General features: G+C 36.9%; 4 protein-coding genes across 21 annotated transcripts in view; all 4 read right to left on the reverse strand.

Moving 5' to 3' along the window:
- Nucleotides 1–7,677: 7,677 nt before the first annotated feature.
- mtss1 (MTSS I-BAR domain containing 1) lies at nucleotides 7,678–76,128 on the reverse strand. 5 transcript variants are annotated; one of them, XM_048199063.1, is made up of 16 exons: nucleotides 75,835–76,128; nucleotides 75,385–75,536; nucleotides 58,436–58,497; nucleotides 51,988–52,061; nucleotides 31,123–31,207; nucleotides 30,919–31,010; nucleotides 28,807–28,881; nucleotides 17,731–17,888; nucleotides 17,166–17,273; nucleotides 16,920–17,017; nucleotides 15,899–15,989; nucleotides 12,662–12,772; nucleotides 12,347–12,503; nucleotides 11,956–11,982; nucleotides 10,204–10,475; nucleotides 7,678–9,199 (listed from the first exon to the last, which is right to left on the reverse strand). In XM_048199063.1, exons 2-16 carry the CDS (start codon nucleotides 75,454–75,456, stop codon nucleotides 8,543–8,545), a joined length of 2,139 nt encoding a protein of 712 aa, XP_048055020.1. In that variant the 5' UTR covers nucleotides 75,457–75,536; nucleotides 75,835–76,128; the 3' UTR covers nucleotides 7,678–8,542. The 5 variants fall into 5 exon arrangements, with proteins under 5 accessions (XP_048055020.1, XP_048055019.1, XP_048055018.1 ...); XM_048199062.1 differs by having other exon boundaries at nucleotides 75,385–75,556; XM_048199061.1 differs by having other exon boundaries at nucleotides 75,811–76,128.
- A 3,176-nt stretch (nucleotides 76,129–79,304) lies between these two features.
- Nucleotides 79,305–85,592, reverse strand: osgn1 (oxidative stress induced growth inhibitor 1). Of its 2 annotated transcripts, none has more exons than XM_048199070.1 (6): nucleotides 85,397–85,592; nucleotides 83,956–84,023; nucleotides 82,766–82,902; nucleotides 82,385–82,576; nucleotides 81,860–81,951; nucleotides 79,305–81,502 (listed from the first exon to the last, which is right to left on the reverse strand). In XM_048199070.1, exons 2-6 carry the CDS (start codon nucleotides 84,011–84,013, stop codon nucleotides 80,440–80,442), a joined length of 1,542 nt encoding a protein of 513 aa, XP_048055027.1. In that variant the 5' UTR covers nucleotides 84,014–84,023; nucleotides 85,397–85,592; the 3' UTR covers nucleotides 79,305–80,439. The 2 variants fall into 2 exon arrangements, with proteins under 2 accessions (XP_048055027.1, XP_048055026.1); XM_048199069.1 differs by lacking the exon at nucleotides 85,397–85,592 and adding an exon at nucleotides 84,911–85,329.
- Nucleotides 85,593–92,371: 6,779 nt separating this feature from the next.
- Nucleotides 92,372–104,271, reverse strand: pigu (phosphatidylinositol glycan anchor biosynthesis, class U). Its single transcript, XM_048199071.1, has 12 exons — nucleotides 104,083–104,271; nucleotides 103,170–103,234; nucleotides 103,003–103,062; nucleotides 102,628–102,690; nucleotides 102,360–102,469; nucleotides 102,136–102,236; nucleotides 101,089–101,186; nucleotides 100,230–100,384; nucleotides 99,986–100,129; nucleotides 99,764–99,888; nucleotides 97,801–97,943; nucleotides 92,372–94,630 (listed from the first exon to the last, which is right to left on the reverse strand). Exons 1-12 carry the CDS (start codon nucleotides 104,210–104,212, stop codon nucleotides 94,517–94,519), a joined length of 1,308 nt encoding a protein of 435 aa, XP_048055028.1. The 5' UTR covers nucleotides 104,213–104,271; the 3' UTR covers nucleotides 92,372–94,516.
- A 139,859-nt stretch (nucleotides 104,272–244,130) lies between these two features.
- Nucleotides 244,131–288,358, reverse strand: part of ptprt (protein tyrosine phosphatase receptor type T) — a 321,273-nt gene continuing 277,045 nt past the window's right edge. For 9 of the 13 annotated variants that reach the window (XM_048199081.1, XM_048199080.1, XM_048199078.1 and 6 more), the window contains 14 exons: nucleotides 285,084–285,171; nucleotides 278,399–278,484; nucleotides 276,539–276,575; nucleotides 274,725–274,822; nucleotides 273,829–273,945; nucleotides 270,660–270,814; nucleotides 263,848–263,983; nucleotides 261,527–261,676; nucleotides 258,380–258,553; nucleotides 257,026–257,157; nucleotides 255,763–255,888; nucleotides 251,071–251,234; nucleotides 247,056–247,191; nucleotides 244,131–245,844 (listed from right to left, as the gene is read on the reverse strand). In XM_048199081.1, the coding sequence (XP_048055038.1) occupies nucleotides 245,791–245,844; nucleotides 247,056–247,191; nucleotides 251,071–251,234; nucleotides 255,763–255,888; nucleotides 257,026–257,157; nucleotides 258,380–258,553; nucleotides 261,527–261,676; nucleotides 263,848–263,983; nucleotides 270,660–270,814; nucleotides 273,829–273,945; nucleotides 274,725–274,822; nucleotides 276,539–276,575; nucleotides 278,399–278,484; nucleotides 285,084–285,171 (1,653 nt within the window). In that variant the 3' untranslated portion in view covers nucleotides 244,131–245,790. The remainder of the gene's footprint in view (nucleotides 245,845–247,055; nucleotides 247,192–251,070; nucleotides 251,235–255,762; nucleotides 255,889–257,025; nucleotides 257,158–258,379; nucleotides 258,554–261,526; nucleotides 261,677–263,847; nucleotides 263,984–270,659; nucleotides 270,815–273,828; nucleotides 273,946–274,724; nucleotides 274,823–276,538; nucleotides 276,576–278,398; nucleotides 278,485–285,083; nucleotides 285,172–288,358) is intronic. The other 4 variants (XM_048199084.1, XM_048199083.1, XM_048199085.1 and 1 more) reach the window with 1 other exon arrangement.

The raw sequence follows: 288,358 nt of genomic DNA on the forward strand, positions 1-288,358 counted from the left end.
CAAACAGAGATGGTGACAAAGAGGCAAAACTTACAGACTGCAGCTTTAAATATTTAGTTTTAATTTGTTTTTATTTCAGTTTTAGTAATTGGTAACACTTTATTTTATAGTGTCCTTGTTACACGTTACATACAGTAATAACTATAAATTATGCATGCAATTAACCCTAAACCAAACCCTAATCCTACCCTAACCCTATAGTAAGTATATGTAGTCCATTATTATTACTCAGTACTTAAAGGGTTAGTTCACCCAAAAATGAAAATTATATGATTAATGACTCACCCTCATGTCGTTCCAAACCGGTAAGACCTCCGTTCATCTTCGGAACACAGTTTAGGATATTTTAGATTTAGTCCGAGAGCTTTCTGTCCCTCCATTGAAAATGTATGTACGGCATACTGTCCATGTCCAGAAAGGTAATAAAAACATCATCAAAGTAGTCCATGTGACATCAGTGGGTCAGTTAGAGTTTGTTGAAGCATCGAAAATACATTTTGGTCCAAAAATAACAAAAACTACGACTTTATTCAGCATTGTATTCTCTTCCGGAATCCTTTCCATTGAACTGATTCCATTGAATCCTTTCATCTGTCGGCGTCGGTAATGCACTTTTACGTCGCCGTGGTTGTTTTTGGCGATTAAGACATTCGCGACATGCACACTTATGCATCATTTTAAAAAATATAGCAACACCAAAATACAAACAACGTAGAATAGCTTGAATACAGCGTGCGTCTCCCTCAGACTGTAAACGAAGCTCGGGCGCACCGGATAACACGTCAGCAGCGTCACTGCGGAGTCGTGAACCACACTCCGGAGCAGAAGGGGGCGGTAATGCACCAATACGCTGGATGCCAACCGCCGTAAAACAGGAAAGAAGAAGAAGAAGCGGAGTCGTGAACGCGAATTGACAACAGACCCGGAAGAGAATACAATGCTGAATAAAGTCGTAGTTTTTGTTATTTTTGGACCAAAATGTATTTTCGATGCTTCAAAATGTCGCAGATGTCCTAATCGCCAAAAACAACCATGGCGACGTAAAAGTGCATTACCAACGCCGACAGATGGATTCAATGGAATCAATTTGATGGAAAGGATTCCGGAAGAGAATACAATGCTGAATAAAGTCGTAGTTTTTGTTATTTTTGGACCAAAATGTTTTTTCGATGCTTCAACAAATTCTAACTGACCCTCTGATGTCACATGGACTACTTTGATGATGTTTTATTACCTTTCTGGACATGGACAGTATACTGTACAAACATTTTCAATGGAGGGACAGAAAGCTCTCGGACTAGATCTAAAATATCTTAAACTGTTCCAAAGATGAACAGAGGTCTTACGGGTTTGGAACGACATGAGGTGAGTCATTAATAACATAATTTTAATTTTTGGGTGAACTAACCCTTTAAGTGTATGATTACACTGTAACATGGACACCTTAAAATAAAGTGGAACCTAGTCATTTTATTACTTCAACTTAGACTTGCAAGCAATGACACAGCAAGACATTTTAAGTTTGTTTTGCATCTAATATTTATTTTAATTGCATTTTTTTTAATCCTTGTAGTTTTAGTCAACAATAACTGCACTGCATAAGATAAGATATTATTCTAATTTTTGTGTGTGAACAATGACCGTCTATTCGACACACTAAACTCCTCAGACAATTTTAATTCGTCTTTGACAGCCCTGTAATCTCTATATATTGTATGGAAAAGAGCAGCATGAACATTGGTAAAAACATCTCATTTTGTTTTCCACTGAAGAAAGTAAGTCATATGGGTTTGGAATAAGATGAGGGTGAGTAAATGACAAAAAAGTCATTCTTTGGTGAACAAATCCTTGAATCAGACTATGGAGTCAACGTTAATGAATGCTATTGCTTAGAATTACAAAGGACATCGTAGGTCTGTGTGAATGTGTCATAGGTTGATTCTCTCACGGACAGACCTAAACACACACACAAGACCGACAAGGTCACAGACTCATGGATTTACTTGAGCGTTAGGGAGGGAAATCCCAAGGGAAGTAATGCAGGTGTTTTTGGTTTAGTGTAAAACACACAAAACATACATGATAAGGAAGGGGATAACTGGAGGAAAGTTCAAGTTCAGGGCTGTTTGGAGCGAGTGTGTGTGTGTGTTTTGTGGTTTAGGAAGCTGTTGCTGGTGGATAATTTAACGTTCTGGAAGTGAGTCATAGCACAAGCCACAATAACGGGATGAAATCTCACTGACTCACTCTCCCTTTTAAATGTACACACACACACACACACACACACACACACACACACACACACACTCTCTCTCTAATGTCAGAAGCTATAGCACTCACCTCTTAACTCGCCCCAAATGGAGAAAGAAAACAGGATTACATAAAGGGTCGACAGATTGTGTTAGAACAACATAAACAAACAGATCAAATTGACTGGTTACTTTTATCTTGCCAGGTATGACTCATTTAACCGCGGACATTGACCCTTCCTTTGCAATACAATGCAATGCACCAATAAGATACTGTTATCATGATATTACAATGGCACCAAAACATATTTGGACACTCAAATCACTCTTAAACAATGCCTGAATGTCAAAACTTCAGATAACCTACATAAAAAAATACTTCATAGAAATAATTTATAGTAAATACTATAGTATAGTACTTTAATTAATTTGTTGTGGTAATTCTATAGTTGCTGTGGTAATATAACAACTATAGCAATATAAACAAATTACTTTACCCAATACTGTATTAATTAAGTTTTGTACAAATATAAGATATATTATACTACAAATACACTACGGTTTACTGTATTAAAAACTAAAGTATACCACAGTATTAAATAGTTTATCAGTTTACTATAGTTAATGGATGCTACAGCATACTGTAGTATTAACAAAGTGTTGTGAATACTATAATATATACAGTATACTTTAATCTACTATAGTATGGTTCAAAAACACTATAGTATTTACTATGAATTACAAAAAGTTTCTCTCTCTGTATTTAATGCAATGCCTTTCATATATTTTTAAATCGTGGTTTAAATGTCCAAACACATTTAGAAGCCACTTTAACTATTCAACAATAATATTAAGTAAAAACACTGGCTAGTGTTCATCACTGAGTGATTATCCACACAGGCCTCCTCCTCTTTTTACAGTAAACCACAGTTTCCCTCACATCCCAACAGCTGACCGGAAATTTCGGAAGAAAATAAATAGTTTTCACATGACCACTCACAATGGATTCATGCCTTACATCGCCCTGCGCCACTTTACTTCGTTTCCCCCTGGAGAACAGATTCCCCTCCTTCTATTTTGGGAAAAGCGGCCGATATTCCTGGAAGTGATGATGGATTGAAGAATCCGCCGCGGCGCGCAGCGCCATCGTGTGTTCGCCGCTGGAACTGCTGAAGGTGAGTCAGCATGCTGCAATCACTCAGCAATACAGAGCGGCATTGAGGTCAGATGAAATCACCGATCACCGTGACCGGTAGAGTTACACGGGTTCTGTAAAATGCTTAGTCACCGTGATACTGCACCGTCTTACGTATGAAAGCGAGTCTGCTTGTTTTTGTGAGTGACTGACTGACACAGCATCTGAATCATCCAAAATCATTTACCTCAGATTTACTTCAGGACCAAACTTTACATTGGACATCATCAGATTATTATTATTATTTTTTAAATTGCACTAAATGCTATAAGAGTTATTAATGTCACCATAACATATAGAACTTACATATAAATGCATAAACAATATACGGGACAAAAACTGATTTGATTATTGTAAAATTATGTCATTACATGAAATAAATGTTTGCCCAAAATGCCTTAAGGCTTATTTTCAAGTGAAGGATTTTCCATCAGGTAACAGTCTTTGAAACAGAGATTTAAACAATTAAAATTAAATACTTAGGCCTAGTATTTGTGTACAACAGTCTCCAAAAGTAGACAAAACCGACTGAGATTTGATATAAATAAGTAGGCCTACAAATAACCTACCTTACTAACCCAGGAAATCACAATCATTCCCAGGACTGGAAAACCCTGATACTCCTAAAAGTTGATCGGAAAAACATTTTGCAGGTAAATGCAATTAAAATTTCCAAAAAAAAAAATATATAGCCTATATATATTTTAAAAAATAAGATGCTCTCATCTAGACCTGGTAAAATTCCCTTATGGGATGAAGTTTTACCTTACCTTCTCAAGGTTAAGGTTAAACTTAAAGTTCATTTAATCTAAATTAAAAAAATTAAACTTACACATACTTCTTATTTTTATTTTTTAAGCACAAAAACAAATGTATGGATAAGAACAAATGAACATGGTTTGGTCAGTAAATGAAACCAGGACAGAAGATATTTCCTTTTGAACATTGATAGATTTTAACCTTCAGTAAGTGTGGATGTTTAACACACACATTGGGTTTTCATGTTTTATGGGGACTTGGACATTATTTTTATACTGTACAAACTGTATATTCTATCCTCTAACCTTAAACCTAAACCTACCCATCATAGAGAACTTTTGCAGTTTTACATTTTCAAAAAACTTCACTTAGTATGATTTATAAGCCGTCCACACACTTGACATCAACCACTGCAGCATGTTCAGATTTCAAATCCAGCATTAATTAAGGCCTGTTAATCACATAAGATTGATCTCGACCACACTCTTCTGTGGACTAAAACTGTAGGAGAAATGTGTATCAACTTGAGAGGAACCAAAAATGAAAGCGTAACATGACTGTTTTGTTGGAAAGTAATATTTAAGAAATCATTCTAATCATTTTGGATTTGCTGCTCAAGAAATATGTCTTATTAATGTCTTAACAGTTGTGCTGCTTCATATTTTTGTGGAACTTGTAAACAGTTTTTTCAGGATTCTTTGATGAACAAAATTCAAAAGAACAGCATTTATGAAAACAATGAAATGAGTATTTGTTGAATTAACCTTATAATTTCTCCATTTTCTAGCAACTATATAGCAACACCCTCGTAACCACCCACATTAACATCATTTAAATCACAAAAAAAAGTTGCAGTCCGTAACTTTTGGCGCTCTAGCCAAATCTAGTTAATAAACAGAACTGCATGCGTCTTGAGGAAGAACGTTGTAGCCGGAGCTTCTTCTCTGTGTTTATGTCTATGACGAGTCACGCAGATACCGTGCTACGACCCGAACCAGTCGAAAATACTCCGAATGTAAACACTTATTATAGGTGTACCTATAACCTATGTATGGATTCATGATGTACTCGCTCATTATATAATTTTTGTACATTTTAACACAAAAAAAGTTACAGGCAGCAGCTTTAATTACTACTAATAACTCATCTCAAAACAGATTTCAAAATGTCGGTGGACACAGACTGGAAGTTCACAATAATGAAGATATCTTTAATTTGACATTCATCCTTTTTCTTTTGATGCTTGGTAGTTTCTTTTCACGACATAGACTGCATCAGGTCAAGGAATCCAAAAAGTAAGAATGTTCACAAAAAACAAGTCTAAAACATAAGCACAAAATAATAATTTCTTGGGCAAATTCCTTCCTTTCCACCTTCCGATCTTACAAGTTTAACACTTCCTCTAGGTTGTTTTGAAAAATCCCTGCAACAGGCAACACTCACTGTGCTACAACCACCGCCATATCTCAGCAAGGAAACCTTCTCCTCAACACAAATGAAACACCTCAGACATTACCGCCCTGAGCGGCACTAATAACAATGCATATTAGTGGAAAAACACCTCGGTCGGCTCACCTTTCAGAGTAAAGTGATATTCTTTTACACTCCAGTAGGGCCGTACAGCAGCTGCAAGCTAGTCCTACAGTAAAAGGCCTGAGGAGCATTGTGTCGGGAGTGAACGCCTCTATCCATGTCTAAATCACTGAAGACAATTGAGCATACAGATGGACAGGGGGCGAGAAATCCTAGACGCGGCTCACACAGGTGTGAAGTAACACTAGATTGAGAATAACCTGAAAAGTATACAAAAATAGGGGTCGGTAAAAGAATGCGGTAAGATATGAAGAAACAGAACTTTTGTAGCAGGAGGGAAACTTCAAAGAGCACCTGCCAGCACGTGCGTGACGGATATGATAAATTATAAGACATCAAAGACAGTACAGATGCCTGCGAGATACTGTCAGACCGCAGAAGTGTTTCTGTGTATCAGGTTCACTACACTCAGCATCATACTGAGATGATTATTGTTCCATCGATAGTTTATAATTTAATCTAGAGGTGCAAAAAATGATGCTTGATGCATGGATTTGATATTAAAAATGTTAAAGGTAATGGTGATGCACTTCAAGCTAGAAAGCAAATGTCCAGCATTACTTTCGTTTAAGAAAACAACAGGGTAGCGTAGCAAAGCTACAGTAACCACAAGTGCATCGCAACACAGAATTCTGGGTAATCTACTCTAAGAGGAAACTCTAAAGGAAATGCATTTTTTTTTTTTAAATTTGATAAACATAAATGAGGCAAGCATCTGGGCTATGCTTATAGCTCGCTCTCGAACGACATTCAATATTAGAATAAACCCCCAAAAGAACTCAAAAAACAGAACCACTTCACAATTCTCAACATCCAAACATTTTACACACCTTTGTTGGAGAAAGCTGCCATAATGAGCAGTTAATGATGATTTGGGATTAGAGTGATTCATTAAAGGTCCAGTGTGTAATATTTAGGAGGATCTATTGACAGAAATGCAATATAATATACATAACTATGTTTTCAGTGGTGTATAAAGACCTTGCATAATGAACCGTTATGTTTTTATTACCTTAGAATGAGCCATTTCTATCTACATACACCGCGGGTCCCCTTACATGGAAGTCGCCATTTTGCGCCGCCATGTTTCTACAGTAGCCCTAAACGGACAAACTGCTCTACAGAGTGCGTTCCGTCACTATGTTGTACTGCTTCTTTGCTGGTGTTTTTAGAGGAAGCTTGCATCGTCACTACGTTGAATACGCACAAAGAAGATATAATTTCTTAATTTACATTTGTAAAGAAACCTCACTGCTTGACTCTCTGCTGTCTCATACGGCGACATCTTTGTCCTGTGTCGGCCACCGTAGCTTCTCTATGTGCTTCGAAAGGGAGGGGTGAGCGGTGGACTGAGCCGTTGGTTGCAATTCGCAACCTCACTTCTAGATGCCGCTAAAATTTACACAATGAACATTTAAGAGTAGGGCAGCACGATTTGGCGAAAAATATAATTGCGATTTGTCTGACAAATATTGTGATGATTTAAAATGCAATAAAAAAAAAAAAAAGAGCTCCAGTTTTGCTGTGCTTGTTTGTTGGGTTGCACAATTTGGCCAAGTATTTTGTGATTACATAAAATAATATTTGTACTGTAAAATATAATTATTTCTTATTATGATTATTATTACTACTAAATGATTGCAATAAGAAATCTTACTACTGTAAAATAAAAATATCACTTATTCGACAGTACAAATGTAAAATTACAAGACTAATATTATGGCTAGCTAAGTTCATTTTCAAACATTAAACCATTGTGCTTTTGTATTGGTGGAAAACTGCAGGTCTCTTTTTGTCTTTAAGCATCTCTTTTGTTGACAACAGTCAGTTTTTTGATTCAAAAACAAAAAATGCTTAAAAAAAAAAGTCATGGGCCACAAGTTTGAAGTTTTATGAATAGAGTCTTTATAGCAAATCCTCCAGGAGAGCAAGTTTATACGCATCTACGAGGCTACAGCATCAGAGCTTTGGTAAAGAAACGATTAAAAATGATTCAGAATCAAACAGGTCGAATAAATAACCACAGTGATGCCTTTGTAAGCTCTCACAGTCATAAGCAACACAAATAAGTTCCACTATTCCAGTCCTTCATTCATCCACCCAATCACATCGCTCCTTCCTTCCCTCCCTCCACAACTCTCATTGGCTGCATTCGCATCCAGTCATTGGGCGGATTAAAGGCAGTGGTGCAGTTTTCTGTTACCCTAAACTGTACAAAAATAGATGCCTAGTGCTGCTTTGTCTAATTTCAAAAACAAAGATGAAAACAAAATTAATAATAATACAACAGTCTTTCAATAGTTTCGCTAATATATACAGAAGTTTTGATCTCTAACCAGAAGGCTGAGTGCTTTATCTTTGCGAATACAACAAACAAATAACTTTAATATATCTTAAGCTCTGACGTTCGATCTAGATCTCTAAATACATATATATCTGTATATATATAAGTATACATATACATGTAAAGCACACAGCCTGCAGAACTTACTTTAATTTGAGAGGCAACATTCGCAAGGACACGGCAAAACGTTTGTTCTTTGAGCACAGTGTAATTAAGTCAAACATCTTTTCATGTGGCAAGAGTCGCACCTTAGTCAACGGTTTTGCCCCCACTTAAAAAAAAGAAAAGAAAAAAGAGCAAACTTGCAACAATAAAAGGCACAGAAAAAAGTCGCCAAGCGAAAAGACGGAAAAAGCAACTATAAAAAGCCACAGACAAAATCAAACAATGGAAAAAATAAAATCAGTCGAGATGGTTGGGGGTGATTAAAGGTGCCGAACGATCGTTGGTGAGTGTCCGACGTAATTTGACTCCTCTGCGTATCATACTCAACATGTCACCTCCGCTGCCCGGATCAGGAACGCTGTCGGTATGGTCCACGCCGGGCTGGGCGGAATTGGGCTGCCCACTTTCAACTGGCACGCTGGAATTGTGAGCTGCCGTGTTTTGAACCTGCTGCTGAATCTGATGCTGCTGCTGCTGACACTGACGTTTGTGTTTCTGTTGGATCTCTTGATATTGCGACTCCTGTTGTTGTTTATATTGCTGTTGGTGATTGTACTGTTGTTGATTATATTGCTGTTGATTGTGTTGTTGGTGATATTGGTGTTGCAGCTGTTGTTGTTGATACTGCCTCTGTTGCTGTTGGTGCAACGCATACTGCTGTTGCTTGCTCATTTGATACATTGGCTCAGTACTGCCCACTGGTGGCTGCCCAGGGAACATGGAATAGTATGGAGGCGGCATTGCACTCAGACTCTGAGTAGATGTACAGAGATTATGTCTGGTGTGAGCCAGATCAGAGCCAGGTAACCTGTTACTCTGAATCAGCCCAGGAGGGCACACGGTCTCCTCACTGCCGCTCAGGCCGGCGGTAGAAACGGATGCCTTCATCGGCACCTAAAATCAGAACCAAAAGGTTCAGTACAGGGATGCAAAAACATCTTTAATATTGTAAACAAGCTTAAAAATTGTACAGGATTCCAACTGGAATTTCTATCATAACTTTAGAAAAACACTGAAGGAACTTTAAAAATAAGATCAAATAAGATCCCAATTAATTGGGTTCTTGTTTACTTCTTCCAGTACTACTGGATTAGAACCCTAATTGTATTGCATTAGAAAAATAAAATACTGGATATACACACTACTCCCCAATTTATTTGATCAATAATACAGTAAAACTGTAATACTGTCAAACATTATTACAATTTAAAATAACTGCTTTTTATTTGAATATATTTTATTCTTCAGTGTCACATGATCCTTCAGAAATAATTGTAATATGCTGATTTGCTGCTCAATAAACATTTATTATCATCAGTTATAAACAGTTGTGCTGTTTAATATTTTTGTAAAAACTATTTTTTTTCTGGATTCTTTGATTAATAGAGATTTCAAAATAACAATGTATTTGAAATAGAAATATTTAACCATATAAATGCCTTTTTATACTGTCTTTTGGTAAATTTAATCCATCCTTACTGAATAAAAGTATTTCCTTCAAAACTGTTGTTATAAAAAAAAAGTCGTTATTTTTGTTTTGCACACAAAAAGTATTCTTGTCACTTCATAACATTAAGAATGAACCACTGTAGTCACATTGACTATTTTAATGATGTCTTTGCTACTTTTCTGGACCTTGAATGTGGTAATTACATTGCTTTCTATGGGAGACAAAAAAACCTCTCATCAAAAATATCTTAATTTGTGTTCTGAAGATGAACAAAGGTCTTACAGATGTGGAACGACATGAGTGTGCGAGTAATTAATGGCAGAAATTTCATTTTTGGGTGAACTAAGCCTTTAAGAAAACTTCCAATCCTTTAGGAATTGGTTCCAAATTATGATAGATATTCCAGTAGTTCTCCTGTACATTCTTTAAGTTTCAGTAGATGAATAACCTGCGGTGTGGAGATGGGTATAGGCACTCCTCCACTGATGGTTCCACGGCGGATATTGGGCTTGCTGGAGGGTTTACGGCGGATAGTGGCCGTGTGGGGTCCTATAGGCTCCGGATCCATCAGCAGACTGACGGTAGATGCCGGCCTCTTGCTTTGAAACATTTTGCGGTAATTGAGACTTAAGTCGCTGTTGCGAGGAATTGTAGAAGATTTATCAAATTCAGACTGGCTGTGGGCGTCCTCTCCTCCGTGCAGTGAGATGTAGTCATAGTCTGTAAGAGAGGAGAGGCGCACACTGCGTTAATGTTGAATAATACCACTTCTACATTGTTTAGTGATGAAATTAAATTAAAAAAGTAATTGAAGCTGAAATTACATATGCAGGGAATGACAGTGGAAGAAAACACAAAAGCATGTTTCAAAATTTGAAGTCAGTGTTTAACAATGAAGATGGCCCAGCGGTGTGAGTGTTTAGGACCCGTCACCAGCTCTATCAGGACAGGGCTGTGCTGTCGCCATCTTACCTTTGGTGATCAGTACATGTGTGTTTTTATGCCTTGCAAACTTGTGATGTTTTTAAACACATTTTAAGGGTAACATTATGTAGAAAAAAAAAAAAAAAAAACATACACATGCAACTGTATACATTTTATATTTTATAGAGTGGGCGTATATTTATAGTGCTTAACAAATTTATTAGACCACCACCCAATGTAAGGTTTGAGCCACAGCTGCCCTAAACTAACAGTACTGGTGATTACCAAAATCATTTTTTATGTTTCTGTAATGGTTAACGGTATGTAAGTCACAGTAGTGTTTCTAATGCTAATATAAAATTATTGTTGGGATTTAATGGATTCAAAAATAGATCGCAAAAAGTTTCACCAAAAGCAAGTTTTGGGAAAAACTAGAATCTGTTTGGAACAAAAGAGACTGTGGAAAAGTACAAAAAAATATATATATATATATATATATATATATATATATATATATATATATATATATATATATATATATATATATATATATATATATATATATATATATATATATATGGTTATTTTGTGTGAATAAAGACTATTTAGTTATTTCAGTTTGTTATTTACCTAATAAATGACAATAATTTTTTTTTTGACAGATTCCTAAAGTAACATGCAAAAATGTTTAAAAAAAATTTGTATACTTTTAATTAACTTTTTATACATTTATTTATTTATTTAAAAATGTTTAAAAAAAAACGGAGTATACCTTTTCTTTGTGGAAACCTGAACTAACTGGCACAAAAAAAAAAAGAAAAAAAAAAAAAAAAAAAGAAGAGGAAAAAGAAAATTTATGAATGCATGCATTAAATAAAACAAATAAATAAAACATTAAAAATCTATATTTTTAAACCATATTGTCTTAAATGCACTAAACTGACACCCCTAAAAAATGTCTGCATGAAGACTACAGTACTGGATTACCTCCCAAAAGACAGACACACAAAAGCTCTGTTTTAGGGTGTGTCTTTCAGTTACACTCGAACAACATGAGAAGATGGATAATAGACTTGACAATTGACGAGATGCCGTATGTTATATCTCATGGTTGCACACACTCAAATCGTACATGTACAGATAACACTCTTTCAACAAAGGCACGCCTGCAATATGACATGGATTTCCTAAAATAAAGACATTTAATGTTGTTTATTATTGGTATATGATCACAATGAGAATAATCAAGTCTATGCAATGACATTCAGAAACCTACCATATAGAGGAGGTTCTTTCTTTACGGCTGTAAGAGAACAATAAAGTATATTTAACATATATACAAAGGGCCAAAAACACGCACTTTGGACAGCAATCTAAGCCTGTGATTTGTGCAAGCACATCAGATTTAGTCTAAAATTGGTCTACAATGCCACAAAGGCACATTTAATGCCTACACAAACCACAAATCAGATTACTGTGTTGAGAAACGATGTAAAAGTGTCAAAACATAAAGGGGGAAAATGCCATACAAAAACACAAAGGAGAAAAAGAAATCTAGATTGAGCACTTTTGATAATCTCTCCAGACTGGAAAGGAAATTTACAGAACAGAAAAAAAATAAATGTGAAAAAGCTCATGCCTGTGTGTGTACGTGCACGCGTACTGACCGTGCTGTGAGGGAATGGTGTCCTCCGAGCAGGACGGCGTAGTCGTCTGGGTGCTGTATCCGCTAGAGCAGTGGAGGGAATCTCGGCTGGTCCGAGGAGCTTCTGAATTAAGCCCGCCTCCCAGAGTAAGAGCCAGCTGCTCCCTGGCTGACTGTGGCTACGGACAGGAGCGAGAGCCAATCAGAGTTGGGAAGTGTGGAGTCGACCACAATAATTCCAATAGAATCAAAAGGTGTATAAAATGTACTTTTAGTTTAGAAAAGAAAAACTTGTGCACATTTAGTGCATCATTCCCGCATTAAAATGAGTATGTACCTTGCCCGATGAGGACAGCGTCCTGGCTCTCTCCTCATGCCCACTGTAAGCTTTGTGTAGTGGGGGCATCGAGGTCCCGTTCTCTGTGCCAGGAGAGTTCTGGCCTTGATCCTGAACAAGGATATACTATGTTAGTCCATGTCAACTTAGTACAGGTAAGAAAAACAAAACACTATAACACTGTAGTCAAAACAAGATCAAGATTTAGGGGGTTTTCACACCTGGCTCATTTGGAGCGTTTGTTTCGAAACCTGGTGCATTTTCTCCCTTAGTTCGTTTTTTTTTAGGCATATGTGAACATGGCAATCGTGCTCGGATCCTCACCAAAACAAATCGCCTGAACGAGGTGGTCTCGGCCCGACTGAAAACAAACTCTGGGGTGGTTCGGCTGAGGTGAGAAAGCAACCCGACCCAATGGACCAATGAACCAAGCGGTATCATAATTCATATTGGGAAATGTGTTATATAAAAAGCAGCAGTCTCTGATTCTGTGATTGAGGACATTAGTTATCGCAGTTGAAAATCAAAGAGCTCCTCTTCATTTTGAAGGGTTAGTTCACCCAAAAAATTAAAATTCTGTCATTAATTACTCACCCTCATGTTGTAAGACCCATAAGACTTTCGATCATCTTTGGAACACAAATGAAGATCTTTTTAATTAAATCTGTGAGATTTCTGTCCCTCCATAGACAGCTATGCAACTACCACTTCTGACACTTCTAAAAGTTCATAAAGAGATCTTAAAACTTAAAACTTAAAGCTTTCATCAAAAAGATATTCATTTGTGTTCCGAAGATGAACGCAAGTCTTACAGGTTTGAAACAACATGAGGGTGAGTAATTAATGACAGAATTTTCAGAATTTTAATTAATGACAAAATTTTCAGAATTTTTTGGGTGAACCAACCCTTTAAAATGTTGTGTAATTGCCCTTCTCCGTGCATTGCAAGAATGCTTTTCCGATGTAGCCTTGATTACCACTCTAACTGCATATATATATATATATATATATATATATATATATATATATATATATATATATATATATATATATATATATATATATATATATATATATATATAACTTCAGTTTTATTCACGTTACTTGCATAAACACATTTTCGTACTCTTTGAAATGTTGCCATGTGAAAGTGAACCGAACAAAGAAGAAAATGCAGCATTGTAACAAATGAAGTCCCTGTTTCGGAACAAAGCAAACGATCTACAGGTCTGAAAACACCCTTAAAGTCAACATAAAATGGTGTTCAAAGTGATTTCATTATAAGAATATAAAATGTAGGGTGGAACTCAATTTTAAATTGACTGGATTGTGAAAAGTGGGCATTTCAGGTCTGAATGTGAGTTTGCAGAGGACTGTGGAGGTTTTTTAACCAGGACATGGAGGCTGAAGCTCAAGTCCTCCAAAGCATTGCAACCCAATGCTAATGCATCTTTTCAAATTGCCATTATTTGCTATTACTGCAGAACCCTTTATTCTAGTAATGTTAATCAGCATTAAATCACTTTTTTAAAAATATTTTACATTTATAAAGTCTGCATTACCTACAACAGTAGTATACAATGATTTCTAATTAGCATAAGTGTAACAATACACTCGGCTTGATACGTGATACTGATGTCATTATACTTTAAACAAAGGCAAAAAATTTAAAAAATGTTTTTTTTTTTTTAATGATAACTTCTAAGACATATGATAAACTGTTCAAGTATTGTTCATTAAAATACTAAATTTGGTATTGCATCAGGAATGAGCTTAGTTCTTCTCCCCCATGACAGGTCAATGGTGATACCAACAGAAATAGTCATGATTCTGCTTAGCTAAAAATACAGAATTATGTTAGACATATGTTTGCACTCTGTTCCTGACTACATATATATATATATATATATATATATATATATATATATATATTTTTTTTTTATTTTTTTTTTTATTTTTATTTTTTTAAATATATCAATAATAAAGTAATAAATACAGAAGCTTAAATGTGTGACCTTTTGGGTTTACCACAGTTGATGCTAGATTCTGTCTAAACCTTCATTTTGGATCAACTATACACAATACATATTGTCGATATCCACGATACATATTTCTGTATTGCGATATATTGTGACCTGATACATTCTTACAGCCTTAATCAATAGTTATTAGGTCATTGGTTTAAACGTTAAACGTATATAAATAGTCATTTTTGATACCACGTTGACTTTAATGACAGTTTGGTAAAAGTTCAGATGAGTTTTTAAGCAGCATGCAGGTTTATAGTATACTGGTTAGTGTGTTTGATTTAAGAAATGGGGTCTGATAATCAGAAAATCATTTAAAATCACTTGCATCTCCCAGTGTAAAGTTATCAGATGTGTCCCTCTAAAATGGCCTGCAGAGGGCGCTCTCTACCTTCACACATATACAACCTCCACACATGCACAATGACAAACACATAAGAGGTAAGTGTCCAATAGTACATGCAACAATAATTAATCCATTCACAGTCACACACACAGCACTACACTACACTGAGTCTATGCTCACAGTGCTCCTGTGCCGGAGGTGTGGGCCACGGTGGCCGGTGCGAGGGATTGTGGGAGAATTCCCCTCACTGAGAGAACGAGCGCCTTCCTCCCCTCCGACCAGGAGGAGAGGACTGCGTGAGCGCTGGGAGATGGAGGTGAGGGGCAGAGAGGAGTGGGACAAGAGAAAGATGAGATTAGACGGTGTCAAATCCAAGCCTCCATCAAAATGCTTTTGGGTATTCTATTCAGTGCCTGAATAGAAATCATAAAATATCACTTGTTGATTTATCTTTTAAATTATATAATCACATAATATAGCTACTAATGATCAAATTTAAGCAGAGACGCTTTTCATGAACTGATCAATTTTGAAATTATAGGCTATTTTGGCCATTACTTCCATAATATGTCTTCCTTCAGACTAGTGTGAAGAAAACATCTAAAATAGAATACACATTTTATTTGTTAATATTTTCAGCATCATAACAGTGAAAGTGAGTTGGGATTTTGAGGGGGGTTTGGATTATGCACCACAACGGACTAGAGGCTGTGATGATGCTTACAGCCATATTTGCTTTGGGCTGAATGAGATTGTATGTGTGTTCTGAGTGACAAATTATTTAAACTATTTGGGTTTCAAAGGGTTAATGCATCATAAATGGGCCAGGTAAGTTAGACCAATAGTTTTGTGGTTTGGTGATACCCGTGTTGTGTCTGGGGCTCGCAGGTGAAGGCCATCCACTGCGCTGGAGATGGAGTCCAAAGACGGGACATGACGCACAGAGGTGTAGTTACTGTGAGGGACAGAAAGAAATGAGCAATTATTCTGTGCTCATACTTTTCCAATCAGTTTTAAAGGGGTCATGACATGGATTTTATTATTTTAATATGTTCCTTGAGGTTCAATTTTAATGTTAATGTTATTTTCAACCTTCATTCTGACCCTCTGTCTGACCCTCTGTCATGCCCACTGTTATGACTGGTTAAAGTCATTGCATAGGAAACAGTATCAATGCCCACTCGCTATTGCAGGCGAGTGTTTTGAAAACATTATCCATATAAAACCGTTTTTTACAGACAAAATTAAATCATTTACTTAAGGTTTGTGACGCAGCTGTTGTCAGATCCAATACAGTTGCCTGCTTCATCTTTCAACAAATTTCTTTGCAAACTCTCCATTATACTGTGCATTGTTTACAAAACAAAATGCTCTGAGCAATTAAATAATCTTCTGACATAATCCGGGACACCATTAAAATAAAACCATCCGCTTGTTTCAGATGCTGGGATCCTTCTGAAGTCTGTACAGAGTCGCAAAAGAACTGTTTAAATACATGAAAGTGAACTCTCTTTTACTCTTACGTTTGTCTTGTTGTCAGAAACTGAACGCTCATCTGTATACTGTATCTAGTAGACAGCATCAGTGATTATAATTGGATCTATTTGCTTTTGACACAACACTTACATCCAGTCTAGGCAAATATCATTCGTTAAGCAACTGAATACCAGTGGGCGGGGCCTATTGTGCAATGATGTATAACTACATCAATATCTTGCTCTGGAGACAGTCATATGTATTTGCCGTCACAGATTACGCAATATCAAAATGAGCTGTTTTTGGAGCTTGATTAAAAATGCTTTGTTTGTAAATCCATTTAAGGAGGATGTTTTTTTACGTGATCGCTTTTTGCTACACTTTTTGCTAATACTGACACTGAACTCACCTGCTGATGCTGCTCTTTCGTGATAACGTGTTGCTAGGAGAGCCGGGTGGAGTCTGATATGAGTAGCTGTAGTCCGAGCCTTTCAGATCAAGAATAACCTGCATAAACAAAACAAGACATAGTCAAAGAGAGCATGTACAGCTCTACAGATCAAAAGAGATATGATGTGGTAACATGTTGGCCTGACATGCAGAAGACATTTTCTAAAAAACATTTTAAAAATGTTATTCAGAAGACATGCAGTACCTGTTCACTAGCAGGGGGCAGTGTGTTGGGATCAGCTGTCAGGTTGCCAAGATCTTCTAGAATTGTCTGTAAGTGGGTGACTTCCCCAAGCATGCCTATTTCTTCATCCTGACATTACCAAGAAAAAAAAAAAAAAAAAAAAAAATCAGACAACATGCTTGTGCTTATGCATAATTAAATATGAATATATTCGCAACAGTACACCTGCATGAATCTGTCAAGTTTCATCCCAAAATCAAAAGAAATAAAGATAAATTTATAAAAAAAAAATAAAGCCTGGTTTTGCATTATTAAATTGTTTTCATAATAATTTTCATTTTTCCCTAATTCTCATAATTGTAATGCATTGCTTTACTGTAATACACAGAGAATCATCCCATTTAATTAAAAAAACAGCATCAATTAAAGGCATTAAAATAAATACTATCACAACGTTTAAGTATTTTAGAGTACAAAACAAATGTTGTATGTTAAAATGTCATGAAAATGTATGTCTCAATACAAACAATATAGATTTTAAACCAGGCAAAAATATAAACTTTTATCAGTCTGCTCAGACACTCACCAGGACAGGTTTGAGCATTGTGACAAATGAGCAGAATCTTCCTCTTTCTTCTATAAGAGCTCGACACACAGCTCTCTTCTCCGTCTCCTCTAACACGGCATAGCGCGTATTGACGTCCTGAAGAGCGCTGTCCAGCTGCACCCGCACATCGTCTTTACCTACGCAAACACGACGACATTTCATGAACCACTGATAGGATTATCGTGAACAATACAAACAAGCAGTTTTTAACCAGATTTTGCCAAAGAAAAGACCAAAAAACATTTAATTGAAAGTCTTGGACACAAAACATGATCAATTAATATTAAAGAATGACTCAACCAATGATGTTATTGTTAACCAAATTTAAAACCACAAAAACATTTCATTCAGTGAAATAAAGCTTAAATAAAAACATAAATATGAAAATATAAAAATTAACAAATTTAGTATATTAGTAATTATTATAATAGTACATACAAATAATACTGAAATGCAAAACAAAGGAATAAATTTGCCTGGCAGTTTAGTGTTAAAACTCATCATGTTCAACCACTAGGAGGCAGTACAGTTTCTATAGACACTTAATACACCATGCAAATATTTGCTGCAATGCTAATAGCAGTTCTTGGAGCTTCGCTGTGCAGATTTCATTGGTCATTTGCGGCCAGGCGTGACAACGATCTGGGGTCTCTGGTAATGGTACACAGGTGGACTGTATGGTGTGCATGTGTTTCCTTTAAAGTCTAACTGCTACTGAGACAGTCCCTCACATTCCAGAGTAGCTACTTGATAGTTTTACTACACAGCAGTGGACAACCAATAAGGGGTTTTCAATGACTAATATCAAATCGGTTCTACAAAGCAGGGTAGCCGATGTAATACATACATACATATACAGTATCTCACAAAAGTGAGTACACCCCTCACATTTCAGCAACCATTTTATTAGATGTTCTCAAGAGACAATACTATAGAAATGAAAATTGGATATACTTTAGAGTAGACAATGTGCTGCTTGTATAGCAGTACAGATTTACTGTCCTCTGAAAATAACTCAGCATACAGCCATTATTGTCAAAATAACTGGCAACAAAAGTGAGTACACCCTAAGTGAACATGTCAAAACTTTGTCCAAAGTGTCAATATTTTGTGTGAGCACCACTGTTATTTAGCACTGCCTTAATCCTCCTGGGCATGGAATTCACCAGAGCTGCACAGATTGTTGCTGGGATCCTCTTCCACTTCTCCATAATGGAGCTGCTGGATGTTAGACACATGGCGCTTCTACACCTTCCGCTTGAGGATGCCCAATGTGCTCAATAGGGTTCAGGTCTGGAGACATACTTGGCCAATCACCTTCAGCTTCCTCAGCAAGGCAGTTGTCATCTTGGCGGTGTGTTCAGGGTCATTATCATGTTGGAAAACTGCCGTTCGGCCCAGTTTCTGAAGGGAGGGCATCATGTTCTGCTTCAGAATGTCACAGTACATGTTGGAATCCATGTTTCCCTCAATGAAGCAGAGCTCCCCAGTACCAGCAGCAATCATGCAGCCCCAGACCGTGATGCTACCACCACCATGCTTGACTGCAGGCAAGACACAATTTTGTTGGTACTCCTCACCAGGGCGTCACCATACATGCTGGACACCATCTGATCCAAACAAGTTTATCTTAGTCTCATCAGACCACAGGACATGGTTCCAGTAATTCATGCTCTTGGACAGGTTGTCTTCAGCAAACTGTTTATGAGCTTCAGAAGAGGCTTCCTTCTGGGACGACGGCCATGCAAAACGACTTGTTGCAGTGTGCGGCGTATGGTCTGAGCAATGACAAGCTGACCTTCCGCTTCTGCGACCTCTAAAGCAATGCTGGCAGCACTCATGCATCTGTTTTTTGAAGCCAGCTTCTGCACCTGACGCACAGCACAATGTCTCAACTTCTTTGGCCTGTTCCAAGTGGAACCCGTCTTGGAAAACCTCTCTCTATGACCCTGGTCACTGTGCTGTAACTCAGTTTCATGGTGTTACTGAACTTCTTATAGCCTAGGCCATCTTTGTGGAGAGCAACGATTCTAATTCTCAAATCCTCAGAGAGTTCTTTGTCATGAGGTGCCATGTTGAACATCCAGTGATCAGTATGAGAGAACTGTACCCAAAGCACCAAATTTTAACTGCTCTAATACAAGATCCACACATTTGTATGGTCCTGTCAAGCAGACAAAAACATGAACATGATGAATAGGACATGTGGCTTTGCATGGTTAAACAACATAAACTGTTATCAGTTTTCAGTATACTCACTTTTGTTGCCAGCTATTTTGACAATGTCGTATTTGGCTGTATGTCAAGTTATTTTCAGAGGACAGTAAAGCTATACTTCTATACAAGCAGCACATTGACTACTCTAAAATATATCCAAGTTTCATTTCTATAGTATTGTCCCTTGAGTAGATATACTAAAATGGTTGCTGAAATGTGAGGGGTGTACTCACTTTTGTGAGATACTGTATATTTGTGATATAATCCAGATAAATATAATGATAGAAAATGAGAATAAAAATGACTGGATTCACTCAAACATGCCCTAAAATTCATGACTGCTTCTGTCTCCTGCTGCTTTAACTGTACTGATGAAGTGCAATGGGAGAAATGTGAGGTTAATCACATTTAGAGGTCTGTTTACAGAGTCAGAGAGACCTCATGCCAGCACACACCACGTGAGGAGCTTTAAACACATGACCCAAGCTTTTCCTCTCTTTTTCATCTTTCAGCAGACTGTGTATGTGTGAGTGTGCATGACAGGGATGGGCAATATCTTGATTTTTCAATCCTAATTTTCTTTATTGAAATCTGTGGCTCAATGAAAAAACTTTAACATTCATGGAACCTTTTTTGCACAAAAGGTTTTTTTTTATAGTGGAAAAAGGTTCTTTAGATTTTTAAAATGTTCTTTACACCAAGAAAAACATGGTTCTTTTAAAAACTGCTCACTTAAAGGTTCTTTGGGAAACCAAAAATGATTCTTCTATAGCATCACTGTGAAAACCCTATGTTTATAGACAACTTGCAGCTCCTCAGACTCAAAAATACACACGGCTACATTTTCAGCATTCCACTGACAGGAGAGCATTCTGACAGCTGTGTGCAGGACGCACTAGCAAGGCGTGTACAAGCATACATCTCTGACCTCATCGCCCCTATTGCTAACAATAACCTCAGGTGTCCTTTGTGACACCTGATCTTCTGCACTCCAAGTTGGCATGCAAGACAGATGTAAGGTTATTATCACAGGCTCTACAAGTTTCTTCAGATGTACTTCAGACATGTTTATAATGATGTTCGCTCACATTAGACGAAGACGACAGTGATATGCTGCCATGTTGAGATCACATGACCTGGTGAATACTGCTAACTTTATCTCAGTGATGCCCTATTTGGACACTTTCGGTTGAAGAAAAACTAATATTAATCATTGGTGACAAATACACCTGAGAACAGAACATTTTAACGATTTAAATTTACAATCTCTTGGTTAAAAAGACTAAAATCCTGACAATAAGGTTCATTAACATTTAGAGAACACCACTTGAGTCTAAGTTGCAGTTTTAATTGAATAACAGAAACGCATAAACGAATGTTGCACAAGCAGCAATTCTAAACAACCTCTGCAAATCCGTTCATGTGCTGCGTATGCATTTTTGAGATTTAAGCAATTCTCCTCAGTGTTGTGAAACTCAATTGAGTCCTTTGACCTTCCGAGAAAAGACATGATCCCTGGTCCTTGAGTGCATTGACCTTGTGCTGGACTGTGACTGCATGTGTGTTTAGATGTTCTAAGGCCATTACACCTTCAAACATAGCCTAAAGCGAAGGCTAAAATGAACCCAGGTTTGGTAGGAGAGCTTAAGGCTGGGGCCATCTGAAGTTTAAAGGCCAAAGGTCAGTAGGTCTGTTGATAAATCCCACGGCCTGTCAGCAGGACAAATGGCTTAGGAAACATATAGCTCTATTTGAAATTTGTTACAGTAACCCATTTCCTCTTACAGAACTTAAATGGAACAAGCCAATGGAGAGAAATGCAAAAGTGAGATAAACTAAACTTTGTGAAAAAACTCACTTGGCCAGTAAGCAACCCCTCAAAACACTATAAAGACATAAAGTAGTACCAAGTGGAATGACTCATGCACATTTTAGAAATGTATCACCGCTCTGGTGTTTAGTTTGAGCTAGTTAAACATAAAACAAAACAAACCTCATATAAAAACAGAAAAGGGAGGTGAGGGTAAAATAATCCAGAGCCATTCTGACAAAGGTGTGTGTGCCAGAGAGACATTCCCTCAGGTCTGGAAATCCCGAGCGGTTGGAAGCTATGATGTCATTAGCAGACACCTTCTCTCCATAAACACATGCAGGAGGCAGGTGTGCCGGTTTTCTGGGAGATGTAGGGCAAAGGAACCTTAATGAGGATGATGATGGTTTATCACGGATCCAATGCAGTACTGCCTCCTGAATGAAGACTAAGCACCCACAAGGATTTCACCATGAACCAATAAGAGCACGGCAACGTGTGAATGTAGACCTGTGGCTGATTGCACAAACGGTTTAGACTAGTCTTTAGAGTTGTCAAAAGTACCGACTTCGGTACCACGTCGGTACTGAAATTTTAAAAATGTGACGCTTTGAACTCTGTTGAGCGGATTCGTAAACACCTCTGTTTGACCATTGTGTTGACACGCTCATCGGATATGTCTGTGATTGGCTTCAATGATCAACGCTTCAAAAACGTTGTAAATAGTCATCAATGACGTTCTTCACAGAGCGCTTACACAGATACACACAGGAGTGTTTGAAAGCAGGCGTCTATCGCCGACCAGTCCGCTGATGAACGCCTACTTTCAAACGCTCCAGCTTTCAACTTTCAAAATTTCACTTGTGTGTGCTTTCAAACGATCTCATGAGTTGATCATTGTAGCTAATCACAGACATATCCGATGAGCATGTCAACACAATGGCCAATCAGAGGTGTTTATGAATCACATTTTGGTACTTTTCACAACTACTAGTCTTAACTCCCTCGGGTCGGCAGTCACGCCGGCGTGATCACCGCGGTTTTTTTCTAACTAGTGTGAAAGAGACTCAGAATACTCCGTCAATGTTGCACATACAATTAAGAGCTATACACCATTTTAATCTGTGGAATATCTTCTTTTATTTGTGTACACTCAGAGTAAAAACAAAATGTTGTGCCTTTTGTAAAATAAAGAAAACTAACATGATGCGTGATCTCTCCTCTCCCTCTGAACGAAGTCCAATCTGATAGTTCTCAGAAAATGAACTGTAACTTATGAATATGACAAATAAAATGGAAAAAAAAAAGACACTTATGTCTAAGGAAACGTTGAAATGTCAGGTTTTAAATCGTGCAAGTCAAATCGAAAACAAACATTCTGTGTTTATGTAATCTGTATGAAAAGAGAGCCATGTCAGAAATCCGTGATTCAGCTCATTATCCGCTAATGCGGCCACGCCCACAGAGGGAGCGCTATTCAGAGGCAAATTCAGTCAATACATGCATTCATCGTCTCAATCGTGTATTTATTGTCTTGAAAAGTGTTTTGAATAGCCATAGTTAGCGATCTCTGGCCTCTGTTATTTCAGTTATTTCCTGGATTGCCTATTCTTCTTTAGCATTGGCATTTGTGGACTAAAAGTGCACAGAGCGCCCTCCGGCTGCAAGTATGAATTGTAAACACAGTATCCAGCGTTCACAGTGATAACAAAAAATATTGAATAAATATTACTCCTCTGTATAGAAAATTGACATAAACATGAGAATCCATCAATATTTCTCCAAATGTGCATGCTTTTAAGCTAAAAGCCTATATGAAATGCCATAGAGGTAACATAACTGTTCAGACACTTTGTATCATAGAAATGCATTATATTTTAATAATAGAATACCATTCTTTTAAATTCTAATAATATTTCACAGTATTGCTGTTTTTTCTGTATGTTTGATTTACATTATGATGAGCTGAGACATGATCAACAGGGTTTTTTCACAGCCTACCTGACTGAAAGAGCTCATTATTATGCAGGTCATTAGAGCTCTTTATCTGATTCTTTTGTCTTCTCAGGTGAGAATCATCCATTATTCATGATTATTCACGCCTCCACGCATACTGTGTTTCTTGACCAAAGATGTTTTAGAAAATTTAAATCTCTCTATTGTTTTATATGAAGGAGTAGGAATGATAATTTTTACATAATTTTGAAGCAAAAACTCTAGTCTACAACCTCCAATACCCAGAAGTCTTGTGAACACAGATTTAATATATATTTTTTGGCTTTATTTCAGTGACTTAAGTTTTTTGTTTTTTCAATAACCACGCATAAACGTTATTCCTTCAAAAATACAAACATGTACATACATGTTCCTTACATATTATTGTAGCCTAGTTTGTGCTGCATACAGTGTAATGACACTTTTTCCATTAATATGTTTATGAACAACTGAAAAAAGCACAAATGTCAGGGCATGTCAAAACTTCTCCAGGCCCCAAATCAGCCTCAGACCCGAGGGTTAAAAGTTAGTAATCTAAATTTTTTCTTCAAGACTGGTCCTAACTTCTTAAGGTCAGTTTCGTACATCGATCTAATTTTAACTGGACATTAGTTAACTGCTTGTTAGTAGGGGTTGTAACGCTACATGTATTCGTCCCGAACCATCACGGTACGGGTGTCACGGTTCGGCTCATGCAGTCAGATGACGAATACAGTCAGTCAAGGTGATCCATGCTCCAATCCAGAAGGGGGCGCACGTAGTAATGAAATGCTGTTTGCCAACCACCACAACAGGAAAAAGCTCAGAAGAAGAACAGCGAATAGGCTATGTTTGCGAATGACTTGAGCACTTGAAAACATATCCTCTAGATAGTGCTCACGCATCGAACATGTCTTTCTGTGCTCACGGACAAAGGAGTACACTTTAAAAGGCTTGCACATTTGACTGTGTGCGAAATGGAGTGGAATGTGGAAAATTAAGTATAAGAAGGTTGGGCTTAAGCTTTGAATGTTTAAATATAGTTTAAGTGGAGCAGACTGTAACACACCTAATGCACAAGTTTTATTTTTCATTATTCTCTTTATTTTGTACTCAAGATGCTTCTGGTTGAGACAAAATACCTTTTCTTTTTATCAGCCCTGCAAAAAATATGACCTATGCAAGAGTGCATTCTGTTTACTGCTTAGTGCTTGATATACTATAGGAGGCTATACTGTACCATCTACCTCAGGGGGGAATTAATGCCTTATTCTGCATGACCTTATTCTACATCGCTTAATCCTACCCAACACCTAAAATGAACAACTACCTGGATAACTATTAAAAAAAACAGTAATTAGGAGTTTAATGGGGAAAAAATTGTGAGAATTGGACCCTAAACTAAAGTGTGACCATTTTTCCTATTGTATCGAACTTGTATCGAACCGTGACCCCAACACCGAGGTACGTACAGAACAGTGACTTCTGTGTACCATTACACCCCTACTAGTTAGTCAAACTAGCTCTTAAGACACAGTCTTTACATAGTGGCTAAGTTTATGCAACTGGCCACTGGTATGTATACCATTTAGCATACTAGGTCTAAATAATGATATGTAGTTAATTCAAACACTAGAGAGAGAGCTGAAAATCCAAAGCTCTGGTTCTTCCTTCCATCTCATCCACAGTGGCAACAGCATTGGAATACTAATGTGCATGAGTTTTAATAATTCAGTTCCAATGCTCTTTCTTCACGATCCACACACAGACGCGTCCAAGTCTTCTGAGCGGTCTGCCCCTACAGACCTCTGAGTAACACAAATGTAAGTTATAAAGATGAATGTGCACTCCGAGACGCATCATAGGTCTAGACGCCATATTTATTTTCATTTTCTCACCATCTTTGTGAGTTACAGTACTAAATCAAACAGTGCAGCGATGGGTTTATGGGTGTGCTGTGGTGATATAAAAGCGCTAGCCTCTGAATCACTTATGCTAACACTTCATTCTGCCCCTATCTTATGATTCAGACTGTGTCAAGACAAGGCCATGTTTTCCTCATAATGCTTCAGATGACTAACATTACAGTGAAGGACTCTCTTAGAGGGAGCAGGCATGTGATCAGCTAAAGACAAACAAGAAAACCTGATCACGCACTGCAGAAAGAGCTTATCGCTTCTCTTTGTTGACAACAACAGGTTCATAAACGTCTCATGACGAATGTTGCGTTCTTAAATGCAGAGTGCTGTTACAGTACTCTGAAACTCAGCGTGGCAAACTATATATTTATATAATTACATCACTACCGTTGCGATTTGATGATCGCACTAAGCAATATCATATTCTCACCACCATGCATTGTTGAAATTCATAAAAAAGGTACTGGGCAACTGGTGAGTAACCAATGCCAATGCCATTTTTTACTCGGATTTGGAAAAATTCCAAGTAAAATTAGCTTTAGTGAGTAAATAAAACTAAGTTACAGGTAAGTTGGAAATGATAAATAATGCATGATTGAAAATGCAAATATAAGACCAACACTGATCGATTCAAACTAGAATTAGTAATGAATTTGAACTAAAACAGAATTACTAATGAATTTGAAGAAAATATCTTGCATGAATAACCTCAGAGGGAACATGTCCAGCCTAATTATACAGATCTTGCTTTTCAGTTTTCAAAATCAGTGACTGTGTCCAAAAGACATTGGATCAAAGGTCATATTACTCCTAAATACAAGACAAGACAGATTGTGCAGCCGCAGCACCCTTCCATATGAAAGGGAGTGTATGACCACAGGGTGTTTTCCCAATGTTGGGAAAGATGACATGCCATGGAAGGAAGGATGGGGGATCTCTTTCCTCTGAAAGTTTGTGTGGCCTTGAGCTATGAGCTATTCCAGTGACAATGTTCTGTCAAAAACTGCTCATTTCCTCAAATGTACAGAAACATGAATAAAATCACCTTTTAGCCACCATTTTTTTTTATACAAGATTTACAATTAAGATTAGAAGGGGACATGAATTTTCAAAATGAGATGAAAAAAAAAAAAAAAAAAAAAAAAAAAAAAATCAAAATGAGAACCGATTAAAATCGAGAAATTGATATTTCCAACCCAGCCCTATATTCTAATATGCTGGTTTTGCGTTCAAGAAACATCATCAATATTGAAAACAGTTGTGCCTCTAAATGTTTTTGGTGGAATTCATAATACATTTTTCAGAATTCTTAAATGAATAGAAAGTTCAGAATTTATTTGAAATAGAAATATTTTGTTATCATGTACAATTGTTTACTGTCACTTTTGATCAATTCAATCCATCCTTGCTGAATAAAAGGGGATAATCATAACAAGCTTTCTTGGCACCAGAAAGCTTGAAAACCCCTGATCTAACTCATTTTATGATTTACTGTATGAGCACAGCGAAAACTGATGTTTCAAAAGTAACTTCTTTAAATCACATCCTCTGGAAATGTTGAATAAGCATTTGCGTAAGGGTGGATGCAGAATATAGAGCAGCGGGCGTTTTGACCCCTCAAACAGACCAGAGCAGAAGTGAACAGCGAATGACTATTCAGTCTCTTACTGCTGCCCACACACAGCTGAAGCAGACGACACCCACCATAATGACAGAACACATCTGCATACGCATCTCTCTATCCACCTTTATTCCATGTATTCAATCCATCATGGCTCTTCCACCATCTAGAACTCGTCTTGTGCCACATTCCACCACTCTCAAAATCTGTTAACTATTTAATACACAAAGCTGAATCTCACAAACATGGCCAAACCATGTTTCACACACTAAAATCAAAGAAACCAATTACATTTTGTAAAAAGAAAACAAAACTTTTTTGCATCGCAATACTATTCTCATGCGAATTATGCATATTAATGTTAATGCAGCGTCAGATGAAGAAAGCTTGGTCAATTTTTACTTTCACATTCTGTAGTGAATAATTGACTGGGTGGGGTTTGAGACTTAACTCTTGCACAAAGTTTGCACATTGCTTCTGTGATATCCACTGGCTCACCTCCATGGTTTAAAACTGAAATATTTCCAACATTGTGACATGACATTTTTTCTTTATCACCATCTTTGCTTGCAAAATGATGAACGATTCACATTTTCAAATACAAGTAAAGTAAATAAGTAAAGCCCAACACTGCTAAACAGAAATTAAAAAAATGTAAGGAACAAAAATCAAAAAACACAAATTACTAAAACAAACTTTTGATTTTTAAAATCAAAAATGAATATAAAAAAATCTGAATATTAATAAATGCTATGATAGTTATATTAACAATAATATTAACACAGATCTTTAGATTTTTTTCTTTCAATTTTTGCAATACAATTTTTATTTACATCAGCACAATCTATAAAAAGTACAAAGCAATTACTACCATGATGTATAAATACAACTGAAATTATTATTATTTGCATTACAGTAATCATCATTTGAGTATGAATGTGGTGATTCTGCAAACAAGTTTCATTTTCTTTCTTTTTTTTTTTTTTTGTGCAAAATATAATTTTTTTCCCCTTGTGATTTTGGAGTGAACTATGACCTAGTTTATAGGTATTTATAGGTGATGTGAGATTCTCCCAAAAAACATGTATTATGATTTGTTGGTAAACTATATCCTCATCATTCCGTTACTTTACTTTGTTAACTCTTGGCTAGATTTTGTTTTTTTGTCAAGCTGTTAAAATATAAACTCAGTTTGACCAGGGGCAAGATCGCCAAGGTTGATGCCATGACAACACAGGGCGTGGTATTATGACAACACAGGGTGTGGTGCCAAGAGAAGTCATAGGCATGTCCTATTGTGTTAAGACAAAGAGATCTAAGGCAGTAATTTGAGAAAGTGTGTAAGCATGTGTGTGTGTGTGTGTGTGTGTGTGTGTGTGGTGTGTTTGTGTAACAAGACAACAGGACTTTATATGTTGCAACTCACAGAGCATTATTAAGACATTATTTACCCAAGGTGTTCAGCCTCGGTGACTTTCATTCAATGATTTCCTATCCAAGCAGTCAGATCTTACCTTTTTTAACTTTCTTCTGCAGTTTAATGGTGTCTGAAGATTTCTTCTTGATATCTGCACGTGCCTTCTTATATTCTAAAAAAACAACACAGGCAGGAAAAGAAGAACATTAGACTCTTCAGTGGAAGCAAAAGATAAATGTTAATCAAGGCAGTTGTTCAAATCCCTAATCTTAAATATGAGCAACAATAACTGCCTTCCTTAGCAAGCACTGCTAATAAATTATTCACAATGATGTCAAACGAAACGACCCTTAGCAACCCCAGACAGCCGAGCTGGAGATCGTGTGGGAGTAGCCGCATTTAATGGCAAGTTGCAAAGCAACTGATTGAACGCCTATTTTATATGACATAATGGATTGTTCTTATGAATAAATGATCCATTATGAGCTGTAATATAACTGTATGAGGGACTCCCACAGAGTTAAGAGCCATTTAATAATTAACAGTGCAGCTAATAGCACAGGTTTTCCGACAGTGATGTTGTTAAAGGGGTGATGATGGTATTTTTTACTTATTTTTTTTTGCTAGGGCTGGGTATTGACACAAATTTCACTATTCGATTTCGATTCACAAGCTTGTGATTCGATTTGATTCTGATTCAATTTGATATCAATTCATTTGGATATACAGTATTTGGCAAATTTTCTCAAGGAAAAAATCTCAACTAGTGCTGTGAACTATACAGGGAGTTGGTACTAGGCTACATTACTATAATATTGAAGTTTAATATTAACATTTTTTAAAAGATTTGTATACAAAAAAATGTTTTTTTTTATAATAATAAAAGTTATAATACTAACTTTATAATTATATATTTATGCTTCTACTCCAATTCGTTTTTGAAATTATAAACACTTAAATTGTGGCTGTCATAAAAACTTGACAGATTTTTTTAAACAGTAAAAAAATATAATGAACATGTAATGTGCATATATTTAGCAAAATGCTCCTCTCTAGAGTTCCAATTGACTAATGAGCTTATGGTCACTAAATGGCTTTTCTGAGGTAATTGTAACATTACGTGACATATTGTTTACAAGCTGTTTTACTGACGTCTTTCCACAGTTGAAACACTGAGCGATTACATGAGACATGATATGGATTTCTGTGAGTTGTACTATATCTTTAAACATACCTTCTGATGTTCATTCATGTTTATTTTGTGCTGTAACGCAGCAAAGAGGAGGAGATGACGTGTTCACATGTGCTTCGAGCTAACGCTTCGTTTGATCTGAGGCGGCATCAGCAATCTTTCACGTCACATTAAAGAGCATCAAAACGGTATTTATCGTTTGAATTTCATGATAAAAAAGGCAGAATTTGAAATCTAAGACTTTGTTTCATTTCAAAAGTAACAAAGCACAAAGCTTATTGCGATTTATTGGATGGGAGGCATGCCATGGTTTTGTTCATTCATCAACTAAAAAACAGCATAGACTAAAAGATCATTTTTTTTGGATTTAAGAATTGGTATCGGTTCATAAAAATGAGAATCGATTTATTCTTTTATCGCCCTATTTTTGCCCTGAGGTCCACTTAACCAAAAACAATCATAACCTAGTTTTTAATGGGCATTTTTACTCTTAAAGGGATAGTTCACTCAAAAATGAAAATTCTGTCATGATTCTCTCATACTCATGTCGTTCCAAACCCATGAGACTGGTTAATCTTCTTAAAATTCATATGGATTTATTTTTACGATGCCTATATGAACTTTTTGGATCTTCTTAGATTTTAACCAAAGATTTATGGGTTTGGAAAGACATGACTATGAGTAAATGATGACAGAATTTAAATTTTTGGGTGAACTATCCCTTTAAGACTTTAGCCCTTTGAGTAACATTAATTAAATCATTTGTGTAAGTCGTTAATATGTGAAGTCTGAACATGATGCATGCAACACTGGATATTCTTCTAGGTATTTTATTATTATTCTGCTTGAGTTTACCAACTTTTCGTTTTCAGGTTTAAATTCAACCCTACTTAGCTTGAAACACTTCCATTAAAGGATTAAAACGATACTTTACCTCCTGCCAACTTTTTGCACACAAAGGTAAAATACTAAACCTGTCGAATTCCGATTATATCACACAGGGAATGAGGCCGATACCTTTGGCATGGTCTTTATCCAGCTGACTGGCAACCTTCTTCCACTCTTCAATTTTCAGTTCCAGAGGAGTGATCAAGTTATCCATGAGAGCCCTACACACACACACAGTTGTCCATACAGGTAATGCATTGTATAATACATAATCTTCATTACCAATTTAACTAATCAGCTTATGAAAAACAAAGGAGAAATAAATAGTCGTACGTGGTAAACAGTTTGAGCTTGTTCTCAATGCTTCTGTGTCTCATACACATCCTGGTCAAAGCTGATCCGATCTCTTTCGTCGCTCCTGGAGGGAAAAAAAAGAGAAAGGAAATTAATATCAATGTCCTTAATCTCACAATCTTCCATTCTGAGCTCCATCAGAAGCTGCAAAATGCCAAGAGGAAAAACACGTTGCTTAAGAGTTCTGAAAGAACAGTTTCATCACATTGTTCTCTTCTCTCCTCTCTTCTCTTCTCTTTAATCCTTTCTTCCCCCACTCTTTCTTTAATAAATGGCTGAATGGGCTTCATTTTGTAACGTCTCAGACAGTTTGCAACATAACTCATCTTATCTTTCACAGGAATGTATGGTTCAAACGAAGCAACACAGATCTCTCATTAATGCGGATTAAAGGAATCGTTTGCCCAAAAATGAAACTTCTGTCATCATTCACTCACCCTCATGTTGTTCCAAACCCATATGACTTACTTTTTTCAACCGATTCATTGATAAGATCTGGCTGAAAAGAATGATTTGCTCACAAAGACAGAAGACTTATAGTGAACGAATCATATGGACATATTTCACTTTACTGTAATTGCATGGAAAAAAGAATGGACAACAGTCAAACTTTCTTCAACGGGAGAAGGAAAGTCAGTCCTACTGGTTTGGAATGACATGAAGGTGAGTAAATAATGGCAGAAATATCATTCCATTGAGGTGGGTAATTACATTACTGCACTCAGGATCTGTAAAAGAGTCTCTAAGCACATTTGACCTAGTTTCTTTTAGCACAGGCCTTGTACCTGCATCAGGGCATTCTGACCCAGAAGAGGGGAGGACGGGACACATATAGACATCTTGACCGAGAAGCATTTCCTCTCTAAATACAAAACGCCTCTAATGAGAGCTCAAAAATTCATTTAAAGAATAAAAATACGAGAAATAGAGCTAGGAACTAAGGAAAAATAAACATTCTGTACAGTTAATTGTATAAATTATATATAATACACTACTGTTCAAAAATCAGTAAGATTTTCTTTTAAAAGAAATTAATATTTATTCAGCAAAGATACATTAAATTAATCAAAATGTGAGAGTAAATATATTTATAATGTTACAAAAGACTTTTTTCAAGACTATTTCAAACAAATGATGTTCTTTATATTCATCAAAGGATCCTGAAAAAAATTTATCACCTTTTCCACAAAAATATTATGCAATGTAATAATGTTTCTCTGACCAGCAAATCAGCATATTAGAATGATTTCTGAAGGATCATGCGAAACTGAAGACTGGAGTAATAATGCTGAAAATTCAGCTTTGCCATCACAGGAATAAATTGCATTTTAAAATATATTAAAAATAGAAAACGTAATATTAAAATTTAAAAATATTAAAATGTAATATTTCACAATTGTTACCGTTTTTTATACATGGAAATAAACTACAAAACAACTCATAATGCATGGTTTTATATAAAACTCTTCAGTGCCATAATACTGAGTAATTAGTGCTGCGGCCCCAAAGTTTTAAACAGGTCAATTACTTTGCTTCTGCATAATCACGCTAATGCATCACTGCACCAAACCCTCCAGCATGCAGGGAGAGCACTGCACATTTATCAAGACACCGCTCACACGAACCCCTTTCCACAGACACGGTGCCAGAAAAACCAGCTCTTCCACGGCCCCTCAAGCCTATGCACTCATTATCTTTGGTTAGTAACGACACAGTTTAGCAAGTACAAAACTAGACCGCGCCCATTATGATCAACAAAGGTGTTTACACACTGCAAACTTCATCTAGCTAAAATTCATTTATTTAGCAATACAATGTGCGAAACAATTGTTATGAATTGTATTCATTATAACATAATGATTACTTTGCCTTTCCAATTATTCTTTTTCTAGGTAAGGAAAATATGGAAAAACAATCTCTCACAATCAGTAAAGGCAGCTCATTTTAGGGCCACACACACTGCTGGACTTTGTTTGACTTTTTCCAACCTAAAGTCAGCTAAGGAAGAGAAGAAAAAAAAAGATGCTACATTTCCGGGCTAACACATGTACAGCTGAGAAGCACAGCCAAAAAAAAAAAGCTACATTTAATCACTGATCTGAGAGGAATTCATCTATTCACTTGATAACAGCTGAGGTAAACGTCTGGGAAAGGAATTGACTAGACTGGTATACTATTAGCCTGTATGTATGATAAATTACTCTGTAAATAATTCTGATTACAAAACCTGATAAACTAGCTAGATTATGCATTACATCGCAATGATACATCCATTAACCCACCCATAAAAACACATAAAAAGGTCACATCTGATGAGTCGGAAACTCTAAAATTACATAATTGCTATTAACATACTCGACCCAGTGAGTCACAGTGACTGAAATATTAAAATAAATTAAGTTAGGACTGTGCAAACAGTCTTAATGCTGCCATTAAACCATCTAATCAGATATGCTTTAAACTGGACTGCTGACTGTGTTTGAGCAGGATGTAGTTGATGCAATATGCAAATTGTGCATATAACAAGTTCATGCCGTTCATCTTCCGTTAACACTCACATCTTGTTTTCATTCAATCACTGAGCCCTCTTCAAAATAACCAAACCTTTAATTGAAACAAAAGTGTAAAGGAACACAATTAACTCTGCCTGCATTCACACTGTCCCACTGGCTTTGAAAGTGGACTCGGATTGCTTTTACGGACAAAAGGGTCTCACGCCACTTTTCACTCACAATAATTCAATTCAATATTACAATTTTATTATATAACAGTAATGTATGTCAAGTCAATCCTACTTTAAAGCAAAAGAACTTGAAGACATTTCACTTTCTGTGTGTGTAGCAGCTCCTCATTCCAAATTTGGAGAAATGCTGTCAACTTCTCAATTTTCCCACAAAATTCTGATTTAGTTGTGTTTTTCATTAAGAGTAATAATGAACTCACCATTCAAGCAACTGCCACCCCAAATTGTCACTAATTTGAAAGCGAAAGTAAAATCTGAACGGCCGCACAGGCATTCATAATGGTGCGTGTTCACTTTGTGCGGACCACGTGAGCATGAAGCTCAACTTCCATAGGCAAGAACTGAAAACACTCGCTCTGCACCAGTGGAGACGCACTGTTATGGATGCCCGTGTGGTATGGCCGTGTGCATTTTACTTTGAATTCAAATTGGTGATCTGAAAGCGGGGTGCAAAAAGGGGGAAAAACTCCAACGTCCCCACCCCCAGTGATACCGGTATTACCGGTGTTGTCACACGTCGATTAACCGGTGGGAAAATTTCCTCAACATCACATCCCTAAAGCACGGTAATGTAAATATATATTATATAATATATGTATTACATAACATACAATAACGTGCAAGTAAAGTGAACCTTGCATGCATAATGCAAGTTAAAAGTCCAATGCTCGAGCATTGACAACAGTCAAATTATAACCCTATAACTGAAGTGAATTCTTGATACTGTTCTGTTTTTTCCATTGAAGTTCTTCATAAAACGACATCTCTGTCACTGTACTTCCTGGTAAGCATTTCCCTGATCTATAGCTGGGGGCAGCAAATGTGTGCTCTCTAAAATCTGACTGTTCCTCCAGCAGGAGTTCGACTAGACATGTCATATCATGCACTTCACTGGTCTTTTTGTTGCTGTGAGCGTGATCTTCAGCGCAGCAACTACTGCAACAAACTGGTCTCTGTTGATGTTTTGAAGTCAACTCATTTGACTGGGGAGGTGGGACGTCACACCCCGACGCCTCGGGCTGACGCTCAATGAGTCACATTACTGCCACGACATGTCACACGCAAGATCTCAACACATCTGCTGGGGGGTTGAGTTGAGACGTTAAAAGTTTTCAAATGTCTCTGATGTCAATCAACCGGTGTCGAATAAAAGCAGCTCAAAAAAACAAACTTTGTAAGAATAGTTCTCCAACTCTATAATTACAAGGTGTTTCAGTATAAACCCCTTTTGAAGTCAGGCAAAAATTGTTGCCAATTCAAAAACTGTGTGAAATTTGTTCTTCCCTTTTTTAATTCCTCGTAGGAGTAACAGATCAAGCTGATTGCACAATTCTGTATATTCTTGGGATAAAACTTCACCGGCTTGCCAATTTTCCAGCCACTTTAAAAGCATCTGTTATGCTTGGTGGAAACCACAATAGGGAGCATTCAATTAATTTAACTGCTTGTTACTGTCTAAATCAGATTAATCTATCTTTTGTGGCTATGTATTAAAAACATTACCAAACAATTGCATACCACTTTTTAAAACAGTTGGGATGGAGCTGTGGCTTAGCGGTTAGCACACATGCTCTAACACATGCATTAAGATCTGTAGATTCGAATCTAGCTTCAAATTGTTTCCAAATCCTATATTTTACCCATAATTTGCAGTTCTCGGTCTCCTGTGCCTATAAATAAAGTGAGAAAATAGCGGGGGTTGGGTGGGAATGCTTAAGTTAATGAACTAAAAACCATTTTTTAAAGGTTTCTAAGCGATCCTGGGTGGAGTAACTTCCTGTTGACGTTTGAAGTGTTGTCAAACAAAACAGAGGCTAGCTAGACCCTCCTCCTCCTCCTCCTCCTCCTCCTCCTCCTCCTCCCCCTCCCCTCCGTCTTTCCTGAAACAGTCATGAACGCGCATTTAAAATCATTCTTGTCGGTTATTGGCTGGAGCATGTTTATTATGATTCGTGGTCCAGGCTGCACCAGTTTGTTTTTGTTGCCGTTTTTCTTGTGGCGACTACAGAGGCCGCGTTTTTTACAGTGTGTTCAGGGGACAGGCAGCTATCGGATAGTGAGGAGATGTTTGCTGTATGTGACAAAAAATGTTTTGGCCTAAAAACGCGTGACATAACTTAGAGCACCTTTAATATTAAAAATAAATCTGGGGGCAAAATGATGGAGATAAAAAAGGTAGCAAATTTGGGCTCAGGGAGCCAGTTTGTGATTTCTGTTCCAATTATATAAGCAATGTTATTCAGATATACACAAATTTTAATTTTATAATGAAGCCTGGTTGATATCAAAATCATGCATTATCACACATTAAAAAGAATTAATAAAAAATAAAAAAAGTCTAATACTTACAAATCCATTCAGTAGCTTTACAATGGAATCAGACAGTAACATGAGGGTAATTAGATATCTACCACGGTTTTGAATGACTGATTACCAATTCATATACCATGCTGTATTACCATAGGACAATTTCAAAAGAATACCATTACACTATAATGATATTTATGTGAAACACCTGAAGGGAAAAAAAATAAAAAATCATATTACACATATGTACACACACTATTTGTTTTTTATCTTTATAAAAATATATAAATATTTAATACATAAATATATAAATTATATATAATAATTATTTTAAAAAATAAATTATATATAAAATATGCATTTATTTATAAACCCCAAACAATACCTAGGGAAAAAAAAGTGCAAGAATCAAATACAAATCTAGTTTTTCTGAAACCATATTAAAATATTCAAGCACTTAGATGAGTGTGTCTAATACAAAAAGGTTCTTCACTGTTCTTGCCAATGTGATGTATGATCCCCATTAAACCTCTTAATCACACAAAGATGGTCTTTATCACTGACAGAGAGACTGTACGTTTCCGTCAGCGCACAAATACTTTCCACTCGCTTGTGCCGTTAGAAAAGAGTCCATAACTCAACATAAAGCCAACCCTTTGCACACAACCTCAGAAGAACAACACGCTCAGTTACGCACACCTAGCTGGCGGCCTCATCACCTTAAACGGTCAAAATCATGTTTGCTCAAGAGCAATAAACTTTTCCACGTTTTCCTCAATGGAAAAGCTTTTGCTTAGCCACAATTTAATTCCCCTGCACATAAGCTGGCTGTATGAAGAGAGCTAAAGAGGACAGAAAGAGCATTGGGCCAGCATTCACGGCGTTCCGTTTCAATCTCAGATTCTCTATTGAGTTTTCTGACCGCTGGTCAGTCACAATATATTCATTCAGATTGAGAGAGAGGCCTGAAGAATGAAACCTTAGTTAACAAGCACTCACTGCTGTCTGTGATATGATGCTTAAAAGAGGCCTTTCTGTGGACAAAGACAACCATTCACACAGACACAGCACACCTTGATCACACTCGCACATACAAAATGACGTCACGTGTACACTAAAGATGGCTAAAGTTCTGGTACTTTGATATCAAGTCAGTATAAAAATAATAAAACAAATGTGTTCAGCACATTAGTTTTTCCTGTAGTATAATAATAATAATAAAACAATTAAAAAATGCAATACTCATGGTGTAAGACACTGAATAAAAGTATTAAAGGGGACCTATAATGGGGACCTTTTACAAGATGTAATTTAAGTCTCTGGTGTCCCCAGAATGTGTCTGTGAAGATTCAGCTCAAAATTCCTCACAGATAATTTATTAAAGCTTGTCAAATTTGCCCCTATTTGGGTGTGAGCAAAAACACGCCGTTTGTGTGTGTCCCTTTAAATGCAAATGAGCTGCTGCTCCCAGCCCCCTTTCCAGAAGAGGGTGGAGATTTAACAGCTCACGCTTTGGTTGCTCAACAACAACAAAGCTGGAGAATCTCACGCAGCCAAAATGAGGATTGTCAGTAACGGTGTTCAGCCTTACATTGTTCAAACCGGAGTCAGACACTGATGAAGAGACTCAGGAAGAAGTTACAACTTTTAGAATGAAACTGGACGTTTCTGAATGGTTAATGGATACATTTATGTAGTTGCTGTTGAGTTGATTCAACTCATCCACTAGCATGTGCCATCATGTTAATCTTTTGTGCAAATCCAGCATTGAATTGACCCTCGTTTGTGAAGCAGTCCTGCGTAAAATGATGGCATGGAAACAACACTCTACTACAACAACTCTTCCTCTTCTCTAAAGCAGCCCAACATGGCCTCACCCCCTTTGTTGCATGTTCTCGGGGACAGGGTTTATGTAAATTTTGGGGTTTGTGATGTCACCAACCCAGGAAGAAGCTTGTTGTAGTCCCTACAAGCCGTTTGCTGTAGTCCTTAAAATGAGATTTCTGAAAATATTTCCCTTTCAAACTGAACTTTGAGCATCGTAACTTTGCAGATTTTTTAATGCTCAAACAGCAACATTACACACTAACTAAAGTTAACAGGTGAAATCATAATCAAGGACCCCTTTAACTTCCATTTGTAAAAGTAAAAATAGTCCATTTGATTATCGGTACAGAGACAGAGTAGACCATTATAGAGAATTAAAAATAATGCAAACAATGCAATAATGTGAGTGCTGAACTAAAAATTCCTAATTCATTGCATGCCAGTTTGCAGGTCAGATCAGAGTAAACTATTCAGTGTTGATGTGCTTAAAACATTTATTACACTATAGTTCAACCAAATTCATTTGAAGATCAATAGATTTCAGGGAAAAGTTTTGCAAAGCGTGTTCAGTCCCACAAACTTTCCGCAGCTCAATATCTTGTTAAAACACAACGTTGCATCAGAATATCATCCACCTTAACTACTGGGAGAAGATTCAGTAATAAAACATTATATGTCTCTCCTCAGGGTTCACAGGCTATTTCATTGTACTGACATCAGCCAGCGAACACCAGAGGTCTACACTCCCAGCTGGTCTCCTTGAAAAATTGCTGAACCTTAATGACCCCACATGAGGAAGTGAAATATTAAGAGTGTCTTAATGAAGCAGTTTTTTTATGCAAGCAAATCTGATTAGCATTATTGCGTGAATCCGTTAAGTGCATTTGCTCATACACAATGGTGCACTTTTCTCAGTAGTGTTAAGTCCTGTTTGTATCAAATCTAATGCAAAGAAATGACACCAAAGTATAATGCCTTTTTTGGTACTGAAAATTGCTCATAAAAATATATTATAAAACGATATATATATATATATATATATATATATATATATATATATATATATATATATATATATATATATATATATATATATATATATATATATATATATTAAAGAATTGAATGTTTGGTGTCTTTTTCAGCATCAAAAAAGAAGAAGAAAAAAGAAAGAAAAATCATTAATAAAAAAATGACAACCTGCAAAAAAAGAAGGGATTTCATAGGCATTGCCTTGTTATAAAATCATGTAAGTGCCTTTAGTGACAAAAACGTGACGTGAACAGGCTTTAAAATGTCAGGAAAGGGTAAATATATGCAGGCAAACACTGAAATATTCTCTATAGGGATCAATTAGCTAGTCTAAATCTTATTCTCTCTGGTTCAGAGGGAAGATATCTACATTCAGAACGAGAACTTTATTGTCTTGTTTTGCAACAAAACCCTTCTTATGTATTAGTATGAAGTTCGGGTAGAAATCACATTCATAGAGGCATTCCTCCCTCTTTAACACTTCAAGATTTCAAAAGCACCGAGTTCAGAATCATGATGACAGATGAAGGTGCAATACAAGGAAAAGCTCGTGTCTATATAAGGCATCTTTGTCAATGAAGGCTGACCCTGTAGCAGATCAGCTAGAGGCAACGTCAGCAGAATCGCCAGCCATCCTGCTTGGACTTCAGGGACCAGTGGACTGAAGAGTTGCCAATTCAGCTTCATTCAGGTCATGTGTGCCCTTCAGGGGGATAATGAATTGCAAATCTCTTCAAGGAAGCATGTACAAGCACACAAACCCTCACAGATGCACGCAAAACTCAACGTGCACCGTTATTACCCAAGAAACAGCAGTTGAACTGATCTATAGCACGTAATGTACCATTTTCACCCCCAAAAACTAAAACAAAGCCCTAGTCAAACTATTTTCCTAGTGACATCATACCACATAATTAATTTCACTTAAGTGTCGTGGAACCTTCCGAATGGGACTACTGTTTTCTGTGCTGTGTTCAAATTCAAACCAAAAATAGTTAAAGCCTGAGACAGAGCGGTCATAGGTCATTTCACTGGTGGTGTGTGTGTTTCCAAAGGAAACGGTCAGTGGCTTGCCTTCCCCACCAAGGTCGGGACACTCTCGTAAACCACGTCTGGGGACAAACTTCCTCCCTAAGCTGACTTTAAATGATCTGTCACGGCATACCAAGGCATCCCGAGTCCTTCCTGGCCTTCAGGCGTTGTCTGTATTATCCTTCCTTAATATAAAGCACAAACTCATACATCTAAATGTGCAAAATGCAAAAATGCAATTCATCTAAAATTTCTCAAATTTTTTCCACATGAGCACTAGGGTTGTGAAACGGACTCCTCTTACCTCTGTGTGCTATCATTCAACAAATCTGAAAATAAATAGGGTTGTCATAGGTTGGCAGGAGGGTTTTAAACACAAAACACCATATCAGCTAGCTGAGAGCTGGCAAGTTCTTTCAACTGAGTGAAACACTAAAAAAAAAAAAAAAAAAAAAAAAAAAGAGCCTAGCAAAGGTCATTTTTGTTTTGTGAGCAAGATTATGTTGTAGAAAAGCTGGTACAGTCAAACTCATTGAACTTCATAGGGTGCCTATTTTAGGTACAAACTCCCTAAAATTTGTACCTCCCCCCCACTCCCATTTTTCCTGTTTTACTGTATTTTTGATCAAGTAAATGCAGCCTTGCTGAGAACAAAGAATTTTTCAAAAACAAAAATAATCTTACCAACCTCAAACTGTTGAATGGTAGTGTAAAATTTGTTCTGTTCCTCATACAAAGCTTTATATATAGCTCATAAATCAGTGTGAATTCTATAGAATTAATTTATAGTACTTTTATGGTGCTTGAATGTCCTATTTGGATCTTCAGTCTGTGGTTACTGTATGATGTCATTGTATGCAGCCGTTTTTGGGTGAACTAATCCTTTAAAGCAAAAAAGAAAAACTATTTTTAAAATGTACTTTTAAAAGCTACAATCACTGGGTACAACAATTGCTGTTATTTCAAGCCACACAAGCGTGCATCTTGGCCAAAAGATCTTATATGCAGACTTGTGATTCTTGTTTAAAAAGCATGCATGGAAAGAGGATGTTCTCCACTGGATCACAGGGTTGCGTTTGTACCACTTGGTTCCTTTCTCCATGTGAGTCATGGAGGCCCTACTTTGCCACAAGCCTCAAAACAAGATAAAAGCTCTAGGCAGTTTGTGTTCCAAATGATCACTGGGTCAAGTGAGTTCAAAACATCTGCCACAGAAACGCCCTACGAAGTGGTTGCATTAGACTTTCTCATTGTCTGTTATTTTGACGGACAGTCCTAACCGTCATTTTAATTTTATTGATAACGCATTTAACAGCTTTTGTTTTTGTTAACATTTTCATTTTTAATCATGAACTTATAGAACGAGCATAGGGGCAAGATTATGCATTTAGTTCAGTGGAATTATGCATTTATTTATTAAGAGAACAGATGAACAGAGACTGTACGTCACTTTTCAGGTTCAACACCACGGAGCAGAGGGAAGTTTTTTTTTTTTTTTTTTCCTGCAGTTACAGCAGAGGCCACTAAGGCCGTGTTTCCAACTGATATTAAGATGCATTTTGGTCGATCGGATCACAAGTAGACAAGGGAGACATACCCGTTTACACCTGTTTTTTTCAACACTAAGTAAAGCAGATGTAAATAAAACGTTCTTTAACACAGACGTTGTTGTGAAGCGCTATAGCGTACGGATTGAGGAGCAACATGAACAAGGTATCCCTCGAGAAATTCCTCTGCAAGCAGATGATCTGTGGGCATAGACTGCATAACATCTGGGTTTGGTTTAACACGCGTCTATAAAAACAAGAAATGTACAAAAGTGGTCCATATGACATTTGGACAAACATGACAGCCTAAGATCAACTTGCACTATTCACATGATCCGAGTAGATTCGTTGTTACAAATAAATTTCAAACAAAAACCACTAATTAACATAAGTTTTTAGTTCATGCTTTATTGCATCTAACTTGGTAATGGCATGGTGTTTATCAAAAAAAATGAAAGTCAAAAATCTCACACTTTTTTTGTCCAAACATGACCATACAGTCATCCCATCCTCGTGTCTGTACTCCCTCTTTGCCGCTCTATTAAACGGAGTCCAAAATAAACTCCATTCCTTCATTCTTCAAACACTAGTTTAGCTGGTGCCCACTCATGCCCGGCCCACACAAAAGCATCCAGTGTGTCCGTGTTACACAGTCCGTCACTGTTCACACCTACTCACTTCACCCACTGACTCTCTCCACAGCACAGACTCGACATTCAACGCCTGCTCATGATTCAGACGCCTTCTTTTTTATTTATACATTTATAAAGAGTCACAAAAACGTGCTACAAAAATGCTGTGGAACGGAAATGTCAGGTTTTTTATGTTCCTGATGTGTGACACCCTTTCCATGAGCCCATGATTCAGCGTTCAAGCTTTTTTTCTTATCTGTAAGTTTCCGTCTCCTGCTAGCCTGTGCCTAGTCTCCCGCAGATAGACTTTGACTAGCAGCATAAAGTCTGGTACAACTTGCAGCTTATTCTGGTCAAGAAACCACCTGATGGACATAAAAACAACCACAGTTAATTCTTTTGTTTAAGGGTGCGAAATCTGAAATCGGCCATATAAAACAAATTTCAGATGCTCAAAGATAAATTGTTTACATGCCACAAAGCCAATGAAAATTTGGAATGGCAATTTTAGCCAGATCTTGTCATTTTTTAGTGCAATACATTTAAAACTCATGTCATACTGTAATTCAATGACGCTGAAAATATTATATGAAACTCCAGAGGCAGTTTCACTTTAGATAAAACATTGGGTGTGCCAACTAATTATGCAACATCTACCACTGTGGTAACCAGTCACGAGTTCCTTGAGAGACTAGAGAAGAGACTAAAACTTTTGTTCTTTTAAAATCCATCTGCTTAAAAAAAAACGGCCCCAAGGGAACACATCCACTGCATGGTACCGACCTTATGATTCACAAGGCAAGTTTATGCAGGCCTTTTCAACAGAGAACGTACCGTCACATAAAATGAAATAAATCCAGTAGCAAGAGAATCACTGCTAAAGGTGAAGTCCATTCATGTCAATGTGATTTATCATGGAAAGTGAATCACAGGAAAGAGCAACGTATAAAAGAAAAATAACTTGAAATATTCTCTGTATAATAAGATGATACTTAAAGGGATAGTTTACTCAAAAATGAAAATTCTGTCATTATTTAATGAATGGATCTTTTTAGTTCACAAAACCACTCTGAACGATTCTACACAATTCACTGAATACATTATCCAGTCAGATTGGTTAAAAGCTCACTGTAGTGGAGGATTATCAGTAAATAATGACAAAATTACTAAATTTTCTGTCTTTTATTATGCATTTTTGTTCAAAAGTTTGGAGTCTTACACTCACCAAGGCTGCATTCATTTGATCAAACATACAGTAAAAACAGTAATATTGTGAAATATTATTAAATAATTTTCTCTCTCTCTCTCTCTCTCTCTCTCTCTCTCTCTCTATCTATATATATATATTTATTATTAAATAACTCCCAAAATGCATCTATACTGAACAACCGTTATGTTTCGTACTGAAATCTGCTGCTTTTCGTGCCTTAATTCAAAGACTTTGCTTCAGTCAGCACAGCAGTGCAAGTGCAAAAGACGTGCGTGACGGGCTACACTTCAAACATTGTTTACAAGGTGAAACTGGTAGGACGCATTTAACCAGACTGTCTCATGCTGCTGATGTTTCAGCCAAATTAACTGTAAATACTACATTTGGATTATCATAAGCAAGGTTGGAAATTAATGGGGGCTTGGGGCAAAATGCCTCGATAATTAATTAAAAAAAAAAAAAAAACACTTATGAATGCCCATGCGCATATTACTTTAGATTTTGAAGTAGTATGGTGGGTGGGTTCGTTATTATTCTTATTCTTATGAAAAACACAACAACAAAACAGTACAATGACAAACTCAGACAAACTTGACAAACTTACATTTCGCTTTGCAACCAAATCTTCATCCATCGTCTTGTCATTCAAAGAAGTGAGGGAAGAAATGGGCAAAGTAAGGTGAAATCTGACTCCTGCTGCTGATCTGTGCTGCGACTCTCATTCGGCTCATGGAGAATTGAGCAGATGCGTTCGGTTTTTAACTGTATCTGTTCTCTAACTTAACTAAATAATTTTTATTACTATAAAAAAATAAATAAATCAAAACGATGGTGGGGGGCGGTGCCGCGGTCACGGTGGGTAAGCGATATAACCTGTGTTGTGGCTGAACACTGTTAACACTGTCGATTGCAGCAAGCCTAATATGTAAGTTAAGTACTATCACACGAGTAGACTACCGTTTCTCCAAGTATTGGCATGACTGCAAATGTGACACTTACTGATCTTATTGAAGTCCAATAAACAAGTTGGTAATAAGTGACAACATTTTAGCTACAATACTGTCTGTTTTGGCTCTATTTCGTGAAAATAGTCTGAAACAAAGCCACACCAGAACTGTTGCGCATCTCCAAGCAACGGTGATTCCTGAATGAATCTGCGTTTTGAATGAATGACTCGCACATTAAGATTTACCGCCACCTACTGCCGTTTTTATTTTCCTATTTACATTTATTTTCATATTTACACTTTACATAAACTGTTTCTGCTTAAAATATCTTTTAAAAAGTTACATTTTTACATATTTCTAATTTAAAAAAATATATATATTTAAAAACATTCGTACAACATTATTTACCAATGAGCTGCATTAAGCAGTCTATGTACATGTGTCTAAATAATACCACTTCAGATGGAGCTGAACAAGGTGCGGAAGTCTAATGCAACCTCTGAGATATATATCTATATCTATATCTATATATCTATATATATATATCTATATATCTATATATATATATATATCTATATATATATATATATATATATATATATATATATATATATATATATATATATATATATATATATATATATATATCTATATCTATATCTCTATATCTATATCTATATCTATATATATATATATATAATATAATTTATAGATTTTAATATAATATAAATGTATTCCTGTGATAGTACAGCTGAATTTTCAGCATCATTACTCCAGTCTTCATTGTCACATGATCCTTCAGAAATTGTTCTAATATGCTGATCTTTTGCACTGTAAAAAAGTTGCTGCCTTATATTTTTTAAGTACAATCAACTTGGATGTACTTGGAAGTCATTTCAACTTAAATTACATTAAGCTGACTTAAAATAAGATGAATCTTGTATAACTTATTTTGATGAGTTAAAGCAATGTAAAAACATGTCATAACTTACTAATCATATAATTTTTACAGTTAAGAAACTATTATTATTATCAATGTTGAAAACAGTTGTGCTGTTTAATATATTTTTTATATTCAGGATTATTTGATGAATGGAAAGTTTGATGAATGGAAAAGCATTTATTTGAAATACAAATCATCTGTAATATTATGAACGATTTTACTGTCGCATTTGATAAATTTCATGCTGAATAAAAGTATTAATTTATTATAAAAAAAAAAATTCTTACTGACCCCAGAACTTTTAAACAGTAGTGCACTTTAAAGGTGTTTTTGCCTTTATTTTGAAACTCGACAGCCTTAAGCCTTATTATAAATATCTCCTATTGTGTTCCAGAGAAGAAAGCAAGCAATACAGGTTTGGAATGACATGAAGGCGAGTAAATAATAACAGAATTTTCATTCTTGGGTGAACTATTCCTATAAAGGGTTCAGCAGAAAAAGTTGGGAAGTCCTGCTTTAGACATTGAGGTTTAAGACACTACAAATATATATGTATCTAGTTTATGAAGAGTAAAATAGGTCAGACAGAATTGAGAGGCTGTTAAAATAGTGCTGTATGGCATACATCCATACATAGTCTTTACGTGAAAGGGTCATTGGACTTCACAGCTGTCCACCGCATGCTCAATCACTCTCAGATGGGATTGTGAAGGGGGTAGTGAGGGTCAGCTCTCTCAGTGGGTTAATTCCCCACAAACACATACATGCCGATACAGCCTTCCTGTATCTGGAATGTTTGCAGTGGGGTCTGACGTTTGAGGGTCAGTAGGGGATCCAAACGCGTGCACACATTTTACAGACAACTGGGGCTGGTGTGGCCCCTTTGTGAAAGTGTGGCAGCTGTGAACCAGGCGCAGTCCAAAACAGGTGTGGGACCAAAACGGCACCCCAGCCAGTGACGGTGCAACAGTGCTTTTGACGACTCCTCCAGACTATACCTCCATATATTCATTATACATCTGCTGTTCCCTTTTTTGTCTTAACACAGCTGTCCATGGATCATTACACACGCAGTACCTCATGAAGAGAAGCTACCCAGACAATTGATTTTATCTTCAGTGGGCTGTAAGAACAAGAGCTCAAACTTAATGTTAAGTGAGAGAAGATGAAGAATTTTCCTTAGAAGTGAGCACTAGAATGTCCTGCTTTGATATTTATGGTTTATTCACTAGGGCACAAGCTCATGAGATACACATTTAGGCCAGCAGCTGTCCTCTAAGGAGCTGACTTAAAAGTGCTGTGGAAGAAAAAGGATGGCCGGACATAAAACAAGGGAGCGGGGTAGTTTCTCTCCTCATCTGTTACAACGGAAGGAATGGGGTTGTAAAATGCAGGCGAAATTGTGAATCACGACCTGATCACACCCTTTGAGATGAAGAGAACTGCTGAAGAAGAGCATGCAGGGCAGTTCTGGTCCGTAACCTCCAATAAAACGCAAGAGAGAACAGGAAAAAAAGAAATCTATCAATCAATTCAGTCAGTGAATGAATGAGTGTGGGATAGATGAATGCATGGATGAGAAAGATGGAGGATGGGGTGGTTATCTCATCCTGTCTTTTGGCTACCACATGGACAGATGCTTTGGAGGAAAGAAAGTGGAGACAAGCTTATGTCGGAGATCTGGGCTGGTCTTTATTATTCATTAACATCATTGATCTTAGACATGGATGGATAAGTAAGGGAAAATGTCCAGTCAGCTAGTCATTATTGCAAAATAAAGATCAACAGGGTGACCAGGACATTACACAAATATATTTTGTCCTGAGAATGTTGTAATTGACCGATCAGAATCAAGAAACAGTGAGCCACGTAATAGGCGGAAACAATTAATTACCCAATATTGGATATCCCAAATATAATTTCTTTTTTTAAATAAATCCATACATTTGCCTTCTATACCCACTTAATAAATAAGACATAAATCTCAATTTACAACTGCCAAATCATTATTACTGTCAATATTTAAATAAAATTAATTACATTAACTCTAAATAAATTTTAGATTGCATAAAATGTAATCTTCTGCATATACCCATAATTTATTATAATATATTTATAATGTAATTTAATGTGAAAATACATATCCATCAATTTTCTAGAAAACAACTTAAACGTTTTCAATAGCAATTTTATCAAATGAAAGAAACCCTGCGTAGATGGGTTGGTTGAGCAAAGCTGTCTCAGCTGTGATCAATAAGCCGACTGATCAGGTTTAGGGGATGTGGGTGGTTCAGCAGCTGACATGCTTGTGAACATAATCAATACTGAGACTGAAGTCAAGGGTCTTGGTAGAAATGAGACAACAGAGAGTAAGTGTGAATGCCCTACAATGAAAGAAAAAAAAAAGATTTTGCTGCCTTTTCAAATTAATCAAAAAGAGCTAAAGCAGCATGATAGCAGCATGCTTGTCCCAACTTGATTTCATTGTGTTCAATCCACTTAAATTTTGAAAAAAATTGTTTACTTTATCCATTTGTGTTGGGATTAGATGAGTGAGTTTTGTTGTATTAACTGAAACTGGGCGGTGGATTGTTAGTTCCCAGCATACTTTGCATATGGCTGGATCAGGAGAGTAAATGTCAAAATTAATTGTTATTTTATGTGTTTTTGAGTGAAGGAAAAGCCATGTTAATGATTCATGTTTGTTATATTTGACATTTAAAAGAGTTTCTGTTATGTTGAAGATTTTATGGTTACCATTGTGCTGAAGAGTAGAGCTTATGGTTAGGTTGTGGATGACTGCATGTACAAAGACTATGATGCATGAGGCTACGTCCAATGAGTAATAGCTTTGCTAATGCCAGTGCAGAAACAAGTATCTTTCTACTTGTGCTGTGCGAGCTGCAAACAATTGTTCTTTAAATTGTTCAGCATAACAATGTCAAATACTAATACTTTTCCTTTACCTCAAAATCACAGACTTGAATATACTGGAATCTACACAATATGCCTTAACTAAAAAAACTAAAACAAACATGGTAAAAAAAAGAGAAAATAGACCAATAATATATAAGATAGAAAACACGGCTAAATATTGCAAGTTTAGTTATCTCGACAAATATATTTGGACCATCACCTATTAAATTACTGGTAATAGTTTATTATCAACAACCTTAAATTCTCACAATGCATGAATTCATAGATAAAGAGAAGTGAAAGGAAAGCGACTACACAAAGAACAAGCCTGTCACAACTCAACTATCTGAAGAATGTAAAATGTACAGCAGTCTCTTCAGACTAAAAGAGATGTCAGTCATGTCAATGCCAACTTCCTAATCAAACATAAACTCCAACCCAAACACATGCACTATTCCCAGTGTTTCCCATACATGACCTAGACTGTGGCGGCCCGCCACATTCAAATTTGTCCCGTCAGAGTCTCAAAATTAAATGGAAATTAGGCCTGTCGCGATAATTAAATAACCGTCTGATAATTGCGCTCTTTTATACGGCAAAAGTGGGAGTCGTAGAGCAAAAGAAATAGACTAGCACCAATTAAGTTTTCATGCACTATATTCAAAGTCATCTGAAGCCATTCCATAGCTTCATGTGAGGGACAGAAGAATACGTACATAGTTAAATTTAGTTTATTGCCGTTTCTGAACAATGTCATCATACTGGCTACAGGGTGTCTGTTAGATCGCTCAAGGACTATGAATTGGCGTCACACGCACAATAACTGGAATTTAAAAGTGAGAAGAAACATATGATTAATAAAATGTTAGATGCAGATATACACAGGGATTCTCTTTGTGGAATTCTCTTTTTTTTATTATCATGGTTTTGCATACTGAAAGATTATTAATATCCTATTTTGTTCTGTTGTATCTATCATATCTTGTTGCCCCATTAAAAAGCTGCATAATACATTTATTTTAATCTTACATTATTATAAATACATATAATTCTTTACATTCACATAAATATAATTCTAATATAAATAGTTTTTTAATTTCACAAGGATACAAATAGTAATTTTAAACTTTTTATTAACATATAGATTTTATAAAATTAACTGTGCAAAGTTTTTTTTTTTTTTTAAGAGTTAGGCTAGCATACTTTTTGCTGCTGAATTATATAATCAACTAGTTTATTTATTTATTTATTGGTATGCTTATGATTATATATTTTTATGCATTTGTTGTTTTTCTCTATAATGCATTCTGGATTGTTTAATTATTCCAGAAATAAATGAATTCAACAGAGGTAACCTCTTTTGCTACATATTTTTAATGGTTTAAATGTATACTCTACATGTTTGACCACTTATCATTTAGCCTGCTATATGTTGTGTACGTGACTAATGTGCCCTACCATCACCAATAAATAAATTACTATTAGAGCACAAAATTGTTTACAAGAGAAAAAAATTCTTCATTGATCTAACACGGATTCCTTTATCTTCTGTGAGAATGACAACAAAAAGCACCTAAAATCCTCAACACAGCCATTCCTAGCAACAAAAACTGAATTTCAAGTAACCATTTTCCAGCTAAATCCATCAGAAGGCATGACACAGCAGGTTTGAGTCAAGACAGCTCTCTCGTGATAAGGTGTGGCGGCACCACTGGCAGAAAAATATTTAAACGTTCTTTCACTTCCCTTTTCTGGCGTGTCAAGATCTCTTCTATTTTTTGGGAAAATGAATTCTCTTAGGGTATAAAAAGATTTGCATATGCAATTAAAAACGAAACTCAGAACCTGTTAATTAATTAATACTACAGCTCTGTTCCAAAACCTAGAGAGCTGACATGCTGTCTATACCTCCAGGTTCACGTGAGATCTCTACTGTGGACTTCTGCACAAGTTTCAAAGGTGATGTCAAATGCCGTTTTTATTGTATTTGTCCAAGTAGAAAGTTGAAAAGAGAAAGCTATTTAATGCAGCTCACAACTGATATATAACACAGCTTTGCCATTGGCCGAATCAGCTGTGGACCAGTGCATTCGGAACGAGCATCAGGTTTCCTCTACAAACAAAACAACTCACAAATTATTTACTATGGCTGGCGATTTTCTTTGTAGACTAATTAGAACAAGGAAAATGGAGCATATAAACAACTCTAAGCATACAAGTCTAAAATGAAGTTTCAGCACATAGGGAGATGGTTAATGGGAAGCATAATTCCTACCCAAGGCTACACTGATTAAATTCATTAAGTAAATTGAAATAAACTTAAGACAGATTCAAAATACCACGTGGAGAGCAGTGTCTGTGTTTTTGTTATGCTAATATCATTCAGTGTTCAGCGACACAAGATCAAGGTAAAATTCTTGGACTATCAGCAAGATAAACAGAGTCAGGGCTAAATCACAGCAGCAGTATTAAGAACGAGGAGCGCAAACACACAGCGTAAATACTATAGAAACAAACAGGTCACCGTAACAAGAAGTGGAGCTATGTAACCCAATCCGGACCATTATGAGACAGTAATGCCTTCCTCCAATTGTCTGAGCACAGAACAATACCATGATGACCTTCTTTTGGTTCTGTATGAATAAAGGTTGAACATTTGCTGCCTAGGGTGACAGAATTTTACAACGCTCACTTCAGGACGTTAACGCACTGCCCTAAAGGTGAGACCTCGTAGCATTCAAATAAACAAACTACAAATCTCAAAGAGATAATAAAGAATAAACAAAAAAGATAATCCACTAAAGCATGACAGGATAAACTGCATTACTAGTTCTCAGTTTTGAACGTGAGAACGATAAGAACAAGCTGATCTTCAAAGGGAAAACATCGCTCAAGAATAATAAACAGCATAATCCTTCAAACTGGCAAGTTTGAAAAGATAAAATAGACGTCAAAATTCGAGTCTGGGTTTATGACAAGTGATTGTAGTGTTTCATCATACAAAACTGTAAATAATGTTTTCAAACAGAATTCCCAAATTAACTCCTGCCTGCCATTGGTCACTCAAACAGATAATCCCGGCCCCCCCAAAGCATGTCATTGGTTGAGCCAGCATTGCTATGTTAGGGTTGGCTGGAATGCTCCAACAAACACAGCAATGTTTTGCTATCACCACAGTGTTTACGTTTTTCACGGGAGTCAATCTACGAACGGCTCACTTCTAGCCATCTCTGCACTTTAAACTGGGATAGGAAAAAGTGTTTTAACACTTACAATACTACACAAATATCATCTTTCATATCTTAGCTCAGTCTCAATCCTTTGGACTGGTAAATAGCGTATGACAAACTGCTCAAAACGTGTACTAAACAGTTTAGCAATACGCACTGTCAAATTCCAGAGTGTTGGTGTGGATTTATTTCTCGGTTTAATGCGCATCACCAGGAGTATCATCATTCAGAAAGCTATAAAACACATTGTCTTTTCACTTTAGTGTCATACAGCCGACATCTGCCTTAAAAAAAAAGGAAAAGACATTTGGACGAATCTTGAGGTCTTCTGAGTTAATGCTTCATGTTTCAGACGAATAACCTTTCCAGTCAAGTACGACTTGACTGCTTTCCTCATTACGATCACTGGAGAGACAGCCTGTTTGTGGGGTGAGACGAGAGAGAGAGAGAGACAAAGAAGGTAAAGATCTCATCTTACCTCGTGTTCCAGTTGCAATGTCAGCCACTTTCTGGAAAGCATCTAGGAATGAGCTAGTGACGATGATTGTTGTCCTGAATGACAGAAAAAAAAAAGAATTTGTTTGTAGGAAAGACCCACAAGCAAAGTGGCTTTGACTGGATTCTTGCTAACAGTCGGTAAATCATGACAAATATTTCCACTGACAGATTTTTGGAGCTTGCACCAGGAGAGATGCAGGAGCCAATGTTAACAGCACAGCAGACTGCAATACTCAGGGTGAATGACATTTAAATACCTGTAGATGCTGATAACTACAGTGCAATGTACTACAAAACAATCTACATACTTTTTACATTTTCTTCACTAATTGTGTGGGAAAACTGGAATTTTGCAAAAAGGGTTTAGATAAATATGACAAAAGCTTTAATAAATGGAAGTGAAAGTACAGAAGTCATACTTGTAGCTGAAAGCATTATCAAACTCTCAACAAAACCAAATACAGTTCTAACGCAAATGCAGTCTACACTGGAAATGTTGAAGCTATAGAATTTTATAAATGTTAAATTGATTAAAATCTGATTCTAGACCAGCAATCTGTGCTGACATATTAAACTGTGGCCAGGGGTGGGCAATATGGCAAAAATATCATATCAAGATTTTTTTTTTTTTTTAAGGCAGGATCCACAAAGACTAAAGCCCCGGGTATACTTCACTTTCCGCGACTGGACGCACCACGCACGCAGTCACGTCCGCGCGTCTTTCAAAGTATACTACACCACGGATGCGCGCGGATGACCGTGTTCGTCACATGCGCAGTACAGTTTTTTCTATGCTCTACCAGACATCGGAGAGCAGCACTGAGTCGTGTCATCAATGGGACTTCACTGGACATGATCGGAGAAGAAAAGAAGTGCATCCTTTCCCCCTCCATGAATTTGCCGCCCTAAACACGTCTTTGTACTCTTTCAAACATGAACTGTACAAATGTGGTTACTTTCTAATCTCTTCGCACAAACGCTGCTCAAGTTCGCTGTCCATTGTCGTGTTTTTCTCTTTTTTCCAAGCGTGTTGTTTTTAAACCGGTCTTTTCACACTCTTCTTTGACGGCTGAACACTGTGCTCAATACTGTGCGTATTGCCACCTAGTGGACTCTTCTATACTGCTTGCACATGCGCTGTTGCACGCGGACTGTCCGCGTATTCTCGAAATTTGGCCTGCACGCGGCCAGGGTGTGCGGCCAGCCACGGACGGTGCACGAACGCGAACGGCCGAAGTATACCCGGGGCTTAAGACTATTTAAGACTATTTTGCAAGTCACTAAGCAGCACAGCCAAACTAATTTCCCTTAAATATGCACTGATTCTTATTAAAGCTACTAAAGTTATTTAGTCATAAGCAGGAAGTGATTTTCTCTTTGTCTTTTTAGGCTGCGGTCACTTTAAGAACGAATGCACGGATCTAATACACAGACACGCATCTGATTTTTTCCCAACTCTTTACAGTCACTGAAGACATAACTGACTGTGTTTATGTAAACCTTGTATGTATATGACAGTTTAAGCGCAATAAGATGGAAAAGAGAACTTAGTTCAGTACTCACACGCTGTTCGACAGGCTTTTAGTGTGTGCCCGCTACAGGTGAACGCACTCAGAAAAGTTTATGTCAGAATAGCGTGTGAATGAAAAATTTAACTGGCAAGGCTTTAAAACGCATGCAAATAAAAAACGTTGAACAGTACGCTGGGATGGCGCTGGCAGAACTGCAACTGATAGAAGGTGCACTGTAGCACGATACTACTATCTCTCTTCAAAAGCAGATTGTGGAGACGTTTTAACCATTCACAGTCTAAAATCGTGATATCGCACACCCCTACCTGTGGCCATGAAATAAAGTGCTCGTGTGTAGAATTCTCAATCCTACTTGATTTGACATTAGACAAATTCCCATCTATATGTAAAAGCTTAAATATACTAAATCATTTGATTAGAAAGTGAAAAATATCTATAACCTTCTCACGGGTCAGAATATGGAAAACGGTCCGAGCCACTCAATGGAAAGAGTTCAACGTGTTCATCGAAGGGGACATGGGCACATACTGACAGGGTCAATGGTGCCATTGTAGGGATCCATTCAGAGCCTTCATTCTGAAGAGAGAGATCTCAGCTTATCAGAGAGAGCTCTGTGGTATCAGGTGATACGAACTACAAAGTACAGCCTTTCAGCAATTCCCCCACCTCCCCACAGCGGCCCCCCCAAGTCCTGCAAAAGCTTTTGTGCATGATAGGTAGACTCGCAACAGACATCTCTTTAAAACAGACATCTCTTTTTAATTCTGGTTGTAGGAATAGAGGTTGGTTTTAATGGTAGGGATGCCCTGGAAAAATATGTTACTGGTTACCCTCTGTTTGAAGAGCACTATTAAACTGATAGTTCTGAATCTATATCCTGGTTGGATAACCTATGTTTAAAGCTGTTAAAATAGAGACATGTCACAGCAGTCGGCTGTTGGATGACTAGTAACCTACTCATATTGGTTTCATATATATATTCATTCAATTCACATTTATTTGTATAGCGCTTTTCACAATACATATCGTTTCAAAGCAGCTTTACAGAGAATGCATGTCAACATTACAATTTAAAGAATGCAAATAATGTAATAATTTGGGCAATTAATTTACAATCACTGTTAGCAGTTTAACTGAAGGTAGAAGCAATGAGCTCCTGGAAAAATGAATTACATATTAACAATAATTAGGATATATAGAAACTTGGGAATGCGCAATATATATTTTGATTAAATGACAAATAAAAATGTAATTGGTGTAACTAAACTAACTGAAGTTTACAAAAACCTTTCAAGATTTTATTCATTATACTCTTTTCAATATACATTTCAAATTACTTTTTATAAACATTTGCAATTTTTTTTTTTCAAATTATGAATAATATTGAATTATATACCGATCTTAATTAAATAATAATTAACTTATAAATTAGCCAAACTTTCTTCAAGAATTGCATGCCTTCAAATGAGATTAATAAGTTATCTACAGACAGTACACAACTACAAACCCCCAAGAAATCATCAAAATAAATTAATTAAAAAATTGTGAACCAGTTCAGAATGAATTCCATTTTAAATTAAAAAAATAAGATCACTGACCCACATATCTCAAAAACACGCCAAATTGTCATATAGTGTTTAATGGCACTTTAAAGTTGGCTCAGCACGACTACACCTGAAATACAGCAGTTAGTTTGAATTAAGATTTAAAGTAGCCATTCCCAAACCAGCTAGTCTAGTATCTATATTTGCATGTACTGTGATGTTGTTCAACTTACATACCATGATATACTGCAATGGGTACATATTACCCAACACTCTGTTTACAAAAACACTTACAATGCCCCAAGTCATGAGGAACTTTAAAAAACAGTCCCTGATCAGCTCTTGGCAGTCCAGACGGAGGAGCTGGCAATGGTAATGGTGTGTGTGAGTGGAGCGTGTTTGATGTTTATCTGTAGGAATGGAGTGGACCTTTGGGAGGGTCATTAGCCTGTTTACTCTCCAGGGACAGAACAGAGAGGTCAGGCAGAGGGGACTTGCTGTAAAAATGGAACCAGGGCTAACCTAAAAGATAATTTCCTCCCTTGATAAGTCTTTCAGTATTGTATTGATTAGAGTACCAACTAGGTATGCTCCGGTCAGAATAAATGCCAAATTTAATCTGCCACAAATTAACACAAGGGATAAATGTACAGTCTGTGCAATGGGTTGTACCATTGCGTACCTTGGTGTTGATCAATAGGTCAACAAATCATTGGACAAAGAAATAGATTGTGAAAATTAGACATGACGTAGTCAGAACGAAATCACTATTTGTCCCATTTAGTTGCTTAATTTTAATATAAGTTCATGGTCATAGATGATGTCACCAAGCCCTCTTAAACCTGTTACACACCAAAGAGACATCAGAGAACTAGTGGCGATGAAAGCCTATGGTGGTGTTGGCTCGCGTCGGCTGCATCTGGGCAAAAAAAGTTGCGCTTGAACTAGAGCTGCACGATTAATCGAAAATAAACCACATGCGATTTGGCAAAGGCTGTGATTTTTTTATGCGCAGCTTCTCAGTAAAGCACGGCTCTGTGATCAGTAGTAAATGCTTATCCACCTGAAAGCCAGAGGGCACTCTCATGTAGAAACTCCAAATATGCCCAACAGAAGTACAATATAACGCACATCATTCCAGGAAATCCCTATGGGCTTCATACTATTATCGCTGTAGCTCAATAAACAGAAGATTGAAATGCTTTGATTAAACATGACTAATAAACAAGACTATGACAATATACGGTTTATCCGACTTCTTCAAGCCTTCATGGGTATTTTCATGATAATAAAGTATATTTATACTTCAATGCTAATAAACATAGCCTTTATCACTTTATCACTTATTACGAATTGAATAAATGTCTTTTGTTGCACAAGAAGTTCATAAATGATTCTTATGTCTGGAAAGATGTTTGACTTGTGCTGCGTTTTCAAATGCACATTATAAGTGAGTTTTCAGAGTTTTCAGATGGAGCAGCATTTACTACTGATTACAGAGCCGTGCTTCATGCACAAGCTGCGCATAGAAAAAAAAATAATTACAGCCTTTGCAATTTCATAATCGCACTAAGAAAAATCAGTTTAAGTGCGATTTCATGTTAAATGCGATTTATCATGCAGCCCTAGCTCGAACACACTGCAATAAGTACAGCCGATGGCCAACAAGAAAGTACGTTCATGCGCCTACATGAGAGATAATAACTGTCCACAACAGCAGATGACAGTAGTCTCTATTAGTCATTCAAAAAAGGGAACATGAACTAGGAATGTGAATATACAAACTGTAAACAAAGCAGCACTTGCTTACCATTTTTAAAGGTCCTGTTCTTCGTGATCCCATGTTTCAAACTTTAGTTGGTGTGTAATGTTGTTGTTAGAGTATAAATAAAATCTGTAAAATTTTAAAGCTCAAAGTTCAATGCCAAGCGAGATATTTTATTTAACAGAAGTCGCCTACATCGAACGGCCAGTTTGGACTACATCCCTCTACTTCCTTCTTTAATGACGTCACTAAAACAGTTTTTTGACTAACCTCCGCCCACAGGAATACACAAGAGTTGCATTTGTAGAGTGTGTTTGTCGCCATGTCGTCGAAACGCTGTTATTTTCATCCCGCAGTCCAATCACCGGGTCTGATTCCGGCTCAAATTGATAGGGTAAAATTAAAGACATGTTTACAATAACACTGAGCGCGTGCATCTCCACGTTATGGTAAGAGGCGTGACCTTTCCGGGCAAGGTTCGCTAAGCTGCTGTCGAATCACAACACAGGAACCACTGGCACAATCAGAACTCGTTACGTATTTCTGAAGGAGGGACTTCATAGAACAAGGAAGTCATCAGCCCATTTTTACGACAGTGGAAATAGCAGTATACAGATAAGTAAATTATGTGAAAAATACTGTGTTTTTTTACACGCGAAACATGAACACATGTTATATTGCACACTATAAACACAATCAAAGCTTCAAAAAAACACGAAAAATGGGACCTTTAATATATATCATGACAATCAGTTTGTCTTCACTTATATTAATTGGACTACATACGGCCATGTCGTTATGAAAATATTTGTGTATTGGAATGCTCCGAAAAGATAAAGATGTAGGTAAATTTATAAGCGCCTTCTTTGTGTGCCTTGTCTTCATCATTCGCTTGATTTATCGCTTTCATTGTTCTTCTCGTGCACTAGTTTACAAAGCTGAACAGCCAATCAGAGTGATCTCTTTTCTCGACGGACTAACGCCAATTCAACATGTTCAATTGGCCGGACTAAAGCCGACATGTGGAACACACCACAAAAACTAGCCCGACCGACGCTCATCATCTACTCGCCACTGGCTGATGGCCGAAAATCGGTTTGGTGTGTCCCCGGCCCTTACTTTTTGACTCCTCCCTCCAAACATTTGGCTCCATTCTAGTATGTAACACCTACGTTTCAAGATCCAATCAATTCATGACAGATTAAATTAAGTCCTGTTCTATTTTGCTATAGAAGTAGCAAATTGAATGTCCTACTGACTCTAAGACAGTACAACCCATTGAATTAACTATACATCCTCATTTTAATGCGGCACCTTTCCTAATTATCTGCATTTAAATTTCTCTACTTCTAAATCATCTCTTTATTCCTTTAAATAAACTAAAGTTCCCTTCTTTCTTCATCACTGCCTCTTCATTGCCTTTTTGGATCCTTTAAAATACATTTTTCTCAAATGTTCCTTCTTACACTGGATGACAAATCCTTCCTGAATGATGTAATAATCAAGCACATTTCCTGCTTTCGAAACAAGATTATCATAATTATTCCACATTCAAGGAAGTGTGTAATGCAGGAAGCCTGTTCTTACCTTAACTGAGATTGCAGCTTAGCCCCTTTGGTGACAAAGTCCTCCCAAGCAGGATAACTCGCCTACAGAACAAACAGAGAGTGAATAAGAGAGGTTAGTCAGGGCAAACCAGAGTAAATCATTACACTTCACCCACAGCTCATCTCGTGTCCATAAGCAATATTTATTTTGTTTGTTTAAAAGATGATCTGTTATTACTGACTACCTTCATATAAATATTTATGTTTTTGGATATGGATATCGATATGCCCCAAAGTTTAATATTTAGAGTTATGAGTTTACTGAAATCCCTAAAAAGAAAAATCCTTAAAAAAAAGTGCATGAGGACGAAAACTTTCTGAGATCACATGATAGGAAGCCGTCATTCATGTGCATGGTGTTTACACCAAAAACAGCCTAGGCAACTCAAGTCTTCACAAGGTGACTGGTGGCAACAACAATGATGAATAATACAGCAATTACAACAGGTTGTCACATCAAACAACTTTTCTGACTATCTGGTTGTGCCACAAATGCAACAGAGTTTAATTACTAGATTAATTACATAACTACAAATTTAAAGAGGTGCAGAAAGTATTGTTCAACTGCATGTCATGTAAACCAGGTACAACATTTCCAAACTTTTAATCACGTAATCTGATGTCACTCAACAAGTTGTCATTTCACAGCATCACAGACTACTAGCATAAATCAGAACGTCTTTGTCTTGTTTCCTCAGTACAGTAGTCTCTGTCTCATTAATGATCACAGGTTGTTTCTTTGCCCCGGTGTTTATTAAATCTAATCCAAATCAAGCTAATTCTGTTTGCAACAAGGGGTATCAGTAACAGCTAATCCTGCTTACGAAAAATCTCATAAAATGCTGACTGGTTTATTTTCATAAACAGGATAAATATATTTTATTAAAATAAAATGCACCTATAAATTGCATTGGTGAAACGTTATCTGCCACATGACATTTCAGTTTACTTGAAATTAATCCAATGGTGAAGCAAGACAGGGTTCAAAAATGTGAAAAATCTCCAATACAGCAGATCTTGCGACATATTGACCCACTTTGTTTTTAAGTACAAGATACACTGCTCTGATTAAATATAAATTTCATAACTTGACAGTTACATTTTGTCCCCTTAAATACCTTTAATGCAGCTAGCTTCACTGCAAAAAAAAGTAGCTAACTACTTAAAAATAATTAAAAAAAATTGCTTCTCCAACACTGCTAATAAAAGTATTTTAACGCAGTGACACAAACAGTATTTTTGGGTGGTCTTTGTTCATTAGCCTAAATACATTTCTGAAATAGGAACTACAGTCTGAATTGAATTAAATCTGAATAATTGTGTGCTTTTGTACCCTCTACAGTTGACAAATAATGCAAATCTTCCATCTAATCACTAAAAATACACATACCAGGAAATGCTTTATAAGGAGACCATAAAATATAATCGCTTTGATGTGGTATACAGTCTTCTGTCTTGTGGGAGTCAACAAGATATCTCAGCAATAAAAGCACATGATCAGAATAATGATTGTTCCAGAATTTAACTGAAATGTGAGGTGATGATACAAGACCAAAACTTGGTAGTTACACTGTAGCATATACACTACCATTTTTGAATGATCAAAAGTGAGAAGACAAGACTAATAATTGTGTGGATTACTCATATTTCCTATGTCCTCGTGAAAAATTTCTACCTAATTCACAACATGCGGATTTGTTGAAAGGATTTGTTCTCAAACTTGTTCAAATGTTAATGAATTTGGAGTATTCTACAAACCCGATTCCAAAAAAGTTGGGACACTTTACAAATTGTGTATAAAAACAGAATGCAATGATGTGGAAGTTTCAAATTTCAATATTTTATTCAGAATACAACATAGATGACATATCAAATGTTTAAACTGAGAAAATGTATCATTTTAAGGGAAAAATAAGTTGATTTTAAATTCCATGGCATCAACACATCTCAAAAAAGTTGGGACAAGGCCATTTTTTCCACTGTGTGGCATCCCCTCTTCTTTTTATAACAGTCTGCAAACGTCTGGTGACTGAGGAGACAAGTTGCTCAAGTTTAGGAATAGGAATGTTGTCCCATTCTTGTCTAATACAGACTTCTAGTTGCTCAACTGTCTTAGGTCTTCTTTGTCGCATCTTCCCCTTGTTTTCTATGGGTGAAAGATCTGGACTGCAGGCTGGCCATTTCAGTACCCGGATCCTTCTACACAGCCATGATGTTGTAATTGATGCAGTATGTGGTCTGGCATTGTCATGTTGGAAAATGCAAGGTCTTCTCTGAAAGAGACGACATCTGGATAGGAGCATATGTTGTTCTAGAACTTAGATATACCTTTCAGCATTGATGGTGCCTTTCCAGATGTGTAAGCTGCCCATGCCACATGCACTCATGCAACCCCATACCATCAGAGATGCAGGCTTCTGAACTGAGCGCTGATAACAACTTGGGTTGTCCTTGGCCTCTTTAGTCTAGATGATATGGCGTCCCAGTTTTCCAAAAAGAACTTCAAATTTTGATTTGTCGGACCACAGAACAGTTTTCCACTTTGCCACAGTCCATTTTAAATGAGCCTTGGCCCAGAGAAAACGCCTGCGCTTCTGGATCATGTTTAGATATGGCTTCTTTTTTGACCTATAGAGTTTTAGCCGGCAACGGCGAATGGCACAGTGGATTGTGTTCACTGACAATGTTTTCTGAAAGTATTCCTGAGCCCATGTTGTGATTTCCATTACAGTAGCATTCCTGTATGTGATGCAGTGCCGTCTAAGGGCCCGAAGATTACGGGCATCCAGTATGGTTTTCCGGCCTTGACCCTTACGCAGAGAGTTTTAGATTCTCTGAATCTTTGGATGATATTATGCACTGTAGATGATGATAACTTCAAACTGCAATTTTTCTCTGAGAAACACCTTTCTGATATTGCTCCACTATTTTTCGCCGCAGCATTGGGGGAATTGGTGATCCTCTGCCCATCTTGACTTCTGAGAGACACTGACACTCTGAGAGGCTCTTTTTATACCCAATCATGTTGCCAATTGACCTAATAAGTTGCAAATTGGTCCTCCAGCTGTTCCTTATATGTACATTTAACTTTTCCGGCCTCTTATTGCTACCTGTCCCAACTTTTTTGGAATGTGTAGCTCTCATGACATCCAAAATGAGCCAATATTTGGCATGACATTTCAGAATGTCTCACTTTCAACATCTGATATGTTATCTATATTCTGTTGTGAATAAAATATAGGTTAAAGGTGCTCTAAGCGATCCTGGGTGGAGTAACTTCCTGTTGACGTTCGAAGTGTTGTCAAACAAAACAGAGGCTAGCTAGACCCTCCCTCCTCCTCCTCCTCCTCCTCACCCTCCCCTCCGTGCTTCCTGTAACAGTCATGAACACGCATTTAAAATCATTCTTGTCGGTTATTGGCTGGAGCATGTTTATTATGATTCGTGGTCCAGGCTGCACCAGTTTGTTTTTATTGCCATTTTTGGAGCTTGTGGCGACTACAGAGACCATGTTTTTTTTACAATGTGTTCAGAGGACAGGCAGCTAGCGGATAGCGAGGAGATGTTTGCTGTATGTGACAAAAAATGTTTTGGCCTAAAAACACGTGACATCGCTTAAAGCACCTTTAATGAGATTTGTAAATTATTGCATTCCTTTTTTATTCACAATTTGTACAGTGTCCCACGTTTTTTGGAATCAGGTTTGTAAATGAGCGACAACGTGCAAGACATGCCGATATTCGGTAATGCGATATATCGCGATAATGAATATGCACGATATTGTTATCGTGGACACAACAAAATACCATAAATAATCATTTATTACCAATTATTAAAATTTTTATAATGCATTAAGAATACTTTCCCCATCAACCATATAAAATGCACAACAGCGCTGTATGCTGTATCAAAGGGACACGCGCCCAGATGTAAACAAGCCCAACGTGCATGAGAAGCATATGGCAGAACGAGTGAAGGAGACACACTGAATGAAAGTGCACATTCAATCTCTGACAGAGGGTGCTGATGGAACAGCAGAATGCAGCGGTTACCCCGGAAACCCTGCAAACAAAGCAACTGCACTAGTGAAGTTTTTAAAATGCTTCAAACAGCCATTCATTTTTTTTTGTAATCTCAATATGTTGTTCATCTCAGCACCAAATACTTACTACTTATAGACTTAATAATAGGCTATTTATTTTCAAATTTAAACATTTTTATATTTTAATCTGGACTACAACATGCCCTAATGATTAGAAATGTTCTTATTATTTGTTATTGCTCAGTAAAACTGAGACATAAGGCTTCATTAGTTAACATGTTAATTCATTATTACCAAACTGTCAATGAAAAATACTTATAAAGCATTAATTATTCTTACTTAATGTTAATTTCTTAGTTACTGTTTCATAACATTACTAAAAATCAAAAGAGCTTATTTAATGGACCTGAGATAAGGCTAACGATGATCAATTGTATTTCTTAACTAACATTAAAAAAAATAATACTTTCTGTAACAAATGTAGCTATTGCTCAATCTTAGTTAATGCATTACATAATGAGACCTTACTGTAAAGTGTTGCCTTTTGTTCTTTATAGACTATTTCCAGTGCTTCCCACAGGTTTGAAATATACTTGCGATGGTAGCCGAGTGAAAAATCCTCCTAATACCCACGGCACAAAAATGGTCTACTACATGTGACACACAAATAATGTGTGTTTTTTAACAGTATTTTTATTTATTGAAATTAATTTGAATTACACAGCATACTACTACATTTAATTACATACTAGTATTATGCAATATTATGCACTGTAAATTATGAAAAATTACAGCATTTAAATGTTTCTCCTTTTCCTATGTTCTCCTTGCTGTCATATAGTGTCTATCTCAGTGAATGGGACACAGATTTTACTAGTAAAATTTATATAATGAATAATATGTGTGTCAAATAATGTTCTTAGTCTTTTCTTCCTGTGGGGGAGTCTACAATAATTTATTATGAATTAAATGGAAATCAAATTAAATACAATTTATTGTGTAACCAAAATACAAATAATGCCCAAAAGAAAAAGAAAAAAAACTTAGCGGGAGTAAACGGTTCTGACACACACATAACGGGCAGGTATGAAACGACTAGTTAATCGATCGCAGATGGTTTCATTATCTTGGGCGGATATAAAAGTATAAGATGATAAAAATAATAAAAGCAAAAATGTGTCTCCAAATATACTTGGGTGGCCGTTATTATACCTGGGCGGCCCGCCCAAGTAAAGTCTATGTGTGGGAAGCACTGACTTCTTTTGCACTTTAATCTGTTTGAAAATTTTACTTTATATATATTTTTTGTGTATTGTATTATTGTATTTACACATTCAGAGTTCTTTTTGTTATTACAAAAATAGTTCTTAAACCTGTTATAGCCTACTATGACAACACTTTTTTTTGCAACTTATTTCAATATCATGATAATACCACATACCATGATAAAAGCTTCAGCAATTAATCGCAACATGAAAATTTGATACCGTCACATGCCTACCGCGTGCCCAAAGTTATTAATTTGCATAAAACATGCCCAAACCATATCCATATAAGGGCTTTCCTCAACCCCTTCTCTTTTCGTTGCTCTCAGCAATCATAAAGACATCTAAAGACACGCTCTCACCTGAGAGCACGTGCAGCAAGATCGAGCAATGCCAAGTGTACCAGCCTCAAAGCAAGTTCAAACACAATAGACACCTTTAAAGGATTAGTTCACTTTAAAATGAAAATTACCTCAAGATTTACTCACCCTCAAGCCATCCTAGGTGTATATGACTTACTGCTTTCTGATGAACACAATCAGAGTTATATTAATCAATATTCTGATGCATCCAAGCCTTTTAATGGCAGTAAATGGTGGCAACGAGTTAGCTAATGCTAACACGTAATGCAAACACAGTTTAATGCCCTGCACATTCAAAACATGATCTTGCTCATCACCAGCAAATTACTTTTAGTGCACAGTAAAAGTAAGCAAATTGGGGCACAGCCTTAATTTTATATAGCGGCTCCTTCCGGTGGCCGTAATTACAGAACTTAAGGTTATCACAAAGTATGCATCTCATAGGAAACTATTGACCATTATTTGTACACATGCCTCCAGGGCTTTCCTGAGTCTGTCAGAAACTTAAAAGGACGATCCACCCATGAGAACCCTCCTACCAAATCTGTCCTGTAAACTATTTCCTTTCAAACTCTCAGTTCTTTTCCCCCTCGTCTCTCAGGAGAGGACCTCTCCTGTGAAGCAACCCCCCAGAGTTTTGCTTTCAACCGCATGAAAGAAATATATTATCATTTCCTCTCTTCGATCCTTCTCATCTTTGCCTGTTGCTGTGGTAAAGAGGTGGTGACACAGAGAGCGGAGGACGAGAAGAGGACAGAAAACCTGTCTGTCCACTGTATCAAGTGACAAAACAGACACATGTAGAGGTTGCAATGAGGATCAGCTGCTGAATTTCAATTATAAAAGTGACGTCTCTTGCAGATGGTTTCTTTGATTAATAATAAATGTTTTTAAAAACATCTCCCCCTCTTTAACAAGGACTCAAGGGAGACGTGGCATAGTGCTCATGCTGTAAACCAACAACACCCTAATGATCTACAAAAGGCTATTCCTTACAAAAACATCAGCTATGGCAAAAATAGAAAATAACTATAATGCATCTGCAAAACCTGACTATGCTTTTCAACTATAGGATAGTAACAATAGAGAGCTAAAAGTGGATGAAATATTGTAATTATCATAATATTATAATATTACAATTAAAGGATTAGTTCACTTCAGAACTGAAAAACCCAAATGGTTTAACCACTATACTGAATATCAGAGCACTCCAAACTGCTTAAGTCATAAAGTCTCTCATTAGCACAAGCTTTGCATGTCTGTAATAGGCACCTGTGCGTGCATATGAGGGTGTGTCTGCTTTAGCTGGCAGAAAGGGTGTATCCAGTATGTGTGCACGTGCACTATACGTACGAGTGTCTGGTGAGTCTGGCAGGTTGTGTTTCAGAGGTGATTCACAGGCAGGCCTGTGCACGGTACATGCAATACTTACTCATGACGGGGGGATTGTGGGATGTTGGAGAGGGGGAAGGGGGACGTCCTGAAGCAGGAATGTGCACAGGCAGGCAGCTCCTCAGCTGTAGACTGGCGTCATCCCAAATGGGGAGGACAGAAATCATTAGTTTGTCCAATACATCTTAAGCTGCCTCAAGCAGCCTGGCTGATGTCAACGAAAAGTGTTGAGGCCTTTTAATGATCAGGGTCCAGCAGGACTAAACGCTGGGTGGTTGAGTGGAAGGAATGCAAAATGGCTGCAAAACAGTGGTTGCTATGATGTTCCTGTTACTAAATACGACTTAAAGGCCCATTCACACCAAGAACGATAACTATAACGTAGGGCTGCACAATTACTCGAATTTCTAATCGCGATTACGATTATGGATGCCACGATTTTGTAAACGTTCAAAGGCGCGATTACAAGGAAAAATATCCACTTAGATTACTCTGCATGTTTAAGAGGTGTGTAATGAGCATGTCACGTTGTGAGAGGCGAATCACAACTACTTCAGAGTGTAAAAGGTCTAACCCAGCACAAAAGGAGCTACCAGTGACGTAGGTGTACGCTGATATGTCGAACACACGAAACACCAGGGGGAAAAAAGCGAAACACCAGGACCCGGCATTTTCAAAAAGCCGTGCACACAGCGTAGTGCTGTCGAAAATATCTATATTTCGATATGTATCAATATCAGAAAGGATACCAATACTCCTTTCTGCAGTATCGATACACCGATACCGATACGTGTTCTTGCTCTCCTCTCTGACAGCAAGTTGAGACGCACGCGCCGCCTCCTTTCATTCAATCATCTCATGCTCTCCAGTTTAATAGTGTTGGTGTGACCGGGTCTGAGTTTCGGCGCGGGATTGTGCATAATTATATTAATAACCGCAGATTTCAATTACCGAGAGCTTTCTGTCCCTCCATTGAAAGTGTTTGTACGGTATACTGTCCATGTCCAGAAAGGTAATAAAAACATCATCAAAGTAGTCCATGTGACATCAGTGGGTTAGTTAGAATTTGTTGAAGCATCGAAAATACATTTTGGTCCAAAAATAACAAAAACTACAACTTTATTTAGCATTGTCTTCTCTTCCGGAATCCTTTCCATTGAACTGATTCCATTGAATCCTTTCATCTGTCGGCGTTGGTAATGCACTTTCACGTCGCCGTGGTTGTTTTTGGCGATTAGGACATCTGCGACAATGTAATTTTAGATTTCATTACTTTGTTTCTTTATTCAGTTTCTTAGCTGATCACTACTGTTAGACCTACCTGAAAAAGAAATCAGTCTATTAAATTTCTATCTTTCTTTCTATCTTTCTATTGTATTTATTTGTGCTATTGTTTGTAATTTGTTAATTTTTTTTTATTTTATTACTGTTTACTTGTTTTTTAAAAATTCAATTTACCATTTGAAATCAAGCAGACCAAGTAAAAAAATATTATTGCTTCAAACTAGGGCTGGGCGATATATCGCATGCGATTGTCACGCGCATTTCGTCAGTAAAGCCGGTTCCCTGATTGCCGCTAAATCGCCATCACCTGCTTTCAGATGGAGCGGCATTTAATAGACAGAGCCATAGATCACTGACAAGCCACGCAATATCGCATTCATTATCGAAGGCGATTCATCTGCGATATGAATGCGATATTGCGTGGCTTATCAGTGATCTACGGCTCTGTCTATTAAATGCCGCTCCATTTGAAAGCAGGTGATGGCGATTTATCGGCAATCAGGGAACCGGCTTTACTGACGAAATGCGCGTGACAATCGCATGCGATATATCGCCCAGCCCTACTTCAAACAATGGTATAAATCTATTCAAAACATCATTCAATGTAAATTGTGATAATCGTAATTAATAATCGCAATTACAATTTCAAGGGAATAATCGACAATTATGATTTTTGTCATAATCCTGCAGCCCTACTATAAAGATTAAGATATAGTTTAAATAAAAATCAACAATCTAAATGTAAAAAAGAATAGCAGTCCACACTACAACTATAATGATAACCACACAGAGAAACAATATTGTTGGAATCACTTTCAGAACATTTTTTTCTAGCTGCCTAACAAAAACACCGACATGCAGAATACATCCTGCCTGCCTGCCTGCCTATCGTTATAGTTACCATTACAGTTTTCGTTCTTAGTGTGAACGGCTTCAAATGTAAATCTAAGGGATTTTTTTTACATATTCTATCCATCATGAAAAATGTGTAGCCGCGGTTACGAGTCATCCAAAAATATTTTTAATGATATTCGGGTCGCGGTCGGTCGGGTCGTTTGAAATAAAGATGCCAATTAAACCTTTGTAATTTTCAGTTTTACTTACTAAAGGTTTCAGTTTTACTTTCATGGGTATTTGTGAACATTTATTTATGGATATTGTAGCCTCAGTCTTTGGCTTAGCCTACCTGTTTTTGTTCGTCTAAAATGCGTTAATAAATACTTTATTAACTTATTCTATCACTGCATTTTGTGTTTGTGAGAGCTTCAATGAGAGCTTCAATTGGGCATTCACGTGGCGAAATAGCCTAAGCCTGCTAATACAAGTGGGAAATCCTTATTTACCTTTTGAATGTTGAGCGTTATTAACTTTTGAATAAATGCTGACGCAGGACAAAATGCCCGATTTCCCAAAACGTTGAACTGAGCAATGCCATTGTACCATTTTAATAGGCTACTTTTAAACGCATATAGCTCAGTATGTCAGTTTTATGTACTTTCTGAGAGGGGGCGGGATTTTTGTTGGGAAAGTCGGGGGAGAGACGCACACTTCGATTAGACTGGATAAACACATCCAGCATCTTAATTGTTAAGAAAATGAAACGAAATAAATTAATAAATCAAGCCTTTATTACATAACACTAGGCTATATCATACAGCATTCAGAAAAAGAACAGTTTGCGCTCCTAAGGGCTTTCACACTTTTCCAAGAGTGGGCCTTCTCTCAGTTGACCTGCTGATTAATTCTTCAAGCAGGGTCGAAACATAAACATCGCATTCATCAATAATATGCATCTAGACAGCTGAAATGGAAAATGATGGGCCGCCTCAAGAACTGCCTGCTCTCGCCGCTGCACCTCTGAGGGCACCACATCAGGTCCTGAAACATTTCTCTACTACGCAGGCTGGATTAATGGATATTATTGGCCAGGGAGGCTGATGGGGGGCGTATGGGAGGGGGGCGGCCACACACCCCGCACCCCTAGTTCTTACGTCTATGGCCCAATGACGCTGCAATGAGCATTTACTACTTTTAAAAAATGCGGGTCAGGAAGCGGGTCGGGTACAATTTTTTTTTTTTTTTTTTTGCGGTCCGAGTTGCGGGCGAGTTAGTTGAAAACGTCGGTCGGGTGCGGGTTGTTTATACATTGACCCGCGCATCACTGACACTTATTTAGGCGACTTGCTATTTACATTAATCGAACTATAAGAGATTATGAATGTACACATTTAGTAAAACACACACAATGATCAAATTTTTTCATGCAATATACTGTGAAAAAGAAACCTTATTAGGGCTGTAACGATATGCGATATGAAACCGAAATCGCGATACGCAGGTCCACGAACCTGTATCGCGATGTGAGAAGGCAGAATCGCGACACACCCCTTCCAACTCCCAGAGTTATCCTTCCTGTCCAGATCCAATGCTACCACATTTTTAAATTACTATAAGTATTAGGGGTGTAACGATTTATCGTAGATGGTGTGTCTCAATCAGCTCTCTAGTTCAGTAAGTGTTTCGGGCACACATTGAATCTTGCAAGCAGGTTTAAACGTTTCTCATGTCAGTCTCTTGCATGGTCGCGTGAGAAAAGTCGTGGCTTTCTTTCACCGCAGTGCACAGGAACAGCTGTGCTCACAGAAAAGCAAAAGACGCTTGCGATGCTTTGCTTTAAGAAGTTCTGTGGGGCCGTTCACATATTGCGTCTTTTCCGCGTGCAAGTCAGTTATTATTTTCAAATGTAGCCGCGCGGCAAGCGCGCTCATAATGGGATCAACGCGGTCGCGACGCGCATGCAATTCTCAACTTCTCAGAATGCCGCAAGCGCACCGCAGGTCGTGTGACAAGAATCAACCGATCAGCTATGGCCTTTCCGTAACAAAACATCAAAAGCTCAGCCGAACAGCTGATCATAGCTGTACATGGTGGTTTTTATATCTTATCTCCATCAATATATCTCGTAGTAAAACTAATGCAAGGGCTAGAAATCATTTATCCTTTGCAGAAACATCCTGATCCTCTTGGAGAGCTCAGTTCATGGTTGCATAGCAACGACCGACGCCACGGGAGCGCAAGCGCTTTGGAAAGAAGGAGAAGCGGTGCGGCCGCGCCTTCCACGCGTTTTTAGACGCGATATGTGAACGGCCCCTATTCATAATTCTAAGTTCATGTTAAATTTAACATTTTTTTTCAGTGACAGACAGCCCTATTCAGCTGTTAATTTGAATACAGAAGGTTTTTATTAAAATTTTATATTTATTTATTTTATTGAAATGTGATCTTGTATGTACAACAAGGAAAATTATTGAAATTTGTTCATGTTTTTTTTAATAAATCTTGTTTGAATTTCAGTTTCATTTTGTTCAAAATATCGTGATACGTATCGTATCGTGAACTCCGTATCGAGATACGTATCGTATCGTGACCTGAGCGTATCGTTACACCCCTAAACCTTATATACCTATATATTACTGTATCTGTGCCATACTTAGTAAGCACCAACCCGTTTATGAGAGTTCTCATTTCACATTCAACTAGATGTATAATCTAAAATCATCCGGTTTCTAAATTCATAGTTGTAAGAATATGCAATAAAATACTATTTTGTTGGAGTGATTAGCGGATATGCTCCAAAACAATGTTGCACATGCAAGTGATGCAGATTCAAGTCCTGCTCACATCTTCACTTTCTTCTCTGTGCTTCTAATGCAATAAAAATCTATTTTGTGCAGCACTTTTGACTGTTTTCATGCCAGATGCCTCTTTGCTTGTTCTAATGCACTTCAGCATATAAAGCAAAGCGTTAACGTACTAAATGTAGTGTCTCAGGATCAGGCTACAATCTCTAGACAGTAGAGTAATCTGATCCCTGTTCAGCACCTTAAAATAAACAGTACAAGAGAATGGGAAAACTCTGGGGTTACCATGCTGTCCTCCTGTCAACTTGTGAACCCTACAAAGACACATTTCTTCACCGAGGTCTGTGTATTATGATAGAAAGCAATCTTTCACAGTATTTTTGCAGGTGGAGATGGAATTCTGTTGTGCTATCCTTCTCTCCAAATAAATGGAGGTGTCCAATGATACCTCCAAACACGCCGGTCCAGTAAAGATCACACTGTACAGGGCAAAGGAATCTTTCACTCCATTGCGTTCCATTATTCAAAGGATGGTTCATCCAGAAATTAAAATACTGTCTTCAATTACAGATTTTTGGTCATTAAACATTTCATGCTTAATTATAATGAAAATGGGCTACTTATTAGAAGTTTATGGGGATGACACAGTGGACATATTAAAGCCACGGTTCCTTTAAATGATGAGTTTAGGACAAAAATATATATTACTATGACAATTAATCATCATCAGACAAAATTTCCTAACCATGACAGCCCAAGTCATACAGGTTTGGAAAGGCATGAGGATGTGTAAATGACAGAATTATCATTTTTGACTGAATTATCCCTTTGATTATGTGCAACTGTTGATAGAGCACGCGCTACCTTTTTTGGTAAACAAAGAAAATTTCCTCAGAACACAAACTTGTCCTTTTGTAGGAGAAGAGCTATAGTGCTTGAGAAGCAGAATCGCAGACTTCAAAGAAAAAAAAATTCTAAATGATGTAAAAGGAAAAATAAATTCATGTGCATTTCAGAAAACACTCGCTTCAATCCATAAATGTCAAGCTAAAAAGCAAAATAAATAAATAAATAAATAAAATAAAAAAAATCCATCAAGGTTCAAGATGTTAACCAAGCTTGCATCACTCACTACTAAACTACATATACATTCATAAAACGTTTACGTAGCCAACATTTTTTATTATTTCTCAAATAAACATGTGCTAGAATAGCATCAAATTCTTAGATGAAACAACTTTCACATTGGCAGCTTAACTTTATTTTTGATCAATGACTTTGGCTCTGACTTCAATTTACATTCCACTTTTGGGTTTTGCAGCCTACGGTAAAATTGAGGGCTGTCAATGTAAGTGACATTTTAAATAAGTAAGCAGCAGTTTGTGTGGTACTTTAAATGCATTACAGTTTAACTTTGTAGAAATTTGGTGAAACAAGGTGTAATGTATGAGGTGAGGGAGCATACAGATATTAGATTTATCCAAAGCAATATACTAATGTGAAAACAGACTGGTGCAAAAGTGCGATTCTCCTCTTATATCTGAAATCTGGGAAGAGCTACTTAGTCCAGCCTATTTAAGTAAAAGCGTTTATGCATTCTGTATTGTATTTGTTTGATTGCTTGATTGCAAAGCAAACTAAGGAAATGATATATCCCAATTAGAAATAAAACCTGATCTTTAAGAGTGTGTAAACCCAAAATGAAAATTATGTCATGACATAAACCCACATGAGGGTGAGCAAATGCTGACAGAAAGTTTATTATTTGGTGAACAAGCTCTTTAAATCTAGACAACGTTCATAGAAATGACTTGACTTCTCTGCTCCATGCACTTGGACATCAGTGTACACTAAGGTCGGAGCTATTTACTGAGTACTATCAGGCCAAAATTTAGTCTATTCCCTGCAGCTGTTTTTCTGTGAATCATATCTTTACATGTACGCAAATTCATGCGTGCACACACACACACACACACACACACAATCATGGGGATATCCTGCACACTTCCCCCTTCCTGTGAGTCAAGTGGCCTACTTCCACATTAGCAGCATGCATACAAATGGATAGCCTGACCTTGCCAAAAAAACTGCTGGTCCATTCATTCACTTCTGCAACTGTATACCTCAACTGAGTGCAAATAAAAACATGGAAATGTACTCAAATGTATTTTCTGGACTGATAAGCATCATGGATGCAAACCATTAAATGCCAAACATACAACAAACCATGTTCCAATATAACATGGACCAACATGTATTTGGACACTTATTTGTATGTAATGCCATTGCATTACACATAATAGGCCTATAATTTATGTTATTATCATACATACTTTAAAAGTGCCCTAGAACTTTTTTTTAAAAGATGTAATATAAGTCTAAGGTGTCCCCTGAATGTGTCTGTTAAGTTTCAGCTCAAAATACCCCATAGATTTTTTTAAATTGAATTTTTTTTAACTGCCTATTTTGGGGCATAATTAGAAACGAGCCGATTTCAGGTTGCGGCCCCTTTAAATCGTGTTCTCCGCCCCCTCCCGAGCTCTCGACTCTATCACAGCATAAACAAAGTTTACACAGCTAATATAACCCTCAAAATGGATCTTTACAAAGTGTTCGTCATGCATACTGAATGCATGCGTCGGATTATGTGAGTATTGTATTTATTTGGGTGTTTACATTTGATATTGAATGAGTTTGATAGTGCTCTGTGGCTAACGGCTAACATTACACACTGTTGGAGAGATTTATAAAAAATGAAGTTTTGTTTATGAATTATACTGACTGCAAGTGTTTAAAAATGAAAATAACGACGGCTCTTGTCTCCGTGAATACAGTAAGAAACAATGGTAACTTTAACCACATTTAACAGTACATTAGCAACATGCTAACGAAACATTTAGAAAGACAATTCACAAATATAACTAAAAATATCATGTTATCATGGATTATGTCAGTTATTATTGCTCCATCTGCCATTTTTCACTGTTTTCCTTGATTGCTTACCTAGTCTGATTATTCAGCAGTGCACATCCAGACGTCCTGCCCTTGTGTAATGCCTCAATCATGGGCTGGCATATGCAAATATTGGGGGCGTACATCCCGACTGTTACGTAACAGTCGGTGTTATGTTGAGATTCGCCTGTTTTCCGGAGGTCTTTTAAACAAATGAGATTTATATAAGAAGGAGGAAACAATGGAAACTCACTGTACACTGTAAAAAAGAATTGTTGGTTTAACTTAAAAAAGTAAGTTACCTGGTTTCCTTAAAAAAATTTAGTTCACTGAAATTAAAAATTTGAGTTAATACAATGAAGGCGATTGATTTAATCAACACAAACTCAAAATAGTATGTTATCTGAACCACATTAATTATCTAAGATGATTTGACAAAAGAAAAAATGTTGTGATAACAAATCCTAAAAATATTTTTTTTACAGTGTATGTCTTTTCCATGTACTGAACTCTTGTTATTTAACTATGCCAATATAAATTCAATTTTTAATTCTAGGGCACCTTTAAGTATTATTTATATTATATTTTAATTACCATATTTTTTAATATGGCCAAAGTGTCCAAAAATACTTTTTGAGAGCACCTGTAGGTAAAAAAAAAAAAAAACCCAATGCTTTAACTTGTATTCTGAATGCATAACTGAATGCAAAATTGTCTAGATTTTAATATCATGAATAAAGTCTGAGTCACATTTGAGCCATGTGTTTACAACAGGATGTGACACACGTTAAATACTTCCTGCTCACCTGGGCACACTAACACACCAATGCATTACAACACACTTCCAACTAAGTGATTAGAGTTATGATGATGAACAAGCAGCATTTGTAAACATAAAACATGAAAATGCTCTACAATACAATAAAAGTCACTGTCCAGTCAGTGTTTGACAATGTTGCTCAAAAGTCTTCATACAGATCGCCTAAAATGGCATCATCACATTCAGACAGTCATTGAAGTTACAGCAATTAGAGTCACCAACACTGCTGTTAGAGAACAGAACATAACTTACCACTGCATGTGTGAAGACTGATAACTAGAATTTCTGACAGATGACAAACTGAGATGCCACTTTTTTGACAAACTGATTTTGTCAACTAGGCCAAGTAATAGTACTACATTTAGATATATAACCATGATACTGAATGAATACTACAGTCATATACCAACATATTCAAATCTCATTTAAATACTTAGCCCTTTGGGACATAACCCAGTGTTTCTGAAGTCCCTTGATGTGCCATTTAAACACTTTGGTATATGAATATGATTTTGCCATGGTCCTGCCATCATGACATCACTGCAATAGGATATTATAGTAATATTGTGTTTTTGGAAATGGAGCTGCTATAATACCATGATTTGTGGACATTGTGCCATTGTAGAGATCTTGCAATAACATTGCATCAAAGTACCACAGTACTGAAATTCGTGTATTTACATAGCATTTCAAAGCTAAATATAGCTACATTTTTCTGTAAATTATAGTACTTCTAGGTACTTAGAAAAATACCATGGTGCATATCAAATTAGCAATGTTAATTCCATGGTACTTTTATGTTAGTGTGTCAACAATCCCTTTGAAGTCCCTTTGAACATATCAATCATGAAAGCTGGAATAACCTCATATTTTGACTGCATTATATATAACCTAAATGTATACTAGTCTTTTAAACTAGTAAATGTACTCATATATCCGAGATGATCATAGTACACAAATGTAAATGGTGATTTGAAGAGGACGCACATCACAGGGCGGCTGGATTCACATCTATCAGCAGCCGGCCAACCACAGAACTGTTGCCAACCCTCCAAAACAGCTGGAAAATAACTTATTCTGAGCCTTTCTGCAGACAGACTCCAAACCCACACATGATGTTGGGGTGAAATCAAAGCATCGGGTTTGTTATTTTAATTTGAGAGGGACTCACCTTCATGTCGTTCATGATGATTTGGAAGAGCCCTCCCAAAGCGCTGCACTCCTTCTCCATTCCCGCATCCATTTTACCACCCCAAAAACACACGCGTAGCGTTGACACTTATCCTCCTTATGGAAGCTCGCCTGGAAACCCGCTGTCAGAATCTGAAGGGTGCGGTACGACGCTGTATTTGAAGGTTGTCGTGTGAATAAGGCAAAAGAGGATAAATTAAAGCAAAAATAGTGAGTGTTATTCCGCTGATTGGCTGCCTGGCGCAAGTAAACTAGTCCCGGCCACGCAACTTGCTAAACCTCTGAAAATACATCGCATCGCCACTATAAAAGTGGATAAAAAGCCTAAAATGGGATTTTTTTACAATAAGTCTCCAGGTCAAAAAAGTGCCACGTAAGCACAGGTAAACCCGCAGGAAAAACTGACCGTTGAAAGTCTGCGCCGAAGTACCTGGCTCGGCGTTTTCAAAGCTTGGCTCTGCTGGATCGATAGTCACGTTAGTGTAGATCGCGACAACCGCCGTGTTTTTTATTCCTCATGGTTTCATTCAGTCGATCCAGCCGCTGATATATCCTTAATAGAGATGATTTTAAACTGTTGCAGTTTGAATAAGGCTTTCGGGTGAAATTAATACGGCAAAACCTGACTAAAGTTTCGACTCCTGATAGATTCCACAGAGCGAGTGGTAAACATTATTCACTCCTGGCTCTCTCTCTCTCGCGCTTTCTAACCCGTTTGTGTGGATCGGCTGGCGGACGAACTCAAAAGTGGGCGGAGCATGAGCGCTTCGGAAATCTTCGTGCTTTTCCGACAATGTTACATTTTGTCAACAAAAAATAGCCTATTTTTCTAAATTATTATTATTTTTTTATTATTTTCTTTAAACATTTTCTCCAGTTCTTATGTAAATATAATACATGTTTTTTTTTATTACCTCATAATAATTATTTAGAGACGATATGAAATATTTGTACTTTTACAAAGTTTTTTTTAAAGATGATATTTATTATCTTAATTTAAGATTACAAGTACAAGCAAAAAATGTGATTAAAACTTGCGAATCACCTAAAAATCTACAGTTTTGTGTAGCCTAAGTAAAAATTCATCAGAACTTTTGATCTTGAATAAAAATGTTGAATAAAAATGGACATTATAAGTCAGCTACCTAAACATGTGCTTACTTTGTGCAGTTCTTTTAACCATTTTATTTATCTATTTATTTTTTCATTTAAGGGACCTGATAAAACCTGTTACAAGAAATATAGTGGGTTACTTATGACTGTCCACACTGTTGCTAAACTCTGTCTTCCTAAGCATTTTAAATGTGCTTTCTATAAAGCTAAACCAGAATACACAGAACTACATCCTATTATATTTATCTACTCACAAGTGAGCTGGTTTTCATGGATTCATATCACATCTATGAGTCAGCATCATTGTAATCTTGCCCAGCCCTGTGCTGTTACCTGACATTATGAAATGAGTCCACCTCTCAGCTCAGTGTCTCATAGCAACGCAGACATGATAAATTTAGCATCACGTCCTCTAGTGGCCACCTGTCTGTCTGCCTGAGAGAGGGGAGGTCACCTTGTTCAGCAGTCTGCATGGGCTTCCCACAGCTTTATGTGCCCACTCACAGCACAAACATGTAAACTCATAAAGCTCATGGATTGAGCATTTAAGTGATTTTTAGGGCCCATTTTAAGTGTCGCTATGAAAACAAACAGATCAGTTCACATCTACATAAATTATAATTTTCGGAAAAAAAAATTGCAGTTATCCATTAGTTTTTTTTTTTTTATAGTTTGCTCTCTGGTTACATATTTTAGAGTTAAGCCTAAGTATAACAAACTTATAATCAATTATATTCAGTATCCAAAAGGAGTTTTTAACATGACTCCACTAGTACAACAGATGTTTTTATTTTTATTTTTTTTTATTTTGCATACGAACAATAACATAACAGGCCAACATAATTTAAATTATATACCTTCACAGACTGAGAAATAACAAATTTTAATACATAATGTCACAACAAAACAAAAAAACATAAAATAAAATTAACTACAAAACACTGTAGGGGATTCATTCAGATTGGTAATAAGGTCATACTAGTATAACAGATGTACTTTATATCTGTAGAAGGTGCTTGCTGCCATCTTGTGGTGAAACTTTAGTAATGCAGAAGTGTTTGCATAGCAGACAAGGGCTGTTTATAATTAAATACTAACATACTGCATACAGTATTTGCTGTATACTGCCTGCTATTTTATTTTATTTAATTTTTTTTACATAATTTTAATATAATACAATTTCATATAACATATTGAAAAAGCAGGGAAGCAATATTGCTTAAATAATAATAAAAAATCCATCTATCAGTGTCGTTTAAAGGTGCCCTAGAATTAAAAAATTGAATTTATCTTGGCATAGTTAAATAACAAGAGTTCAGTAGATGGAAATGACATACAGTGAGTCTCAAACACCATTGTTTCCTCCTTCTTATATAAATCTAATTTGTTTAAAAGACCTCAGAAGAACAGGCGAATCTCAACATAACACCAAATGTTACGTAACAGTCGGGATCATTAATATGCACGCCCCCAATATTTGCATATGCCAGCTCATGTTCAAGCATTAGACAAGGGCAGGACGTCTGGATCTGTGCACAGCTGAATCATCAGACTAGGTAAGCAAACAATGGCGAAAAATGGCAGATGGAGCGATAATAACTGACATTATCCATGATATCATGATATTTTTAGTGATATTTGTAAATTGTCTTTCTAAATGTTTCATTAGCATGTTGCTAATATACTGTTAAATGTGGTTAAAGTTACCATCGTTTATTACTGTATTCACGGAGACAAGACTGTCATTATTTTCATTTTTTAAACACTTGCAGTCTGTATAATTCATAAACACAACTTCATTCTTTATAAATCTCTCCAACAGTGTAGCATTAGCCGTTAGCCACGGAGCACCATCAAACTTATTCAGAATCAAATGTAAACATCCAAATAAATACCATACTTATGCGGTTAGACATGCTGCATGACAAACACTTTGTAAAGATCCATTTTGATGGTTATATTAGCTGTGTGAACTTTGTTTATGCTGTTAAAGGCAAGCGCGAGCTCCGTGGGCGGGGAGCGTGAGCATTTAAAGGGGTCGCGGCCTAAATCGGCTCATATTTATTGATGCCCCAAAATAGGCAGTTAAAAAAATTAATAAAAAAAAAATCTATGGGGTATTTTGAGCTGAAACTTCACAGACACATTCAGGGGACACCTTAGACTTATATTACATCTTTTAAAAAGATGTTCTATGGCACCTTTAACACAGTGAATCTCAACCTTTTTTGAGCAATGGACCCTCGTCATATTTGGAACCATCCTCAAGGACCCTAGTATAAAATTGGCTCATTGGTATCATTAATGTCTTTGTGACGACCAAATGCAATCAAGTGTAATTTACTACTACGTTAGTTGACTTGTCCAATATTCAGTCATATCGTCAGTTATATTACACTTATATTATCTTCTTTTATGGGAACATGTCAAAAGTCAAAATATACAAAAATTCATATTCAGATATTTTATAAGGACCCCCTGGCATTATGTCAAGAACCATTAGGGGTCCATGGACCCCTGGTTGAGAAACACTGGCTTAACCAACACAAAGAAACCATTTTGTTTTCATGCGACAAGAAAACCATTAAAGAAATTAAAATATCTCCTATTTTGGATCCATTATGGATAGAATACACATTCTGTTGAGGTCAGAAGGGTTGCAAAAGTTGTAACCATGAGAAAACTTGGCACTTTTTAACGACCTTATTTGTCTTTGACCTACATTCTTAAAACTTTACAGTAATAGTGCAGTAGTATCTGTGTGGATAGACACATGAAAACACAGTATTGCGTTGTCAGACTCCATTTATTTTATTTGAAGTGTTTGACTGCAAGAATCAATGTACATAAAATATACAATTTTTGTTTGTATTTTTTTCCTTTCCAAAGAGTACAAACCATATTTACAAACATGTTTAATCAGAGCTGCCAGGGATCATAACTTATAGGCAAATACAGTACAATTAGTTTTTAAGATAAAACAAATGTTGCAATGTTCAGTGTAGAATCGTTTTCTTAAAATGAACTAGATATGCATTTTATCTAAAAAGTACAGTTAATGTGTCAATCTCATAGGCAAAGTTACATTTGGCCCATATCAGTCATAAATAAGCTTATGTTGGATACATCCTTGATTCAAATAATGTCATGAAGGATCATTATGTCTGATGCAATGTCGCTGGCTTTAGTCGCGGTGTGCAAAGGCCCTCTCGTGGTCAGTTTTGTAAGTGCAGCCTGACCTCACTGAGGTTTGGCTTTTAGTTAGCAACAGCAGCATGAAACAAGAAAATCTTAGAGCCTTAAAACTAGACAGTCAAGTCAGGTTTGCTGGAATAACCAACGGACTCACTACAGGGGTATGCTTTACTTGGGAAGGCAATGTACGGAAGACAAAAATTTAAAATGTTACAAGGATCTTTCTTATTTTTTTAGGTCCACCAAGGTTTCTACATTCATCAATGAAGAAGACAATAAGAGCATCAGTACCAACATTGATACAAGCGCAGCATTTGCTTGGCAAAGAATAGTTTTGCGTTTTCTTTACACGAAGAAAATGTTAGATTTGAAAACACGGTAATTACAAACATTAATTTGGCACAACAGAACAAGATTGCCGTGAGAACAAGAGTAGTGTTTCAAATGAGCAGCCATGCACAAATGAATCCCTGAAGTTAAAGCACCCGGTGTGCGTGGACTCGGATTAATGTTTAGGCCTGGTTAGTTAGCCATTAACTACACAAATCTGTGTCAGTGCATTCGCAGTCTGCATGCAAGCACTTGCAGTGGGATGTGGGAACGGCCTTGAACCGTTCAGCTACTGGTTCCTTCACGTCAATCGGAGCAGAACCACTGAGCATTTCTGAATGATTTTGGAAGTACCAGATAGCTATATAGAAAAATCTCTTTTCAAGTCTATGTCTTTTCATGCTTCCAAGGTGCAGTTGGTCAGCTGAATATTCAATGAGCTGGTTGTGCCATTTTCTGTCGCACTTTGTCGTTTTGTACTTCGTTTACGGGCGATGTCACATGCAATGGCCAAAGCTCCGCCTTTCAGGAACCGCACAAAGTTCTCACCCACCAGTGGACCCATGGCATACATCCCTGGCTCCTTCACGCTCTCATACGTGTACGGATCCACGTCTAACGGGTTCCTACGACAGCTGATTGACTCTTTGGAATCCAACGCCAGTGGGCGACCATGTTCTGGAAGGAATGACAGGTTGGGATGGGCACCAATCAAAATGAGTGCCATTGAGACTTGTAGCACCGTTTGTAGCCCTTCCTCATCCTCTAGCACACACTTGCCATCAGGTCTGAAGGCAACCACACGGTGCTTTGGGTAACTGAGGTAACCAGGGTAACAGGTGTACGAGTTGGTGCTCTCAGCAGGTTGGTTGGACAGATTAACCACTGTCTCACTCAGTTTGTGTTGCTGTTGGCTCATCATTTGGTGCACTTTGTGGTACTCAGGGTAGAGGAGTTTGGGCAGTTGGTTGAAGATGAGTGCCGGATCAGTCACAGATCGCCTAAAGGCGTGATATACGGGTGTGTTCAAGTGGTGAGCCGCGAGAACGGCGTCTGCCGCCGTCAAGCCAGCACCAACCACAAGAACTGGCTCTGAGGCGCCGTCCAAACGGCCTGAGGAAATGGCGGCCTCCAGCTCCCAGAAGCTGTGGCACACGAAAGGAAGGTTTTCGCCTTCCACGCCAAGACGGGCTGGGATGTCATGGGTTCCTGTGGCAAGCACCACATTCTCTGCATACACAGTGAATGGGACTTCGATTACTTCCTTTTCTTCACCACCATTTGCTCTTCTCTGGAGGCCTTGGATCTTCCAAACGGAGCAGTCGGGTTCAAGGGAAACCCGGGAGACTGAGGTTACGGTGGTGCCGCAAGCAAAGCTCCTCTCCAGACCCATTTTAGTCACATAGTGCTGGTAGTAGGACGCAATCTCAGCTGGTGTGGCCCGGTCATTACGTAAATTTCTAGACACACAAAACATAAAATGTTAGTTGATCCGTTTCATCATTTTGGTCATTTCAAACTTTTAGAAATGTTTTATACTCATTATGCCTAATTCATTCACACCTCTTTCAAAAATATTGACTTTGGATGGGCTATATTATTTTGAGTAGCTCAAACAAACGTAGCAAGGTTAAAGGCAACACAAAGCCACAGTATTTACATTTTTAGCCACATTTTACATATTAGCAAAGGAAAAAATATTTTCATACTCATTTCAAATTCATGATAAGAATCTTCCTGGGAATGTTGCATGAAACAATGTTCACATTGTTCTATACACTGATTTCATAAATATGTTTCTCTTTCGTTTTTCATACCGTCGTTTATCTCTCATCCAGTCCTTCAGCTTCAAACCAGGAAGTTCCATCCAGTTAGCCAGGCTGAGAGTCAACATTGAGCCCTCCATCGCCTGCAGGAATCAAGAATAACAAACAACAACTTCATATCTCCATAAGAAGCAGGCAAAGCACAAGAATAACATCTGATCAAACCGGTACAAAACCTCAATAGAAGTTTGCTTTCAGACATGCAAACATTAAATCACATGCTTTTCCCACGGGGCTGTACTTGTGTATTAGGGTGAACCTCATTAAACTTTTCTTGAACATATTCAATTCATATTTCACCCCATTTCTCATTATTGTTATACATTGAACATTTTACTGTTTTTTTTTTTTTTTTTTTCCATTATGCTCAATGGTGATTCTGTTTAGATTCATTGATAATACAGACATTTTAACTATATTACAGTAAAAGAAAATACAGTTTCCTGAAAAAGTGAACAATGTGACCGTTGAGGCCTTAGATCAGAAGCCAGAAGTATTTTAGGAGTGGTTACTTACATGCCAGGCCCCTCCAGGTGGTCCCTTCCCCAGTACAAGATGGGGAGTGGCCCTTTCCGGCTCGTGACGCCATATCAGCGGGGAAGCGCAATCCACCCCAAAGTCGCCATCTGGAAGGAGGAGGGCATCGAAGAGCACAGCCACAGGGTTTGACGAACGGCCCTCTACACCCTCACACAGGTACTCCAGATCCTACATGCACATATTAAGACAAAACTGGTTTTTTTTCTGTATTTGAACACAAATTTGAACTATTATCATTGACAAAAGTCACTAATCCTTGAAACAGCCTATAGAGACGTCTGGTGAAAACTATACAATCAATCACCACTTGTTATGTAAAGAGGTGTGGTAAATGTGTGCAAGGGGATTAAGTGTTACCTGGTCAAGCAAAGGCAGATGAGGGTTCTCTGTCAGTTTGTTATGCAAAATTGGGTTGGGATGGACGCCGTCGGGGGAAAGGTAAGGCGTGTATCCTGACAGCAAATAAGAGAGGCAAATCCCTGATGGGCCATTACCTGTTAGAAACAAAGCCATGTATGTAAATACTGAATGCTCTGCAATATTTTCCAAATAACTTTTCATAGCTCAGATGATTTTTTGGTGTGAAAATCAAATAGTACATTTCTCTGAAGTTGGCCATTAAAGGGATAGTTTACACAAAAATGAAAATTCTGTCATTCTGTCATTTACTCACCCTCAAGTTGTTCCAAACCTGTATTTTTTTTTTCTTCTGCTGAACTTAAAAGAAGATATTTGAAAGAATATGGGTAAAATAAATAAATAAATAAAAATAAAAAAATACTATGGATGTCAATAAGGGCCATCAATTGTTTGGTTACCAACATTCTTAAAAATATCTTTTGTGTTCAGCAGAAGAAAAAAACATTCATACAGCTTTGGAATGACATTTGAGTAAGTAAATGATGACAATTCTCATTTATAGGTGAACTATCCCTTTAAGCTGGTAAAGTTTCGGCCACAGAACAATAGTCTGAGCCTCACTGTTTTTAATCTGATGTGAGTGGGTATGCGAATGGCTGGTATGAAATATTTATGACTGGTCATTTTTTTCCCCCAATTCACCCGTCATCAGCACATCCAGACTTTTTTCGCATTTAAACATAGTAAATGTTTTAAACTGAGAGCACTACCTATTATTGGTAGCTGTAAGAATTATGAAAGTAACCAAAACTGTGAATATACAAAAATCCAAAAAGTGGTGGATGTGCAGAACATTGTAATCAACAGGCGTACCAATTCTGCACAAGTCTTTCTGCAGAGATCGGCATGCACAGATTCCATTTGAGCCTGTCCATTAGTTAATTTTGGACCTTGGCTGGAATACAACATTTCAAATTGCTCACAGAAGTACAGTCTAGATGAAACAAAGATGAAAATGAGAGAGAGAAACAATAGTAAAAGAATGGAGATATTTTGCATGCACTATGCATGTAGAAAGTGCATTAAAATTTGTTTGAGTGGTCATTGAAGAGATGATGTCATGTGTCACATGAACTCACTTAACCGCATAAAGCTTACAACAACAAATATATAATGTTGACTCTTACCAACAATGACAACAGGCAGGATATCCTCAGAAAATGTGTCTTTGTTGTACAGCTCCATAGTGGCTCTCCTGTCACATGCAAAAAGAGAACAAATGGTGAGTTGCAAAAGGTATCAACACAACCATAAAAGATACACAACACCAGACCACTCCATGAGGGTCATGAACAATAATAGCTACTAATACGGTCCCCTTCTATTAGATAACCCTATATAATCTGTATTATAGTAAGGCAGGCTGTAAGCTTCAGCCAATACTTCTTATGAATTAACTGAAGTGTTATTACGCAAGAGAAGTTCAGTGTAACCATGAGTGTGCACAATTTGTTAAAGTGACCGCGCCTCGGTCAAACTCGCTGAGTCATTCAGAATAGTGACCACACGACGTGACATAACTCTTACTTTGCCACTTTATTTTCTAAAATACTCTTTAAATATAAGCTCGTCATTATTTTACTTGAATATATACATGCATAATGCACGTAACTGTAGTTTAGAGACTCTTCCCGTTTTCTTGAATGAAGTCCAGGGGGGCGTGCGTGTCTAACAAAGTACGTGCAAAACGTTTTCTATGTTCTGGACGGTTTATGAGGCTGCTGTTAAAAATCATCTACATGTCCAACCCATAAAAAAAGGTAAAAGCACACAAGTCATTCAAGTTCAACGCTTAGAAAGTGAACGCGCGTAGCTTAAAAGTGTGACAACGCGGTAACCAACGTGTGAAATAGAAAGCTAAAATGATCGAACTGCTCATTGTATGTCACTTTGTAACAGCTATTTCCCCACTTGTCAAACAAAACTTGTTCGCTATTTGCAAGTAGGGCAGTGTGACAGCGAGCCGCGTGCACAGGTCAGTTCGTAAGTCAATTCAAGGAACTAAATTGTACGCTTTCACATGTATCCCAATTTAAATGATCTTATTTATGGGTGAACTACTGCTTTAATCTTCGCTCATACTTGATAATGCATGTTCTAACGGAGGCATTCTGCGCTCCACAGAACTTTCCAGAGAGGACAGCATGCGTTTCCCAGCGACGGCTTAACGTTTCAGTCGCGTTGAGTGCGCGCGAGCCCCTCCGCCCCTTTAACTGGTAGGATGCGTTAATAGCCTGATCAGAAACCCCAGACTGCAGCTCAACTGGATTGCATTTAACGAAGATTACACGAAAGCCGGTAACCGTCTGACGCGTAACCCAGATGCCTGTAATACAGGCGTGCGCGTGCTGTCCGCTATCCAGACATGCCCACGAGACAATTTCCATATCCGACGGACACATTACGACGCAACACCAAATTAAGGAAACAAGAACAAAGATGAGTTATAATGATCTCGGAGGTGATGCAAAATATGATGTAATTCATCAAGATTTGTAATGTAACAGATTTGTAATTGGCGTGATAAAAGTAAGCCATCGCGGTTTGAATGTAAAAAAAAACACTAACCTTTAATGCAAATATCCGAGGTGCGAATAAGGCTTCACTTAAGACAGCAAAGTCTTGGATGTCCAAGCAGAGCGGCTGCAGAGATATTGTAAAAACAAATGTTAGGATACACACGTAGCTTCGGCTGTAAAGCGAGATGCCGCACCGTTACAACCCACGACACTCGACTCGTGAGCTAATGGGTTTTATAATTCCTCTTCGCTGTCCATCCCATACGAACCAATCATCGCAAGACAACGCTTATGATTGGTGCAGTGTGGGGTGACGTAGAGCGTCTTGTGGCTTGTAGTTTTCCACTCGCTGACAATGATCTCATCCCTGATTGGTCTGAATCTTGCTGTCACTCCACATCAGCCAATAGGCAAACGGAGCGGCTTGAACAGTCTCTCCCATACCAAAATGATGACCTTTTTTGGCCCCCTAAACAATTATGTCAGCCTTTCTTTTGTAATAAAAAAGTTAATTATTTATGGAAGATTCTTTATTCACAATATTACATTTCTAGACACTTATTTAGCCTATTACAGAATTGCAAATTGCTTTATAACTGACAGCAATAAGAACTGCTAAAGGTTTGTGAATTTTGTTTGTATATTCTGTAACTGTATTTTTTTTCTTTAAAAAATAAATAAATAAATAAATAAATAAATAAATATATATATATATATATATATATATATATATATATATATATATATATATATATATATATATATATATATATATATATATATACCTGTCTTATTTCCCCCCTTAAACATATCTCCATATTCTAGCTAGATCAACAACAATTGTTAATGGCTAACTAATAGTCCTATGGTTACTTGTTCAGTGAGTGACACTCGTTCAGTTCTGTAACCACTAAGACTGTTCTGACTTGTATGCTATATGACATGAAAACTTGGAAAAATCCCTTGGATTTACATTGATGGAATGTTCAAATAAGCCAAGACTTTTCAAACACCAACTCAAAATTCCAAATTTAAACTCCCAGAAGCCCTTTCTATCTATCTATCTATCTATCTATCTATCTATCTATCTATCTATCTATCTATCTATCTATCTATCTATCTATCTATCTATCTATCTATCTATCTATCTATCTATCTATCTATCTATCTATCTATCTTCTAATACTAGCCTACTAAACACATTTAAAACCTTTAAACTAAAAAAGGATAGTTCACCCAAAAATGAAAATTCTATCATCATTTACTCACCCTCAAGTTGAAAACCTGTTTCATTTTCTTTGTTCTGTTGAACACAAAGGAAGATACTTTAAAGAATGTTAAACTGAACAGTTTTGGGGAACCATTGACTTTTTTTCCTATGGAAGTCAATGGTGCCCCAAAGTGGCCTGGTTACAAACTTTCTTCAAAATATCTATCATTTATGGTGAGTAATGATGACATAATTTTCATTTTTGGGTGAACTAACCCTTTAAAACTACTTCAAATTTCTTCTCTGGTTAAGCCGCGCACACACTTAACAATTGTAAGGCCGATTATGAATGTAAATTGATACTTATGGCTGATCGCGCTCAAACGCGTCCAGTCAGAGCCAGTTGCGTTCAGTCCGCGATTACAGTCGGTGTTCAGATTCCATGTGTGAGTATATAAATTAGGCTTTCTCAAGCTATTCTCAAAACGTTTTAATCTAATTTTAACTTAATGCATGTTCAATTTGCTTGTTGTAAAGTATAGATATAAAACCTTTACAGTTATTTTTTTATTCGATTTAGTACTATTTTCACAAGTAAGCTGTACATTTTCAAAACCATTAAAATCCAAACCGATCACACCTGTAACACATTTCAGATTCTTTCAAACCTTTTCCCTCGAACCTCACCCTTTTCAAAACCTCAAGCTTTCATTCTGGTTTTACACGCTTTCATTCCATAATCACTGTTTCAAAACACAAGAATACTGTGATATGTAATGAGAACATTTGGTTCTCAAAAACAACCTTTTTTCAATTTAGTACTTTTAACAATCAGTTAAGTCAATAGCAAACAATGCAAGATATGCGTTTCAAATCCCCCTTGCTGAAACCGGCTACACACACCGGCTACAGATGCCACATAAGAAAATACACTTACATTACCGAAACTACATAATTGGCATAGGCCTAATGTTTGTAATAGTATCTATCAAAAGGTGTGATGAAGTTATGAAATGGCCATGAGGTTTTGCGCTAGAACAGAGTTTGCTGACAATACAGTAAATGTTCTCACTGTACCATATGACTGAATCTATACTTTATAAGAGTGAGTTACAGTAATATGGCGGTCTCTACCATGGTAATATGTTTACAGTATAATAATAGACAAATGTATTAAACTCAATGAAAAGAGATGCAACTGAAAAGTTTGATAGTAATAGCATTATGAAAGGCTCAGAATGAAACATTTATATAGATGAAACGCTGAAAACAGGATACTTTGTGATTTTGTGTATTGTACTAAGTGAAATGTTTGAAAAAAGTGCACTTTTGATGATCTGTTGTGATATTAGTACTAAAAGTTTTGAAAATTGACCAATTGCTTGTGAAAATTGCACCAAAGCAAATAAAAAAACTAAATCAATATTCCTTTTTTTTGTTAAAACAATAATTGTATGTGACATGCTTACTAGGTCAGGTGTTGCAATTTAACTAAACTTTTGTGTTACTTTCTTTGACCCCCACCCTCCTCAAAAGAGAAAGAAAGTTTCCTTTGTTGGGAACTAATTACTTAAATCCACATTCAAGGTCTTTTCTCATGGGTGTATTTGGGTTCCCATGAACGTTTTTTTTTTTATTTTTTATGAAAGGATACTTTTTAATTCTTAGTTCAAGGGAACAGCGCCTGCTTGGCAGCTTTAATGTCTGACTAATAAGTAGAACAGCGTGTCTAGAAATATGATCATACATTCAAAAAAAGGAACCATGTTGCCTGTGAACTGAAGTCATAAATTCATATTGGTGTTTAGACAAATATAATATATATATATATTACTTTTATCTTGGTATTACATTCATATACCATGACATTTACATAATACTCCACGGTTTTTCAAATACTACTATAGAAGAATTACAATGTTACCATTGCAGTGGTTCTAAAATGGTATATGTAATTAAAAAAAAAAAAAAAATATATATATATATATATATATATATATATAAAAAAAACATTAAAACAAAGAAATGTCATGGAGCCATGTCTAACCATCATTACAACATTAATTGAAGTTTGGCTAAGAGTTTTGAGGTTTGGGAAGACCGTTTTGTTTTTTGATATCTAACAAACTATTTGCTGGCAAGAACATGCTGTCTTTTTAACATTGTGACCCTTCATTAATACCTTTCACGCTGTACCTAACTTTCTTAAATTCTGTCGGCTATAGTCAGCACATGACTCAACAAGTTTCCAGTTAGGCATGATGAGAGGCCCTTTTAAAAAGGCTCGCAAAAGCATTTCCCTTTAGTCTATCCAAGAGTCAATGGCACTCACAAAGAGAACCAAGTCTGTTATCACAATACATCGCTTTATCAGCTTCAACGAAAGAATGGTGACATGAAAATCTGATTCAACGAGTCCCGTGAAGTTGCCATGGTAGCTCAGATGTTATGTAAATGCTTATGCAACATTATCCAGTTGGTCAGTCTGCACAGAAACCACATGAAAGGAAGTGTGGTGTTAAGCAAACTTTAGTTTGTGTGCTGTATATGGTTTGTACTTGTTGACATTTGGTAGCATTATAGATTTCATGAACTAAAAGTAAACAATAACTTTATACAGCTTAGGTAGTGTTAAACATACTCAGTATTTATTTATTAACTTAAAAATGTTTTAAAAAAAATTGTAACTGTTAAAAATGTATGTAGAAATTAACATTAACCAAGATTAATAAATGCTGTAAAAGTATCACTCATTGTAATAGTTCATGTCAGTGTTAACTGTGAACATACATGACCTGATTGTAAAGAATTAACAAACTTTGATTCCAGTGTCAGGAAATGTCAATTACTACAATGTCAAAGAAAACTATAATTTAGATATTAACTTATGATTTATTGTGACTTCAGTTTTATAGCTGAAGATCCATATTCAAAAGTAAATGATCTACAAAATAAACATGTCAAGATAAATATGATGAAAGCTATATAACAACCATTTAGTTAAGTAATAATTAAATTCATTGGAAGAGGTGAAAGGTAACCAAAACAAGGGAGGAGGAAAAGTTATGCGGAGTCATTCTGACTTTCATGTGGCATGACTGACATACTTTTGACTTACAAAAAATGATTGTAATGTAATTTGTTGCAAATGCAAATAATGTGGATTTAAAAAAATGCAATTAATATGTTTCAAAGTAACAAACAAAAACATTAAAATGATAAACTTTGACAATCAGAAGCAGGTGGGGCATTGTTGCTCAATTTTCAGTTTTTTTTTGCACTTAACCTTGTTTCACTGTCATTTGTCAGCTACAAATTTGACATATGGGACAACCCGCTGACAGCATTTAAAGGAATGCTTTTGCAATATATGTACCATCTAGAATGGAAAACTTCAAACTCTATTCATTAAAAGTCTATTCATTAGTTTATTCATCAAGTTATGCTATCAGCAATGCGCTTGAACTCTGACTAACAATACGTCCTGACATTAGAGATTACACTTCTTGTTTCTCGATGAAAACTCATGACAGGCTGAATATAAATTGCACTTTTACCTTAAAGAAAACAGATCATAAGATTACAAAATCTCATAAATCGAGAACCAACATCTAGTCACATTTTCAAAACTCTAATCACATTTAGCAGAACATCCGTCTGTTGTGGCCATTCTGTTAACACATTTAATGTCGTTTTCACACAAAATGCAGTCAATTAACACATTTCTAAAATTCTTACATTTTCTTTTCATATAAGCCTACCCCATACCAAAATCATGGATCTACAACATCAGTACTGGAAAAGAACTGGAAAAATATATAAAACAAATACTGAAAAAATCGATGAGCATTTTTAATTAGCAGATCACTTAAATATTTAGAAATGGCAGATTCCAGTCTCAGTCGGAGGCACAGTCAGGTGTTGAATTTATTTTCATTACATGGACGCACAGACTCATTGAATCGGAATTGTTCAGTGTGTATGAAGAACAACACAGAGGAGCAGAGAGAAAATAATGTCTGGGTATGGGAGAGGAATAGATGAAGGAGGAGAGGAGAAGTTGGATCAGGAAAAAAGAGAAGAAGAGGTATGGGAGATGACTTGTGCATCTCTATGGTTTTCACCCTTACACATGTAGAACCTATGAAAGCTTATTTCTGCCATGAATAGAAAATAAAAAAGGTAATTGTGACTTTTTGGGGCGGTTTCCCGGACAGGGTTTAAATTAAGCCAGGACAGACCTTAATCCAGAATAGTTAATCGTGGTTCAAAAAATGGCTTTCTGAAACACAGATTAAGTACAGATTACTAAAACCTGGACTATGGAGTCCCGATTTAAAATAAACCAGATTAATTTAAAACCAACTGTGCTAATCTGAATTAGCTCGAGAGAGGTTGCCTGTAAAACATGGAATGAACCAAGAAAAGCTTAAAATTGCATGGAACTGAGAAGCAAATCCAAGAAAAAACAATGGCAGCAAAAAAGACTCCATTATAAAAAACTTAACTAAACAAGAGACATTTATTCTAAAGCAAGCAAAATACATCAGCTGTGAAAAAAAAGAAATGCCTCGAAATATGTTTGTAATGAATTATTTTTAAATAGATTAATTCTATATAGCCTATATAATAATCATATGATTATTAATGCTTTTGTTTTGTCCTTTACATAGCAACAAACTAAACATAATTTACACATAAACATATTTACACATGTGATAATCAGTGTTGACAGTCAAGATGACACTGGTTTGATCCAAAGCACTATCATAGCAGTTGCTGTATTATATAAAAAAAGGCAATTCATGTTAGCAGGTCCTCAACCCAAACACAAGCTCAACACTTCACCACAACGGTAATCTCAAAATAAACGAGAACTTTTACATAATAGAACATTAAACAGTAAAAAGTCTCTCCATATTCTCATCTTTCTAAAAAAAAATGCATAAAATAACACTTTTTCAACATTTACTCTCCCACGTCAGCCCGGTGCAAAGCATGATGGGAAGTGAAAGTCTTGTTTGGATTGGGTTACTTGACTGAAACATGTTATTTCAAAATGAAAGCATCAAGTGAGTTCTAGTAACCATTTCAAGTCAAATTAACATGAAGCAATCACATTTGAACCAGAAACAATGGTGTTAAATCAAAATAAATTGTTAAAAAAAAAAAAAAAAAAAAAAAAAATATATATATATATATTTTAAATATAAATGTATATATATTTATATTATAAACCTAATTATAAATTATAAATATATTATACAATATAATATATTAAATATATTTATAAATATATTTTTAATTTATTTTTAAAAAATAAATTATATATATATATATATAATAATTTAATACATGTGTCTTCTTTGAAACACAACGTTAATCTGAAGTTAACCTGCCTCCTGGTAGGTTTAATTTAAACCTCAATTTAGTCCTGGAGTAGCTCTAGCCTTCCTCCCGGAAATCAGCTTATTAAACTCTGGACTATACAAAGTCTAGGACTATTTTAAACCATGACAGAGAAAGCAGATTTCTGTTAATCTGGTTTAAAGGGCCATTTTATTCTAGGACTAGGCCTAATCTCTGTCTGGGAAACCGCACCTTTATCTCACAATTCTGACTTTTTTTCTCTCAATTCCTAGTTTATATCTCATAATTCTGATAAATTCTGATAAACACACCGATTAAAAAAAAGGTCAGAATTATGAGATGTAAACTCACAAAGTTAAAGTACTTTTTCTAAACTCTTACGTATTGGTAAACGCTTGTTAGCAATTTGGAGAAAAAAAAAAAAAAAAAAAAAAAAAACACAACTGAGAAATAATCTTTATTGGCATTTTAAACACAACATAATTTACAAATCATTGAAACTCAGTGTCTTGACATCCTAAACATCCCAAACTCTTCTTTCTGACCAAAAGGGGAACCAGAATAATGTGAAATGGAGGTTATTTCATGCGTAATACTTCATTGTGCACATTTCTGAACCACTGTTAGGCATTCAAAATGAGAAAAGAATCTTGAAAAAACGTTTAAGTATTTAAAATATTCCCTGCAGTTCCATCTCTGATGCGAGCAGGAGGAAAGCCCTTAATCGTGCCAACCACATATTTTTTGACAGTTCCCAGTCCATTCAAATGTTTCTAACTCAGTACCAAGAACATTTATGAATGCAAGTCTGTGTAGCACTTGTTCATCCAAAGTAAAACATGGGGGAAAATCATCCAGAAGAACACAAATAACCTTCACAAGGACAGAAAGGTCTTAGTCCAACTTAAAGAAAGGTTTTATCTACTGGGGTAACACATTTACTTTATTTTTGCTCAAAATGTTCATTTAAGGTCAGAATTTTCAGTCAAAATGATGTTTTATACAACCAAAAAAAAAAAAAAAATTTGTCTTGATTTCCAGTAAAAATATCTAAATATTCACAAAACAAAATAAATTTACTTTCAAAACTTTATATCTTGTAAAAGATATAAAATATATAACAAGTTATTTTTTTCTTACCTTGATCTTTTTTGATTTAAGCATACATTAAACAAAAAAAGTGAGGCTTAAAATAGAAAAAAAGTATTGCCAATATGGTAAGAAAAGTAAACTTAATTGAAAACAAGTCTTCAAGTCTTAATTTAGCATATTTTTACTCATAATCAAGGCAAAAAAAAAAAAAAATTATTAAGAGTTAAATTATTTTTGAACTATATTCCTGTTAGTAACAGTTTAAATTACAGTATGATATAAAATACTGATGACAATTTGCTTAAGGAAAATACATTTGCGTTATACAATCAGGTCAACATAAGGTATGATAAGGATATCTTTGCATGTGTAAATAAAATGGCAAGCATCCGTTTGTAAACTTTCAATATCTACATCTTTATGACATTAGAGATGACTTCCACACACTAGACTTTGGATCAGGTGACCTCATAATCAAAGCCAAACGGATGTTTACGTCTTCCTACCTGGCCAAAGGGCAGATTATTAGAGAAGTCTGGAAACAGTACAGGCAATGGAAAATTCCATGAATTAAGGTCTACAAGGATGGTCCAACCACAAGAGGGCTGAGTCATACAGGTGTGTAGTAGATCAATTCACGTGTTCTGGAGTTAGATCAAAAGCACGGATCAAAGTAAATCCAGAATCAGAACAATAAACAATTCAAACCATCACCAATTAAAAAAATAAATAAGATTGCAGTGCAGTTTAATCCCTCATTCTGTAATAACATAAAACAAAACTGTCATACAAAAAGCACCAAATCTGAATATTTAAGCAACTCTTATTTGTTTGAGTCAAACCAAAAAAACAAACAAACAAACAAACAAAAAAACATTCAAAGAACATTTGAACAAAACCACCTCTTCATGTTGGACTGTCTGCTAAAACGTCCACAAAGGCTCTGAGGAGTCTGTCAGTTTGGGCCCTCTGCAGTCAGAGTTTGTACCATCACTGCACATTCATATTATACCCTCTACTGACCATGACTACAAACTGCACTTCCAACTAAGCAACCTCACTGTCTGAATGGAGTTTAATAAAGAAAGCAAATCCTTTGAAACAAAGAAAAACAAGCAAAACAAAAGTGAAAATAACCTTTCTACCCACCTCTTTTTACACAATTCATAGGAGCCAAATAAAGTAATAGTAAAGTTCCTGTATCACTCAGATACCTTCAGTTGGCTCCATTATCAAAAAGTCTCTTACAAAACAGCTTTGGTCCAAGAGGGGGTGTCAAAATCCAAACATGAGGTACAATGCTCAAATGTGCAAAAGAAAGTAACAGGTTTTGAAAAAAAAGAAAGGAGAGGCAAGTTGAGGTGAAAAAGTAAAAGACCTGGGAGGGGGGGGGGGGGGGGGGGGAATGTAGTGTGAATGGAAAGTTAAATAAAAAAACAAGTAAAGATAAGGGAGTGTGAGGCAGTCGGTGAGATCTCTTAGTCCTGTGAAAGAAGGTCACTTTAACACTAGAGTGGCTTCAGTGCCATCTTCCTTCTTCAGGTAGAGGCCGTGCGTCAGGTGATGTTCTCGACGCAGGTAGGCATAGAAATAATCCGATACCAGGAGGATCTGTGGTGGCATAAACACACATGACATTAGTTCATGTATTCTGTAAACTTCATAGTACTCACTAAATTAACTTTTAGTTTCGTTATGGGTTCAAACTGTGACAAATGTTGAAAAGGTCATTTATAAAGAAAACCACATACTGTAAATCCCCAGACATAATGGCCCGGTTTCACAGACAGGGCTTAGACCTTAGTTCAGTTAGGGCATTTAAGTATCTTTTATAAACGTAGACTAGAAAAAAAAAAAAACACATTACTGGTGTGCATCTCGAGACAAAACAATGGCACTGACATATTTTAAGATATGTCAGAGCAAGTTGCTTTCAGTTAAAAAAAGCCCAAACATGCATTTTAGTCTAGGACTAGCTTAAGCCTTGTCTGTGAAACCGGGGGTAAGTCTAATTTCTAGGGGTGTGACGAGATCTCGTGTGACGAGATCTCGCGAGACTAAACTGTGACGAGATTTCTCGTCGAGGCGAAAAGTAGTCTCGTGATGTTGCCATGACAGAGTGTTAGGATGATTAGGAAAGAATATGCCACCGCTACATATACATTACGCCTCCACTGTCGTTTTGCTTTGTATTTAAATAAAAAACATTTAATTCAGTTGGATAACGGACGCCGCCGCTCCATATTTACAGAGTTACGCGCGACCGTTGAAAGTGAAAGTAAACATAAGCGCGTATTCAAACGCGATCTCAATACCCCGCATTTTGAAAGCGGCTCCCTGATGAATACAGATATCTCTCAACATGAAAGCTATTTTAGGCTGGGCAGTGTAGTTGTAACCATCTCTCAGCTCTGTATCAAAGAAAAATGTGGTCTTATTTGCATGACTGACATGAAAACGAATAACAGTTTTCTCTTAATCTTATTAAGCACAAACAGTAAGGTTTCATTTGTTAACATTAGTTAATGCACTGTAAACTATGAACTAAAAATTAATGACTATTTTAATTAACTAACATATATGTTAGTTAATAAAATAAACAAAGATTACTAAATACTGTAGTATAGATATTGCTCATTGTTAGTTGATGTTGGTTAATACATTAATGTTAATAAATGAGACCTTATTGTAAAGTGTTAACATTTTTATTTATACTGTTTTTATTTCTATGATCAGTTTGTGGAAAGGAGTTCAGTTAGGAGGTCTACAGTTGTAGAAGCTCATAAATTATGTACAGTAAGGTCTGAAGAGACTGAAATCATACAGAAGAGAAGTCAGTCAGTTGAGTTAGTAGCAAAACATTTTACAGTACTTGAGTATTGTTGTCTTTTACTGCATATGATAATTCACACTCAGAAAGTAGAACTGAAATGACATTCATTACAAGATGATTAGTTAAAACATTTCAAATACACCTGCAGAATATTTTTTCTAGTCATGATTTCACCATTGAGGATTTCTTAAAAATAGTGTGTAAAAATCTTGTCTCGTCTCGTCTCGTGAACTCAGTCTCGAGTCTCGTCTCGTCTCGTGAGATACCTGTCTCGTCACACCCCTACTAATTTCTCTACAAAAAATATGGGATTTGTTGTCACATTGTGAAGCAAGCACGAGGTGCACGTGCCTCGTGTGTAAGGCGTGCTGCAAGCAGTCCTGGTTAACCTAATACGGGACTGTTTAGCTGAAAGTGATACAAGTTAATGAATAATGAAACCTTGTTCCTACATCGATTTTTCCACTCACAATTTGTTAGCCTAGTAGCTGTAAACACTGTCATATCCAAAATTTTCAAACATCAAAAACTAGGAGTGGATAACTGCTGCTATATTTGCAGTTAACCTTTATTTTACTAGTTTTTTTTTTTTGCTATGCATTTCAATAGACCTTTCTTTCTTCCATCTTTTTTTGCAACCTGACACCAGGTTGTGTATAATACCTCCATAAGTACAGGAAAATACCTGGCATGACAGGCTTCTATTATAGTCTAATGAACATAGAAACAGACTCTACCTTGAGGCTAAAAACTAAGAATAAAACGTCGTTTTTGGCTATCTTAAAGCAGAGGTACCCAAACCGGTTTCTTGAGATCTACCTTCCAGCAGAGTTCAGGGGCACGTTCAAGCTCGAACCGGTGCGCAACGTTTTGCTACGGTTTCCCTGTTGAATGACATGTTTCCTGGAAACGGTGTGCAACAGGTTTGAGATACGTTTTCTCTTGTTTGGTGGGTGTGTCAAAAATGTTAGCCCAATCAGCATCAACATGCATATAAACCACGCGGTATTAAAGGTGCCCTAGAATTAAATATTTAATTTATCTCGGCATAGTTAAATAACAAGAGTTCAGTACATGGAAATGACATACAGTGAGTCTCAAACTCCATTGTTTCCTCCTCCTTATATAAATCTCATTTGTTTAAAAGACCTCCGAAGAACAGGCGAATCTCAACATAACACCGACTGTTATGCAACAGTCGGCATCATTAATATGTACGCTCCCAATATTTGCATATGCCAGCTCATGTTCAAGGCTTTACACAAGGACAGCCAGGATTAATGTCTGGATCTGTGCACAGCTGAATCATCAGACTAGGTAAGCAAGCAAGGACAACAGCGAAAAATGGCAGATGGAGCGATAATAACTGACATGATCCATGATAACATGATATTTTTAGTGATATTTGTTAATTGTCTTTCTAAATGTTTCATTAGCATGTTGCTAATGTACTGTTAAATGTGACGAACACTTTGTAAAGAACAATTTTGAGGGTTATATTAACTGTGTGCAGTTAAAAAAATTTATTTAAAAAAATCTATAGGGTATTTTGAGCTGAAACTTCACAGACACATTTGGGGACACCTTATACTTATATTACATCTTTTAAAAAGACATTCTACAGCACCTTTAAAGTCATCGGAACAGGGTGTTCAACGCACCACCGTTTCCGTTTAAAAAAACGTTTTGCAACGTTTTGTCGGGGCTGAACGCAGCCCTGCTCTAACCCCGATCAAACACAACTGAAGTAGGTAATTAGGATCTTCAAGAGCACTTGATAATTACAGACAGGTGTGTTTGATCAGGGTTAGACCTGAACTCTGCAGGTAGGTAGATCTCCAGGAGCAGGATTGGGCACCCCTGCCTTAACGACTTGTTGCCTAACATATCAATATTGTATTTCCAACTGTTTTTAAGTGAAGTGGCTTGACAAGATGGGACCCTTTACCTGTCCAAAGTTGAAGAGCAACGTGATGGCATAGTAGAAATTTGAGTTGGCACTGCCAGCGTATATCCACAGATGCCAGAGTACAGGAAAGAGCGCTGAGCACGCCAACAGCACACATGACACCAGGAAGATGTTTCTCAAAACTGAGAAAGAAAGAAAAGGCACTCATTTCTACAATTCAATACATGCATCTGATTTCATTAAAAAGCTAGCTAGCAAATTTCAACTCACTCCAATTGCACAAAAACAAATAGAGTGCACGTCTTTGCAGACTTCTGTGTACACAGAATTTCACTGAAAACTCTGCAGAATTTGAATGTCACTCACAAATTGTCTACCAACACAAATGCATTTAACAAAAATTTTTACCTTGCACTCTTAAAAATGAAATTTGGTCATTTATTGGTCAATGGTTCTGTGAACAAAACTAACATCCATGGAACTTTTCCATTGCACAAAAGGTTCTATATAGAGGAAAACGGTTCTGTAGATTTAAAACAAAAATGTTCTTCACACATAGAAAACAAACTAGCAATAGCAAGAATCAATGGTTCATGGTTATAACATAACTGCCTATTGTTACGTCCTGAGGAAGTATTTTGTGTATAAATGTGTTTGAACGTGTATTTTACTCTGTGTTGAGTTATTTTTGCCATGTGCTCCGCCTCTCTCCCTCATTCTGCTTGCCTTGCTGTTAATTAGCCACACCTGTTGCTCATAAGGAGTGCGCTGCAGAGCTACGTTATAAGAGAGCAGAGTGAACACTGCTTGGAGAGGTTCACTTCTCCCCTGTACCAGACTTTTTTTTTTTGCGCAATTGAGTGTAAAACCAGTGTGTTGACTTTTGAATTGAAGTTAGTTTGCACTCTTGTGATGGGAAGTCTGGCTCTTTTCAAAGATTTGGCTCAGCTCCCTTAGAAGAGCCGGCTCTTACGGTTCCCAAACGGCTCTTCGTTTAGTATCACTCAGAGCCTTCTATTTTAGCCAGATTTAAGGATTGTGAATGAATGGTTTGTGTGTTGGTAAGCAATTTTTCTTCAGTGTTTTCATAAAAGCCTTATTTTTATGCATTTTTTCATTACAAAAAATACACAGTTACTATTTAACATTTTAATATAACTTTAATTGAACAATTGAAAACAGAATCACAGCAAATAAATGCATCCAGATGCTGCTGCTTTTTTGGTTTTTACTCATTTCTTAACTTTTTTCCCAAGGCACTTGCAGTTAAATCTAGCTCCCCTGCCTCTCTCTATACCTGGCCTGTACCACTACACTCGCTATCTCTGGAGCATGTGTCCCCCTTCATTCTTTCACATAATGGTATGATCCTAGTCTATCCTCCATTGTGTGTGCTCTGGTGTCAAAACAGTGTTGCAGGCCTTTTGTTATCAGGTAGTGATTTTTCTTTTCTTTCTAACATTGTTTTGGTATAAAAAGGTTTTTTTCTTATCTTACTTTTATGTTATGGGAAGCTGTTGGAAAGGGGGTGCCACTTTTTCTTTTGTAATATGTTTATCCCTGTTTTTGGTTAGCCAGGGAGTGGAGGGAAGCCTATGTTGTTTAATTCTTTTCTTTTATCTGCATAGGTCATTTAGTTCTCCTTCCAATAGTTAGTAACCCTTTTGTTTGTTTTGGCTAGCCCCTGTCCTGAAGATTATTTGCTTCCATTTTCTTTGCTTAACTAAAATAAATAACTTTAATTTGCATCATTGAGTGGTTGACTCACATTTCTGGGGCAGAGGACTGAAGGAAATCCTCCATGTTTTTCGGTTTATGTTTCTACTTTTTGGTTTAATTTAATCCTGTTACTGTCTCCCAACCCTATACTGGGAGAACTTGTAACACTACTGACCTTTTATTGTTTAAAAAAAAAAAAAAGAAAGGACAACACCTCTCATATGCCCAAATTTCCTGTTTAATTAGGAAACCTGTTAACATATTTAAATGAAAAGAGACTCACATCGGTAGAGGTGACTCCAGGCTGGCAAAAATGCCATGTATAGGGCGACATCTCCCACGGTGGGGTACGACTTAAAGATGGAGATGATGGCAATCTGCATGAAGATGAGGAACACTGGATGCTCCCTGTTTGAATGAAGTTTTTACCCATAAGAGTGCTATACATGTTAAATGAATGCATTGCTTTATGTGTTGCCCATGTTCAGCCATATGCAAGACCTACTTGAGTTTGATGGAAAGCGGGATGGTGTAAAAAAAGACATTGATCTGGAAGACGCAGATGAAGAAGAGACGAAAGTGCTCAAACATCTCTGCGAAGAAGTACCAGAAGAGTCCGATGTTTGGAGTGAGGTCTGGAACAGAAAATCTGTGGAAAACACACACACACAAACATACTGTAGATATCGGAATAATAAACAAGTATTTGATTAATCATAACAGAGTGTGATGTATGACTGCTGACTGACATGAATCCATAGACAGAAGGGATGAAGTCCCAGGAGCCCAGGAGGAAGAAAGAGAGTCCAGTGATCACCACCAGACTGCCCACATATATGAACACATACTGAAGAGTGAAGAACCAGAAACTACTTCTCCTCAGGTTTACTGGGATATACAACCTCTGAGAGAGAGAGAGAGAGAGAGAGAGGGGTTTCATTTTGGTCATCAGTGACTGTTTACATGCACCCTCATAACATGGCTGTAATAAGATTTAGACATTACAATTAAACTTCACCTCACGTAAACAAATCTTTAATCAAATTGATGCGATTAAGCTCATAATTATAGTAAAATATGTGGCATATGCTGATTTTAATCACAATAAACAGGCATGTAAACACTTTAATCATATCTATTCCACTCTGAATCCGCACACTGATGATGTCGTCATGCACAGATTCATAAACGTAGAGGTAAAGAAGGCATCACATTTTTAGGGTGCTGAATAAACTGAGTTCATGTTGACAACATTGCATGACATGAATATAATTCGGTATAGTGATGGTCAAAATAAAGACAGTTTTAGTCGCGTCACCGAAAAAATCCAACACATCCATAGAAATGTGTTTTGCATTTGATGCAAGTGGTCAGTAACACATTATGTGAATAATGGTGGTAAAAATAACCTCAATTCCTAGTGAATAAACAGAATAATGAAAATTGCATGTAAACAGGAGTGAAGACGTTTGCTCGTGTCATGTAAACATCTTACTGCGGTTAAGTCCTTACTCTCATTATTGAAAATAATACCATTATTGGTGCACATGTCAACATAGTCAGGCTCATGTAAATGGTACCTGCACTAGTCTGAGTGCAAACTCTCACCTGCAGGAGGAACAATAATGCAGGAGCAAACAGGGTCAGAGGATAGATGGATTGATATGTGGCCAAGGCCAAAAATATCCCGCTCAACAAGGCACTACCTAAAAAAAAAGACAACACCATATACAGTAAACCTGTACATCTATAGACATAATGCCATGCTCTATAAATAGTAGTTACATATGACCTGCTGTTCATTTCTTAATAATTACACAAATCAAAAACTGTTGAAGATAAATGTGTTTCTGATTGATGTGTGCTGATCTCAGTCATTCCTAAATAAGACCGGTGACTCAAAAACAAGACACTCTCACTGAGATGCTTTAGAACCATTACAATTTCTTTGCATATTTGCGACCATTCAAAAGTTTGGGGCCGCTAAAATGTTTTAAAAAGAAATCTCTTATGCTCATTCAGGATGGATTTATTTGAATAAAAATACAGTAAAAACAGCGATATTGTCAAATATTATTATAATTACAAATAACTGTTTTCTATTTGAGTATATTTTAAAATGTAATTTATTCCTCTGATGCAAAGTTAAAATTTCAGCATCATTACTCCAGTCTTCAGTTTCACATGATCCTTCAGAAATCATTCTAATATGCTGATTTGCTGGTCAAAAAATATTTCTTTTTATTATTAATGTTGAAAACAGTTGTTTCAAGATTCTAGATGGATAGAAATTTTTAAAAAAGAACAGCATTTATTTCAAATAGAATTATTTTGTAACATTATAAAGTCATTACTCATCAATTTAACACATCCTTGCTAAATATAAGTATTAATTTCATTAAAAAAATAAATCTTATTGACACCTAACTTTTGAATGATAGTGTACATGCAAATGCAAAAAATGTTTGTATAGTGGGTCTGTGATATCAAGACGCAATGTCAAGACTACAGTCTGGCATACTGTTTCACTACTGACTCAGAAGTATGTACTTCACCAGCAAAATGCTTTGGTTGCAATGCAGAAGAATGCAAATCAGGAAGTTTTGATTTAAAAAAAAGTTTGTCCCATCTTTAAGTGCACTAAGAGAAACTCACCTTTTAATGTACAGAGAATGAAGAGCGCAATAATGGCATTGTTCAGCCCACAAGTCGACTTTGCCACACAAGACAGGATGGTGAAGGGGTTCAACAGATAACTGCAAGACAATTAGTCAAATGAAAATGCATGCCTTCGTTTTTTCTGAAAACTTATTGTTGCTTTACTTTAAATTAAAAAAAGTGATTGCATAGTCTTGATTTAAAGCTTGAACAGAACTTACAACATGGCAACTTTGAGGGGGATGTAGAACATCTCCTTGGGAGAGCGGAGGAGCTCCAAACAGTCGGCGGGATACCGGTCCGATTCCAAGGCATATTTCTGTTTTCTAAACTACAAAATACACCAAGATGCAAGACATTTTAATCTATCCCAAAATAAATCTTTAAATAAAAAAAAAACAAAAAAAAAACAATAACAAAACATAATAAATTAACAGGCTCTAACTTCTGAAACGCACAAATATCAACAAAAAACAAGACATAACTTACCACATTCTTGTTATAAGTCTGGATTGACAGATAAAGAGCCACTGCTGTGATTCCATCTGCTATCTGATGACAATGTTATACGAGTAAATTTACATGTGTGAAGTTTGCACAAGAACACAAACACAGTACTTATGATCTATTGTTCAAACACACTTTCTGCATCTTTAACATCTTGTTATAGGTTATGTTATCTTTTCATCCTCATACACTCACTCTCACTTCAATCACTCTAATCTTTTTTTGTTGGAAATTCACAGCAAACTGGAAAATTGCATAGTAAATCACATTTGGGATTGTCGCTTCCACTTGCCCATTTTGCACGGTCTACTGATGTGTAAAAAAAAAACAAAGACAAACAAAAAAATAAGGACTTACCATAAAAACAACCTCTGCATAGTCCACCACAAAATGAAAGAGGTATATGACAAGGGGTGTCTGGAAGAAATAATCATAAAAAAGCTGATATCTGACTGTAGAATTGAAAATTTAAAGAAAATTGATCAGACACATAGATAGTGATGTGCAAATCAAATAGAACTTACTTCATGAAACACATCTCCTGAGTAAGGTGAGACCCCAAGATCCAACAAGGCAAGACCCTCCACAACTGTTTAATCCACAAATCAATCACATTATGCATTTAACAACTAAAGCAAAGAATTTGAAGACCATTTACAATTGCATGGCCTTTAAAAAGATATTTCACATTATATATTAAACAATGACAGCACTGTCCTACAGTGTGACATGAGATACTCCATCTAATACTAATTTACACAACAATTTCTGTATAATTATTATACGTACAGTTTAAAAGAACAGCATGCATTATATTAATTAGAATATTTAGAGTTTTAAAAAATTTTTTTTTTACACCACAGAACTACTTAAATGAAAAAAAATATTGATGCTAATGTTGATGAAGGAAATAAAAAATTAAATTAAACACAAATTAAAATGTATATTTATTAAATAATAAATCAATTACACACGGGGTTGTGAAATTACTAATACTAATGTCAAGTCTGTAAGGGTGTAAGGTCAAAAATCACATCATTTCAATGTGGACTACAGTTTATCAATATTTCCCACAATGTTCAAATATAACATGGATGAAGGTCACATGAAAAAAAAATCAAACTTAAGAGCAATTTTCAGTAATGCAAACTATGCAATACAAGAAATACTGTAAATAAATATTAAGGTGGGTGCCACAACAACAAGCTGTGGAGTCCAAAATTGCATATTCCATTGATGCTGAATATCTGAGATGAGATATTACAGTAAACTATAACGTTATTAACAATAATTACTTATAAATACAGCATGAAAACATGATCTGCTGTCAATATCTTTAAAGCAAGTCTTCATTTGACAGCTCAGCATTGAGGCTGCCATGCAAGAACAAATCATCAATATGCATCTTTCCCATACAGAAAATATCCACGAACAAACCTCGTTTCCACGCATTCAAAGGCGACACTACCTCGACCCTTTCTGAAATTAATTCTGCCAAACTGGAGCGGAATAAAACGGCTCTTATTGTCACAGCCACTATGATTAGGAGTGTTAAAGGAGCCGCCATTTTTGTCGCGAGGAAGAAGCTGTCAGCGCGATGCACTCTGGGAAATGTAGTTCACAACCTGCTTCCTGCTCAAAGATTCATAAGGAAGAAAATGGAAGCTTAGTTAGTAGGAACTATAATGGAATTTATGAAAGTTTATTAAATGTATCTAAGTTACAACTCTGTCCTGAAGTGAAATTTGCAGATTTTAAATCACACACTATCGCATATTCCATGACTGTGTCTGTAACCCCCAGGCTAATGTTATTCACTGGTCTGAGAGACTTATTATCTGTATTCCGCTACACTGACAGTTTCTTCTTTCATATTAAGGGCAGTCTATCATCACTTTAGTATTAGTAATTGGTAGGCTAGTACATTCGCAAAACTAGCCTATTTGTATGCTACCAATGTCCAAACAAAATGCAAATGTTAAGACTTTATGAATTGACTTTCACTACACCTAAAAAGTGTTCCATCTATTCTAGACATATATTTACTCATCTAAAATAATAACTTTCATAATGAAATTAGCATAAAATGTAGCCTACATTTGCATATTTTCTCCTTCATTGTAATGCATTTGACAATAATTTAATAGTTGCTCAAAAAAACATTTGGTAACCATGTAACATTTGGTAAGCATTTTCAACTGGCAGAACTTTTGTTTTGTTGTAAAGTTACACGTTTGGATTACGGTATACCGCTACTACGGTAACATCGCGATACTAAAGCTTCAAAATACTGGTGATGCCACTGTTTGTTTGTTTTAATGGTCAAAAGTACCATAGGTCTATACGTAATGTTGTATGTGCTGCAGATACACTATTTAAAACGTTCATTTGAAAACTTGCAGCTGCAAAATATATATTTAAAATATCATTCTCATAACATTATTTATGCAATTGCAATCACAGTGCATTATTACCACCTCTGAGCAGCATAAACCGTCAGTGTAAATACATCTAGGCTAAATGTCACTTCTGTGCCACTTCTGCAGTGCTGAGAAAGATTTTGTTTACACTGATTTAATTTGATTGGTAACAAAATTTATTTTCATTAAAAAAGTATTCTGAGGAAAATGTAGTCTAGTAGTTTTCAGTTAAATCTATGTATCATACAAATCTAGGTTATCGTGATACTTCAGCTGATGCCTAATATTTATTTATTCATTTATTTTTTGCAATACAGAACTATTTAGTTGAACTGCCAAAATATAGCCTATACAATAATATATAGTGCTCAGAGTAAATGAGTACACCCCCTTTGAAAAGTAACATTTTAAACAATATCTCAGTGAAGTTTTATATAACATCTGTTTAACTTATAACATGAAAGTAAGGTTATTAATAGAACTTAGAGAACTAAATTTTCAGTTTTACTCAAATTAGGGTGATGCAAAAATGAGTACACCCCACTGAAAGTCTCTGAAGCAAAGCTAAATTTTAGACTACAAATGTCTAATTTAACAAGAATTCAACCACAGGTGAGTCTAATTATTCATTACACAGGTGTCCAGTAGACAGCTGACTATAAAAGTGTGTTAAAACTCCTTCCCATTTCATGCTGTCAGCAATGGCACCACATGGAAGAGAAATGTCACAAGACCTGAGAAAAAAATAAAATAAATTCTTTACACCAGAAAGGTGAAGGCTACAAGAAGATCAGCAAAGCTTTACTTATCAGTCAGAATACTAATATTAATTTTTGTGTTCATTGAGATATTGTTTAAAATATTAGTTTTCAAAGGGGGTGTACTCATTTACGCTGAGCACTGTATCTGTATTTAAATAAATAAATAAAATCACAAATTAATTCTTGTTATAATATTGCCAGCGTGAACATTATTCAGAACATTTCTTTTTGTCTTCTAAAGCCATTCAAGTCTGTATTGACTAATGACAGATGAACTTAAAAACATTATCATAAAAATGTGGTGCAGGATTTCAAACCGACCACAAGATGGCAGTGGATGAACACTCAATACTAGCTCCTGTTCATAAACCAACAAGGGCATTAGATGGTGAACGAGCCTCTTGTATTACCAAAGAACATGCCCAAACTAGCCTTAAGCTTATAAAACATTTCCCCCCCATATTCAATAGGCCTACAGCTTTTATGTTCCATACAGTATTACTGAACATATCAAGGCCATGCTGACCCAGAAAGAGTCCCATTACACAGGTCAAGAAACATTTATGGATAGACAATGTCACATTATGGAGAACCCGTGTCTGTATAATATGGCACATCAGCCAGTGGAGGCTAAATTGAGCTGATGGGAAGATGACTAGAGCGTGTGTCAGAGGATTACTGAGTGTGTCATAAACCAGAGAATCAGGTAATTTAAAGATGTGACTAAGAGCTTGATGTGCACAGGATTTTGGGTCTCAGCAGGGGAAGTGGCAAAGTTCAAGGTCCGAACCAAGAGAGATGATGTTGGTCTGGGGATGTAATGAAGTCGGGGAGGAGAGCGCATTAAATCCTTTCCCCCGAGACACACGGTCTGCCCCTCTTTCTCGCTCAAGGCAGGCCTGGAACGGGCCGGTGAGTGGATAAAGATTATCGAGCAGCCGTGTTGACCGACACTGAAGAGTGGCCAGAGCACCAGGCCAGGTAACAGCATGTGAAGAGAAGCTGAGCAGTGAGTCAGCAAGATGTGGATAGAAAAGGATTAGAACTGAGAAAGTTCAAGAAGAGAAGAGTGACCTTAGAAAGAGAAAGAAATAAGAAAATGTGACTGAAATACGTTTTTAATATAGCATGCTGAGCTTCATGTTCTGTTGAGATTCCCAGAGACCCCAATTAATCTGTATTTCATTTTCAAATACTTTTATATGTTTCCCTGAACTAATCAAAACTCAGCAGATAGATATTATTGAAGCTTTATTCCTCTGTTGATCATAAAGCATGCCTCTTTTGATATTGGCCTAATATTGTTTCTGTTTGAAACAACAATAAATGAATTTCATTTATTGTGTAGAAATACAATAAATGAAAAATAATTACAATTTATTGATGTTTTAACTAATATATTTTGTTTATTTAAATATAATATGTTTAGATACTGGGTTATTGTTAACCAATAGCCAAATACACTGTCAAATGGAATTGAGAAAACTAAAAAATTTAATGCAACCTGATACATTCATTGCATTCATAGTTTTTCTCTGTAGTTTTTCACTATTTTATTAAAAACTGTAAATAACTCCACTAATTTTGTCCATTTAAACTTCATTCACTAATTGTAAACTCAAGGCAATACAGACATTTTGTTCAAATTTAAACTAATGACATAAATTAAATGCATCTATTTTATATATATATATAGTGTTTAAAGTAATGCATTAAAATATTGCGTTACTCCCTAAAAAAGTAACTAATTGCGTTACTTAGTTACTTTTTATGAAAAGTAACGTGTTACATTACTTTTGCATTACTTTTTCTCACCTAGACGGGGCGTGCTTGTTTGTTTTTTAATAACAACAAACAAGTTTTATTTTTGGCAAATCTTAAGGCCCTTTTACACCAAAAGTGAAATGAATAAGCCTCAGGCTGAAGTAAATGCATACTACGCCTGTACAGTAGAGGGCGCAGCTCAAACAAACCTTTCAGCTGTGCTATACAAGGTTAATATTTTAATACAAAATACAAGGGGATCAAAGGAATCAAATCACATTAGGCCTAGGCTATATTCTAAAATTGTAACTTTACAATCTAAAAACAAAATGTTTTTTAAAGCAGAAGTTAAATACACTAAACAGTCTATTTAAATACCCTACAACAGTCACTTTACACAGTTACTGCTATCGTACAAATACACTTAGTTGTATTTTCGAAATTCTACATATGGCATAATTATGTTCGCCAACAAAAACGAATTTTCAACTACAAATATTTTTAGCAAAATGTGTTTTACTCATATTGAACTCCGTCTGTTTGGCGCGCATGCGCGCGGCGGCGCTCGTTCACGAAAGTTTGTGCTTGCTGAAGGCTCGTCCACGACTGACTGCAAAATGGAAATATTTTCTCGACTTTCTAACATTTGCAGATGGAGAATATATCTGTGAAGTGTAAATAATGCACTGAGGAAATTACTGGATGTCACTTCAGCATAAAAAAAAAATATTAATAGAAGTATGTTTGTGTCCACCAATCGCAGCACAAGTTAAGGTTACGTATGATGACGAAAGCACGTTAGCCTGAGGGGGCGAGTGGAGCTCCACTCTCGAACAGGAAATACGTCACCTCCACTAGTTTAATTACTGTATTTGCATTATTGTAAGGGTAGGTTTAAGGTTGGTGTAGGTGTAGACGTTAGTAAAACAAGTATTTGCATTACTGTAAAGGGTAGGTTTAGGGTTGGGGTAGGTGTAGACGTTAGTAAAACACAAGTGGAGGTGACGTATTTCCTGTTCGAGAGTGGAGCTCCAGTCGTCCATGGTCTGCAGCCAGCCCACTACTGGCCAAGCCCTCATTTGAGCAGTTTGGGGGCGACAAAAAAATCGCCCATTGCAGATAAGAATTGAGGACGCTGATTGGCTAAATTTTATGTCACATCTTGAATATATTTATATATTGAATAGGTATTTGACTAAATTCTACAAAGACCCGCCTCCTTTGGGCGATTTCTCGATTGCCCCTCAGCTGAAATTGAGTGGTGCACACAGAGAGGACATATGGTGATTATGAAAAAAAATATTTTCCACAGACGATTTTCTAATATATTACATCATACAAATATACATTTAAATAATTTATATGATTATTATTTTGCGTGTGTGGTTCAGGGAGGGCGGCGCCCTAGCGCCCTCTATTGGCCAGCCGCCACTGGTCTAGAACTACAATAACCATCATGTTTACAGAGCGCTCACAACACCTCTACAATTTCTTTCTTTCAACATGGGGACAGGAGAGCTGTCAGTCAATAAATGTGAAAAAGTAACTTGTGTTACTTTACTAGTTACTTGGAAAAGTAATCTGATTACATAACTCAAGTTACACATAATGCGTTACCCCAACACTGATAACAAACAGTATGCTGCAATGCATTCTGGGAACTTATAAATCTTTACAATTTCAGCATTATTATTCAATTTGTCAGAATTCTGTTGGTCTAACAGGTTTTTTTTAATGTACTTTCAAGTAATTCACATTTCTTATATGTGACTCAAAAGTAAATTGAAAAATATGCAATTGCTTTTTTTCTTTTGCAGTGTAACAGTTTAATCATTGTTTAAGGCTACTGCAATGCAGCATTTCTAAAATCCTGACAGTAGTATGTGCAATAATAATGTATCCTCCACGTCCAGGTCAAAAAGCCTCTGCAAAAGTGAATGTAAACTGCAAAATCACAATGAAGTCAAGCTCTATTCAGGTGTAAAACGCCCACGTTTCATGATCCATCCAGATTCCAGTGAGTGAATAAATTTTTTTTCCTTTCACTTAAAATGCATCTCATTGTGGAAATCAAATGGGTTGTGAATGGACTTCACGATGACTATTTACCGGGTTAAATGCAAGTTTATTTTTAATCAGTGTTTTTTTTTTTTTTTAATCAAGTTACTGACAGCTGCCATTAACATTATCAACCAACTCAAGTTGACCCAAACTTTAGAATGTTTGCTGCAACTTTGAAAAGGATTCTTTGAAAGGATGAAAAGCGATACAACAGAAGCAGAAGTCAGACAGCTATCAAAGCCTGCGCTCACCTTTCAAACCCCTGCCTATGATGTTTTCTCCGTTCTCTTGCTTTTAATTCAACTAGAGTCTCTTTCTGTTTGACTGAGGATAACTTATTCCATCCTGCCTGAAACCCAGCGCATATCTTTCTCTCCTGGAATCTCAATTTTCTGCCTTGCTGAGAGAAGTCTTAGTGTCTAATAGTTTGTGAAGATCAGCAAATAAAAACTTGGCATACGATGTGTGTTCATAAATCAAGGCGACAACTATTTACACTCAGAGATATCCCGGTTGACTTTAAACATGGGATTTTTATTGACAGAATGAACAAGGTAATGATGCCACAATCAATGTAAGCATTTAGAATACACCTTAATATCTCATAACAAATTGAATGAAATGAAATTGAAAAATTAATATTTATTCAATCCCCTTTCCTAGTCTCCTAGAACTTGCCTTAATATGTATTCATTTAACATTAATTTGATTATTTATTAAAGTTATTAATTTGCTTGAAAACATGACAGCAAAATTAATTTAAGTGTAATCCTGTTTTGCAGGCATGAATAAACATACAAACCAACTAGTTCACCTGCCGAGAGGCCTCCACTGATCTGAGGGCCCCGATATTGTGCATTTACAATAAATGCATCCTTTTTGACAGTGTAGGTAAAAATTGTGCCTAAGAATTTATTTTGAAATGGGGTTTTGTGACATGAAGTCGTCAATTCTAATCGTTTTGCGAGGAGGGGGAATGGAGTGCAGATAATGATCAACACAAAAGTGTCTTAAGGTAGCTGCACAATTACATTTTATTATCACACTTTGGCCCAGGGCGATGCAGGTAATCATAATGCTCAAGGAAAGGCTCTCTTTCCCATATGAGACGTGTGTCAACAACAACAGTCCACCAGGACATCTCCAACTCTGATCTCTAATATTACAGGGATAACCAGGGATTTGGTGAGCCGGTGTTACAGACAATGCCAATGGTGACGAGGTGAGAAAAATTCTGATGTATGCTACAGTTTATAAGTTTTTTAAATACTTTTATTCAGCTATAGGACACAATAACTAATCAAAATTTACAATAAATGCTGTTCTTTTGAACTTTATATTAATCAAAGAATCATGGTTGTCACAAAAACATTAAGCAGCAACTCTTTGCAACCTTGATAATAGTAAGAAATGTTTCTTGAGCAGCAAATCAGCATATTAGAATGTTTTCTGAAGGATCATGTGACACTGAAGACTGGAGTAAATAATGCTGAAAATTAAGCTGCACGCATCACATAAAATTAAATAGAAAAAAAAAAAAAAAATGCTATTTAAAATTGTAATATTATTTCACAATATTACTTTTTACTGTATGTATTACACACAGACACACACAGACACACACACACACACACACACACACACACACACACACACACATAGCATATATAGACCATGCCTCTGTAGTACTTTTGTAAGGGCAGGTAGTCTAAAAAAAACTATTATTGTCCCTGTAAACATTTTTACAGAATCTTAAATCTGAATGATGTATACCTATATAATGCCTTGACATTATAGTTCTGTAAACCACAGACCATAAACTGCATTTGTGTGAACCCGGGAGAGTGCAGTGCAGATGAAGGGCTTCATGAAGAGTTTGAGCACTGGAATGAGTTCTAGTTACATGATTAGTTCTAGTTACATAGTTCTAGTTACCCCCCCCCCCCCAAGGAACCGGGTCTCCTTTAGGAGTTATTGTCATGTCTTGACTAATTTTAACCTATTTCGCCATTGTATGATGTTTATTACATTAAGTGCACAAACAGAATGCTTATTTTGATTATAACACATCTTAAATTATATAAATCATAACATGATTTTGCAGGAATTATAATCAAACACTAAAAATACTACCCATTAAAAGTCCATTGAACTAATGGAATCACTCGGGGTCCTAAAGGAGACCCGATTCCTGGGGGGACTCGATTACTCACCACACTGGCAAATGATCACAGGCTGAATTAGGAAGAGCCTACTAGCGTATTGCTCTTACTTTTCCTGCCATACAGAAGAAACAGAGTAGTATTGCACTGTGAGAAGTTTTAGAGAATGAATATTTCAGTGTCCTGGAATGGGACAGCCCTAGAATTGGCTAACTCCCTTGCCAGTGCACTAAATATTGAACTATATTACTTAATGTAAGAATGGTTTATTCTGATTATTGTAAATAATAAATGCATTAATTGAACATTGGTGTCTTTTATCATATTGCAGTAATTCACTCAAGGCCACATGCACAGTGATTTTACCATGGGTTGTGCCTAAGAACACCTCTTACCCATGGTAAAATCATTGTAACACACTGCCTCGAGTGGCTGATTGCTTTAATCTAATAACCCAAAGGGACTTCGGCTGCTTCAGTCGCTCTATTCACAGGTAGTTTTCTGAAGACACCGTGGCAGGACAGCACGGTTAATGTCTCCTGTTCATTTTTCTTTGTAATAGAACTGTCAGTGGGAGACACGTGGCAAAAAGGACGCGCTCTGGCTCAATAGGAACAGAGTTTCTGCACGTCATGGGGAAAAAACGAGACACCCGCTGGTTGGGGGGGAAATGAAATTCACATCGCCTGCCAAGTACCGAGGCGATTCATCACCTCTAAACTGTTCTGCCGCGGCTGGTGTGGAATAATTCACCGTTGGGCGACAGGTCAGGCCACAACGGGAGCAATCGCACCTGCCCTCTGCTCCTGACGTGCGTCAAACGCCTGAGAGGAATGCCGCCGGGTGTGGAACGATGCTAGTTATTAACCCTATTAGCACTAATGACCCATGACCCCACTGATGGAGGCTAAAGCCTCAAAATGCAACTGATACTAGTTTATTTACACTACTAAACCTTACAATGAATGTCAATTATTGATTGATAATTAGGAATTTTACATGCTTAGCCTACAAAAGTGTACAATGGTAAACTGAATGTGTGGGTAAGCATGTGAAACTGTATCATTTATGATATATACCAAGTTGAAAAAAATATTGCACTTTATTCCTGTTTTTTAGTATTATTCCAAAGATGGTAAAAAGAAAAAAAAAAAGAAAACACATCTGTGCTCTTTACATCTGTACTTGCTTTTACGTGCAGGCCATGTGGAGTCGCGAGGACACCACTTATTTTGCCCTACATTTCGCTCGTGGGAAAGCGTCAGGACCGGTTTGAGGAGGTAACCATGGGAACACCTGCTTGATGGGACTGTACATCAATGAAATGTAAGTTAAATGTGCTCTATGTAAGTTTTTGACTGTACTAAAGCATAAAAATACCATAATATGTTTGCAGATATCCCTAGTGAAAAAAAAGTATACTTTATTGAATTTTAAATATATTCCCTTTTTCTATAGTACACTGCAAATATACTAACAAAAAATGTACTATCATTAAATATATAAAAAGTATATTAGTATCATATTTTCACAATGCAACATTTAACACACTTAAAATAACTGTAGTTTAGTATATTTTCTAAAAAAATATATTTTAGAAAAATATACTTGAAGTGTAAGTTCAGTTTATTTTTTAAAAGTGTATTTATTTGCACTTTATAAAAATATATTTGAGGTATATTTTAACAGTGTGCTGAAAATGATCATTGTAACAATGCACTGAAAGTATATTTAAAAAATACATTATTTAATATCCTGAAGTTGTAGTGTATCTAATGTTAAATTTGAGTATATTTTTTAAGTTTACTTCTTCATCCTTGGAATTCATTATATTACTTGTGCTATTTTTACAGTATGAATGCATTACAAGCCCATTTAGTATATGCAGTGTAGCCTATACAATTTCCAAATATGTGTAAATGTTTATTAAGTTTACACTGGCAGAATCATTTTACAATCGTACACACAAATCTATATTAAACAACACACCAGCAGCACAAGTAATGCGAAAAAATATGTCGAATGGTTAAACTTATCGGAATTCAAATGTCTCTTCAACTTGGTCTGTGACCAATCAGATATTGTTGCTCACCGCCTTCAGCCAATCAGAGCTGCTGACGTCACGGTCGTCGTCTGAATCCCCTCGCTCAGTCACTCAGGTGAAGTATAATGTCGCAATGTATAATTTATTTAATAAAACACTGAAAGCGCAATACATCGCTCAATCTTGGGGATTTTGACCAGTTCAATCAAGTGACATCGCAGCCTGACGGTGATGGCGACGACAAACGGCTAATCTAATGGCCTACGCGATCCTGAAAGAACCGGAGAAATGTGCTGCTTTTGGGAGGTGAGTTGTAGTCTACCAGTTAACAAACTTTATTTTATTTTCTTTAACAAACGGAGAGCGATATTTCGGCTTGATATCTCATTTTTGAGTTTTTGTGTGGTGGTTTATGGCACATGTTTGTATGCAGCACCAAAACATTCGTATGATTGGTCAAATCTGCCCGTATTCTGTACGATATTAATTCATAAAGTGTTTTATGCTTGACTTAATATTTGGAATAAGCCAAAGGTACTGAGCATACAGTATATAGCCTACTGTTACCTGTAAAATAATATATTCAGTGTATTGCTTGTGTTTTCTGAAGACACACAGTAATTATTTTGTAATGTACTTAAATCACAAATAAAGTGTACTTATAACACAAAGTGTACTCATAACAGAAACAAAGTATACTTATAACACAAATAAAAGAATACTTATAACAGAAATAAAGTACTTATAATACAATGTATATTATAACAAAAAATATACTTTTAACAGAAATAAAGTATACTTATAACACAAATTAAGTACACTTTAATATCACTAATCAAGCATGTAATTAGTCCCTACACAGACATACACTTAAAGTGTACTAAGTATACTTGAAGTTGTTCCAATTTAGCACACATAAGTATACTAAATACACTTAAAGTTGTATTTTAATACTACTTAATTTCAACTTAAATATACTTAGTACAAAATTAGTTGTTTCAAAATAGCACACTTTAAATGAACTAATCATTAACACACTTGAAAAATACTAATAATTAGTCTTGCTGCAAGTATACTTAGTATACTTTTTTTTCACTAGGGATTTCTTATGGTGCGTTCACACCAGACGTGAGTGAAGCGTTAAAGCGCGAGTGATTTACATGCATGTTAAGTCAATGCAAAGACGCGAATAGACATCCTGCGGCGCGATTCGCGCGAATGACGAGATTTACGCGAATGATGCGGCGCGAATTGAACATTTCGGGCATTTGACACTCAAAATGCGTGATTCGCGCGAATTCCGCAAGTTGAAAAATCTGAACTTTGGCGACAATTCGCGCCGCGTAAACCAATCAGGAGCTTGCTCTAGTAGTGACATGACATAGCGGGTTTAGGCAATCCGAAACAACAATGGAGGACAAAATCATCATGGCTGTATATCTTCATACTTTTATAGAAACAGGAATAAAAAGGATCTTGCTTGAAAGAAAGAAAGTGAGTGAGGAGGTCGGACAATCTGGTAAGTTGTAAAAACGGTCTTTACTCAATTTGGGCTATATATACATGACTACAAGCTAGCTAAAGCTGACCAATTGAGCTTATTTGCTGTAATTTACAACTATTTCCCCGCTGACGAGTTGTGTTTATTCAGAGGAAGTGTGCAAAAAGAAGTGGAAGAGTCTGGGACACATAAAGGAGCGGGAGAGCTCCTCTCATGACGCTAATGAAGCGAGTAAATTCAAAATGTCCAAGCGTCCAACAACTACACGTGAATTGCGCGTTTTATTCTCAGTTTTAGTTCTTTTAAATTACATACATGCAGTGGTGGATAATAACACACTTTTACATTGTAACAGTAATTGTTGTAACTATGGTGTTTTGATGTAAAATATAGTTACCATGGTAAATTCCCTTATGAAAATGTCAAAATCATAATAAATTCTCTCAGACTTTTCCACCTTATTTTATTACCTGCTCTATGGGTTGTATAACACGCTGGGCATGATTGGTAATGTTCTGTACCCTTTTCCGTTGTGTGATTTATAATCAGTTTTCCTACCACTAAATTCATCCCTGAATTTATAGTTTATTTACAAAAAAACAAGAGAGGCAGAGAAAGAAAAGACCAAAAATTCTTTGATTTGCAAGTACTTTCTGCAATATTTCATTTAGATTCTTTGCAGATATTTTGTGTATTTGTATACGGACTCCTTTTGTGTTCTACCTAAGAAAGAAATTCATACAGGGTTTGGGTTTTAGACATAAAGGTGAGTAAATCATGACAGAATTTTCATTTTTGGGTAAATGTTTCCTTTTATTTACAGTCATATTTGATAGTGGGCTAAATAGGTAAACCTAAGAGCAGTGCTGTATGTGAGTGTTCATTGTAAATCTGTGTCTAAGCGTCATATCTACACACTCTACACAGCACCCTTGGCTTGTCTGTTCAGCCTCTTGTCTTGATGTATTCTTTCCTCACACACACATACACACTCACACATCAATCAGCTGCCCCAACTATCACGTCTCAATCTCAGACAGACCGCGGTCTGGAACCTGATCAATCAGTCCCCCTCTGTGGGCACCACGCGCCCGCGACAAGACAAGGTCTCGGCTGTCCCTCGAGGTGCCTGTCTGAAACCTGTCACATATAAATAATGACAGGAACATCATTAGAAGCCTTATTTATAAGGACCCTGCTGGATAAATCCTTTTTATCGCTCTCTCTTTTTATCCTCCATTAAACTTTATGCACAATCCCCCGTGGAGGAGAACGAAATACTGAGGTTCGTTCAAGTGAAGGAGAGAGACTATAGACCGAAGGTGGTTAAAGAGCAGAGCTTTGGCCTAAAGCCCAAAACATACTCTATGCAAGTACGTGAACGCAATCGTTTCTTGCCACACAAGCTCGATTTCATGAGTCGTTGCGTTTTGGACTTTGTCGGACTGCAATTCATAACGCAACCCAAGTATGCACAGCATTCTTAGCATTGCTGCAAGGGCCAATATAACGGATATTAGCGTAAACAGTTTCCTTCTGCAGCCAGTTTTCTTTTTCAGGTCAACTACTTTCATGGCAGAGCAACAGTTTAAAGAAAATCCTGCTGAGGAAGTTGAAGTTAATATCTATAGCTACCTGAATCATAACATTGATGAATTCTCGCAAACGCAAGTGTGTCTGCATTGTTGCAAAGCATTTATGTTTACATTTGTGTACTTGAAGTATGTGTGAGGTCATAAACATTAAATTTGAATTCACAAAGAAAACCCATTTCCTAAATTTATCTGCAGTACATCATCATTAGCATATTCATATGAATATTCATATTTTTCCATTTCATATTCATAGCAGCGTACTTATTCTAATGGAGGTTAATGTAATCCAGAGAGGCACTTAAAAGCGTATCACATGACTGAGTCTGCTAGTCCTCTAGTCCTTCACACTCCAGAATCGCAGTCTGCCGCTGATGTTATCTCAAATAATTGTATTGTTCTCGCTACGCTTATTATCACATTAATAATATTTGGCAAGTCTTCAAGGGCCATTCAGATAACTCCTAACTGTGGTTAATCTAATTTTGTATTTGCCACAACAAAACCAGTCCTGGGGCAAATAATTCAATTATTAAATATATGTAGGTGGTTAGCACAATGACTTTTGAAGCTTGGGGAACTATTTGTAACCAAGTAGATTTTATAGCAGTATGATTTCATTTCAGCTTCACATTTTACATCAGCTTCTTTCCATCAACATTGTTCCATCACTGAAGCTGATTTAACTTGATATGAGTTAATTATTTGGCTTTATCATTTGCATTTATCTCTCTAGTGTTTAATAAAATAACGCTAAGACCAGAAAAATAAAACTCCAGTCCTCAGAGGTAAAGACGGAGAGAGATAAAAAGCAGAAAATGACTGCCAAAGGGAACAGATAGTCAATTTTATTTTTTTTAATTTGTTATTTGATGAATTTTAACCTTTTAAACTCAATTACCATGCTGACCGTTTCTCTGATGCTACTAACAAAATTATTATCCACAGTCTAAACATATAAAGCTAAAAAAAATTACGAAGGAAAAATAACACTATTGTTCAGAAATATGGTTTTCTTTCTAAGAGAGAAACAAATGTATTAAAAAAAACGCCTCCTTAAAGGTTAAGTGTGTAATTTCTGTGCCGTTGAAAGAAAATGCAGAACTAATGATTGTTTTCCAGTGTCGTACTGTTTACACTTCTCAGGGAAATCAACCCACGAATGGCTTATTAAAGTTCTCTGTATTGTATATGTATGGAATGGAGGAAGAAGAAATCTGCTTCATGTGCAATATGAACAGCACACAGTCATGAGTCATCATCAGTATGCAGTTAAAGTTATCATGCCGTGCACTGACCTTACCCTCAGACTCAGGACTCTGAGCTCAGATCTGTCTTAATATCCCAGAGCAGTGAAATATGTCCACATTTCAATTATTCTGAATTAGACTGGAACCCTTCATTAATATGCTCTACTACTGGAAGGGAAGATGTTTAGATTCAGAGCAATGAGAAGTACTATGAAAACTGAGACAAGATTGTGTTAGCATTGAACGTTGGTATTTAAACACAGAATAAGATGAATCTGTAAACATAGGATGACTAGAATTGTGGTTTACAACTAAAGATAATTTGCATATCCTCTTAGTTGCAACCTTATAAAAATCGATGCATTTGAACTTTTTATTTTCTCTAATGGTAAGTAAATTAGTTTTGAGATGGCAAAGTGTCTGAAAGATGGCAACAAGTCAAAGTTATTTATCAGATGCATCATACAGCATGATGCAGCAATAATTCCTGGAAAAATCCCACAAAAGTAAACAAAAGGGAAAGTTAAATGGACAGTCTGTATTTGAACCCAAATACATTGTTTATTGAACAATATGAAAATTGATGGAACAGCACAGCGCTGAGGAGAACAGGCAAGTATGCAGGTAAGTTGAGATTTTAAAGGTGCCCTAGAATTAAAAATTGAATTTATCTTGGCATAGAACAAGAGTTCAGTACATGGAAATGACATACAGTGAGTCTCAAACACCGTTGTTTCCTCCTTATATAAATCTCATTTGTTTAAAAGACCTCCGACGAACAGGCGAATCTCAACACCGACTGTTATGTAACAGTCGGGGTGTACGCCCCCAATATTTGCATATGCCAGCTCATGTTCAAGCATTAGATAAGGGCAGGATGATTGGATGTGCACAGCTGAATCATCAGACTAGGTAAGCAAGCAAGGACAACAGCGAAAAATGGCAGATGGAGCGATAATAACTGACACGATCCATGATATCATGATATTTTTAGTGATATTTGTAAATTGTCTTTCTAAATGTTTCGTTAGCATGTTGCTAATGTACTGTTAAATGTGGTTAAAGTTACCATCGTTTCTTACTGTATTCACGGAGACAAGACTGTCGTTATTTTCATTTTTAAACACTTGCAGTCTGTATAATGCATAAACACAACTTCATTCTTTATAAATCTCTCCAACAGTGTGTAATGTTAGCTTTAGCCACGGAGCACTATCAAACTCATTCAGAATCAAATGTAAACATCCAAATAAATACCATACTTACGCGATTAGACATGCTGCATGACGAACACTTTGTAAAGAACAATTTTGAGGGTTATATTAGCTGTGTGAGCTCTGTGGGCGGGGAGCGTGAGCATTTAAAGGGGCCGCAGCCTAAATCGGCTCATATTAATGATGCCCCAAAATAGGCAGTTAAAAAAATTAATAAAAAATCTATAGGATATTTTGAGCTGAAACTTCACAGACACATTCAGGGGACACCTTAGACTTATATTACATCTTTTAAAAAGACGTTCTACGGCACCTTTAAAACGGCAGAGATATGGCAAGTAAATGAGTATTAAAGGCGTCCTTGATTATGATTTCACTTTTAGTTAGTGTGTAATGTTGCTGTTTGATCATAAACAACATCTGCAAATTTACGACACTCAAAGTTCAATGCAAAGGGAGATATTTTCTTTTACAGAAGTCGCTTTTTAAGGACTACAACAAATGGCTGGTAGGGACTACAATGAGCTTCTTCCTGGGTTGGTGACATCACAAACCCCAAAGTTTACATAAACCCTGCCCCCAGGAACACGCAAGAAAGGGGGTGAGGCCATGTTGGGCTGCTTTAGAGAAGAGGAAGAGTTGTTGTAGTAGAGTGTTGTTACCATGCTGTCATTTTTTTATGCCAGATTGCTTCACAAACGAAGGTCAATTCAATGCTGGATTTGCATAAAAGATGAACATGATGGCACATGCTATGATGATGAGTTGAATCAACTCCACAGAATCTACATAAATGTATCCACTAACCATTGAGAAACGTCCAGTTTCATTCTAAAAGTTGTAACTTCCTTCCCTTCCTGTTCCTGAGTCTCTCCATCAGTGTCGACTCCGGTTTGAACAATGTAAGGCTGAACACCGTTACTGACAATCCTCATTTTAGCTACGTGAGATTCTCCAGCTTTGTTGTTGTTGAGCAACCGAGGTGCAAGTTGTTAAAGCTCCGCCCTCTTTTGGAAGCTCAGCAGCTCATTTGCATTTAAAGGGACACACACAAAAACGGTGTGTTTTTGCTCACACCCATAGGGGCAAATTTGACAAGCTATAATAAATGATCTGTGGGGTATTTTGAGCTGAAACTTCACAGACACATTCAGACACCAGAGACTTATATTACATCTTGTAAAAAGGGGCATAATAGGTGCCCTTTAAATTGAAGAGTTATAGTAAGCTGGTGAATATAACAGGTAAACAACCGTCTGTTTGAATGAATGAGTTAGTGAGTCCTTGATGAGGGCAAGTGATGTGCCAGAAGGGTGAGTATGAGGGAAAACGGACACAAACCAGAGACATTATCAGGGATGTCCAGTCCTGCTCCTGTAGGACCACTGTCCTGCAAAGTTTAACTCCAACCCCAATTAAACACATCTGAACCAGCTAATCAGGGTCTTACTAGGCATACTAATAACTAGAAACTTCCAGGCAGATGTGTTGAGGCAAGTTGGAGCTAATCTCTACAGGACAATAACCCTCCAGGAGAGGTTTGGACACCTCTGCTTCAGGTAGATGAGTGAGATCGCTGGAAATTGGAGAACATAGGATATTGCTGGAGACTGGAGAATGAAGGAGACATTGAGAATCAGGTAAGTAATCCACAGGTAGACAATCAAAGGAGTAATAACTTTCCAAATCCAAAGATAGTGTCTAAGAGCCTGTTCACACGTAGACATGTTTAGCTTTATATGAAAAATTTTGTATCGTATCAGCATTTTGTCCAGACGGATCCAGCGTTTTGGGAGCCTGAAACCGCTATTTTTTGAAGAATAAATCTGAAAATGACACCCTTTCATTTTCATGTGTACAGCCAATCCGTATATTTTGTGAAATGAAGGTTTATGCGCATGTTCAAAGTCTTCTTCTCCGTTTTTAGTGTATCTCTGTGGCAGAAATGCAGCGCCGCATACTGGTCTGGCATGTATACTACATTGTTTTGAGACAGTTTCAGTGGTTTTGTGTGTATGTAGATATTTCTTGAGATGAAGCCATGTTTACAGATTTTTTTTTAGAACGAGGAAAAAAAAAGATCGGATAGGGAAAGCTCTGGCTTCGTGTGGATGTGGCCTAAGTTTCCAAGTTGGTTACCAAGTTGGTTGATGCTGATGGTCAGAGTATAACTGATGGAGTGAGTCAGGGAGTTACAGGATAGTTCACCTAACAATGAAAAATCATCGCCTTCATGCACTTCTTTTCTACTGCAGAACACAAAAGAAGAAATAAAAAAAAAATGTCTCACTGTTTTGGGTCTAGTATTATTAAGCTGTGTGCAATGTGTGCACGATGTACCATAAACGATTAATTTCAAGCATTGTAGAGGGTTGGAGAAGTCATATCAGCATTTCTTTATAATACTTTAGCCTGATAATTTTGCATTCACAGATATTTCAGAAAAAAGAACTGATACATGTGTCACTATGCTGGAGAAGCTGTGGGATTTGGAATAGGATTGGTTATGCTTTCAGTTATGCTGTTAGTGACATTACATTAATGTCTTTATACAGTTCTATTTTATCTGTTGATTAAAAAGGGCCTCCTATTGGGCTTTGCATCATTTCTTTCCCATCTTTTTTTGTCTGAGGCCAGTGGTAGGTCATTATATTGGCCATGAACATATATTCTTAGAAGATTAAACAAGTTCATTCATCTTGCCACAGCTTTGATGATTAATTGTGTATCATTATGGAAAATGATGACAATAGTGTGCATACTGCTGTGTGGCATGAGAGATGAAAGCAGAAAACATTTCAAGAGTGATTTTGTTTGGCTTTTTAGCAGCTTGTCATCATAATTAGAAAATTGCTATACAGATGTATTTGTGGACAACTGAAGTCTTGGTAAAGGTTGAGGAGGGAAGAGATCTATCCTCTGCACATCTCACTAATTAGAAACATCTTGTCCCCAGTTGATTTGAGTAAGAGAAAGAAAGGCAAATGTTTTTTTATGTGGAAGAATCTTTGAAACCCTGGTGAGAAATCAAAGGTTGACCTTCTCTGTCTGCTCAGTGCCGTTGCTGTGGAACTCCTGTGGCGAGTGGAACTCAATGCTCCGTAGTGGGAATCAATATGACGGAAAGGTGGGATAACTTTAGTTCTTCCTCAGTGGATGTGTGTGCCTTTTCCTCTACAGAATAGCAGTCTTTTATTTTTTGATTTCTAATGTCACTGGGTGATGTAGTCTCAGTTATGTTACTTTTCATTATCAACTTTGTATTTGGTGTTTCTCCCAAAATTAGTATTAAATTGGGTAACACTTTATATTAAGGTGACGTAGTTACATGGTACTTCATGTACTTACCATAATAATAACAGTAAATTATGCATGAGTACAAGTAACTAACCCTAAACCAAATCCTAACCCTAACTGTAACTCTATAGTACATGCAGTTAATTAATATTACTCAGTACTTATTTGAAAATAAAGTGTAACCTTAAATTGTGCATAATGGGTTCATTTTAGTAAATGTGTATGCTAATACAATATTGTTAATTTATGGCATATGCAGTTGTGCATATGTATGTGTATACATTTTATTTGCAATGATTGTTATTATATATAATGTCACCCTTCTGTCCACTGAAAAACTCATATCTGTCAGCCATTAGCCGAGTTTTTCCTGTGTGATTTCAGTGTATCTGTGCCCATCTGCTTACCACATTTCAGCTTACCCATATCCTATTTGGCCAGTGATTTCCCTGAGAAGAGATATGATTTCATTACCCTCCATTTACTTCTAGAATGGCCTTCGTTTGGAGACGTGATGACATCTTATCCTTGGCGGTAATGCCTCCTCTGGGGCTCTTAATGTACTTTCTTTTTAAAAACTATTTGGAGAAGTCATTGTGACCCAAAAGAAGAGATGTTTTCCCTTTCTCCAATTATCCCAATTTATAAAGCATGTCTATGAATGTATCCATGTGTTTAAAATAGCTCGTTCAAAGTTATAGTCTAAGAATGGATGAATTTTAACAACACCACTGCAAAACATTGATAGAATTATTCTGTTTCAGTGTCCAGAACACAAGAACAGGTCCCATGTTAATGGCTCCTCATATATATATATATAATAGATATATATGGAGAGTATTCATATAAATTCCATTCAAAGCATGCATTTTCTTCAGATTTTGTTGTTTTAGGCAAATTGATTGAATGTCAGTAGAGCAAACTGTAGTTCTCTCATAGAATTTTTAATCATTGTCCGCCCACCCTGACAAGCAAGGTTCCCTTTGAGTAATTGAAAAATGTTCTGATGATTAAAGTAATATTCTGCTAAGGACTCTTTTCATTATTTTCAGTGCGCTTTTGAAATTACATTTATTGATTCCTCACTAATGGCTAAGAATACACACAGGGCTTTACCTTTAGTTCATTAATGAACTGAAATGTTTGCAAATATTGATTTTAATACACTAATCTCTAGTGATGAAATTGTTTCTGTTTTTTTCTCCCTTACGAGGGTATGCAGCTAACACTGCAGCTTCATTTTCCATGCAGGTGTGCGGTGGGATTTGGATATCCCGTGTAGCATTCCCTACTCAAGATCTGCTTTTCATTCATTCATTTGTGTACTTTTTTTTTCTTCTAAAAATATATGTTTTTATACATTGCAAATAAAGATAATATCAAATATAATATATATTGTTAATAAACATTCAGGTTTTTGTGTAATGTTTTGTTCATTTTACACATATTTTTATGTGGTAGACTTGTGTTGTCCAGATAAATGATGTGAACGGCACAAGTTAAATTAGATATGTTTCCATCCGAATTGTGAGTTTAATTTATGTGAAAAATTGCAATATTGCAAAAACAGTTAGCAAATAAGGCATTGTTTCTAGCCCATGTCTTTGAGAGACCAAAATTGTCACTTGCAGGGAATTGGCTCTATATTGCATTTCAGAAGTGTATGGAGAGCAACATCTTTTCTTTTAATCTTTGAGCGAATTATTCAGTCACATGACTTGAGGCAATGTCACCTGACTTTTTTTACAAGTTGAAATTTTTCAATTATGGTGATTATGACATGACGTGAATGCAGCTATAGACGTGACACATTTCACCTTTAAAGTTTAATTGCCAATCATAAAATGACCATCCAAACAAGATGGTTTGTTTTACTATTTCAGATTTTAGAACGATGTATTTTGAAAATTTTAATTGATTTCTTGCAGTCAGCTTTTAGTTTTTGTCATTATTGTTTGAATTTAAGAACTTTGCCAGCAAACAACCAATGCGAGTACTTTTGTGTTTGCCTGAATATGTTGTGCAGGCAGGCCACAGGTCTTATTCTCCTGTCAGAATCGTGTGTTTACACCGAAACACGTTTACTTCTTAGTGGGAGGCAAATCAGTTGAGCTGAATTCACAGATAAAACGACACTGTCATATAAACAGTGTTACATGAAAAGGTTCCATAAATCATGCATGACATTTCAATCTCTCCTTCCTTGTCACTTCAGCGGGTGACATTTCTGATGAGATGGAAAAACACTGACATGTACCGTGTGGTTAAAGGGATTAGCTTAGTCTCTGATTCAGAATATCTCACTCTCTCTCCATTTACCACTGTGGATGAACTTAAAACTAAAACGAAATTAAAAACACCCTTCACCATCAATCTGTTGATGGATGGCAGGCGTTTTGTGTGCCGCAGTATGAGGCAGTTCAATCAAACTAAAGTATCTCAGACTGACTATTTTTGGATATAGTCTGTTTAAGGATTTAATTAAGCAAGGCCAAAAAATAATCATATTTTTCCCCATGGTGCAGTATGCTGGTCATTACGTCTCAATGTAATCTAACTGTCAAGTATTTACCAATTTATCTCTCTAAAAGTAACATGTCATATTTGTCATATTGGTCTGATTCTAAAATCAAACCTAAATTATATTTTAAATGATTTTCAGGATGCAGTGGTCAGCATACCGTGTCTTCAAATTTTACTCAAAAATTAATGTACATAAACATGCAAATTTTATTAAAGGTGCCCTAGAATGTTTTTTCACAAGATGTAATATAAGTCTAAGGTGTCCCCTGAATGTGCCTGTGAAGTTTCAGCTCAAAATACCCCATAGATTTTTTTAAATACATTTTTTTAACTGCCTATTTTGGGGCATCATTAAATATGCACCGATTCAGGCTGCGGCCCCTTTAAATCCTCGCGCTCCCCGCCCCGAGCTCGCGACTATAAAACAGTGCATAAAAAAAGTTCACACAGCTAATATAACCCTCAAATGGATCTTTACAAAATGTTCGTCATGCATGCTGCATGCATGCATCGGATCATGCGAGTATAGTATTTATTTGGATGTTTACATTTGATTCTGAATGAGTTTGAGGCTGTGCTCCGTGGCTAAAGCTAACATTACACACTGTTGGAGAGATTTATAAAAAATGAAGATGTGTTTGTGCATTATACAGACTGCAAGTGTATAAAAATGAAAATAGCAACGGCGCCGTGAATATAGTAATAAACGATAGTAACTTTAACCACATTTAACAGTACATTAGCAACATGCTAACGAAACATTTAGAAAGACAATTTACAAATATCACTAAAAATATAATGATATCATGGATCATGTCAGTTATTATTGCTCCATCTGCCATTTTTCGCTGTTGTCCTTGTTTGCTTACCTAGTCTGATGATTCAGCTGTGCACAGATCCAGACGTTAATACTGCCTGCCTTGTCTAATGCCTTGAACATGGACTGGCATATGCAAATATTGGAGGCGTACATATTAATGATCCCGACTGTTACATAACAGTCGGTGTTATGTTGAGATTCGCCTGTTCTTAAGAGGTCTTTTAAACAAATGAGATTTACATAAGAAGGAGGAAACAATGGTGTTTGAGACTCACTGTATGTCATTTCCATCTACTGAACTCTTGTTATTACTCTATGCCAAGATAAATTCAATTTTCAATTCTAGGTCACCTTTAAAACATTTTGGCTCACTTGCTAAGTTTTGACCATTCTGGCCTATTCTGCAGCTCTTGAGTTATGCATGGCCAAGCACTTTGGTTAAAAAGTATAATATACTCATCCTACATTTTAGAGTTTGAAAAGTGAAGTTTGTCAAGACAAAAATATGGGCTTGGTGGTTGCTAAGTTCTTTCTAAGATGGATTGCAGTCATAATTATGAATGGAATTTTTGCTTGTCAGCTAGAATCTGATTTAGATGCAAAAGATACAGTTTAGCTGTCTGAGTCAGAACAGGGTGAAGGACTTTGTCAAGTTTGGTGGATGTAGCTTGAAGTTCTTTAGTTATAATTAGGCTTTAGGTATATGTTTTTATTGGCATAATAAAAATCATTTATGTAAACATTTGTAATATTGCTATTTCAATGAGTGTGTCTTGCTGACCCTTGCAGAAACTAGTCCTGCTTGCAATCCTACACAACCTTCACTAGTCTCAGGCAATTTGACCAAACACATTTGAAAGTCATTTTAGATGAATGACAGCCCTTACAACAAGCTCATTTAGATGCCGTTCATGAGGCAGGTTGCCACATTCCTCCACAATGAGTAATTGTTGGTTGTTTCTGTCCTTCATTTCAGCAGATGAAAATGTCTGCCAGGTACATATCAGTGGGACATTTTCACACTGATCATGCTGTGCTATGCAGTAATTCATATTCACAGACAACGAATCGCCTTTAACTGAGAATATGAAGCCCCTTTAGGGGGCATGACTTGTATTGTTGTGTTGCGCTATGAATACTGACACAGTTAAAAAGTGCACTTTACAGTATAATGCTGTAATAATCCATATTGTTTAGGTTGACATGTTTTCAGAGCATCTCGCATTAAATTTTATTGGTTATATCAGGGACTCTCAACTCTGGCCCTCAAGGTCCAATTTTCTGCAAAGTTTTGCCAACCCAAATGAAACAACTGAACAAGCAAGGTTTTCAGGATTACCATAAAGTTACTGGCAAGGGAGTTTGATCAAGGTTGGATCTAAACTCTGCAGGAAAGTGAATTTCGAGTGCTAGAGTTGGGAACCCCTGGGTTATATATATCTTCTGACAAACATTTTACCTGGCACCATATTTAATTTGAGAGCCACAGGAGGATTTTCAATGAATAGATTTTGTTCTTAAATTTCAAAAAGCTAAATTATAGCTTCTAAAAACTTGGAATATCTTGGAATAAAGTTGTATGGACTACTTTTTATGATACTTTTACTGGTTGTTTTGTTAGACCCTACCAGCAAGGCTAGAAATGTTAGGTCCTGCCAACTACGACATGCCAGGAATATTGAGAAATAGTCGCAGAATTATATTTTTTTGGGGGAGGGGGTGAACTGTTCCTTTAAAGAAAAGAATGGGCCCTTCCATTTGCCATTTAAAAAAAGTCACAAAGGCAAAATTGTGTTGGACAGGTGATTTTTATGGTTTATATGAGTCTTTTAGGTTTAGTTACAGTGCTGGAATATAATTTAAAAGACAAATGAACAATAGTGAACATTATTAGAGATAACTAAACCAAACAGGCTCTGTGATCTAGCTTGATTTGTTTCAAACTACCTATCTGCCCTCTATTCTCAGATTATTTACCACATTAGGAGTCATTTCATTGTTCCACAGGGCTAGTATGATTTCTTTATCTAATATACCAGTCCTCTGCTGTAGAAACGTAGAGTAAAAATGTCAGAATGCACACTATAATCTGTTTTGGGTTTTTAATAGTTTTAATATGTATTGCAGATATCTGAGGTGGCAATTCTGAGCTGTCATCTATATAAACTGTTATCATCTATAGAGCGTATGTGAAACAATAAATGCACTTTGTGCATGTCCACATCTGCGGCATCTCCTCGTATTTGACGTTCTTGTTCTTTTCCCTCCTTTTTCGTCCTTTTTGTTTGCCTGCAATTGGGTCTGTGAATGTTTCAGACTGGCTTTGAGTGACTTTTTGTCAGTCCTTTTTATGAGCGATCACGAATTAGCATCTGCTTAACACCATAAAACCACTTTGAACCACCGGATCAATTAAAACGAATCGGATAATTTAATTCATTAGGTAGTAACATCAAAGTGGATGGCCGTCCTCACTTCCCTTGAGAATTAGAAATGTGTGGCGTGTGCCATAAAATGGGAAAACGTTTTGATTAGACCCACATACCCCAGATAAATTGACTTATTGAACATTTTCTACTGGAAGTTTGCCAAGGGAAGCAAGGATTTCTGTCCTTCATTTGTCAGTGAAGGCTAATTCGAGGGATTGGCTAAAGCCGCCTTTCTTTTCTATTTGAATAAAATAAATGCAAGGTGATCAACTCCACCATTCAGGGATTGCTCTGTGTCCTTGGAGCATTTACATAGGTTGTTTGTCTTTCACATGAAAAGCAGGAGAGTGTGGGCGTTTATCTGCTTTGAATCCCACCTGATTCCATCCCCTCGTTCTCTCCTTTCATCCGAACATCCTTTGCCTCTCTATCATGCCAGGCATTAATCCTTGAGGAACACCAACAGTTTCTGTTATCAATTATTAATCCATCTCCATAGCAATGAAATGCAAAGATGAGGAGCCATTCATTGGCCATTAAAAGATTGTTCCCACGCAGGAGCACATACACATATTTGAGGATTACTTTTATACTATTAATGTTTATAAGTCAGAATCCGTATACCATGGTACAGGGAGGGTGTTTTCATATATGAGCCTTATTAAATGATTCCCATATTCATACACCATGGCATTTTCATGGTACTCCAATGTACTTAGATAAATACAATTTTTTTTTTACAGTAACACTTTACAATAAGGTTCATTTGATAACTTTACTTAATGTATTAACTAACATGAACTAACCATGAGCAATACATTTGGGTAACACTTAACACTTTTTGTTTCGAATCAGTGGTTCGAAGCACGTACCAAACTGTCAAAGTCACGCCCCCCAGTGGTGAACCATTGAAATTTCGAAAAACTTATGACGTAACGAAGCTTCGTTTACTGAAATCACGTAACATTGGCAGTTTGATACATGCTCCAAAAGATTTGTAAAGCTTCGAAGCTTCAAGAAGCGGTATTTTGAAATTGCCCATCACTAGATATTGATGAATAAAGTCGTTATTTAGTTTTTTTCAAGTATTCTTGTCGCTTCATGGCATTAAGGTTGAACCACTGACATAGGTATTACAAGAAGAGGGTGACTTGGGGACCCATGTCCCTGTTTTTCAAAAGGCTTATAAATCATACAGAATGAGTTTTTTTGAAAAAAGTAAAAATGTGCACAGTTGTCTGTCAAGTCAAGTCACCTTTATTTATATAGCGCTTTTTACAATGTAGATTGTGTCAAAGCAGCTTTACATTGATAACTAGTACATTATTTTGGCTGCACAGCAGCTCTTAAAGAATAGTGTCAATGCAGGCAGATCAAAGCACTGTTGAATATCAAATGTCAAGTCAAATGTCAAGTGTCCCCAACTAAGCAAGCCAAAGGCGACAGCGGCAAGGAACCCAAACTCCAACAGGTGACATCAGGTGGCAAACAAGTGGCAAATAGGTGTTAAAGGTGCCATCGAACGTTTTTTTTACAAGATGTAATATAAGTCTAAGGTGTCCCCTGAATGTGGCTGTGAAGTTTCAGCTCAAAATACCCTATAGATTTTTTTTAAATAATTTTTTTAACTGCCTATTTTGGGGCATAATTAGAAATGCGCCGATTCAGGTCTACGGCCCCTTTAATTGCTCGCGCTCTCCGCCCCCCTCCCGAGCTCTCGACTCTATCATTGCATAAACAAAGTTTACACAGCTAATATAACCCTCAAAATGGATCTTTACAAAGTGTTCGTCATGCAATGTCTAATCGCGTAAGTATGGTATTTATTTGGATGTTTACATTTGATTCTGAATGAGTTTGATAGTGCTCCGTGGCTAACGGCTAATGCTACACTGTTGGAGAGATTTATAAAGAATGAAATTTATGCATTATACAGACTGCAAGTGTTTAATAATGAAAATAGCGACGGCTCTCTTGTCTCCGTGAATACAGTAATAAACGATGGTAACTTTAACCACATTTAACAGTACATTAGCAACATGCTAACGAAACATTTAGAAAGACAATTTACAAATATCACTAAAAATATCATGTTATCATGGATCATGTCAGTTATTATCGCTCCATCTGCCATTTTTCGCTGTTGTCCTTGCTTGCTTACCTAGTCTGATGATTCAGCTGTGCACAGATCCAGACGTTAATACTAGCTGCCCTTGTGTAATGCCTTGAACATGGGCTGGCATTAGAGGTCGCGTTAACCGAAAATTTTCCGTCATTGACAGAATTTTTTTATCAATGACGGAAAAATCTGAAGGCCGTCCGTCACGGTGACAGATTACACTCAGGGTGATCTACTGTAAATTGTAACTGTAATTCACACCCCTGTCCAGTTGGTGGCGAGTGCGCTCCAATGTAGCAGCAGAGCACTGGATCCAGAACAAAAAAAAACTGGCATGAATCTTTTGCTATGTGTTTGATACTGATAACGCACAGGCGAGTACCCAGAAGCTACAACTCTCTATCACGCCACATTAAAGAGCGCCAAAATGGTATTTATTGCTTGAATTTCTTAATGAAATGGACAGAATTTGAAATCTGAGACTTTTGTTCCATATCAAAAGCAACACAAAGCGTTAAGCCTATTGCGATTTATTGGATAGGAGGCGCACAATGCACTATTTAATCATCAGTTGAAAACAGCATAGCCTACCAAGAGATCGACTATGGTTTACGAATCGATATTGGTCTCATGAATGCGCAAAACAGCAAGGAGACATTTTAATTGTTTATTAATAAAGTAATGTTTTCTGAATCAGTGTCGGCTGCAAAGATGAATTTGATATTGACTCTCATCATCTATGGATGCGCTAGAGAGAGAATGCACTTCATTCGGTTTAGTCTACATAATCAGAGTAGCCTATTTCTTTTCATTTTGAATTAATTCGTTTTCGTTAAAGTAGGTATTTAAAACTTTCTGTAGATATATTTCTCATGTATGTGAGGCAAGCAGCCGCTGAGTTTCGGTTCATTTAGCCTGTAAGACGCGCTCCAGTTCACCCGCCAGTGATCGCGCCCGCGCCTCCATGCATGTCATGATTATATTGTCTGTTATATTTGTTTCTTATTTATTACATCCAGGCAATTGGTTAATGAAACATTGATTAACATTAAGATACAATTTTTACAAAACGAAATTCACTTTAAAGAAAGGCTTTCTACAAAATAAAACTTAATGAAGTGTTTAAAATCATGTCTGACCCTCTCCATGTCTCCGGATATACTGCGCATCTCATGATGCATCATGCTGTTAACTTTTCATAATCAAATAGATGAATTTAAAATATAACATAGGACTATTTAAACATAAATATGAAACTATGTTTTCTTTAATGGCTACCAACACGTAACCTATACAACAGTCACGTTACAGAGAAATTCCGCGCGTGAATTACCCGTCATATTAATTTTCATATTTTAATTATAATAACACATTTGATTGCTTTTATTTTTGTTCAAATGTTATAATAACACATTTAATTGCTTTTATTTGTGAACAAAAATAAAAGCAATTAAATGTGTTATTATAATTAAAATATGAAAATTAAAATGACGGGTAGTAATAGATTATGACGGAATTTTTACGACCCTGTCCGTCAAAATGACGGACAATGTTAAAGTCTAACGCAACCTCTGGCTGGCATATGCAAATATTGGGGGCGTACACCCCGACTGTTACGTAACAGTCGGTGTTATGTTGAGATTCGCCTGTTCCTCGGAGGTCTTTTAAACAAATGAGATTTATATAAGAAGGAGGAAACAATGGAGTTTGAGACTCACTGATGTCATTTCCACGTACTGAACTCTTGTTATTCAGCTATGCTGAGGTAAATTCAATTTTCAATTCGATGGCACCTTTAAAATGGAGAAAAAAAAACCTTGGGAGAAACCAGGCGTAGTCGGGGGGCCAGTTCTCCTCTGGCGAACAGTGCTTTGTTACAACTCAGGATGCTATCATGAGTCCGATAGGATCGCAACATTCAAAGTATTTGTTTCAGTTCCATCCAATTGAGGATCGTATTCATCACGCCGGTATGGACGGTTGTTGAGGAGCTGCGCTACTGGTTGTCGTGTTGATGAGGCCTTCACAGTGGATGATCTAGTTGACTCAATCTCTGCTGATACTTCAGGGCTGCATTGTGGTTGTGTCAAGGTGCAGGTCCTTGGTCTCACCTGGTTACGGCCCGGATCCGGTTGACTACGGTAAACCTCGGGATAAACAGAAAGACTAATATTAGCGTAGATGCCATTCTTCTTCCGACGTAACGAGTACATCTGGTGTTTTAGGAAGTGTTCCCGGTTCCGGCTGACCTAATTTATGCAGCCTAATAATCCTTTAACGGATTTGAAAATATAATTCTGTGATGGGTAGGTTTAGGGGTAGGGGTAGTGTAAAGGGATAGAAAATACGGTTTGTACAGTATAAAAACCATTACACCTATGGAATGTCCCCACAATTCACAAAAACAAAACTTTTTTTCTAACCGTTTATTTATATAATTTTTAAATATTTGAAAAATACTTTACTTTAAAATATTTAACAATATAACCACATGATGCCTTTGAGCAGTATTTCTGCAGTTCTATGTATTAACTGTGTCTTTCCAGGCTGTTCCATCATTTCCTCTGAGCCCACATACAGACACAATGCTACGCCCTGCTGCGCCGGTGTTTATCTGTGACGCGTGTAACCCTCTCAGCCATCTTTGGGAAAAACAGACAGAATAAATCAGTCTTCTGCCAGGGGGCCGAATACACAGGTAGAAGGAACTCCCAGCTGCTTCGGTTCAGCAGCAATTTTCATACTAATGCAGAAAAAAAAAGTGAAAAAGTCGTTCCTGTGGTGCAATCTAATCACTGATATTGACATGAAAGAAACAGGTTTAATAAAGAACAGATATCTTAGAGCGAGGTGGCAGCTGACGGATGCGGTTTGTCAAATAGACCCCACAGAGAAAATGTTTATAGAGCCAGTGAACATGGAGCAGGGACGTGTGTGAAAAATGAGAGCTGGGTGAAGTTGGTGCAGTAGTGTGGGTTTATTTTGAGTTTCTCTGTGGATATGAATTTAGAAGAGAGCATAGAGTGTGTGAGAGTAAGTTTGTAGTGTCTTTATGGAGGAAACAGCTTCGTAACTATGACTGAATAGTGTTTTACAGAAAAGTTGGTTTTCATACAGTGAAAATGTATGGTGATTCATATGGTTCAATTCTAAAATGGAAAAAAGAAGAAAAAAAAACACCATAAGGGTAGTGCATATGACTTGTGTGCTGTAATCTAAATCTTCCGAAATCATACATTAGCTTTGTGTAAAGAACAAACTGAAATGCAAGTCTTCATCCCTGCCTTAGTCCTCCAATTTCCTTCAAATGAATTGCATTGTGTTCAGTCACGAGACAATTGACTAAATATCTTTCTTTTATATCTCTCAAATCTGCAAATATTGTGCCACAAGATGTCACATTTGGCAACATCATGGGTTTAAAATGGCAATTCTTATTTTTATGGAATATTGCAGTGTTTATTATAAATGGTTTATCTGTGCACATTATAATTTTTTTTAAATGTACCCTCTTCAAAATAACCAAAATAACCCCTCCAGTGAAATGAAATCTAATGATGTGTTTAATGGCGCGATGGAGGGACAACCTATCACTCGCATTAGATCGACCAATAGCAAACCACAACTATCCAATCAAGTCCTAATGGACAAAATCAAGCTTCTTTCATGCTTATTTTAAATCACCATCCATTATAACTGTATGGAAAAGAGAAGTTTGAATATTTTGCAAGCATCTCCATTTGTGTTGAAACGGCGTCATATGGGTTTGGAACAACATGAGTGTGAGTAAATGATGATACAATTGTAATTTTTAAGTGAACTGTCTCTTTAAATGAAATGTAACAAATTCTGATATGTAAACAAACCATGATATGTGTGTGTACAAGCCAAGAAGTAGTCCATGGTGCGTGCTTACCTCTTAATATCTTAATTTTTTGCACTGGTTTCCATGAAGAAACATTCAGAATGCTGTAGTGCATTCATGCTTGTCTTTGTTTAAGCTCTGAATAACAAACACACAGTCTAGATTCCAGTTTTTGCACACTCATCCACCCGTGGATGTTCTAGATTGTTCTCAGAACTAATTTAACCCTCATTTATGAGGACTTCTGTAGAGAATGCTCTCGATTTAGAGTGCAGGTTTTATATTTAAATGCTAACTAAGATCCGTACCCTACCTGAAACTGAGTGACAGATGCCTTGATTAATATCCCCCTGGCTTAGGCCTGATAAGAACCTGTGCGTCTTGCTATCTGCCTCTGCCAGACCTGAGACAATCCATCAGACGGTCTTAAGAGAGTGAAGCATTCAGGGTTTGGTAAGGGATGTAAAGACGCATTATCTCTAGCTAACGGCTGCACACAGATAGAGCCTGTAGGTTGTGTGTGTGTGTGGTGAAATATAGCACCTGTAGACCGGATTGGTCCCAGTGTTATTAACCTGAGAGCGCTGGGGTAAAGGTGAGTAAATCGCTGTTCTATACCATGATAGCCCTCTAAAGCAGTTACTGGCGAGTTAACGGAAACACCCACTGGCGTGACACTGTTGCTGCCTTCCTAAATAGCATGTGAGATAAGATTTAGTGCATCCCAAAAATATGTGGAAAATAGAACTTTCTCCGGTGGACTTTGGAAGTGAGATGCTTTTTCAACTAATTCTGCACACAAATCCTGTGTGCATCTGTAGAGGTGGTGTGATGTCTTTAGGTTTAGAAAAGTAGTGGAATACAAGGTCAAAGGTGTTACAGCCCTTTTCAAATTAACATGAAATTTAAATAATGATAAAAAGTTAAGGCAGTGAATGTAGATTGATGCTAATGTGCAAAAGCAAACTGTGTGTGTTAAGAGGGACTGTGTTATCAAGACACAATTTAATGATGTGATAGAATGTCTCAGTATTGAATCAAACAACATACAGCATATGTGGCCTTAAAAGTTTTGCAGCACATCCTCAACCTAACCGAATGCCCTACTCTTCACCACAATACCTACAACTAACATAACAGAACCCCCTGTAAATCACAATATAACACAACATTAAACACTAGCTATGTCTCCCTATGTTAATCTTGTGCAAAAACACACAAAATAACACGTAATTTCAATATTTATTTATACAGTCTGACACAAAGCGTGCTGGGAATTAGAAATCTGCTGCAACTCAACTCAGTCATAATATGTTCAGCTTACTACAATGAAACTGAGTTTACGCAACCTGAATGTACAATGAAGTTTCGTTATTATTTGAGTGAAACAAACTTATTTAAATTAATTTCACTGTTCGCTTTTACAGTGAATGTTGTGAAATATGAACAATTTAATGCTTCCTTGTGAATAAAAGTATTAATTTCTTTCAAAACAAAAAAAGGCCATTTTAATGACCCCAAACTACTGAAATGGTATACCATTAGTTCATAGTTAAGTAATGCAAATTGTGAGATCGCTCCAAACTTAACACTTGCCAAGACTGAAATGTGGTATATATACAGTACAGTCCAAAAGTTTGGAACCACTAAGATTTTTAATGTTTTTAAAAGAAGTTTCGTCTGCTCACCAAGGCTACATTTATTTAATTAAAAATACAGTAAAAAACAGTAATATTGTGAAATATTATTACAATTTAAAATAACTGTTTTCTATTTGAATATATTTCACAAAGTAATTTATTCCTGTGATGGCAAAGCTGAATTTTCAGCATCATTACTCCAGTCTTCAGTGTCACGTGATCCTTCAGAAATCATTCTAATATGCTGATCTGCTGCTCAAGAAACATTTAATGTGTACAATTGTACAAAATATTTGTGTACAATATTTTTTTTCAGGATTATTTGATGAATAGAAAGGTCAAAAGAACAGTGTTTATCTGAAATCTAATCTTTTGTAACATTATAAATGTCTTTACTGCCACTTTTGATTGATTTAATGCATCCTTGCTGAATAAAAGTATTCATTTCTTTAATATCTTTTCAAAAAAATAAAAATAAAAATTCTTACTGACCCCAAACTTTTGAACGGTAGTGTATAATGCTACAGAAGCTTTGTATTTCAGATAAATGCTGTTTTTTTGAACTTTCTATTCATCAAGGAATACTGAAAAAAAAAAGTACACAACTGTTTTCAACATTGAAAATAATCATAAATGTTTATTGAGCAGCAAATCAGCATATTAGAATGATTTCTGAAGGATCATGTGACACTGAAGACTGGAGTAACGATGCTGAAAATTCAGCTTTGCATCACAGGAATAAATTACTTTGTCAAATATATTTAAATATTACACAGTTATTTTAAATTGTAATAATATTTCACAATATTACTGTTTTTTACTGTATTTTTAATTAGATAAATGTAGCCTTGGTGAGCAGACGAAACTTCTTTTAAAAACATTAAAAATCTTAGTGGTTCCAAACTTTTGGACTGTACTGTATACTGTAAATATAATATAATATAATATAATATAATATAATATAATATAATATAATATAATATAATATAATATAATATAATATAATATATAAAAACTGGCTGGTGGGAATTTTACTTGGTTAAAGAATGAAATTCTGGCCTTCACTAATATTAGTGACATGAGTGTCAAATCAAACAGTCTACTAAAGATTCATGGCCCTGAAATTTACTCAGTTCACCTGTCCAAAGTTCTTTTTGGGCCCTGGACGCAGTGAGTTGAAAAGGCAGGAAATGTCAAATTGATTGTTGACAGCATTTGCAAGTTGTAGACTGTAACTCTGTAAAGATCAATTCATCCTGAACCTGACTGTCGTGAACAATCTGGCTTGGCTGATGTTTTGAATTGTTAATTACGTAGTGTAGTCAGCTGTGCTGAATGTGCCACAATGTTTGATGTGTATCTGGATAGACAGGAGCATAATTTGTAGTAAATAACAGATGATTAATTTACATGGAATTTATTGGATCATTATGATATGAATGCTAACAAATCTGAAAATGATTTCTACTCTGCTCATAAAGTGCATAACACTTCACACGGGTGCGGATTTTATGCCAAACCTACATTATTAAAATCTCATCAATCAAGAATTTAGGGAACTATGTGCTTAGAGTAAAAATCGCCTTGTCGTTCTCGCAGATTGTTCTCACATCTATAGTTTTAACTTTTTCTAAAGAAAATGTGTGCAGAAACTCACCACAATGATGGGTGGTTACCAAGATGTTCCTATGTGATTGCTAAAGTGTTTTAAATGATTGTAAGTGCACTGCTATGTAGTTGCTACTAGAATACTGTGGGTGGATGCTAGGATTTTGCAAGTCATAAAGGGGGTCCAGTTCCAGATTGGGCGCCAGGATGCACAAATTTTGGGACATTAATAACCATTTTCCGGGGGTGGGGAGGGGGGTTAAAATCATTCCCTTCCCCGGTTAGAATCGTGTTCCGCCCTCCTTCAGTTAAAATTGTGGATGAGATTAAAACTGAGTGTGCATAAATATTATCTGAGGGGGCACTGCCCCCTTTAACCCTCATCCCCCGTGGCATCGGGCCTGTCTTGATCCTTTCTCCAGTGTAAGTTTATGGGATTTTTTTTCCCCCTGCAAAATCATCAGTTAGTACAAGTTGCACAATTTGATGTATAATTCATATCTCTATAGCAAACACAGTGCAGGAAATGTTATGCATTAAAGATACCTTTATTCAGAACTTTTTTTGTTGTTAATGTTACTTCAAACTGTATCTGACAGAAAGGCCTAAATGAGCAAAATTAGTAGCTTGTCTTATCAACGGTCCAGTTCCTTCAACTATGGAGAATGTAAACAAATAGGCAGCTGTATAGTTCTGTTCTTTGCATCTGTTATCTGATTTCCTATTGGCTAAGAAGTGCCATGCATCTGTGGCTTGTCACACTCCACCTCCCTGTTATGTTCAGATGACGTAGATATTAAAAGTTTTTAATGCAACCTGATGCCACAACAGCTTCCAGACTGCAATCCAGGTGTATGTTAGGCAACCACCATAGCAATGACAACCACAGCAGAACATGTTGGAATATTCTGTTTCAACTTGAAAAACTGTGAAGGATATCACTTGGAATAATTTAGCCTTTTCCTTTAGATATGCCTGTATGTGAGAACTTAGCTTTGGTTCTGATAAAGGCTTTTCACCTGTTCCTGATGCTTTGTAGGAATACTCTCAATATACATTGGTCACATTGATCATGGATATATTTTTACTGTCATGGGTGAGAAGTGAAATGACTTGATTCCTTGCACATTTGACATATTCCAGAAAGGTACTATAAGTAAAATCAAAAGCTTTTTAGTGTACTAACCTGGCTTCAGTATTGCTTGAAATATTAACTTGAAGTATGTCCAGATTTTAAGTATTTAAGATTAAGAGTTTAAATATTTAAGGTCAAAGACGTTTGGCTGACAAAAATGTTTTGGAATCCCTGGGTTAAAGGCACAATATGTAGGATTTTTTTTATTAAAATCCAAAAACCGCTAGAACGATGTTATGTATTTTGTTGACTTGTGTACTTACATTATCCCAAACGTTTCCAACAATGTTTAAATCCAGAGAAATCGGCAATTTTAACCAGGACACGGACTGTGTCATTATGTCGGCTGTCAATGACATCATATGCATGCCACCTTCGATTTCCAGTTTTACTAATATTGATCTAGATTACTGCAAAGTGAAACAAGTCTCTCATAGCAGCCACCCAAGGAATCCACAGAGTAACGTTAAAACATAACTTTCAAATGTATTTAGTATGATAGTTTTAACCATATAAAATGGTGCTGTGTTACCCCACATAAGCAAAGAAAAGAGCGGAAGCGGCTGACTGCAGCAAAAGCATAATAAAAGTTCAGCTGAACTCAAGATCGATGGGCATCACAGGTGTCTATCGTTAGCATTGGCTCCCACGGCCTCGTCCCGTTCTCATACCTCTCGACCTGTCCTGCTTCATACCACCGTGACGTTAGTAAAACTTTCATACATGATTTCTGCCCGAATAATTCTTTTTCATCAGCTGTGGAGCTGAAGACGACAATGCCCATGATTCACACGCTCATTCACGGCATAATAAAGGTACACCCTATGTTTTGAATATGCGACCTCTAGTGGCGAAAAATTACATATTGTGCCTTTAACTGGTAAGCACTTATCTTGTTACTAAATCAAGGGTTCCCTTGGGTCCTTGAAATCCTTGAAAGTTTGTGAATCTGAAAAAAAAAATTCAAGGCACTGGAAAGTAGTATTTTGAAAATAAATATACATAGAAACAGGTCCTTGAAAGTGCTTGAATTTATTTTGTGCTAGAAGTTTTCTGGAAAAAATTCCATATTATTCCCTCCGGTGTGCTTATGTGTTATTTCGCCAACACTTTGTGGCCTATGCATGTTAGCTTGCTTGATTTCACGCGCAAGAAACTACTATGATGGTACCTCAGATTTCACAGACATGTTCAGTCAATGACTGTATATTGTGTTCAATAAACAAAACATTTGTGATAATCTGTTGCCCAAATATTTTATTTAATGTAATGTTGAACTGCTTTGCTTGTTAAGATAATGTAAACCCATGAGGCAAGAAAAACTTAAAGGTGCCCTAGAACTTTTTTTTAAAAAGATGTAATATAAGTCTAAGGTGTCCCCTGAATGTGTCTGTGAAGTTTCAGCTCAAAATACCCCATAGATATTTTTTAATTCATTTCTTTAACTGCCTATTTTGGATCATTAGAAATGAGCCGATTCAGGGTGTGTGGCCCTTTAATTCTCGTGCTCCACGCCCCAAGAGCTTGCGCTTGCCTTAAACAACATAAAAAAAGTTCAAACAGCTAATATAACCCTCAAAATGGATCTTTACAAAGTGTTCGTCATGCAGCATGTCTAATTGCGTAAGTACAGTGTTTATTTTGATGTTTACATTGATTCTGAATGAGTTTGAGGCTATGCTCCGTGGCTAACGGCTAATGCTACACTGTTGGAGAGATTTATAAAGAATGAAGATGTGTTTATGAATTATACAGACTGCAAGTGTTTAAAAATGAAAATAACGACGGCTCTCTTGTCTCCTTGAATACAGTAAGAAACGATGGTAACTTTAACCACATTTAACAGTACATTAGCAACATGCTAACAAAACATTTAGAAAGACAATTTACAAATATCACTAAAAATATCATGTCAGTTATTATTGCTCCATCTGCCATTTTTCGCTATTGTTCTTGCTTGCTTACCTAGTCTGTTGATTCAGCTGTGCACAGATCCAGACGTTAATACTGGCTGCCCTTGTGTAATGCCTCGATCATGGGCTGGCATATGCAAATATTGGGGGCGTATACCCCGACTGTTATGTAACAGTCAGTGTTATGTTGAGATTCGCCTGTTCTTCGGAGGTCTTTTAAACAAATGAGATTGATATAAGAAGGAGGAAACAATGGAGTTTGAGACTCATTGTATGTCTTTTCCATGTACTGAACTCTTGTTATTTAACTATGCCGAGGTAAATTAAATTTTTGAATCTAGGGCACCTTTAAAAGCATATCCATATATATTACAACTTCTGGTTACATGAGCCTAAGCTCTTTTCAATAAAATCCATGCAAAAGTTAATATCAGATCATTTTAGAATACAGTATAGGATGTACCGAATATTCTTCAGTTTTATGCAAAACAGAAATATGACAAATAGAATATCAGATCTCTGTCACATGGCCAAAAATAACTGAAAAAAAAAAAAAAAAAAAAAAAAAGCTTTTTTTGCATAGTTGTGTTTGAAACATGAAAACTGTAACAATGTATCTTAAGAGGTAACACGATGTAACCTTGCTCTCACTTGAAATGTGTCCCCACATTAAGTCCTTGAATTTGAGGGTATTGGACCTGGAAAGTCCTTGAAAGGTCCTTGAATTTGAAGTTAACCAAGGTGTGGGAAACTGCATGTAAAAGCATCTTTTCCTATTGATGAAATTTGAATGTAATCACGCATTCTGACTAAATTATTTTTTGTGAGTATCATATAAATATTTTAATACTGAATAATAATATATTGTTAATATAATATACAAATAATAATTGAATAATATTTTCTCATAGTAAATCTTCCACCTGTGCCTTTATTTAATTTATTTATTTAATTTTGTAACTTTATTTATTTTGGCATCGATGTTTCTACAGTATCACAATCTCCCAAACCCCCCGCAGTTCCCTCATAAACCGTAGGCATTTGGGAAACCCTACTCTAGACAACAAATGTCTTACATGTCCCCTCATAACACTGCCAGCACATGTTGCCAAGATCTTAGGCTCTTCAACCATAATCTGTTTCATTCTGTCTGTCTTATTTATTGTAATCATTCTGACGTTGCCTTTCATTCGTTACAGCAGGAATGCTGCACTGACTCCTGCTCCTAGTGTCTAACTTTACACAGATCTGGCATTGAGCCTAGAAAGAAGACCGAGCCAAGAGACACACACACTCTCTTGAATATCTTTCAATGCCACAGACATTCAAGGACAGATGAGAACTTCATTTGAGCACTTACATTTACATTTCCGTTTCAAGTTTATCTGACAATGTATTAATGTATATTCTTGAATTTTATGAGTAAAAAAAAAACAAATCATAAGTTTTTATGATTTATCTGATGTTGTTACAGTGAGCTGATGTCGTTATACAAGCTCTGTTCCGAAAACCAAGTGGGCTGCTTACCTAGACAACATTAAAAAACACCACAACTGCATTCTTGACATGAAAGATGTTTAAATTTTGTAAACGTGATATCACACAATATGACTTGGATCTTTGAAATTTTGAATAGTTGTGACTTAATTTTAAACTTCATTTGCGGAAATGTTTTTGCATATAGTTCTAATTCAGTGGCCCAGTTTCATCCTTGCCTTTTTCAAATCTGTCCCAAACTTCTGGAATCTGATTTTTGCCCTGCAACATCTGTAGCCATTTATCAAATATCGACTTTTCACCAAACTTCTGCATTTCTCCACTGCTTATGTATAACATACACAGCTTAAAGTTAATGAGGTCACCGTATTGCTTATTAGCATCAGTGGTGGCTTCATTAGCTGTGGTTAATAAGGTGTAAAGGGTTCACACTGCTGGGCTGCAGCCAGCTGGCGCTTTAGCACTACAGTGACAGAGAAATGGCATGATGGGATTGCATGTCTAGAATGAGAGCATGATTTGGGGGGTTAATGACACAGTGTCCTTGTTGTTGTAGACAATGCAGACGCCACTGCTGGAGGCTTGTGTCAATCTATTAGGCCTTTCCTGCAGAAAGAGACAGAGCAACTTTAGACCATCTGCTGAAGAGATATGAATCGCTGACTAAGGGACCTGAAGTTTAAGAAATGATTATCAATAAGTGCATTTCATGATTATTTATTTAGGAAATCTGCACATACGCTACTGTTCTAATATTTGAGGTTGGTATGATTTGTTAATGTTTTTGGAAGAAGTCTCTTATGCTCATCAAGGTTGCATTTATTTGATAAAAAATACAGTAAAACAGTAATATTGTGAATATTATTACAATTCAAAATAACTGTTTTCTATTTTAATACATTTTAAAATATAACTTATTGTAAGTGAATATTAAAAATTACTATCATTAATATTATTAGTTATTATAAATTAATATTAAAATATTAATTTATTCCTGTGATGCAAAGCTGAATTTTCAGCATCATTACTCCAGTCTTCAGTGTCACATGATCCTTCAGAAATCATTCTAATATGCTGATCTGCGTATTAGAAAACATTTCTGATTATTACAAATATTGAAAAAAGTTGTGCTGCTTAATATTTTTGTTGAAACAGTGATATTTTTTTTTTTTTTTTCAGGATTCAGGATTGTTTTCTAACAGTGTGAAAGTCTTTACTGTTACATTTCATTAATTTAATGTCCTAGCTGAATAAAAGTTGAAAAGTCAAAAAGTCATACTGACCCCCAACATTTCAACAGTAGTGTAATTATATAAAATGCTATTCAAAGCAGAGCACAGTAATGTGTTTCAAACATTAGTATGCTATACACACATGACTTTACTACGTTGCTAGATGCTTCCATTGTTTTTTGTTTTTTTTACTTCTAATCCAGTTTTAATCCATGTAAAAATGTCCTTGCTCTTGGCAGTCCAATCATATAATGATATGCTAAAAAATGCAGATATCACTTCCAGTTTGTCACATTGGAATTGGAAGGTTATGTTGAACATATTGCATTATGAGATATAGTATTGCACATAGTGTGATCTGGTTATATATTGCACATTTTGGCCAAAATTAGTATATTATCCGGGTGTCCGTGCATGCAAAACATTTGCATACTATGCACAGCAAAAGTAGTAGTATGATGCTGTTCCGGCAATAAAGTCTCGCATGTGCTCGGCTGGGTACAGATATGCATCACTGACACCGTATTTTAAATCGGAATGTTATCGTGACAATGTAAATTAACCACATTAATAGTTGTTAAGATTGTTTTAGCAAATAAATGTTTTGAAATATTGTTTACATTTTTTTTTTTTTTTTTTTTGCATTTTCATGTGCTAATGGGGCAGAAATGACATACTTGACCTTCTGAGGAAACCTTAGTGAAGGGATTGCATTCCTTACTTTCATTTGGAACAACCCCACAAATACTGTTTCTTTCCTGCGGTGCCCTTCAAGGGCGCAAAGTGTCATTTGGAATTCGCTGACACTGACAGAGTGTTTTCTGCCAGCACTTCACAGCTAGAGTGAATAAGTCTATAATACAAAACTGGCTCACCAAATATTTAGCTTCAGCTGGTTTTGGATTTGAATTCTGATTTCTGTCATGGTACTGAAGCAGTAAGTACTGAGGTTTCCAGATTGATAAGCTCTGCTTTGATCAACGCCCCTTTACTCAGGAAGTAAATAAGTAATACTGTTGCAGGGTAATGGCTGGCCTGAGATAAATCCCTTTTCACCTCCTTAATTATTAACATTGCATTATTTTTCACAATAGGGGTCAATACCTCTCTAATGACACACAATAATTTCAGGCTGAATTACAGCTTTAATCCTGTCCCTGCTGGCTTCATCCTTCAACACACACACACAATCATGGAATACACAATCATGGAATATACACTAAATGCTGAAATCCAAGTTCTTTTGAGTCTAGTCTAATGTGACTTTACATCATTTACACTTAAAAATGTTTTATAATTTGTATTACTCAATCTAATCGGGTCTTAAAGTGCTTGAAAATTATGGTTCGATGAAGTGGTTTAGTCAATTATCAGACCATTTTTATGCTCGCTATTACTTTCTTTTCTTAGATATTCTTTCATTGTATTCTATGATTGGCGCCAAATCACATGTGCACTGTATTTTTCCCTAGCAGACTCAATTTTCATGACATATTGTCATTATTTTCTTTTACAACTTTATCCATATGTGATTGTGTGAATTCTGCAGTTCTGTAATGTTGTTGACATTTGCCTCAATATCTAACAAAAGTGTCCTAACATCCAGATGACATGTGTATGTGAGTTGTGGAAAAATTTAATGATACTCTGTCAGACAAGATTTTTGCAATTTGTGCAAAATCAATATGCTTTTTCTGTAGCAATAATGTGAAAATATACTTGTTTTCAAAGAGATGCACTCTAAAAACTGAAGCATGGAATACAATTGTCATGGAAATCAAATAACAGTCTGTGTAGCAATTCATAGTTAAAATAATACGTTAAAGGATCTTTGATCTAGAATATTGTGGGGCCTTGCTATTTTCTTCAGGACAAGTTGAAATTAACTCTGCATAAGCTGAACTGTATAGGCTATATAATATTAAATTATTAAAACGTAATTTAACTAGAGCTCCACACAATACTGGTTTCTTTAAAACCACAATTTTCTGTTTTAACTTTAAATAATCACCAAATCATCTTTTTAACAATAATTATGGATTTTTTTTCATGCAATGTCCAATGCAGGGTTTTGTCTAAAATAATATATATTTATTATATAATATAGTATATGTATAAATATGTTTTTTTTTTTATATTTATTTTTTCCTGTTAGCCAAAAAAAAAAAAAAAAAAACTTAATTAAGAGTTCCTGGTGTTGAACATGACTAATGCAGTGATTTTCTATCATGTTGCACGTGTTAAAGGTTAATTAAATCTTGTTCATTTCTTAGCTGAAGTGACAAATACATTGAGGCTGATAACTTGGGCACCTCTAATGGTTTCCACGAAGAATTGACTTTCTGTGATGTACACCTTGATTAACGGTTCTTTGAATGGAAGGAAGAACTGGTTCAGTTAATTCACCTCAGATCTTGACATTTGACACAAATGAGTGTTTTAGTGCCAGAATGATGGCATTTAACTAATTTGACACAACAGTAATCAAAGTCAGAAATGACTGTCTTTTCCCATCAATTATTAATATATCATGTAATTTATTAATTTTTGAAATAACAATTTTTTGACACTGGTAAAGATTTTAATTTATTAATTTTTGAAATAACAATTTTTTGACACTGGTCGGATTTTAATAAATTCATATTGAAATATAGCTGCATGCAACGATACGGGGCCCAGCCCAGAATGGGCAGCAACAGCACTACAGAGCCAGAAAAGCGTTGAATGTACATGAAAAACAGATTTATAAGTTCAGATGAGAATGAACTCAAAATGAACAAAAACTAATTTTTAATCCAAGAGGAAGAAAGATTAGTACAATGCTTACTCAGATAATAAAGGAATTGAAGTGACACAACATTATACACACTTTTATAAAGTTGTACCAAGCAGCAATTGAACCCACAATCTTTAAATCACATGCTTGTTGCTTATCGCTGCACGCCCACTTGGAAGACACATTTTCACCCAGCTCCCCAGGGATCAGTAGTTCAGGTGAGAATTAACTCAAAATGAAGATTTGGTATATAAATGCACTGCAAGTTATATTTAATAAGTTCAGATTAGATCATTCTTAGAAAGGCACAATGTCTGGAACATAAGCAAATTTTGCACCACTTCTGGCTACAGTACCTCTTGTGGTCTGGGCATGTGCCACAGGGGATTCGAACCCACAACCTAAAAGGTCTAGGGCCTGTGGCTTAGCAGAGTGGGCCACTCAGTTGAAGCACATTCACTGGGCTGCTGAGGAGAGCTTTCGGTATGGGAATGAGCACACAAAAGCATTACTTGCTATGTTAACCAGATTGGCACACTAAACTAACTTAATGTTAACATAACTTATGGTTAACCTGATAGTGTAAGAGCATTAAGCATGCTAAGCTAACTTAATGTTAACATAACTTATGGTTAACCTGATAGTGTAAGAGCATTAAGCATGCTAAGCTAACTTAATGTTAACATAACTTATGGTTAACCTGATAGTGTAGGAGCCACATTAGAAAGAATGGCAGGTGGTTAGCATGCTAAGCTAACTAACATAACAAACACAGGCATGGCCAACTTCTGTGAGGTATTTCTCAGGAACGGTGGTGAATATCAAAAATCTGTTCAGTCATTTTTGTGCGGCTCGGTCCAAAGATCATCTGATCAAAATTTTTGACAAAAATTGTATGAGGAGCAGCAAAAATACTTTTCAGTCGTTTTAAAATGGCAGAAAAATGAAACGACCGAAAGTGAAAAATTGGCATAAGCCAAAGAATTTAAGGACAAAGAAAATTGTATGTTGATGTTCCTAAATTTGGCATGGATCATGGTTCCGCGTTAGCCTGGATGCCAGCCGAACTTAGCCCCGCCCACAACATTTTGAGGTCGGGGAGTTCGGTCTGGACTCGATCCGTAGAGGAGTAATTATGCCCGAACAGAAACTGTTCGGACCAATCACATTGTCAGGGCGATGATTGACAGATTATCACCAGAAACGTAATCAGCCACATCATCAAAGAGCGCTTGGGAAGTTTGATTGACAAGCGATCTAACCAATCAGAACGCCGCATCCGCCATTTTGTCCGACAAAGCAGTCAGGAGTTAGAAGATTAACCTCGGTGGAGTTAAACTTGAAAAATTGTGCATATTGACGTCTTTCCGCGTTTGAAACAACATTCATTCTCATGTTCATTCATGTTTATTTGATGCTATAAATGGACTAGTAGGAAGAGATGATCGGTTCACGAGCCTCTTGAGCTGAGGCGCTACAGCAATCTGTCACGATCATGGTCACAACCCATTAAAGAGCCACAAAACGGTTTTTATTGTTTGAATTTTTTTAATAACTACACAGTTTGAAAGCTGGGACTTTGTTTAATATCATAAGTAACCTGCTATGTCTCGTCTGTCGATGTGTTGTCAGTTTCCTCTTTGCTCCGCGATGTATTTTCCACTCTGTGTGGCGTGACAGCGCCACGGCTTGTCGGACAAAGCAACAGTAACTAAGGGGGGCGGGTCTTTGCGAAAGGTCAATTAGTTTACAACAATGATGGCTGTTGAAGAACTGAGATGTGTAGATTCCGCCATCGCGTCCGTTATAGAAGATATCGACAGCGCATTAATTTTAAAAAAGGAACAGAGGACCGCGATCAAGGCATTTGTCGATGGGAATGATGTCTTTGCCGTCCTTCCTACGGGATTCGGCAAAAGTTTGATTTATCAGCTGGCCCCGATGGTCGCTAAGAAGAGTTCTGTTGACAACTATGCGTCGCTCAACATACGTCACTTACTCTGTAGCTCTGATTGGTTGTAGGTCTATCCAATTGAGGACTTTCCTGGATCGGTTGAAATACGCCCCCATAATCAAAGCCCAATGGAGCAGTATCAGACTCATATTCGAACTAGAATTGAGTATGACCACGTCAGGCTAGTTCCGCGTACCAATTTTTGATTTGAATGATCAAAGTTTTACCAAGGTACAGCCTCTGAACCAATATTGGGTCTACATTGTTAAGTTCACAACATGGTAACTTTTGAACAAAGATGAATAAAAAACTCTGTTCAGTCATTTCTGTGCAGCTCGGTCCAAAGATCATCTTGAGCCAATTTTCATAAGACTTGGAAAAAACTTGAAGGAGGAATAGCAAAAAAAAAGAAAAAAAAAGAAAAAAGGAATAATGTACTTTTCAAAATGGCCACTACTGTAATCGGAGTCTTTACCTAAGATGTTGAATATGATCAGCATGATGAGATGAATCAGGTGTACTAAGTTTCATTTTTCTAGATCAAAGGGTTCAAAAGTTATAATTTTAACTTTAATTATTTGAACTGGTGGTGGCACTATAGAGTTGGTCCTAGAGACTTCAAAGTTGGTCAGATTACTTTTCATTACCACCACTATAAATGTGCCAATTTTTCATAGGGCTGCCATAGACTCCCAATGGGGAGGAGTAATAATAAGAAAACTAACAATTCCTTCTGGGCTTGGCCCCTAAATATCTGACTTCTCATAACAGACGTTGGCATTTTGGAAAATGTAAGCACCAAATGAGACACTGAGGAAATTGGGGTCCTCTTATGAGCTAAAGCATCTGATTCTTCAGTGGACAGAGGACAACTCAAAAGACGGAGCTCAAAGACAAACCAGTAATTATGACACCACAGTGACGTTCACGTGCACTCATCTCGTAAATATGATCATTCTGAAATTATTTTAAGGGTGCTAAAGGTCCCGATGGACTCTGAGTGCACCTGACTGGGTTGCCAGTGCTTAATTTTTGTCCTCCTTCGTTGTGTTTTAATTAAGGACAGGTATTGTTAATTATTCCTCATGATCACAGTTTGTCCAGGACGACAGGCACAGGTACGCAGAGGTCTTGCCCTCACTGTGCAGTAATGATTGTGTATTGTCCTTTGGCGTGTTGGCACTGGGCACTTCGTTGTTCATGTGGACATTATGATGCGTGTGTGTATTGTACGTGTGCCTCAGATTCCCTCGCGCAAGCAAGTTTGGCACTGGGCAGCGGGCATCCGCTTTGCCAGCAGCTCGAGTCTCTTGGCACCATCACCTCTCGCAAAGCAAAGAAGCAAAATGAGCTTTCAGCTTCAGAAAAAGGCTCTTGTAGGCACACACATCCAACGTCCAATTCTTCATCCAAAAGCAGCATTTGAGCTCATTTTGCATGCTGGGAAATTATGCTAGTTAGTATGTATAATTAGGATGTTTTGAGGTGTGTAATTTATTCCTTGCTAACGCAGACGTGTGTTCTGAGCACAGTGGTCACATTTGGATGACTAGGAGGAACAACAGAAGGTTCTGGATGGGAATGAACTCACATTCAGTGTTGTACTGCAGTGGTCACCAGGAAATCCCCTGTGAATCCTCAAAGCTCTCCGAAGCCATACATATCTATCTGTCTGGCATATATACCTTCAAGAAAGGTTTTGTAAATTTTTCAGAAGTTTGAATTTTTTTCAAGGCTACATTAATTATTATTATTTTTTTTTTGACAAATTTTACTTCAAGTTAAAACTTACAGCTATATGATTTTCTTTTATTAATCTTATTGGTAACACTTTAGAATAACTCACGCTATGAAGCATTAGTTAAGCATTAGTAAATAGGTAATTCATCATTTATAAAACATTAATAGACATTAGTAAGCCATTTATAAATACAGCTATAAATGCTTTGTTCTTGATTTATAAGCATATCTATAATGAGTTTAATAATTGTATTTTCATACTTTATTAATGATCAATTTATCATTTCTAAATTATGTATTACATTATTCACAAACCAGTAATTTAGGAGTTGTCAGTGGTTCATAAGATCATTTAGGAAATGTAAGTAAATGATTAATAAAATATTTAAATGTACATTTATGCATCTTATTATTTAGACATATAGTATTAGTTACTCAGTGTGTTAATAAATGCTTTATTAACATATTCCTAGTGTCAAAACTACCTCGGTACTAACTTTAAAACATTAGAGAACAGCAGTGCAGAAGATCACCGAACCTTTGAATCTCATTTATAAAAGCTTTACAAAGCATAAATAGTCCTCACTTTAGATGAGCTCACAAAAATAGTTAACTGACTACTTCTAAATGTTTTATAACTACCTGAATTAATCATGAATTGCAGTAGGAATATGTGTTAATAAAACATTTACTAACACACTAAGTAACTATTACTATGTGTCTAAATAATAAGATGTATAAATGAATGTTTAAATAGTTTATTAATCATTTACTTACACTTACTAAATGAACTACTGACAACTCCTAAATAACTGGTTTGTAAATAATGTAATACTTAATTTAGAAATGATAAATTGATTATTAATAAAGTATGAAAATACAATTATTAAACACATTATAGATATGCTTATAAATCAAGAATAAAGCAATTATAGCTGTATTTATAAACTACTTACTAATGTCTATTAATGCTTTATAAGTGATGAATTAACTATTAACTAATGCTTCATAGTGTGCAGTTATTATAAAGTGTTACCCTTTTATTTTCTGTATTTTTTTTTTTTTTTTAAATTCTACTTCATAGCAACACCCTAGCAACCACATAACAATACTCTAGAAGAAATATACTCTAGAAAACACTTGGAAAGTTGCCTGTCAATGCCCCTAGCGACCCTAGCGTAATTACATTAGCAATGTGGCAGTGGGTTTTGCAAAGGCAACACTAACATTTTTCTTTCCAGAAAATATGAAAATGTAGTTGCACTTTTTTTAATTAATAAAGCCACATTTATGAGTTTTCATCAGGCACTCTTACATAGAAGTATTTGTTTTGTTTGCAAATAATATAATATAATATGTTAAAAAATATCCCAGATATTTGTGGTTGCTGTGAGGGAACAGACTCATTTATCACTGCGAGCCAGTGTGCGTTTTTCTTCAGAGCAAAGGCGACGCTTCTCCAGCCAAACGGTGGCAATAAATGTGAGTTTTATTTGCATGAGGTGACAGTGCAGTGGAAAGCATCAGCTATTATCTGTTATCATAATAACACATTAAAACACCACACACTCTCCTCTCACATTTCTCCCCCAGCTTCTCAAAGTGCTGTCTTAGGGTTTTCCTGCCTTTGCCGTTCTCATCCTTCATTGAAGAGTTCAGATATGCAAACCGAGCCCAGGGGGAGGCTATCTGTGCTTGACAGAGGGGTTAAGATGGTTAAGACGTGGAGCTCGGTTAATTTCGGGACTCTTTTGGAAGGGGGAGTGTGTCGCACCGCTTTGGAAAACAGCTTTTGTGAGATTATCGTGTGTGTGAACAGAAGGAAAAACTAGACAAAAGAGATGGCTCTGTTTAAAGCCGACACAAAGCTGGGAGTATTTTATTTATTTTTTTTACTTGCCTTGGTGTTTGTTCACACACTGTGTATTTTTCTTTTCTTTTCTCTTTTCACCCAACCCCTTTCTTGTCTACACACAATTTCACACAAACATACTTTCTTCCCCCTTTTCCTTATGTTCTCTCCTCATTCCCTTCGGGTCAAGCATGTGCCTCAGAGATATGTGTGCATTATCAGATGAAAGATGAGAAGAACCAGCAGAGAACCCCTCCGTCTGAGACTGAAATCTCTGATTAGAACTTCAGTAAAGTTATACCGAAATTGAGTTCCCCACAAAAAGACGTTTAGGAAGAGAATGTTCCCTGCTGGAAAATACAGATAAAACCATCTTAAATTGGTAGCTGGTCTTACGTGGTTTCTAACTTGTTCAGACTGGTCATTTATAGACAAACTCATCATTTATAGCCATTAGCTGGTTCAGTCTGGTAATTGATGGTCTTTAGTTGGTCCAAACTTGCCAAGCTGTGCTTGAAAACAAAGTTCATTTGAACAGCTGTGTGTGTGTGTGTGTGTGTGTGTGTGTGTGTGTGTGTGTGTGTGTGTGTGTGTGTACCCGGTATTCCCTATGTTATGGGGACCCACAAGGATACCAGTAAATTTTGACCTTATAGGGACATTTTTTTTGATCCCCATGAGGAAAACAGCTTATAAATCATACTAAATGAGAGGTTTCTTTGATGGGTAGGTTTAGGGGTAGGGATAGTGTAGGAGGATAACATACAGTTTGTACAGTATAAAAAATCATTACATCTATGGAAAGATGTAGTGCATAAAACATGGAGTGTGCGTGTGTGTGTTTTGGAGTTGTACTCATAATGCTTGAAGATTCTTTTATTTATTTATTTATTTATTTATTGCCTGAAGTCAGCATCTTTCACAGGATTGGAGCATGTTGTCTCACCTCTCTTGTTGTGTCTGTCTATATGTGTTTGTACTATATATATATATATATATATATATATATATATATATATATATATATATATATATATATATATATATATATATATATTGTATTAGGATTTCCATTTATATACCGTATATAAATATTTGAATAAATATTTTGTCAATGAGCCTGTTAATACGGCAATCTTTATATTGATTCATATTTCATATATAGTTCATATTTATTACATTGGGTCCTCAGGTCTTCAAATCAGGATCAAGTCTTCACCCTGCACTTCCATGTAGTTTCCATAGGGGGAGACAGAGCGATTCTGATGGTACTCTCTCATCCCACTGGCCTTTGAGGTCTGTATCAATATTTACAGGCGATAATTCTACAAACACGCATGAACCTTCAGATAGCACTTCAGAGGAGTCAATTTATATTTAGATTTTGGGAATTTGCAAATGCACACAGATTTTAAGAGCGTCTGAGTTACGTTTCTCTTCTTTGAACAGAACTTTTCTATCAGTCTAGCAGGGTTTAAGCTCTGTCTTCTTCATAAAAGCAATAAGAGCATAGATGTTTCCATATCTTGTTGAGCCAAGAGTCAGGAGGCGGGTCAATCCTGTTCAGCGGTACATTTAGATTTTTTTTTAATGCATATGCTAGCGTTGGAGTTTAAGGAAATATTTCTATAACAAGGAACACCAGTCTTTCAGAAATATGTTCTGTTCAAACTTTAATAGTTATGACTTGATTATTTACACAATGAGAAGAAAATGAACGTGACATTTTCAAGTTAGCCACTGTTTAGTGAGGGATTGACCTTTATATTGCTTCATAATGTTCCATATTTTTAAAAAAAATGGAATGTTTTAGAGTGAAACAAACCGACTAATACCACAAAACATCACATAATTCATAAAATTCATTGCTAATAATTACTGATGTTTGTGCAGTTTTTTTTCCGTACCAAAATTGTCACTTCCTTTACGATGATGCCATGGAAAGTGAAATTGATTATAAATTGATTAATAATTAAAAATAAAACACATTTTTTTAAACATTTGATTAGAGAAAGCAAAAATTCTAGAAACACTTAGAATATTTGAACATGATACATGTAGAATATATAAAATATATTGAGAATTTTTGGGATAATTTCTATGTTAAAAGGGACATGACAAAATTGTCCAAATCTACTTAAACTGAAGTAGAAAATGTATTTATAGTTTACCACTTGATCACGTAATTTTGATAAAAGTAAATTTAAATTTCATCTTTAAAAAGTTTGAGTTTAACCAGGATATCACCCAGGATATTAAGAAATGTATGATGGGGACATAAAAAACGAGAATGGCCGAGGTCAGGAAACTGTCTCTCTCTCCACCTGGTCTTACAGGGCGGATGATTGCTTCTAGTGCTGTATTAGAAGTGTGACAGGGGTTTGGTGTGAATCCCCAGCCATAAATCCCTCCAGTCAGAGAGTGAGAGAGAGAGAGGATGAGGGAGATTGAGAGAGTGAGAGATAGTATGTCAAGTGCCACGCTTTAGGGGACTTTAATTAGGATTTGTCAGATTGGAAAAGCTAATGCCTCTCCCTGACTCCGACACGGATCAGAACAACTGGAGTGGGCTGAGAAGGAGAGAAAGAATAAATACTTGGAAATCAAATAAACTGCAAAATGGCCAACCGTCTCTCCAGAGAGCACAGGGAGGTTACGCTCGCTTCACTGGAGTGGAGAAATGTGGCAATGAAGAGGCATGCTTAGCTTTTCCACACACATTCTGAGACTGAGGGGAGATTACCATGCTCTGTAATGTTCTGTGAGGTTTATCACTCATTATTTGTTTCTATTCAAAGTAGGTAGCCAGCAGGGGTTTAGAGTAGACAAGCTCCATTTGAGCTACACTGAGAGTGGAACGACCCCGTCGAGTCCTCAGAGGAACCTAATCCAAGGTCATTTTGAGGATCGTGTGGTTGAGTTACATCAAAATCCCCCAAATCCCTCTGCAGCAATTTAGGGTCTCTCAATCCAAGCTGACCCCTTTAGGTAAGCCAGAGACTAACCTGGATTGAAAGTAATATTCTTGTTGTCTACATCTTTCTGTGCTTAGTGCTTTGCTCTAAAACACCACAAATCATGAAACTGTGTTAGCCCCTTTGAAACCGTCTACTGTCAATGCATCTTTTACATTTAAAAATGTTCAGATTTCTTTTGCATTAGACAAAATATCAATCCAAATAGTATCTACGGTACGGATACTGCTAGAACTTAATTTTTCTTATTTTTGCATGGTGTTTTAGTGGATATATTGGCTGTATTTTTATCTTTATTCTCGACATTATCTATTGTTTTATCATTTTATACCTGTAACGGTTCAAATTACTCACGGTTTTAGGGTCATGGTTTCGGTATGGTTCGGTAAGTGCTATGTTCAGGGGAAAAAAGGACTACTGTCAAATAAAAACAAAGAAAATAAGAACAAATATTCAAATTACAAGCAACAGCACAAATAAATACAACAGAACAAAGATACAAATAAAATAAACAGTGCTTTTCTGGTTATTTAGGTAGGCCTGTCTAACAGTAGTTAGGTACAGAAATTGAATAGTAATCAAATGTAAAAGAAATCAAATGTAAAATAAAGATTAATCATTAATAACATTACAAAAGCTATTCAATTAAGAGCAGTGAGAGATTTCCTTGTCTTTTGTTGTTTGATTAACATTAAAAAACACAGACAGCAGGAATATTAGGTCGCTGTCACTTTAAGACATAATGCGCAGATCCAAAATACTGATACTTACACACATGTGTTGTCCTTCTCGCAGAGATGTTCACGAGTCTTTTATCTGGAGTCCGAGTCAAGTCTGGAGTCTTTTGTCACGAGTCCGAGTCGAGTCTCGAGTCATTAAAAAAAATTCTCATAATCAAATCCTATATTTTATCCTAGTTGTTTTATATAGACAAAACTGTATGGTATGATGTAAGGGATAATGTACATCCAGTTTGTTACTTTATAATCCATTACAATGTACAAAACAGTCGTCCTGGCAACACGAGTAGTCATTTTCAATACAATCGCTAAACGGACACAAGATGGCACCAGTGAGTCACGGTTTGTTATACAGCTGTTTGTTATAGGCTACAGCTTCGTTGTTATTGACAACAGTCATTATCAGAAAATATAAAACTTCGCAATGTTTAAGAATGTCAATTGAAAACTCTACACATGCTGATTGTGATACATTAAAATATAAGCTTTAAGTAATAAATGGATTAACATCTCTTTCTATCTCTCTCTCTAATGGACACACATTAAGAAATAGAAAAGCTGCAAATAATACGAAAAGATTGATAAAATTTAGTGCTAGGTTTAAAGTCTAGATTTTTTTGTTCATATTTTAACAGGCTGGCAATTCAAATGAGCCATGCAGTTACACAACAGTATAATAGCTAGTTGTGTGAGTTAATGTGACTAACCTTTGTGGATGCAATGTCTCATAAAATTTGATGATGTTGTTCCGGTGTCTTTAATTGTTTTCCCACATTCTGTACGTCTAGCTGATCTGATGTGATAATAAACCCAAATGAAAGAACATATGTCACGGTGGCTCCCGTCATGTTGCATGGGACTCTTATTATTATGACATTTTGGAGTTTATGCGCACGGACATACGTAATCAAATTCTACGACAGGCGTCCAATCTACCACGACACGCAAGGAAATATATGTGACGCAGATATTAGAAAACCATTTAAATACAACACAAATTCTTTATTTATTATATCAGTAGTTAAGGGTAAAAGACTTGAGTCGTTTTTAAAATATTCCAAGTCTTTTGTGCCGAGTCGAGTCAAGTCTGAAGTCATTTCAGGTCGAGTCCGAGTACGAGTCTCTAACTCGAGTGCCCATCTCTGCCTTCTCGACTGTTTTTGTTTAGACGGACATGTCTAACTTAGACTTGAAAGAGAACACAATATTTGCGCACTGTCTGAGATGCAGCTTTCTATGTGCGCTCTTCAGATGCGTGCACACACAAATCTTCTCAGTTCTCACACAAATCATCTTTGCGAGTTCTCTTTCGCGTCTTCTTGTGCTTGAAAGTTTAAATTGGCAAGGCTTAGATGAGTTTAGTTTAAACACAGATAGCAACGTGTGCTGTTCAGGTCTCACCTGCGCTCAAGCGTTACCAACACCTGGGTGATGACGGCGTAAAGGACTGCTCATATTAGAGCACACGGCACTCCTATTGAACAAAGTGTACAATGAGTGACTATTTTGTCCATGTTTTTTTATCATCACTGTTGCAACGTATTGGGAAGCCAGAATGCGTATCCATCGACAGAAACATACATTAGCCAAATGTTAGTTTTATGTGTTGTTCTTTTCAACAAACCATATTATAGATGTGTCGTCAAATTTAAGATGAAATGCGGTGTGAGTGCGTGCCGAACCGTAGGTGGAGAACGTGGGTTAGATTTTTTTACAGAGAATGTTATACCCCAGTAGAAGTCATCAAGGACGTTATGGCCAACACATCACTTTGCTTTGCTTGTCTAGTAGGGGCTTGTGGATCTCTATCACCTTAGTTTGACTTAGTGATGTGTGTAAGTGTGTGTTGGTTGTGAAGTACAGTCATCTACTTGCAAACAGACTCTCAGACCACCCACTGATGTGGCAGACACTTCACTAAGCGCAAAGACACACATATTTGCCAAAAACATGCTGAGAAATCTCAAGAGCTGTACACACTGGAGAAATATAAACAACTAAGGAAAGAAACAACAGTAAGCATATTATTATTATTATTATTTTTTTTTATCAAACTAATGGAACTATTAGCAAGTGGAAATCAGTCTTTTAGAAGTGTTATTTCCAGAGCTTTTTGCAACTTTTTATTATATGGGATACAGAGAGAGGGAATGGAGTTTGCACACATTTCAGGTAGATTTAAACTTGCATCTCCCAAGAGCATCTGTTTACTTACCTGTTAAAAAGATTTCTTAATGTTGTTTGATGCTTGGTATACTTTATCTTCAATGTTTTTTTTTTTTTTTCTGAGCATATCAAAACAAATTGCAAATCTGTTTTCGATTCTAAGCTCATGTTTTTGATGTGAACTTTCCACTTTCTTGCTGGAAACCTCATAAAATTACCATTTGAGACACTATCTGCAACAATTGTCACGTAGAGGCCCAAACGGGACATGACATTTGCATAAGCCATGTGAAAGAACCTTAAAGGGTTAGTTCACCCAAAAATGAAAATTGTCATTAATTACTCACTCTCATGTCGTTCCAAACCCGTAAGACCTTCGTTCATCTTCAGAACACAAATGAAGATATTTTTGATGAAATCAGAGAGCTTTCTGTCCCTCCAGACAGCTACGCAACTACTTTGACACTGTAAAAAGTTATTCATAAAACGAATCTATATGAATTGAACGGGTTAGTCCAAATTTTCTGAGGAGACAAGGCTTATATTCTCATATAAAAATTCATCAGGTCACACATCAATTGTAGTAAATGGAAGCTCAAGCATGTTTGCGTGATGTTGAAGAACTATTGAGGTTCATTCTCGTGTTACACAGCATGTTTGAGCTTCTGCAAGAGGTTTGTTCTTGTGTGTCAAGCAGGTTTGGTTGAGCTTCTGTTTATGTTCACTGATCAATGTTTATATGTGAATATAAGCCTAAATTAAATGTTCATCATATAAAGTGATCGACTCTACAGAAAATTTGGACTAAACTGCTCAATTCATATGGATTCGTTTTACAATCTCTTTATGAACTTTTTGAACGTCAACGTGTCATTTGCGTAGCTTTCTATGGAGGGACAGAAAGCTCTCAGATTTCATTAAAAATATCTTCATTTGTGTTCTGAAGATGAACAAAAGTCTTATGCATGAGGGTGAGTAATTAATGACAGAATTTTCATTTTTGGGTGAACTGACCCTCAGTCTTTACCTAGTTTTTGTGGATAACATCTCAACATCATAACATCTTGGCCTGATAATGTGTGTCTTGACGAACAATGTTTGGTTCTGTAATCTTGCTGTGACCAAACTCTTGTCTGCCATTTGTGCCTGTGAGGGTTTTGGCTGCCATTAGAGTTCGTAACAGATGAGTGGGGTGTGTTCGCAGGTGCTGGTTGGCTCAGAGTAAGACATACAAAGGCTGGAGCCACATAGAACAAACAGAAACCTGATAATTGTCCAAATTTGTTCTCATTTGTCTTCTGGAACACAAGCCCTCAGGTGAATGTGGATGTATGCCTGCATACTAGTGATAGTCTCAGAATACTATATGGCATGTCCTGATTTTGTTGAGATAGATGTGTTCCTGGGTCAATATATTTTGTTGATCTTGGAACAACATTCTTTTTTTTAAAATGTAGTCTTTTCCCTACCCCTAAACCTAACCCTACCCATAAGTTATCCCTAAAATCAGAGGAAAATGGTAGGTGAATAACACTGATGTAGAAGCACCTAGCCCTGGTTGTAAGTCTAAACCTGACATAAACTGTAAACTTGTCCCTCAAATCTGATTGGTTGATTGGAATGTTGATCCAGGAGCATTTTGTACTTGGTGAAATCACATTCTGCATACTGTATGTGCACATTTTTGTACTCAAGACCCAATACATATATACATACACAATACATCAATTATAAAGCAGTTCTACGGAAGACAAAAGTGCCATTATTGTACCCAAGTCAGTTTAGTGTTGATCAGTGCAGTTATAATAACAACTGTCAGTGTTGCAAAGTTCATTAGAATTAGAAACGTCAAACTTCATTAGAATCAGAATTCTTTTGCATTTTATTTAAATTTAGAATTTGAAACAACTACCTTTTTTCATTTACATCAGAATTAAAGTTCAGTTTCCATTTGTATTTACTTTTAATTCAGAATTAGAAACAATTAACTATAGTTGGACACCATTAGCATTTGAATTAAGATTTCAATGCTGATATGTTAATTTTTAAATAAATTAATTTAGATTTTTTTTTATCTCCCCCAAGGCCGCCCTAGATTCTGTTTAAGTACTTCAGTGGTGTGAAGTGATTAACTTTCCTGTGGGACTGCAAAGAAAATCGATGAACTTCAGCGTGTCCTTGAAATAATGCTACTACATTCATATTACAAACATTATTAGTGGGGCTTGCAAAGGTAAGCATCTGTACTGTTAAGCAGACCTATTAAACGTAATTAAAAGTGTAACTCGTCCGACCCCATTTGTGTTATAGAAATGTTTGTAGAATGCTGGCTTAAATAATTAGCAATCAAACATTTAGTTTGTCTTCTTTCTCTTTCACTTTTCTTTGTCTTTGAGTCTTTCTCTCTCATTCAGCTTTGCTCTGCTTCTTTCCTGTCCTCTCTTCTCATTCACGCATATGTTCATGAAATGCTTCATTAGCTTCAGGATCAAGGGAAAGTTCCACTTGAGAGAGAGTATCTTGAAAGATGTTTTAACAGCACATACACTGTTTTTGCATATTTGTTGTATAGTATAATAAAAAAATTATCAGAGCATGCTGTGCAGAATACTCCCACAATGCAATGCACTTTACTTGACCTTCCATTTCCAGTGTGACAGATTCACCAGAACTGAAATCCACCACAATTTTTCACTTAACTTTTAGCACTTTTTCTATGCAAAGTTGGTTTTAAAAGGCAAAACAATATTTTTATTTCTTAAATTATACCTGGGCAGTACTCCATGAAATCATAATCGACAATCCTTTTTTATGAAAGATTGCCATATTTATTATAAATGATTTCGTTATCTTTAAAGGTGCAGGAAGCGATTTCTGAGAAACAATCCTTTCTTTGCTCTGCCCCCAAAATGCACCAACACGCAATTGCAAGAGTGGATGTCTCTTTATCAAAGCTGAAGCAAAGCAGAATAATTCTTCACAAAAAATAAAGCGAAGATGGTGAACGAGCGACAAGGAAGAACAGAAAATGAACATACAGCACACAAGAGTATATACAAGCAAGCGTTCAGTGTTAGTCACCAGCAGCACACCAGGTCCAGACAAATAGTGACACTCAGAAATGTCTTGTAACTATAGCTAACATTACAACAGCAGCATATTTTGGTTCTGTGAAACACAGCAAAACCAGTGTTACTGACAGCAGAAGCAACGCAAACACATTTTCAGGCCTTCCCACTTAGGTCTCTCCAGCGCTGGGAATCTTTTCTAATATTAACGCGAGTCCTAAAGCTCTTTCCTGATCATAACCGTTCTTTTTCCAGTGATATTCCTCTGACCTTTTCTCTGTTGTCTCTCAGCCATCTCTCTTTCTACAGTCTTTCTTCAAATCTTCCCCTTGCTCACTCTCTGTCCTCCCCCATCATGAGTGGACACGCCCCCTACTGCTGATTGGCTACAAGTATGTTGTGGTGCTTGGTCTGATCTGTGTTTCTCAGAAATTGCTTACTGCACCTTTAAAGGTGCCCTAGAATTAAAAATTGAATTTATCTTGGCATAGTTAAATAACAAGTGTTCAGTACATGGAAATGACATGCAGTGAGTCTCAAACACTGTTGTTTCCTCCTTCTTATATAAATCTCATTTGTTTAAAAGACCTCTGACGAACAGGCGAATCTCAACATAACACCGACTGTTACGTAACAGTCGGGGTGTACGCCCCCAATATTTGCATATGCCAGTTCATGTTCAAGCATTAGACAAAGGCAGGACGATTGGATGTGCACAGCTGAATCATCAGACTAGGTAAGCAAGCAAGGACAACAGCGAAAAATGGCAGATGGAGCAATAATAACTGACATGATCCATGATATCATGATATTTTTAGTGATATTTGTAAATTGTTTCGTTAGCATGTTGCTAATGTACTGTTAAATGTGGTTAAAGTTACCATCGTTTCTTACTGTATTCACGGAGACAAGACTGTCGTTATTTTCATTTTTAAACACTTGCAGTCTGTATAATTCATAAACACAACAATCTCTCCAACAGTGTGTAATGTTAGCTTTAGCCACGGAGCACAGCCTCAAACTCATTCAGAATCAAATGTAAACATCCAAATAAATACCATACTTACGCGATTAGACATGCTGCATGACGAACACTTTGTAAAGAACAATTTTGAGGGTTATATTAGTTGTGTGAACTTTGTTTATGCTGTTAAAGGCAAGCGCGAGCTCCGTGATCATTTAAAGGGGACGCAGCCTAAAACGGCTCATATTTAATGATGCCCCAAAATAGGCAGTTAAAAAAATTAATAAAAAAAAAATCTATGGGGTATTTTGAGCTGAAACTTCACAAACACATTCAGGGGACACCTTAGACTTATATTACATCTTTTAAAAAGACGTTCTACGGCACCTTTAATCACAATAACTTCCCCTCCCTCTTGCAACAACTTCTCTTCTCTTCTCTTCTCTTCTCTTCTCTTCTCTTCTCTTCTCTTCTCTTCTCTTCTCTTCTCTTCTCTTCTCTTCTCTTCTCTTCTCTTCTCTTCTCTTCTCTGCTGACGTGTTTACTGGCATGAGGGCGGGACAACCTGTCACTCACATGAGATCCACCAATAGCAGGCCACAACCATCCAATCCATTCCCCAATGGGGAAGAAAAGACTTTTGCAACTTCAATTTTAATGCCCATGTTAAACATGCAACTGCAATATGACAACTAATTTTTAAAAAAAAAAAAATTTAATTTTTGATTGATATTACTATCACCAATATAACAGATCAGATATGGAAAGTCAAGCTGAGCATTGCCTTTCGGGATACAGTACCTAGTCAGTATGAAGTATATGCTTTGAAAAAATGTGCCTACCTTGCACAGTATTCATACTGTATACTGTATAAATAGCATGATAGAATGCCATTCTGAATGTAACCTATGCCAGACTTCTGACAGTGTGTGTGTGTGTGTGTGTGTGTGTGTGTGTGCGCAAGGGAGATCCATCTCTGATTAAATCATGTTCCAGCTATCACACCACCTGTTCAACACGTCCTGACTCGCACACACCTCATTACCCCCAATATGGCCATTACATTGATTAATCACGAATGTTAATTGAAATATGGATCTAAAGCCTGCTACGTATAAATTAGAGCATTTAATGAGCATTAGCAGCAGTGGAAAATGTCTCAGCAGTGTAAGATGCAGTGAAAGTGTGTGCCCCTTCTGTTTTTTTTTCACTGCAGAAATTATTTTTTAAATCCAGTATTTTTTTGTCTCATTTTTCTATAAAAGGTCTAAACGTCCTAAAGCGAAATGCATTCAGTAAATTAATGAGATATTAAGATTTTTTAAAAATGTCTAATTAAGTTTATTTTCTGACCTCATTGGCCAGTTGTTTTTAACCACAATTCTAATGAAATTTTAGTGAGGTTTGTGTCTAAAAAGATATATATATATATTTTATGATCAGTTCCCTGAAAACAAGTCTCATTATTTTACAGCGTTTCTCCTCAAGAAAATATGTCTTGATTTAATGATGTTTCGATTATTATTATTATTATTATTATTATTTATTTATTTATTTTTTAAATGAAAAATAAGACAAAATCTATTCATTAAGAAAATTATTATTATTATTGGGAGGATTTAGTACTCAGAAGAGACTGAAGGGAGCACCACTTGTGTCCCCTCAAAAATAAGGCCATGATGCCCCTCCTTTTATAAATGTTTAAATGACTGGATAAATAATAATACAAAAATAATAATAATGCTGCAAGGCTCTTAAAATGTTGTATTGTTAAGATTATACACACTTTAGGTTATGGACTTTAAGTTGCATGTGGGTAAACATGCATGTGATTTGAGCTAGTGAGATATTGGATGGTGAAATATTTATGGTGCTCCTCAGGGTTGTTAAACAGCTGGACAGCAGCAAAATGAAAAAAAAAAAAAAAATGAGAAAACTATTGAGAGAAAAATGAAAGCGAATGGTTTTTTTTTTTTTTTTAATGTGACTTGTCTCATCTGATGAAAAAATATTACATTCACATTTGGGCCTCCTGTTTTAATTGCACACATGCACACTCAATGATGATCACCTGTCATAAGCCTCATCTTATTAGAGTATCGGAGCTGGACAGAATAAATAACAGTGTGTGTGTGAGAAAGCTCCCACAGACCTTAATTACCGCGGTAATGTAGCCAGAATTCCCATTTGTCTTGCTGTAATTCCAGAGCTGGAACCTGAGCGTATGTGTCATGAGACAACCAAGATTTACAAGTGCTCCTGATGGTCGAGGTGTAGATTTATTCACCACCGCACACATACACACTCTTACTCCGGACAATGAAAGTGTAATGCATCAGAGGCTGTAAGGCAAATGACCCTGCTTATTACAAGTGGGAGTATGCACACACACACACACACACACACACACACATACAGAGTCAAGGGTAGATGGAAGTAAATCAAGAGCAGAATAAATAGCCTGAGGATAGGAAAAGAGCTCATATCTTATACAATGGCATAAAGTAATAAACACACACAAACAAAAATTACTGATGATCTAGGTGAAATCTAACACCTTCGGCATATTATTTCCCAATGTCACTCTCTTTGTAATGGGATGCTTTGAAGGCCGTAGAGGAGACCCATACCAAGGTGAAAAATGATAGATGAGATGATAAAGTGATGCCCTAAATTTAAACTTAATTTTATTATATTCTCTCTAATTAAACAACTGCTGTGAGTCTTATTTCAATAAAGAGGGCCTAATTCTTTTTATTTTTCATATTGCATTGTCTGTATTTACAACCAATTTTCCCTCAAGAAACTAGGACATCAATTATGAAAACCAGATGAAGACTCATAAGCCACTAATGAGAACTGAAAAGGGAATCCACAGGTAAGAAAATTACAAATGGCATTTCAGTTGTTTCCCCTTTACAGTATTGAAATTAAGTTGAGAGCACATTTAGCCTATATATAGCCTATTAAATATATTCTCAGATATATAGTGATCATGAGCTACACTATCTTTCAAAAGTTTGGGATCTGTAAGATTTTTAAATGCTTTTGAAAAAAGTCTCTTCTGCTCACCAAGGATGCGTTTATTTGATCAAAAATACAGTAAAACTGTAATATTGTGAAATATTAAAATAATTGTTTTCTTTTGTCATATATTTTAAAATGTGATTAATTATTACTGTGATCAAAGCTGAATTTTCAGCATCATTACTCCAGTCTTCAGTGTCACATGATCCTTCAGAAATCATTCTAATATGCTGATTTACTGCTCAGGAGGCACTTTGTATTATTGTCAATGATGAAAACAGTTGCTGCTGCTTAAAGGATTAGTTCAGTTTAAAATGTAAATTACCCTATGATTTAAGCCATCCTAATATATGTATATATGTATATGACTTTCTTCTTTCAGACGGATACAAACAGAGTTTATAATGTGAGTGCAGGGAAAACACCCATTTAAAATTCAAAAAATTGCATCCATCCCTCATAATCGTACTACACACGGCTCCGGGGGGTTAACAAAGGCCTTCTGAAGCAAAACGATGCGTTTATGTAAGAAAAATATCCATATTTAACAAGTTATAAAGTAAAATATCTAGCTTCCGCCCGACCGCCTTCCGTATTTCTGTCTCCTAAGCTATGAAAGAGCAACTTCTGAGCGATTAGTTTTCTTTTGGACAGATATAGATGAAAGAATCAGAACAAAAAAGCAAAAACAAAACTAAACCAAGATAAACATTCAATTGTACAAAGTGTCTGAACGTTACAAAACAAAATGTATCATCAATTTCAAAAGTCTCTTTTGAAAGCCAAATGCATACTGAGGCATGTGAGGAACACCAGGCATGGACACGGTGACGTTGGTCCCACAGACTGGCAAATCGCTGGCTAACAGGCTGTTTGAATCCCTTTATAAATGTGACAGACACTGATGCCGTGGCCACAGCCAGACCGTTATCTCCAGACTGAAGGAGACCTTTTAAAATGTGACGGTTTTGAATCGCATCTGTCAAAACTGAAAGGAGAAAATGACGATTTCATCCCCATTAAGCATCAAAGATCGCATTAACCTCCACTGAGCTTTATGCGATGTTAAAATTCTGCTTTAGAACCTCAACAGTTTTCACAGGCCATAAAAATGTTTATGGATTCATATGTGATGTCTTTTGAATATTAGACGACTTCTCTTTTTGATATAAATGCACCCTGATGATTTAACTGGTGTTTTTTTTTTTTTTTTTTTTTTTGATGCTTTGTCCTGTCCAAGTGTAAATTTTACATCGCTAATACATCTTCCTAGTTTATGTACACGATTAATTGTTGCACAGTATTACAAAGAAATGTTTGTCTTTGTAATCTTTTGTCATCAAAATTATTCCACCTCTGAAAAAACTTTCCTTTTCAGGTGAACACCTTATTCGATGGCCTTTCTAAAAAGTTACTAGTTACAAAGTTACTAGAATGTCTGCTGGGGAGCATCAAAATAAAGTGTTAGCAGATATTAAGCAGGCAGTTAACTAATACTCTATTGAGAGTTAGTTGACATGTAGTTGCAAAGTTATTTATAGTTAGTAGAATTTCCAAAGAGGACCATCGAAATAAAGTGTCAGCAAGATTTATTTTCGGATAGTTTCACCCAAACATATGCCACAATACATAAGAAAATATTGTTACTCCTGTTACATTGTAACTTTAAGTACGTCAACAGTGGTCTGCAACACTTAAACCGTTCTCTCTACACAGTGTACATCCACTATACATTAAAACTAATAATTACACTCTCGAACAGCTCTCAAGTTTAAAAGAATTTAGAAATATCCATCCATCTTCATGATCGTGTTTTGTTCCCCCACCTCCATCACCCCCCATAGTGCAGTGCTCCTCTTTAGCCTGCACAGGGATTAATTATTTTCATTCTCCATAATTTGGTCCCAACACCTGTGAGCAATGAGGACAGCAAAGTCTATAATTACAGCACTCCATCATCCAAACAAGGTTTCCACCCTTAAATCTAACGTGATGAAGTCGTGATAACGAAGGAGGCTGATGTGTGTCGTGGGAAATGTTAGGGGTTGCTGGGGTACGTTTATAATCATTCTAATCATTCATTTATTGATGTGTTTCCCAGACATGTTTTCTTGAGTTGGAGAGTTTTTTGGGTTTTTAGACTTTTTATGGAGGCTGTACATGAACATAAGGTACATCTGAGATGATTCACTAATTGTACAGTTATATAAGCTATATGCCTATATCATATATCATTAGGAGACAGATTGATATTAATTAATTCAAAGAAGTGTATGTTAATTTCATGCCTCAGTATGCACAAATATAAACTTCCTTTTAGAAGTAGGCTATTTCCCTTTTTTCATGCCGTATGCTTTGGATAGGAATGTTTTTAATGTTAATGTATTTTATGTTTTGCTTTTTTGGAAAAGATGAAGACAAGATGGCTTCCAATGGAAATGAGATTTGTTTCTTGTAGACAGGGATAAGAACAATAATTTACTCACCCCCATGTCATCCAAGATGTTTATGTCTTTCTTTCTTAAGTCGAAAAGAAAAAGTTTTTGAGGAAAACATTCCAGGATTCTTCTCCATATAGTGGACTTCAGGGCTATCAACAGGTTGAAGGTCAAAATTGCAGTTTCAGTGCAGCTTCAAAGGGCTCTACACAATCCCAGCCGAGGAATAAGGGTCTTACCTAGCAAAACAATTGGGCATTTTCTAAAAAAAAATTATGTGCCATGCTTATGTAATTATGTTGGAAAGGTCACGTGTGACGTAGGCGGAAGTACTGAGCAAGTGTTTACAAAGCGAATGTGCAAAGACTAAGTCAAACGGCCTTTACAAAAAAAAAAAAGGTAAAACAATTGGACGATTTTGAAGTTGAGATGGAGGTTTCACCGCGCCGTGCGCGGTATTACATTACGCGTGACCTTTCCAATGTGATTATGTAATGCGTTGCGCATCGCAGAGCTAGTGTAAGACGAGCATTCTTGGTTTAACAGTTTTTTTTTTTTTTTTTTTTTTTTTTTTTAGAAAATGACCGACCTTTTCACTAGATAAGAGCCTTATTCCTTGTCTGGGATTGTGTAGAGCCCTTTGAAGCTGCATTTAAATTTCAATTTGGACCTTCAACCCGTTGGTTGTTGTTGAATTCCACTATATGGAGGAAAATCCTGGAGTATTTTCCTCAAAAACCATAATCTCTTTTCGACTGAAGAAAGAAAGACATAAACATCTTGGATGACATGGGGGTGAGTAAATTATCAGGAAATTTTAATTCTGAAATGAACTAATCCTTTAAGTGGAGTGCAAATGAAGATGAAGTGTCTCACTTTCTCAGACCCATCTCACGTTTCTTCTCTAGAGGTTCAGAAGAGATCTCAAAAATGTCTCAAAATGCTCAAAGTCTGCAATCAAAGGTCAGAGATATTGAAACATTTCTCATCAAATTCTTCCTAGACCAAATGATCTGAATTGCTATCCACATCCATTTTATTGCACTATATTCTTGCTGGATGTCAAACACCGTCTTATTTGTGTCGATTTTCATTCATGCAAAGAAAATGTAGGAGAAAATTGAGTCAGAGTTGATACTTTTAAATGAGTCTTTTAAATGAGGAGCCGCTTTCATTGTACGTGGCAGTACTGTAATTCAGGATCGTTGAACGAGACTGTGTTGTTTTCATCTTTGTTGACTCTGACAAGTCTCGCTGTGATTGCAGCAAATGTATTGTGAGGTTGTCATCAATAATCCACTCCGCAGCTGTATGGAACAAATCAGGGACAATACAGGGTCTAGAAGACACTACAGAGTAAGTCTTTCTTTGGAAATCACATTGAAAATTCACTCAAAATGTCACGTTTTCTGCTCCTTCCCTTTTTGTTGGGCAAACACTAACAGGTGCAGCTGTTAGGATCACAATGTGACAATGACATGTGAGTAGTTAATGTTCTTTTGACCTCTATTTCATCTGAAAGATGCTTATTTCCAATAAGAAGGTTGTGTATGAACAAAAACGTACATGATAAATGGACATTTTTTACTTATATTCTTAAATGGCTTTTACATGTTTAAAGTTGTCATTCTTTCAGATGTCAAAAACTGCCATTTTGTCAGCTTTTTACGTGCTCGTCATGTCTAAAATGACCTTACTGAGCGATTTGCAGGAATGAAGCGACCAGCAGTGATTCGGTTGTTTTTATCCATCTTGAATTGGTTGGATTTTAAAAGTAAATCCATTTTGATTTTATGTGTACATTTATGTGTACAGCTTCATATAATAAGCTGATTTTTATGGCTATCAGTGATTTGTTGCATATAGTAAACATGCTGAATGACTGATGGGTCGTGTGCACTTAAAAGCTTCTTTCAAACAGAAATAAAATCTTTTCTCTGTGCAGCTACAGAACACACGCTGGTCGCATCTCTGCCAGTAAAAATTATTTAAATGCAACCTTTTTCAGAGAAGTGTCTCTTTACCAGCACGACACTTATAAATAGGCTAGCTGTCAGAAATCAGCTCTTCATCAAAAAAATGGAGGTTCCCCACAGGATACTTCATAAAGAAGTGCCGAATGCAGACCTCTCAACTCTGACAAACATCAATAGATCAACCAAAAAAAAAAAAAAAAAGGTGCTGTGATGCCTGCAATAATCTGCTCAAATCTGTTAGGATGCGACAATCAATTTGCAGAAGTAATTAGCATACCAATTAAAAGTTATTACATTGATTCTCATTATATATCAATTTTCCACTCTGTTCTCTCTCTCTCTGCTGTTGGAACATCTAATGAAATAAATTGAATGTAATTGATCAAATAATTAGGCATCATTTAATATGCCAATTATCAAAACGAGTAGACTCATGGGTTTTTCTCCATATTAATTTTTCTCAGCACTAGGGGATTATGTGAAAGCTTGTGCCAATTTGGAAAATCCAGTAACTTGTGAAGAGAAAATAATCTGAGGATTATGTAACTGACATCCTTTGCTCACATTTCATGCTGGAGTTTTGTTTTAACACCCAGATGGTGTAAAATCACGAGTTGAGGACTTTTAAAGATGAAAGATTCATGTGTTGATCTCTGCGAGACCCATTTTGTTTACTTTCTTTGATCATTTTCCCTCCAATAATTATTGATCGCAGGTTTCATGGCAGTAGTGTTGCACTTTATTCTCTGTTTAGTTTATTCAATCTCTCTTCAGTCTCTTTTTCAGTGTAGTCTGGGCTCAGAGGCGGCTGTTTGATTTGTATGTTGGAGTATTTGAGAAAGTGTTGGATCTTGGTGTGGGCCGGGTTATTAGAAATCGAACCTCAACCACATGCACATTTTAAATGCTTTATTTTGAATTACAATTAAAATGAATAGCTTTTATTTAAAACATTTTTTTTGTATTTATATATTTTTAAATATATACGTTTGTTTTTGTTTTTGGACATATAATCCATAGTATTCTTTGAAGTACCTTGGAGTAATATGTATAGTAAAATGTATGTTCTATATAGTATGGAGGTAGTATGAATGAAATTTGGATGTACTACATCCACCGTGTTGTTACTGTCAAGTGACCTACCAGCGTCAGTTGCGTCGATTCACTGCCAATAATAAATTCCCTCCCGTGGCCTCATGGGATAGTAAAGTGTCCATCATATGCATACTTCAGAATCTCGGCGGAAGTAGTAGGTCATCCGGGGACTTTTCGCCTACTGTTTTCCGAATACTATGTACTCGGACATAATACTCGGTTGGCATACTGTTTTCGTTTTTTGCATACTATATAGTAGGGAAGTGTTTGATTTTGGTTGCAACGTTAGTGTTGTGGCAGTGCTGGTCACCTAGCGTGCTATGCTTTTTCAAGCTTGATCTTATTTCTCTTGGGCTATATGAACTATGTGAAACTGGTTTAGGGTGTATACATACAGTACATAAAATGATTTTTCTAATACTTTTTCAGTCTTTTTACTTCAAAATTTCTCATGTAATGTTGCTTCTTTGTAATTATTTGTGAAATGTACTTGCAAATTCTGAGTGAAAATTGTTTGAAAATAAATTTTACACCATTTTGTTTCAGTAAAGTTGGCTGTAGCTTTACATTTCACTGTTATTTCGTGTGTTTTATGTGTGCTACTGTTATTGAGCTGTACTGTCCAAAATGGCTTGGCCATTTTATACACTTGCTTGTATTATGTTGCTTTCTATGTTCTGCACTCACTGTATGACATTGTTGAGTGATATTGAGAGCTGTCTTGATACACTTTTTTTTTTTTTTTTTTTATTATTTGTGCCATTTTATTTGTTTTTAAGTATTAGAGGATGGCTTTCTACTTTATTTGTGCTTTATTTCAGCAACTCCAAAGTCTAATGTTTGGGTGTTCCATCTTACATTGCCAATAAATAAACATTCCATTTTTATTTTGGTCCTACTTTTAAACTAGAGCACCTCCAAATATTCTATTTTACAAACTAAAGATTGAGTCGGGGTACAGAACCGTTTGCGGTTTTCGAGGGAGGCTGAAATCAATAAGCTTAGGTAAATGTGCAGCCCACACACTGCTCTCTAATTAATGACAGTAAACATGTCATAAAGGTCGTAAAGGATATAGATGAACATTCAATAGTTGCTCATTTCAAAGGATGTTCAGGAGGGACTTGTGGAATGTTTATAGTAATTACTTGTTGACCGGGGGAAACGTAGGCGTGTTTACTTGCCGATTCACACACCCGCACGATTAGATCTGCTTGACACAAGATCCTGATAGAAAATCTGCAGCACTGAGATAAAACTCAGATAAAAATGTTTGAACGTCCAGCTAATCAGCCCTTTTCTTGCTTTTATGGTAATCAGTTCTCTTGTTTACATTTTGTTTTCTGTAGTCTGTTTTACTGGAATAAGTTAAGGATCATCATTATTATTGTTCATACTTTGAGTTAATGATTTGAACCAGCTATAAGCTTTAATGCATAACTTTCATTGTTTGTGCCACGGAAATGAATGATACCTCAAATTATGCAGTATTTTGAGGAAAGGTGTGCTAATACTTTTCTAATTGTTTGGATTTACAGGTGGGGAAAAAAAAAATCAGCGACCTGACACACATCTATAGAGATTTTGAGGATGTGCATTTTTCACCACCCACACCATCGTAAGCACACTATTTTATTTTATTCCATATTTATTGTATTCTGGGAGTATTCTGAGACGACTTAATAACATACAACATTAATACTGCCACTTCAAACAGAAAGTACGTGTTTATTTACTACTTCAGGTTAGCATATCAAATATATGCTTTTCAGAAGACAGTAATTTTCAGTGCTATGCCTTCAAGAGTGTCAGGACAGGCTTTGCCTTGGGCAGAAGTGTTGTTTAATATCACAGAACTCTGGAATTATTCAGTTCAGATAATGGCATTCTCAGGTACTGGCCTTGGGCTATAACTGTATACATATTTAATTAATTTGAGATTTTATGGCTGAATATCCGAGTGTCACCTTCGCCAGTCGTTGTTTGTACTCTTGAATCTCTTCAGAAGTCAATTTTCTTTTACAGAAAATGGTCAGTGAATAGTCGAAAATATTGATCATCAACCTCAGGATGTCCAATGAAATATTATATGAGCTGTTTCATTTTCTATTCATTTTGTATCATGTTTGCCATTTAATTAGTTATTATATTATAATTATATCATACATATTATATCAGAATATTCATTATATCAAAATTAAATAGACAAAATGTATAAAATAAAAAAATCCAGAACGAGCAAGTGTATTGCTAAAATTATATCTCTCCCATAAAGACATCAATGATAGTTTTGGCTTGAGAAAAACAGAATATTATTTAATCGCTTTTTCACTCCATGCTGTAGAAAGTGTGCAAATTACAATTTTGTATAATGGAAAATATTTTTAATGCTAAATATTATTTCAATACCTCATGTAATTTATGGAATTTATATGGATAAGGGGCATGTTTTTCAGTCACTTTTTATGTTTATGTTAATTTGCCATCCTTAGTTTTTAAGGTTAGTTTTATGTTATATACAAAGTTCTGTCATGAAACTCTAGATGGCACAGGCTGATGGGTCCTTAACTCAATCTGCTTGCAATCACGCCATTCTCTATAGGGCACAGCTAATTGGTTTCTGCTGTATCATAGCCAATGAACTCACTATAGCAGTGCAGGATGCTTTCAGAAACCCTCCACCTTCCCCAGCTCCACCTCTATAGATCTGCTAAAGGTAATTATGCTATTTTGTACAGCGGCAGCATGTCTTACTTGCTCATAGCAGTGTGTTTTTTATGTATTGGCAGTAGCAAGTCCTGTACTTGCTCTGCAGCAGCAGCAGCGTAGCAGATCTATTCCTCTAAGACCAAACATATCAACATTATCATATTCATTACAATGCCAAACACTCCGACAGTTGGCATGACAGAAATGGGGGTTAACAGGTCGCGTTGTTTCCGGTTCAGATCTTTTGTATGTGAATTGTTAAATGTACAGCTGTTTTACTCAAGATGCCTTCAAAGGAGTGAGCATAACCAATGTCCATTGCATATGCAGATTGATATCTAAATGTTTTTTTTTTCTCACTAACATTCGGATATTAAAATTGAATAAAGGGCAACAATAAAAAATAACTAGCTAGGAGATTACCTTAAAAGTCTCATAAACTTGTTTTCTTGTTTGTTCATGTGACGTTCGACATAAAGCCTATAGTAAGTAGTTTGTGTATCATCATATTCTCACAGCAAAAGACATGGGATTTGTGCCTTTAATGCTTTAAAAAAGTAATGGGACACCAATTTGTAAGGAAAATGCCATGTGCATTGCTCCTGCAAAGCAGCTTTCTGTCCCTTTCTCCTATTTTCTCTCCTTCTCTCTTTCAACTTTCTTTTTTCTCTGTCACACTTTTTTTTCTGTGGCATCAAGGGAACAATAGCAACCTTGAACTGTTGAATTCGTTTAGTCAGACCGGCTGACTTCTTGTTCAGAGGAAATCATCCAAGACCAGCGTGTCTATCTAGATTAAAGGGATGCTGGGGAGGTTCTGAGATGTTGAGGAGAGAGAAAGAGAGAGTAATTAAACCTAATAAGTCAGAGGGACCTTTCCTTCGCCCAGGGTTACTAATGAGACCAGCTCCAACAAATGCTATACCCGCTAGCCGGAGACCACACAAACTGCAGGTGGAAAGACAAATGAAGGGGATCGAAGGAGTTGAGCACAAAGGACTCTGTTTATATGGATGTAATCTAGTGGATACATCTTAGTGAATGCTGGAGCCTTAGATGATGTAAAAGGACCTCACAGAGACCTTTTGTTTTGATGTTGCTGTGAACCTTGTTTAATTTGTTAATGACTAGTCAGTTTGAGTCAAAGTTCAAGTTTTGGTTACAGTATAATAACGTTAATGAGAAGGCAACAGGATGACTCCTATGGTATGTGTCAATTGGACATCTTTGTTGCATAAAAGTTTTAGGGCTGGGCTGGCAATTGAACATGTTCATTTAGTGTGATCTACAAATAAAAACTTAATTAGTATCAGTAGCTCATCACTTGTTTCATTCCTGAATTAATCAGTGCTTGGATTATATTGAACAGTTCAATGACTCACTTATAAGGATATCCATTTGTTTCATTCCCCAACAAATTGGATCGACTGAGTGAATGTCTGTATCAAGGAGTCATTGAATGATTCATTCAGCTCATTCATTTAAAACACTGATTCTTTCAGGAATGAAACAAGTGAATGTTTTAATGAGTAGTAAGTCATTGAACCAGTCATTTAATTCAGTTAATTAATCGTTCTTAAACAAATCAGATAAAAGAATGATTTGAGGATTCAGTCATAAAGATAGTTACTTGTTGCCACCTACTGGCATAACAAAATGTAAACCGCAGAAAGAAAGTGTTTTCACACTAGCACTTTTGGTGCGCACCCAGGTTCGACTGATGTCAGAGTTCGGTTCATTTGGATGATGTAAACGCTGTTTTCAAAACTTGGGTCCACACCCGTGAACCTTACCAGAGTCTGGGGTGTGGTTTGTGTGAACTCCGGTACGGTTCCCTGTTGATATGATCACAATCGAACTAAATTGCAGAACTGAACAGCTATTGATGACATATGTGTTTGATAAAACTGCTTGAGTGTGTTCTCACTCACTTTCCTAACAAGCATGACTAACGCACTGCAAGCTAAGCTACCCAATCAAACTTGGGTTTGGACCAGACAATTGAAACAAATGTGAAAGCAAAAGATGTACCAGAATCCAAGTTTACTGTCTTATTAAAAATAATTGGTTTACTACCCAATGTAATTGCAATTGTCAGTACAAAAAGTACGGTAAATCTGTTTTAAAAAGTTACTCATCAAAAGCAATTTTTACTTTTATTCACCTGTAATGTGTTCATTTATATGGAAGCTTGTTTCCTCCACTGAATAAAAAATTAAAAAGATAATTGCGACTTATCTCACAATTTTTCTTGCAATTAAGAATTTATATCTTGCAATTGACCCTTTGCTGGGAGTTTGATTGACAAGCGATCTAACCAATCAGAACGCAGAATCCGCCATTTTGTCCGACAAAGCAGTCAGGAGTTAGAAGATTAACCTCGGTGGAGTTAAACTCGAAAAATTGTGTATATTGACATCTTTCCGCGTTTGAAACAACATTCATTCTCATGTTCATTCATGTTTGTTTGATGCTATAAATGGACTAGTAGGAAGAGATGATCGGTTTACGAGCCTTTTGAGCTGAGGCGCTACAGCAATCTGTCGCGACCATGGTCACGACACATTAAAGAGCCACAAAACAGTTTTTATTGTTTGAATTTCTTAAAAAAACTACACAGTTTGAAAGCTGGGACTTTGTTTAGTATCATAAGTAACAAGCTCTGTCTTGTCTGTCGACGTGTTGTCAGTGTCCTCTTTGCTCCGCGATGTATTTTTCACAGCGTGTGGCGTGAGAGCGCTACGGCTTGTCGGACAAAGCAACAGTAACTAAGGGGGGCGGGTCTTTGCGAAGGGTCAATTCTGACTTTTTTCTCAGAATTGCCTGATATAAACTCACAATTGTGAATTATAAAGTCAGAATTGTGAGATATAAACTTGCAGTTCTGAGAAAAAAAAAAAAATCTTTCCTCAGAATTGGACTTTGACTCATAATTGCGAGATTATATCTCGCGATTCTGATAAAAAAGAGGGATGTGAGATAAAAAGTCACAATTATCTTTTAGATTGTTTTATTCATTGGCACAAACAAGTTTCCATAAATTTAGAATTGTGGATGTGCTGTTGATAAAACATATTTTGACAATCACTTTTTCCATTCTTTTCAATCCCACCCATCCACCCCTTCATCTACCCACCCTTTCATTAAAATGACAGTAAACACCCAAGTAAAATTCACCCCAGACTGCAGAGGGTGGCAATCTGAGTGATTTGTGGAGTGTGAAACATCTCACAACATTGATTGTCACTGATTAAAACTCTCAGTCTCCTTAACCATTCATTTGGCATTTATAATGGCCTGCGGTTTTCCTGCATCAAACCCCATATCTTCTCTGCCTCACTAGACTTTTACCATTTAGCCAAGCTGTAAATTCTATCATCCCAATTTCATCATTATGTGTTGTACTAATCCACAAAGCTATTCCTGTTTCATTTGTACTTCAAATAAGATGTTTAACTTTGCACACTAAAGATATCTCATTCTTTAATTGTCTTTATTCTTTTCTTACCTAAAAGGTGAGAGTGAGGGATCCAGTGAGGGATGAAGCACAACTAAATGTATTTTGAGGACTGTGCACGACACAAGAATGACTCATTACAAAAGAATAAATATTTGTGCTTTATATAAAGTATTTCAAAAGCAGTTTCAGCACAAAGCCATGCATTCTGGGAAAAGAATTCTACGGGAGCCCATGCTTTTAAAATATTTTTCTTTTTGGGTAACAAAGGAGATGAGAAATGGTCAAATGATAGATGAACTTATATTAACTTGAATAAAGTTAAAGGGCAAAAAAAGGGAGCTTCTGAGATTTTGTCATGAATGGAATGCAATTTTCTGAATACACAGAGATGGGCCCAAGGACGAAAGTAGTCAGGGCATATGGTTCACAATGAGCACATACTATACGGTTCGCTCTCTACCAGAGAACCCAGATGATTTATGAGCATGGCTTATGAATTTAGACACAAAAGCATAATATTTTCTACATTTCTGAGCTTGCCCAATGCTTATGAACCACAGGAAAATGTTATTGGCTAGAAGTTGCTCTTTTAAAGCTCAGAAGTTCTCAATCATGTCTCCTTAAATGCTTTAGAGAAGCAAATAAGACAATTGTTGACATGCAGTCAGAGAATAAAGCTTTGAAGTCAACATGAAATCATAATTTACCCTATTTACTTTCTTGATCCAATCAATTCACAATGGATAAAATCAAGTCCTGGTCTACATTTTATTTCTTGTTAAACGACTTTGTTTTACTAAGAAATATGGAAACAAAATTAATGCAATTTCATGTTGACTTCATGTGACTGACTTAATGTGATTTTGGTTTTGGAAGATTATTTGTATTTTATGTGTTTGAACTCCCATCAAAATCTCACAGATTTTTCTTTAGGAAAAGTCACCATATCCTGACCAAGTTCCCTTTAATGATGACCCTTTTGCAAGTCTTGATTTTCTTCTTAGGGTCTACTAGAACAGGTTTCATGCTTCAATGTTCAAAAAACACAATATTTTTAACATATTTTACATTGTTGCAGCTCCTCTCTTCCCAGTCTGTCAGTAATGCTCTATTTAGTTCCGGTCTTTATGAAGCCCCTCTTTCTTAAGAGAGCACTCCAATCTGATTGGTCGGCTGGACCAGTGATGGTCAACTGTTTTGAGTGTATTTGGGAAATATCACACCCCTCACCGTAACTTTCAACACACTTCCAACACAACTCAACCAGGCCTCGTTCCTTTTATTTTGCCTATGCTTTGGGCTGGAATTATTTAAATAAGGAATATTGTGACTTGTTCGTTCCTGGAAGAAAACTCAAGACTACAATCAAGGCGTTTCAGGGAGTTCAGAAACAGTGCACACCGATAAAGAGAATAACTCCCTTTGGGAGTGACTTTGTGCTTTGTAACTTTGCAGACCTTTTTCATGCTCAAAAGCAAAATAGGTCCTCTTTAACACTTTCCATTTCTCAAATCATCCCCTCACCGGGCAGCTGAACTCCTTCCTGTTATCTCTCCTCAGAAACTAGAGATATGTTTATTACCCCTTGACTCCAGACCAAAAATCTCATTAATGTAATTCCATTATCTGTCCCTGGTAATTCTCCTCTAATGACCAGCTTTTTGTAAGAGTTTTATCTGACATGGAGCTAGCCCTTCACAGTAATCCCTTTTACGACCCGCCATTACTAACTAAAAAAGAGAGAAAGATGAAAGAACAGAAGCGTACATGGGCTACCTTATCTGTAGCATTTGATATCTGTCTCCCCTCTCATTTAAGACCCTCTGACCAGTCAATTGTTGAAGTAGGAGGTGTCAGTATACGACAGCTAAACCTGAGCCAAAGGTTTGTTGTGTTGGTGACCTTTATCTTTATACCTCGACCTCAATCTTGGTTTTATCTGTCCTCTATGCTACATAAAGGCAATACTACACAATGCTTTCTTTGGAAGAACTCCAGCAAAGATAACTCGCAATGATATTTAGTTTTAAATGGTGCTTAAAATGATGTTTTAGTGATTTTTCAGACAACCTTGAATTTTTTGTTCAGTACAAAGTTTTTAGGTGTGAACAAAAGCCGAAATAAAGTCTTCACAGGTAGAACAATAAGTCTTTATTTTTTGGCAGCCTACAATTTGAATGTTCTTGTCAGATAATTAAAGCAAACAAGTTTAAAACAAGCAGTCTTCACAGCTTCAATGTGCTTCAAGAATATTTGCATGTTTCATGTCCTATTCTGGCCTCACATTTCTCTTTCACATTGTGATAACAAATAGCAATAAATACATAAATTACATATAGCATAACTGTTTTCAACATTCGTAATAAGATAATGTTTCTTGAGCAGCAAAATATATCATGGTAGTGTTTGTTGTACAAAATCTACTTTATGCTTGTTTTAATAAAAATAAATAAATAAACAAAACCCCCACAAAATCATTGTGACCTAACAGGATGAACTGTATTACCATAATCAGAACATGTGGGGAAATCCACCTAATTGTGATGAAAATAATGTCACAAATAAATAAATAAAATAATAATGATAATAATTAAAGATGTTTGTTGTTGTTGTTGTGGTTGTTACATAAATTCTTTTTTTCACCCACTTGTAGGGTTGACTGTAAATTAGGAAAAAGTGACAGTGAAACACGATTTTCCAATGATTTGTAAAGCTAACAAATATACTAAACAAATGTTAACATTTGGCCTCATAGGATATGGAGGAAGGTGCCATATCCTTCTATGCTATTAGATTCAGTCCCAAATGTCTGCCTCTGTTTTCAGCTTATTCTCTCATTAAGGCTTGTTTGCCCTCTGCAATCGGGAGCTCGAGCTTATTGTTGGACATTAACAATTTAAATTGTTTTTGCTTTTTATCCTGCCAATTGCAATTACACTCTTCCAGAGGCACCAACTAATGAGTTTCCTCTTTCATACTCCCAAGACTTACGGCTGAATAGATCATCCTTCCCTCTCTGTATTAAATATATAAATAATGGCCGACAAAGATTAACACAAAAGGTCTGCGTGAACATCTCGGGCTGTCTGGAGACTGCTGTTAGTGGAGATTGTTTTAATGAGAATGCAGTGAAGTAGAAAGCTGCGCTCACGGGTTCTGTCCCACAGTTATTTCCACACATCTGAGGTGCTCCCTCTCTGGCCTGTTGAAGCGAATGGGGAGTGTGGGTAATTATCAGACCTCCGCTATCGAGTTCTTCGTGAATGGACAGAAGGAAATTGCTCTGTCCTCTTGGAGACTCTTTGAGCTTCTGGGTCGGAGGGGTTCATAATCATGACTTCTGTGGGCACCAAAAGTGATCTAAGCCCACTAACCGTACAGCACATCATTTGGAGCTGTTTACATACAAACCTAGTTATTAAGGCACAAATAATTAAGTACATTTGGATTTAAAAGCCAAAATATCAAGCTTTTAAATGCACTTACATTATTTCTTTTGTCAAAACATACACTCATGTGAAAAAGAAACTGATCCTTGGCAGGTCTTAAAATGAGGTAAATACAACCTCAGATGAACAACAACACATATTACACCATACCATGATTTATTTAACAAAAACTAAGTCAGAATGGAGAAGCCATGTCTGACACCATTACTTCTTCCAAAGGAATTAATGGAAGTAGCAGTCAGGCGATGCTAATCAAATGCCTTTGATTAATTGATCACCAGCATGCATCAACAACTCTATAAAAGCAGAAATTTTGGCAGTTTGCTGGTCTGGAGAATTCAGGTTTTAATACAATGTCAAGGAGGAAAGACATCAGCAATGATCTTAGAGTAGCAATTGTTGCTGCCCATTAATCTAGGGAGGGTTCCAAGGCCATTTCCAAACAATTTGAAGTCGATCATCCTACAGTGAGGAAGATTATTCACAAGTGGGAAACATTCAAGACATTTGCCAATCTTCCCAGGAGTGGAGGTCCCAGCAAATTCACCCCAAGGTCAAACCGTGCACTGCTCAAAGAAACTGCAAAAAACCCAAGAGCTACATCTCAGACTTTATAGGTCTCAGTCAGCATGTTAAATGTTGATATTGATGACAGTACAATTAGAAAAAGACTGAACAATATGGCATGTTTGGAAGGGTTGCCAGGAGAAAGCCTCTTCGCTCTAAAAAGAACATGGCAGCATGGCTTAGGTTTGCAAAGTTGCATCTGAACAAACCACAAGACTTCTGGAACAATGTCCTTTAGACAGATGATACCAAAGTGGAGGTGTTTGGCCATAATGCACAGTGCCATGTTTGGCAAAAACCAAACACAGCACAAACACCTCATAACAACTGTCAAGCATGGTGGTGGAGGCTTGATGATTTTAGGTTTGTTTTACAGCCACAGGACCTGGGCAACTTAGTCATTGAGTTGACCATGAACTCCTCTGTATACCAAATTATTCTAGAGTCAAATGAGAGGCCATCTGTCCAAACGCTAAAGCTTGGCTGATATTGGGTCATGCAACAGGATGATTCCAAGCACACCAGCAAATCTACACCAGAATGGCTGAAAAATAAAAGAATCAAGGTTTTGCACTGGCCCAGTCAAAGTTCAGACCTCAACCAGATTGAAATGCTCTGGCAGGACCTTAAGAGAGCTGTGCATAAAAAAATGGCCACAAACCTCAATGAACTGAAGCAATGTTGTAAAAAATAGTGGGACACAATTCCTCCACAACAATGTGAGAGAACTGATAAAGTCATTGCTGCTAAAGGTGGTTCTACAAGCAATTAAATTATAGGGTGTCACACATGGCTTCTCCATTTTGACTTTATTTTTGTTAAATAAATAATGATTTGGTGTAATATGTCATGTTTTGTTGTTCATCTTAGGTTGTATTTTTGTAATTTTAAGATCTGCTAAAGACCAGATGATTTTTTTTTTTTATATCCTGATAAGTAAAACCAAAGAATTCAAAAGGGTGCACATTCTTTTTCACATGATTGTATGTATTATTTGAGGTTTAAAGTGGTTTAAATAATTTTTACAGTTGTTTTAAGGTGTACAGCAGGGGTGGGTTACTCCTCTCCTGGAGAACCAATTAACATATGCCTCATCATTCTCCATTGACACCCATTCAAAAGTAGCAGTGCATTCTGTCTTTTGAAAGAGATCTCAGTGATATTTCTCATAGGATTTGGAAAAAATTGACAAAATATGCTTGAAGTTGTATCTCTGACCTTCAATGGCAGACTTTTGTATTGAAGGATTTTGGCAAATTTTAGAAATCACATAATATCTCTTCTGAAACTCTACAGTGGACCAATATCTGTAGCATTAAAAAGTCAAAAGTAAAAACAAGCACATTTGTGGGGATCCTCCACATTGTATCCAATTACCGGCAATGTTACACTGGAAGAGGAAAGTTCCCTCTACAGAGATTAACGAGGATCGATCGGCAAACAGATTCTCATCTCAGAATCAATTAGCATCCCCTTTAGCGCTCTGAGAGAGGTTTTATAATGGTGGCTTTGTGCAGGATGCAGTGAGAGCATCGATCAGACCTACTGCACTTCAAATTCTTAATGCTCTCCACACTTTGCTCTCTCATTCCTCTTGTGTTTTGTGAAGCTTGTTTTTTCTCTAATTCATCCAGTGTAATTAAGGCAGAGGATAGTAAGTCAACAAACCTGAAGATCCACTAAAGAGTGAGCAAGCGGCTTTCAATGAAGAGGATGTGATTACACACGGATGCAAGTCAGTAAATAAAAGTACTTGACCCAATAGGTAACACTTTATAATAACATTCAGTTATAAGTCAAATTAGTTAATGATTAACTAATCATTTACAAAACATCATAAATGATTAGTAAGTGATATACTAACATTTTATGAATGTTTTATTAATTCAGTTATGTCATTTATAAATTATTAGTTAATGATGAACGAATCATTTACAAAATATGACTATACATTCATAAATGATCAATAAGTGGTATGCTAACGATTAACAAATGTGTTGTAAGTTATCTTAAAATGTGACCATGAAATAAATCAAACAGATAGCAAATGATGAATAGTTTACACTTTAGATTAAGGGATGCAGAAAGTGTTATAAATGGTTTGTATACATATACAAATGATTTGTAACAGGTAAGAAAAGTCTACAAATGATATGTAAGACATTTACAAGTGATGAATAGTTTACACTTTAGATTAGGGGGTGCAGAAAGCTGTGTAAATGATTTATTCATGCGTTTACACATCATCTATAACAGGTGTTGAACACTTTTTAGTGTGTACTGCAGTATAAGTGCTGACTGTGCACATGATGTGAGCTTCAGTGGAAGGTAAAACCGGTTCAGAAGTTTATCACTAGATCCCACATACACCACACAGAACACAAGTCTGTTGAGTGAAAGGATTTAACATAACCCACTGGAATCACCTGACTTTAAGGCCTTTATAAATGTTTATCCACTTCAGAACAAACAAATTACTCTTCTAAAAAATAGCATACCTGCATGTTTGTGCTTTTGAGTACAGACCAGCTTACAGCTTCATCAATAAATAATATACTGATCATTTACTAATGGTTTGTTCATGATTAACAATTTTTTTGAGTTAATGATACTAAAACAATTTTGACATAAATACTTCATTGATGTACAAGTAATTGATAATGTATCAACTAATAACTTATCAACCATCGGTAACACTTTATAATAACTCACGCTATGAAGCATTAGTTAAGCATTAGTAAATAGTCAATTCATCACTTATAAAACATTAATAGACATTAGTAAGCCGTTTATAAATACAGCTATAAATGGTATATTAGTTACTTAGTGTGTTAATAAATGCTTTATTAACATATTCCTGGTGTCAAAACTATCTCAGTACTAACTTGAAAACAGTCACGAACAGCAGTGCAGAAGATCACTGAACCTTTAAATCTCATTTATAAAAGCTTTACAAAGCATAAATAGTCCTCACTTTAGATGAGCTCACAAAAATAGTTAACTGACCACTTCTAAATGTTTTATAATTACCTAAATTAATCATGAATTGCAGTAGGAATATGTGTTAATAAAGCATTTATTAACACAATAAGTAACTATTACTATATGTCTAAATAATAAGATATGTAAATGAATGTTTAATAGTTTATTAATCATTTACTTACACTTCCTAAATGATCTTATGAACCACTGACAACTCCTAAATAATTGGTTTGTAAATAATATAATACTTAATTTAGAAATTATAAATTGATTATTAATAAAGTATAAAAATACAATTATTAAACACATTATAGATATGCTTATAAATCAAGAATAAAGCATTTAGCTGTATTTATAAACTGCTTACTAATGTCTATGAATGCTTTATAAGTGATGAATTAACTATTTACTAATGCTTAACTAATGCTTCATAGCGTGCAGTTATTATAGTGTTACCCAACCATCTACTAATGATCTGTTTGATTTATTTCATGATCTACACATTTTTTAAGATAACTTACAACACATTTGTAAATCGTTAGCATACCACCTATTAATCATTTATGAATGTATAGTCATGTTTTGTAAATGATTTGTTCATCATTAACTAATAATTTATAAATGACTTATAACTGAACGTTATTATAAAGTGTTACCACAATATTATATATTAATTAATATTAATTATACATATTGACATGATAGCATCACACAGTTGCTGCAGATTTTGTCGCATAGTACGAATCTCCCATTTCACCATATCCCAAAGGTGACTGTAGAGGCCATTTGAGTATAGTAAACTAGTGAAACCAGTTTGAGATGATTTGATCTTGACATGGCGTGTTATGGAAGTAGCCATCAGAGGATGGGCACGCTGTGGTCTTAAAGGGATGGACATGGTCAGCAACAATACTCAGGTAGGCTGTGGTGTTTAAACAATGCTCAATTGGTAGTAAGAGGTCAAGAAAATATTCCCCACACCATTCAGTCACCACCAGCAGCCTGTTCCTTTGAAACAAGGCAGGACGGATCCATGCTTTCATGTTGTTTATGCTAAATTCTGATTCTACCATTTTGAATGTCGCAGCATGCATCCAGACTCAGACCAGGCAACATATTTCCAATCTTCTATTGTCCAATTTTGGTGAGTCCGTGTAAAATGTAGCCACAGTTTTCTTTTCTTAACCGACAGAAGTGGCACTTGGTGTGGTCTTGCTGCTGTAGCCCATCTGCTTCGAGGTTTGATGTGTAATGCTTTCAGAGATGCTCTTCTGCATACCTATTTGAGTTATTGTTGCTTTTTTATAAGATTGAACCAGACCGGCAATTCTTCTCTGACCTCTGACATCAACAAGGCATTTTTGTCCACAGAACTGCCACTCACTAGATATTTTCTTTTTCTGACCACTCTCTGTAAACCCTAGAGATGGTTGTGCTTGAAAATCCCAGTAGATCAGCAGTTTCTGAAATACTCAGACCAACCCGTCTAACAACCATGCCACCATTAGCGTCACTTAAATCACCTTTCTTCCCCATTCTGATGCTCAGTTTGAACTTCATCTTGACCATGTCTACATGCCTTAAGTTGCTGCCATGTGATTGGCTGATTAGATTTGCATTAATGAGCAGTTTATCAGGTGTACCTAATGAAGTGGTAGTTGAGTGTATAGTATGTATTCTTTTGTGTTTCACGGAAGAAATAAAGTCGTACAGAATTTTTATTTTGGGGTGAACTATCAAACAGACAGCTCGCATGACCTGGTAAAACAACTGAAAAACAGTAAAGCTGTTTTTCATATGATAGCATGTTTGATGCCCTTCCTCAAACATTATTTGCATTGACTGTCTCTCTTTATAGAAACCTGGCAGCAGACTTCCTCAATCTCACAGTCTGCTGGAGCTGCACATGACCTCCTGTTCTGTCTGGCACGTTTCAAACACACATGCACACACATGCACACACACGCACACACACGCTCACACACGCAAGGCAGACTGACTCCCACGGAGCTGTGAAGGTGTGTGTGTGTGTAGGGGGAAAAGTCAGCCGTGTCAGACCTGAGCGCTGTAGACAAACGTGTGATCTAATGAGTAATAACGTGCTGTAGCTGCAGCTGTTGTTGCAACTGCTGTTGTTTTTTTCTTTTATTCTTACGCTTCTAGTTTTCAGCTGGTAGTTGGCCACATCAGAACACAAGCCACATAAACTCTCAATAAATAAAATTCACTTTGTCATACTGTAAGGTCTAGGTGACGATAGATAGATAGATAGATAGATAGATAGATAGATAGATAGATAGATAGATAGATAGCACTTTGGTTGCTCAACAACAACAAAAGAGGAGAATCTCACGCAGCTAAAATGAGGATTGTCAGTAACGGTGTTCAGCCTTACATTGTTCAAACCGGAGTCGGACACTGGGAGACTCAGGAAGAAGTTACAACTTTTAGAATGCAACTGGATGTTTCTGAATAATTAGTGGATAAATTTATGTAGTTGATGTGGAGAATAAACAACTCTTCCTCTTCTCTAAAGCAGCCCAACATGGCCTTCTGTAAAAGAAAATATCTTCCTTTGCATTGAACTTTGAACATCGGATGTTTTTTTTTTTTTTGCTCAAACAACAACATTACACACTAACTAAGGTTTAAAAAGTGAAATCATAATCAACCACCCCTTTAAATAATGAAGAATATCACACAGGAACATCTGTGACATCTCCAGTGTTGTTTGATATTTAAACTTGTATTTTCAGTATATTTCTATGTGGTTTCTATAGCGTGTTATAGCTGATTGTTAACTTGCCCAAGTTCACCCTCAAGTCTCAGTTATTCTGGTCTGTAGATGTGGCTCTGGTCCATCCTTCACTGTAAGTTTGTGTTTTATCACTCATTTTATCATCTGCCATCATAAATCTGATCGCTTAGAAAAGTAATGAGACACACCTCTCCTCAATGAACCACTCAATATGCATTATTATTCATGTCTGTAGCACAAATGGATAGTTGCCTTTGCAAGCACCACTAATAAACCAACTGACCATATAAAAGCACATAAACTCACTGAAGAAATATTAAGCTAAACGCTCCACTCGCTACTTCACATCTTTGGCAGTTTCATTATTGCTCATTATTGACTGACATTTCAGCTTTTGTTTGATTAAACTGTAATGTCTGTATCATGTATCAGCACATTTGACATTTACTACGAGAGTGTGAGGTGAACACTCATTTACTAAATGAGCTCTATCGCTCAGCTGAAAGATATGAACGACGAAGAAAATGGATAGGGCCATTTCCTGCCTGGTATGAGCTGCTTCTTATTCCTCTTTCTCAGTCATACTCCACATTACAGTGCTCATGTTTCTGTTTAATTATATAATATCTGAGTAATCTGATGAGCATGTGCTTCATGTGATTGTTTAGTGGAAATGCTTGTAATTGCACATCGTTATGGCTAAAATCAATTATATTAACGCTCACAAATTCTCATTTATCAACTGTCTCAGATGTTTCTTGTATAAAAGAGTGAAATACTACAATTTAATAAGAAATGTTTGAGATCATTTTGGTGATTTCTGATATTTTGATTGAAATATTTGATATTTAGATACTGAGATTTTTTCCTCCCAGTGTTTTTGTTGAGTATTTTTGTCTTTTTTATACGATTTAAAAAAATATGTCTATTCATTTCATCCGTGCATGTCCCTTGTGAGGGCACATGATAGATGGCTTTTTTTTCAAGCTTTAAAATGTCTAAGTAAAAACAAAAATGTTATTAAAATGTATTGCTATATTTATGCTTATAAAAATAATTATGATCAGTTTAACATATAGAGTATAACTGTGGAACGTTTACATTTAAGCATTTAGCAGATACTTATTATTAGCCAGGTTTATTAGAAAGTTAGACTAGGAAAATATTCTTTTTATACTTAAAATAATGATTGCTTGGTAAAAACAGTTATCTTGTTAACCTTTAGGCAAATCATATTGATCTAACATAATTAACGGCATGCAAATATCATAACTGTGTTCCATCTGTTGAAATGGGAATAATGAATTACAGTGAAACATTCAAACACAAAAACCTATTTTAGCAGATCCCAAAAACTAAATCAAGAAAAGGCATAATGTTTAACGTTGTGCAACAAGAAGGGTCTATAATGACAGTCTAATGTGAAAAGCACATCAAAATCAGGACATTCACAGAGTTGTTTCATTTTACTGTATAACACAAGTGAAACGATTGCGAATATACAGTGAAAATTTGAGTGTGGACGGCTCTAAATGGTCATTATCAGTGAAAAAAAGCCATGAACTTTAAATATTCTTTAACAAGTCCTGTCCTTCCAGTTCTCCATAAAGAGCTGCCAGCTGAATTATACTAATAGACTTTCGTTACTGTTTGATTTGCCACATGGGAAGTGCCTCCGGAGCTGTGATGTGTCATTGTTCATTCCCTCTCTCGCTCTCTCTTTTTCCCAGATGTTATTCAACTCTCAATCAGTTCTATTTTTCCTTCCCTCCAGGATATTATTCCACTTTTAATTCTGTCGTCTTCCACTCTTTTTCTTTTTTACCTCACCACGTTCCTTAACGCTGCTCTTGTCCTCATTCTTTTTCCTTTTGTTCCAGCTAATAGTCTCGGAGACGGTAATAAATCTCGACTGGCCTGGTTGAGACAGACGAGCGGTGACGTTGACGGATGGTGAGGAATTTACAGGATTACAGGTGGAGTTGGCTGATTGATTGGGTTTGCATTGCGCACATGAAGAATTACTGTCGGAAGATGCGAGATGATGGGCTGATGTATTGCTCAGCCAAGCCTGATGAAGAGGAGAAAATGGACTTGAACAATGGTTTTACAAGCTTCCATCTCACTCCCATTCACTTCTGTGGCAGCATGCCTTTGTGTACCTGGTGCTCTTCCAGAATTAAAAAAAAGAACCCAATTATTCTTAGACAAGAACAAGCTGGCAATAGCAGTTCAATCATGCTTCTGTAGGACCTGTAGGCACAAACACACTGCAGCTAAATACAGTTGTCACTCAAACCTGTTCTGTATGCAGAATTTGGTTATTTATGATATGACAATAGCATTCCACACTCAAATTTGCTACAGTAGATATTAATGCAGTGCCTATGCTGACAGCTCCTCTAAGGTGAAAGAGTTAGAAAACCACATGAGATACGTTGACTCTCAAAGGTTGATATTGTCTCTCTCCATCAAAGATGTTTCCTCCAGCCATGCCGTTTCGGAGTAACCAATGTTGCATACAGCAGTTTATTAAAAGTGCCCTAGAATTAAAAATTGAATTTATCTTGGCATAGTTAAATAACAAGAGTTCAGTACATGGAAATGACATACAGTGAGTCTCAAACTCCATTGTTTCCTCCTTCTTATATAAATCTCATTTGTTTAAAAGTCCTCCGAAGAACAGGCGAATCTCAACATAACACCGACTGTTACGTAACAGTCGGGGTGTACGCCCCCAATACTTGCATATGCCAGGCCATGATTGAGGCATTACACAAGGGTAGCCAGTATTAACGTCTGGATCTGTGCACAGCTGAATCATCAGACTAGGTAAGCAAGCAAGAACAATAGCGAAAAATGGCAGATGGAGCAATAATAACTGACATGATCCATGATAACACGATATTTTTAGTGATATTTGTAAACTGTCTTTCTAAATGTTTCATTAGCATGTTGCTAATGTACTGTTAAATGTGGTTAAAGTTACCATTTTCCTTACTGTATTCATGGAGACAAGAGCCGTCGTTATTTTCATTTTTAAACACTTGCAGTCTGTATAATTCATAAACACAACTTCATTCTTTATAAATCTCTCCAACAGTGTAGCATTAGCCGTTAGCCATGGAGCACAGCCTCAAATTCATTCAGAATCAAATGTAAACATCCAAATAAATACAATACTCACATAATCCGACGCATGCATGCAGTATGCATGATGAACACTTTGTAAAGATCCATTTTGAGGGTTATATTAGCTGTGTGAACTTTGTTTATGCACTGTTTAAGGCAAGCGCGAGCTCTGGGGGCGGAGAGTGCGAGCAATTAAAGGGGCCGCAACCTGAATCGGCGCATTTCTAATTATGCCCCAAAATAGGCAGTTAAAAAAATTAATTTTAAAAAAATCTATGGGGTATTTTGAGCTGAAACTTCACAGACACATTCAGGGGACACCTTAGACTTATGTTACATCTTGTAAAAAAATGTTCCATGGCACCTTTAATGATTGCTAAATGATAATACATTACTGTCCAAAACAGCTTAAAACATTCCTATAAAATAATAAACTAAGTGCAATGTAGTGTCAAAAATATCCACAGAATAGATACACGATCCACCTGTCAGTACTAAATTGAGTTCTTTTTCACTGCCTATTGCTCTTAAACAGTCAAATACACACAAAATGTCAAAATGCCGGTCTTGGCGAGTATTCACGTAAATACAGTCAGTTATGTTTTAAGTGAATGTAAACAGCTGAGAAAGAAAACGCATGTGGAACAGTATAATGGATCCGTGCCTCAGGTCTTAAAGTGACAGCATGTATATTAGCCCCCAGATTATTATTAAAAATATCTATATGGCAGTTTTTCCCTATGGCATCGATGTCAAAAATGTGGCCAGTGAAATTGCTGAGTGGCTAGTAACTTTGGAAAACCACTAGCCAGAGTGTCTGGTGAGCAAAAAAGTTTATGTCAAGACCTATATATCTTAAAATCTTGTCCCTGAAGCCAAAACAACCAAGAACTATTGAGGCATCGAACCAGCATCAAAAATAAGCATAATGCTGTTTTTGCCAATAGCTTCAATCAGTTGTATTACAGTGTCCAGGCATGTAATTATGGCTGTACATGATGAAGGGTATTTGGCTAGTATTATCCAGTTCACAGACCCTGAACCTGAATGTTCCTTTAGTGTTTCATATGCATTGTCTTCTGAAAATATATGGAACAATAGGCTGTCGTTTGATGTTTTACGCATGGTAATTATGTTGTATGACTGGACCTGGCATCTGAACCTATAACTTTGAGGTTGAGGATTACTGTTAATGAAGTACTTTAATCATGTCACATAAGCAATTAGTCATAAACTAGCGGCTGGTATTGAAAGATAGATTTGCTGTAGTTTTTATTTGGTAGAGCAATAATTAAAAGCTATCTAGAGACTGACCCAATGACACCAACTAAACAGCTAATTTGAGCTCAAATTATCCATAATGACTGTTAACAGTTCAGAATACTTCAGTGTGTGTATATAGGCCTATAGATAGATAGATAGATAGATAGAACTTCAGCTCAGGTTATTAAGATGGATTGGAATACTAAAAAATTACTTTCTTCAGGTACTGTAGACCTTGGTCAAACCATTCAAACAAACAGTGCAATGTTCTGAAAGCACCTCAGGAAGTCATTAAATCAAGACAGGAAAAAATATTTTGCATTGGGCAAAATTACAGACTTCACCTTTAGGGACATTTTTATAAAAAGCCGTGGAGATATTTGACTTCTGGAGGCCGGAAATGAAATGAACAGTGTGAACTGGACAGAAACCAGGAGAATGAGCAAGTGAATGTTCATTTAAGCGATGAATCACAGCGACTCTAAACTACACCCACAGCAGACTTATCCTCTTCAGCCAAGAGCTGCAACAAAGACTTCATTAACCTCATACTCAAATATATGTTCATAAGTCACAGGGTATATTTACAAAGATTACATGTGTAGATTAGATATTCAGAGTGGTACATAAAGACATATGATGTGTGTGTGTGCCTGAAAATTTATTGTGAAAATCTCTCAAACTCTCATTTTTTGTTTAATTTATTCCCTACAAAGCTTCACACAAGGTTTGAGTGGACAGCTCTCTATCACAATGCTGTATTTGTCGCTTTTTTCTTTTGATTGCTCCATTTGCACTTTACTGAACTCTACAAACCTTTTTCTCGCACAGACACACTTGAACGGGGAAAGAGAGTCTGACTGACAAATACTGAGTGAAGTAAAATAAAAGCTCTCTGTTGGAATGTATTATTCATTTTATACATTTGTAAACATGCACAGACAAGTGAATCCTCCAGACATTAACACATACTGAGAATCATTGATGCTACTATTGATTGCCTAGAAAATCCATAATGTTTTGTAAGTATGTGATCTTCCCTATATTGGTTCACCCAAAAATCAACATTATCCCTCTTTTTTCTTCTTCCAAGCAACACAGAAGTTTTGAATTATAAATCAAGTTAGTCTATTAGTAAAATGAATGTTTTATTTTTGTAAGAATTACAAAAAAAAAAGTACACAAATCATTCAAAAATGATTCACTAATAGATTCATCAAAGAATCATGTGCTGCAATCTAAAATTACTTTTCACTGAATCTTTCTACAAAGAGACCAAGTCAAATTTTGAACATATATGACCACCTTCGAGGCATGGACTCCACTAGACCCTGAAGGTGTGTTGTGGTATCTGACACCAAGATGTTAGCAGCAGATCCTTTAAGTCCTGTAAGTTGTGAGGTGGGGCCTCCATGGATCGGACTTGTTTGTTCAGCACATCTCACAGATGCTCGATTGGATTGAGATCTGGGGAATTTGGAGGCCAAGTCAACACCTCAAACTCGTTGTTGTGCTTCTCAAACCATTCCTGAACCATTTTTGCTTTGTGGCAGGCCGCATTATCCTGCTGAAAGAGGCCACAGCCACCAGGGAATATCCCTGGTAAGTGATGCACTCGGCCATCCATGTGAAGTAAAAGGCCAGGCCACCTTCTTCCATTGCTCTGTGGTCCAGTTCTGATGCTCACGTGCCCACTGTTGGCACTTTCGGTGGTGAACAGGGGTCAGCATGGGCACCCTGACTGGTCTGCGGCTATGCAGCCCCATACACAACAAACTGTGATGCACTGTGTATTCTGACACCTTTCTATCAGAACCAGCATTAACTTTCTTGAGCAATTTGAGCTACAGTAGCCTTCGCTCCCCACTTGAGCCTCGGCCGCCCATGACCCTGTCGCCGGTTCACCACTGTTCCTTGGACCACTTTTGATAGATACTGACCACTGCAAACCGGGAACACCCCACAAGAGCTGCAGTTTTGGAGATGCTCTGACCCAGTCGTCTAGCCATCACAATTGGGCCCTTGTCGAACTTGCTCAAATCCTTACGCTTGCCCATTTTTCCTGATTCTAACACATCAACCTTGAGGACAAAATGTTCACTTGCTGCCTAATATTTCCCACCCACTAACAGGTGCCGTGATGAAGAGATAATCAGTGTTATTCACTTCACCTGTCAGTGCTCATAATGTTTTATATATCTACAGTCAAACCAAAAATAATTATTTTTGATATATTTTTACTAGTGGGTGCAGGACACTATAGTTAATTTATGTAAGCGAGGGTAGCAAAATAAAGTAAACTGTGACATATTATACCCAAAAATTCTTGATCCCACTTTATATTAAGTGGCCTTAACTACTATGTATTAACATTTAAATTAATCATTTGATACAATGCACTTATTGTGTACATACATGTTTTTACATTGTACTTATATTTAAAAAAAAACACATGCATGTTATTACGTCTGTAATTTATTTCTGTAATTACATTTAAAATTACACTGTTGACTCATCCCTTACACCTTACCCTTACCCTTAAACCTACCCATACCACCAAACCTGTCCCTAACCTTACCCGTACCCCACCTCAATAGCAGCAAAAGTGTTTCAATATGAACCCAATAAGTACATTGTACTTATTTTTTGATGCAAGTACATAGTACTTAAGGCCACTTGATATAAAGTGGGACCAAATTCTTCATACAGTGGACTACCAGTAAAATTTATAAAAATTTGGAACCAAAAATTATTCAGACACTTTGACGTGTCCATGTTTTGCTTAAGTGTCAAGATTAGTTTTTTCTGACAGTTTAACTTTGAGGTCTTGTCATATTTTATTACTATAGTGAATAAACTGTATTAATGAATGAGGTGTCTGAATACATTTTGGTTTGACTTTATATTGGCAGCTCATCAACATGTGTGCCTTTTGTTTTTGAGGGTTAGAGTGAATTTTTCTTTATTTGGAAAGAAATATTTTACAGAAATATGTATTTAAATTAATTACATGGAAACATATTCAAGCTCTCTCACTAAATAGATGTGTATAATTAAAGTACATACTGGATTGTGTCCCAATATGGGCTCAAGTTTCTCAATATGGAGTCCAAGCCGATACTCCTAATTGAGTGCGACGTGAAAACGACTGCACATCGTTACGTCTTTACTTCCTTGGTCTGCCTGATGAGAGCTTAGCTCATCGTGCTGGAAAAGTCATTTATATCATTGACTTTCTCCCTGACGGCCGGCCAGATGAAGAGGTTTTCCTAGACTGGTCGTTAATGAGCAGACAGTAATTATCACAGCAACCTGAGTGAGTCAGATACGTCCATTCAGCCGAACTCATTCATTAGGCCTGAAGCTGATATATACTGCACATTCAAGACCTGCGGTTCACACGGTCGCTGTTGCTCTTGTATGAAATTGCTTTATATTTATGTTAGTGCCCTGTGCCTAGACCTGTACACCCACCTGAATGTATTTCTGGGTTTATTACAACCTAAAACTAGCTATCAAATGTAAATGACACCAGCGTTTGGATATAGTAAAGAATGTATAAGTAGTTGATTAATAAGCCAAGTGGCATCTGCAAACAAATAATGCTTGAACATTCTCAAAAAAACTTATGACGTTCCAGTAATGTTTCACAACTGTAAAGTGGCCAAATAGGAAATATATTAATTTTGAACGATATATGTATGAACAGTATAAAAGCTTGTATCTTATCTTTCTTTAACAGAAATGACACTTATTTTGATGTTTTGTTATCTAACGCAATGACATTCATACAACTTTCCCCTTATTTTGTCTCAAATATGCCTTTTATTATGACAGCTTTACAGACAAATATGCAGAATGTCTGCTGTAAATGGCAGAGTTTAAAAAGCACACATGGGTACGGGTATCATTCTTTACATAACGCACTTCAAACAGCTTATTGTTAATACTCATTTCCTCATAAAAAGCGATCATCCCTTAAACTGCATTTCATATTTAAGACACATCACATGCACAAAGTGCCTTTGTTCTAAAAAGGACATCAATCCCTGATGTTATTTACTGTTGTCGGGCATTATAGAGCCTAATCTTCTTCTCGAAGGCAGTATCCGGTCATTGTCGAACGATATGCTAAAGAGGTTTTTAGTCTCTTTTCAGCGTCACAAAGGGTTTTTTAAGTACTTAAAAGGATAGTTAATCTTTTAAGTGTGTTCGACAAGTGCATTAGGGTCCCTTGGCCTGCGTTCTGCTCTTATTCACAGCGTGCCGCCATATCGCCGTCTGTTTTTTGGCACTCAGACCCACTGACCCAGAAAGCAAAGCCCTATTGTCTTTAAGCCTCCTTTATCTCACAATAGGGATGGTGTGGTATAGGGAATTGGACGGCAGAGTCCTGATCTTTCATGTTTTTTAAACACACAATGGTTGCTTTTAATGGATGATAGTGTTAAGACAGATTTAAAAGTCATGCAAGTGCAATTTCAGTTCATTGGAAGGTGGAATCAGCTGCTGAGAAAAACATCCTTTGGAAAATAAATAAAGCAAAGGAGTTGTTCATTTTCAGGCAGCTACAGCCGTGTTCTATTAATCGTATTTTGTGCAGTTGCAGCAAAATGCATGTAAGCAGCATCCCCAACTTTCCATTTATTGTATTCTGTCAACACAAATGAACTCGGAGCTGCAAAACATGCATAACAACACGGATTAAATGCCTTAGGTTCTGTCTCAGACGCGTTTTCACACTCATATCATTACACCGTTGCGTGTTTGTTACTGTCAGGGCCGCGGTCGTAAATCTGGCAGCGTGTCAGTTAGAGGTGGATGGAAAATTAGGATGTTATGGATGGGATGCTCTCGTGCACTTACACACACTCACACACCCTTGAGATGGCAGATGAGCGATTTTCAAAGAGTAGTAAAGCTGTCTGTCTCTCCTCTGTATGTCCTTGTCCGTTTCGTTCCATCCTACCGTCTGTCAAACAGAGCCCTCCCATGGAGACTGACACTCTCACAAGAATCCCACACACAGAAAACAGTGTATTTCACTGTATTTCTCTTGCAATACTTTTGCTTTTTTAGTCTTTAGTCCCTTTTTGAGACTTTATCAATAAAGAGCTAAAAGTCTTAACTGTAAATGTAAATCATTCAACATTGTCCTTGGGACATTTTTTGGTACGTTGAAAAAGATACACATTTTTCATGCCAGTACAACCACATTCTCTGTAGTCTTTGTGATATGTACATACCAGCGGGCATTTTTTGAGTTATAAATGCTTCAATAAAATGTATATATCAGTGCACACAGTACAAAAATCCTACAGCATACTCTTTAAAAAAAAACTTTATGTGAAATAGTGCCTAAGTATGCAATCATAAATGCTTAAAAATATTTTTGTCAGTATGTTGTATGCCAAATCCAGCATGTTAAGTGTCTTATACACACACAAAAAATGATTTATAATGATATGATATATAAAACAACTTTAAATGAAGAAATGGACCTCTGTTAGACAAAGGCTGTTCGAAATGGAAAGCTAGTTTACTGCGTACTGCTATGCTGCATAATATATGTATATTTTAAATACTACTACATGAAACAGCATACAATATGCAGTAATATTAACATTTTAAGCCATAGTGATGATACATTGTTGTCACACGATGTTATTAGCATGCTTAATTTGGCGTGTCATGTTGAGTCATCCGAGACTAAAAAAACATTATTGTTAACTTTTAATTCACAGTCTTTTGCCAGGTTTTTTTTTTTAGCAGTCTAATCGAGGAGAAATAGTTGATATTGCATTCTGGTTGACTTGTTACTCTGGAAATGAATGGTCTTGAGGGCACTGCAATGTGTAGTGTTATATGGATATTCCATGCATTGCATACAGCGAACATTTGTATGCTGTGCACAAAAAATATGAGTAGTATAACAGTATTGTGACATAGCCTAACTCATAGTTATGTTTTATGGACAGTATTGGCGGAATCTTGACTTCAAATACCCTCTTACAAAAGCACCCAAACACATGCTACTTATTTACACTTCAAAATAAACTGGATTTATCAGTATGGAGCTAGAGAGACAGTGTTGTCTTTGATTGACTGCACATTTTCATACATTTGTTACTGGTGCCGTGTGCATTGATGCTAACTCTCTTTTGATGGATTACCCCTTTCATCCATAGACTTGATGCGAGTTTTGTAACAAATTAGAATAAGAGTGTTGGATTTGCCAATTACTGTATGACAGAAACAAAACAAATCACCATATATGAAATTACATTTTGAATATGCCTGGAGATTTCGGCTGATAAATACTGTATAAATAGAGGGAGCTGGAGATTTTTAAAGAAAAAGTTAAAGAAATAGTCCGCCCAAAACATTAAAACTCACTTTCATTTGCTCCAAACCCATATATTATTATTTTAGCAGGATCTGAAGACTGCTGTTTTACAGTTATATTCAGCTGTAATAATGAATAAGTAACATTTACATACTGACAGTTTGTTCTGACAGTTTCTGAATGATTCAGTGTTTTTGAACAAATCAGTTGAATGAATCATATAATGACTCAGTTATAGTCATGCTGCATCCAAACTTCCCTGCTATATAGTAGGTGAAAAACAGTACATGACAAAAGAAGTACTATTCCATGAGGCCACGGGACAGAATTTGTGAATGGCAGTGAAGCGACAACTGAAGCTGATTGATCACATGATAATGACAATATGGTGAATGTAGTATGTCCAGATTACATTCATTCTACACACATTCATACTATATAACCTTCTTTTTTTTAGCGGTCGCTAAATAATTCCTTTTTCGAAATAAGTACCTTCTCAAGAGATTACGCAATTTCGGATGCAGCCTCGGTCGTGTTTCGTTCCTCAGTGAATCAGCATTTGTGAATGCATTGCTTGAATGAATGATTCAATGACTCACTCATAAAGATCTGATTTGTTCCTGTATGAATCAGATTTAAACTAAATGAAAATGAAAAAGATTTAAATGACTCACTCATGAAGTCATTTATCGCCACCTACCGGTGCATCGATGTAACCTACAGCACTAAAAAATGAGGGGGGAAAGCCATACAGTTTTGAAACGACATTAGGGTGAGTAAATGACAGAATTTTCTTCAATTTTTTGGGCAAACGATTCCTTGAAAAGAGATTTGTGAAGCTGTTTAAAGAAATGACACTTTCACTGCATGAGCTGGTTGTGATTCAAATCTGATTTATAGGTTTGTTGCACACAATTACAGAAGGGCATTATGTAGTTTTGTGTGTACCACAGTTTGGCATTTTAGAACCACAGGGTGAGAGTTACCTGTAGAAGTGACAGAAGAGGACACAATTTTCAGTGTCATTTTGTTGCTCTTTTTGTTTCTTCCTCATCTTCTTTTGCTCCTTCACAATGGGCATTTTTTTCAGGACTGTGTTTCAATCAGCCTTTTTTCTGCTCCTCTCAGCACTCCTCCTCTGCAGGAGACAAACAGCACAACATAAAACCTTCTGCCTCCTGCTACTTCCCCTCTCATCTCATCCTTTTCTTCTTCTCATCCTGGCATTTTGTCATAAGCTGCAGTCGGAATCAAATCCTCCGATTGCCACATCTGCATCAGAAAGGAGGACAGAAGATTATCTGTGTAACAGTACCGTTTTGGATACAACAGGTGCTCAGCAGTAATGCTGAAATCTTTGTTTGGTCTTTGCTGAAGAAATGTTTACCATCCAGAAAAGTTTGGAAACTCTAAACTAGGTTTTTTACACTTTTCTGAATTATGTATGAGTGGTACTTGATACAAAACTCACCACATTGAAGCTAGGGTGTTGTGATTGATTGGACAAGGTGTTGCTAGGGTTCTGTGTGGTCGCTAGGGTGTTGCTATGTTGTTGCAGAGTTGTTCTGAATTGCTTTTAACATGTTGTTTGCAGTTGCTGAGGTGTTTTGAATAGCTTTTAACATGTGTGCTGTTGATGAAGTGTTTTGAAAGGTTTTTAGCAGGTTGATATGTGGTTACTAAGGTGTTCTGTATGGTCTCCAGGGTGATGCTATGCAGTTGCCGAAGAGTTCTGGGTTGCTTTTAAAGCTGCTGTAGGTAACTTTTGTAAAAAAATATTTTTTTACATATTTGTTAAACCTGACATTATGTCCTGACAGTAGAATATGAGACAGATAATCTGTGAAAAAATCAAGCTCCTCTAGCTCCTCCGAGTGGTCCTATTGCCATTTGCAGAAATACACCGCTCCCGGTAAGAAACAACCAATCAGAGCCAGGAGGAGTGTCTTAGCAGTGTCAATCAATCAAGCTCGCGTGCGCGCTGATCACACCCCTCTCATGCACAGCGCCAGCGCATACAGGCTTCAAGATTACCGGTGTGCCGCAGCTTTGCTTATGGCGAAATAAAACAATGTTATATGCAAAGGACCACCCTGAAATCTACAAGAAACCATGCCATACATAATTTGTCAGTCCTGTTTTGAAATGATCTTAGTTGTGTAGTTCTTAAAAAATTAAACAAATCAAGCAGGGATAGCTCCCTCCACCTCGGAAAAGCCGCTCCGATATTTACCCTCGTTTTATTTCGGGCTCTATCTAATTCTTTCTTTTTGGCTTTTTTATCATCGTCATCTGTCTTTTTCCGTTTACCCGTCTTTATTTTATGAGCAGATGCCACTCGAGGAATTGGCAGTTGGGATTGTTTTTCTGCCATAAGCAAAGCTGCGGCACACCGGTAATCTTGAAGCCTGTATGCGCTGGCGCTGTGCACAGGAGGGGTGTGATCAGCGCGCACGCGAGCTTGATTGATTGACACTGCTAAGACACTCCTCCTGGCTCTGATTGGTTGTTTCTTACCGGGAGCGGTGTATTTCTGCAAATGGCAATAGGACCACTGGGAGGAGCCAGAGGAGCTTGATTTTTTCACAGATTATCTGTCTCATATTCTACTGTCAGGACATAATGACAGGTTTAACAAATATGTCAAAAAATTTTTTTTACAAAAGTTACCTACAGCAGCTTTAATATGTTGCTAAAGTATTTTGAAATGTTTTTAGCTGGTTGTTATGCAATTACAGTGTTCTGTGTGGTCACCAGGGTGTTGCCATGCAGTTGCTTACGTGCTCTGAGTGGGATTTAACACATTGCTATCCATTTGTTACGGTGTATGTGGTTGCCAGGGTGTTGCTATGCAGTAGCTGAGTTGTTCTGAATTGCTTTTAACATTTTGCTTTGCAGTTATTTGGGTGTTTGGGGTGATTACTCACTGGCCAGATTAAAAATCATTGATGTGGTGATGGATTAAGTTATGTTTTTTAATGTAATATATGAGTTTGAAGATTCTAATAAATCTCTATTACTAATTATGAGCAACAATAACAGTGATACATGTCTTAGAAAGCAGTCAAGGTCATTTCTCTGGGCTTTTTCCACTGAGCAGTGGAGTTTCAAAGAATTCAGTTTCTTTGATATGAAAAATGAAGTCTTTTAGGACCTCATGCATCGGAGGATTTTATACACTATCCTTATGCTACCAATCTTGAATTTTAGCTCATAATGATACTGTGTTATTACAGTGAAAAATGGTTTAAAAAAATACTTCCATGTTGTTCAGTCAATGAAGTAATTATTTATGTGATATTTGGGGTGAGAAATGTCATGAACTTCACTGCAAGGTTGTTCATTGAGCAGATCGTGAATTATTGAACATTCAATTTTCCAGCCAGCCATACAAAGCAGTACAACATCTAAAGAGCAGTATAGAATCTTGTCATAAAACATGGTCATGTTACGTGTTTCGCTGATTTTTTTTTTCTGCTTTTTTCATTGAACTGGAAGGGGGCCTTGCTGACTACACCCTATTGGTGGGTATTGATTTTACTGTAAGTTTCATGTCAATAGTCTAAAAGAGGGTTTAAAATGGTCACATAAAACTTGCTTTTGGAACAAGAAACTAATATTATAAGTGCACCCCAAGGAAAACAAAAATGTATGTGATATGATAGAAGATCAAGTGGAACAGTTGGGTTCCAGAAGTAAAAACTAAGGAAATTGATTTTGAATGATAACTTTTAATCCTTTAAGGGTTATTTCACCTGAAATTTCTGTCATTAATTACTCACTCTCATGTCGTCCCAAACCCTTGAGACCTTTGTTCATCTTCGGAGCACAAATTAAGATATTTTTGAAATCCGAGGGTTTCTGAACCACATAAACACGGAAGCACTGAACTGCGTTCACTATGTCAACTGCAGTGGAATTCCTGGTGAAAAACAACAAAACCCATGATGCTGTACAGAAAATTCCACCAATCAGAGATTTAAAAAAAGCAGCACACTCCAAAATATCTCTTTAGCTCCGCCCACTCCCATGAAGCACTGCGAATGACGTAATCAAGTTGATCTCTCTACACTCTCAAAATACTGAAATGTTTATATATATAGGCATATATTGCTATAAACTTAAAATATATTGTTTATGTTTTTATATGTTTGTAAATTAGTAGTTTTATGTTTCTCCATCACTTTTTACTTTGTCATTCGCAAAGTTTCATGGGATTGTAGTTCTTTCCCTCACAAAAATCGTTAAGTACACAAGGTGCGTCCCAATTCGCGTACTTATGCACTATTCTATGACGTTTTTAAGTATAAATAGTGCAAGTAGTGAGTTCACACTGAAAATTCCAAAAAGAAAAAATACAATTTAAATACCCGGATGACGCACTAAATTAACGGAAAAAACGAAGTGTGGAATGTTGGACACTTCGTGCACTCGACTGTCGCAGCTTTAATTACATAGTGGAGGGGAAGGGAGGATCGGACTCCGTTGTTAAATGACAAAATAACCTTATACAATTCACGCACTACATGGATGAGTGCATAGTGCACAAGTAAATACTGTAGTGTATAAGTGCATAGTGTATAGTGCATCATTTGGGACGCAACTACAGTCTTTGTCTGATTTTCAAAACCTTTTTTGGTTCAAATCAAAGTTTGTAGTGTTATGATTTACCTCGTAGCTGATTGGCTTGGTTCATGGCTTATAACTCTTTAATGAAGACTATTTAAAAAAAATGAATAAAAAACAAATACTTCTGGAACCAGCACCACTGAAAAACGGGATTGGCACTGTTGCACTCTATTTACAGTTGCATTTTTGCTTTTTACACTGAGGGCTTTTAGACAACATCTAAAAAAGACAGCTTTAATATCATAAACAACTAGTGCATAGAGGTAAGCAAAAGCTTGTGAAATGTGTTTGGCCTGATGCTTCTTGACTCTTTCACTTTATCAGCAGCTATAGCCTGTCTAGCCCCACTCGTCCTCCATTCCCTCCTTTATCAGTCACTTCTTCTCAGGGGTGGTCAGACTCACCAGCAAACATTCGATCTAACTATACGCCACTGCTGCTACTACTGCCTGACACTGATCGAGCCCTGAGAAGATTTGTGAGTGAGCGGAGGAGCGACAGCTGGAGAAGGTGCTGAAAAAATTGAAAAAGAGCTGAAAAGGGAATATTTGGAGACCTTGTCTACAGGAGAACGACATCAGAGGGCAAGGGAGGGAAAACAAATAGTAAACTAGATCTATGACATTATCTGAAGAAAACATTGCTAGAGTATTGCTGGGTAATTGATAAGAAGTTCTGGGTGGTTGTTAATGTGTTTATTTTTCATCCATTCCAATGTAGTTGCTAAGGTGTTCTGTATCATATTTCTCTGTGATCTTCTGGTCCCTAGATAAGGTTTGCGCCCCTCATTTTTAAATCATTAAAAGTAATACTCTCCTTATCAAACACCCATAAATAAAGCAGAAAGATATATATTTAGAGAGAGAGAGAGACAGCACGAAAGAAGTGGTAATTACATTATCCTCTCACTTTGGATGTCTGCTAAAATTAAATTAAGCCGGGCAGCTGTCACCTGTTGGCTGATTTGCAGATGATATTGCTGACGTGATTTGATGCGTGATGATTTTACAGCAATCTACATCTGATAGAGTACCACCTCTGTAAAAAAAAACAATTCAGTATCTATGCCTGTTGTTTCTCAAATCTGAATGCCAGCCCCCTCAAAGTTGCATTTTCATGCCTTATTAAACACAGTATGCTAATGAGAGGAATAACTCATCAAGAGGATTTGGAATGGCAGAAAGGAGAAGAAAAAAAAAATAAGCGTTTGAATGATGCATGATTCAGTTTGATTTGTGATGGTCATTGAATGTCACAAATGACAGAGATGAGATCACAGTGAGAATGTCTCAAACGTTTCTCCTTGACAGTAATGAGATTAAAATGAGCAAAAGGAGACTTTTGCTTAAAGTTGGCATAAAATGGATGTTGTGATTTTTTTTCCCCTCCCTATTGTGACATATATGTGAGTAAAACGGCTTATCAAATAAGAAAACGATTGTAGGGTGGGACTTGATTTTTTCCATTGGGAATTGATTGGATGGTTGTGGTTTTCTATTGGTGGATCTCATGTGAGTGACAGGTTGTCCCACCCTTGCCACAGTAAACACATCATCAAAGAAGAGAAGAGATATGAATGCAAGAGGGAGGGGAAGTTATCATTTATAATAAATACTACACTGTAAAACTCAATAAGTTCAGAATACTCAAAACATTTGAGGAAACGTATTACCTCGAAACATTTAAGTTAACTAACTTATTTTTTTTTAAGTTAGTAGAATTTTTTTGTGACAAGTGGGGCGGGGCCGAGAGCCATGGAAGTGGAGTAAGGCCAGTGTGGTGCACAGGTGTCTCTCATTAACAATCACGTCACTGCCATTCCTTCGCTCCCACAGTTCTTAGCCTCGCCCCACTCAAGTACATATAGTTAATTTACATTAATTAACATCACATTCAGATCTTGGTTAAAAGTTAGTTAGCAAAAAACACGTGCTATTATAACTATCAAAGAGACTGTCAATATATACTTGCATGTACGTAATCAAACAACATACAGTATATGTGGTTTTAAAAGTTTTGCAGCCCATCCTCAACCTAACCACACGGTCTACTCTTCACCAGAATGGTAACCCTACAAAACTAACATAACAGAACCCCCTGTCAATCCCAACATAACACAACATTAAACACTAACTTATGTCTCCCTATGTTAATCTTATGCAAAAACACACAAAATAACACTTAATTTCAACATTTATACAGTCTGATGCAAAGCATGCTGGGAATTAGAAATCTGCTGCAACCCAACTCAATCATATTAAGTTCACCTTGCTACAATGACATTTTGAGTTCACACAACTTTTTTTCTGTTAAGTACAATGAACTTTTATTATTATTTGAGTGAAACAAACTAATTTCATTTAATTAATTTCACTGTTCAGTTTTACAGTGTCACCATGACCAACTCTTCTAAATTAGCATAACAAAACATTAATCACTACTAAATCTCCATTACCATTAATCTTGCACAAAAAAACATTATATAACACCTGATTTTAGCATTTACTTTTCCTTTCGAGTGCCATAGGCAAAGCATGGGCAAAACAGATTAGTTTACTTGAAATATGTCAGTGCTGTGAACTCAAAAGTAAAAGAAAGTTTTAAATACTCATAACAGTTAATTTAACTGAACTAATTTGTTTAATTTAAGTTTGTCCTACTCAAACGAATTAAGTATTTTGAGCATTAGGGTTTACAGTGTATAATATTCCATACAACAAAAATTGTCCATTTTTATTTCATGGTGACTTTAAGAAGATATTTCTCCTGATGAAAAGAATCATGAAATATTCTTTTAGTTACTTTGAGAAGTATATTTTGTAAAAATTGATATATTTGTAATGTTTAGTTGTTCTCGAACATCTTATACACACAAATGCATGTATCCATCCATATTTTTTCTACAAGCACAAACCCACAAGTCTTGTTTTTTCCCCTCTTACACAACCAATCAAAAAAAAAGGAAATTACCCTTCACCTAAAGCCACTTCTGTTTTGTAAACAACAACACTATCTGTCCTATGTTGCTCATGATGGAGTGCTCCTTACTACATGTGTGTCTTCGTGTATAGTTGTCTGTCTGCCAGTGAGTGTGTGTGTGTGTGTGTGTGTGTGTGTGTGTGTGTGTGTGTATGTTTGTGGGGGCCTCTGGATTGAAGCTCCTATCTCTGGTGTGCAGCTGTGAAGCAGGTCGTAGGGACACATCTCCAGCCTGTAAATATAGCACACACACGTACACACACAAGCACTGCCAAACCAGATTAACACCCAAATAAATCACCTTCAGAGATGCTCTGCTGAACATAAAGTAGGATCAGGCTAAAAAAAACCCTCTCTGTACTGTCCTCACCATCACGGCTTCTTTATCTCCTCTTAGTTAGTAGTGCATTTTGATAAGTTAAGTTTGGTTATGGCATGTTTTACTTGTGTTAGAAGTGTGTGGCTATTTGTCATGTTGCAGATGTGCAGGGGCAATCTTGTCTAGAGCAACTAAAGTTCAAGTGGTCTATTCAGTGGTTGTTATGTTAGTCACCTTCCAGTATGTGGTTTACTCATGCATGGATCAGACCATATATTGCAAAAAAAAGATTGGATGATGCACCTTCAGTCTCTTCCATTGTAGCAAGTAAAGCCATCAGTGTGCCAATATGGCGCTGACATCTGGAGTCTCGAGTCTGCGCATAGTGAACTCGGAGCCCGAATCTGCGCAATGAACGCCAAGTGGAGCTGTGATATCAGGGTCCCACCTACATTCCTGCAGAATCGGATAATAAAGCAGAACAACTCATTATGTCGGTGTGAAATAAATGTCGAAATTAAAGTTAAAGCTCCAATCTCCTCCCAAAGATCCAGAAAAAAGTCTGTTGGTGCGTTAGTGACTACTTTGCTCAGAGAAGCTGCCAATCTCAGCTGTCAATCATGACGTCAAAACCTGTTTTTACAGCACCACAACTAAATAAAAACAAACGTATTAAAAGAACCAACACTTTAACTAACATCAGTATGCATAAAAACTGCCTAAAATGACAGAAACCATCTTTGGGGAAAAAAAAAAAAAAAATTGACGTGTAATTTGACTGTTTAGTTTGTCTCACGTCCCATTACATTACATGGAGAGGGTAGGATTTATGACCTATACTGCATCCATCCACCTAGGGGTGATCGAGATGCTTTAGCTTCACCTTTCAGGACTTGTGTGCCATGCTTGGATCAGACCTGTAAAAATTGTATTGTAACCTTTAGATCACCATTCCTGCCATATGAGCTCCATGTGACAAAAATGTGGCAAATACTGAAAAAACTAAACAAAAACAAATGGTCATTCCTATTCCTGTTTTAATGTCCCCATGATATATTTATATTGGATAAAATATAAAATAATTTTATAATAAAATTTATTTTTATATAAAAAAATGTAAAATAATTTATTTACTGTAGTTTGAGCAGATGTCTGTTTTTGTCATGTCTTTATAAAACTTATAAAAAAGTTCTCTTATCAAAATGATACAAACAAAACATGTTTCCCTTGGAAATATTCTTTTAACTGGTAATTAATTTCCATTTTTCTCTCTGTGTACCACTTTTAATCATGTTAGTTGTTTGTAATATCCCTTTAAAGGCAATGTATGTAATTTTTTGGACTGTACTAAAGCCAGTGGCGTACCACAAGTCTGTGAGGCCCCCCCCCGCAAAGAATGAGATGGGGTCCCTCCCATTAGCAGTGATATATATATATAGTATTATAGCCTAGCCTATATGATAGGCCTATATAATGTTTAGTGATTTTGATATCGCAGACTTAAATACCGGCAGGAATAAATATTTAGGCTAATTTACTCATTAAAACCAAAGGAGCGCCAAGAGAACGGATAACAGCCGCAACGAGCACTGGACATGATTTCAGAAAAAACACATTCCAGCGGATAGATCGCCTCTTATTTAACACAGACCTACAAATTTCTTATCAAATGGAGATGTTTCTTTCTTTTAGGTGTTATTCGCCGAGTTTAAATTAATTTTTGAGACGTTTCAGAAAGATTCTCGCAGAGAGACAGCTGAAAGCGCACCCTGTTTTTTATTTATTCTATTTTACAAAAGTAGCCTACAAGGTGTCGTTGTTATTGTGAGCGTAAATATAAAATAAAATAAAATTAGACCATTTGTAGTCTTGCACTAATCTGTAGGCTATTGCCAAAAATGACGGAAGGCCTGTTTTAAGTTGTTTCAGCTGTCATGAGGAGAAAATCCATCAGAACGCGCCGGCGCTTTCATCGGCCAGAGGGATAAAAATGTAGCCAATTTAGTTTCATATTTATATTTAAATATTGGGCTATAGCCTAATATATATATAGATTTTTTTTTTTTAAATGTCACCTATGTTGATTATGAAAAGTGAATAGCGTGACAGATGCGCAATTTCGGGAGACATGCAGCAGGTTAGACATAAGTTTGACCACTTCATTAAGTTTTGTTTTATAGTAAGTCTTTCTTTAAAGTTAATTTCGTTTTGTAGAAATTGTATCTTAATTTCAATCAATGTTTCATCAACCAATTGCCTATAATTAATAAATAGGAAGAAAACCATGAACGTCGGGTGTGGAATGGATTGAAGTGCGTAACAAACGAATCCATGTTTCCGCGGCCTTTGAGGGCTGAAGCAATGGACGTCTTTTTGTTTTTATTAAATTTCTTTATTACATGTCTTTATTACCTAATTAATTGCTAAGATATTTTTGGTCTAACAATATATTTTAGCTGGTCTAAATTCTAAGTTAGACACAAATTTGCGTATAAGGTTCCCTTCTAGACAAGCACGTAAATTGCTGTTTCGGCCGCAAATTTTCAGTAATTTCGATCGGTGCATCAAATGATGTAGGCTGGGCCTAAACTAAATTCATGTAGTTACAGTAAAAGAATAAAGAAATAACTAGACTTATTGGCTAGGCTACATTTGGAAAAGAACTTCAGACATTCCGATAGCTGACCATTAGCAGAGCTGGCGATGGGGTAAATACGTTTGGACAATATATAATAATATAAATAACAATAATAATGTCTCAGCAAAGACCGAACATATTTATTTGTCTCGGCACACATCCGCTAACAGTAACACAGCGCATCAAGGCTTGCTGTTGTCTTGGCTACCTTACAAACGGCTATGGAAACAACAGTGATGAATTTTTCCCCCTTTTGTGGTAATTTAGCACTATTTTCTATGATCTTCTGCTTGCATTTTTGGGCTTCAGTTAGATGCTTTATTTTCATCTTTAGTCAACTGAGTTCAGTTCTAAAAAAAAAAAAAAAAAAGCAAAGGCTATAAAGTAGTCTAGCCTAAATAGGTGAATCTGCGACGGGGCCCATCATAGGGTGGGGGCCCCCACGCACCGCGGGGGCTGCGGGGGTGTCCCGTACGCCACTGACTAAAGCATAAAACACAATATGTTTGCAATACAGCCAGTTATTCTTTGTTGAAATATGCATTCCATGTCAGAATGTCTGTTTTTGTTTTGGTCTGTGTGTTTCCGCTCACTGCCAATTTACCTGGGTTGCCAGTCGGCAGAAAACACAATGTATTACAGCCATGGAAGCCTGTAAAAGAACTGAGTCAGAGATCACAGATTCTACCCAACCTAAAAAGCCTTGGCAATAAAAACATTGCAGATGTATACATTAGTTGATCAGCTTACAGTGTAAGGCTTGTTGCTTTCCATTTTCAATTGCCCGTGTTCCTGTTGCGTGTCCTCAATCTGGCAACCCACGTTAGCATTGAGTCTGAGGAGGAACAACTCTCTCCAATATTTTAAATTCAGACTGCAGTAACCTATTTCAAACACTAGCTGTCCATATTACATACTACACCTTTAACAAAAAAGTAATATCCTTAATGACATAATCCTTCAGGAAGTGGCATCATTTTGGAGGGAAGTCAACAGCACAAACGTGAATACCGTAAGCATTAGCAAGTTTTTTTTTTTTTTTTTTTTTTTTTTTTTTTCATTCTCGTTCCCCCAGTGAGCAGTGGTTAACTTGAGCACTTTATTTAATCAAGTTACTGTAAACTTAATATAATTAAGTTACAATTAATACATTTTAAAGGCCAGAAGAACATCACAAAGTCTTGTAACAAAGTGGTTTTATTCATTTCAAATAATGTGGGTGCTTTTGTGCAGTTAAGCCGCATGTTTGGCAAATATCACTTTTTGCCACGCTCATGGTGTGCTTCATGTTTTCTCATTCATTGTTTTCCTTCACAAATCCGCCATGAATTTAAAGCCCATGTAAATGCTGCAGCTCTTGTATGAGAGTTAAGAAATGTTTCTGAGGAATTTTGAACACCAGTTACTGATGTAATTACATTTTCTGCTTATGTAATAGTAAGACTTTGCATTTGAGTTCAGTATTCTTGGCTAAAACCTGTGCCTTGCATGATTGCAATTTTCTAAAATGGCTGATTTGCACATATACTATAACATAAAAACATCCACAGTTTCTTTGAAAGAGGCCCTTTATGTTATATGGGAACCAGAATGTGACAGAACCTGTATTTTAAACCTGTTCCATGTCAGAATAGAAGTATATATATTTAAATACATTATTTAAATATATATTTATTTTTTTTGTCACCACAAAGTATTGATATGGTTTGCATTGACAGGTTGCCCCTGCTGGTAGATGTCAGAACTACACTACTATGTGGGCAAATCTATCTTTTTTTTTGTTTTTTTTTTGTCATGACTCATGACCATAGCTGGAAAAAGTATAGGCAATTTGCATCAAACTTCTAGAATTCAGTATAGTGTGCTCTTGCTACTTATTTTTCACTGTAATGGAGACCTAGAACATTACAATTTAATACAGGGTCACATCATTTTCAGACTTAAACTTCATATGTCTAATTCAGCTAATTACTGCACCAAAATTACATTTCGGCCATGCACAACTGATCACTTGGCTCTCTTTGAGTAAAGAATTTTAATTTTCAACTCATTTTCATGGTCGAGAGGTTAGTTAGTGAATGCGCTGCGTCCAACTGATAAATTATGCTTTTCTAAATTAGATGTTTTAAAAATTGCTTTAGGAAAATAGGCTCTTATTTCATACCCGAGCACAGATGGTGTCAACCAGAATGAGAACTGGAAAATAAAATAGCTGACAATGGAATTAAATATGCTACACAGAGAGCAAGTATTCAGTAGCTGTAATTGTCTGATTATACCATATTATTCATTACAAAACACTGCACTCCTTTTATTGCAATTCCTCTAGTTGAACATTTACAATTATTACTATTACTATTATCAGGTAATATGTATAGAAAAGCCATATTTGCTTATAAGAAGAGAATATTGCTCACCGTTATTTTACATGACATATTGAGATCTGCCTTACTGTAGCAGCATCATCACTCAGCGATAGTGCCAGATGGAAAACCATGGTAATTTTATCTTTAAAAGTCAGTCATTATTTTGCCATTCTGTTTTTGTAAGCTTTTGTAAAATTCAAAGAACACTGTGGTATGAACATCAGACAGCATTCTTCTATAAATATCAGTATAGTAATACAATGGTATTTGTGTGCAAGGTAGCATCTCAAGCACTTACAGTAGTGCAGTACTGTAGTGGTACCATGGTACAGTTGATGTTTATACTGTACCACTGTAGCTTGAATACTATGCACCAAGGTACAGCATTAAAAAGAATACGTTACTATGGTTTATGTATGAAATAATACATATCATTACTATTGTACCATGAGTGTGTTTAAATCCACTGTGTTATTTTCAGACAAATTGCTTTTCTTGAGACTTGTGATCATATGGAGGCAATAAGATGCGCAGCTCAGGTGAGGCTGCAGTGGGGAGAAAAAATCAAAATAAAGTGAGAAATTTAGCATGGATTGGATACCACAAATTCCTTTTTTGTTTGTAAAACAAATGCTGATATCACAGTATTAAAAAGGCATTGAGGTTTAACACGATTTGTGGTTTAAAAATGAAATAAAGCCCAAGCGAGCGCAGCTTTATTGCAGAGAGAGGAAATTGTGCTCCCCTATCCCCTCGCAGTTCATTTGCAGTCATTCTCCACAAAATCAATTTTCAATTTCCTCCATAGGAAAGCACCTTGCTGCACGCAGCAACAGCCATGCTATTTACGCTTCATTAGCCTAGCCCTACATTAGTTTTCTTTTTTTGTGTAGATTGTGTACTTTAAAAACAATTTTGAAATTTTTCACAGCTACGTGACATTACTTAAGCTAATGTCCACTGGTTGATGTTTCGCATGGGTTCTGAATTTCACTTAGTGCCAAGGCAACTTTAGCTAATGTTTTAGCCTAGAGTGCAATACAAGCATTTACTGCTAACTGTGTTCTGTGTCTTTAGTAGAGGTGTTTATTGGATGTGAGTATCGATGACTGTGACATGAATTGTTATAAACTAATGCGTATTTGAGTGTAGCATAAGCATGCAAATAAACATGGTAGATAAGTAGCTAAGACTTAGAAGATGCTTTTATTGAAGTGACTTGCAACATACTTATTAAATGGAGCAACCCAATAAGACAATCTGCTGAAAGTCTGTATTACCTTGAGAAAGCTTTCCATTAGCATTCCCATTCATCTCAATGGCTCATCTCAAATGCGATTTTAAATGATTGATCACTATATATACATACATTTATTCCATATGCACAGCTTTTGAAGAAACATACATTTTGCAAGCATAATGGTGTAGTTACAAGAGCTAACCCTGGCTGGACCTTGCTAACCAGCCAAACTTTGACCTCCTGCTTAGACTGATTTTATTTAAAAAAGAAAGAAAGAAAGAAAGTCACAACTAATGCTCAAATGCGCAATGGCCGCATTTTAAATATTTAACACTGAATTGCAATTATGGAAAAAAGGTGACTTCCTCGGATCTTTTTGTCCTTTGACACTCTGTCAAGTCTGCTTTTGGTAATTGCTCTAAAATAGATGGAAAAACTGCTGGAAGACATTTGGTTTTCAGGAGGAAATTGAGAGTCTTTCTTTCTTTCGTTCTGAGATGCTGAAACGGCAAGAACAGAAATGCACAGATGAGCCCTGATGGTCTATTCAAGTGGGAACATGAAATGGCTTTAAAAAGACTATATTTCTGGAAAAGACAGTAGGCTATTGGTAGAAAGTTGAGTCATGTAAGTGCTGTGTTTTGAATTTGGGCTTATTTGAATCAAATTAATGATATGGCATGCTGATTAATTGCATACTTGCAGAGGAAACAATGACATTAATTCAACAAGATTACATTATTGTGGCAGATGCATTAAAAATAGAAGTCAATTTATTGTTGTTTGTTTCCATATCTATTGTCAGTATAATATTTTCCTCAGAAGTTGCCCTTTTGTCCATGTGTTGTATATTGAAGTGCATTTCCTCTCAAAAGTGTGGATTTTGTGACCTGAACTGACAGGAAAACCATCTAGCGTTCATTAAATCTGGCAGAAAAAAAGCAAGTAAGTAAACAAATACATACATGCATACATACATACAAATAAAACATGACAGAAAATGTTCAATACAAGGTTGTCTGCTGTAAATGAAACAGATCTTTTCTGTAAATAATAAGAGATGCATGCAGTGCCTGCTGCATTCATTTCTGTATGCTAGTATGCTCTTTTTTCCCATTATGTTTATAGAAGTAAGTTGATCTCTTTGAGCAGAACCTCTAGGAACAGTTCCTTCCTCATTCAGGCTCCACTGGTACCAGTTTGCTGTAGATAGAGCCAGCTTATGGCAAGAAAGAGAAACAGAAGACAACAAAAGAGAAGTTCTTAATCCAGGGAATCCTGTTGTATTGCTTTGGAGTGGAACAGAGTGAAACATTTTTGGCACTTTCTGAGGAGACGCCACTACTTTCTCAGACCCTGACTAAAATAAGACTGCTGAGGTAGTGAAAGAGATGTTTTGAGGCTTTATCAACATTTGTGGCAGCATTTTGATGATCATGGACACAAATTTAGCATTTTGTCCCTAAGATATTTCTTTAAAAAAAAAAAAATCAAAAATTGTGGTTTCAATAATGCACTTGGAAGTAAAAACGAGGTTATAGAAGTAGAAATATGGAGCTCTTTTTTGTTAACACTTGAACTACTTTGTAAACAAGTAACTTGCTTCTTAACTGGTTTTGATTCAGTACTCAATCTTCTTTTCAATCAGGTTTTTTGTTTGTTTTCTAGCAATAGTCTATTCCTGGTCTCTTTGCACATATCATGAAAGAGTTATCGGGTTCATGACATTGAATTTGAAAGACTGGATGTAACTTTACACAGACAAGGTCAGGAAGCGATTCTATCAAACTAGTCTGATGCCAAGACTTGTAATCTTTCAGTTTAAAACAGTGTGGTTTTTATGTTTGTTGCCTGGCCATGTAAATATATATATTACATGTCTTTCATCAGATATGTCTGTCTATCTATCTATCTATCTATCTATCTCCATCCATCCATCCATCCATCCATCCATCCATCCATCCATCCATCCATCCATCCATCCATCCATCGATACATACATACATACATCATTTTCTCTCACACTCTAGGTCCTCCTCTTTATCTAAAGGGCATTATATTCAAATTCACCCACCCCATATCCGAAGAGCATAGCCTGTTTAGGTAAAGCAAAGTGCCTTTGTTAGAGTCTCATAAGCCACTGAGTGGCTAAGCTCAATAATTCAATTTGATAGATTTGTGATTCACTGGTACAATTAAACCCAGGTGATGTGTGCGACTAAAGATCCTAGCCTTTGTGAGCGTTTTGAAATGAAGAGGATCAGAGAGGCGCAGGCTGATCTTGGACCTGTCAGCCCAGCTATGCCATCAGCATCCCTCATTTATCTTTAATGGGCTCTCGCTGACACGGGTCCTGTCAGATCTGACTTCTCAGCTCGGTATTAGCTCAGCCACACTGTTTCAAAGAGAAGCAGGACCTGGAGTGTTTGATCAGGCCTGTCAGGCCGTTGGTACACAAGCACTGCAGAGCTAGACCTGAAACGAGTTCAGAGGATGTGAGGGCATATAGCCTGACACAAGCCTGACTAAGCACAAATTCAGAAAAAAAAAAAAAAAAATCATACAGTAATGGGCATCCCTATATTTACTTGTTTTACCTGTCATACTTTGTACTTTAACAGTATGTGACTACTCTAGCTTCTAGTTTTTGACAATATATTTAGTAAAGACTTCATTGAGAAACACTATACTATTCTATAATAAAATATTTATATTTATATTTAATATGTATATATTTGTATGTATATTTATGTAATATAAATATTTATTTACAAACCCGATTCCAAAAAAGTTGGGACACTGTACAAATTGTGAATACAAAAGGAATGCAATAATTTACAAATCTCATAAACTTATATTTTATTCACAATAGAATATAGATAACATATCAAATGTTGAAAGTGAGACATTTTGAAATGTCATGCCAAATATTGGCTCATTTTGGATTTCATGAGAGCTACACATTCCAAAAAAGTTGGGACAGGTAGCAATAAGAGGCCGGAAAAGTTAAATGTACATATAAGGAACAGCTGGAGGACCAATTTGCAACTTATTAGGTCAACTGGCAACATGATTGGGTATAAAAAGAGCCTCTCAGAGTGGCAGTGTCTCTCAGAAGTCAAGATGGGCAGAGGATCACCAATTCCCCCAATGCTGTGGCGAAAAATAGTGGAGCAATATCAGAAAGGTGTTTCTCAGAGAAAAAATGCAAAGATTTTTAAGTTATCATCTACAGTGCATAATATCATCCAAAGATTCAGAGAATCTGGAACAATCTCTGTGCGTAAGGGTAAAGGCCGGAAAACCATACTGGATGCCCGTGATCTTCGGGACCTTAGACGGCACTGCATCACATACAGGAATGCTACTGTAATGGAAATCACAACATGGGCTCAGGAATACTTCCAAAAAACATTGTCGGTGAACACAATCCACCGTGCCATTCGCCGTTGCCGGCTAAAACTCTATAGGTCAAAAAAGAAGCCATATCTAAACATGATCCAGAGGCGCAGGTGTTTTCTCTGGGCCAAGGCTCATTTAAAATGGACTGTGGAAAACTGTTCTGTGGTCAGACGAATCAAAATTTGAAGTTCTTTTTGGAAAACTGGGACGCCATGTCATCCGGACTAAAGAAGACAAGGACAACCCAAGTTGTTATCAGCGCTCAGTTCAGAAGCCTGTATCTCTGATGGTATGGGGTTGCATGAGCGCGTGTGGCATGGCAGCTTACACATCTGGAAAGGCACCATCAATGCTGAAAGGTATATCCAAGTTCTAGAACAACATATGCTCCCATCCAGACGTCATCTCTTTCAGGGAAGACCTTGCATTTTCCAACATGACAATGCCAGACCACATACTGCATCAATTACAACATCATGGCTGCATAGAAGAAGGATCCGGGTACTGAAATGGCCAGCCTGCAGTCCAGATCTTTCACCCATAGAAAACATTTGGTGCATCATAAAGAGGAAGATGTGACAAAGAAGACCTAAGACAGTTGAGCAACTAGAAGCCTGTATTAGACAAGAATGGGACAACATTCCTATTCCTAAACTTGAGGAACTTGTCTCCTCAGTCCCCAGACATTTGCAGACTGTTATAAAAAGAAGAGGGGATGCCACACAGTGGTAAACATGGCCTTGTCCCAACTTTTTTGAGATGTGTTGATGCCATGAAATTTAAAATCAACTTATTTTTCCCTTAAAATGATACATTTTCTCAGTTTAAACATTTGATATGTCATCTATGTTGTATTCTGAATAAAATATTGAAATTTGAAACTTCCACATCATTGCATTCTGTTTTTATTCACAATTTGTACAGTGTCCCAACTTTTTTGGAATAGGGTTTGTATTTGTTTGTGTATTTTTCTTGCAAAACTGTTTATTTGAGCAGGATATATGCCTACTTTTCAATGGACGAAGATGCGTGTGTTATTGTTTTTACACTTTTGTAGTCATACATTTCGTTTTTCAATAACATATTCTTTAAATATAGTCAATATTTCAGCATATCAGTCATTCATTTTAGTCACTTTTACTAAAAGGGCATCTAATTTGAGTCAACAAAAATATTTCAGTTGATGAGAAATGAATTGAGTGCAAAATTAAACCAACTATTGAAACATTTTATATATTTATTTAAAATGCCCTATATAAACAAGCCAAATCTTCAACACTTTACCCAAGGGGTCAAGGTTTGGCTGGTTAGCAATGGGCCTTTTAGCCCCTGCTGGACCTTTTAAAGGGTTAGTTCACCCAAAAATGAAAATTATCCCATCGTTTACTCACCCTCAAGCCATCCTAGGTGTATGTGACTTTCTTCTTTCAGCTGAACACAATCGGAGTTATATTAAATAATATCCCGGCTCTTGGTTGAACTATTCCTTTATCTTGTCATTTTACTATAATTTTTAACGTTTTGGAAATTGTAATGATACGTATCATGTGTTTTAGAATTATTCCACAACTTCTGCAAACATTACGGTGTCACATAAACCTGTAATCACACACCCATCTCTGTTTGAAATCCATTAAAGTACAAAAGCAAATGGTTAAACCATTCACTTCAGTAATAGAACATAAACCTCACAAATGCTCCCTGTATCTAAGTCAATCCCTAGGAGCTGGTGTGTTGAATAGTTTCCATGTTTGAAAATGCATTGTACAGCGCTTCCCAACACCTCAATAACTTTGCAATCTTGCAAATTGCATCCAAAACGATTCTCTATGGATGGCGTTTCTTCTTGCAAATCCATTCAATCAGCGAAGCCTTTAGCTACTGTCTTTATAGAATACTAATGAAACTCAACTTGTTATCATATAAATAGGAAACACGATGGGGACAAATCATAGGTGTTTGTCTATACAGCGCACTGCAACAATCCACTCGTAGGTGAAGACGTTAAAAACATCATGCTGCATGTTCTTTTGCTGCATAATCACATCCTCCTTCAGTTCTTATTGCTCAGACAGTGGTCGGTGCTTCTGCAAGCTAATAAATATTTTGTTATGAAACGAAAAGTTCAGGAACTTGGTAAAATAATCATTGGCGTGCTGCAAAAAGTGAGAGATGCCTGTCTCATGAAAATAAATAAACCCATCACGTCTGTTCTCCCAAGGATAAACTTGTCTTGTAGTGCCTGGGAGAATTGATGGTTTTCAAGCTGCTTTACCCACATACTGTAAATCCTGTCTGACATTCTTAATTTATTATTTAAAACCTCACAGTTACAATTACAGCCTGTATAACGCAGCTCTAATAGTCTGCGTTCTTTCCTCAAAGCTGTTGAAATGAGGTAGATGTTAACATCCAACGGTGTTATATTTCAAAATCCCAGCTTTCCAAGCTACTTTAAAGAACTTAAACTCAAACTACCCATTTGAAAAATTAGTTATATATACTACAAGCTACTAAAGAAATGTTATTGGCTAGATTTAAGCTATTTAAGGGAGAAGTATCCAAACCGAATGACTTTCTTTCTTCTGTGGAACAAAAGATGAGATATATTGATATTTTTTAAGTATTTTCCCTTAGCTTTGTGTGAGGAACAGACTGAAATTTTCATTTTTCATCAGTAATCTTCCCCTCAGTGTGCTGTTAACTCAAGAACTCCTGTGATTGGAATGAGTCAGTGAGTTAAAATCAAATGAATCTAAAGGAATCTATCAGCCCATTCACCAGCTGGTTAATTTAAAAGAACCAGCTTAAATGAATGATTCATTAACTGATCCAGTTCCAACTTGCTTCAGAAGACCTATAGCATTTACCGCCAGTTAACTGGACTTTAATCTGTCCTTTAAAAAAATAAATAAATAAAGTGATGCAAGTTTGGAACAACATGATGTTGAGTAAATGATTACAGTAAATGATTACATTTTTACATGAACAATTCCATTAACTAATATTTTGCTAAAAATATATATAGAATGACTCAAATGAATCTGTTGGTTGTTTATGGAATGCTTGATTTACATGATCCATCTGAACACATGATTCACTAAATTTGAGAATATGACAGATGTGTGTTTAGAATTCAGCAAGGATTGATTTAATTGATCAAAAGTGACAGTAAAACCATTTATAATGTTAAAAAGATTTCAATTTCAAATAAATGTTGTTCTTTTGAACTTTCTATTCATCGCAGAATCCTAAAAAAAAAAGTGTATGACAGTTTCCACAAAAATATTAAGCAGCACAACTGTTTTCTACATTGATAATATCACTCTAAAAAATGCTGGGTTGTTTCAACCCATGATTGGGTCAAATATGGACAAACCCAACCTTTGGGTTTAAAAATGTAATTAAAAAAATTTAAACCAGTGGTTGGGTTTTCCATATTTGAACCAAACATGGATTGAAACAACCCAGCATTTTTAGAGTGTATAATAAAAAATTATTTGTGAACAGCAAATCAGCATATTAGAATGATTTCTGAAGGATCATGTGATACTGATGTTTGATACATTATGTTTTAAAATATATTAAAATAGAAAGCCGTTATTTTAAATTGTAACTGTAACGAAGGCAGGACTCAGAGTAAGATCCAAATGCAGCGTTTTATTTGAAGTGAGCGTGGTCGTACAGGCAGGGTCAAACAGGAACAAACAGGAGCAATAAGGAACAGGCAGAGTCGTAGTCAGGGTACAGGCAAGGATCGAGGCAGGCAGCAATGGGTCATAAAACAGGAATCAGGCAGGAACAGTAACAAACAGGTAAACAGGGAAATAACGCTTGGAATTGTACACTGAGGAAACAAGACTTCGCCGTGAGGTGGTGTGTGTATGAGTCTTTTATAGTCCAGGTAATGTGTGGCAGCTGGGTGTGGTGATTAGTGTGGAGTGATTGTGAAGTGAGTGCAGGTGATGAGCAATGGAGGATCATGGGAAATGTAGTCCGGGATGTGACAGGAACAGACGTGATCGTGACATAACGCCCCCCTCCCGGAAGGCGCGTCCTCGCGGCGTAGATGACACCAATAGGGAGGGGGGGTGGGTGCATTGGAGCTCTAGTGGCGGACAGGAACGGAGTCTCCAATGCAGGTTCCCGGGCAGCCATGGCGGGTCAGGTGCCACGGGCAGCCATGGCGGGTCAGGTACCACGGGCAGCCATGGCGGGTCAGGTGCCACGGGCAGCCATGGCGGGTCAGGTGCCACGGGCAGCCATGGCGGGTCAGGTGCCACGGGCAGCCATGGTGAGTCCGGAGTGTCAGAAGGCCATGGGGGATCAGGTGGCTTGGGTAACCTCGGCAGGTCAGGTGACTTGAGCAACCACGGCAGGTCAGGCGGGTCAGGTGGCTTGGGCAGCCACAGCAGGTCAGGTGGTCTGGGTAACCACGGTAGGTCAGGTGGTTTGGGTAACCACGGCAGGTTAGGGTCCATAAACGGCCATAATAGTTCAAAGGCCAATGACGGCAGTGGCCAGGCAGAGTGCCCACCCACAAGCTCCCCACCCTCAGGTATACTGCCCCCCCCAAAAAGTTCTTGGGGATTTCAACGGGGTCTGTTGCGGCCTCGTGGGCAAGGAGTTCAGGTGGTTCCGGCAGGGCCAGGCGTTCGGGTGGTGCCGGCAGGGCGAGACGCCTGGGTGGCGCTGACAGAGCAAGGAGTTTGGGCGGCGTTGGCAGGGCTAGGAGCTTGGATGGCGCCGGCAGGGCCAGGAGCTCGGGTGGTGCTGGCAGGGCAAGGAGTTCAGGTGGTGCTGGCAAGGCAGGGAGTTCAGGTGGCGCCGGCAGAGCGAGAAGCGCAGGTGGCGCCGGCAGGGCAAGAAGCGCAGGTGGCGCCGGCAGGGCAAGAAGCGCAGGTGGCGCCGGCAGGGCAAGAAGCGCAGGTGGCGCCGGCAGGGCAAGAAGCGCAGGTGGCGCCGGCAGGGCAAGAAGCGCAGGTGGCGCCGGCCGAGCAAGCAGCTTGGGCGTAAGAGGGGGAAGAACGGAAGAAGCCTTCCTCCTCCTCCTCCTCTTCCGAGGATGAGGCGATGCGGCCATCTTGTCCGTAGACACAGGCGATGCCGCCATCTTGTCCGTAGACACAGGCGATGCCGCCATCTTGTCCGTAGACACAGGCGATGCCGCCATCTTGTCCGTAGACACAGGCGATGCCGCCATCTTGTCCGTAGACACAGGCGAACTTGAGAGCGTTGCAACCGGAGTACTTGAGAGCGTTGCAACCGGTTGGCTTGAGAGCGAAGCGGCCACCGGGCTTGAGTGCGAAGCGGCCGGCGGGCTTGAGAGCGAAGCGGCCACCGGGCTTGAGAGCGAAGCGGCCGACTGGTTTGAGAGCGAAGCGGCCGGCGAGGACTTGGGGATGCCAGCTGCTCGGACCGTAGTCAGTGGAGGATCAGCCACACTGGAACGCAACCCTCTCCGCTCCCGGACTGATCTAGAGACGTGACGTGACTCTGGGTGATCAGCGGCGACGTGACTTTGCTCTGGGCGATCAGCGGCGACGTGACGTTGCTCTGGGCGATCAGCGGCGACGTGACGTTGCTCTGGGCGATCAGCGGAGACGTAGCGTTGCTCTGGGCGATCAGCGAAGACGTGGCGTTGCTCTCGGCGATCAGCGAAGACGTGACGTTGCTCTGGGTGATCAGCGAAGACGTGACGTTGCTCTGGGCGATCAGCGAAGACGTGACGTTGCTCTGGGCGATCAGCGAAGACGTGACGTTGCTCTGGGCGATCAGCGAAGGCGTGACGTTGCTCTGGGCGATCAGCGAAGGCGTGATGTGATGTTGTAATGGTAGCCGCCATTTTGTGAGGGTCCACTGGTGCGGCGGCCATTACGTGATTCACTGCGGTGTCGTGTTCCTCCGCGACTCCCACAGTAAATGGAGAACCAACTGACAACAGAGCATAGTCCATAAAACCGCAGAGTGATGAACGCGGTCCCTCTCGTCTTAAACTACTCTGGAGAGGTTGGTTGATGCCATCACAAAAAAAGTCAATAAGAGCACAGTCAGGCCAGTCTGCATAATGGGCAATATCCAGAAACTTCTGAATATGGTCCTCCAGGGTACTATTACCTTGACGAAGGTGGATGAGACATATAGCTGGGTCCATGCTGATGCTGAATGTGACGGAAACACTCACGGTAGCTGCTGGATCTTGGTGTGGCGAAGTCTTCTGTAACGAAGGCAGGACTCAGAGTAAGATCCAAATGCAGCGTTTTATTTGAAGTGAGCGTGGTCGTACAGGCAGGGTCAAACAGGAACAAACAGGAGCAATAAGGAACAGGCAGAGTCGTAGTCAGGGTACAGGCAAGGATCGAGGCAGGCAGCAATGGGTCATAAAACAGGAATCAGGCAGGAACAGTAACAAACAGGTAAACAGGGAAATAACGCTTGGAATTGTACACTGAGGAAACAAGACTTCGCCGTGAGGTGGTGTGTGTATGAGTCTTTTATAGTCCAGGTAATGTGTGGCAGCTGGGTGTGGTAATTAGTGTGGAGTGATTGTGAAGTGAGTGCAGGTGATGAGCAATGGAGGATCATGGGAAATGTAGTCCGGGATGTGACAGGAACAGACGTGATCGTGACAGTAACACTGTTTCACAGTATTACTGCTTTTACTGTATTTTGGATAAAATAAATGCAGCTTTAAAGGCACAATATGTAGTTTTTCACCACTAGAGGTCGCTTATTCAAAACAAAGGCATAGCTTGATGGCGCCTTGATTTCGCGGAATCATGGGAGTTGTTGTCTTCACGTCTACAGCCGGTGGAAAAAAATCCGACGGGACTCGGCCAGAAATCATATTTATGGGTGAGCTAGTGTATTAAGTGAAGTTCACAACGTAATTTCGGGAGGAGTGAACCCATCTAATCTTTCAATTAGTGAAATTCAATCATAATTTCAAGAGGAGGGAACCCTAATCTTTCAATTAACGACCAGAGCATATAAGCAGCTACTCACCCTGCTCTCTGGCATCAGTTGTTTCGATATCCCTCCACCTCCCCAACTCCACCACATAATTTAGCCATAATTTATTACTGTAGTATGAAGCAGGGTGTGGCTGAAAGCAGCGAAACGAGGCCGCTGGAGTGATTGCTAATGAGAGATGAGCGCAACACACGTCTCAAGAGCAGTGGAGCTTCTATTATGCCGCAGACGAAGCTCTTTTTTTATCATATTAGATACATTTTGTGTGTTGAAAGTTGTTATAGTGCTACTCTGCATTCACTTGGTGGCTACTTTTAGACACTTGTTGCACACTGGTACTCGCGGTAAATCAAGAAAACAAGATTTAAACAATAAGATTTATTGTGTTGTGCTATATAACAATGAGAAGTTTTCTGTCGATGAATGTATCCAAACAATTGCTCACCTGTCTAATAAAACACATAATATATTAAAACGTCTTTCATGTTTCCATGGTTTCTACAAAATAAAACAAATTGAGGGTAACGCAGGTGTGATGTCATTGATTGGTGACGCAGGGACATGGTCTGTTTCCTCGTTAAAATTGCTTATTTGTCTGGATTTAAACATTCGGGATAATGTAAGTACACAAGTCAACAAAATATATAACATTGTTCTAGTGGTTTTTGGATATTTTAATCCAAAAATCTTACATATTGTGCCTTTAAATGGTGAGCATAAGAGATTTTTTTTGTTTTAATTAAATCTTTTGAATAGTGTCATTTAGTTATTTATGTCGCTACGTTTATTTAGCAACTTCACGACCCTGACAGCCCCACTCGTCAGCTGATTTTCTTCTTGTGTTGTCCTTCACCCCTCTGGTTATACAGTCGATCTTCGCTGCTGCTCTGGCAGTTCCCTTCATATTTATAACTTTCACAATTTCACCCCTCCACACAGAAACCAATAACAGATTCAGCGGGAGAAGCCCATGATTCAATTCCCTTTAATATGGTCTTATTACCCACACCATTGGGATGTCAGTGCTTAGAGAGGGGGCGGCGCTCGTTCCCTGACCTGGTTTGATGAAGTCACAAAGGACAGTAGGTGGCGGCAACCTCGGTTACTCAATGACACTGTGATGAAACCCGACCCCGAAAAGCATCATCGACTGGCAGATTTAAATGACATCAGAGCAGCGAGACACTCCAGCTCCGGCAGGGCAGAAAGCTTGACGGACGCTCTGGTCATTTTTCAAGGGCAGCGAAGTGTGATGAGGAGAAGAGGTGTGAGAAATTGCAGTGCTAAGAACACAGTAGGGGAGGATGTGGACTCCATCCTCAAGAGAACAGAGCCTCACCTCAGATTTTTTGTCACATTGAACTATATAGTTCAGATTCATATGGAAGACTACTTACCAAAGCAACAAAATGGTTTAGGTGAGTAAATAATGTACTAGCCAGTTTGAAAATAACATCTTAAAATCACAGTGAAATCAAAATTGACAATCCTTGTTTTTTTATGGAATATTTCACAATTTATTATGAATGATGTATCTGTGCACAAAAATATATGTGCCCTCATAATATTTAATCAAAATAACTTCCGCTTCTTGCTTGAATTCATATCTCCTCTCTGATGATTTGTTTACTGAGAGGGCTCGTCGGAGGCCGGGAGAGGGCTCGGGGGTAACTGGAGCTAATGGCTCCATCCAAAAGTCTATAAGCCAGTGATCATCGTCACACTGGAGAGGCTGAAGACAGCTTTCGCCACACACTGGAGGCTTGGGTGGCTCGGCGACATGCTTCATTGAAGGCTTGGGCTGCTCGGTGGCAGGCTTAACTGGAGGCTCTGGTGAGGCAGCGGCCATTCTCTTCGGCCGTCTGGGCCTCGCGGTGGACTTCTTTTCTTGGGTGGCTTGGGATCAGGCAGGACCACAGGAGAATACCCACTGGAGGGGTAGGTGGAGGAAACTGGCGGTTGGTGAACTGACCAGGCCGCGTGTTTTTCTGAGGGGGCTGGACGTGGAAAATACGATTTCTTTTGAACCTCTTCAATTTCGAACTTGGAACCATTTAGAAAGAGAATCAGATTAATAGACTCGACTAGGGAAAAGAGACACGCAGGTTCAATATACCGGATCGTATTCTCGTCCAGACCCCTCAGAAAACAGGTGTTAAGAATAGTATCTGGCCAGCTCACCTTGCAAGAAAGCTCAGCGAATTCCTCCACATACTTCTCCAGCGGGCGGCCGTCCTGCTTAGAAGTCCAGAGGCGGTCCTCTGCTGATAGCTTGCGATGGCGGTTCTTAGGGGGAACAGGAACCAGGAAAATTCCCATCTTTTAGCTTGTTGAAGTCCTTATTGTATAGGTCGGTTCTTCTGTTACAGTTGGTTGTAGTAGAGAGCGCACAGACATGGACTTCAACATAAAAGTGGTTTCACAAAAGGAAAACTACAACACAACACAAAGCAAACAATAGAACTGACAAAGGGATTGCAGGGAGTGAGTCCATTCTAAAGGAGAAATAATGAGGTGATCCAGGTGTGGGGAGTCCGTGATGATAGTGAGCTGATAGGGAAGTGCGTGCAGGTGTGAGACGGGGAGGATGATGGGAGTTGGAGTCCAGAACGGAAGGGAACTGTGACAACCTGCTTATCACATGGCTTCTTAGCAAATAAGTAAACAAATGCTCATTAATTATTAATGTGGAGTTAAAATGACTTCAATATGTGAGAGGAAAGAGACTGTGGAGTGATACGAGAGGCGTGCTATGGAGGAAACCAAATATACAATCTAATAAAATATGCATTCAGTGAAATAATGCAAATTTAGTTTTATCCCCTCTTTAGGTCACTGTAAAATGATGAGTGTGTGAAGGACTGTAATTGTATCTTCTTAGAGACCTTTTGGAGGACTCGTGCACCATACAATTTAATCTAGTCACTTTGCAACCGTCAGCCCTTCAACACAAACATTTCATCAACGGTTTTTGGAGCGCCACAAAACAAGCCACATGTATTTACACAATTAAATTAGCACGTCCATCTTCGAGAGGCAATTACTTTGGGAATGGTAATGCCTGGCAAAATTGTTGCCTAATCATAGCAGATGCATCACGACTCGCATCAGACGCTGACCTTCACAGTCGGCTTGCGCGACTTAAAATTAATCACAAAAGATTGTGTTCAAAGAAAATTGCTATCTTGTGGCACATGCAATTATTGTGTTGCAGAACCATTATCAGAGTGACCTTATACAACACGGCAAAATGCTGCTCTTGTCGCCTTTTATTGGAGGTGTGAAAATCTCGCCGGAGCCACTGTGTAATTGTATATATGCTTATACAACGTTGCACTTACACACCGGACCAAAGAGAGTATATCAGGAAAGCACAAACCTTTGGCAATTTTGCAAAATTACATTGTGCTTTTTGTCATCTAACCCCTGTGATTGGCCCTGTTAGAGGAATAGCAAATAATGACAGAAATGTACTGAGAAATGATACTATTAGAGGGTATCTGGGCCGTGCTTATCTTGGCTGTCTGAGGAAGAGGGATTGGAGTTTGGCTTTGATTTGTCTGGACATGTGATTGGCCATCAGACCTGGTCCAGCTGTCTCTTTAGTTGTTATGTGTGTAATGTGGGTTCAAGCCGAGGTGGTGTTGCCCAGAGGCTTCAATAATACCATGATGATCATCATCATCATCTTTGTTCTGCACTGAGCTGGAAACAAGAACATTGGCTTTGCCGCAGCGATTGTCTGTATTATTTAGAGCCAGTTTTGTCTTTTCCAATCATCTTATGCAGTATTATCCAAGGCTGGGAAAGCAAAACTTTGGAATCTGTAGGAATTTTTAAGTCTTTTATGCTTACCCGGGATGCTTTTATTGGTTCATAAATTACAGTAAAAACAGTAATGTAATGAGATTTCAATACAGTATGTTTTGTTCTTTTACGAGATGTTAATAACAGTTGGTTTTGTTCCATTATGAAATTTCAATGACGGTCTTTTTTTTTTTTTTTTTTTGATTACGAGATTTCAATGACAGTCTGTTTTGTTTTGTTACGTGATTTCAATGATGGTCGGTTTTGTTCCTTTGTTCTTTTATGAGATTTCAAAGACAATCTTTTTTTTTTCGTTACAAGAATTCAACGATTGACGGTTTTGTTCTGTTACAAGATTTCAATATTGGTTGGTTTTGTTCGGTTATGAGATCTCAATGAAGGTAGGTTTTCAGTGTCAGTCAGTTTTGTTCTGTTATGAAATTTCAAAGACGGTCGGTTCTATTACTTTGTTCTTTTATGAGATTTCAAAGACAGTCGGTTTTAGTTCATTACAAGATTTCAATGATGGTCGGTTTTGTTTTTTTTTTTGTTCTTTTTTGAGATTTCAAAGATAGTTGGTTTTGTTCCATTACGAATTTTCAACGACGGTCAGTTTTATTCGATTATGAGATTTCAATGACATGGCAGTCAGTTTTGTTCCATTGAGAGAGTTCAATGACAGTCTGTTTTTTTGGGATTTGAGATTTCATTGACATTAGGTTTTATTCTGTTATGTGATCACAATGATGGCTGTTTTTTTCTTTACAAGATCTCAATGAGTGCCAGTTTTGTTTTGTTATGAGATTTCATTGATGGTTGGTTTTGTCCCTTTACGAGATTTCAAAGACAGTCGGTTTTGTTTCTTTGCAAGATTTCAAAGACAGAAGGTTTTGTTCTGTTATGAGATTTTAATGATAGTTGGTTTTGTTCCTTTACGAGATTTCAATGATGACCAGATTTGTTTCGTTGTAAAAAGATCAATTCAAAAATCAAAAATTATATTTATTAAAATTATAAATGGATGCTGCCTTATTGGGAGAATAAAAACCCTCCCTTCACCTTCCCCTAACCCTACCCAATAAACACTTTTAATATTATTAAACACTTATTCGCAGTTTATTTACACTTTCAGAACATTATTTTGATTTTTATTGAAAATAAATGCGAGCTCGGCAAAAGGCAGATTCGAACCTGCGTTGATCTCGTTAAAAGCCATGTTTGTGATCCATACTCGCTACTGTTGCACCACTGAAGACATTGAGCTCTGCTTGTCTTTTTTAAAACCCGAGTGGCCCAACCAGACATCAGTGGGCGGAGGTAGTGTAAATAGCGTTTGCCAACAAAGGACGCTATTTGCACTTAGTGTAAATAGACACTCCATTTTTATTTTTCAGATACCATATTTTGAATACAAGGATTATGCAAGGATTAGTGTTTACTACTACTATTATTGTTGTTGTTATTATTTATCTATTAATTTATTTATTTTTTTATTCATGCATGTTTGGCCAGAATTTTTGTTGCATTTACACTGTTCTGATCAACAGGGGTCACCAGCGTGTGGTGTTTCAAATGCTTCAATTCAGTGAATTGGTTAAATTTTTTCAAAGCTTTGAAAAGCTTTGTTTCTCCCATCACAAGTGTAATATATTCAAAAAACTTTTTTTTTTTCCCCAACATGTGGATGTGCTATCAACAATTCACCCTTTGCTGGGAGTTGACAGGCGATCTGACCAATCATTACACTCAATCTGCTGTTTTGTCCAACAAATTAACCAAACTGTTTGACATTGTTGGACTTGTAACTGAGACCAGCTAGTGACAATTGTGCAGGTAAAGTTGCACTAGAGACCCACTTGTTTGTGGGTCTGCCTCCCATGCCAGTGACCCAGGTTCGAGTCCCGCTTGGAGCGGTTCAGACTGCACAGGTTACAGTATTAAAACATGGTGTGTATTGAAATCTTTCTGCGGTTAAAAATATTTTGTAACAATATAAAATTAATAATTTTATTCAGTAAGGATGTGTTAAACTGCTAACTTGTGATAGTAAAGGCTTATATTGTTAGAAAAGATTTCTGTTTTGAATAAATACTGTTCTTTTTAACCTTTATTCATCAATGAATCCTGAAAAAAATATCACAGGTTCCAAAAAATATTAAGCAGCACAACTGTTTCCAACACTGATAATAAAACAGCTTTGCATCACAGAAATAAATAATATTTTAAAGTATATTAAAATAGAATATTTTTTAAAAAATTGTAATAATATTTCACAATATTACTGTTTTTCTGTATTTTTGATCAAATAAATGCAGGCTTGATGGGCATATGAGACTTCTTTCAAAAACATTAAAAAATAGTAATGAAAAAAATTGGAGTGCTTCCATGTAAGTTGTAAGAACTAAATAAAGTACTAACTAACTGCCCCAGGGTTACACCCCTTATTTTCTGGGGTTTATTTTAACCCTTTATTCAGTACAGTTTATGGCGACTGTACTGGGGCGTTGGACGGTATGTGATGTGCTGTATGGACTGTTTTACACAAGGGTTACACCCCTTATATTCTGGGGTTTATGTTAACCCTTTATACAGTACAGCTTATTGCGACTGTACTTGGGCATTAGGACCCACTCAGGCCACAGGTTGGTCAGACCCACTGGCCTCTCCAGCACCTCTTCCTGCAGCTGCCCGGTCTCTTAGAAGGTCTCCCATCCAGACATAGACCAGGCTCAACCCTGATTAGCTTCAGTGGGTGTGCAGGTGAAAGCTTCAGGTTGACCGCTGCAGGTGGTCTATATATGGCTATATATTGATACAGCATTTAGACATGAAGACAAAATAGGTCATATGTAAAATTCAGAAAGTTGTTATTTTACGTTTTGTTCAATATTAATATAGGGGGCGATCTGTTAGTGTTTAATGTTCTATTAATTTGGATTGAAAATGATTTCTGGTATGTCTGAGTTTTTGGGGTTACCATTGTGCTGAAGAGTAGAGCCTGTGGTTAGGATTCAATACAAACATATGTTATTTATGTAAAAGCATAGAAAATTATGATTGGCTTTTGGTAAATGGTTTAAAAAATGCAGGTGTTCTTGTGCTATTGTTAACTAAATGTATATAATGTTAAAATTCACAAGATATAAAAGGTATAGTGCCTTATATATTGTGCGTGTGTACTATTTATATCAATGTTCTCAAAAAATCAATTCTTGGAGAGCCACAGCTCTGCACAGTTTTGTTCCAACCCTAATCAAACACACCTGATCCAGCAAATCAAGGTCTTCAGGACTACTAGAAACTGTTTAGGACAGAAACAAGATTATTTTTAGATAATTTTGCTTGTTTTAAGCAAAAACTCACTCCATTTTGATTTTTCTTCCCCCCAGAATACAAGAAAAATATCATGTTATTTTACTTATCTAGTAAAAGCATCTGTGTTTAAGAATTTTTAGATATTTAGACTGGAAACTGTAACAGCCAAAACTGTGTGTTTACATGCATCACATTATGGTGTGCTGTGCCCTTTAAGAGACTGATCACTTCACTTAACGCGCGCTATGCGGTGATGACGTAGAAGAACTACGTGACTGTGTAATGAGAACCACGATAGATGTATGTGCTCTCCAATTTTTGTTATAGTATTGCTTTATTTTTATTTGTAACGCTAAGAAAGAGTCAATCTCTCATGCATGTGAGGAGCGCGTTCCTGTGTACCTGCCATTAAACGAGTGGAATACAGACTTTTTCGCCTGCAAGCTCTTTCATTCTTTTGACTTAACTGGCGTTATCTGGGCCAAAAGCGTTACAAAACAATGCAAAAATACTAAATAAGAAAAACAATTTTTCCAGTATAATACTTTTACATTACAAACCCTGTGTTACAGCAACATGAGATCAGGCTATGTCACAGAAGTTATTTATTTATTTATTTATTTATTTATTTTTTTTTTTAAAGCTCTTAATGTGAAACACAAAGACATCAAGAATCAGCACATGAATCTCAACAATGGTGACAATCAAAAGTGTCATGCCACAATGCATGCTAGGAAAAATAGTACAAAACTCCCAGCATGCATCACAGCATTGTAGGGTCTGCACAGTCTCAAGGATGAGCAGGTCCCACCATAAACTGTGTTTAAGCCTCAATTCACGGAACTTTGGTTTGTAAATCTTACATCGATTCCGGCCCGGCAGACACTAATGGATCACGAGACTCTTTATGACTGTTTCGATAAGTCCCCTAACCTCTCCTCCGCGACTTCAAAGGGGGTGCAACACCACGGATCGGGTTTCTAGGGACCAGGTCCAAATTCCAAACGGTCATAAAAGGAAAATACACGCACACACCCACAGACACACACACACACACGGCTCCCCTACATAGAGACTATGCACAAACATTATACCTACAAATATGAATGTATCTGTCATTGTAGTGCTCGCTGCATGTATGTGTTACTAGTGTAGAATTGTAGAATTGACTGTAGTAGGTTAGTTTTCATGTGAAACTGTAGTAATAGAGTGTAAAGGGTATCTTCTTTATATGACGAGAGACACCTGTCGAGTTTGATTTCTCCGTAAAGCTGTGAATCCGAGCTATTCACTGATGTACGTTACATTTCTGTCAAATGCATCGTTCAGTGTTTAATAACACTATGAAGAAAATGCATTGATTCAACATACCATAAATTTATTCGGGAGACAGGACAAAGGAATGTGGAAACCCGCCAAATTGCAACGCTAGCATTGGAGGACGTTATCAAGAAGGCGTTCTGGTCTGTTGTCTTTAAAACATCATGACACGCGTCTTTTGGTGGCACAAGTTTTCTGCACGAGTTCCTGCCGTCAAGACGGACTCTCTTCTTTATTTTCCGGTCATATTACAACAGTTAAACCTTCATTTGAAACTTCGCCGAAACAACCTCCGGAAGAAGAAGCAACTATCAAACCGAGCGCTCCGAAACTCCAAGCACCCTGACTAACCTATGCAAGTATAACGTTGTTACGATTTTAAATACTGAGTTTCCTTGCTGGCTCCTAAAGGTGAACTGTTGCAATTTGACCTGCTTTGATCATCTCTTTCGTTTCTGCCTCTCCTTCTACTTTGTATGTATTTGTATTTACTTGTGTCCATTTAGCCGTATAACCTGTGTATTACCCGTTTCGTATATTAAACTCATTATATCCATGCTTTTTTGTGCACTTGCTCATTTTAGCAACAACCGAGTCACTTTAACGTTCTGATTCTAATATCCTTGCTCTATATTTGGAGGCTATGATAGAAAGTTAGTCTCCCGGCCCGAGAATAACATTTCTGTCGTGATAATCTGTGGATAATTTTCCGTTTCGGTGGACGAACTGATAGTTTCCCACATAATTATTAAACCAGAACTAATCATATATGTGATTGATTATAATTCGTTGTAGTTAATTCACCATATATGGTTAATTCCCCGTTGGGTCGATATATGAACGTCATAAAGCTTTCTGAATTATGATATTCATATTTCATCCATAAATTGATTAATAACTGTACATCGCTACAGCATGAATAAATTATGCAGCTGAATTATCCTATAATTTTTTTTAATTCTAACTATTTGCTTTTATTTTTTGCTGTGGTTTTTGTACTGTCTTTTAGTGGCTTTTTGTGATGTCCAGAGCTGATCTGACTGTTGGAATATTTTGTTGTCATCATTGTTGAGATTCATACGCTGATTGCTCATATTTGCGTTTGTCAGAATAGTTTATTGCTTTCTGCTCATGGTTTTTACTTTCAATTTTTTTGTTGGTTTTTGCAACAGTGTGATATCATGTTGCATTAAAACAGAGTTTGTATTTTAATTGTATTAATGGTACAACACAATTATTATACTCAAATGATGTCAGTGATTCAGACTACTTCGTGACAATTATAAAACCATCAATAGCTGCAAATCATCATCTGATCTCATTTCTGCTTTCTTTGTTAATGCAAATGTGTTTTACAAACACTCTGTCACAGCAGCCAGAGAAGACATTTCATTAATGTTAATCAAACAATTGTGGAATCATGGAAAACAGTTGATAGTTAACTATATATTTTTCCTATAGATATGGGTTTTGACTAGTCTGGGTAAACCCAGCCTGTTCTGCCGGCGATTTGATTTCGCTCGGCAACTCAGTCTGGAAACCCGTGCATTCATTTCAATTGCTTCCGTTACACTTTTGCGGGAACCAATCACAGACTGGCTTATCCACCTTGCTCGCTATTGGCGGGTACAACACGATGACGATAGAGAAGCGTTTTCAAACTCTATCTGATCTACACGTCTCTCGCACGACCGTCACTCCAAAATAACAATGCACAATCACAGTGACGCCGATTGAGTTAAGCATTACCTTATCTGAGAGAAATGTAGCAGAGCGTTGATCTGACAGTCTCTTCATAGGAAGATTACAAACGGCGATTGATGACACACGATGATTCTCTGCTGTTATTTTGGTGATTTGCTTCACAATGTGAGTACAGGACTCTTTTACTTCAATGCCCCTTGTTGGTAGACAATATTTTTATTATTTGCTCTATATGTTTTCGTCTCCCTGCTTCTTGAATCTCGCGCCGCCTGAGCTGACTGGAGTTCTTTTTGGTTGTCATGACAATGACGTAATGTTAGTTTAGGGCGGCTATATTCTGCGTTCATTTACACTGAACCAGAACAGTACAGAGTCGCCTTTTAACCTCTCAACGATGCTGCATGACTTCTTTAGTTAGCAAACAAATTGCTCGACTGGGTGTAAATATCACTCACTTTCATGTTTTTTTGTACAACCTGCAAAAATCGCTCGATGCCATTGCTGCTCCTGCAAACCGCTGATCAATGCTACAAACCAATACAAACTAACCCTCAATCAGCTCCCTAGTTCCCTAGGTCGTGAATCAGTACATCATGCAAGTGAATGTGGCTGATTCCCTGATCAGTGCCCTGACTACTGAACTAGGGAGCTGATTGAGACACACGGTAAACCTGTCTGGAGTTTTCGCATGGCTCTGCAAAGTACGTCACCCGGATCGTTGATCTGATTGGTTGAAGGACTATCCAATTGCGTGACTAATGCTCGTTGATCACGCCTCTTGTGCAGCAGAAAATCCATACAGACTCTCCAGACCAATGTTCAATTTTAAATTGAGCTTGGTCTGGTGATAGCCAGACTAGGTTTTGACTTGGTTTGTGCCCAATTTGTTGTTATTACCAGGGATTTTAAGGCATGGTTGCTAGGTGATTTTCTGATTTTCAAAATTGCAATAGCTAGTGGTCGTAATGCATTTACAATGTATGGAAAGAGCAGGTTTGACATTTTGATAATATCTCTTGTGTTATTTTGTGTTCCATAGGGAAAAAGTCATAGGAAAATGTTTTGAGTGACAAAATAATTTTCATTGCCCAACTGAGCCATCGTACATGCTGCAAATTGCAGCTCCGTACCCAGGTCTGTGGATACATGACAAAATTTTGTTAGTTCAATATATCAAATACATAAAACTCAAAAAATGCACTGGTTTGCATCTACTCAGAGAGCTTTTACTTTACTTTCTTGTCGCACCTTCTATGTAGTTACTTCCCAACTCTAAGATCACCCAACACACAGCAGCATTTCCTTTGTACAGCTTTGTACTTTTTTAAAAGTCATTTCCAACCCTTGTTTCCACTTTCTCTCTCTCTCTCTCACCTTCAGTCTACTGTACATGTCTCTGTTTTGCCCCTTGTGGTCTCTCCTTTCCCACCCTGCCTCAGTCTGCCACTCTCAGAAATCAATGGCATCTGACTTTCTGAAATATCCCCCTCTCTCTCCTCTCCGTGTAGCTCTGTGAGCACGGGGCCATTTCTAAATCCGCTGACCTCCACTTGTATCAGAATCCGCCACCATCTGCAAAGCCCGCAGCCTTCTCAGTTCTACAGTCGTGCGCAGCCTACCTCCGAGCGTCTCCAAACAGCCCTGACTCTCTGCCAAGAGCCTCCGCCAACACCAGAGCCTGACAGACAGAGGCACCTCCCGTCTCTCTGACCGCTTTCCCAGCTTTCAAGGTCAGAGAGAGGGGAAAAATCTCTGTACTTGACCCAAATTGGTCGCAATCTCGTGCCACTCGGTGTAATGTCGCCATTATGTGCCAAATGGGTAACCTTTACAGATTAAATGTGGAATTCCCAGCGGATGTCTGTTTCCTTGTTGCGAGCCCAGATTTAAAATTGAATTTGAAATGATTGACATTAAGGGACTGGCAGAGGAAGGATTTCAAATTGTCTTACAAATGACTCTGAACAGATTGTCATTCATAAAGGCTGACTAATTTATTCTAATGTAATCTACTTTATCATGTAATCTACTTTATCTTTATAATGTCTAAAATGCATTTTCATATTGCTTTTTCCAAATCTATTAAGTATTAAACTTTGGGGTGTAACTCCTCCTACATTCTTCTCCAGATATGAATGATGCTTAAATCATAAACTAGAATATTAAAAGTAAGCAAGCAGTCAGAACACACTAGGATTGTGGCGACCAGCACCACTTTTCCCTCAGAAAAGGTATAAATCTAACTGTTGTTATGATTTTGGTTACTGTACTGAATGACAGCTGATCTGATCATACTAACTCTATCATCGCCAGGGTATTTACTCCATTTATCTCAGCCTGCAGGTCTGTGTTAATGTCACGAGCATTAGTTAATCATGCTGGATAAGGTTGCAGTGTGTGCCAGCCGGCCCTGCAATTGTCTGATGCCATCATGTCAAGTTATACAAAATATGAATGCAGAATATGAACCAAGTAAATATAGTAAAAATACAGTAAAAAGTATAATATTGTGAAATTTTTTTACAATTCAAAATAACTGTTTTAGATTTGAATATAGATTACAATGTAATATATGCCTGTGATGGCAAAGTTGAATTTTTATTTTCACTACTCCAGTCTTCAGTGTCACATGATCCTTCAGAAAACATTCTAATTTGCTGATTTGCTGCTCAAGAAACATTTATCACTATCAGTGTGGAAAACAGTTGTGCTGATTTTACTGGAAAAGAAATATATTTGTTAGATTATAAATGTTTAATATACTGTTACACCGGTAGTGTATGTTTATATTAAATGTCAGTGTTGGGGAAATTTACTTTTAAAAGTAATGCATTACAATATTGTGTTACCACCCTAAAAAAGTAACTAATTGTGTTATTTAGTAAGCTTTTATGGAAAGTAATGCGTTATGTTACTTTTGCGTTACTTTTTCTCATCTATGCTGGGCTGTCTGTTTGTTCGTTTGTTTTTATAACAACATATAAGTTCTACTTTTGGTACATGTAAGGGCCCTTTCACACCAAAAGTGAAATGAATATGCCTGTATATGCAAATATATGCCTGTACAGTAGAGGGCGCAGTTAAAAAAAAAACAAGCATTTCAGCTGTGCTGCTGTTCTGGAATACAGAAGAATAGGATGCAGAAGTAAATGAGTAAATGTATGTTCACATTAAGTCTAGAACTAATCTAGAATACCCATCATGTTTACACAGTGCACACAACGCTGCTGCACTTATACTCCCAATTTCTCTCAACATGGGGACAGGAGAGCTGTCACTCAATAAATTGGAAAACAAAGTAACTTGCTTTACTTATTTGAAAAAGTAACTCAGATATTTTGTTGTAAATTTAAAAGTAATGCGTTACTTTACTAGTTACTAGAAAAAAGTAATCTGATTACGTTACTCACGTCACATGTAATGCGTTACCCCCGACAATGTTAAATGTAAACATCATTACATTCACATTTTAATGAAAGGGAAGCTGATCTTCTCATGCAGTCCTAAAGCAATCAACACTCTTGTTAAAGGTTCATTCAATTGTAATTATTTAGTATATTTTTCTTCATCTGTTCAAGCCTGTAATCTATAATTAAAGCAAGATAGTTCAATCAAATGCAATTCCACATGTGATTTTCTATGAGATCAAAGCGTCAATTTCTTGATTTTCCCAACCTCCCCAAGCGAATCAGACAGCATGCAGTCCAATCTTCTGACAACCTTGGGTCTGCTTTACTTTGAATGATACCGCTGGCAGCAGCTCTCCATAGGTTCCTCACATATACCGCAGGTGTGAAAAAATAATGTTTATAAACAGTGTTAATAATTCATCAGTGCTGACCTGCCTCGCAATGGCCTTGCTGCGAGAGGGGGATTAATAATTTGTGGATGTGAGAGTAAAAGCCCGCCGGCAGACAGAACTGACTGACAGACGCTATGAAGTGATCGCTGCGTCAGACAGGCCAGAGTACCGGACCACTACAACCTTCTAGCGATGGACCGACCACCATTACAGCACCGCCCGTGGCTGGAGCGCTGCATTTTTAACCTCTTGTACTTTCTCAAACCAACTGAGAAACCTTTGGAATAAGATTGTTTCTTATCTCTCTCTCTGTCTTTTTTTTTAATTTCAGTAAATACAATTTGCAAAGTCACAATTGGCCTACATCATTTCTTGTTTCCCTTAAAAGTTAGTTCACCCTAAAATTAAAATACAGTCATCATTTAATCAGCCTCAAATTGTTCCAAACTAACCCAAAACAGTTGATCAACCCCATTGACTTCCATAGTATTTTTTTTTTTTTCTCCATACTATGGAAGTCAATGGGGTTTTGTTAATGACATTCTTCAAAATATCTTCTTTTGAGTTCAGCAGAAGAAAGAAATTCATACAGGTTTGGAACAACTTGAGAGTGACTAAATGATGACAGAATTTTCATTTTCATTTCAACTATCCCTTTAATTTAAGTCATTATTCACTGAAAATCGTGGTTGAATGAATTTTTTATGGTACTTTTTTGTCCTTTTCATGGCCTTTGGTAGCCACCGCTCTCAATGCACTTTTGTTGTAAATTGCAGTCTGTTCCTTACACCGTTTTTTATTTTTCAGTTTTTTAGGGGTGAGCTATTGCTTTAATTTGAATCAAGACGTGCTTGTTAGTCTTGGTGCAGTGAAATTAGAATTTAAGCATAGCACACACTTCTTCTTTTTTTAAGAAGAATCTTTTACCTCTTCATTTTAACGAGTAAAGCTTTTCCAGCTCATGAAGGAGCATAATTGCTGTTTTGTGTGTGAAATAGCAAGAAGAGTTATTATGGTTAGTCCTCAACACAGCGAACGCTTCACCTATTAGCCCACACAACAGGCTCACAACACACTGATGTTTATTCAAGGATTACATCTCTTTACTGTGGCCGGAAACAAATTTGGTGCACATGTTCTTTTTTCATCCCAGTCAAAATTACTTCTTTTCTTTCTTTCGAAAAACAGCTCCTGGTGAGTCTTGTGGAAAATTAGTTTGGTGTGAAAATTACCCATACAGTAGGTATATCTTATATTAGCTAGCGCTAATCATTCGAGTACAGTGGCTTTGTCCACAACATGCTGGCCATGAGTTTAGGTAACTGTTGGGAACGCTGTAGTTTGCTAGAGTTTACTATAAGGTTACCACTGTGGTGAACAGTAGAGCATGTGGTTAGGTTTATTGATGTCCATTCCATAAATGAAGCAATCTTTTGAAATGAAGCAATTTTTTTACCATTTTATTCAGCACTCTGGTTAATCCAACTGAGAACAATTTTTTAGAGATATGTGACATGCTGAGAACTGACTGCTGATGGTTCACAAAGAGGGCAAAATGCATGTTTATGATGTCTTTTGCTGAAAAGCATGTTTTGAAATATAACAATGATCCAATGGCAGTAGTTCTCAAGTCAACAGCAGTGCACTGAAGTAAGTTCTCTCTTGAGTCAAGAGTCGGTTAATGGTTACAAGTAATGAGTTAATGAGTCACCAGTACACTGAACTGAGGAAATGGTTCACATTCAGACATGTCCGCAAAAAAAACGTTGAGCTGCTAATGCAGCATGCGTAAACCGAGTAGTTGACTCGAAAGGAGGGAAATTAAGCTTTTTTATGTAAAAAGATGAGTTGATAGTTTATTCATTTTATATGCCTTAGACTTGTAAAACATCCACACTTTACATACTTATTGGTTGCTTTAATTGTAGAATTGCATAGAGGTGCTGGTCATATAATTAGAATATCATCAAAAAGTTCATTTTTTTTATTGTAAATTATTTTTAAAAATGAAACTTTCATATATTCTAGATTCCCTACATGTAAAGTAAAACATTTCAAAAGTGTTTTTTTTTTACATTTTGATGATTAGAGCGTACAGCTCATGAAAGTCCAAAATCCAGTATCTCAAAATATTAGAATATTTCCTAAGATCAATCAAAAAATGGATTTGCAAAACAGAAAAGTTCAAGTTCTTTAAAGTATGTTCATTTGTGCACTCAATACTTGGTCGGCAGCACATATTACAGCAAATGACTTGCTCCTATCACAAATTACAGCATCAGTGAAGTGTGGCATGGAAGTGATCAGCCTGTGGCACTGCTGAGGCACTATTGAGCCTTCAGATCATCTGTATATTGTTGGATCGACTGTTTCTCATCTTTCTCTTGAAAATATCCCATAGATTCAGGGGTCAGGCATGTTGGCTGGCCAATAAAGCACAGTAATATCATGGTCAGCAAACCACTTGGAAGTGGTTTTTGCACTGTGGGCAGGTGCTAAAGTCCTGCTGGAAAAGGAAATCAGCATCTCCATAAAGCTTGTCAGCAGATGGAAGCATAAAGTGCTCCAAAGTCTCCTGGAAGATGGCTGCATTGACTTTGCACTTGATAAAACACAATGGACCAACACCAGCAGACGTCACGCCCCCCCCCCCCCCCCCCCCCCCAAGCAGCTTGGATTCTGTGCCTCTCCAGTCTTCCTTCAGACTCTGGGACCATGATTTCAACATGACATGCAAAAATTTACTTTTATCTGAAAAAAGGACTTTCGACCACTGTTCACTGTCCAGTTCTTTTTCTCCTTAGCCCAGGTAAGATGCTTCTGACGTTGTTTCTGTTTCAGAAGTGGCTTGGTAGTCCTTTTGCTGAAGATGTCTGAGTGTGGTGACTCTTGATGCGCTGACTCCGGCTTCATTCGACTCATTGTGAAGCTCTCCCAAATGTTTGAATCGGCTTTACTTGACAGTATTCTCAAGCTTGTGGTCATCCCTGTTGCTTGTGCACCTTTGCCTACCCAATTTCTTCCTTCCAGTCAACTTTGCATTCAATATGCTTTGATACATCACTCTGTAAACGGCCACCCCATTCAGTAATGACCATCTGTGACTTACTCTCTTTGTGGAGGGTGTCAATGATTGTCTCCTGGACCATTGCCAAGTCAGCTGTCTTCCCCATTAGTGTGGTTTCAAAGAACAAGAGATACCCGGAATTTATACTGTAGGGATGGTCATTTAATGAAACTCAAATGTAAATATTCTAATATTTTGAGATACTGGATTTTGGACTTTCATTAGCTGTACGCTCTAATCAACAATTTAAAAAAAAAAAAAAAAAACATTTGAAATGTTTTACTTTACATGTAGGGAATCTAGAATATATGAAAGTTTCATTTTTTAAAAATAATTTACAATAAAAAAATGAACTTTTTCACGATATTCTAATTATATGACCAGCACCTGTAGATGTTATTGTAGGATTACGAAAACAAACCAGTTCATTGAAACAAACTGTGTTTCCCGTACAACTATATAACTCGCTGCTACCATAGTACGACACATCGCTGAACAAATCAACTAGCTAATCACGACGGTTTCCCGAAACCGCATCGTCGCAAACCTGTCATTCAGCCACGTTGGTGAATGATGTCACGCAGGTGGTGGAGTAATAACTTCTTTGAATCCGTTTGAGATTGAATTAATGCTAGATTTTTTGCTATAAATTACGGACATGGCATCTGAGGACTAATTCTCATTTTTCTCAGTTATTTTGCTTTATTTACAGATTTAATCATAGGCTCGTTCTTATGGACTTGAGGACATGACACTCTTCAAAAACGGTGCTTAAAATCTCTTGACAAACTAAAATATGTAAATGTCATTTGTGTATATTTGAAATAAAAGATATACATTGCACTTATTGTTAGCTTGCTTATTTTGTTCAAGATAATGATTTTTTTAAGTCCACAATGGCATACAAACAAGAAACTATGCTTCTAACCACAGCTGGAGAGCCGTCGTTCCAACCACACAAATTTGCGATGCGGTTTCGGGAAACACCAAATTGTTGAACTATATTAGTAATGATACAACTTGTAATGTTAGTTGGCTAACAATGCTTTTGGGAAAAGCACCTCTGTCTGGTTTGTGGAGAAAAAAAAAAAAGATTTTCCTACATTAAATTGAGGAGGAAAAAAAAAAAAAAGCAAAGCGTTTAACACTATAAAGTTGCATGTATAAAGCTGCAGTGCATCCTCATCTGAACCACAGGCCCGGCTGTTCACTACAATGGTAACTTTCAAAACTGCAACAGCAGAAACCCCTTTAAATCTATAGCATAACAGAAGATCTACGTCTGGAAAGCTACGGGCAAGACGTATATATGGTGCGCTTGAGGAGACCTGCTGCACAAGCATACCAGCAGCTATCAACCTGAAGCTCGCCTGCACACCCAATAAAGCTAAGCAGGCTTGAGCGTGGTTAGTACCTGGATGGGAGACCTCCGGGGAAAACTAGGTTACTGCTGGTGGAGGTGTTAAATTTGTGATAGATGTGAAACTCGCGATAGCCAACAAGAGCAAGTTTCACCGACCGGATGTTGCGTGCTTATAGCTGAAACTTGACAGCCAAAAACATGCCACAAAAGTGGAGTATTGAGAAAAAAAGATGATGATTGAAACTGCTCTTATATCTGTGGTCTCCCACAATTTTAAAATTGGTTAAGATTTGAAAATTGTCTAGTGTGTCCCAGGCCTTAGATGAAATCAACCGAAGCATTAGTTTTGTATTATTGATTATAGCCTTGAGATTCTACAACATCTTTAACACTATTAAAATAATTTGAAAAACTTTTAAAGGTTATTTCGCAAATAAAATTCAAACTAGTTAAACATTTAAATGCAGACATCAAGAACCAGCGTATGAATCTCAACAATGGTGACAATCAACATAAAGCCTGTTGTTGCAGTACATTCTGGGTACAACCAATCAAAACTCATCCATGGCTCCCAGCATGCATTGCGGCATGAATACATTATGCAGCTGAATTATCTCAGTATTTTATTTTATTCTTAATATTTGCTTTTATGTTTGCTGGGGTTTTTTTGTGACTTTTTAGTTTAGTCTTGTTTTGTGATGTTCAGAGTTGATCTATGTTATTGATTGTCACCATTGTTGAGATTCATATGCTGATTCTTGATGTCTGTGTGTGTCTAAAGTTTGTTTTTTTCTGCTGATTTAAATCTGTTTGTAATAATACTGTTGTGTCTTGTGCTGTAGTGATGGGAAGTTCGGATCATTTTACTGACTCGGACTTTTGAGTCTCGTTCAACAAAATGAACGAATCTTTTTTCGAGTCATTTCGTTCATTTCGTTCATTTTAGCAAAATGTAATTAAAATGTTACGTGTTACTTCCCCAAAACATCTACTACTTATGCAAACGTTGATCCCACTACAAACAATACAAAACTACAATGCTATAAGATTCAGAAATGATTAATTCTTTACCTGAGTCTTATGACAAGCTGATTAAGCTCACCTCACCTCTTGTCTGACAAGTCTTCGGGTTTAAGTCATTCCTTAATGACGTGACAGGCAGTCCCATGCTAAACCAATGCAGTCTGAGCCGGTAAGAGAATTGATTAGTTCATTTCATGAGTCTTTCGGGTTTTTGAGTCGTTCCTTAAACACGTCACAGACCCATACACTAAGCCAATGCATTCTGAGCCGGAAAGAGAATTGATTAGTTCTCTTCATGAGTCTTTCGGGTTTTGAGTCGTTCCTTAATCACGTAACAGACCCATACGCTATTTCTGACATTTCTGTCACTGTTTTTGTTACTGAGGATCTGTGGTGTGTTATTATAAATAAATAAAGCCCTGTTATAAATAAAATATTGATTAATTTATCTTTTTGACTGTCTATCTGTAAATAAACACTAGGCTATATAATAATATAATAATCCAAGCCTACAATACAAAGTATTTATAGCCTAGTTTGTTCATTTTTACTCCAATTTTGAGTTTGCTGTTATAATAATTGCTTTTCCTAGGCAGACTTGACATATTGGTCTAATATAAGAAGATTGCTCAAAAAGGACATAATGACATAAATTAAAAGCAAATAACATTTTGAATTTGAATTATTAATGTTAGTTTAAAACATCAAGGTTATGATAACTTCAGCTTTAACAGTTGTAACACAAACTCAAACAAAACTGGAGAGTTAACGTTATTTACTAATAAATATAATGTGCTTGGGTCACACAGCATAGTGTATGGGTATGTCACGTGATTAAGGAACGACTCAAAACCCGAAAGACTCATGAAGAGAACTAATCAATTCTCTTTCCGGCTCAGAATGCATTGGCTTAGTGTATGGGTCTGTCACGTGATTAAGGAACGACTCAAAAACCCGAAAGACTCATAAAAAGAACTAATCAATTCTCTTTCCGGCTCAGAATGCACTGGTAGCGTATGGGTCTGTCACGTGAAACCCGAAAGACTCATGAAATGAACTAATCAATTGAATCATCAGGTGAACTACTTCTAGCAGTACAGAACCTGTAGAATATTGCACATGCGCGACTGAACGAATCACCCCCCGAGACGACTCCTTCTTCCCGAGTCACATTAAAGATTCGTTCAAAATGAACGAATCGTTCAAGAACGACACATCACTATTGTGCTGTAGAAACAGGACTGGTATAAATAAAATAATCACCCATATAATCAAAGTTATAATTCTTAATAAGATCATCAATCAGGCCACTACAAGATGGCTGTCATCATCAATCTATAACCATCATCACCTGATGAAATCTTCCCTTGAATTTTCTTGCTGTAACAAATGTTTTATAAAAACATTTTTACAGCAACAAGAAAAAAAACTAATATTAAAGAGTCAAGGGTCAAGAGCCCAATTAAAGCAAACGCCAGTCTCCATAATGGTGACTTATAAAACAACTGTAGATGTATGACAGTAATAAGTGAAGCTGGTAATGCTGTTTGTGGAGTTGTTCTGAGATCTTAAGAGAATATATATATATATATATATATATATATATATATATATATATATATATATATATATATAAATATATAAATAAAATTGCCAGTTTTTGTAGTAAAGTTTACTGTAAAAAAGAAGTTTGGTTACAGTATTGGAAAACACAAAAATTACTGTAAACAAACATCATACTGTATTTCTTGTGCATATGCACTATGAAGGCACCCAGCATGCAATGCAGCACAGCTGTAGAGTTCTTTTGATACATGTTGGTTTCATCTGTGCTGCTGAACTTATTTTCATGTTTAACAGTTTGTGTTGTGTTTTTTTAAAAATGAATTTGTTGAGTGTCACCATTGTGTTTTATACGTCGAGGATTGATGTCTGTGCATCATTTGGTGATGCTCATAAGAAAAAAAAATATCTTGTGTTACAAGATGATATCACAGCTTCAAAGCAGTTGCTTCACTATTGTGAGAGATCCACCTAGAAACAATTATTAATTTAAAACACATCATTGGTAAATATTTTTGCTTAAAATCTCCAAATTCGTTCTAAGAATAGTTTGATTACCTTAAAACAATTCACTTCATTTACTTCATATTTTGGCTTGTCATATTTTTAACAAATGTTTTCATTTGATTTGGCTTGACCAGGTCCATTAATAAGGTCTAAGATCCCAAGCAAATGGAACATTAATCACAATTATGGTGACTTCAAAACTCTGTGCCAGAAAGTCCAGGGCCACTTTTTAGTCCCAGTCCGTCCCCGGGGAAACGGATTTGTAAACAATTAGTTATTGAAACTATTAATAAGTTTGACCCCAAAGCGTTCAGTAAGATGTAATTAAAACAGAAAACAGGAGTAAACACTAGAAAGAAGTCATTGTGCTGTTTTCTCTCAGATATCCTCTGCTTATATACTGTATATGACATCAAAGTTTATTTCTGTACGTTGGCAGTCTGGAGTGGATCTCAGAAGACTCGTCTGCCTTTATGAGTCTCTGTTGTAGTCTGGGTCTTGACTACTTAAAGAAGCACCTTCACCCTTCAGAGTTCTTCTTGTCTTTGATGTCGGTCCTGTTCATGTGGGCCGAGGAGATGAACACATGGCCCATGCAATATCAAAATCATCTTTTTTTACATGTTGACTTGCAGTATGCAAATGTTTTAAACAGTATTGTTTTAACGTAATCATATGACCTCACTTCATTGTGTATTACGTGTTCAGTCTATAGGCATGTAGTGTTTCTTTAGTCTATGGCCTGGCATCATAATACAGCATTTATTTGTCAGTTTCGCAGATCCCAGTGAACGGGGATCATTTTGACAACGTTGTCGTCTGTACGCGGAAAATGCACAGGAAAAAACTTTTCCATTTTTAGTACATCATTGTCCTGTATATGGACCCTAAATGTTAAAAATTTTGTTGGATATAGCATCCGGTTCATGCAACGCATTGGAAATGGAAGGTCAAGTCGCATGCCTTGCATTGTGGGATACAGCATCCCATCTATTTTAAATGAAATGATTAAACAAACTAAAATCCTGACATTTTTAGACACAGATGGCAGTGTTTCCACAGAATGACCCCATAACAGTTTAGTTTCCTCAGTGTCCGATTGTAAAGTGCTGCAGATGTTCAGCTGTCATTACTGGAGACTGAGGGATAGTAAACCAGAAACAGAACTTCAGCGTTGGACGAAAGTTGCTGTTCAACATTTTGGTCCCTTTATTTATGTTATCACAATTCCAAGCAACAGAACCACCATGGTCATGAAATCACCAGCTCTACATACCACTTTGCTAGACAAATAATTGATAAATAATCATTGAAAAAAATTAAAATAAAAAATACACATAGTGGTCAAACAAAAAGCAGGCAGTGAATTCATTAAAATTCAAAAAGATAAAAAAATCACAGTCCAAAAAAAAAAAAAAGGTGCCATAACCTTTGTTTTCAGTGAAACATTCATATATTCTTCTGCAAAATACATTTCAGCAGTTCAGAAACAAATATCACAGTCAAGTCACAGTTTTCGTGCAAAACTCTTGGATTTACAGTTAAATTCACTTGCTTTTTATCACACTGAAAACATGTAGATGCAGAGTTTCGGAAAGCTTGAGGAGAAAAGCTTCTCAACCAAATTCTGGTTTACAAAAAAAGTTGTTGTGTTCAGTCGCCAGCTGTTTTTTAGTCAAAATGGAGCTACACAATGTTCCTGATAAGCATCTTGTCTATGGTTTGGTGGCAGTCCTTCTGTTTAATGTAAGAGTATGGCACTTCAAATCAAACGATGCAACAGGATTTACAAATACTGTAGATACAAATAAATGGGGGTGAATCTCACAAAAAAAAGTTCCAGGACATATTTCACAAAAAAGACAAAAAAACAAAAAAAGTCTTTTTTCTTTTTTTTTCTTTTTTTTTCATAAAGGCAATGTTTAAGTCTTTATTTTTTGTTTTTGACGATGTGATTTTTCTTTTTTTTTTTTGCCTTACAGTAGACAATTAACAATTGGGCAATTAACGGTCCTAAAATAGCCTCTATTTTCTTGATTCTAAATATAATTTCTTGTTATATATACAGTAGTATATCATTATTTGTGAGATTCACCCTTGGAGGTAACAGACATAAAGTGCAAATGACAAACAGAAAATACTTTAGATACATTTTTTAACGTTCACTGCCTACTAGAAACCAAAATGGCAACATCTATTTCTAGAAAGAACAAACACTAAAAGAAAAGACAGAAACGGCAATAGAACAAATATTACCCAAAACTTCCAACTTTCGAAAATCTTTATGCTGGTCTGTAGGCGAGCGGCATACGTGTGTGAGAAAGCAGGCAGAGTGAAAACGCACCAAAGGGAGGAACCACGAAAATCATCAGAATAACAAAAATATCCGTCCTCACGTTTCTCTGCAAATTTGCTTAAGCTTTGTTTTATTTATTTATTTTTTTTCTAATTTTCTTTAAATCTGTACAGAGCTCAGGGAAAGTCTATTTGGTTGATCCCAGCTGGCATGTAGAAAGAAGCTTTTTTTCACTGTTGTTCTTTACATTGATGGGTAACATTCAAGGCGTATAGCTAAAAAGGAAAAGGACTGTACAAGATCACTTCACGGTCCAGGATACACGCTCTGATGCTGGACATTGACAGAAGAAGAAAGAAATGGCAAATCATGTTTTGTTTTATTTATACAGTATTTTACAGTGAAGGGTTGAACTTTAGTTTCCTGTTCTCATCACAGAAGCTCAGAGGAAAGCCTGAACGATGAGTTTGTGATGAGATGAGATGTCATTCTGAGGAAGAAGAGAAGATTGCTTTGCTTGTTTTTCCCTCTTCTTCACCTTTCGTACGTTCAGAAGGCGTTCAAGCTCTCCAGAGCCACCTCGTAACAGAATTTGTACTGCTCCTACACAAAAACGGAAGCGACAGCAAAATGTCATTAGCAGTTCAAAGGCAGACGACGCTCAAGGGACATTTTCCCAATAACCCCTGCATTAATAATGCAGTATGATCATTATACGGTCACTTTTATTAGAGGAAAAACATCTGCTTATAATGGGGAAACAGGGTCAGCAGCCATACCTAGTTAATATATGATATTTTATATATATATATATATATATATATATATATATATATATATATATATATATATATTCTTAATTATTTTAGTATTTATTATTTTTAAAACATTTTTTAAAACTAATTTATTTAGAATTAATAAATTCAACAAATTTAACTACTTAATTTCTTCTTTATATATATATATATATATATATATATATATATATATATATATATATATATATATATATATATAAAGAAGAAATAAATGATTTATAATTCAAAATAAATTAGTTTTAAAAAATGTATTAAAAATAATATACATTTTTTAAGCAAGTATAAATAACAAATAAACACAACAAACACATACATTTATTCATATTTATACAGATTAATTTCTTTTCCAGGCCCGGAAATCTCAGTTTTAAAATTCCCTCCCTACTTCCAGGTTTTTAATGAGTAACCTGATGTTCTATTTTTGTCCAGGATCATATCAGATGCACAGCTGTGGAATTGTTCAGTTTCTCCAGCTGAGTTTCAAGTGTAATCGGTGGAAAGGTGCAGGACAGATGTCTAACTAACGTTCTTTCAGAATTGCAGAAAGTGCAGCTGTCTGTCTCAGGGGTTTGAGGTGAACCAATAATTACACTCTTTTTCTGTCTCAGAGCAGCAGACTCGAGGAACTGTTGCTTCAAATAGAACAAACTTCCTGAACTTACTGACTATCCACATATGTAACCAGATCACAGCCTTCATCTGGTCTAGAACATTATAGAACCATATGATGGCAAATAAAAAAATAAACTGGAGGAGACTTGTGACTGGACCTAGTGTAGAGGAATTGCAAATGACTAACAAAGAAGTGGCAACTCATGTTAATGGCTGTAACGTAACAAGCCTATTGGCATTTTTTTAAAAGGCCATTTAATATGTCCAGCCATATAATACTAAATATAAATACACATACTAAACCACATTAATTTAATGTGAGCCGATTGAAAGCATAATAATGAACAGCAGATATAACTGTAGTGACAGACAAGTGTAGCTCACCATTGTCTCCACCATGTTGGCTTTGTTGTTCCTCAGTGTCTTGACTGTGTGGAACACGTCCACGATGTTCTGCTGCTGGATCATCTCACAGATGCTACAGATGGCACAAAACGTCCCGCTGCGTCCTCCACCAGTCCTGAAGAGATCAACAACAATAAGCCATGAGAAACAAATCACACATCCCATAATGTCACAGATAAGCAGAGTTAATATCCCATAAAATCACAGCTTGACTTGTGCTACATTTCTGAAGACCATAGGCCTCACAGCTCCAACCTTAAAGCTGAAGTGTGTCATTTTATTTTCATGTTAAAACAGTTTCTCGTATCCCAGTGTCACGTGCAGCCATTAGCATGTTGATTTCCTTAAACAATACAAACATTGGTGCTAGAGGTCTTCACGGGTCCAAAAATTCATACCCGAACCCGAAGAGACCCGTAAATGTGCTACACGGAACCGACCCGGCCCGACTATTATTTTGAAAGTTGGACCCGAACCCGTGCAGAACCGAGAAATGCCATAAATGTACTACCCGGACCCGTCTAAGATGGACCCGAACCCGACCGGACCCGTCTGGACCCGATCGGCACATAGGTCTATTCCACAGCAAATTGCTATTAATAAGTCAATAAACAAGTTGCGAAAATAAAACGTGTTGTCTTACCTAATATTAGTAGGCTATAGCTTTCTCCCTTGTACCTGACTGTGATGCACTTGCCAAGAAAGTTCATCCGTTATTCCTCTCTTGCTGATTGAAATGCTTAATCCACTCATTATTCCAGCTTTAAAAGTTCACTTGCTGTCACGATGACAAATGCGACTTTGCAGTTTTGCATTATTTCGTTGTATCTCGAGACTCGAGTCAACTCACATAATAAAATAACTTTGACTGTTTACCCTTTTGAACTATAATAACGATTGCTTGTTCAGTGACATGGCCACTGACATTAGCATTACTTATTTGCGGTCATTTCTGTGCTTTCTGAGCCGAGTCTGACCAAAACTTTAGATATAACAAGACGGCATAATGTTATTATAAAAACAGGAGAAAGAAAGTGCGCTCGCATGAGACATGCGCGTTAGCTGGAGCAACCTGAAACATAAGCTTTAAGCGTCACAGAAAACATTCGTGTGATAGTTCATATTTTGTTAATGATTTGAAATAGGCTATGTTATTTAAATGCGAATGTGCAAGGCTACAAGCAGTTCTTGAGATTTGAAGTTTGTTTGCATTACTGTTGCACACGATAGGAATAGTAAAACTCGATGATCACCGTTTGCTTGCATTAACTCCTCCCGCTCTGCTTCTGATGGCTGGGGTCGCTCGTGTTTTTCTTCACCTTATTTCCCAGCTCATACTTTGCAAGTTACAAAACACGCACAGCGCTGACTGACTCCCAACACGGCCGGGTGATCTCCGAATCAGATCGGCTCGGGTATACACACAATGTTAATCAGACCCGGGAACCGAAGTAATAGATTAGGACCCGACCCGGACCCGGCTGACCATTTAAAATATAGTCCCGAACCCGTACGGGTCCCGGGTCCTCGGGTCTCGGGTCTTCTTTGTAGACCTCTAATTGGTGCCATATAATGCACGGTTTAGAAGAATAGTCTTTATCAGAATTAAGATGGACTGAGGGTTAGTATTTGAGTCTGCACGTCTGTTCGAACAGAGGACATTGCCGAAATAACATTAAATCAAATAACTACCACTGATCACGGGTCAGTTTTACACATGATTGGTATCAGTACAATAATGTGAGATAATCACACAGAGAATCGTCTTCAAAGTGAATCGTGCGGTTTGCAGAATGTCAGCATTACTGTGACATTTTTAAATTATTTCTCTCGGGGAAACTGCTCTGCATTCAACAGCTGAACTTTTTTGACAGTGATGGGAAAGTAATGAAGTTGTCAGATCTTTTGTATCTCTCTGGCTTTAATTTGTGACGGTGATAAGATTGTCCTTGGCTCAAAGGCTGTGCGGTTTTATCCTTTAGTCCTTTTAAAGCTGCAGTTTTAATCTATGATTCTGTATCAACTGGTTTAAGGTGCACACAGACTTGGATGAAAAGCTATGAAATACACATCTTGAATGATCAAAATTTGCTGTATTAAACTTGTACAAGCTATAATAAACAGTGTCTTACATATGACAAAACTATAGAGATATCAGTCTGACATTAAGTACATAAATTGTACAATTGTGATATGATCACAAATGCATTATATTTCAGGTTTATACAGCTGCTGGTCATATAATTAGAATATCATCAAAAAGTTGATTTATTTCACTAATTCCATTCAAAAAGTGAAAATTGTATATTATATTCATTCATTACACACAGACTGATATATTTCAAATGTTTATTTCTTTTAATTTTGATGATTATAACTGACAACTAAAGAAAATCCCAAATTCAGTATCTCAGAAAATTAGAAAATTACTTAAGACCAATACAAAGAAAGGATTTTTAGAAATCTTGGCCAACTGAAAAGTATGAACATGAAAAGTATGAGCATGTACAGCACTCAATACTTAGTTGGGGCTCCTTTTGCCTGAATTACAGCAGAAATGTGGCGTGGCATGGAGTCGATCATCGAGTCTGTGGCACTGCTCAGTTGTTATGAGAGCCCAGGTTGCTCTGATAGTGGCCTTCAGCTCTTCTGCATTGTTGGGTCTGGCATATCTTATCTTCCTCTTCACAATACCCCATAGATTTTCTGTGGGGTTAAGGTCAGGCGAGTTTGCTGGCCAATTAAGAACAGGGATACCATGGTCCTTAAACCGGGTACTGGTAGCTTTGGCACTGTGTGCAGGTGCCAAGTCCTGTTGGAAAATGAAATCTGCATCTCCATAAAGTTGGTCAGCAGCAGGAAGCATGAAGTGCTCTAAAACTTCCTGGTATACGGCTGCGTTGACCTTGGACCTCAGAAAACACAGTGGACCAACACCAGCAGATGACATGGCACCCCAAACCATCACTGACTGTGGAAACTTTACACTGGACCTCAAGCAACGTGGATTGTGTGCCTCTCCTCTCTTCCTCCAGACTCTGGGACCCTGATTTCCAAAGGAAATGCAAAATTTACTTTCATCAGAGAACATAACTTTGGACCACTCAGCAGCAGTCCAGTCCTTTTTGTCTTTAGACGCTTCTGACTCTGTCTGTTGTTCAAGAGTGGCTTGACACAAGGAATGCGACAGCTGAAACCCATGTCTTGCATACGTCTGTGCGTAGTGGTTCTTGAAGCACTGACTCCAGCTGCAGTCCACTCTTTGTGAATCTCCCCCACATTTTTGAATGGGTTTTGTTTCACAATCCTCTCCAGGGTGTGGTTATCCCTATTTCTTGTACACTTTTTTCTACCACATCTTTTCCTTCCCTTCGCCTCTCTATTACTGTGCTTGGACACAGAGCTCTATGAACAGCCAGCCTCTTTTGCAATGACATTTTGTGTCTTGCCCTCCTTGTGCAAGGTGTCAATGGTCGTCTTTTGGACAACTGTCAAGTCAGCAGTCTTCCCCATGATTGTGTAGCCTACAGAACTAAACTGAGAGACCATTTAAAGGCCTTTGCAGGTGTTTGAGTTAGTTAGCTGATTAGAGTGTGGCACCAGGTGTCTTCAATATTGAACCTTTTCACAGTATTCTAATTTTCTGAGATTCTGAATTTGGGATTTTCCTTAGTTGTCAGTTATAATCATCAAAATTAAAAGAAATAAACATTTGAAATATATCAGTCTGTGTGTAATGAATGAATATAATATACAAGTTTCACTTTTTGAATGGAATTAGTGAAATAAATCAACTTTTTGATGATATTCTAATTATATGACCAGCACCTGTACAGCACATTCCATATAACATTGTTCTACTATGTGTTCTTCTCAGTTTCATTAGTCAAATCTGCTCCTCACAGGGTTTCACCATTCAAGACTAACTCATTCATACATTTACATGTTTATGGGTCTGTGCATAATAGCCTTGTGTTGTGGAGGTCACACTCACAGGCAGTGGACCACCGTGCGTCCATCTCCTCCGTCGTACTGCTCCTGCCACTTGGCCAGTCGTCTGACCAGCTGCAGGATGGAGCGTTTGGACAGCGGCGTATCTCTGTACGCTGGCCAACCAATGAACTGGAAATGCTGGACCAGCCGGTAGCCATCTTGTGGCTGGAAGCAGAACAGGAGACATTTTGAGAACATTTATCCAGAAACCATTAATGTCAACTCATGTTTTACAAAGTACCTACATTTCTTGCCGGAACCGAGACTCGAACCCATGACCTTTGGGTTACAAGTCAGATTCTCTAACCAAAATGCATTTTTATGTTGACTTTAACATCATAGTTGTTTCTCCAATTGCAGTTGGATTAAATAGGCAATATTATGCCCTTTTACAGTTTTATGAAGGTTCAAAAAACACCATATTTTTCCACATATTTGATATTGTTGCAGCACCTCTCTTCCCAGTCTGTCAGTAACGCTCTGGGGTGCGTTTCCCAAAGCGAACTATAGTCGCAAGTTCCGTCGTTACCAATAGAGTTCAATGGGACTTACGACCATGGTTTACCAACGATGCTTTCGGGAAACTCACCCCTGTTTAGTTGGTTGTAACGCTCTGATTGGTTGGTTGGACCAGTGTGCTGTGACTGGTCAACCACTTTGAGCATGTTTGGGAAATGTCATGCCCTTACCATAACCTTTTCAACACACTATTAACGCAACTCAACCAGGCCTCGTTCCTTTTATTTTGCATATGCTTTGGGCTGGAATTATTTAAATTAGGAAAATTGTGACATGTTCATGGTGTTTCAGTGAGTTCAGAAACAGTGCACACCGATATAGAGAATAACTCCCTTTGGACTGACTTTGTGCTTTGTAACTTTGCAGTCCTCCTTCATGCTCAGACAAAAACATCTCTACTACATTACTACTACTCCGATTGTTCTTCAGATCACAACATGGTCTCAAACTGCACTTGGATCTGCCAAGATACCGAAGTCTACAATCCATTAGAGATCTCAATTTGAACTCAAACATTTCTCATCAATCATCTCTCAAGACCAAATGATCTGAGCTGCTATTCACATATAGCTCTATACTTTCACTGGATGTCAACTATTGACTCATTTATGTCTATTTTTATCTCACTGTTTTTAAGGAGAAACATCTGAAAAAAAAGGTGATATTTAAATGAAAAATAACTGAGAACTCAGTTAATTCTCCTGAGCTTTGAAGGAGCAACCTTGGAAGAACAAGCAACGACAAGCTGGTGAACGATTGTAAGCATTTTGTCTGGATATATAACACTCACAGTACCTCCAAATCTTGCAGTGACACTGAAAAGCATAAAATAAAACATCAAAACAGAAACGAAAGCAAACAGAGACGTCAGCTGGATACTACAGTCAGACCGGATCAGCTAAATGAGAGTCATATTACACACAATTTGCCATCGATGGAGCCATTTCATGGCAAATTTGTGATGCTGTGGCACTTATTTATTTTGTGCCGCTATGCTGCGCCGGCAGTGATTAGCTACCCGGTAAACCTCGCCTGTCACCAGCGGTTAAAGAGAATGAGGGGGAAGAAAAGAGAAGGGAAGCAGGAGGAGGCGGGATGAGTCTTGGAACACGTCAAGCTTCAGTAATGACTGCTAATGTGCACAAACAGAACGCTAAAGCTGGAAAAGAAGAAAAATGACGATCTGCTGCACAAAACTGATCCATGGATTATATCAGCTGTGGCAGGATGGTGGTCAAATAGTTATATGATTTTTGTGCTCACGCACATGTGGCTGGCAAAACGAATCACGTTCAGAGACGCATGAGATGTGCTGAGTGTTGAAATCATGAGGATTGAGAAGGAATATAAAGTCGTGGCCCCTTTTTGGATTAACTTAATTTCTCACTTCACTAACTCAGGGTCATAATCTCAGCTGCTGTTGATTTACTGTCACATTAGGAGTCAAATCAAAGTGACTTAAGTGAATTTTTATCTCCTCTTGAGCTGTAGGATTTTTGCTTTACAAAGTGGTTTTATTTTAGTAAGTCAGTAAGGATTGTTTGACAGTGGACTTTCACCTTTAAAAAGTTAATTATTATTATTTTTTTTAATCAAAACACTAAAGTTTAGTGTTTTTTTGATAATGACAGTACTTTTTGACAAATTGTTTGATACCGATACTAAAAGGGATAATTTGTTCATCTTACTGTTGCTATGGTTTCCTCCTCAGGTGAACGTGACTTCTGTTCACAAGAATCTATTTACCAGCAGCAAAAAATACACACTATCTTTTGTTGCTGAAATGTTGTTTGGAAAAAGTCCTTTATGAAACTGATTATTTAAGAATTTAGTCAGTCATTATCACAAAATAATCCCCTTCATACACTAAATTGCCAAAAGGTTTGGGACGCCTGCCTTTATGTGCACATGAACTTTAATGACATCCCATTCTTAATCTGTAGGGTTTAATATGGAGTTGGCCCACCCTTTGCAGCTATAACATCCTCAACACATTTCTGGGAAGGTTCCACAAGGTTTATGGGAATGTTTGACCATTGTTCTAGAAGCGCATTTGTGAGGTCAGGCAGTGATGTTGGACGAGAGGGCCTGGCTCTCAGTTTCCGCTCTAATTCATCCCAAAGGTTTTCTGTCGGGTTGAGGTCAGGCCAGTCAAGTTCCTCCACGCCAAACTCGCTCATCCATGTCTTTATGGACCTTGCTTTGTGCACTGGTGCGCAGTCATGTTGGAACAGGAAGGGGCCATCCCCAAACTGTTCCCACAAAGTTGGGAGCATGAAATTGTCCAAAATGTCTTGGTATGCTGAAGCATTAAGAGTTCCTTTCACTGGAACTAAGGGGTCAAGCCCAACCCCTGAAAAACAACCCCACTCTGTAATCCCCCCTCCACCAAACTTTACATTTTCCACAATGCAGTCAGGCAAGTACAGTTCTCCTGGCAACCGCCAAACCCAGACTCGTCCATCGGATTGTTAGACAGAGAAGCGTGATTGGTCACTCCAGAGAACACGTCTCCACTGCTCTAGGGTCCAGTGGCGGTGTGCTTAACACCACTGCATCCGACGCTTTGCATTGCACTTGGTGATGTAAGGCTTGGAAGCAGCTGCTCGGCCATAGAAACCCATTCCATGAAGCTCTCTACGCACTGTTCTTGAGCTAATCTGAAGGCCACATGAAGTTTGGAGGTCTGTAGCTATTGACTCTGCAGAAAGTTGACGACTTCTGTGCACTGTGCGCCTCAGCATGTGATTTTACGTGGCCTACCACTTCATGGCTAAGTTGCTGTTGTTCCCAATTGCTTCCACTTTGTTATGATACCACTAACAGCTGACCATGGAATATTTAGTAGTGAGCAAATTTCACGAATGGACTTATTGCACTGGTGGCAACCAATCACGGTACCAAGCTTGAACTCACTGAGCTCCTGAGAGCGACCCATTCTTTCACAAATGTTTGTAGAAGCAGTCTGCATGCCTAGGTGCTTGATTTTATACACCTGTGGCCATGGAAGTGATTGGAACACCTGAATTCAATGATTTGGAGGGGTGTCCCAATACTTTTGGCAATATAGTGTATCAGGGGTATATCATATTTTGATCAGAAACCAAAATGAAGAGGTGTTTATTTTTTACGTAAATATTATATATGTATATTCACACATATCATCGCTGTCGGGCAGAAGCATCGTTTCTCCATATTTCGTAATTTTTTTTTTCATTATTCATTACTATTGGTCACCCTTTATATCTGTTTGTGGGTTTTACAAATATTTAACCAATGAAAAGTATTAAAAGGAGTTTGAGAGTAAACCTCATAACTCCACCCGCTTCAATCTTGAATAAAGTGCCTCACACACTTTGGACTGTCTTAGCTTGTTAGCAATGCAACGGTATATAAAGAACTGGTTCTTTGAATAAGTACAGCGTTTTCCTTATTCAATAAACACTATATATAAATGAAGACTAATGTTTGGTGTATTTAAAAAGTGCAAAGAGTGTTTCAGAGTAGCATTTGTCATCAAATCATACCCTTTGTGTTCATCTTAAATAACATGAGATATGACATAAAATGACATAAAAAACTGAGTGTCCACATAGCTGCAATAATCTTTATAACCTGTAAGTTGATGAAAACATAATGCAATGCACTTACTGTCATTCTAACGATGGACAAAACACACGTCAGAAAATGTTAATAATATATAATGATACATGCAAGTGTCTGACCATATATAAAGCCACAATATCGACTTTGACTACACAGTGTTTATTTATTTTAAAAATACAGTGATTTTTTCATTTCCTTTTTGGAGACAAAAGGTTTCCGCCTTATGATACATAAAATATATTAATAAATATATTAACAATATTACTGTTACAACTGTATTTTTATCAAATAAATGCAGTCTTGGTGAGCAGAAGAGACTTCTTTCAAAAACAAAAAAATCTTACAGACCCAGACCTTTTGAATGGTAGTGTATATATCAGATTTGCACCGTGGTCTGAAATAAACACTGACAGCGCTCTGACAGACCTGACTGGAGCTTGAGGATCAGCAAAGGATCAAATGACGGAGTGAGAGGCAAATCAATGAACACATTTCTGCCTCAGTCACGCAAAGAGCCATTAAACATCAACACCCAACAGCCCCTTCCCTATGCACTGACCCTACTTACCCGTGCCATGTTGCAGATCCTAAAAATGCGATTGATAATGTCCTCATCAATGTCGGCGGAGATGAATTCAACCTGAATGGGGCCGTAGCAGCAGGAGCCTTTCTCTGGCCAGTACTGCATGCAGAGCTGCAGCGGGGGCAAAAATTACAGCAAATAAGTACACTGAACAGAAGTTCACATCCAGACAACGTGACTCAATAATGTACTTAGAGCTCATGAGGCTGAAATCTAAAGAGTGCAGGAGAAATAGAAATAACTCAATAATTTTAAAGTCCACTAATCTGAACTTAAATTGCAGTGTGCCAAAGAAATCTGTTCCAATGATCCCTCACTTACTCACTCAAACTTAAATGAGTCACATCATGATAAATCAAATTTCCTTTGATCTTCTGAGATAAAAGAGTTTGTTATAATATGAAAATATCCTGTAACTTTCAGAACTCAAGAAAAAGAATGGAGAACTAAGTGAAAAAGACCATTTACTGAAACTAAACAACTGAATCATCTCATTCTGAACTTTTGCAAATTTCTGACAGAAAACTAAAATGTAGATAATGATGGAAACAATAATACAATCAGGTTATATTATCATATTAAAAAGTTATATTTCATATAATGTATACTGTATATGAATGTATATGTTTCATATACACACGTACACTACAGTTCCCTGAGGCTGCATTTATTTGATCAAAAATACAGTAAAAACTGTAATATTGTGAAATATTACAATTTCAAAATAACTGTTTTCTATTTGAATAAATGTGAAAACAAAGTTACATTTTCAGCATCATTACTCCAGTCTTCAGTATCACATGATTTTTCAGAGATCATTCTATGTTGATTAGCTGCTTAAGATTTATTTATTATTATTAATACTGAAAACAGTTGTGTTGGATATTTTAGTGGAAATCAATTTTTCAGGATTCTTTGATGAATAGAAAGTTCAAATTAACAGCATTTATTTGAAACAGAAACATTTTGTAACATTATAAATGTCTTTACTGTCAGATTTGATCAATTTAATGCATCCTTTCTGAAAAAAAAAAAAAAAAAGTAGTGTATATTTTATATAAATTATTATATTAATACATGCATAAAGACTTTTTTGTTTTAGATTGCATTTTTGGATTAGCCCTCCTTTTCGGATTGACAATCATCCCCAAAACGTAATCCAACACTATGAGGAAAACAAATCCTATCATCCACCTCAAGAATTGCAATAGAATACAAACGGAGGCGAGGGTCAAGTACTTCACATACCTGCGCAGCGTCCATTTCGTTCAGCATCACAATGGTGGAGCAGTTGTAGTCGAACACTAGCCTCCAGAAGTCGGCCACGGTGTTGGGCAGAGGGTGCTGCGTTACGATGAAGGCCGCCGGCTGTTTGTGGCTCTAGAGCAATCAATAAGAGAACAAGTTAACTCTTCCTTCCAGCACTGAAGATGTGCCTGGACCCAACACATCCCAACGTGCCTCACATGTGTAATGACCAAAACTAAATGGAGACCTGCAGAGGGACAGGAAGCACAGAGACTGAGTGATAACCTTGCCAGGGTATTCATTGACATGGACTGCCGAGTCTCTGTTTGAGACAAACGCGCACGCACTCTTCTACCACGGGTCGGCCGTTCAATTCATTTGCTGCTTATCTTCTTTTTTTCATCTTGTTGTTCTTTATCTGAGGTGCGTGTCTTCTGTCTTGATTATCCTTTTTGGATGCTGCGTGAAGATGCTGGTTTATGGTACGAGTGTGATTACGATCTATGTGTGGAGATTACGGAGATGTGATCTAATCTTGTATTTGTTAAATTGGCTTGTTTATGAGATTGTCACTGTGTGATCTCCTGGGCGTTCTGCTCCGCTTACCTGGGATTTATCATAGTGCACTATGGGAAGTGAAGTAACATATTGTTTTTTGGTTATTTACTATAAAAAATTGACTTTAAAAAATACTTTTTTACGTTTTATAAATCTAAATTCCTTCTTAAGGCCCATTCACATCAAAAACGATATAATGATAACTGTAACTATAACGATAACTATATTAGCATCTACACCAGCAAACGATACCGTTCTGTTTCTAATAAGCAAGAGCAGTTTGCCACTTTAAATGCTTGAGCTCTTTAAAGCAGGATAGATTCTGATTGGCTGTCAATGTTTTTATCGTTCATCAGCTATCTTTTACTCTGTGTCGTTATAGTATATTATACTTTACACAACAGTTCTTTCTGGTTCTCGAATCTGATTAGCTGAGAGCCGTGCGATATTCTCCCAGCATCAGCACTGGTACCGTTTCACCATTTGTATCGCTCCACGAGCAAATCTACCATATTTTTTTATAAATACTACTGTTGTTATGTCACGAAATGTAGTTTTTAAGAGTTTTTTTAGGCAAGAATGTAGTTATTTAGACCTCAAATATGTGAGAAATATGCTAACGCGAGCTCATGTACCCACAGAGAACAGCTTCATCTCAGTCAGTCCTTTGTGTATTTGCAGCTGGCTCTTATACAGATAGTGGTTAAACGTAATTAATTTGGGGTATCAGCTATACTAGATTTTTTACATTCAACAATGTAGGCCAGGTGACACCTAACAAAGCACTCAAACTTACGTCCATCAGCGCTGCATTGATGTAGTTGCTAGACTCGCCGTCAACAGAAATGAGGAAAGGCAGGCAGCGGTCCACCGCGAGGACGTCCATGCTGCGGTTCTTATCGTGGTTACGCGGGAGCAGACCCACGCTGCAGTCCTCCGGACGAACACGCGGTGTCACTATATTCAGAGTCTGAGGAAGAACACATGAAGCACTGTAACATACATCTTTAATACACAGAAAAACAAACTGATCTCAAACATAAAGCTACTCTTGATCTTACATGGGGAAAAAATGGCGCATTTATAAAACCAATTCCACTCGCGCTGCTGGTCCAACCACAACCAATGCAAATATTTTAGTAAACTGAAGGTCAGTCATTACTTATGTATAAGACACTGGAGAACATAAAGACGTTGAGAGAGAGGCAGATGGAAAGAGAGACAGAAAGTGAAAAATGGCTTACAAGAGAGAAAGATGCAACGCTAGAAAGAAAACGAAAGATCTGGGAGGAAAGAAAGATAGAAACATATTCATCATATTTTATGAGACACCTCACAGATCTGAAGCTTTGCTTCCCCTCAGACGGCAGCAGCTTGCTCATTTCACAGGGAATACAAAACATAAAGGCACCATGAAAAGAAATAGCTCAGCTCTGGGCTTTATGGGGCTCTAGCAGCTCGGCATTGGCTCGTAAAAATGCGCTTTCTCCCCCGATGTCTGAGTCACTGTGTCTTTGCTCACCTGCCTCATCTAAATGCATTAAGGAAGCCACCGTGCTTTGCCGATTGACTTATTTAAAAGCACTTTGAATTTAGGAGAAATCATGATGAAATCACACCAGAGAGCTTGATAAAGTTGTTAGAAATAGCTGCGAGGCCTTCAGCCATAATACAGTACTGCCAATCGACAGCAAAAAACCTTGGAGGATTCAGTAAATTAGGCCTCCATGTGGGCTGCTCACTGATTATAGTTTAAGAGCTGCAGGAACACAAAACATAAAGCTTTAAAAACACGTATGCTCCGACTACTTTTAAGACTCGGAGGAAAGATAGATCACAAATGGGATCTCTTCAGTGTCTCAACTGTTCCTCCTAGATTGGAATGAGATTGAATTGAGAGCAAACGGAGGATGATATTCTGAGATACCGGGAGTTCTTTCGGAGGAGATTTCAACAATAGGTTGTTCGCAGTCACGTGGTTCTGGTGATGCGCGAAATTAATGTGGAGGGCAAGCAGTGAAAATTAGAATGGAAGAGATGGAGAAAAGTCTGTACTGTGCTGGTTTAGAAAGGTATAAACAGAAAATCACAACATATTTTCGACCTTATGTCATGAAGAGGAGCGATTTTTCTACTGAAATGAAAGACTTGACTGCCACCGAGGAGGTAGATATAGAGAAGGCGAAGCTGCCGTCACGCCGCGTTCAGTTCTAGTCTGGTTTGTTTATATCGTGCTGCCTTTCTGTTAGTGAAGTTAAGGCAGTGTTTTTGGATTTTCTGTCGTGATTGTGAAAATTGTCGCCATTGTAGTTCATTTATGCTGAAACAAGAATTGCAACAGGAGCTCACATCATCGTTCAGGGAAAAAACTGGATGGTGTAAAAACACAATAAGGGAAGCAGGTTGAGGAGGTGATGGGGAGACGCCGTATAGCAAATCTAATAATGTCACTGATTGAACCCACTTCCTATCAATAAAATAATCACATAGCTGAGTGTTTTTGAAAGTGTTGTATTTTGTTTGGTTTAATAATTAACATTACATTTGCGAGTATGACTCTCACTCGGCTTGTGAATGAGCATAACTTGCACGCAGCCACTTCAAAACTGTTCACAAGCTTCTATGGGTTTGATTTTGGTTGTCATTTGTTGAAATAAAAAAAAATAAAAAATAAAAAAAAATACAATGTGTCAGTGTCTGTCATAGACTGTTAAAAAGGGTGTCTGTCCGCTGAATGCCCCTCCGATTCTACTCCGTGGTCATATGGGAAAGTGAGTATTTAAAAGAAAACATTAAAACTATAGTAACATTTACACCCTTTCAACCAAGAAATTGATCGACTTCTGTCAGCTTGTTGAACACATTTTTTTTTTTATTTGGACATTTTCTACCATATGATGGCTGAAGCAGCAGCACGTGACACTGTTTTCACGGTTACCAGATCAACATTTTAAATGGAATTCTACAAAACGGAAGTGAAAACACCAAATGATCATGCAATGAGATAAAATAGCTTCTCTTCTCTGCAAACGATACCATGAAGAATGTGAATATTTAACCAAGTCAAAAAGGTAAGCAGGTGTCCATATTCATTTCAGTATCAGCAGACGCAAAACGCTATAAAAGGTGACGACTTTTAAAGTTAAAAAACGATATAAGTTACATAAACGAAAAAAGCTCATTGTGGTTTCTCGGTTTGATAGATTTGAGCAACCATAAATGACGCAAAACATAGGAATTTTGAGTTTGTGATAGTATTCCTATATAGAAAAATCACTCCAGCCGCATTTTGCGCTGCGGCAATGACGTCATGTGCAAACAACCTATTCCACAAGCTACATTTCCATTTACCTATTTTTAAGCAAATGTTGGGATATTGCATGAAAAATGTTGGATGGAAAGCCAAGAAATATATGTGCTCAATTGTGGTGGATAATTTTTTTATCCAACAAAAAGACAAAATACATTGGAAAGACATTTACTGAATAAATCCCTCCATGCTCAACAAAAAAACTCATGTGACTTTGCCTTAACAGAGGATGTGATTGGATAGCTGGACTTATCAGCAGACCAGTTTTATTGCACAGGATCTCAAATGTTGGTTTGGTCATTCTCAAATGCCTGAGCCAAAGGTTTTATACGATATTCCAATTAAGTTAAATTCGTAACTTTAGATGGAAACATAGCTACAGACTGTGCTCAAATCTGCAATTAAAAGTCTACAATTATATGTATGTCTACAATTGTCTCATTTGTGTCTCCTGAGATAGAAAAGATCAACCCGTGAATAATAAGATTTGTAATTTAGACACAGTAATGCACTAATTCTTGTAAAATCATAAAAAAATGTGTAAAATTCAAATGGGATTCTTCTTTTTTTTGTTTTTTTTGTAGTTGCAAATACCAGAAGCTATCTACAAAAAAAGGAAAAAAAGTTTCTCACCTGAAACTCATCTTTGATCTGGCTGGAGTTGGTCTGAGGGTCCAGTCTGCTGATGTTGTAGTAGATGGCTCTGAATTCACACACTGGGATAGCTGTGTTTCCACATAAACAAGCTTCCAGAATGGCATCGTGCACAAACACATACTGCTCCTGTAGAGAAAGGGATAGAGATAGAGATCAACACTTACAAAAAAATACTGTGTTACAGTCATGGTAAGAGATGCTAATTTCATGGTACTGAATTTCATATATATTTAATCAGTTTAAGATTTAAAAGTAATGCAATATCAGAAGGCACTTTTAATTATCTCGCTGATTCTAAATTAGTGTAGCTGCTGGTAGGCCACATGAGAAAAGCTCCCTTTGGCATTTTAGTGCTAACTTTTAATAATAAAAACAATAATCACAGCTCTAAAATAATTAAGGGTTTGATTTAAACTTTTACATCTTCAAACCAGCCAATCTACATTCATGAACATCCAAACACACATACGTTTCAAAAGCCCAAACTCTAGCTGAGAGTGAACGCCACACAGCATCGTTGAAGCACAGTTTGCTGAAGGGGAATGACTCTTGCCTCAAGGATGTTTTACATGGATTTCAGCATCGCGGCTTCTGATGCTAAAATCCTGCGGCGACGACAGCGTTCCTCAAAACCGCTTCAACTGTGGCCTTAAAAATGAGATCAAGGGGGCACTCAAACACCGCCCCCATCCTGCAGCTAATATTAAACTCCTTCTGAAACCACAGCCTCACATATGGGCTGGAATTATCCATATTTTAGCTCAACAATGCCTCCGGCTTAAAGGTTTGAATGCTAATGTAGGCCTTTGATCCACGCTAAGCTAAAGTCAAGCTGAGCTGACCTCTCGTACCTATTACTCCATAACCTGGTGAGCACTTCTGCAGAGGGCTGAGGACAAAAGACGAGGAAAAAGCCTTTTAAAAGATTAATTGCTGTGTGTTGTGTCTGTGGAGGATTATCTTTGAATGGAGCTGCAGGCTGACACAAAGTGCCTCCCAGAAGCCATTATCACCACCACTGCGTTTAGTGTTAGTCTTTTAAAAGCATGCTATCCTCACCGCAAAAATGTGTAATATCAGAACTGAATAAAATAGCATGTTGAGTTGATGTAGTGTGTGATTTAGAGATTTAGACATTTATTATTATAAATGATTTATAATAATAGTAAATTTTATATTTATACAATTAATAACATTTATATAAAATGTTATATTATTTATAATAATAGTTATTTATTATTATACATAATCATAATTATAATTTTGTACAACAGTAGGAATTTGCTTGAAAAAAGAGTTTTTTAAACAGTTAACAATAGTGTCAAATCATGAAATGTAAAATAAACCATTTAATAATTTATACTTATAGTGTATAATTATTGCTTTGTTGCATTTTAAAACAGTGCAATATTAATTTTCATTCACCACTAGGGGGCATGACTTTAAATTCCAATATTCAGTAAATACTGCCTGCCATTGTCTATGCAGTTTCATTTTATGGCTATTTTGATGTTATAGTGTGGAGATTAATGTAGGGAAAAGAAAGGTTATCTAAGTTTTAAGTTGAAAATAGATGGCTTCAATATCATCTTCACAGACGAGAGCTTAGAAAAAGGCTATGTGAGTAAGCGAGTGAGGTTGCAAGTGTTTGACTGACAGTGTTGGGAGTAACGCATTACAAGTAAAGCGAGTTACATAATCAGATTACTGTTTTCAAGTAACTACTAAAGTAACGGATTACTTTCAAATAAAAAAAAAAATAAAATAATAATAATAATAATAATAAAAAAACAACAACTGACAGCTTTACTGTCCCCATGTTGAGAGAAATCAGGAATAAGTGTTGTGTGTGCTGTTGTGTGCCCTGAGTTTTATTCATTTCACTTTTGGTGTTAAAGGGCCTTTACATTTGCCAAAAATAGAAGTTTTTTTGTTATTAAAAAACAAACAAGCAAGCCCAGCTCAAGGTGAGAAAAAGTAATGCAAAAGTAACATAACACATTACCAAAAAAAGTAACCTAACACAATATTGTAAGGCATTACTCTTAAAAGTAACTTTCCCTAACACTGATGACTGAGAAGTACAATAGTGAAAGGGACAGTAAATGACATGAGTGAAACTGAGTAAAGTTTAGTGAGTGAATAATTAAGAAAGTGAACAAATTAATAATTTAGCAAATGAATGAACAAGTAAATGAGTATATAAGCATGTGCACAATCTGGTTGCCTTAACGACAAACAGGATCATGTAAAATATATGGTTAAACAGTGCTGTTCAAAGCTGCAGGGCTGCTCACCTCTGTCTGAACCATGTTGACTCTCTGTGAGCGCAGCTCTCTGATGCAGTTGAAGATGTCCACCACACCCTCACTCTCTGCCATGTCCAACATAATGTCCACTGCAATGAAACAGCCTGTTCTTCCAGCACCAGCACTGCGGAAAATACAGAAGTTCAGGCTTATGTGTTGCTTCTAACCGCATGAAAACCTTCCACCAGCTCCATTTCTGATGTAAGACTACATTGTGTTGGAGAGGACAGATTTAAATTCTTATTTTAAATTATTAAGGGCCAGATTTACTAAACGGGGCAAATTAGCGCGAGAGCACAATTCCACAAATGCGCCGATGGGAGTGGCAAGGTTTTCGCACGATCTACTGCTGATGTGCAAGTTAAAGAACGCAATCTAACAAGAGCAGCGCAAATTAGGGTTGGGACACAAATAAACAGAGCTGATGCTCTCATCGGGTGCGGGTCGACACAGGCACAACTTGTTACATGTGTAATCTGACAAACTACACATATATAATATCATTTGTCAAGCCATGTTGGCATATGGCAAACATGGCTTGGCAAACGATATGTTCGGATAACGTCTTCCTCTGGTGGTATTCCAAAGAAATTAATACGAGTGGAAAATATTTTCTTTCTTCTACCACGCACTCTCTGATATCTACGGAAGAGGATTAGGGCCAAGCAAAAATTAAAAAAATAAAACCATAAAATGTTGAGAATAAAGTCATTAAATTACGAGAAAAAAGTTGTTAAATTACGAGAACAAATTCGTTAAATTATGAGAAAAATGTCGTTAAATTTCGAGAAAAAAGTCGAGATAAAATGTTGAGAATAAACTCGTTAAATTACGAGAAAAAAATCGTTAAATTTCGAGAACAAAGTCGAGATAAAATGTTGAGAATAAAGTCATTAAATTACGAGAAAAAAGTCGTTAAATTACGAGAACAAATTCGTTAAATTATGAGAAAAATGTCGTTAAATTATGAGAAAAATGTCGTTAAATTTAGAGAAAAAAGTTGAGATAAAATGTTGAGAATAAACTCGTTAAATTACGAGAAAAAACGCGTTAAATTTCGAGAAAAAAGTTGAGATAAAATGTTGAGAATAAACTCGTTAAATTACGAGAAAAAACTCGTTAAATTTTGAGAAAAAAGTCGAGATAAAATGTTGAAAATAAAGTAATTAAATTACGAGAAAAAAGTCGTTAAATTACGAGAACAAATTCGTTAAATTATGAGAAAAATGTCGTTAAATTTCAAGAAAAAAGTCGAGATAAAATGTTGAGAATAAACTCGTTAAATTACGAGAAAAAAACTCGTTAAATTTCGAGAAAAAAACTCGTTAAATTTCGAGAAAAAAGTCGAGATAAAATGTTGAGAATAAAGTCATTAAATTACCAGAAAAAAGTCGTTAAATTACGAGAACAAATTCGTTAAATTATGAGAAAAATGTTGTTAAATTAAAAAGAAAAAAGTCGAGATAAAATGTTGAGAATAAAGTCATTAAATTACGAGAAAAAACTTGTTAAATTACGAGAAAAAACTCGTTAAATTTCAGGAAAAAAGTCGAGATAAAATGTTGAGAATAAACATTAAATTATGAGAAAAAAGTCATTAAATTACAAGAAAAAAGTCGTTAAATTATGAGAACAAATTCGTAAAATTTTGAGAAAAAAGTCGAGATAAAATGTTGAGATAAAGTCATTAAATTACGAGAAAAAAGTCGTTAAATTACGAGAACAAATTCGTTAAATTATGAGAAAAATGTAGTTAAATTTCGAGAAAAAAGTCGAGATAAAATGTTGAGAATAAAGTCATTAAATTACGAGAAAAAAGTCATTAAATTACGAGAACAAATTCGTTAAATTATGAGAAAAATGTCGTTAAATTTCGAGAAAAAAGTCGAGATAAAATGTTGAGAAAAAACTCGTTAAATTTCGAGAAAAAAGTCGAGATAAAATGTTGAGAATAAACTCGTTAAATTTCGAGAAAAAAGTCAAGATAAAATGTTGAGAATAAAGTCATTAAATTACGAGAAAAAAGTCGTTAAATTACGAGAACAAATTCGTTAAATTATGAGAAAAATGTCGTTAAATTTCGAGAAAAAAGTCGAGATAAAATGTTGAGAATAAAGTCATTAAATTACGAGAAAAAACTTGTTAAATTACGAGAAAAAACTCGTTAAATTTCAGGAAAAAAGTCGAGATAAAATGTTGAGAATAAACATTAAATTATGAGAAAAAAGTCATTAAATTACAAGAAAAAAGTCGTTAAATTATGAGAAAAAATTCGTTAAATTTTGAGAAAAAAGTCGAGATAAAATGTTGAGAATAAAGTCATTAAATTACGAGAAAAAAGTCGTTAAATTACGAGAACAAATTCGTTAAATTATGAGAAAAATGTCGTTAAATTTCGAGAAAAAAGTCGAGATAAAATGTTGAGAATAAACTCATTAAATTACGAGAAAAAACTTGTTAAATTCCGAGAAAAAACTCGTTAAATTTCAGGAAAAAAGTCGAGATAAAATGTTGAGAATAAACATTAAATTATGAGAAAAAAGTCATTAAATTACAAGAAAAAAGTCGTTAAATTATTTAGTCGTTAAACAAATTCGTAATTTAACAAATTTGTTCTCTTAATTTAACAACTTTTTTCTCATAATTTAATGAATTTGTTCTCGTAATTTAATGACTATTTTCTCGTAATTTAATTATATTATTCTCAACATTTTTTTCTCGTAATTTAACGAGTTTATTCTCAACATTTTATTCCGACTTTTTTCTCGTAATTTAACGAGTTTTTTCTTGAAATTTAACAACTTTAATCTTGAGATGGTTTTATTTTTTTATTATTGCTTGGCCCTAATCCTCTTCCGTAGATCTCTGCGGTGTCTCCTCCTAGCAGCAACAATAGCAGCCATGTCGCAAAAACCAGTAAATTGACAGCACAAATATTAATAAATCACATTGCTTGATTCATTTAAATACTCTCCTCCCATAAATTTGGCGTCGGAAAGGGAAACTCCTACAAATGCATATGCAATAAGGTCAGCCACAAAAACAACTCAGTCCATGCCTTTTCAGCGCTAATTTTGCACTGAATTTGAAAACTGATTTAGCTTTTTTTTTTATGTGTTTATGAAGATGTGTATTAAAGGCGTTCTTCTCACAGGAACTGCTGGTCTCCACAGCGTACATGGTTTAAGGTTTTACTATGCTTCTGGGGACATTTGGTACTCACAACATGGGTGAAACCTGACCCACACACACAGCACATTCGTAAGGCAGATTTCTGCTATGATCCAAATGTTAGGTGTTACGAAAACAAGGTTCTGGCAGACCAAGATGCTTGTGTGTGTGAAAAAGACCATTTGGACAGAAGACGTGCTATCAGTCACTCGAAAACGACTCGCACACACAAATACAGAGCAACTCCACGGTGCCACAGATTGGCCGTCACTCACAGTGATTAATGGTGCGACTGGTAAACAACTGACAAAAAGAAAGCAAGGGAGAGACAGGGAGGATGTCCTTTATATCTCACATCCTCTGTCAAAAATTGCCATAAGATCCTAAGTGTTCATTAGTTTAATGCGCTACATTGCTTTTAGTCAAAGTTTAAAAAATGACACATTTCATCTTTACACAATCAATATAAACTTTTTAAGGAATAACACATAAAATGTTCTGACATTTACTCACCCTCATGTTTTAAACTTTCTTTCTTCAGTGGAACACAAAAGCAGATATTTAGTAGAATGTCTTGGCTGCTCTTTCACGTACAATGGAAGTAAATGACAGACACTAATGAGCAGCAAAAATGACTATAGAGCTTCATAAAAGCACCATAACCGTAGTCCATGTTATTCAAACACTATTTTATAAGTCCTCGGACGTCATGTAGCTTTTTGTTACAGTCCAATATATAACATTATTCACTGGTAATCTTTTCCACTGTAGATCTCAAATTTTATATGCACCTTTGTATAGTACAGTTAAATATGGACCATCAGTTTGTCATGTCAGGTTTGAAAACCTGTTGCGAGCAGCCAGGACATTCTGCTAAAACTCCTTTCATGTTCCATGGAAGTAAAGAACATTTGTAACGTTCTGAAAAACTTGCTTGAATCAAAATCTTAATCTCTACACCAGGAGCACTTGACACTTGGGCTAATCCGCTCTAGAGGTTTCTTTGTCACATCTGCTTCGTCTCTGGGATCGTAAGGCCGATTGCAAATTTACACTGCCACTTCACAGTCTCCTGCTGTCACCTTTCATTCCCAAACCTTCTTCGCACACGTCCCCCAATTACTCCCCACAATTGTGAGAACGTTTCTGTCTATCCATGTGTCCATGTTGCAGACAGATTCATGGGTGAATGTCTATCCATGTGCCGAAATGTTCTACATTGGTGAATGTGTGAGAGCACATGAATATGTGTGAAAATCATCTTTTCTCTTGGAACTCCCAGGGTACTTTTCCTGTTACATGAAAAATGAGTTATGCTGACAGAAAGTGTTCTTCTGGACTGCCATACATTTGAGATAAAATAAATGTTTCATTAAATACATTTAATGAAATCAATGCATTTACCTAATTTCACATTAAAACAGTTTAGTACCAGTATCTGTGTTCAACACAAACACAGCAAGCCTTTAATCATACTCTCGTTTATCAGTAAAAGACGGAGAAAGACCTTCTGAAGGGTAATGTTTGTATGGCGGTATTTAAAGGGATAGTTCACCCAAAAATGAAAATTCTGTCAGTAATTACTCACCCTCATGTTGATACAACCATGTATCACAAATTAATATTTTTGTGATTAAATATGAGCGGTGGAATACTCCTCCATTGGCTTTAAGGGGGCCCAAACTTGTCCGTCCAGAAAGTCAGTGAAGAAAATTTTTAAATAGTCCATGCCACTACAGTGGCTCAACCGTACGTTTCTCAAGCGACGAGAATACTTTTCGTGCGAAAAAAACAAACAAAAGAACAACTTTATTCAACTATTCATTTTCTCTCTTGTAGGCCTCTGACGTTAGTTCACGAGAGCTCCATGACGCATGCGCGAGAACTAAACTGACGACGGTCTTCTTCTACTACTACTTGTTACTGGCTGCTCACTCCTTAGGAGTATTACTGCCACCTAGTGTTCAAGATGAAGTGCTGGCATAGCCGGAAGCGCTAAACTTTGTTTACAAGCAGGTGAACGCGCGCGCTGTATGTAAGCTATTGAATTCGACATTGATCGTGCTTTTGGTCTCGCTCTAAGTAATTGTTTACAATGGTTAGAAAGTGTGCATTTCCTGGATGTCCGAATCGTGAAAAACTAACGAGTAAACGTCAAGGTGCCTTAACATTGCCACAAAATGAACGGCTTACCTTTCACCGTTTCCCATGAAATGATCGTGAGCGACTGAATCTATGGCTGCTGGCTGTTCAACGGGATGTTAATTTACCGATTAATTTCGTCAAGCACATGAAGTTGTGCAGTGAACATTTCTCTCCAGACGACTTCAAATCAGTTCAACAAAAAAGATTACTGAAATCAACAGCTGTGCCCAACTTGTTTATACAGACCAACAAGGTAAGTGGAAGCAGTATGTGGTAATTGTTAAAGTCATGATACATATGTTATGATATGTTCACCTGCTTGTAAACAAAGTTTAGCGCTTCCGGCTATGCCAGCACTTCATCTTGAACACTAGGTGGCAGTAATACTCCTAAGGAGTGAGCAGCCAGTAACAAGTAGTAGTAGAAGAAGACCGTCGTCAGTTTAGTTCTCGCGCATGCGTCATGGAGCTCTCGTGAACTAACGTCAGAGGCCTACAAGAGAGAAAATGAATAGTTGAATAAAGTCGTTCTTTTGTTTGTTTTTTTCGCACGAAAAGTATTCTCGTCGCTTGAGAAACGTACGGTTGAGCCACTGTAGTGGCATGGACTATTTAAACATTTTCTTCACTGACTTTCTGGACGGACAAGTTTGGGCCCCCTTAAAGCCAATGGAGGAGTATTCCACCGCTCATATTTAATCACAAAAATATTAATTTGTGATCCGAAGATGAAAGAAAGACTTACATGGTTGTATCAACATGAGGGTGAGTAATTACTGACAGAATTTTCATTTTTGGGTGAACTATCCCTTTAACATCATGGAAGCTCAACATGTATAAAATGACCTAGAGACCAGAAAATGAAAACACTTATGGGTGGATTTTAATATCATTTATATACTATTACAATACTGAATTAGCTTTTATTTTTTATATTTTCATTTTCATTTTAGTTTAGGTTTTAGTAAATTTGTTACGTTTAATTTTTATTACTTTGTTCTCTTTTATATTTCTTTCTTGCTTTAATTCATTTTTATGTTTCAGATTTAGTAAATTTAGCACTTAAATTTACACTTTAAATTTACGTTTGTTTTTCATCTAATATTTAGTTTTATTTTATTTCTAACTTTTAATAGTTTTACCCTAGCAAGTTTTATTCTAAAATTTGAGCAAATTCAAAATGATTTATTTTTATTTTTTAAATATATGATCATTATTTATTATATATTGACATGCATAATAAAAATAACACTTTATGACATCACTTTGAAGACCAGCCCAAACTAAGACCAGTAAACAAACCTTCAGCAGCCACTGAAAGTCCTCTGGGAGTATGTTTAATTTAAATAATCAATGGATTTCTCATTGTAGATTCATAATCACACAACAGCCCAACTTTACAACAGAACCTTACAGTAAATATATGTAAGAAGAGTGAGAAAGTTACAGACAGGAAAAAAAAAAAAAAACAAGATAAGAGCACACCTGCAGTGCACCACGATGGGCCCTGCGTCTGGAGGATTGAGAAACTTGACCTGGCGGATGAAGCCCAGCAGGCCTGTGGCGTAGCAGGGAACGCCGTGATCGGGCCAGCTGGTGAAATGGAACTGCCGGATTTCCCGAATCTCGTGATGACCCTTCTGCAAACAAGAGCATGTGGTGAGCTTAATGTCTACAGGTGTCATCATCTGAGGGTAACGGGTATGTGATTATGGTAGAAGATGGCTAGGATTACGACACCCAATAAGTGCATGTCAATAACAATCAACACCATGTGGTGCATTTTGCAGTGTATACAGTGTAAACACCATGGTATATTACAAGGATCAACAATATGGATACGGTTTTGGATAGGATTGGAAAAATTAAATTAAATTAAATTAAATTAAATTAAATTAAATTAAATTAAATTAAATTAAATTAAATTAAATTAAATTAAATTAAATTAAATTAAATTAAATTAAATTAAATTAGGCCCTAACATGCAACACAACTTCTCGTCCAGACTCTGGTCATTTCTAGGCTTGGTTACTGCAATGCTCTTCTGGCTGGACTGCCATCATGCACAATCAAACGTCTACAAATGATTCAGAACGCTGCAGCACGTCTCGTCTTTAACGAGCCCAAAAGAGCCCACGTCACGCCTCTCTTCATCTCTCTACACTGGCTACCACTTGCTGCTCGCATCAAATTCAAGGCGTTGACGCTTGCTTACAGACCTACCACAGGCTCAGCACCCTCCTACTTCCACTCACTCTTACGAGTCTACACTCCTACCAGAAGCCTACGGTCTTCAAAGGAGCGAAGGCTTGTGGTACCATCACAGAGAGGCTCGAAATCACTCTCCAGGACATTCTCATTTACTGTCCCTTGCTGGTGGAATGATCTTCCTGCCTTCATCCGGAATGCTGAATCCCTGGCAACATTCAAAAGACAGCTGAAAACTCATCTCTTTCGTGAGCACTTAACCTCATCTTAGGAAAAAAAAAAAAAAATTCTTATACCTATCCTTTCACTTCCTCTCTATTGTAGCTTATGATACTCTGAGCACTGCCGATAACTTTTATTGTGAGCAATTCTTGTCTATTTGCCTCATCATGACGACTCGCTTGTTGTATTCCTCACTTGTAAGTCGCTTTGGATAAAAGCGTCTGCCAAATGAATAAATGTAAATGTAAATGTAAATGTAAATGTAAATTAAATTAAATTAAATTAAATTAAATTAAATTAAATTAAATTAAATTAAATTAAATTAAATTAAATTAAAAAGCAGCATCTTTATTGTTGTGCCCTCTTATAATTAATGTCAAGGTGACACTGAAACTTTTATAAGTTTTGTGATTTTCCCCAAAATTAGTGTAGAAAATGTGCTGAAAAGTCAGTCAGGGCCTCATGGTCAGTGTTCGAACCATAGCACAACTACACGTGTGTTTCGATCTGTGCGAGCGCTGAGGCTTTTCCACACACAGTGTTGCGTTACAGTAGAAACCTTTTCCATTACTTCCTTACTAGCACTTAATGCTCTGATAAGCTTTTAATTATAATTTGGGATTGAGAGCGCTGTAATCCGTGCCTGGAGGTGCTGATACCACCAAGCGAGGACTCGTGTAGCCGTTTAATGCAGCTTGTGTGCGCGTGTGTGTCTGGAGAGTCGTAACTGAGCTGCTATAGATGACTAGAGGTACTGAAAGCTGGAAAAAAAAGAAAACGCTCTGACGTCCAACACTTGGAGATGAAGTGCATACCTAGACACACAAGGACACTCAAGAATGATCTTAAGAAAGAGTTAGAGTTATTCTTCCTCCACCTCCCCATCCCCCAAATAAAATAAAATAAATTAATTAAATTAAACAAATAAATAATATTTTACTTTATAAAAAATAAATTTATAAAATGCAAACAAAAAAAAAACTTCATTACCTTACTGCAAAATATCATTTATAAAATATAATATATAAATACACTCATAAAATATAAAATACACATAAATCCTTAGTAAAATAACTTTTAATATTGTGACCCAGATATGTTTTCATTACATTTAAAGGGATAGTTCACCCAAAAATGAAATTATTCCATGATTTACTATTATGATGAACTATCCCTTTAAGGAGAAATTTCGATGGCCTTTTCTCTAGAGAAATATCTGAAAATTGAAGAGACTTAAGCAAAAGTCCCTGTTTGATATCCATTTGATCTCACTGCTGTCTAAGCGAAACCAAAAAACATCTCTTGTCATTTTCTGCTCCCACTCATCATGAAGCACAACTATGCGCTGAGAGGAGGATGTACCCTAACAACTCTCTTTTAAAGTTGAGGAAGCGTTTGAGAGGCAGAAGCCTCGTGAGACAGATGGATTGAGTGATTTAAGAAAGTTGCTGATGACATGCTGTTCCATACCGCGCTCTCCCCCTCAAAAACGACTCCCAAACACTAATTTCACCCACTATCAAAGCATCCCTACATCTGTTCTGTTTGGATTACAACATTCAACAAGAAAACTCTACCGGTACTAAGAGCTTTTATTGCAGTTTGCTTTCATTGCAAAATATTGTCTGTTGGCTTATGTTAAGATCTCGTAAAGTTTGTTTGTTAGAACATTGTGGTTAGTTTTTTTTTTTTTTTTTTTTTTTTTTATTTATGCAGATCTGACGTCAAGCTGTTCCTGTATAATAAGAACATTAAAACTGAGAGATGCATAATGGTCTTAAACACAAGCTGATGGCTCATATGGTATGGATGAACATAAGATTGGATGAAGAGATACATGCAGACAGTGCTGTTTTCAGATGCATGCAGTGACAATGCGGTTTCAAAAGTTTATATTTTTCAGTGTACTTGAGAAAACAAAATACATGAGTTTTCATATTTTGAATCACGTTTATTTTAACTATCCCATTGGCATTTTTAATTTTTAAAAATGGGTTTATAAATAAATAAATAAATGTAATTTATATTAATTCATATTTTCTTTTTTAATATTCTATTTTATTTTCTATAAATGCTATAAAATCACATATCAAATTACATCCAGGCACTATATTATCTAACGGTCTCCCTGGAAATTCCATTCTGGAAGCATTCAAACAAAGAAACTGAGCAATTTGAGAGACATTTCATTTAAATGGAATATAGATGGAGGATGAGTTTTTACCTTTTGAACAGTAAAAGTCCTGATCACATATTCTGCAAGAGGCTCCGTTTCGATCAGCGTAACTTTAATGTCTCCGTACACCTCGGTCTCGTCAGGCCAATACCGGACACATTTCACCTTTACGGACACATAGAAACCCACATGTACAAATTATAACACAACACCTGCATCTTAATTTGTCTCAGTATTCCTCTATTTTACAGCAAGGTCTAAGTCAAATTGGCATTTGCAGAAACAGTATTATCAAACAAGTCCCTGATGACATTTGAAAACACAGAGAGGTGTAATTGGCCACCTGTCAGAGAGGATGTTATCTCTAAATGAACAACCCCTGTGGTCCGAGTTCACTGGAGCCAATCATTGAACACCGCTCAATTATACTCAACGTGACATCAAACAGCTCTCGTTGGGATAGTGTGAAGGACTTACGCACCTAATTGTGCTCGATTTTGGGATGTCCTCCAAAATGTTTGACTCACTCATTTAAAGTTTCCCTTGTATATACAGAAACTTCCTGCCATATGATTTGTGCTTGCATTTACATTCATTGATAGATCATTCTTACAAACCATGCTTATAAATGTATGTAAATATGACATATTTGACAGTGAAGATGAGTTTGGGATGAAACCCACAACCTTGATGTCGCTTGCTATGCTTTATTTTTTGAGATACAGAAACAAATTGCACGTTTGCATGGATTTCTTACAAGATGTTACTTCTAAAATACTCCTACCTCACAGATTTCTATATTTACGTGTTACATTTAATGTCGACACACTCCGTTTAACTGCTAGACCGTAGTTAAATGTGTAGCAACTGGAAGAGCGCTTTGCAAATAACATTCTTAATCCTGTGATATTTATTAAGGAAAGAGATAATTACAAGAACCCTACCCTGCCCACTTCCACCAGGTTGGTTACCATGACGATACTAGCAGAATTCTCTTGCCAAATCATCCTCCAGAAATCCCTCACGGTCTCCTGCATGGGGCCTGCAAGAGAGGAGGAGGGACAAATTTAGAAGCAAACCACCAGCAAGACCATGCAACACTCACAAATCATCTAGAAATAAGATGCAATGTTTCTTTATGGAATCACAAACAGTCCCTGAGGGAAAGAGCAACGCAGATGTCAACAGTAGTTCAAGCTAGTTTATCCTGAGATGGTTGACCAATACAGGTTAATTAAGCAGAATGGTGGAATACAGCACACCAACAGTGAAAGCTACTTTAAAACTAATCTAATGTAGTTATTGAAATTTTATAGTTGTACTATAAAATCAAATTACTTTTCATTAATTGCACTTTTTTTTTTTTAAATTTCACATAAATAGTATTATTGCAATATATTTATTTTTGTTTAATATTTTGATATGTGTATAAATATGTGGCCTATGAAAACTCTATTTTTAATTTTTTCTATGCAGATGCACAAACTCCAGTAAAACTATACTTAAACTAGTTAGCTACAATGACAATGATTAACTGCTCTGAGACTATTTAAGCAGGCAATTTTATATCATTTCAAGCAATGCTTGGTTGATATTTAGCAGTGCTTACCTTGCATACAAACAAAATGATCTCAATTAAAGTGACATTTTACTTAATTGACAAATATTTTACAATAAATACAACTAAAAAAAAAACAAGAAAACAACCTACTTTATAAATCAGAAGCCTATGAAGCACAAACTAAACTGCATGCACAAACAATGTGGCTTAGAGTACTTTTAGTTAGCATTCAAAACACATAGTCTTTTAAAGGGGTCACGAGAAATCAAATTGGCCTTGATTTGTTTGACATATAAGAGATCTTTGTACCATTAAAACATCCTGCAGGTTTCATAGATTAAAACATCCTCTTCATTATAAACAAAGCTTGTTTAATCAAGCTCCGAAAATGGCTCGTTTTGATTTTGAGGGATCTGTGATGTCACATGGGCAAATACATTTGCATATGACTGCCTCCAGAGCAAGACACTGACGAATCCATTCATCAATCTATACATCATTGCACCATAGGCCCCTCCCACTGGTATTTAGTAGCTTAATGGCTGACATTTGCCTACATTGGATGTAAGCATATAGAAAACATTATAATCACTGACGCTGTCTACACTGGATACAGAATACAGATGCACGTTCAGTTTGAGACATGCTCCATTCACTTGAGTCTGTCGACGCCATGACAAATGGAAGAGTGAACGAACGTTGCTTTGACGCTTCCGGTTTAAACAGCTCCTCTGTGACTCTGTACAGACTCCAGAAGGATCCCAGCGTCAAAAACAAGTGGATGGCTTATTTTATAGGCGTCCCATATCGCATTGGAGGATTATACTGTTATGTTTGTTCAGAGCATTTTGTTTTGTAAATGAGGCACAGATGGAAACTTTTGTTGAAAGATGAAGCAGCTAACTGTATTGGATCTGACAGCAGCTGCGTCGCAAACTGCATCGAAGGTAAATGTTTTCATAATGCTTTGTCTGTAAATGGTGTTTTATTTTTATTTTTTTCATGCAAAAAAACTTTACTAACATTATAAATTAACCTTAAAATGACAAAAAAAAAAAAATCCATGTCACGATCCATTTAAGCTAGGATGTTCTAATTAATCATACTTTTTATTTTGGATATAGCAACACAGATGTGTAGATTGTGTTCATGTCAGAAGAATTCTCTTGGTTTCAATGAAATGCCTTTGTTAATTACCTTGTGTGGCGATGTAGTGCCTTGGTCTGTGGTAGCCCTGGGAAACAGAATGAAAAAGGAAGATGAAAATTATTCAAATGAAACTAATTTCTATACCTGCACAACCTACATGCAACAATGCACTTGCTTAAAGACTTTGTTTGAATCCAATTCAGCACTCAATGAGACATTATAATTTCACCTTTCTGATGTCTTGGGTTCATTAGCATTTTAACCACTGTGAAACAAACTGGCAACCAATGTAGCTTTGCTCCTGTCAAGCTTTAAAAGCAAGGCTGCAGTTTACGACCGGGTCTGTGGTACTACGGAGAACATAATTGTTTTATTATCAGGAATGAGATTGGGTGGCCTGATTATAGCCGCTGCGGGGCGAGAAGCCTCGCGCTGAAGCATATCTGCGCATGTTTACTCCCCGTTTTGTAATGATCACAATCATATCGACTGTGTCATTATGGTGTTTAGATCAAGTTAGTGGATTTAGAGCAGCCAGGGAAGCACTTTCATTCGAGCTGTCGCTAGCTGCGGACATGGAGCATAGAGTCATTTGCAGCAACTCAGAAGAGCGTTTAAGCGTAAAATAATTCACCGTATCCTTCATTTGTTGTAAGCGAGGCTCTCAGGAGCGTAACACATAAATGATGCATTAATCTATTAAGCCCTTCTTTGACAGCAAAGAGTGAAGTTGTTCTGACATTTTAAGGTGGTTACGCAATACACACACTTTAAAGGTCATAAATACTATATTCAAACTTGAAGATCATTATTTCTTTATCAGTACATACTAAGCTTGTTTGACGCTTTAGTCAACATGAAGAAACAAACCAACTGTAATTGATGAAGTCTCTTATGCTCAAATATTAAAAAAAAATAATATTGTGAAAGTTTTTTACAATTTAAAATAACTTTTCTAATTTAATTAGAATTTTAAAATTTCATCTATTTCTGTGATGCAAAGCAGTCTTTAGTGTCACATGATCCTATGATTTGTTGCTCAAGAAACATTTCCTTTTATTATCAATGTTAAAAAAGTTGTGCTGCTTAATAATTTTGTGGAAACCATCATTTTTTTCAGGATTCTTTGATAAATAGAAAGTTCAAAGGAAAAGCATTTCATTGAAATTTAATCAATGCATTTTGACGTTATTTGAAGTTCAGAAAATACACAGTCATGTTTGGGTGAATGTGATTTCACCAAGTACAACATGTTCCTGGATCAACATTTTTGTTGATCCTGGTACAACATTCCAACCAACCAGTCAGTTAATGTCAGATTTAGGCTTACAACCAGGGTTAGGTGCTTCTACATCAGTGTTATTTACCTATCATTTCCCTCTGATTTTAGGTTTAGGACTAAATTATTTTGGACAGAAATGTTGTTCCAGGATCAATAAAATATGTGACCCTGGACCACAAAACCAGTCATAAGTCGCACGGGTATATTTGTAGCAATAGCCAACAATACATTGTATCAGTCAAAATTATCGATTATGCCAAAAATATCCTTAGGATATTAAGTAAAGATCATGTTCCATGAAGATATTTTGTCAATTTCCTACCGTAAATATATCAAAAATGTATTTTTGTGAGTGGAAATGCATTGCTAAGGATTATATTCAATCAATATTTTGATTTTTTTGCACCCTCAGATTCCAGATTTTCAAATAGTTCTATCTTGGCCAAATATTGTCCTATCCTAACAAACCATGCATCAATGGAAAGCTTATATATTCAACTTTCATGTGATGTATAAATTCCAAAATTGACCCTTATGACTGGTTTTGTGGTCCAGGGTCACATATGTTACTTGGCAAAATCACAGTGACCATTATTATCTGCTGGATGCAAATGTGTCATACTCACGTCTATATAGTTGGCGTTTATGTAGTCAGAGTGGGGGTCTCCCTCCAGCAGTTGCAGCCTGACACGAGTGTGATCGTCTGTGGGGTCAAATATTCACAGAAGAGCCGGTCTAAAGTTACACATACACTTTAAAGGGGAGCTACACACACATGAGTGGTCCAGGAAACACAACTGTTGTATTGACAATGTCATTTACCCATGGCAGGACTTTTGTGTGCGAAAAAATTAATATGTTTTTGTTTTTCAGAGTCAACAAGAATGTCAGTTTAAGTATACCACTTTAATATATTAGGCATGAGTTCTACGCCAGCAATCCATTTCAACAAAAGACAACACATTTAGTGTGATTTACCAATGGGGAAAATGACTTGTGTTTTTTTTTTTTTTGAAAAGACCTGCAAACCTCACTGTAACTTCCTGTATAAGGAAGACAATTACAATCTTTTTGAAAAATATCTATAATAATAGGGAACACTTTTTTCTAAGCAACTCAATGGTTATGTCTGGATGCCCCAAGTTCAGCATTGCACTCTGAATTGACATTGAGGATCAGACCATTTTCCCCATCCAAAGAAGTGGATGTACAGTTGGCCAATGATGTAATTGATTTAATTACTCCAGCACCGCCAATCTTCATCTCGTCTTCGCTATAAACACTTGACCCGCTCATGTTTAGCACTGTCACAGTGTCTTTCCACCCTTGAAAGGTGAGGCTGCGTGTCTTGGCAATTACGACGACACTTCTGGAAAAGGGGAAGAGGGCGGAAACTGAAAGAGAGGAGGGGTAAAGGAAAGGTCTGACACTAGCTCCGCAAACCCGCGTGGCGTTCTGCTTTGATCACACGGAGAATGCAAATGCGCTGTTGAGGCATGTCGACTCCAAGCCAGCGGATGTTCTCTGATGGCAGGCAGCTCCACAGAATCCCTCCAGATTTCTCTCCATCTTTCAGTTTATTTCATTCCAAGGAGAAGCAAGTCCGTGTCTAGAGCTGTAAGCGGGTCGTGAAGGTTGTTTACTTTCAGACAGCCCCTCCTTCCTGTCCAAACCTGCTGCATTTCTTATTCGATCTGCTCAAAATTCACCAACTTATATTTTTTAACTTCAGACTTTCTTTATTTGCTCCTTCTCTCTCGCTCGCCTCACAAACATCTCTGCTGTCTCTCACCGGCGCTTTCGTCTGTCTTCTGACCTCTCTGCTCCCTGAAAGGGAACATGCGTGAAGGAAGCAGAAAAGAGGGAAATGGAGGGATGTGGAAAGAGTGCGAGATGGGGCTAATTAGACGCCACTGAGTCAGTTGTCATAACAGCAGGGTTCTTCTCCGCAGTGAGGGGCCAGACACAATGCTCTAATTGGGAGAGAATGTCCGGACTACAGACGAGTGCCGTGACGCATAGGTACAGTAGTTCTGAGTCAGCCCTGCAAAACTATCCAGATGTCTGGATGATCACCTGAGAGACGTTACAGTGACATATGATGATGAGTAGGGTTGCATCAAAGATTGAACTTTGTACTCTGCACTGTTTGCACCAAAGACATAAGTCAATGATACCTCAAAACATGCAGTTAATTGAGAATAGGTGTGTTATTTCTTTTCTGTGTGGTTAGAGGTACATTTCTAGACTTCTTTTCACCTGCCAGCAGCGTAACAATGTCCTAGCAACCAACCACAGGACACTCCAGCAACCGCATAGCAACACCCTAGCAACCACCCAGAGCACCCTAGAAATCTCAAAGCAGCACTCTACACTCCAAAAAAAAAAAAAAAGGCTGCCAAGTTGGGTTGAAAATGGACAAACCCAGCGATTGGGTTGTTTTAACCCAGTGGTTAGGTTAAATGTTTGCCCAACCTGCTGGGCAATTTTATTTAACTCAACTATTGATTAAAAATGACTGTATTGCTTGCTTAAAATGAACCCAAAGTATGTTGGAAATTAACATTTATTAATATGTTTAATGAATAATTATTAAACAATAAACATTTACTAAATTGCTTATTAATAAATGTTCACTTCTTGATTATTACTGTTGCCTCTAGTAATTATGTGTCTGATTTTTACTTTCCAACCTATTTTGGGTTCATTTTAAGCCAGCCATATAGTCATTTTTAAACAATATTTGAGTTAAATAAAACTGCCCAGCACGTTGGGCAAACATGTAACCCAACCGCTGGGTTAAAACAACCCAATCGGTGACTTTGTCCATTTCCAATCCAAATTGGATTGTTTTTAACCCAGCATTTTTTTTTAGAGTGTAGTGATGCAATAACAAAACAAAACAAGTGGCATTAGAATAAAATCTCAGACATGATGGATTTCAGGTGCAAAGCTGACATTAAAAATCTTCTCTTTTTATGCACCTCATCCTAAAAGTAACTGAAACAGAACCTGGTACAACCTGGTACTTTTGTGTGTTTAAAAGTACCGCCTCAAAAATGTCAGCAGTCTCTTAATCAGCGCTCTTAAACCAGCTGCTCTTATATATAACCTCGGTTTGTCGTCAGCTGGCCCCAGTGCATTATACACCTAAACAGCCTATTAAATCCCCGCTTGGCAGAAAAGAGGTTCCTGTGTCAAATGGGCCAAGTGCTGTCGCACACACCTCGTGGCGTGAGAGCGAGGCACTCTAATCCAGTTTAATCCATTTCCATCCGCTCTGGGATAAGACGCTCTGCTCATGAAGTCTACCTGAGAGGGTTTTAGAAAGAAGCAGAAGTGTTTATGCGAACGCTCGAGCTTTGAGAGCTTGGTGTTAGGACAAGTGTCATCCTAATCTGAAAGAGATTCATTTCGGATGGTTAATTTGCATCAACGGCAGCAAAAAGCATCTATTTTTCCACATACACAGGACTTCTTATTAAAGAAATTAATTTCCATTTGTTATTCGCATCATTTTGAAACCTCAGATTGCAATGGAGTGATCCTATTAGTTTAAATAACTAGCTAAAGGATAGAAACATTACAAGTGAGACCCATTTAACATCTCAATTTGTTTCTCCTAGACAATAATGAGCTCAAATTGAGATTTTTGCTGAGCTTTTTGCTTTTTGAGTGTTTAACTGAGAAAAAGACCCCATCTCACATGTCTCCTCTAGAGATCTCTTTAATATCCCAAATGTTTCTCGGGTTTTTCTCTTTGGAAAAGGGCCTTAATCTCACAAAAGCTGTTCTTCTGCAATCACAAGGCAAACATTTGTTGATAGGCAGATAAAAAGTTGATACTTGAATAAAGCATAAGAGCGTTTTCTGAGCTATGAAAGAGCAACCTCTAAATATTGATGATGCCTAAATCGACTAATGATTTTAATGTAAATAAGATATGAATCTGACTAGATGTTTATTCTTGGTTAAGAGCATTAATCGATGACGATAAACAAACAAACAAAACCGAGGGCATAATACACTACACAGCTCGTGTGAATGCTAATACTCTAGCTTTGGTCAATAAATCAGAGGAGTTTTTCTTTTTTTCTTTTTTTTTTTTTTCAGAAAGACTTCAAGGGAACCTGACGATTCTGGCAGCACTACGTGAAGGGAATAAATGTCAAAATTTGAGGAGCTCAGAGAGGAGAAACGAGAAGGTGTCTTCATCCAGACACACGGATTCACACATGCAGAGCACTTAAAAGAGCAAGACACGCTCTCTTCTGTGTTTGGACTAATGAAGACGAACAACCTGGACATTTATTATTCAGCGGGTGCCTTACCTTGCATATTTTAACCTCAGATCCACAAAGGCAATGATACTAACTGGTTAAAATGAGTGATGGTTTGGATAATGAGCCAATATGTGCTGGTTATCCATTGGGGTTTCATCCCTCTTCATGGGATGATTGTGTGATGTTAGTGTTAACTACATGAATTGCATCATGTGAGAGTTTTATTCTGTAAAAGAACTGAATTTAGCTCATACTAAGACATAAAGGATCAGCAATACAAGTAGAGCTAACAAATAAAGTAACAGCAAATGATGCTGACCCCAATATCTAAGGCAGCATTGCATGTATCTTTTGTTGATAAGGCAATCCCAGAATTGTGACAAACCCTAACAAATAAGAAGTTAATTAAAGTGTGCTGAAAGTATACTTCTTTTAAACTACAAATATAGGACTATGACGATTTTCTTCTGCTTTAAAGATCTGAGGTTCATCTCCCAGAGAATGTTTATAACTTTTTTGAAATTCGACATTAAATTCATGAAATTCCTGTAAAATACTTCAATTTCAACTAAGTACAGAGCTGCTATCTTTTTTTTTAGGTGCTGTTTTAACATTCCATTACCAAGCTCTCTCGTCATCACTGTGATGTCATTGTCCTCTGTTTTGGGATCAGACCCTTAGGTATGCTGTGACTCATCCGTTCCCTTTCAAACCTGCTGCCAAAGCATTTACCGCAATCTCAGTGCAAACAGAGCGTGCGAAGGGGCTCAACAGCATGCATCTGTCAAACGCCCTATGCCAAATTATAGTATGCTCACTGTCTGTATATACCTCCCTCCCGACCATAATTGACGAAATATAATAATGAGGAATCATTTGGAAAAGATACAAAAATCTCAGTGTACACAGAGAAGGAGAAATTGGTTTTGAAGGTGAGCAGGAGTAAATACGAGCCGTTCGTCCCAATCCCCCCACCCCCCCTTCTCATTCTCTGATATGTAAATGTTTGCCAATAACAGTTTATTTTGGGTGTAGAGTCTCGTGAATTATAGATGACCATATGGGCTTGAATGGCTGACACTGCCTGCTGAAACACTGAAGGGATGAGCGAGACCGGACAGATGTCTCTAATTGAAACGGCTTTCCTCATCTCCCATAAATTGTCAAAGTTAATCAAGGAATGCACGGCCAATTTTGTTTTGTGGGTTAATTTTTTTCTTGGCTCAGTTTGTGAGACATAGCTCCAATTTGGGGTGGTTAAACATGCATTCACATAATGAAATGATTCACAAAACAACTTCCTCCTTTGGCTGGTTGACTTGAGACTTTTCAGTTACTTAAAAATCCATTATCCAAGTCCAAATGCAATGCAGTTTGATATTAAATGTATAGTCGCAAGTTATCGTACACAGTAGGATGGGAACTATCTGCATTATAATTACTATGATTTTCATATTTTTGACCATGTTTTCTGCTACTCTTCTAGTCAGTATAAGCTAATTATTTAACTATTAATGGACTGTTATGTTAAATGCAGTATATTATTACAGGCTAAAGTCACAGTTACAAGCAAGCCAACGCCCTAGGCGCCTGGTGTTAAATAAATCCCTCATCACCTTTTTTTCATCATTATTCCACAAAAATGATCCTTTGTACTGATGAACAGCCTGATGGACAGTTTTCATTAGCAACTTGTATAATTAAATGGGCTTAACTAAAACTAAAGCAAATTCACCATCATTCCCGCTGACCATCAGTGACTGACAGGTCATTTCATTTAGCCTACTGTTTCATCTCATTTTAAGAGCACTGTGGCAGTGACAAGTAAATGATGTAGAAGAAATATATGTCAACATCTAGATATTACTGAATGCTGCTACATCACAAAAGAATCACCAAAGTGTAACATGGCAATACAATGTTTTGACATTCGAAAGTAAGTACCTTGGGAACACCTTTTTGTTGGAAGTGGTACAATATTGTGCAATAATGTTGTTTTTGGACATGGTACTACCTTAAAGGGGTCCTTGTTTATGATTTCACTTTTTTAACTTTAGTTAGTGTGTAATGTTGCTCTTTGAGCATAAACAACATCTGCAAAGTTACAATGCTCAAAGTTCAATGCAAAGGGAGATATTTTCTTTTACAGAAATCGCTTTTTAAGGACAAGATTCTTCCAATGTAGGTGACATCACAAACCCCTATATATGTAGTAGAGTGTTGTAGTAGAGTGTTTTTGCAATGCCTTCATTTTACGCTGGACTGCTTCACAAACGAGGGTCAATTCAACGATGGATTTGCACAAAAGATTAACATGACGACACATGCTAGTGGATGAGTTGAATCAACTCCACAGCAACTACATAATTGTATCCACTAACCATTCAGAAATGTCCAGTTTCATTCTAAAAGTTGTAACTTCTTCCTGAGTCTCTCCATCAGTGTCGACTCCGGTTTGAACAATGTAAGGCTGAACACCGTTACTGACAATCCTCATTTTGGCTGCGTGAGATTCTCCAGCTTTGTTGTTGTTGAGCAACCGAAGTGCAAGCTGTTAAAGCTCCGCCCTCTTCTGGAAAGGGGGCCGGGAGCAGCAGCTCATTTGCATTTAAAGGGACACACACAAAAACGGTGTGTTTTTGCTCACACCCAAATAGGGGCAAATTTGACAATATAATAAATATAATAATTGGTATATAGTATAATAAATGATCTGTGGGGTATTTTGAGCTGAAACTTCACAGACACTTTCTGGGGACACCAGAGACTTACATTACATCTTGTAAAAGGGGCGTAATAGGCCAAAAGTACCATGATATTACTATCTGATATCCTCACAGTAGCAGTGTACTTTCATAGTGCTCTTATTGTAAATATGAAATATTAAAAACAGGGCTTCTCACAGAATATAGAAACACATAGTGTGGTTGAGGTGATGAGGTGCAGTTATCTAGGTAAAAGAACCCCAAAATTTTACATTTTAGAATTTTAGAACACTATTTAGAATCCTTGTTGTTTCAGTACTCACAAGCGATGATGTTGCCGTAGCGATTCTTGTTGCGGTTCTCATCTTTCTTGGCAGTTTCCCAAGGGGCCGTTTGTCCCTCAGCCAGACCCTGGAATCAAATCAAGAATATTTTCAAATCAAAATGTTCATCCATTATAGAGACTGTAGTGCATATGTATATACATATATAGCTAAAAGACATATTATAAGTAAAACTTTTCACACTTTGAGGTGCTTTTCTGAAATAACAGGTCAGGTTGCCTCTTTTTCTTTGATATCACTGAAAGACTCTTATGTGTAGAAGAGTCTGGTAATTGTAGAGCCATTCTTTAGCCTTGGGGCAAAGACAAGACTCTGAAATGTCAGACAAGAGTGCTGAATGGTGGCCACTTAAAACCGTAGTCCAATCTTCATCCTGTCCACCACACACACAAGACAAGCCATTTACTGTGACAGATCAAGAGAAACAACAGCGGTCTGCAAAGTGTCTGCATTAAAGAAAGTCTTCATGGACAAAGTGATTCAAAACAAGCACATTTTAAAGATGAACTGGAGGGTTGATGGCGCAGTTAACTGAGGGACTGTGAAATAACAGAAACAGTGAGTCAGAGCTCATGTCTGTTCTCTGCTTATGTTTTTTTTTCACATTTAATTCATGGTTAAAAAAAAAAAAAAAAAAAAAAAACCTGAAAATTGACCAGACGGTTTCCATAATTAATATTGTTATTGACATGAGCTCACACACTGTCAATCAAAGAACTCATTATAAATTCATTACCAGTTTGTATAATTAAGCGGGTTTAACTAATAGCAAATTCATCATAGTACTGCCGGCCATCAGCGACTGACAGGCTATTTCATTTGGCCCACTGTTTCATCTCATTTTAATACTGACAACTATATCTTTTAGGAAAATATAATGTCAATAACCAGATTTCACATAGTGAATGTGCTGCTGCATTAATAAAAAGTAATACTAATTAAGTACATAAGAATGGATGGATGGATAGATCCATTTTATAAATAAAATGTATTTCATTTTAATTTTTTTTTTTTTAATAAACAGCTATCACATAATGAATTGTGATGCTACATTAAGAAAAGTAGGTCAATACTAAAAAATACAAAAAGTAATATAAAATTAAAAAGTAAAATAAGTATTATTAAAAAAAAATGTTTATGTAATTATATATATATATATATATATATATATATATATATATATATATATATATATATATATATATATATATGTAGCTCAAAATTCATAGATCTTTACATAACAGCAGACTGTTTTGGTTGGGTGAATCGATCTGAATCAGATGGGGTCATGTATGTAGAAGCAACTTCTCTCTCCCAAGGCTGTATGATGCATCCCATCTGGAACTAGTGAAGCATAGAAGCCTGAACATACAGACCGTATCATCTCTGCTGTACTGTTCCTTCATGTGCATTTAAGATGATCTGGCACCTGTGAAAATCAAAACCTTACAAAGCCTCATTTTTTGTTGAACCTCTCTTTCATGTGTGAAATAAACATGAACTGGCAACCCTTCCAATAAATCAGTCACATTTCACTGCAGGGATACTGGGATCTGGCAACTCTGTCCATGGTCTCATTATAATCGCGGTACATTCAGGGTAACTGAGTCAGTTATAGCCAAACTCTCTGTCTGCCTGACAGAATGTGATGCTAAAACTGTTTGAGGGCTTCTTAATGATACATTTTGAGACATCCGGAGAGAATCGCTACACAAAAGGCCTTAAACTTCTGTCTTCTGGCAGTGAGCTAAACTTATTCTTCATTTGTTCTGTACCGGATTCCTCATCCACCCTCCAAAATTGTTCTCACTGGAGCCTCTCTCGTCTTGTGATCTTCTGTTTCTGATACTATTAATACTTCATAGAAGTGATGAGAAGACATTGAACAATAAAACGAACCTTCTTAGACAGCAGGCACACTGTCAGACCTCTTCCTATACGCCACATGATAACCATTATTTTCATCTCCAGTACCAAATATTTAATAATCCTCTTCATCCTCTTCACCATCTACACTTTCTACTGTTCATCACTTGTTATTTTGTTATCTAATGTAATGCCATTCTCACATTAAACGTGCCTTAAAGGGTTAGTTCACCCAAAAATGAAAATGATGTCATTAATGACTCACCCTCATGTCGTTCCACACCCGTAAGACCTCCGTTCATCTTGGGAACACAGTTTAAGATATTTTAGATTTAGTCCGAGAGCTTTCTGTCCCTCCATTGAAAATGTATGTACGGCATACTGTCCATGTCCAGAAAGGTAATAAAAACATCATCAGAGTAGTCCATGTGACATCAGTGGGTTAGTTAGAAGTTTTTGAAGCATCAAAAATACATTTTGGTCCAAAAATAACAAAAACTACGACTTTATTCAGCATTGTATTCTCCTCCGGAATCCTTTCCATTGAATTGATTCCATTGAATTGATTCCATTGAATCCTTTCATCTGTCGGCGTAGGTAATGCATTTTTACGTCGTTGTTTTTGGCGATTAGGACATCCGCGACATGCACACTTACGCACCATTTTAAACAATATAGCAATACCAAAATACAAACAATGTAGAATAGCTTGAATACAGATTGCGTCTCCCTCAGACTGTAAACGAAGCTCGGGCGCACCGGATAACACGTCAGCAGCGTCTTACGTCAGCAGAGGCACTGCGGAGTCGTGAACCCGGATTGACAACAGACCCGGAAGAGATAAAGTCGTAGTTTTTGTTATTTTTGGACCAAAATGTATTTTCGATGCTTCAACAAATTCTAACTAACCCACTGATGTTACATGGACTACTTTGATAATGTTTTTATTACCTTTCTGGACATAGACAGTATACCGTACAAACACTTTCAGTGGAGGAACAGAAAGCTCTCGGACTAAATCTAAAATATCTTAAACTGTGTTCCGAAGATGAACGTCATCAAGTCATTAATGACATAATTTTCATTTTTGGGTGAACTAACCCTTTAAGTGTTCAAATACTTTATAGGGCCACTGTAACCTTCTCCATACTTATACGTACCATTAACTCCTCACTTTTTCTTCTCTCTCTAACATGAGCACAGATGCAGGATCACACATCTGTCAGGCTGAGATTAATGATGTGATTGTGCTGACATACACACACAGGTGGCCATCATCAGCTTTTACCAACATGATCAGATCTGCATCATTCACTCCTTGTCCATCATATCTCATTCGTATCCTCTCCATCCCCTCTGTCTCAAATCTATTTGTTTGTCCCACTTTA

This window comes from Megalobrama amblycephala, linkage group LG8 (genome assembly GCF_018812025.1).
Source record: "Megalobrama amblycephala isolate DHTTF-2021 linkage group LG8, ASM1881202v1, whole genome shotgun sequence".
Classification (NCBI taxonomy): domain Eukaryota; kingdom Metazoa; phylum Chordata; class Actinopteri; order Cypriniformes; family Xenocyprididae; genus Megalobrama; species Megalobrama amblycephala.

What these genes read in the sequence shown, in the direction of transcription:
- osgn1 (XM_048199069.1), bottom strand. Translation starts at nt 85,230, where the DNA reads ATGTGTCCGTCGGATATGGAAATTGTCTCGTGGGCATGTCTGGATAGC. An exon ending in GTTAGAACATGCATTATCAA is followed by an intron (nt 84,024 to 84,910) that starts GTATGAGCGAAG and finishes TGCATGTGACAG; the next exon opens with GAGAGCCACTATGGAGCTGT. An exon ending in CCTGCCTGTTGTCATTGTTG is followed by an intron (nt 82,903 to 83,955) that starts GTAAGAGTCAAC and finishes TGTTTCTAACAG; the next exon opens with GTAATGGCCCATCAGGGATT.
- pigu (XM_048199071.1), bottom strand. Translation starts at nt 104,212, where the DNA reads ATGGCGGCTCCTTTAACACTCCTAATCATAGTGGCTGTGACAATAAGA. An exon ending in CCTTCTGTCTATGGATTCAT is followed by an intron (nt 100,130 to 100,229) that starts GTCAGTCAGCAG and finishes TGTTTTCCACAG; the next exon opens with ATTTTCTGTTCCAGACCTCA. An exon ending in CTGGAGTCACCTCTACCGAT is followed by an intron (nt 97,944 to 99,763) that starts GTGAGTCTCTTT and finishes TTTCTTTCTCAG; the next exon opens with TTTTGAGAAACATCTTCCTG.
- mtss1 (XM_048199063.1), bottom strand. Translation starts at nt 75,456, where the DNA reads ATGGATGCGGGAATGGAGAAGGAGTGCAGCGCTTTGGGAGGGCTCTTC. An exon ending in CACCATTCCCTCACAGCACG is followed by an intron (nt 11,983 to 12,346) that starts GTCAGTACGCGT and finishes GTTCTCTTACAG; the next exon opens with CCGTAAAGAAAGAACCTCCT. An exon ending in TACCCATCTCCACACCGCAG is followed by an intron (nt 9,200 to 10,203) that starts GTTATTCATCTA and finishes TTCTGATTTTAG; the next exon opens with GTGCCGATGAAGGCATCCGT.